Source organism: Oncorhynchus clarkii, chromosome 2 (genome assembly GCF_045791955.1).
Source record: "Oncorhynchus clarkii lewisi isolate Uvic-CL-2024 chromosome 2, UVic_Ocla_1.0, whole genome shotgun sequence".
In the NCBI taxonomy this organism is placed as follows: Eukaryota; Metazoa; Chordata; class Actinopteri; order Salmoniformes; family Salmonidae; genus Oncorhynchus; species Oncorhynchus clarkii.
Window position 1 is genome coordinate 17,707,346 of NC_092148.1, and position 286,011 is coordinate 17,993,356.

The 286,011-nt window shown below is 45.1% G+C and overlaps 12 protein-coding genes and 1 pseudogene across 23 annotated transcripts; 9 read left to right on the forward strand and 4 right to left on the reverse strand.

Annotated features, from left to right (window-relative positions):
- The first annotated feature begins 4,636 nt into the window (after positions 1-4,636).
- On the forward strand, positions 4,637-8,499 carry LOC139423521 (rRNA 2'-O-methyltransferase fibrillarin-like). Of its 2 annotated transcripts, none has more exons than XM_071175125.1 (8): positions 4,637-4,754; positions 5,692-5,826; positions 5,938-6,075; positions 6,247-6,512; positions 6,665-6,797; positions 6,886-6,998; positions 7,220-7,365; positions 8,037-8,499. In XM_071175125.1, exons 1-8 carry the CDS (start codon positions 4,745-4,747, stop codon positions 8,059-8,061), a joined length of 966 nt encoding a protein of 321 aa, XP_071031226.1. In that variant the 5' UTR covers positions 4,637-4,744; the 3' UTR covers positions 8,062-8,499. The 2 variants fall into 2 exon arrangements, with proteins under 2 accessions (XP_071031226.1, XP_071031233.1); XM_071175132.1 differs by having other exon boundaries at positions 4,664-4,754; positions 5,692-5,823.
- Positions 8,500-10,440: 1,941 nt separating this feature from the next.
- LOC139423538 (dual specificity tyrosine-phosphorylation-regulated kinase 1B-like) lies at positions 10,441-132,987 on the forward strand. 5 transcript variants are annotated; one of them, XM_071175152.1, is made up of 11 exons: positions 10,441-10,549; positions 121,082-121,227; positions 123,045-123,164; positions 123,890-124,078; positions 125,066-125,213; positions 125,722-126,008; positions 127,236-127,382; positions 127,464-127,625; positions 129,181-129,499; positions 130,223-130,326; positions 130,466-132,987. In XM_071175152.1, the coding sequence occupies exons 2-11, from the start codon at positions 121,165-121,167 to the stop codon at positions 131,216-131,218; spliced, it is 2,292 nt and encodes a 763-aa protein (XP_071031253.1). In that variant the 5' UTR covers positions 10,441-10,549; positions 121,082-121,164; the 3' UTR covers positions 131,219-132,987. The 5 variants fall into 5 exon arrangements, with proteins under 5 accessions (XP_071031253.1, XP_071031250.1, XP_071031238.1 ...); XM_071175149.1 differs by lacking the exon at positions 10,441-10,549 and adding an exon at positions 47,232-47,615 and having other exon boundaries at positions 127,464-127,604; positions 129,181-129,484; XM_071175137.1 differs by lacking the exon at positions 10,441-10,549 and adding an exon at positions 47,246-47,615.
- A 1,167-nt stretch (positions 132,988-134,154) lies between these two features.
- On the forward strand, positions 134,155-145,686 carry LOC139376852 (taste receptor type 1 member 1-like). The gene is made up of 10 exons (XM_071119815.1): positions 134,155-134,207; positions 134,431-134,775; positions 135,193-135,296; positions 135,844-135,928; positions 142,628-142,928; positions 143,105-143,851; positions 143,965-144,057; positions 144,310-144,488; positions 144,554-145,384; positions 145,683-145,686. The coding sequence occupies exons 1-10, from the start codon at positions 134,155-134,157 to the stop codon at positions 145,684-145,686; spliced, it is 2,742 nt and encodes a 913-aa protein (XP_070975916.1).
- Positions 145,687-145,707: 21 nt separating this feature from the next.
- Positions 145,708-156,696, reverse strand: LOC139423568 (aldehyde dehydrogenase, mitochondrial-like). The gene is made up of 13 exons (XM_071175163.1): positions 156,491-156,696; positions 155,731-155,835; positions 155,084-155,224; positions 152,396-152,475; positions 151,343-151,454; positions 150,906-151,034; positions 150,709-150,822; positions 150,466-150,568; positions 149,280-149,464; positions 148,884-149,048; positions 146,611-146,768; positions 146,356-146,470; positions 145,708-146,170 (listed from the first exon to the last, which is right to left on the reverse strand). The coding sequence occupies exons 1-13, from the start codon at positions 156,605-156,607 to the stop codon at positions 146,138-146,140; spliced, it is 1,557 nt and encodes a 518-aa protein (XP_071031264.1). The 5' UTR covers positions 156,608-156,696; the 3' UTR covers positions 145,708-146,137.
- Positions 156,697-168,459: 11,763 nt separating this feature from the next.
- LOC139423579 (telethonin-like) lies at positions 168,460-169,905 on the reverse strand. Its single transcript, XM_071175171.1, has 2 exons — positions 169,625-169,905; positions 168,460-169,395 (listed from the first exon to the last, which is right to left on the reverse strand). The coding sequence occupies exons 1-2, from the start codon at positions 169,774-169,776 to the stop codon at positions 168,993-168,995; spliced, it is 555 nt and encodes a 184-aa protein (XP_071031272.1). The 5' UTR covers positions 169,777-169,905; the 3' UTR covers positions 168,460-168,992.
- A 4,356-nt stretch (positions 169,906-174,261) lies between these two features.
- Positions 174,262-189,935, forward strand: LOC139423590 (frizzled-6-like). 2 transcript variants are annotated; one of them, XM_071175186.1, is made up of 8 exons: positions 174,262-174,553; positions 176,219-176,530; positions 180,953-181,149; positions 181,449-181,857; positions 183,724-184,326; positions 186,967-187,115; positions 187,332-187,769; positions 187,866-189,935. In XM_071175186.1, exons 2-8 carry the CDS (start codon positions 176,348-176,350, stop codon positions 188,020-188,022), a joined length of 2,136 nt encoding a protein of 711 aa, XP_071031287.1. In that variant the 5' UTR covers positions 174,262-174,553; positions 176,219-176,347; the 3' UTR covers positions 188,023-189,935. The 2 variants fall into 2 exon arrangements, with proteins under 2 accessions (XP_071031287.1, XP_071031280.1); XM_071175179.1 differs by having other exon boundaries at positions 174,318-174,553; positions 176,128-176,530.
- A 1,248-nt stretch (positions 189,936-191,183) lies between these two features.
- On the forward strand, positions 191,184-197,565 carry LOC139423619 (collagen triple helix repeat-containing protein 1-like). Of its 2 annotated transcripts, XM_071175207.1 has the most exons (5): positions 191,184-191,377; positions 192,192-192,275; positions 195,154-195,372; positions 195,669-195,885; positions 196,415-196,786. In XM_071175207.1, exons 1-5 carry the CDS (start codon positions 191,267-191,269, stop codon positions 196,555-196,557), a joined length of 774 nt encoding a protein of 257 aa, XP_071031308.1. In that variant the 5' UTR covers positions 191,184-191,266; the 3' UTR covers positions 196,558-196,786. The 2 variants fall into 2 exon arrangements, with proteins under 2 accessions (XP_071031308.1, XP_071031316.1); XM_071175215.1 differs by lacking the exon at positions 192,192-192,275 and having other exon boundaries at positions 196,415-197,565.
- LOC139423608 (solute carrier family 25 member 32-like) lies at positions 197,009-206,218 on the reverse strand. Its single transcript, XM_071175197.1, has 7 exons — positions 205,367-206,218; positions 204,973-205,123; positions 202,142-202,227; positions 201,303-201,457; positions 198,739-198,852; positions 198,365-198,510; positions 197,009-198,076 (listed from the first exon to the last, which is right to left on the reverse strand). Exons 1-7 carry the CDS (start codon positions 205,554-205,556, stop codon positions 197,953-197,955), a joined length of 966 nt encoding a protein of 321 aa, XP_071031298.1. The 5' UTR covers positions 205,557-206,218; the 3' UTR covers positions 197,009-197,952.
- Positions 206,219-206,287: 69 nt separating this feature from the next.
- Positions 206,288-209,573, forward strand: LOC139423637 (tRNA selenocysteine 1-associated protein 1-like). The gene is made up of 7 exons (XM_071175226.1): positions 206,288-206,474; positions 206,824-206,921; positions 207,097-207,196; positions 207,417-207,469; positions 207,731-207,890; positions 208,048-208,081; positions 208,307-209,573. Exons 1-7 carry the CDS (start codon positions 206,451-206,453, stop codon positions 208,450-208,452), a joined length of 615 nt encoding a protein of 204 aa, XP_071031327.1. The 5' UTR covers positions 206,288-206,450; the 3' UTR covers positions 208,453-209,573.
- A 2,697-nt stretch (positions 209,574-212,270) lies between these two features.
- On the forward strand, positions 212,271-219,601 carry LOC139380082 (syntaxin-12-like). Of its 3 annotated transcripts, none has more exons than XM_071122549.1 (10): positions 212,271-212,369; positions 213,358-213,512; positions 213,975-214,044; positions 214,953-215,046; positions 215,466-215,603; positions 215,783-215,829; positions 215,967-216,078; positions 216,512-216,584; positions 216,740-216,822; positions 218,945-219,601. In XM_071122549.1, exons 2-10 carry the CDS (start codon positions 213,413-213,415, stop codon positions 219,035-219,037), a joined length of 810 nt encoding a protein of 269 aa, XP_070978650.1. In that variant the 5' UTR covers positions 212,271-212,369; positions 213,358-213,412; the 3' UTR covers positions 219,038-219,601. The 3 variants fall into 3 exon arrangements, with proteins under 3 accessions (XP_070978650.1, XP_070978656.1, XP_070978653.1); XM_071122555.1 differs by having other exon boundaries at positions 212,274-212,369; positions 215,786-215,829; XM_071122552.1 differs by having other exon boundaries at positions 212,294-212,369; positions 213,376-213,512.
- A 12,659-nt stretch (positions 219,602-232,260) lies between these two features.
- Positions 232,261-242,157, forward strand: LOC139423642 (blood vessel epicardial substance-like). Of its 3 annotated transcripts, XM_071175255.1 has the most exons (10): positions 232,261-232,848; positions 232,944-233,052; positions 233,615-233,802; positions 235,793-236,028; positions 237,297-237,421; positions 238,074-238,261; positions 238,448-238,556; positions 238,729-238,896; positions 239,649-239,790; positions 241,049-242,157. In XM_071175255.1, exons 1-10 carry the CDS (start codon positions 232,346-232,348, stop codon positions 241,183-241,185), a joined length of 1,905 nt encoding a protein of 634 aa, XP_071031356.1. In that variant the 5' UTR covers positions 232,261-232,345; the 3' UTR covers positions 241,186-242,157. The 3 variants fall into 3 exon arrangements, with proteins under 3 accessions (XP_071031356.1, XP_071031338.1, XP_071031346.1); XM_071175245.1 differs by lacking the exons at positions 232,261-232,848; positions 232,944-233,052; positions 233,615-233,802 and adding exons at positions 234,899-235,034; positions 240,205-240,252 and having other exon boundaries at positions 235,752-236,028; XM_071175237.1 differs by lacking the exons at positions 232,261-232,848; positions 232,944-233,052; positions 233,615-233,802 and adding an exon at positions 234,840-235,034 and having other exon boundaries at positions 235,752-236,028.
- Positions 242,158-245,956: 3,799 nt separating this feature from the next.
- On the reverse strand, positions 245,957-254,399 carry LOC139380105 (protein lin-28 homolog A-like; the record flags this gene model as incomplete). Its single annotated transcript, XM_071122565.1, has 3 exons — positions 245,957-246,314; positions 250,149-250,342; positions 254,211-254,399. Coding segments are annotated over 3 exons (741 nt in total), but the record flags the coding sequence as incomplete, so codon positions are not given.
- A 6,794-nt stretch (positions 254,400-261,193) lies between these two features.
- LOC139376860 (E3 ubiquitin-protein ligase HACE1-like) lies at positions 261,194-281,827 on the forward strand (annotated as a pseudogene).
- The last annotated feature ends 4,184 nt before the right edge of the window (positions 281,828-286,011 follow it).

Consider the following 286,011-nt stretch of genomic DNA (forward strand, 5'->3'; position numbering starts at 1 on the left):
CAGATGCAAAGTTTGGTAACAGAATATGAGCTTAGAATTAGTTTTTGCAACAAAAAAATTATCCATGGCCATAATATTTCTAATGCTTATCATAGAAAGAATGTGGCCAGCTACATTTCCTAATGTTTTGTTTGAAGTTAATCTAGCATTTTACTGTGGAAAAGTAGGCCACACCGAGAAAAGTACCAGGAAAAAGTGGCTTCATACCAGTTAGAGCGCTGTCTGCTGATAGAATGCCCTTATGTGAATTCTCATCCAAGTGGAGAAGTGTAACTGAAGCAACAAATTAGTCTGATGCTAAGCAAAAAATTACAATAAGAAGCATATTAGATCTGCATTTACAAAACGCAGAAAGATATTTCTTATGAGATTTGTATTTTTTTCCAGCGTTAACGCATGCCTTTTGGCGAACACCAAACGTGTTTGCTTATTTTTTTTTCTTTAACAATGTCTTTTTTCTGGCCACTCTTCTGTAAAGCCCAGCTCTGTGGAGTGTACGGCTTAAAGTGGTCTTATGGACAGATACTCCAATCTCCGCTGTGGAGCTTTGCAGCTTCTTCAGGTTTATTTTTGGTCCCTTGTTGCCTCTCTGATCAATGCCCTCCTTTCCGTGAATTTTGGTGGGCGGCCCTCTCTTGGCAGGTGCCATATTCTTTCCATTTATTAAAATAATGGATTTAATGGTACTCCGTGGGATGTTCAAAGTTTCTGTTATTTTTTTAGAACCCAACCATGATCTGTACTTCTCCACAACTTTGTCCCTGACCTGTTTGGAGAGCTTCTTGGTCTTCATGGTGCCGCTTGCTTGGTGGTGCTGCTTGTTTGCTTGGTGGTGCTGCTTGTTTGCTTGGTGGTGCTGCTTGTTTGCTTGGTGGTGTTGCAGACTCTGTGGCCATTCAGAACAGGTGTATGTATATATGCTGAGATCATGTGACAGATCATGTGACACTTAGATTCCACACACTAATTATGTGACTTCTGAAGGTAATTGGCTGTACCAGATCTTATTTAGGGGCTTCATAGCAAAGAGGGTGAATACATGGACCACTTTTCGGACCACTTTTCCGTATTTTATTTCACTACACCAATTTGGACTATTTTGTTTATGTCCATTACATGAAATCCAAATAAACTCTACTGTACTGAACTCTACTGTGTTTCTAAAAACGTGTTTTCACTTTGTCATTATTGTGTGAAGATTGATGAGGGAAAAAATGATCTAATCAATTTTAGAATAAGGCTGTAACATAACCAACTGTGGAAAAAGTAAATAGGTCTGAATACTTTCCGAATGCACTCTATGCTCTCAATGCGATTTGATTGGTGTGACACCACAATCCAAGCTGGCTTCCCTTGACACTTTTTTTTTTAGGTGCGCCAGGATACATTATTTTATGTTTTCTTACTTTTTTTACTTGGTTACATTTTTGCGGAAGCCTGGCTTCCCTTGGCATCCATGAATACACACCACTTATATAGTGGGGTCCGAATTTGTAAATATATATATTTATTTATTTATTTATTTATTATTATTATTATTATTATTAAACAGTAACGTGCAAAACACAAAAGACAGAAGAGCCAGAGGGATTACATACAAAAATAAGGAAGTATAATTCTAATTAAATATAATTATAATAATACAAATCCACATTATACCAAATCAAATACAGACATGTAGCGAATACAACTATTCTTTTGACATTTTGTTTTGCATTCATTTTAATGATTCTAAATAGTTTTAAAAGGGCATTTTTCTTAATACATTTTGATTTGGGTATGAAAAATGTTTCTAGTAAAATAAAGAGATTTATGACATACTGACATTCAATTGTGGAATCAGTGTAGTAAAATAATGTTTAATTGAGATATTGCAATGGTTATATGCTTTTTGTTGCCAAGATATAGTTTCACATCAGTCCAGAACACCTCACTATGTAAACAATTACAAAATAAGTGTTCAATATATTCCGTTTGTAGTTCACAAAAACTGCATTCACTGGTAGCATCAGGTATATATTTAGAAATCAAGCTATTACACAGGTAAAATCTATGGACAATCTTAAAGGAGATCTCCTTTTGAGGGGCGCAGGTAGCCTAGTGGTTAGAGCATTGCGCCAGTAGGTTGCTGGATGCAATCCCTGAGCTGACAAATCTGTCATTCTGCCCCTGAGCAAGGCAGTTAACCCACTGTTACCCGGGCGCCGAAGACGTGGATGTCGATTCAGAGGGGATGGGTTTAATGCGGAAGACACATTTCAGTTGAAACCAATTTGAGTGGAGTGAGCCAAGCACTGCGCCAGCTTATATCAAACGATGAAGCCTAACAAAATATAGCAGAAGGAATAGAATTCCTGTAGAAAATATCCCTTAATAAACGATTGCTGAATTTCTTATCTAGTAAACCTATGCCATTCACCTGGGTATCACTTACAATAGGAGATTTTCCAAAATATGCATTATTCTGAAGTAAAGATTTTATCCCACTTTTCCATATGAAGTTGTACAATAGCTTATCTAAGGTGGATTTGGGGAAAAATATAGGATGAACGAGATAGCCCCTCAGTTTTGGATAAAAGCACCCTCCCTTGAATATTTAAATCCCTCCCCAACCACGAGGTTAATTTATTTAGATAGATTCAGTTACAGGATTGAAATGAAGTGTTTCTGATCTGTTTCACCTGTCTTTGTGCTAGTCTCCAACCCCCTCCAAGTGTTGCCCATGTTCCCCATTATCCCCAGTGTATTTATACCTGTGTTCTCTGTTTGTCTGTTGCCAGTTCTTTTGTTGGTCAAGTCTACCAACGTTTTTCCCTTGTTCCTGTCTTTTTCTAGTTCCTGTTTTTGACCCTTCCGCCTGCCCTGAGCCTGCCTGCTGTTCTGTACCTTGTCACACCACCCTGGATTATTGACCTCTGCTTGCCCTGACCCTGAGACAGCCTGCCATTCTGTACCTCATGGACTTTGATCTGGATTACTGACCTCTGCCTGCCCTTGACCTATCGTTTTGCCTGTGTCTTGTCCTGAAACGTGATATTAAGCTCATTCACAGCCTTAAGATTTTTGGTGGTCTTTACACCTAGGTAGGTTACAGTATCTTTTTCAGTGATGTTACAATCTGCTGGATTGACAGCTCCTTTCAGAACAAACATCTCACATTTGAAAGATATAATACCAAACAACCTCTCACTCAATGTGAGCAAGACAAAGGAGCTGTTTGTGGACTATAGGAAAAGGATGGCCGAACAGGCCGCCATTAATATCGACATAACTGAAGTGGAGCGAGTCGAGAGTTTCAAGTTCCTTGGTGTCCACATCACCAACAAACTATCCTGCTCCAAACACCAAGACAGCTGTGAAGAGGGCACGGCAATCCCCTTTCCACCTCAGGAGACTGAAAAGATGGGTCCCTAGATCCTCAAAGTTCTACAGCTACAACATCGAGAGCATCCTGACCGGTTGCATCCCCGCCTGGTATGGCAACTGCTCGGCATCTGACCGTAAGGTGCTACAGAGGGTAGTGCGTACGGCCCAGTACATCACTGGGGCCAAGCTTCCTGACATCCACCTATATACTAGGCGGTGTCAGAGAGGCCCTAAAAATTGTCAGGCTCCAGTCACCCAAGTCATAGACTGTTCTCTCTGCTACCGCACGGTCAAGCAGTCCCAGAGCGCCAAATCTGGGAACAAAAGGCTCCTTAACAGCTTCTACCCCCAAGCCATAAAACTGCTGAATAACTAATCAAATGACCACCCGGACTATTTACATTTTGGAGAACTGCTTCACAATATCCAATGCTAATCTAGTTTGACACATTTTTCAAACAAAAGTGAGGTGTCATCTGCCAGTTGGGGATATCTTGATCTCTCTCAACTAGAATGTCATGCCTTCAAATAGACTTTGACAAACTAATGAGCAGAATGTTTGAGAAACTAATAAAAAAGGTGAGACTGGACAACTTTGTTGTATTCCTTTGTAAATGTTAAACATTGAGGATGTTCCATGACAGTTTGATACAGCTACTGCCACCATTATACAGAGTTCTAATAGCACCAACAACAAAAAATGACCAAACTTCAAATGCTTAAGACAATCAAAGATAAAATTGTGACTTACGGTATTGTGAATTGTGTAAATTGTGACTCCTTCAATTGAGCTTTCTCATTAAGATCAAGCTTCTTATAGAGCTCAGCTACCTTACATCTCCTTAAACCAAGCAATTTTCCATAAGTAATACAGGCTGAGTGGATTTTAAATTTCAGCCGTTCCCAATATTTCCCATATTCTGCATTAGAGGTAGTTAGTTACATTTCCATTAAACAGATGTTTTAAATCATCATGCAGTTATTCAATTTCCAATAACCACCAGAGTATTTCGTATCATCATTACTGCACATTCTTAGTCAGCCATATGACTTTATGATCCGTCAGGACTGACTGTAGGCAGTATTTTTTTTATTTTTAACCTCTACAGTGTTCGGCTCAAGAAAATAAAGTCCGAAATGATTGACACCCTTGATAAAGACGAGCAAAAACGACTGGGGTGTATTTATGGACGTCCCAGCTAGGTGGCGACAAAATCCCAAGCGTCCAGGCCGTGGTGTATCATGGGAAGGAGGAGTCTTATGACACATGGTCACTTTATTACGTAGTTTCTGCTGAGTCTTCACAAGAAGGTAGAAGAGAAAACCGGTTAAGCAAATTCGAGCTGTTTTAGATTGAGAGCACAGCAATCGACAAAATATGCCACCAGGTAAGTTTATTTGATCAATTGAGTAAACGGGGATACATAATCGAAATGCGGGTCAAAGTCTACTATTATGAAGCCCAAATATTAATGTCAAGTTGTTTAATCTTCCTGGTGTTGCGAGCAGTAACGTTAGCTATGGTTTCTCTCGCACAACTTGGACAAAAAGTAAATAGTGCATATAGCTAACGATAGTTACAAGTAGGACGTGTGTGTTTGATCATTAGGTGAAATTATTCATATTAAAGTGTTTGGATTGTATTTGCATCTGCTGTGATTTAATGCACATTTTCCGCAATGGTGAAGCCCGCATGGCACAAACTAAGCACGTGTTCATACGCACTAACGTTAGCTAAGTAGCTAGCAAGCAGTCTAGGTAGTTATTGTTCGCACACAACGCACGCATTCTTGTTATATTGCATGAACGTGTTTTGGGTTTATTTGAGTGCCCAGACAAATATTTTTTTTAACGGTATTGGTACTCAACATGCTAGCATTGGTATCCAGGTCATTAAATAACTAACCCATTGCATTAGCTAGATTCATGGACGGCCATGTCATGCTGTTTACCCACTATCTTTGGTTTACCACTCAAGCTCAAATGCAGTCTTCTAGTTAGATGGCAAACTAACACCGAGACATACAAAAATATTGAATATCCGGTTCCATTTCCAAGTTCTTTGCTGTACCCCTTTAATCCGCTATTAGGGTATCAATTCGTCACAGGTGGTGAAATTAACCTGTATTTATTTAAGTTATCATGGCTGTAAGACAAATAAGCATGCATTAGTTGTTGGGATCTATGATTCTATAAGTAATCTATACTGTAGCATGCAATGCACCATACATCTGAAGCACCTCTCATGCGGTTGTTTGCACCAGGCCCTGGCAACATGTCATGTGCCATACACATTTGAATGTTAATCTTTCATCTTCCTTTTAGGATTCAGCCCCCGGGGTGGTGATCGAGGAGGCAGAGGAGGCTTCCGAGGAAGAGGGAGCTTTGGAGACAGAGGTGGTGGACGGGGAGGTTTTGGAGATAGAGGTGGACGGGGAGGATTCAGAGGAAGAGGTGGTGGTAAGTCAAACATAGCTAGGTTTTGACATTTTTTGGTTGGATGAAAGTTGTTTTCCGCACGTGGTTAATTTGGGCAAGAACTGGACATTAAGTGTTATTTTCCTGTTACAGGAGGTGGATTTAGGTCTCCAAGTGGTGAGGGTGGCTTCAGAGGCCGTGGAGGTGGTCGTGGCACCCCCAGGGGTAGAGGTGGACGCGGGGGCTTCGGCGCAGGCAGGAAAGTCACAGTGGAGCCTCATAGACATGAAGGTGAGTGGAAAAGTTGGGGAGCTGTGCAATACAAGCTGTCTCCGGCAGAGGCCTGTAGTTGCACTATTGTTTATTTTTCAGCAGCACCCACTACACAATTTCTTAACTGTCATGTTCCCAATATATTGGAGTGTTGTAATTTCATGCATCTCTTTTTTTTTCTTCCTTCAGGTGTGTTCATCTGCCGTGGTAAGGAGGATGCCCTGGTGACAAAGAACATGGTAATTGGAGAGTCTGTGTATGGAGAAAAAAGGATGAATGTCGAGGAAGGAGAAACGAAGATTGAGTACAGAGCGTGGAACCCTTTCCGGTCAAAGCTGGCAGCAGCCATCTTGGGAGGAGTTGATCAGATCCACATCAAACCTGGCTCGAAGGTCATGTACCTGGGAGCTGCATCAGGGACAACAGTGTCCCACGTGTCAGACATCGTTGGACCTGTGAGTATATTTTTTCCACATAATCAGAACTCACTGGTTTAGTTGGGCTACTTGATAATGGTCTTGTTTAGAACAATTAACTATCACAATGAAGTGTGGACCTTCATTCCTTTGACCCCTGTACATGTAATGACTTGTCCTCTGTTTTGTAGGAGGGTCTTGTGTATGCTGTAGAGTTCTCTCACAGGTCAGGGCGTGATCTGCTCAACGTTGCCAAAAAGAGAACCAATATCATTCCCATCATTGAGGACGCCCGGCATCCACACAAATACCGCATGCTTGTTGGTAAGTCATCAAAATCATTCACTGATGCCAAAATACTCTGGTGGTTTATGTATGTTTTACCAACTCTGGCTGTACACGCTTTGTGCAGGCATGGTAGATGTCATCTTCGCTGATGTGGCCCAGCCTGATCAGACCAGAATTGTTGCACTCAACGCCCACAACTTCCTCAAGAACGGAGGGCACTTTGTCATCTCAATCAAGGTAAAACATTGAGACTGTGCAAAAAGCTGTTATTCAGAGTTAGTGGTGCCATCTTTTGGAATACTCTTCTTAATTAAGCATGCAGTCTAAAATATCAGACATTGAACATTTGCATTGAGCTGCAAAGCTTTTGGGTTTAGGAGCAACCTAGATTACTGTTACTGTGGGCCAGTGCTTCAGGTACAGTGGGATTAAAGTATGTTTGTCTCATCTCCCTCCAGGCAAACTGCATTGACTCAACGGCAGCACCAGAGGCTGTGTTTGCTGCGGAGGTGAAGAAGATGGGCTCAGAAAACATGAAGCCCCAGGAGCAGCTGACACTGGAGCCTTATGAGAGAGATCACGCCATCGTAGTAGGAATCTACAGGTGAGGAAATGTTTGTTTATAAATGTACATGGGTCACGTTAATGGAAAAAACAATATGCATAATGAGCATCTGGCTGCATTTTGTAGATCTAAAATGTTGCTTATTGCAATTTTCTGCTAACGCTAATTTAGCTTCTGTTGCACTTTTCCACTCGGATGACAAACGGTACATATTCAGACGGCGTTCTAAACTTCAAGCAAAACCTTAGAAATAATGTAGCAAGCTACATTTCCTGTGGTAAACATAAAAAAAAATAGCTTGCTTTTTCGTTGTAAGCACATTTACTTGTGGCTATTAGCCAAATAGCATTGCATTTCTGTTGTCTGATGAATGAAGCGATTTTGTGCTGAATGTGTTGCACTAATGTATTTTCTGCGATGGAAAACTTGTTGCACGCCCCTGGCCACTATTGAAGCAAATCAACTTGCTTTAAATATAAAATGCAGGTGAAATTGTTTAAAATGCAGATTTGTTTATGGTCTACATTTTGTAAATTCAGATTCCTGAATTTTAACATGACCCCTGATGTATATGTAACTATTTTGCCTGGATTTGGTGCATAAATTAATCTCTATAAATCTTGTTTTGGCATCAAATTCGTTTAAAAGCTTTTACCCTGCAGAATGTATTTCGTCTTTAATAACAATTTATCACACTTTCCTTCTTACAGACCTGCCCCCAAGAATAAGAAGTGAACTGGCCCTTAGCAGCTGTGGCATAGTGACTTTTTCTGTGGACCCACCTCTGCCATGAGGGCGGGGGGGGGATGCCCAGCACCGGGGCACTGATTGGACCCCCACATGCTTACACCCATATCCGAACTGACCATTTTAGTGTTGCTGTCTCCAGAGCTCGGACAGTTGCTTGTCTTGTCGCTTTAGAAGTACCTAACTGTTTTTGTGTCTGGGGAGAGGGTGTTGGGGTGGAAATCACTTGCTAATTAACTCTGTAGTGCCATGTAAAGTACTGTACAGAGGGAAAGCTTGATATGTTGATTTAACTTTTTTAGGGTTTTGTTTAATATTTACATTTGTAATCTTATGCTTTTTAAAGAGCAACTATTTCTGTTTATCATTGAAGTCAAAGACAATTGTTTTTCCTTGATGTTAAAACAAGACTATGGCTTACACCTACCTATGTGTACCTTGACTTTTTTATTGAAACAGTATGTGATTGTATATTTGATTTAGTTCTGCACTTTTAGACCTGGTCAGAGGAACAATGTGTTATCATGACATACATTATGGTCACTCAGAACTATACCGAACAAATATACGCGCAATTGGCATGCTGACTGCAGGAATGTCCTCCAGAGCTGTTGCCAGGGTATTGAATGGTCATTACTCAACCATAAGCCACCAATTTAACAGTCTAGCCTCAACCTCCGACCACGTACCCAGGATCTCCACACCTGGCTTCTTCACCTGAGGGGAGGAGCATTTGTCTGCAATAAAGCCCTTTTGTTGGGGAAGCATATTCTGATTAGCTGGGCATGGCTCCCGTTGCCTACGGGCTGCACAGTCATGTGAAATCCATAGATGAGGTCTGAAATAATTTTATGAACTAAGTAAAATTGTTGCATGTAGCGTTTTTCTGTGTAGTTTGCTATGGGTTAACTTAATGTGAACACGCTTTTGAGTAATGACAATTGTATTCACCGTTACCAAATGACGGTTTCTAAAAGTGGTGACTAGCTGCTATTGTAGTACTAAAACAACCTACACACCGATTGTGTCAGCTCGTGCGACAAAATAATTTATCCCAGCGGTGACCGCCGCCATTTTGAGTGAACGACCATACAGATTGGTCAGTGGTTTTCGTCAACGCGCGAATGAGGCGGGTAATTTGAACATGATTGGTGTTTAGTTGTTGGGATATTATGATTCACTGATAACTAGTTAGGTGCTGGTAGTATGATAGTCCCTCAAGAAAAATTGCTAACAAACAGTCATTCAAGTTTCAAGCACATAATGTTTCAATTAATTGCTATTTATAATTTACCAGTATTACTATCATTTATATAGCTAAACGTATCTATCAGCATGTCCGTGACTAACTACTCATTTAGCTAGTTTGTTCGCTAAGGTGCTTACCGTATTGGTGAATACGTCAAGGTTTGCTGCTGTTCAGGAAACATGCACGAGCTTGCTAGCTATGTTACGGGTAGCTAGCAACGTTGGCTTGGTACCTGCCGTGGCTAACTCACCCTAAAACCTAATGTTGCCCTTTTAAATACCGAGGCAGTTTACATAAAAATGTATTACCGCTGCGTTAGATTATGAACAGGCTATCCATGTGCAATTTAATTTCACACCACGGGTAGTAAGTAGATAGTTTGGCTGTTACAGGTTTATTTTGGCGGCCATTTTGTAGGGGGAATGCAGCTCAGACAGGCGGGGACGAGCTTCGTGTCGAGGGCGCGCTTTTCGTGCAGACCCTTGTCTAAGCGATAGCTAGTGCTGTCGGTGGTGTGATCGAGTTTAACGGCCAGAGAGGGGGGGTCCCTTGCGAATGCACATCGCTAGTTATAGCGGTGCAACAAATACCCCAATTTTATTTTAATCGTTTATTTTTTATTTAAACACTACTCACCCCCCCGTTCACCACAACATGCAACACGTAGTTGGATATTAGTACTAACAGTTACAGTGAAAGCTAGCTAGTTAGTTAGCCAGCTAACGTTAGCTAGCCTCCCAGACTCAGCAGCTACGATAAACCGAACGTTATTCGTTTGCTAACGTTACATGGTTTCTTAAGTGAAACAGCGGCCACGAAAGAATCAACGGAGAGATAATGTCTATTTTGGATGACAACCTAGCCATCGCCATGCTACCCAAGCGGTACCACATCTGTTACCTGTGAACTGCTCAATTAACTAGCTAGTTTGCGCTGGGCGGACCGCGCCGAACCTCCGGTTTCATCCTGCGCTCTTGCTGGACTGCGTTTTGGAGACTAAACTCACTGAAGACCCGAGTTTTTGACGGGGATTTATTGCAAAAAACGACACTACCCTCTCGTTATTAGGATATCTCACCCATCAGAGGGGTGACAGTTTGGGGGTGGGGGGGATTGGTTTACCGGTTTTTTATTCTGCCCGGTACCTGTGGTGGAGGCTAGGACGGAGGGAGAGAGGAATACTGATAATGGCTGCTCCGGGAAGCTGGAAACGAACCACCGCCTGAGGTAAGATAGGCTTGGTTTATTCACTCACTGGGTTTTAACTAATTTGTTGTGAAGATGCCGTTTTTTTGTCATCAGTCGTCATGTGTTTGAAGAAGACCATGATGATAAACTGACATCCATACAAACAGCACCTTCCGTACCCTCCCATGTCCTCCAACCTTCAGCATCAATATGCCATTTCAATCACTATGGTTCTAGTTAATTGTACAGGACATTAATTTGGCTTGTAACATTATTTATCGATTCGTACACTTTGTGGACAATTGAGCAAGTAGCTATATTTCCCCCGTAGTGATGCCTTGCAATGTAGTTGGTTGTGATTCGCCATGATGGAACACTGCCATAGACAGCTACAATGTATCCGAGGCTAGTTCAGACTATCCTTTTCCATATTTTAGAAATCACATTCTCAGTAGGAATGAAGTAGGATTATCAGAAGTCACCCTGCCCAGTAGTCTCAATATTTTGTATGGGCAGTGTTGGCCATGTAAGCTGTCGATGAGCATGCCTCATCATGGACTTATTACGATTTGATGTATGACTGGGATATCCTCCCTTTTCAATGCATCACAGCCACTGTTCCTACTTGTGGTAAAATTGAGAAATTATGGATGCCATATTCTAAATCACTCCTGCCTAATTTTATCTGCAGTGTTTCCTTTAACTAGCTAATGCAAATATTTTAAAGAGAATGTCCAAAAGCCACTGCATTGCTGCAAAATGCATTTTAGAATTCACAGCAAGACAGCGTGGAAGGGTATTGTAATCTCTGATGAAGGCTGTGGTTGGTGATTCAGAAAAAAATGATACATTAAAGAATGTCATAATTATATATATATATTGTTTTCGGTATGAAGGATGACATTACAACCCTAGGATCTTCATACGTTCACACGTGTGTGAATTGGGAGGGACATGCAGTTTCTGATGAAATTGCCACCTAAGACTGTGAAAAGCAGTCTGTTATTGTGTATTTGTTGGTGAATATTTTGAATAACCTTTGTCGCAAAGTCATACCCTGGATAAATCTCGGTGCCGACACCCTTGATTTCCATGTAGCATTATGAGCAAGCCCCTTGCTGTGGTGCTGAAGTAGAAATGCCGGTTCAAAATGGATTCACTTTCCTCTGTCCTTACCATGTTGGCTTCATTCTCTTACTGTTACCACTGCACCGAAGTGAAACCGTTATTACACGTTAATGCATATGTCGTTATGATTTGTACACATCATAATTTGATGTATTTTGATCTTTTATGAATGTATCCCTCATCCACATCCATCATATGTTTGTTAACCCTAACCAGAAAAATCATTCCCTCGTTGGTTTTTAGGTGAAAGGTTGGGTGCCGTTTGACATTGTCTCTAAGCTACCGAGTCATGATTCTTTATTGAAGTGTTGCATGTCCTCATACATTTTGAGCATTAAAATGGATGATTCTCAGTAAATGTTGTATTCCCAAGTTGTATAGATTTCCATGGAATTGGTCATTTGTAATTTATTGTGGTTTAGCATTCTGAACCATATTATGAACATTTGACTGCATGTGACAAGGACCCATTTATTTTGCCAACAGCTTTGCTGAATACACAGTTGTGATACATTCTCTTGCCAATATATTGAAAGACCAACTTGAGTGTGCATTACATCCCTCCATAACATAGCTTCATGTTGTAGGCCTGTACACCCCCCCCCCCCCCCCCCCCCCCCCCCCTAGTTCTCTTTCCCTCTCAATTTGGGGTGAGAGAAAAGCTCTGTTCGAGATTTATTTTGGTACCGGTAGCAGAGTGACACGCTGCTGTGAATGGACTCACTGACTATCTTCATTGTACCGAACCTTGACACGACTGTGAAGTGCAGCAAGTTGGTGTTGACTGGTCACCAAAATACTGACTGTGTGAAGAGGTGCTATTTTGTGTCAGTCAAGCTGGGTGTTTGTGGGAGTGTGATTCCGGGATGATGAGATGCTCACCTGGAAGGATGACTTTCCGGTCATGTTGCAAATATGTATTAGAGCTCATGAGCACTTGGTCCAGTCAAAGGGCATACCACTGTTTTACTGGTGAGCATGTGTGAAAAGTTTGTGCTGGTGTTTGCAGGTGCAAGTCAGTGTGTGTATGTGTGTGTCATGAAGCCTAGTAGCGATCATGATGATGATGATGGGGGTGGCTGTCCGTAATTCGGACTCTTACTTGAATCTAGTAACTTCAACCCAGGTACCAGCTTTTCACCCCCACTCCCTTCCCATGCTCCTTTTCTGGTGAACCTGGCACTGGTGAGGCAACAGATCGCTTGTTTGTCTTTGGAGAGACCACTTGAGGGGGCCTTCCCCATTCATCTATTGATTTACTCCTGAGTTTGATAGCTTAGGGAGGGGTTGCAGGGGACACCCACTCGCACACAAGTTCACAGTCCCCCGCCCCCACCTCCCGCGCCTAGCGTTTACACTGTGGCAAACTTGATATACAGCGCAAGCAGTGTCTTGCCTGTTACCGAGAAGGCACAGTCCATAGCCCACACTTTTCGAGGCAGTCCCCTTTGAGCACAAGCCCTTAAAGTGTGTTAGAGAGGGACTGGAAGGAAGCAGCTCCAGGGAGTTTATAGTAGAATGAAAGTTTGCAAGTGGGTAGGGCCTGGAACGCTACTCGGACCGGGATTGATTGAACTGCAGCCTGTCGGTCCCCTATTAAACCTGCCCAATACGCCCCTTCCCCTCCCTATTCTATTCCTGTCCAGCAGTCCCAATGTGACTTTGCCCTCAGTGTCTCCATCTCTCTCTGAGAGGACAACCCCACCCACTTCTCCAGTCCTCTAAAAGTACATTTGATTTTGATCTGGCTCTGAATGAACCCATTTCCTGATGCACAGCAACTTCACTACCTCATCAGTACTCAAGTTGCCCACCTGCAGTGTTTCCCCTAACATCACCCTCATCTCAGCCTAGATATGTTGCCATGTATCTTGTCTTAGATTAGTTTTTATAGAAAATGTTGTTTTTAGGTGCCACTGGATACTGATTTTGGGGCCTTCAGTGTCCCTCTGAAGATAAAATCTGAGGGACACACTGGTGAGTGTACCAGTACGTTCACTAATGCTCTCTTGGTCACAGACTATATGATGTCTCTGCTTGCACCTTTGGCTCATTACCACCCCACCTTGACTGGCGTGTCTCAGTGAAGTTTGCGTTTCAAGACTGGGCTACCTGCACAGTGTAACCACAGAGTTGGCTACTAAACCTCTACTTCTTCAGCAAATTCAACATCTGATAAGCTTTGTGTTCTTAGAATTGTGTTTATAACTGGCAGATCGTCTAACGTAATGTTATGGAAACTGGAAAATGTTGAATGTGAGAGAAGGCAAAGGACATTCCGTATGCTAGGTCAGTCAGTAAAATCTGCATGGTTAGATCAATTTACAATGGAGGAACACTTGGAATGGATTCGATCAATGGCATCGCATGCACATTTGTCATCAGTCATTTAAGTAAGTGAGCGTAGCGACCATAATTACATAAGTTGATTCCTCTTTGATTCATTATATGTATTAACTACAGTGATTAGCATGACCATAACTATTTTATTTTTTTCATCTAGTTTTGAATGATAACTATTGGAGAAAGCCCAGCATATTAAAAACTGAAGGACACTACTGTAATCCCACAGTTCCAATTTCTCCCCCTGCTGTTGCCAGGAGCAACCAGGCAAGCTACAAGAAACCCACAACATTTCCTCGCTCTCCCCCCTTCTCTCCTTCCATTTAACCCATATCCTCCTTTTCAGGATACCTTTTTTCTTGAACAGATGTGAATCAAGGTATATTTCAAGAAGTGAGGTGAGGGTTGGTGAGGTGAGGGTTGGTGAGGTGAGGGTTGGTGAGGTGAGGGTTGTGGATGATACCCACCCAGGTGGCGCAGTGGTCTGAGGCTGTGCCACCAGAGATTCTGGGTTCGAGCCCAGGCTCTGCCGCAGCCGGCCGCGATCTGGAGGCTCATGGGGCGACGCACAATTTGCCCAGCGTCGTCCGGGGTTAGGGAGGGTTTGGCCGGCAGGGATAGTCTTGTTTCATCGCGCACTAGCGACTCCTGTGGTGGGCCGCTGACCAGGTCACTAGGTGTACGGTGTTTCCTCCTACACATTGGTGCTGTTCAATTTGGTTAAAATAATGCAAAAACAAAGTGTTGGAGAAGAAAGTAAAAGTGCTATGTAAGAAAGATAACGTTTCAGTTCCTTGCTCAGAACACGAGAACATATGAAAGCTGGTGGTTCCTTTTAACATGAGTCTTCATTATTCCCAGTTAAGAAGTGTTAGGTTGTAGTTATTATATAACTTATAGGACTATTTCTCTTTCTACCGTAGGCATTAATAATACATTTGATTTGATTAATATGGTCAAATCCGGAAACTATAATTTCTAAAACAAAACATTTATTCTTTCAGTGAAATACGGAACCGTTCCGTATTTTATCGAACAGGTGGCATCCATGAGTCTAAATATTGTTGTTACAGTGCTACAATGTTATATCATAATTATGTAAAATTCTGGCAAATTCATTACTGTCTTTGTTTGCAAGAAATGGTCTGCACACAGCTCGCAACGAGCCAGGCGGCCCAAACTGCTGCATATACCCTGACTCTGTTTTCACAGAACGCAAGAGAAGTGACACAATTTCCCTAGTTTATATTGCCTGCTAACATGAATTTCTTTTAACTAATATGTAAGTTTAAAAATATATACTTGTGTATTGATTTTAAGAAAGGCATTGATGTTCATGGTACATTGGTGCAACGACAGTGCTTTTTTTCGCGAATGCGCTTATTAAATCATCATCCGTTTCGCAAAGTAAGCTGTGATTTGATGATAAATTAACAGGCACCGCATTGATTATTTGCAACGCAGGACAAGCTAGTTAAACTAGTAATATCATCAACCATGTGTAGTAAACTAGTAATTATGTTAAGATTGATTGATTGTTTTTTATAAGTTTAATGCTAGTTAGCAACTTACCTTGGCTCCTTACTGCACTCGCGTGGAGTCTCCTCGTGGAGTGCAATGTAATCGTCCATAATCGGCATCCAAAAATGCTGATTACCGATTGTTATGAAAACTCAATCGTCCCTAATTAATCGGCCATGCCGATTATTCGGTCGACCTCTAGTATGTGCTGTACGCGCCACGTTGTGTAGCCGTTAGCGACGATGCTAATGAAAAGTCTTCTCATAGATTTGAAAGGTTTTCCCACTCAATTAAATGTTAACTACAAAGTAGCCTATGCATACCTGGCAGAATAAGATCATGATTATTTGCATCAATCGAGTGGGTATTTGTTTTTCACATGTGCGCTACAAAAACACGCTAAACAGCCTCAATCTAGGTGTGCACTGGAATTAAATTAACATTTCTCAAACTTTTCCCAGACCTCAAAAGATGTTTCCTGGTGTGATTTAAGCAAAAAATATAACAGATTTTATAGGGCCCTACTTTAGGCACAGATCTAGGATCAGCTTAACCTGAAAATGCAGAGCTGCTTTTGTATGTCATTCATTCACATATCTCCCTTCCTGTCTGTCCGCCATCCTCTATCATTCATCTGTACCGAAGGTGTAGGTCTTGGGTTTCGATGGAGACAAACTGTTTACTGATCAGTTTGGTGTTTGTGCAGTTCGAGGAATAGGACACCTGACCCCAGATCAGTGTTTTTAATTAGTAACTTCCAGAAAGGACCTTGCCAGGCTAATTCTCACTTCCTTGCCCTGCCCCTGTTAGTTTCCTGTCCCCTTTTAATGCACTTCTCTCTGTGTTCTTCGAATGGCTCATAAATGACTAATGAAAAGCAAAACTGGCTCGTTCACCACTGGCTGACAGGTGGAGGAGTGCTCAGCCTGGCTCTTGATTGGGGGATGGAGATCATCACTTGTATGATGATCAGCCATCATCATACAGGTGACCTGCCAGCCAGGGATATAAGGTGAAATGGTTAGTGTTTGTTATCCTAAGCTTGTCCCGTAATGAACAGTTTTGATTCATATTATAGCTCTGTGAGAACTGTATGTAGTCCCTCTACTGTGGATTGTTGTAGATCTGTTGATTGTCTTCATGAATCCTGAATAAATTCCAAAAAGCTTACTACCCTCCCACAGGTCACTGCTTCCCTCCACAATATCAGAAAGTTGTCTCTTGAGGAGGCCCTGTGTCATTTCCAGTATGTAGGTGTATTTACACTATATATGGGCGTACATGGGGTCATTGGGGTGGTTGATTAAGTGTGTGTTATGAGTGGTTTATTAAGCATGATGCCATGTTCCCCTGCCCTTGTTTGTGTAGTGGTAGGCACAGTGGCTTTTCTGAACAGTGCTGGGCCTGTTGGAGAGCTGACGGTGTGGTGGACAGGGCCCTGGGTGTGTGCCCTCCTTGGGGTGAGTCACTGCTGGGCTGAGCCTGGCTGGTCTGGGGCTCTAGTCTGTCCATTTATCTTTACTGGAAAGAGGTGGACTGGAGAAATTAAATGTTGTTCAACCCTGGGTCTGAAGACTCACAGAATGTGAAGGGCAGGCTTTTGCTTAAGCCCAGCACTAACACACCTGATTCTATCACCATAACCTTTTTTTATTTTAATGTGTTAGTACTTGTCTGGAACAAAAGCCTGCACACATTTGGTTCCTACTAACCAGGATGGAAGACTTGAGAGAGCAACTCCACTCATCACAGTCAACATCTCACTGTCACTCTGAGGGGGCCAGACTTTTATGTTGTTGCCAGAGTAGTCCATAATCACTCTAAGTGTAAGGTGGACTCTGTAATCATTGGATCTTGTGGACAACCACAGATGCTAGTTGTTCTGTAGCACAGCTCCCTCCCAACTGGCTGGTTAGTTTTTAGGTTAGTATTAACTTAGAATGTTGATCAGTTTATGGGTAGAAAACTTGTAACATCACTATGACTAGGGCCAGTACATGTGTCCTCCTGGCTAAGAAAAATGAATGTGACCTCCTGGCTAGGGCCCTAAGCATGACACCTTTCAGTCCGTAAAGAGTGCTTGTTTAGTTATATTGTAACCATCTTTGTCAGTGGCTCTGTGGTCTACTTCCATGTTGCTGAAAAAGCCACGGGATGGTTTTTCATTACCGTCAATACCGTTAACTATTTTATTCGTTTTTTTTAATGAATACCTGTAGTCAACTTGTGCAATACATTAGGAGAGAAAGAACATTGCGTTCTTCATTTCACCTGTCACGTTATTATGAAGAATATGGTAGTCCCCAGGCACGTTTCACCTGGTGTTTGTTTACAAGCACACAACAACTAGAGACTGAAGCCTTGTGAGTCACTCACTGTTGTGTAGCATGCGCCAGGTGATCTAATTACAGTATGGAATTCACAACTAAATGTTTACCAGCCAGGTATCTTGTAACGACTTAGCTAGCTGTCTAAAATGTGCTAAATGCTCTGCAGTTGTGCATTTATTTAGCTATTTAGTAGCTAGTTAGCTTCTTCCAAAATCAAGCATTTACTTGGTAACAGCAGAGAATCCCCTTCTGGATTCTGGCTAATATTTGAATTGTGCCTTCAGCAAACTGTGACTATCAATTTTTTGTTACTTGTATACTTGTAGAGTTTAGGTCAGAACCTGTACAAAATGTTCACAATGCGCTCACTAGCATTCTCTATGGGATTTTACATGTACAGTTGAAGTCGGAAGTTTACATACACTTAGGTTGGAGTCATGAAAACTAGTTTTTCAACTAGATGTCGACCGATTATGATTTTTCAACGCCAATACCGATTATTGGAGGACCAAAAAGGCCGATACCGATTAATCGGACGATTTTTAAAACAATACTGAATGATCGCTTATTTTAACTTAATATAATACATCAATAAAATCAATTTAGCCTCAAATAAATAATGAAACATGTTAAATTTGGTTTAAATAATGCAAAAATAAAGTGTTGGAGAAGAAAGTAAAAGTGCAATATGTGCCATGTAAGAAAGCTAACGTTTAAATTCCTTGCTCAGAACATGAGAACATATGAAAGCTGGTGGTTCCTTTTAACATGAGTCTTCAATATTCCCAGGTAAGAAGTTTTAGGTTGTAGTTATTATAGGAATTATAGGACTATTTCCCTCTATACCATTTGTATTTCATTAACCTTTGACTATTGGATGTTCTTATAGGCACTTTAGTATTGCCAGTGTAACAGTATAGCTTCCTCGCTCCTACCTGGGCTCGTACCAGGAACACAATGACAACAGCCACCCTTGAAGCAACGTTACCCATGCAGAGCAAGGGGGACAACCACTCGAAGTCTCAGAGTGCCGTTTGAAACGCTATTAGCGCGCACCCCGCTAACTAGCTAGCCAGTTCACATCGGTTACACCAGCCTAATCTCTGGAGTTGATAGTCTTGAAGTCATAAACAGCTGCTGGCAAAACACAGGAAAGTGCTGTTTAAATGAATGCTTACGAGCCTGCTGCTGCCTACCATCGCTCAGTCAGACTGCTCTATCAAATTATAGACTTAATTATAACATAATAACGCACAGAAATACGAGCCTCATTAATATTGTCGAATCCGGAAACTATCAGCTCGAAAACAAGACGTTTATTCTTTCAGTGAAATACGGAACCGTTACATATTTTATATAACGGGTGGCATCCATAAGTCAACCTTCAATGTTATGTCATAATTGCGTAAAATTCTGGCAAATTAGGCAGCCCAAACTGTTGCATATACACTGACTCTGCGTGCAATGAACGCAAGAGAAGTGACACAATTTCACCTGGTTAATATTGCCTGCTAACCTGGATTTCTTTTAGCTAAATATGCAGGTTTAAAAATATATACTTCTGTGTATTGATTTTAAGAAAGGCATTGATGTTTATGGTTAGGTACACATTGGAGCAACGATACGCACCGCATCGAAGGTACACTATATATACAGAAGTATGTGGACACCCCTTCAAATTAGTGGATTTGGCTATTTCAGCCACACCCATTGCTGACAGGTGTATAAAATAGAGCACACAACCATGCAATCTCCATAGACAAACATCGGCAGTAGGATGGCCTGTACTGAAGAGCTTAGTGACTTTCAACGTGGCACCATCAAAGGATGCCACATTTCCAAAAGTTCAGTTGGTCAAATTTCTGCCCTGCTAGAGCTGCCCAGGTCAACTGTAAGTGCTGTTATTGTGAAGTGGAAATCAGCCGCGAAGTGGTAGACCACAAAAGCACACAGAACGGGACCGAGTTCTTAAGCGCATAGTTTGTAAAAAATCGTCTGTCCTCAGTTGCAACACTGGATATAGAGTTTCAAACTGCCTCTGGATACAACGTCAGCATAATAACTGTTCGTCGGGATCTTCATGAAATGGTTTTCCATGGCTGTGCAGCCGCACAGAAGCCTAAAATCACATTGCGCTATACCAAGTGTCGGCTAGAGTGGTGTAAAGCTAGCCGCCATTGGACTCTGGAGCAGTGGAAACTTGTTCTCTGGAGGGATGAATCACGCTTCACCATCTGGCAGTCCGACGGAATAATCAGAGTTTGGTGGATGCCAGGAGAACGCTACCTGCCCCAATGCATAGTGCCATATGTAGAGTTTGGTGGAGGAGGATTAAGGGCGTGGGGCAGTTTTTTTCATGGTCCGGGCTAGACCCCTTAGTTCCAGCGAAGGGAAATCTTAATGCTATAGCATGCAATGACCATTCTAGATGATTCTGTGCATCAAGCAACAATTTGGGGAAGGCCCTTTCCTGTTTCAGCATGACAATGCCCCTGTGCACAAAGCGAGGTCCATACAGAAATGGTTTGTTGAGATCAGTGTGGAAGAACTTGACTGGCTTGCTCAGAGCCTGGCCTCAACCCCACAGTTAGGAATTTTTATTTTTAGCTGACAGTGTTATCCACAGCAACTTACAGGAGCAATTCGAGTTAAGTGCCTTTCTCAAAGGCACATCAACATAGTTCCCCCCCCTGCACCTTGTTTGGTCTGGGATTTGAACCTTTCAGTTACTGGCCCAATGATCTAACCACTAGGCTAACTACCATCCTGGGATGAATTGGAACGCCGACTGCGAACCAGGCCTAATCACCCAAATTCTCTTGTGGCTGAATGGAAGCAAGTCCCTGCAGCAATGTTCCAACATCTAGTGGAAAGCCTTCCTAGAAGAGTGGAGGCTGTTTTAGCAGCAAAGGGGGGGACCAACTCCATATTAATTCCCATGATTTTCAACAAGCAGGTGTCCACATACTTTTGGTCATGTAGTGTATGACAATCTGGATACCGCCCAAGCCTAGTGAATATGTTATTGATGCACCAGGAAGATGCAGAATGGTGTGAGAGGGGTGGGGGTGTGTGTGTGTGTGAGAAAAATGCATGTTTCTGTGTGAGTGTGTTTGCAGTGAGCGGCTGCTCTCCTTGGTGCTGCTTTTTTCCTCGGCAGCCTGCTGACCTGCTTAACTCAGCTGAGAGGGAGCTGATGGAGAAGGAGACAGAGACACTGAAAAGCAAGGTAACAGAGGAAGAAAATAAATAAGGAGATTAATCAAGTTAAGTGGAATGGGGTTTACAAGGAGAAAGAAAGAGGGAGAAAGACGACAACAATACATGTCAAGATAAGAAAGTGTAGGTAGCCACTGTTTGTTAGTGTGGGGGAGGGAAGAGGGACAGCAGCTCTTAAATAGACCTTACTACTTCATTACTTCAGCAAGCCTTGATCCATGCCTGTACTGTACTAGATGATCATCCTATGAATAAAAACATCTCTTCATTATGCATATTTTATATTTGATGAGCTTTTATAGATGGTGGAGCGTACAGACACAAAACCTGACTGATGGATTGGTTCATGACTGTTCTACTGTAGTTTTCATAAATTTCCATGTGACCAAGGCTTGGAATTCAATCAAACCACCCATAGAAATGTTTACATTGTTTGTTAACAAACTACTCTCCCTGCACTAGAAGTCGACCGATTATGATTTTTCAACGCCGATACCGATTATTGGAGGACCCAAAAAGCCGATAATGATTAATAGGCCGATTTCTATTATTCTATTTATTTTTTTATATTTTATTTGTAATAATGACAATTACAACAATACTGAATTAACACTTATTTTAACTTAATATAAAACATCAATAAAATCAATTTAGCATCAAATAAATAATGAAACATGTTCATAATGCAAAAACAAAGTGTTGGAGAAGAAAGTAATATAATAAAATGTGTGCCATGTAAAATATGTGCCATGTAAAAAAGCTAACGTTTAAGTTCCTTGCTCAGAACATGAGAACATATGAAAGTTGGTGGTTCCATTTAACATGACACTTCAATATTCCAAGGTAAGAGGTTTTAGGTTGTAGTTAATATAGTATTTATAGGACTATTTCTCTCTATACCATTTGTATTTCATATACCTTTGACTATTGGAGGTTCTTATAGGCACTATAGTTTTGCCAGTGTAGCAGTATAGCTTCCGCCCCTCTCCTCGCCCCTACCTGGGCTCGAACCAGGAACACATCGACAACAGCCACACTCGAAGCATCATTACCCATAGCTCCACAAAAGCCGCGGCCCTTGCAGCGCAAGGGGAGTAACTACTCCAAATCTAAAAGCGAGTGACGTTTGAAACAGTATTAGCGCACACCCAGCTAACTAGCTAGCCATTTCACATTGGTTAGACCAGCCATTAGGCTGATAGGCTTGAAGTCATAAACAGCACTGTGCTTGCGAAGAGCTGCAGGCAAAACGCACTAAAGTGCTGTTTGAATGAATGATTACGGGCCTGCTGCTGCTCAGTCAGACTGCTCTATCAAATCAGACTTTATTTTATAATTATAACAAACAGAAATACGAGCCTTTGGTCATTAATATGATCGAATCCGGAAACTATCATTTCAAAAACAAAACGTTTATTATTTCAGTGAAATACGGAACTGTTTGGTATTTTATCTAACGGGTGGCATCCCTAAGTCTAAATATTCTTGTTACATTGCACAACCTTCAATGTACAGTGCCTTGCGAAAGTATTCGGCCCACTTGAACTTTGCGACCTTTTGCCACATTTCAGGCTTCAAACATAAAGATATAAAACTGTATTTTTTTGTGAAGAATCAACAACAAGTGGGACACAATCATGAAGTGGAACGACATTTATTGGATATTTCAAACTTTTTTAACAAATCAATAACTGAAAAATTGGGCATGCAAAATTATTCAGCCCCCTTAAGTTAATACTTTGTAGCGCCACCTTTTGCTGCGATTACAGCTGTAAGTCGCTTGGGGTATGTCTCTATCAGTTTTGCACATCGAGAGACTGACATTTTTTCCCATTCCTCCTTGCAAAACAGCTCAAGCTCAGTGAGGTTGGATGGAGAGCATTTGTGAACAGCAGTTTTCAGTTCTTTCCACAGATTCTCGATTGGATTCAGGTCTGGACTTTGACTTGGCCATTCTAACACCTGGATATGTTTATTTTTGAACCATTCCATTGTAGATTTTGCTTTATGTTTTGGATCATTGTCTTGTTGGAAGACAAATCTCCGTCCCAGTCTCAGGTCTTTTGCAGACTCCATCAGGTTTTCTTCCAGAATGGTCCTGTATTTGGCTCCATCCATCTTCCCATCAATTTTAACCATCTTCCCTGTCCCTGCTGAAGAAAAGCAGGCCCAAACCATGATGCTGCCACCACTATGTTTGACAGTGGGGATGGTTTGTTCAGCTGTGTTGCTTTTACGCCAAACATAACGTTTTGCATTGTTGCCAAAAAGTTCAATTTTGGTTTCATCTGACCAGAGCACCTTCTTCCACATGTTTGGTGTGTCTCCCAGGTGGCTTGTGGCAAACTTTAAACTACATTTTTTATGGATATCTTTAAGAAATGGCTTTCTTCTTGCCACTCTTCCATAAAGGTCAGATTTGTGCAATATACGACTGATTGTTGTCCTATGGACAGAGTCTCCCACCTCAGCTGTAGATCTCTGCAGTTCATCCAGAGTGATCATGGGCCTCTTGGCTGCATCTCTGATCAGTCTTCTCCTTGTATGAGCTGAAAGTTTAGAGGGACGGCCAGGTCTTGGTAGATTTGCAGTAGTCTGATACTCCTTCCATTTCAATATTATTGCTTGCACAGTGATCCTTGGGATGTTTAAAGCTTGGGAAATCTTTTTGTATCCAAATCCGGCTTTAAACTTCTTCACAACAGTATCTCGGACCTGCCTGGTGTGTTCCTTGTTCTTCATGATGCTCTCTGCGCTTTTAACAGACCTCTGAGACTATCACAGTGCAGGTGCATTTATACGGAGACTTGATTACACACAGGTGGATTGTATTTATCATTATTAGTCATTTAGGTCAACATTGGATCATTCAGAGATCCTCACTGAACTTATGGAGAGAGTTTGCTGCACTGAAAGTAAAGCGGCAGAATAATTTTGCACGCCCAATTTTTCAGTTTGTGATTTGTTAAAGTTTGAAATATCCAATAAATGTCGTTCCACTTCATGATTGTGTCCCACTTGTTGTTGATTCTTCACAAAAAAATACAGTTTTAAATCTTTATGTTTGAAGCCTGAAATGTGGCAAAAGGTCGCAAAGTTCAAGGGGGCCGAATACTTTCGCAAGGCACTGTATGTCATAATTACGTTTAATTCTGGCAAATTAGTTCACAATGAGCCAGGCACCCCAAACTGTTGCATATACCCTGACTTTGCGTGCAATGAACGCAAGAGAAATGACAATTTCACCTGGTTAACCATTATTTAACTAATTATTATCAACACTTATATTTCAATTTGGAGAAATTATTTACCTTCTGTAAATTTAAGAAACATTGCCTTGTTCCTTGTAATTCCGTTATCAAAAACACACATCTGTGTAAGATATTTTCTAATTCCTCTCCCTCGTGAGGGAGAATAATGAAAGTTCACAAAGTAACAAGTAATGGTAGATTAGTTAGTGTTTTTACTGATATCAAGTTTGTTTTTGAATTATGTGACTAAAACTCTTAACTGTGTTACGAAATTGTAGTCATAAACCCCAGTTGGGTCACCTGCTACTGTTCTCCCTTCCACTGGCATACTGTTATTCAGCTAAGAACAGTTATTTTGTCTTTCTGTTGTCTGGTGGTCAAAGCAAGACTGTGAAAACAGTCTGGACAATCCTTCCCTCACTCTCTGTCTCTTGTATCTCTCTCTGTCTCTCCAGTTTACTTGACTTGTCTCTCTCTCACTTCTCCTAGCCCTTACTGACACCTACCCTGTTTCCTCACCCACTCATCACCGACAAATACCGGAAGTCCATGGATGTTGAAAAGTAGTTGAAATTTGGTCTGTCCGCCCTGGCCAGACCAAATCTTAGTTTGGACAGTACAGCACAGTAGAAAACAGTAAAGAAAAGTACACTACTGTAGAGCTCAGTACAGTAGCGCACACTACTATAAACTCTACGGTACTGTACTGTACTCTAGTGTGCTCCACTTTGCTGTACTGTAATGGCCAAACTTGGGAAGCATGTCTATGATTGTTTCAGATTTGGTCTGGTGCGGACAAAACGTATGTGGCCTTCTTTAGGGGTGGAGCTCATTACAATAATATGCAAAAGAAGGATATTGCTTATTTCTACCTTTGTGTACCTGTTCAGGATACATCACCATGCAGGGGTCGCGTTAACACGCAGAATATATATATTTTTAAACGCATAAGAAATATCTTGTTGCGTTTTGTAAATGCAGATCTAATATGCTTCTTATTGTAATTTTTTTGCTTAGCATCAGGCTAATTTTGTGCTTCAGTTGCACTTCTCCGCTCGGATGAGAATTCACGGCATTCAACCAGCAGACAACGCTGTGCTGGTGTGTAGCATCTTTTTTTGTAGCACCTTGCTTTTTCATTGTAAGCTCGTTTACTTGTGTGGCTGCTAGCCTAATAGCGTTGCACTTCTGTTGTCATCTGATGAAAATGAAGCAATTTTCTACGGAATGTTTTGAACTAATGTATTTCTATTAAGGAAAATTATAGGAAAACACGCCCCTGATCACTCTGTTGAAGCAACAAAAAACAAAAACACTGACTTTCAATATAAACAGATGGTTTTTATGGTCTGCATTTTGAAAATGCTTATTTCTGAACTCTAATGCAACTCCTGCCATGAAGAGAATGATATTCATATCCATAATTATGCAGTTCTGAATATTACAGGTCAGGGACCCATGATGTAAATCCATTTGACCTACTGTCGTTCAGTAACCAAAATATATATTTTTCAAACTCAAGATGTCATAGCTGACACCCATTCTTTCTGCAGATATTATTGGTTCTTAATTCTGAGATTTTGGAAAACACGGTCACACAAAAATAAGCATTAAAAAATATAGTAAACGTGTTTTTGAGATTCTATTTTAAATTGTTCAAAGTAGTCCTTGTGCATAGTTGCATGGTGTGTTAAACTTTGAAGTGTAATTTTTTTTGTTTAGCATACAATTTAAAATGAGAAATCTGAGTCAAAGCGTAATTCTGTTACCGTGAATTCCCATCTACAAAAAAGCTAATGTGTAGACTAAATACACTATTGCAGATTTGATTGAATTGAGCTATAACTTCTTTACTTTGAAGGTTAACCTGGAATGTATTGCTGCTGTGGATGACTTTGCACTTGTGGAATACACTGTACTGTATTTTTTAATGATAGGTTGCTGAATGAATGACAGGATTGTGACCTTTTATCCCCGCAGGTTCACATATTGCTCTTGTACTCTTACAGTGCATTCGGAAAGTATTCAGACTCGTTAATTTTTTCCACATTTTGTTACGTTACAGCCTTGCTCTAAAATGGATTACATAAAAATGTTCATCAATCTACATACAATACCCCAAAATGACAAAGCGAAAACAGGTATTTAGAAATGTTTGCAAATTTATGAACAATTAAAAACAGAAATAGCTTATTTACATAAGTGTTCAGACCCTTTGCTATGAGACTCGAAATTGAGCTCATGTGCATCCCATTTCCCTTGATCATCCTTGATGTTTCTTCAACTTGATTGGAGTCCACCTGTGGTAAATTCAATTGATTGGACATGATTTGGAAAGTCACACATCTGTCTATATAATATCCCACAGTTGACAGTGCAAAAACCAAGCCATGAGGTTGATGGAATTGTCTGTAGCGGCTTGTGTCGAGGCACAGATCTGGGGAAGGGTACCAAAAGCTTTCTGTAGCGTTGTAGGTCCCCAAGAACACAGTGGCCTCCATCATTCTTAAATGGAAGAAGTTTGGAACAACCAAGACTCTTCCTAGAGCTGGCCACCCGACCACACTGAGCAATCGGGGGAGAAGGGCCTTGGTCAGGGAGGTGACCAAGAACCCGATGGTCACTCTGACAGAACCCCAGAGTTTCTCTGTGGCGGTGGAAGAACCTTCCAGAAGGACAACCATCTCTGCAGCACTCCCACCAATCAGGCCTTTATGGTAGAGTGGCCAGGCGGAAGCCAAAAGGCACCTAAAATACTCTCAAACAATGAGAAACAAGATTCTCTGGTCTGATGAAACCAAGGTTGAACTCTTTGGCCTGAATGCCAAGCGTCACTTCTGGAGGAAACCAGGCATTGCTCATTACCTGGCCAATACCATCCTTACGGTGAAGCATGGTGGTGGCAGCACCATACTTTGGGGATGTTTTTTTCAGTGGCAGGGAGACTAGTCAGGGTTGAGGGGAAAAATGAACAGAGCTAAGTACAGAGAGATCCTTGATGAAAACCTGCTCCAGAGCGCTCTGGACCTCAGACTGGAGCGAAGGTTCACCTTCTAACATGACAATGACCCTAAGCTCACAGTCAAGACAATGCAGGAATGACTTCGGGACAAGTATCTGAGTGGCCCAACCAGAGCCCGAACTTGATCCCGATCTAACATCTCTGGAGAGACCTTAAAATAGCTGTGCAGTGACGCTCCCCATCCAACCTGACAGAGCTTGAGAGGATCTGCAGAGAAACTCCCCAAATACAGGTGTGCCAAGCTTGTAGCGTCATACCCAAGAAGACTTGAGGCTATAATCGCTGCCAAAGGTGCTTCAACAAAGTACTGAGTAAAGGGAGTCTGATTACTTATGTATATAGAATATTTCCGTTATATTTTGTTTTATATATATATTTCCAAATTAAAATAACAAAAAAATATTTTTTTTCTTTGTCATTGGGGTATTGTGTGTGTGTGTGTGTGTGTGTGTGTGTGTGTGTGTATATTGGTGAGGAAAATAATTAATTTAATACATTTTAGAATAAGGCTGTAACATAACAAATTGTGGAAAAGTGAAGGTGTCTGAATACTTTTCTAATGCACTGTGTGTAAATGCCACGGTCCTTGCAATCCAGATGTTGAATATTAGAGAAAATCCATGATATCTCTTTTGACCAGCCGTCTGAATAATGAGACCATAAGTTATAGCTAGAGTTAAAGCTCCCAAATCCAGTGTGTCCTCCTTTCAGCATGCAACAAACACATATTTCATCAGAGATGACCCTCGAGGCACCGTCTGTGTACCGCTATCACAGTGTCTATGGGGAAAGTTTACGAGAGAGGAAGGGGTATCTGGTGGTCCGTTTGACTATAGGTAGTAGGCCTACTTGTTTGTTACTATCACTTTAAAGCTGTTGCTTAGTATCCATCCACACAGTAGCTTGCTTGTTGTGAATATTGTCCATTCACATCTCCCACAGCGGGGTGTTTCTCTGACACAGGTCAGGTCCTGTTCAAGGGCAAACTCCACAAGAGTGAACCCTCTTCATTCCTTACCTCTTATTCTCTCTTAACGTCTCCAATTGTGCCCTTCTATCCCATTCTCTATATCTACCTCATCTCACTCACCCTCTTTTCCTTTCTCCCCTACCTTCTTCAGCTTGCTCTCGCTCCCACCTCCCTCCACCTTTCTGCCTCTTCCTTTCTTATTCCACCCTCAGCTCTGTTTCTCCACCCCTCTCTCTTAGTTTTCATTCAGCCTCAAATTTTGAGAATTGATTCGGCCCGCCGTGTTTCGGGTGCTGTGTAAAATAAAACATTTAAATAATAACTCTGTGTCTGCATACCTTTTACTACTGTGTTCTCTCAGCAGCTGCAGCCACTAGCGGCTCCAGGATTCCAATATTGTCTGGACTAGAGAAATGTGTGGCCATGATGAAGCACATTTTTCTGGGGATTTCAATGTTTCAAATTGCATTACGAATATGCTGGAGTGTACTCGGGAGAATGATGATCCACAAGACCACGACTGGCAGTGCATCCCAGAATTAGGAGAAACCCATATTCCAATGTCATGTGTTAACACCGATACATCCTAAGAAATTACACGCTATGACTTCCCTGCTACTGTGCCTTGCTGCACCTGGTAAACTATTGAAATTGGACCCAAAACAGATCAAAATGTTTTCCTAATCAGGCATAGGCTTTATGCAGTTATTTTGTAATAAAACATGCATTCATGTTTGGCAGAAAATCTATTTATTTATTGTTTAATTATTAAAAGCTCTTTTATTTCCTTTTCAAAAGAAAATGGTTAATACACTTGATTTATGCTACATAATTGAATACTACATTTTTCTGATCAGTGATAGATGGCCAAATGAATAAATGAGCTACCACCTCCACTTGTTTGCCCAGCCATGTAGAGATCAATTAGTTAAACCAAATCACATTTGAGTGATTATCAGGCACAGGCTTTTGGTTGGGAGTTGGACAGGCTGCTACTATGCGAGTGAAGAACAAAATCTACTTGTTAAGCTACATACAATTAGGGCTGCACGATATATCGGTGACCATTTCGGAATCAGCCGATAGATATTAGCTAAAAATGCCAACATCGGCCCGATGTCTAGTTTAATGCTGATGTGCAAAACTGATGTCAAAGCTGACGTGCATACCTATATAACGTAGGTAGATGACGTGCATACCTATATAACGTAGGTAGATGACGTGCATACCTATATAACGTAGGTAGATGACGTGCATACCTATATAACGTAGGTAGATGACGTGCATACCTATATAACGTAGGTAGATGACGTAATGAGGCCACAAAAAAATACAGCGCTACACAGAACAAACAGAAAAATATGAAGCGCACACTTCCAACTACTAAACAAGTTCAAGTTGAGCAGTTGTGGGCTAGTTATAAATCATGCAGCACCTTATGTCAAGATCGCAGATCGCAAAAATGTCATATCGGTGCATCCCTACATAAAATGCTATCAAAATGTTCTGATCAGTGATAGGCCAATATGAGCAAACTAGAATAAAGATGATCATGAGCACACCTCAATTTAGCTAACATTTTCCCAGATATCCAAAGATTCAGTGAAAAGAAAAGTCTGATATTGATTTATCAAGACGAGTCCCCACGCTTGTCTCAAAGCAGCGTGATGGCACTGTCCCAATCAAAACGGTGCTGAAATGATCATCTTGTTGACCACACACTGCTATTACTTTACATTTTGTGTAATGGTTGGATATGACTTTTGGGAGTTTGACTATAAGCAACAGTTTGATACATGCATTGCCTTCAATTGCATTAGCCGACTTGATTCCAATATTTTCCGTCATTCAGTTGCTCATAACTACGGTGAGTTTTCCTCTCTCGCTTTTCTGAGATGAGGGCCGTTTCCTCTCCTCACTCAGCTGCTTCCCGCCTCCGCTGCATTGTTTTCAACACCAGTTTTAAATTAATATGCAGTTCTACAAATAAGGCTTTTTCCCCGGGTTCGGGCTTAATACATTTCTGTGATGTAGGACCGAGCCTGGGTTCAGGCTTCAGTTCACCAGGCTGGGGTAAGACCAGGCTCTACTCTCTATACCCCTCACTCTGTCTTTTACCCATCCCCCTAACATCCCTACTCACCCTTCCTCATGTTTGACTTATGCAACTCATCCCTCCCCTCTCCCCCTCCAGTCTGCAGCTCCCTGCCTGCATGATGTTGGGACACTAATGCTACAGTGGTGGACAGCAGGGGGGTAGTGCTGTTGCTAGGGCTGCCTCCCAGCCCTCTTATGGAGAGAAGAGAGAAGTAGAATGGATTGATTTCTGAGTCTTGACACTGGAAAAATGTCAGTGTCAGGACTCAGGAAAATTTTGCATCCCATTTATCTTGGCATGAGGGATTTTGAAAGCATTGAATGGTCTACCAGTATATGTTATGTTCTCTTAGCAGGACGTTTACAGTGCCGTTGTGCGTGGTGTGGTATTGTGCGTGGTGTGGTATTGTGACTTTTCTGAGGTGAACGGATTCCTGAACTGAGGGGTCTTACATCACTGTAAAGGTAAATCATTGAGGCCATCCCCTCGCATGTAAAGTAGCGTTGCTCATTTCCCCCCAAAAGAGGACTGTATTGTTAGCAAAAGTGTCGTAATCTACATAGTAAAGATGGTGTTTCACATTCTAGTTGTAATAGTGGGGGAAGCTATTTAGTGTGACACCTGCTTATTCCTCAATAGCTCTAAATGGGCTGTCGCTGATGGTGACTGTGCTGTTCCTGGCGCTTCACTTTAGATCTAGTGGGTGGTGGTGGGGATGTGTCAGTGACCATTGACAAGTCTGCAGTTTCTCTCTCTGTCTCGCTCTGTCTTTCTCTTTCTCTCTGCCTCGCCCTCTCTCTGTCTCTGTTTCTCCCTCTCACAGCCTGGCTCTTCAGGTGCTGAAGGCATCACTGTGATGTAATTTGACTTATGGAACAGGGTGGCTATGTGTGTGCTGTCTATAAGGGCTGTTTGCTGTGGCATAGGATGGCTATAGGATAGGATGTACACTGTGAGCAGTGCGGAGCGCGTATAGGATCTGTATCGGGGACGATGCTGGTTGGGTCACTCTCCTCACAGGGAGCAGAAAGTGGGTCAGCACTGGGGGAAGAGAAGAGAAGCTTTACACTGAAAACATGCCACACAGAGACAACCACGGATGGAGCCGGCCTCTATTATTTCATCATGATGCTCTCAAACACAGACGTGATCATGGTGGCCACCTTTCCACACCCAGGTTGACACATGTATCTGCATCTTTCTGTGGGTTCTTAGAAGACCCAGTCGAGGAACAAAACATTACCCTGATCCCTTTCAGGCCAACCCAGGGCCTTTGTCCCCTAACTGGTAAGTAGCCTGCTTGCAGCACAGCCTTTGTGATCCCTGAAATAAAAGCATCAGGCTACAGTAATGGGCTTTAATGAGTCATTGGTTTCACCTCATCCTTCAGAAAAGGTTTTCGATGGAACGGATACAAGGAGAGGATACCAATTTTTTTCAGGGACAAAGTAACAGGGGCTTAGGAGAGGGTTGAAGAGCCTATGACGTGTGTGAACCTGTGTGACATATGGCCTAGTCAAACATTTGACCAATGACGTATATAATCCCTGGATAGCAGACGCTATGTCTTGGCCAATAAGAGCCTTTGAAGCCACCCAACCGCCATATTCATACTCCTCCTTTTGAGGCTTTGAGTAATGGGAGTGAATCGAGGAAAAACGATATCTCCACATTAAAATACCCAACTTTTGAAAAATACCATGATGTACGGCATATGGATGCAGCCAGCCCCAATTCAAGGGATATGGGAAACCCTTTCAAATGTAAGTATTGAAATTATTCGTGTAGAAAATGTAATTGTAGGTCTATTTTGAGAGACTTCTCCTGACAGCTTGTGGTCCTGTGTAACCATAGTAAAGCATGTAATCAAGTGTCCGTGGTTGAACTAAATTGCATTAGCTAGCTAGTTAACGGCTAATGGTATGCTAGCTAGCTTACAAAGCAATAACCTATTGTTGATGTTATTAAGCATTGATAAGGTGGTGATAAATGTGTACCATTTAACTGCTGTTCTTACGGAATTATATATAGTATTAACCACATTTCAATACATTTTTTGAGTTTGTATGTTGCTGTCCCCACTACAACAAATACATACTTCAATGCATGTATTTTTGTCCTTGAAACATTCCATTGAAATAGTGTAAATTCCCATAAATTCCTATGGAGTCTGTTCCTAATGAGTAGTATCAATATGGCGGACGGTGACCTCAGAACAACCTCTGTCAGTCATCTAGTGAATACATATAGAGTACCAGTCAAAGGTTTGGACACACCAATTCATTCAAGGGTTTTTCTTAATTTCTACTATTTTCTACGTTGTAGAACTATGACATAACACATACGGAATCATGTAGTAACCAAAAAAGTGTTAAACAAATCAAAATATAATTCAGATTTTTCAAAGTAGCCACCCTTTGCCTTGATGACAGCTTTGCACACTCTTGGCATTATCTCAACCAGCTTCACCTGTAATGGAACAGTGGGTTAACTGCCTTGTTCAGGGGCAGAACGACGTGTGTGTATATATATATATATATATATATACATACATATATATATATATTTTTTTTTACCTTGTCAGCTCGGGGATTTGATCTAGCAACCTTTCGGTTACAAATCCAATGCTCTAACCACTAAGCTACCTGCCGCCCCAATGATTCCATATGTGTTATTTCATAGTTCTGATGTCTTCACCATTATTCTACAATGTAAAAAAAAGAAGAAAGAAAACCCTTGAATGAGTAGGTGTGTCCAAAGTTTTGACTGGTACTGTATATCATTGCATACGTTTGACAAAAAAAAATAGCAGTAAAGACATGTCTTTTTTCCATGTCATTTCAGCAAGCCATTACACTGGAAGAAAGCAAGCCCACCATCCCAGATTGTTCTGGAATTCTAGAGAACTGGTTGTTAGGTTGGAATTGGTGTGGAGGGGTCCGCAAGTGGCTTTTGTTTGTTTTATTGGATTCCTCATGTCTTACTCATTATTAGGAATATTATGGTCCAAATCAAATGTTCGGTACTATATTTATTGAAGATATTAATCCTATGAATTAAAATGGCCAATTTTGGGTGAAAGCAATAAACTTAATTTATCAAATCAAATGATAGTTCAACTAAATGTTTCAGGAATGCTGATCTTATCGGTTTCCTAATTACAGACACAATTTCAGCACAATCTGAGATAGTGGGTGTCAAAACCCTCTTTCTTGTGTTTTTTGAGGTGGAACGACCCTATTACAATTAGGGATGCACGATATATCGGTGAACATATCGGGATCGGATGATTATTAGCTAGAAATATATCTGTCTGTCAAAAAAGAAACAGTAGCACTGTCAAATCTGTACAAAAAAGTCTGCAAACAAGCAAACACTGGCCACGACTGATGTGTTTACAATACCGTGTTGGTAATAATGCATAATTTGTTCAACCGGAACTTCTGGGGTAGCTAGCTTTAGCTTGTTACCTAGCTAGCCCCAATACAACCAGCATGAAAACAATGATCATTAGAAACTGCAGTCATTTTCATTATTCTTAGCAATGATTTTCGGAATCCTTTTGAGTAAGTTTTAGCTAGGTTGCCACTTGTTCATCTCTTGAAATTGAACTTCAGTTCATGAAAATACATAGCTAGCCAGCTACTTAACCCTGTTGCACAAAGCTAATGTTATAAGCAGCCAGCTAGCTTCATCTGGCTAGTGAGGCTCGACCGGACCAGGTTATGTGTTGTGAAGCTAGCCACAATAAGGATTAGGCACAATAGTAGAATTTGCGGTTTGCCTTCATAATAAAAGTATGTTTTTGACAGTGATGCAAATTAATAAAGAGTAGAATTATGCCATACTTTGATTTTGAAGGCTAACCTGCAAAGTCCACTATTGTGGCTAATCCTCATTGTGGCTAGGTTCACCATTAATCAATTAAGAACTGTCTTATAAGTTAGGGTTATTTTAGATGATGACACCTAGCTATATAGTTAGCTAGCTATATAGTTAGCTAGCTATATAGTTAGCTAACTATAGCTACTGAAACAGATTGTCATGTTATTTGACACATCAAATAGTGTAATTTGACATGTCTCTTTTTTGACACGCAAAGACCCAAATGGTGTTCCATAGAAATCCTGGTTGAGAATGAAATTACTGAACAAATGAACAACGAAACAGCACAGCAAGTAAGTGAAAGAAATAGGTTTTGATTATGTTTTACTGGTAATGGGGACATGCGTAAATGCCAACAAAATAACTTTTTGTTCTGTGTGTGTGTGTGTGTGTGTGTGTAACCTTTATTTAACTAAGCAAGTCAGTTAAGAGCAAATTCTTATTTACAATGACGGTCCAGACGATGCTGGGCCAATTGTGCCCCGCCCTATGGGACTCCCAATCACGGCTGGGTGTGATACAGCCTGGATTCGAACCAGGGACTGTAGTGATGCCTCTTGCACTGAGATGCAGTGCTTGAGAGCGCTGCGTCCGTGTGTGTGTGTAACTATTTAACTGGACTAGAATGCTTAACAGGGATCGCCGTCCCGTCAATGGGCTAGTTGTAAATCATGCAGCGCCTTGACCGACAACAAATGTCGGTACATATCGGCTGAAAGCTTAAATTCTTGTTAATATAACTGCACTGTCCAATTTACAGTAGCTATTACTGCGACTAGAATGCTTAAAAGGGTGCTAAAATGTTTAATATTGGTATCGGTTTTCTTTTGGCAAGGGCAATATTGGTATCGGACAAATGTCATATTGGTGCATCACTAATTACAATTCATAAATCTGACAACATCAATGCGGGGTAGAGTAGTGTTTTTGACTTCGATACCAGGTATCACATTACTCAATACCAAAACGATACCACAGCATAAAAAGGCATATTATCCAAAGTCACAGAATAGCACTTGATCCAGACAAACTCAGCTACTGCTTTATTCAATCGTTGGGTGTGTTCAATATCAGTACATTTGCATTGTTTTACATAATGGTAATCACTTATTTGAATGGTAAATCTCTATTGATAAACTGGGTAAATCAAGCTGTAGTCTAGGCCTATCCACAATACAGGTGAATGCATATTCAATAGTAGTGTGTGCATGCATTGAATTATTCATTAGGCTACAAAATAAACTTTCCAGTGACACTGACACACCCAATGATGAAGATGAAGCATAGACTACTCACCGGAGATGGCCGATGCACTCGTGCCAATATCTCAAGGTAAGCTACTTTGAAAAACAGTGCTGTTTGCTCCGACTCTTGCAAAAATTGAGAAAAAAATGGTTTGCTTCTACAGACAGATTAGTCTTCTCTTTTCAGCAGCAGGCATTTGCTTTACAAACTGTAGTCCTACGTTTTTCTCGCAATTGTATTTTGAAATTTGTGAAAGGCAAACTGACAGCTGCAACCAACCATAAAAATATCATTCATAGATGGAGGTTCCCATTCAAGTCGGGTGCACACAGTCCGACGCACAAAGTGCCAGGGTTAGAGTTTCCAAAATCCCTCTGTGGATTATATCTATGACCACAACACAACAAGCTGTTCTACACTGAGTGTACAAAACATTAAGGACACCTGCTCTTTCCATGACAAACTGACCATGTGAATTCAGCTGGAAGCTATGATCTCTTATTGACGTCACTTGTTAAATCTACTTCGGTCAGTGTAGATGAAGGGGAGGAGACGGGTTAAAGAAGGATGTTTAGGACTTGAGAGTGGGCTTTTTAGTTCCATTCAGAGGGTGAATGAGCAGAACAAAATATGTAAGTGCCTTTGAACGGGGTATGGTGTCAGGTGAACCTGTTTGTGTCAAGAACTGCAACCCTGATGGGTTTTTCACATTCAACAGTTTGCTCTGTGAATCAACAATGGTCCACCACCCAAACAACATCCAGCCAACTTGACACAACTGTGGGAAGCATTGGAGTCCACATGGGCCAGCAAACCTGTGGAAGGCTTTTGACACTTTTGTGGAGTCCATGCCCCGTTTGAGTTGAGGCTGTTCTGGGGGCAAAGCGTTTCAGTATACAGAAGTTTCGTATACTGTTCGTGCAACACTAGGGTAGAGAGCAGAGACCAAGTCACATATTCATAATTGCGTCCCTTCAAACACTTAGGCTGCATTTATACAGGCAGACCAATTATTATATTTTTTTCCACTAATTGTCTTTTGACCAATCACATCAAATCTTTTCACCTCAGCTTTTTTTCATAGCTGATTAGATTGGTCGAAAGACCAATTCGTGAAAAAAATATCACAATTGGGCTTGATGTGTGAACACCGCCATAGAGATCCACCCACACAAACAATTATCCATACCATAAAGATGTCCAGACACCTGAGGGGTCACATTACCCTTCAGCATACTGAGCCCATATCCATGCATGCGCTGAGCCCATGACAAGGAGACACATGCCAACCCACCTTGACATATGTCCACCCCCTGCACACACCTCCATGTGCCCACATACCCGAATGCATCCATATGACACTGGCAAACAGTGGCAGGGTCCAAAACGTGCCACCAGTCCGAGCTGCCCAGCCCACCCACCTGCCACAAAGATCCCTTGTTTGGACACAGGAGTGACCAGTAGATCAGCCAGACCACTCAGACCCAGTTGGACTACGGACAAAGAGCACCATTCCTTAATCCCTTCCTTGAAGTAAACACAGATCTGAGATGGTATGGAGTGGTCAAAGCTCTCTCTTATCCAATCACACATAGATCTGTGATTACCTCTAGGAATGAGGAAACATTGTCCAACTATTGGAGCAGGGCCCTAAGAGGTAGAGTTATGTGGGAGTGTCAGGAAGCAGCGTTTTGGAATTTCCAGGTGCGTGGCGTGATGGGTGGGGAAAGGGGGTGGTGGATGTGCCCCCTCCGGTTGGTCTGCCCCAAGGTAACACCCAGCACTTTACCCGGATTGCCCTAGAGATAAACCCCTACTACAGAATTGGGTTCCACAAATTGTAAGTGGCTTTGGATTAAACGTGTCATTCAAATAAATTAATTAGCTAGCTTGTCTGTCTGCCCAGTAGACTCTAGGCAATGGCTATCCATCTGTGTTAATGATTGTGAATATTTACGTCTTTTGTCCCTTTTGACATCTTGCCCTTCTACACCTTTGCTTGTGCTGCAGACCGTGTACTCCCATGGACAGGCCATTTGTGCTCACATACGTGTGTTTGTGTGTGTGTGTATGCTTGTAAGTGAAAGGCCCTGTTGTCTCTGTGGGAGTGTGAGACTGTTCCCAGCTTCAACAATGACAGCCAAAGTGACTGTCTGTGTGCCTGCATGCCTGCACATACCCTTTGCCAGCCACCATGCCAGCTCTAAACTGGCACAGCAAGAATTAAGTAGCCAGAGCTTCTAGAGATTATGGCTGGCTTAACAGAAGCTTAATCACATCATATGTGCAGTATAGGGTGAATAGGAAAGGAACAGCGACCAAGAGGGGGAGGAATATATATATTTTACAGTGAAGACTGGGAGGGGACTTTAAAAGTAGATGGGAAATTGTTATTTTAGGTACTTTGCAGGCTACAGCTATACCACTGTGGATTTGAATAGAATGAATGGTAGGTGCAGGTTCCCCTAATAAAAGCCTGTTTTACCCTTAAGCCAACATCAGCTACCTTCTGTTTTTAGGGTTTTCAACTCCGGTGCTCTTTTGGATCCTTCCAAGTGAAGCAATTATTACCCAACGAATGTGATAAGTAGTATTGATTGGATTTGTATTTGACTACATCCTCCACAAGCCCTCCCTCTGCAGGAAGAGGCCACATCTGTGACAGATCCATGTCAATTAACCCACAGTGGCCTGTTAACCCGTGTACCTGAAGTTAATTAAACATTATTCAATACTCAGATGTGCCTGGTGTGAAACACTGGACATGAGAGGAAGACTCTAATGAAATGCTGCTGCAGAGTGTTGGGCTCCCGTGAGGAAAAGACCACCACATTTGAGACCTTGGGGTGATTGGAGGGCGGAGGCCCTCCAGTGCATTTTTGTCATCAGTTTAAAGGTGCAATATGCAGAAATAGCACTGCTATTTCCTGGTCGCTAAAATTCTAATAGTTTGCCTAATTTCAGTTTGTGACCCAAACAAGTGTAGAGAATCATTGTACCATCTAAACCACTGTGAAATATATTTTTAATAACCAAAAATATTGTATTTTCAGCTGTTTGAAGCTGGTGTACAAAACCAAAAGTAAAAGACGCAAAAACTCAACTTAAAAACGGTAAGCATAGAAATAGCCCACATAGAACAGATCTACTGCTTCTTAGACTTGCTTTCAATGAGTGACAGATCTATAACTCACATAAAAAATCTAATGTTATTTGTCACATTCGCCGAATACAACAGGTGTAGGTAGACCTTACAGTGAAATGCTTACTTACAAGCTCTTGACCAGCAATGCTTTAAGAAGTTAAGAAGAAAAATGTAAAATAGATAAGTAAAAACAAACAAAAAAAGGAACAAATAATTAAACAAGCACAATTGCTATGTCAATTTGGTCAGGTTGCCCAAAAAGTTATAAATTGCAGCTTTAAACTGGATCGGTTGCTTGCTGGATGGCAAATTGAGTGTCTTATTATTTTTATGTCTCTTGTTTCGACATTTGAATAGTCGCTGCAGCTGTCCTTGTCTGTCTGTTTTTCCTTACTGTACTTTATTTTGTAGCAATGCTACCGTACCTGTAGACTTAAGGTAATTGTGCTAACGCTAGTTAGCATTGGCTTGCAAAACTTCCTTCATACTGCACGCAGAGACAAACATTTTAGAACTCCAGATAAATGCCAGAATCTCTCAGTATCTCTTTAAGGCAAATGTTTAGATTTATATAAAGAAAACTGCCACAGCTGTTCATTGATAACAGCTAACCGTGTGGTGTTCAGCTGGGGGTTTTGGGAGACCACAGACTACAATATATAATGTCCTCACTCCCCTATCAGAATTGAGTCGGTGTCTACAACCGACCGGTACTTAGGCTACAATTTATTAATTTCAGTCAATGTTATGTCACTGTTTCTTCATCATTATGCATAGATATTGTAATGAATCTAGGATGGGGAGCAGGTAGATTTGACTCTCCAAACTGTAGGCTATAAATAACTTCAGCCTGTTTCCAGAAAATCTGCAAATTATTGTTGTGATGCTATTTCAGTTAGCTAGTCAGTACAAGGTCTAGTCCTGGCTGTGGCGCTATGTGTTCTGTTTTCCAATAGATTTTGTAATGCGTTTGTCTTTTGGCAAGTCATACTGCCGGAGCCATTTCTAATAATGTTAATGGTGACTGTGAAATGTGTCTGCCTGCCTATCCCTCTCCAAATCCATCCTGACAGTATAAACTGCAGCTATTTTAGGAGTTATAAGTTCATGTTGAAGCAGGAGCTGATGGTTAAAAGGAGTTTCTATATACTTGACACTGAATCTAGAACATGTTGACCTACATTTAAAAAAGCATTGTGTGATGTGATCCTATCAACATCCACGTAGTATTTAATTGCACTTTGCACTGGAGTGAGTTTCTCCCCTAGAACACAGTGCAGTTGCTTGGTGCTAGTCAGAAAAGACATCACTCTTCCTCTGGCAGTGCCCAGACAGTGGTTTGTTGTAATAACTATGATTAGCCACTGGGGGCAGCAAAGAAGGGACCACCAGACCCTCCTCAAATGTAACAATGTTTGGCCTGCATCACACCTGTTAATCTACTTCTCTGGATGTTTATCCTGGTCCTAAAGTCAGCCCGGTGCTGTCACAAAGCCTCAGTTCCAATTCCTCTTACTACCATCAGTTGATTAACAAATATTTTGTTATTTTCTGCCTTTACTTGTATCTGAAATGTATGCTGTTAATTTAAATGGAAGAGCAGCAGGGTATTGTTTTGCACACAGACCGACTGTCACAACTAGAACTGTGCCATTGCCTCTTATGGGTATATCCCAAACAGAAACCTGATCTCAACATAAACTCTCCCTGACCCCTTAAGAAAAAATAACCCTTAATCCTGGCATTGTAAACCATGACATAGTGCAACATTGGAAATGTCTACATGCATGCCAAAACAACATTGTGTTATGTACAATAGATGAGGATCCTGTCTAATGCTTTTGGGTCTCTGTGGGACGTGTGACTAGCCCTGTCTGGCTAGTCACATTTATACCTCAGTTATGTTCAGCGGTTTCATACAGGAGAATGGAGACCTCTAGGTGTCATTAGCAGACATTGAAGGAGATGTTTGACTTGAAAGATTATCCTTTTTTTTATGTGATCATACAAAAAAGTTATTTCCTCTTTTCTATTCAACAGTTATCATTTCTAAGCATCACATAACAAAAACATAACATAAAAGATTGTGGGACTTTATGAAATTCTTTGTGTTGAATTTCATTTGTAAATCTGCATGGTTACTCGCAAGGAAGCAAACATTTTTTAAATTTACCCCTGCTATAAAAGAAATGTCATAACTTTATGACACTAATATTATCTAGATTGAACAATCTGTTTGTCCAGTATTCCCGGCACGGCCCGAGTATTTGCCTCCCCTTGGCTACACTCCTGCACCTGTCCTTGCAGGGACCTCCCGGGTCCTATTTATGGACGAAGCGCCTCAAACTTCTTTCAGTGTTCAACTTGACTCTGCCTGCTCTTGCGTTTCTTGGCAGAACTCTAGTGGCAGTAGCAACATTAGGCCATTTTTGTCACATGTAACTCCAACCTTTCCTGTACACTATATAGCCCACTGGGAAACATAACACATGCTCATGCTCATCACCTATGACATGCCTTGCGCCTGTTTTGTAAACGCCTGTAGTTGCCGGATGGAATTATGGGTCATGGCTAGAAGGGATCCAGCTTTTGTCAAATTAATGTCAAAAGTATACTTTTTTTGCATTTTAGCTAGCCCTAAACCTTTTCCTAACCTTAACCTAATTCTCCTAACATGCTACGAAAAGTCAACTCTGATGTTAATTTCACAAAAGCTGGATCACTTCTAGGCATGACCAGGAATTCTGCCACATTTCCCATTCCTCCCTGAGGTCCTTAAGCTGTTGTGATGATCAGAGGGGCATGTTGTAACAGAGGATGAGGCATAGATGTATATTTTGTTTTACATTGTTTCACTCAAGTCAAAGTTACAGATTAAAATATCAGTTTCTTGTCAGTGTGTTACTTTTAACAGTTGCAGCTTGATGTAACATACTGCAAGTTCCAGATAACTTTAATAAATCAAGCATTTGACATCACTTTCTATTGCATAATTTTCCATGTTTTACAAAGTGAATAGTATTATTGGCTAATTGTATTATATTCCATCCCAAAAGGGACTGGCATGGGATGTCAAATGGTAGTAAAAAGGTTGGTGCCTATGTTAAAAATGTAGATACCTTGGCGTCACAAGGAGCCATGTAACCTTATTTAGTTGTCAGGATTTCACTGGTCGGCAATGAGAGCTATGATATATATTTGGATATTCTGCCTGTAGATAGGGAGGTTGAAAATACAGCAGAGAAGCATGTGATTCGTTGTTGGTAAGGATTCCATCATCCCTGCGCTGGGTGGGAATGAGTGATGATTAAGATGGGTGAAATCAGTGCTTGTCTCTGGGTCTACTTATCGCAGAAATTAAATGACAGTTAGTTCAACAGTATACACACACACCTTATAAAACATCTTCCCAGACTTTAGCTGAGCTGAAACGCAACCCCGGCAACCTCCCCGCAGTGTAATTGTAATTCGCTGCTGTGTTACCCCTCCGTTCCTCTGGCGCTCGCTAGCTTCTTCTGTAGAGTTCGACTACCGTATCTTCCCACTGCATCATGTTTACCTAGCAACACGCATCACCCGCTGCCGGCCCTCCCATTGGTCATTTCAAAACGCACCCGGGACCAATGGCAGGGCTGTTACCATGGTACAGTGTGTAGTTGCCGGGTGGAATTTTGCTGCAAGGCACGTGAGTCCCGGAGTCTTCGCCTTGCGTTTTTAATCTCGGGTGTCTGGGTGCTTTGCAAACGTGATTTATTGGAACCGAGTCACACTCCCTTTGGAGAGTCAGCTCACATAATACACGTACACATTTATCTATACATTTGTTTGTATACAATCAAAATAGTGTTATGACACAAGGAGGCTGCACCAGTTCGGTTTGGACTGTATGTGCCATACTGTGCCTCTGTTCGGGGCTAAGGGGAAAGAGGGACTGAATTTGCTGGCTAATTGCTCAACCAAGTTTAGTATAACGTTATGATGTTGCTATTCATATTTGGTGTGTCATATTTTGGAACAAAGATGGAGAGAGGCTGTGGTGTCAGTCTCCAGATCCGATTAAAGACGGTCAAAGTCCCTTGCATTTTGGAATTAAGTTGTAAGCAGTTTACACATACATTTGGGGACATAATTGTTATTTATTCTATTAGATATTAAATGTATTGTTTAGGCTACCTATTGTTATTTTTCTCATTTGTATGTTTCTGGTAACACAGGTTGTTGTTATGTTCAGAACATTGAATCATTGTTGTTGGTGACAGTTTACATCCTAATTTGTGGTCTAGAGGACATTCATAATTGAGAAATATAGCAATACCCTGCTACTTTTTTAAATTGCCTGTTTTACCAGAACATAGCAAATGTATACACAGTGCAACAGCAGAGCAACCCCGGGTGCTATTGCAAAAGTAATTCTAAAGTTCTTGTCCTGCATGCAAATTGTACATTTATTTTGGGTGTGAGCACCCACATCCCCCTTCCCATGTCACCCAGTAACATCCCTAACCTATAACCTGTAATTGGGGTTTAGTTTTTGCATCAACAGTGCTCTCTTATGGAAGTGACACAGTGCTGCATAGCTATTGCAAATATCTCCAGCTCGCAGTTTGATTAAATTGTGTGCTGAAATCTATCCCAATCCTTGCATGACGACAGTATCTGTCTGCAGTGAAGTGAAGTTAAAGTTTTTCTGAAGGGGGAACACGCACATTCACTGGCTACCATGGAGGATGAATGACGGCATGGTTAACCTAATTTTGTACATCCCCTCCCATCTCTTCAGTTGCTGTTCTTTTGGGGGAGAATATGGAAACGAATACCCAACATGAATACGTAGGGATTCACAACATTCAATCTCCTTGAGAACAGACAATGTTGTTTTGGTTCCACACTTCACAGGGAATTATTTTCAGAGCTTTCAAAATACCAAGGCTAAATTATCACAACATTACTTAACCTGCCCTTTGTGTTTTAGTGGATTGAGATACATGTACATTTTTGAAGTAGTCTGTTATGTCATATAGATAATAATTTACCCCATTGCCATTTATTGGTGTCATACGGGTGTAAACTAGTTTTTCTTCCTGTATTTGATCTGAAGAAGAAACAAAGTATATTTTCCCCAAAAAGTAACTCAGTTTGATCACATTGTCAGTGTTTTCAGATATACTGGATCATGTAATTGCCTGTTTTGCTTACGTTAGCCTAGTTTGTGTGACTTGCAGGCAAGTTTTGTTTTTAATTTACTGGACATAATATTTTAACTAGATGTGAATGGTCACCTGGCAGATGTCCTCTCGTTTTCTGTGTTTTTGTGCTCTATCAAGTTATGCATGCTATTTATGGGAAGTTTAAAGTATTGTTTGAACTTTTCTATATCGATCTTTTTTGCATGACTTCATGAGCTACCCCTTTGGTCGCATTTCTAGTGGTCTTTCCCCCTTCCCCTATCTGTCTGAGGTCTTTAACTGTTTCCGCGGGCACGTATTTCTGCCTCCGCGATGCATTTGGCGAAGACGAGGGGGCAAGGGGACAGGGCAGCCTCATTTTCTATTTCCGCCCACATATCCAATTTGACCAATTCAAGCAGCTGAAGGGACGTCGTCTGACCAATCACGCTCGAGCTGCCGCGGCGTCGGATAGCAACAGAGCCTGCGAACGCGCACACTGGGGGTGGGGAGTGTTGAGCTCACGATCGAGGAAGGCGCGTCAGGGAAAGCGGAGAGTAGTGGCGGTGGAAAGCAATAAGAGAAGGGGAAGGGTTTTGCCAGTGTGCGTGCTTTAGCACAGAAAATTGTGAAATCATTCTCAAGGACTGGTAGAACTAAATGAAGCTTGTATAAATAGACATGGTGAAGGACAGCAAACAAATAGCTGTCTTAGTAATTATTTTCTGAATAAACCTGAGGAACAGGTTTGTCATTATCATGACTTGTAATACATTTCTGAAAGATATAGTCATAAATAAGCTACAGCTTCAAGTTGACTCAAATATAGTGTCACAAAATGCTTGCTTTACTGATTACATTACTGGTTCTAATGTAACTTGTTTGACTTTATCCAATACCTTAGTTATTAGTTAGATATAACTCACTTGCATATTTTCCTTATGCGCCATCGGACTCAAACTTTGGTTATAGATTGAGACGAGTTGACAGATTTTTCCCACAGCATGTATACTAGTATCTCGTTAAGGAATATTGCGGTTGTCATTTTCAGATATTGTGTGAATAGTGGTAAGGGCTTTTATTTGGGCACGTGCACCTAGTGTCGCCCCATCAATGTAGTCCTTGTCATATGTATGTGTGTGTGTGTGTGTGTGTGTATGTACAGTATATATATGTAATGTATATATATATATATATATCTGCCTGTTACTATAAATGGAGAGGAGCAACTTTGTGGCGCAACTACTCTCGAAAAGGGGGTATGCGAAAAGTCTCAGGGTTGCCATCATGTAGTTGTGTGTGTTACAATATTTCAAGTACCCCGCGTGTAATTTCACATCAACAGAGAAATAAAACTATGCGTAATGTCTCCTTGCTGTACTGTGACTAGGTAGCCCTGCTAATTTGAACGTTTTAAACATTAATGTGCGTGGAGCTGCGTCAACCCAGCTGCTATCGGATTGTATCTCCACAGCCCCCCTGCGCTCGAATAGCTGTTGGAACAATCCGCATCGCAGGGTGTGGATCCGGAGCGGTCCAGAAAGGGTAGCCAGCACAGGGAGTAATAACGGGAGAGGGGCGAATATGAGTTAATGCTATCGGGAAGAACACCACCTCGGAGGTGAATATCCTGCGAGAAAAATCAGAGGATTGAATGAAAATATAGTTAATTGTTTGACCTGGAGGTATCAAAGGCAACAGTAGCGTGAGGAGAGAGCATCGAGACACATACGGAAGCGCCGAACTGACTGGCAGCGAACGACTGCGTAGAAGACGGTGTGAGAGGGAGGTGACAGTGTTGAAAGTATATTGCTTTTGTTAATTTGGAACTACGGAGTATTGGGTTTTGTTTTAAATGCACGTTTTTATTTTACTTTCGCGGGGATCACGACTCACTTCCGGGAACCCACTTTATTTTTTGTTGAGCAATCGCTACAGTTTTTGTATCAAAACTGACGAAGATACTCCAAAACCGGAATATTGTACTATCACCAATGTCTTGTCAGACGAGATACATCAATTTAAAATAAAAATAAATATATATGGGAGAGTGCGGACCGGATTTATTGAATATGTAAAATATTATATTCAAGTATTTGACATTCTGTAGTTAACAAACAGCCTTTGCCACCCGAGTGAACTGGCGAGAGAGAAGGATACATTTTTGCTGCGTATGTGGACGCGTCTCTGGCACATCAAAGCAAATCAAAATTGAAGATTCACTTCTCTTTTTTTATTATCAAGAGAGGCGCATTGACTCTACCTAGATCAGAGACTTTGGAATAGAGCGCAAGAAACTGACACTGAAAACGGTTTTACTTTTGTTGTGCCTTGGAATACACTTACTTTCACATGAACACTTTGCTTTGTCGTATTTCTTTTTGCATGCACATGTTTATTTATTTTTCCTGCACACGATAACATTTTTCACAAGCTAAAGGTTGTTGTCACTCGTGTTTTTAGTTCCGTGTCCCTCTCCTCCCACCTCTCGACCTGGCAGGCTTAAAGGGCACCAGTTAACTGTGGACTTCGCTAGTTCCTTCAAGGGGGAAGGGTAGATTTTCATGTTTGTGCATCTGGTGGAGGAGACAAAGACAAAAAGCTTTTACTGTGGATGATTTATCTCTGAACTGTACCTGTTGTCACTGGATTAAACCACCGGGTTGAAGTCTGGGAAAGAAAACAGCACAGATGTTTTGGATTGCTTTCACCTGCTTATTTTTTTGAGTGATTAGTTCACAATAGGATACTTACACAGAATCTAAGAGGCAAAGGCTATTTTTAGGGAGAGTGATGGGGTAAATGGTGGTAGTTGGAAATTGAGACCCCCACCCTCAGCCCAACAACACTTCCAGCTTTAGCTCTGGTTCCATTGTCAGCTGCTGAATTATCAAAACTGGAAATCCGAGTGGGGGTCCCGTCTCAGTCAAGCTCCCAGATATACATCTCACCCTTGTCTACTATCTGACTATCTTCTTTGCATCTTTGACTGGAATTAAAAAACAAATTCAACAAGGAACAATGCATGAAACTCCGCACTTATAAGAAGCAAACTTGAGTAACAAAATATTTTCTTCCCCATATACACAGAGAAGCATATTTTTATATATAATATATATATATTATATATATAATATATATATATTAAATAAGAAATAGCTATGAATTATATAAGAATATGTAGTTTAAATAATTATATTATATTTTTACATCAGAAATAAGCATTGTTGCCTGAAACCCAGTTCATTGCCTTAGAGAAACATAGTAATAAAGAATACAGAGGAAAGACGACGTGAAACTTTTTTGGAAACAAGTTAATGGTGCCTTTTTAGTTCCGTTGGTTCCTAATGTCTCCACTACTTCAGGATTGAATTGTTGACAAAGAAATATTTTTGTGTGAAACCCTTATATATATATATACATATATACCTGCCTTTCCGGTTCAAACTTGAGTTATATTGTCGTTGGATGTATATTGCTGAATTGCAGAGATTTCTGAAGATTTCTGAGACGAGGATTACCCCTTCACTCTACACTTGATGCATCCTCATAGTTTTCCAAAGTAATTTTGGAATCCCCAAATTATAAACTTTGACTTGATTTCTGGGATACAGCAGCCCAACACACAAGAGTTTCAGATGGTGATCACTTCGTCAGTGGAGGAGAAGCCACAGCCTTCTAACAGAATGGTCGCAAATCTGCCGACCGAATCCTGGATCAACAACCCAGAGCAAAGTCGCTACTTACCAACTCAGTCACACCTACTCCGGAAACCGACAAAAAGTTAGTACCAATATTGTTGGTTTGTGAATGAGTATACACACTCTTACTTGAACATACAGATGCACATAAACACTCACTCACACTCTCGCTCTCACTAATCACATGTGTTGTAAACTTTTAGTGGATCAATCTAAGCAAAAATAGTTATTTGTCATACTTGAATGAGTGTGGAATTATAAGTAGTAAAGTATGTCACTATTGCTCCACCTGTGTAGTTCTCTGTGAGACCCCCTCCTCTCTTCCAAAAGGTTCAGCACCTCTGTGGGATGTTGTCATGGAGCTTTTGTACCATGTGATATCCTCAATGCTCTTAGTTGAGATAGGAGTATTGTGTATCCTTACACGTTCATCCTGTATGACACAAACTGATAAGACCGATGTTCTTCATAGCATGAGTTGAATCAAGAAGTGTCTGCCTATGGCACAACTTCCTGGTTTCTCTTGGTTGGTTCAATGCGTGTAAATGTTCTGTGTTGTGAGCTGAAGCAGTTTGGTCTCTTTGACTTGAGCATTGTTCATGCACAGTTTTGACTTGTGTTGTTCATGCACAGTTTTGACTTGTGCGTTGTTTATGCACAGTTTTGACTTGTGCGTTGTTTATGCACAGTTTTGACTTGTGCGTTGTTTATGCACAGTTTTGACTTGTGCGTTGTTCATGCACAGTTTTGACTTGTGCGTTGTTCATGCACAGTTTTGACTTGTGCGTTGTTCATGCACAGTTTTGACTTGTGCGTTGTTCATGCACAGTTTTGACTTGTGCGTTGTTTATGCACAGTTTTGACTTGTGCGTTGTTTATGCACAGTTTTGACTTGTGCGTTGTTTATGCACAGTTTTGACTTGTGCGTTGTTCATGCACAGTTTTGACTTGTGCGTTGTTCATGCACAGTTTTGACTTGTGCGTTGTTCATGCACAGTTTTGACTTGTGCGTTGTTCATGCACAGTTTTGACTTGTGCGTTGTTTATGCACAGTTTTGACTTGTGCGTTGTTCATGCACAGTTTTGACTTGTGCGTTGTTCATGCACAGTTTTGACTTGTGCGTTGTTCATGCACAGTTTTGACTTGTGCGTTGTTCATGCACAGTTTTGACTTGTGCGTTGTTTATGCACAGTTTTGACTTGTGCGTTGTTCATGCACAGTTTTGACTTGTGCGTTGTTCATGCACAGTTTTGACTTGTGCGTTGTTTATGCACAGTTTTGACTTGTGCGTTGTTCATGCACAGTTTTGACTTGTGCGTTGTTTATGCACAGTTTTGACTTGTGCGTTGTTTATGCACAGTTTTGACTTGTGCGTTGTTTATGCACAGTTTTGACTTGTGCGTTGTTCATGCACAGTTTTGACTTGTGCGTTGTTCATGCACAGTTTTGACTTGTGCGTTGTTCATGCACAGTTTTGACTTGAGCGTTGTTTATGCACAGTTTTGACTTGTGCGTTGTTCATGCACAGTTTTGACTTGTGCGTTGTTTGTGCACAGTTTTGACTTGTGCGTTGTTCATGCACAGTTTTGACTTGTGTGTTGTTCATGCACAGTTTTGACTTGTGTGTTGTTCATGCACAGTTTTGACTTGTGCGTTGTTCATGCACAGTTTTGACTTGAGTGTTGTTCATGCACAGTTTTGACTTGTGCGTTGTTCATGCACAGTTTTGCACAGTTTTGACTTGTGTTGTTCATGCACAGTTTTGACTTGTGCGTTGTTCATGCACAGTTTTGACTTGTGCGTTGTTCATGCACAGTTTTGACTTGTGCGTTGTTCATGCATAGTTTCTACAATCTGTGGTGTTGATTACACTGGCGCTTATCCTCCTCCAAAAGTCATGAACAATCTCAAAACTGCGTGCCATCGTAACTGTAAAAAACCAAAAAGAATCAAGCATTATAGTGATGACGTAATGAGAGGAGGGTGAGAGAATGGGGGAAAGACCTATCCATTATTTCCATAAGAGTAGGAGGATTAAATTGAAGCTGCAGAGCTCCATTGGTCGGTGTCCTACTACTGTTTGCATGGATGCATCAAGTACAGTTTTCATCATTGTTGTAGAGCACTTCGGTGGAATAGCGTACACGTGTTTTAACGTAGTAGAATTGAACTAATACAAATATTGTAATGTTTTGTCACTGGCATAACAATGATGTAATTACAGACTCAACCTGTTCATATTGTTCTGACTTAATTTTGGACCTCGGGTTGGACAAAACCACTACTTCAACAATAGCTGTGCTAAACTTTTATGCTCTATCATTTTAAGTTGTTTTAGGTTTATTTTAGTAGGGCCTGGGATTCCCAGGAATACTCATCACAAAAACTCAAGCAAGCCCCACCTAGAGGAGTTCCACCTAGGAGACCCCTGCCAACCCCCTCTCCCCTTCTCCTTTCCCACAATTGTCTCCAGTCACTTGTTCAAACAATTGTGGGAATAAATTCATTCCCTTTCAAGGTTACTGTTGCCCAGGCTTTACTACTGCAGTCCATTGATCTTTTGGTCCCAGTGTTTCCATGGATGGACACATGCCTTTTATGTTCTGCACAGCTGTGCTCTACTTGTACGAGTCGCGTGGTTCACACTAGAGCGTGTTTTACCATGACAGCCCGGCAGCTGGGAAATCCTAGCGAAGCTGGGAGTTCCACAGTCCGTGCGTGTGGTTGCAAAACAACTTTATTGATCTGAGTGTTAAACCTCAAAGCCTGTGATGGGGCCCTTCTGCACCTATCCTTTTCTTGGGGTCTGATGCATATTTTTAATTCTTAGATTACGTTTCTATCACCTCTGTTGTGGAGATTCCCTTAAAGTTCCATAGGGTTACATAATATTTGACATTTGGGCAATTCACAGTTTATTTTACGAGTAGCATGACAGATTTATGTTGTTGCTGTATAAGTCAAATGCTTCACGGAATCCCTGCCCCTGGGGAATTGCACATCTTATGTTCTGTCACGTTTCACAGTATCTGACTGTTGTAGATAGATTCTCACTGTCTGGACCTGCTGGTTCAATACAGGTCAATCAAAAGCAACACCTGGACCTACAGGTGCAGGGGTTTGAACTACTTTTGAACACCAGGCTTATTGTTGTGTTATTACAGAGGATGTAGCCTGTTTTATTAATGACAAAGATACCTTAGTGTGGTGACATTCAGGCAGTGAATAGCCAGGTCTGTGTTTAGTACAGGAAGCAGCTTGTGGAGATGGTGATGCCGATTCAATGGACGGAAGAATAAAGATGGAAGTGGAGGTAGTGTTGGGGATGGGGGTAGATGAAGGCATGAATGAATACTGAGTTTGGAGTTTTTGGTTTATCCTTTCATTTTATTATTTATTTGTATAGGGGTTTTCCATTCTTCCCCAGTTCCGGCATTGGCTCAAGAAGGGAATTAAATTATCCGTCAATCATTTATCCACTTAATGCTCTTTAGATATAAATTACTTAATTGGCCCATTTTTAAGAAAGTTTTCAAGCAAGCAAGCAATCTAAAGCTTCTACGAGGACGACCACACCAGCCACTGATCCCAGTCTGACCAGCTGGTCCTGCATGGTAGCAGGGAGCCACCTCTGACACCGCCAGTGGTCGGTCAGTCAGTCAGTCATGCACTTTGTCCATGGCTGTGCCCTTGACGCTTGACATTGTAGCACTTATTTTAAGGTCACAGCTTTCCAAGGTGCCGTTTATCTCAGGAGTTGCGGCTGAGAGGCCAGGAGAAAGGTTGGGTTGAAAAGTGAAGCACGAGGAGGACACTTGTTGAATAGCTGACGGGATTCACCTTGTAGACTGCTTAGTGTACAGTAGTTTAATGCAGGTTCTCCCCATAAGCCTTAAATTGGATTGCAGCTTGGCTCAGGAAAGGGCTGTCTGTGTCCCTCGCTGGCCTGTCGTCCCATCCCCCTGCTGAGAGACTCCCTCTCATGACACAGTGAGCCGCCACTGAAGTGGGCACGGTGTCTGGGGGTTACGTTGAAACTTAGCTCACCTACTGTTGTCTGTCGTAGCATGGTTGCTAGAAGTCTAGTAGATATTAAACAAGGTCTCTGCTTGATCAGAAATAAAAATGATCATGCACTGAAATAACTTGACTTGGTGATTACCTAAGTTGGTGACCAGAACGTTTTGGCAGTTGGAAAGTTATCTAGTCGCCCCGCCCCGGCTCCCCTCAACCATAAGTATTTCTCATTGGCCAGACCTCGGGCTCACTCCTAATATTGCTATCTATATTGGAAGGGGGTAGGGAGATGGTGACACTTCGAGTCCAAGTTTACAGCTGAGTGCATAACTTTTCAATGCTGCCATTATCACTTCCTAGTAACAGCAATTTAGCAGGCTAATTGTAAATCAACACATGGCTGTAGTTGTCAATTGTAACTCAAAGCTCCTCTCTGGACTTTAAGAGGTATCAGACTCTGTGAGACAGGAATAGAAAGTGCAGTCTTTATGCCCACAGATCTGGGTAACTTATCAGCTATTTCCCTCTTTAATTTAAGTTATTTTTATCTGAGTATCCAACTCTCTTTCTCTGCTGCCTATTTCCGTCCTCACAGTGTGGTGCAGGCTGAGCGGCCGTGTGTAGGTTACTGATTTGAGTAACTGGGTAAGCATTTCACTGTTAGTTTACACCTGTTGTTTACGAAACATGTGACAAATAACATTTTATTTAACTGTCTGAAAGATGCCGGAGAGAAATGTAACATGCTTGAGAAAGAGTGACTTTCTGTCTGGTTCATTTATTTTCTGTCTGGAAATGTTGAAGATATGATAATAGTTAGGCCTAAGGCCAAAGGTAAAGGCATGGTGGGAGCTTCTTTTCCTAAAGTAGAAAAACACACGACGAAGACAAGGGCCATATCAGAGCTGGGGAAAGAAAACAAATCTCAGGTTAGGCCCTCTGTTAGTGGAGTTTGGACTGTGAGACTGAAAGCAGCGGTATCTGAAGCAGTCACACAAACACCACGTCCCCACCGCTGCACTTTGCTCCTTTCCCCCCCCTTCATCTTGTTTGTTTCCTGCACTAATTTATCGTCTAAAGGTGAAACGTCTCGTCCCCTTGCTTACTGTGGTTGAGTTATGTTTATCTTTCTGACTTTCCAGTAAACAAGATACTGAAGTTATCATTCATTCCCCCCTCCAAGAATGTGACTGAAGTGATGCAATCAATGCTCTTGATTGCTGTGTTTTAAACAAGATCCCCAACAGTATTGCCTGTTGGACTGTGTTGTGTTTGGTGTGGTTACAGTTAGTGGCAGGTGCCTGTTACAATGAGCCTGTCCTCCTATAGCTCCTCCCACCAGCCTCCTCTGGTGTAGAGGATGTGGTGGTGGAGTGGTGCTCTATAAACTGCTGTCCCTTGAGGTTGTCCCACTCTGTGGAATGTGATTCATGTGGAAGTAAACAAATGCACCGTCCAATAAATCAGTCTGGATTGAGTATCCTTGTTGTTGTAGCTTAGCTGGGGGGCGCTGGTATACAGGGATATGGGGGACCTCTCTGCAACGCTCCCAAGTCTGTCAAAATAGCCCTTCAGGCTTCACCCCTCTATCTCCCTCAGACTAGCTAAGGGGGAAAGTAAGTTTGTCCTTTTCTGTGGCTGTAACTTTTAGACTGTGGTGATTAAGCAATAGGGATGTGTGGACTAGAGATTGTTAGCGAGGCGAGTACGTAGGCTAAGTGTTTGTGTTGGGGTTTCGCTTCACACTAGTTTAAAAACGTTAAAGGGTAGGAAGCATGAGGTTTTACTTAGTTGGAGTCATGATCTGATTACTTACAAGTACAAACATAGTTATGTTTTTGGGTTATTACATATGTATTACCTTATTCCTGGATAACTTCTAAAGTTCCCACAATGCACTATTTCTTAGTCATTTGGAGTGTATGCTGTGCTATTGAGTTTGTATGCTTGCTCAGTAGCCATCTTAAGCTGGCTAACGTTAGCCACTAGCCATGCTAGCATGTAATTCAATTCCAGACCATGTGTTGGCGGTGGTGACCTACAATCCACCAATCACAGGAAGTGTGACGTGAACAAGAAGTAGATGGGGCACGCACGGCCATGGACACGGCAGGCTCTAGTGCCTTCGTGCAGTGGGCTTGTCTGTTCTCCTTTTTATTTTGTCAACTTTTTAGGCATGTTCTCTAACATTAGCTGTCTAGTTAGCTTGCTGACTAAGATAACTGCATATAGCTAACATTCTTTGATAACTGGTTAGATGGCGTTATGTATTTCTAAAACTTTGGTTTACTTTAATGTAGCTATAAGCTAGTTGTTATTAATTGCAACTGGCTGACTCGTAGTGCTAAGGTAACATTAGCAGTCTGGTAGGGCTAATGTTAGCAGGCTAGTTGGCTAGCAACCTTGCAGGTTGATTTGGTACAATAAATTGATTAAGTATTTGCTTTTAAGCTGGCTGAAAATGTCATTGAAACCAATAGTCATGAGTGCAAACAATTTGGTTTAATTTTAAGTTATACATTGTGTTAGTTTACCACCCCTTCGACCTCCTCTCAACCTCCCCTCCCCAACACCCCCTTTGATGACACTAGTTTGAAAGGAAAACATTTATTGTGCAGCAGAAGCAGAGCTCAGTGTGCTTGTAGCCTGCATCTGCGTGACCAAGCGGTGGTCCAGACATCCAACATCTTCTGGCAGACAAACAACCCCCCCCACCGCCCCCCTGCTGTGCATAACTCACAGTATCCACGCTGACACAGCCACTTCCATCACGGAAAGCACATAAAACATTTAGCAAGCAAACTCTCAAACTCTCCCCTGCTTCTCTCACTCTCTCAATTCCTCTCTCTCTGACTCTCTCCTTCTCTCTCTGTCTTTCTCTTGTTCTTTCATAAGTAAAATAGGCAGTTTGTGAGGCTGGCTGTATGTAAGTTCACACCTCAGTGGTGAGTTGTGCCTTCCCTCTCTGCTTCCTCCACCTGAAGAATCAGACTGACCTCTCCTGTTGGTAGGCAGGACTAGATAGATAGCTGCTGCCTCTACAGGAGCTGACATGCCCAGGCTGCCCACCAAAGGAGCTTGATCACTCTGAGATCGATTAGAGCTGGTCAGTCTAATGACTTAGTCCAGAGCTGAGGAGAACCTGCAGCCGTCCTAAGTAGAGGTCGACCGATTTAATCTGAATGGCCGATTTAATTAGGGCCGATTTCAAGTTTTCATAACAATCGGGAAATCGGTATTTTTGGGCGCTGATTTACGATTATTTAAAACAACAAAAACATTTTTTTTATACCTTTTTATTTAACTAGGCAAGTCAGTTAAGAACACATTCTTATTTTCAATGACTGCCTAGAAACTGTGGGTTAACTGCCTTGTTCAGGGGCAGAACAACAGATTTTCACCTTGTCAGCTCCAATCTTGCAACCGCACAGTTAACTAGTCCAACGCTCTAACCATTGCACTCCACGAGTAGCCTGCCTGTTACGCGAACGCAGTAGAAGCCAAGGTAAATTGCTAGCTAGCATTAAACGTATAAAAAACAATCAATCATAATCACTAGTTATAACTACTAATCCAGTTTAACAGGCAATATTAACCAGGTGAAATTGTCATTTCTCTTGCGTTCATTGCACGCAGAGTCAGGGTAACTGCAACAGTTTGGGCTACCTGGCTCATTGCGAACTAATTTGCCAGAATGTTACGTAATTATGACATACATTGAAGGTTGTGCAATGTAACAAGAATATTTAGACTTAGGGATGACACCCGTTAGATAAAATACCGAACAGTTCCGTATTTCACTGAAATAATAAACGTTTTGTTTTCGAAATGATAGTTTCCGGATTCGATCATATTGTAATGAAACTGGCAAGGAGCAGGTCTCGAACCCTCAACCTTCTAGTCCGAGGTCCGGCGCGCTATCGACTGTGCCGAAAAAGCATGCTCGTGCGGCAGAGTTGATTTCCGCGCTTATAAACCCGACCAAAGGCTCGTATTTCTGTGTGTTATTATGTTATAATTAAGTCTGATTTGATAGAGCAGTCTGACTGAGCAGCAGCAGGCCCGTAATCATTCATTCAAACAGCACTTTTGTGTGTTTTTGCCAGCAGCTCTTCGCAAGCACAGCGCTGTTTATGACTTCAAGCCTATCAGCCTAATGGCTGGTGTAACCAATGTGAAATGGCTAGCTAGTTAGCTGGGTGTGCGCTAATACTGTTTCAAACGTCACTCGCTTTTAGATTTGGAGTAGTTATTCCCCTTGCGTTGCAAGGGCCGCGGCTTTTGTGGAGCTATGGGTAATGATGCTTCGAGTGTGGCTGTTGTCGATGTGTTCCTGGTTTGAGCCCAGGTAGGGGCGAGGAGGGGGACGGAAGCTATACTGTTACACTGGCAATACTATAGTGCCTATAAGAACATCCAATAGTCAAAGGTATATGAAATACAAATGGTATAGAGATAAATAGTCCTATAAATACTATAGTAAAATCTCTTGCAACGAGCAATCCGGGATCGTAATCATAGCCTCAAATTAATTAGCATAACGCAGCGGACATAAATACCCCTAGAAACTTTTCCTATTCATGAAAATCGCAAATGAAATGAATGAAATATATTCAAACACAAGCTTAGCCTTTTGTTAACAACACTGTCATCTCAGTTTTTCAAAATATGCGTTACAGCCAACGCTAGACAAGCATTTGTGTAAGTTTATCATGGCATAATGCTATGCTAGACTCTGCTGGCAGCAGGCAACATTTTCACGAAAATAAGAAAAGCAACCAAATTAAATAATTTACCTTTGAAGGACTTCGGATGCTTTCACTCAGGAGACTCCCAGTTAGATAGCAAATGTTCCTTTTTTCCCAAAATATTATTTTTGTAGGTGAAATAGCTCCCGTTTGTTCATCATGCTTGGCTGAGAAATTGACCGGAAAATGCTACCACTACAACGACAAACTTTTTTCAAAATTAACTCCATAATATCGACAGAAACACGGCAAACGTTGTTTAGGATCCATCCTCAAGGTGTTTTTAACATATATATTCGATAATATATCCGTCGAGGCAATTGGTTTCTCATAAGAAGCGATTGGAAAAATGGCTACCTCAGTATTTTACGCAAGATTTTCTGCGGGAGACACCATGTGACCACTTGCTATATATGGTCCCTTACGGCTATTCTTCAATGGAAATGCGTACAAAGACGTCACAATGCTGTAGACACCTTGGGGAATACGTGGAAAACGTAAGCTCATTCGTAGCTAATTCACAGCCATATAAGGAGTCATTGGCATGAGGCGGTTTCAAAAAATGCGGCACTTCCTGGTTGGATTTTTATCTGGGTTGGCCTGTAACATCAGTTCTGTGGCACTCACAGACAATATCTTTGCAGTTTTGGAAAAGTCAGAGAGTTTCATCCAAAAATGTTAATAGCGCCCCCTAATGCATAACTGGTTAACTACAACCTAAAACCTCTTACCTTGGAATATTGAAGTCTCATGTTAAAAGGAACCACCAACTTTCATATGTTCTGAGCAAGGAACTAAAACGTTAGCTTTTTTACATGGCACATATTACTTTCTTCTCCAACACTTTGTTTTTGCATTATTTAAACCAAATTGAACATGTTTCATTATTTATTTGAGGCTAAAATGATTTTATTGATGTTTTATATTAAGTTAAAATAAGTGTTAATTCAGTATTGTTGTAGTTGTCATTATTATAAATAAAAAATATTAAAAAATCGGCGGATTAATCTGTATCGGCTTTTTTGGTCCTCCAATAATCGGTATCGGCGTTGAAAAATCATAATCGGTTGACCTCTAGTTCTAAGATGTGAACATGCCCTTCTCAAAGGGGGGTGAGAACCTAAGGTCCTTTGGGTCACAGTTGAAACTTATTGGGAAAGGGGGAGTGGTGTAGGTGAGCGACTGTAGGTCGCAAAGTTTTTGGAAACAATAACAAACATGGCCACCTGACCCAAGATGCATGGGAAGGCTTCCATGACGTTGTGTGTGTGTGTGTGTGTGTGTTTGATACCTACTGTTGTGCCACCCTGTGTGCCATCAGGGGTTTCAGGCAGCAGATTAGCTTCAGTCGTTGCTGACAAGATAAGATGGGCATTTGGATTGACCCACAGGAAGAGAAACATAATTTTAAAAATACATCATACGCGGGGTACTAAGCACATCCTCATCCGTATTAGCTCTCTCTGTAGTAGAAGTTGTCGAGCCAGAGGCCAGAAAGTACCACGGCCACAAATCGTCCTGTACCAGGGCTGTCGTCGGCCCTCTTCTCCCATTGCATTTGGGAGAGGATTTAGTTATATTTGTATGGACTGTGTGAGCGCTCAATTTACCAGTGTCACTATTTGATGAGAGGTCGACCCAGATGGGTGTTATTTATTGCTTTCAGTCTGACTCAGCTTTGGGGGGCTGACTGTCTAAAGTTCATTGGGGGCATAGCCGAGGTGCTGGGGTAGAGGAGAATTATTTGAGCTGCTCTCAAATAAATAAAGCACTCTGTTGCTGCCCGCCGGCTGGCCGGCGCTGTGAGCAGGCCAGTGATATGAGGAGGTTTAGCTGGTGTCTGGGCATTGGCAGGTGGAGATTGTTACCAGGAGGACATGGAGTTTTTCCTGACCTGGACTCAGTTTATAAGCCTAATCGGCAGTCAGTCCACTCCATAGGATGGCTCACACTTCCAGTGAATGCCCAGAACTTCCTCCTTTATCAAACTACTGTGATCGGTCATATGATGTTAGGTACTTCCCTCCGGCCTGTCTTCATCCTGTTGGATTGTATCTGAAGCCAAGGTGGTTGTATTTTCAGTCCAGTGATTGACAATGACCAGATGTACAAGCCAGTCATGTCATGACAATGATCTGATGCAGCAATCATGTTGGGCAGTGCAGGCTGGAAGCGGACATTACCGCTGTGTCCTGATTGGATTGTTGCCCGGCATGTGGAAGGAAGAGTGTGACATTTGACCTTTGAGAAGTAGCTAATGGTCCGGGTCAGTACAGTGAGGGTCCAGAGCCTTTACACTGAGGGACGTACTGAGATTCTGGACATCTAGAGATGTCATGTGGAGGGACACACAGGTACGTTATGACATGGAACTTGACAGATGGAATGTCATATTCATGATGTGCAAGCAGCCAGTCTTGCTCTCACCCCCCCCCCCCCCCCCCCCCTTCACAGTCTGGGCCTGAAAAGTGCAGTGTCAGAGTGCGCAGTATCTGTGTCTCAGCTGTGCCTGTCCCTCAGTGCCAGCGAGCCGGCCACGCCGGGAGAGATGGAGGGAGAGAGGAGAATGAGTGTCCTCAGTGACCTGACCTGGCCCAGTCACAGTCGGCACCAAGAGGGCATGGGCTTAGCTTCCCCTGCCACTCTCCCTCGCCCTGCACGAGGTCAGCTCAGAGACATTTCTAGAAGAAGATTTAGCTTTTGGAACTTTCTATAGACGGTGGTGCCTTCTCTTGTGACCACTGACAATGGACAAGATCAGTCAGGAAAGTAGTCTGGCTGTCGTCAGAATGACAGAAGGGAAAGTGTTCTATTTACTGTTGTTCACTGAAGTAACTTGTTGGCAGCATTGTGAATGAGTTGCAGTCTTCAAAGTTCAAGGTGATTTTACCATTCACAGAGGGAGCTCTAACGGTACTGGGTTACCTGCCTGTTACCTGGCTCTGTCAGGTGTGCCTGTATGAGAGCTTGGAGATCCTGACCGGGCAGTGGAGAGATGACGGTGGTCCTCCTTGCCCGTGTTGTGGCGGTGAGTGTGTTAATGCGTGTTGTTAGTGTGTCAGTGTACCAGCCAGGCATCCACAGTGTCGTTGCCTGAATGGGAGCATATAGACCTGACTCTTTACCTCCACTCTATCCCTTCCTTCCATCATTCCCTAGCTTGCCCCCCCCCCCGCGCCTTTTGCCCTGTGTCCAACTTTGGCTTGGTGGCACCACTGCTCCCGTTACCCAGGGTATAAGAGGGATCGACAGGGCCAGGGAGGGGGAAGGGACGGTGGGTTCAGCTGTTGGCCTTACACTCCCCACCCCATTTAATTCCTGTTCCTTGGAGACAGGGAGTGGGCTAGTCTGTTGCTATGGTGACACCCTGATTGGCAGCTGTATTTGGTCAGCTGTAGAGAGGTGTGGTGGGATACCTCATGGTCCATGCACGGTTAATTGGTGTAAATGATTACTTCAGTATGTATATATTTAACCCAGTCCGATATGACACTTGCATAAGTGAGGATGAATTCTACCCTGTGCAGTACACCTGTGTGTCTGTATATAGATGGCTGTGTGCCCTTACCTACTATATTTTATTAATATCCAGCCCCATTAGAGACAACATTTGTGTGAGTGCTTTGGCCGGTTGGGTGAGAGAGACTGGGGGAGAGAGAGAGAGAGAGAGAGACTGGGAGCGAGAGAGAGACTGGGAGCGAGAGAGAGAGACTGGGAGCGAGAGAGAGAGACTGGGAGCGAGAGAGAGAGACTGGGAGCGAGAGAGAGAGACTGGGAGCGAGAGAGAGAGAGACTGGGAGCGAGAGAGAGAGTGAGAGTGTGGGAGCGAGAGAGAGTGAGAGTGTGGGAGCGAGAGAGAGTGAGATTGTGGGAGAGAGAGAGAGAGAGTGAGATTGTGGGAGAGAGAGAGAGAGAGTGTGGGAGCGAGAGAGAGAGAGAGAGTGTGGGAGCGAGAGAGAGAGAGAGACTGGGGGAGAGAGAGAGAGAGAGAGAGAGACTGGGAGCGAGAGAGAGAGACTGGGAGCGAGAGAGAGAGACTGGGAGCGAGAGAGAGAGACTGGGAGCGAGAGAGAGAGACTGGGAGCGAGAGAGAGAGACTGGGAGCGAGAGAGAGAGAGAGTGGGAGCGAGAGAGAGAGTGAGAGTGTGGGAGCGAGAGAGAGTGAGAGTGTGGGAGCGAGAGAGAGTGAGATTGTGGGAGAGAGAGAGTGAGATTGTGGGAGAGAGAGAGAGAGAGTGTGGGAGCGAGAGAGAGAGAGAGAGAGTGTGGGAGCGAGAGAGAGAGAGAGTGTGGGAGCGAGAGAGAGAGAGAGAGTGTGGGAGCGAGAGAGAGAGACTGGGAGCGAGAGAGAGACTGGGAGCGAGAGAGAGACTGGGAGCGAGAGAGAGAGAGCGAGGCTGGGAGCGAGAGAGAGAGAGTGGGAGCGAGAGAGAGAGAGAGTGGGAGCAAGAGAGAGAGACAGAGAGAGAGACTGGGAGCGAGAGAGAGAGAGAGACTGGGAGCGAGAGAGAGAGAGAGACTGGGAGAGAGAGAGAGAGAGAGAGACTGGGAGCGAGAGAGAGAGACTGGGAGAGAGAGAGAGAGACTGGGAGAGAGAGAGAGAGACTGGGAGAGAGAGAGAGAGACTGGGAGCGAGAGAGAGAGAGACTGGGAGAGAGAGAGACTGGGAGCGAGAGAGAGACTGGGAGCGAGAGAGAGAGAGACTGGGAGCGAGAGAGAGAGAGAGAGAGACTGGGAGCGAGAGAGAGAGAGAGACTGGGAGCGAGAGAGAGAGAGAGACTGGGAGCGAGAGAGAGAGAGAGACTGGGAGCGAGAGAGAGAGAGAGACTGGGAGCGAGAGAGAGAGAGACTGGGAGCGAGAGAGAGACTGGGAGCGAGAGAGAGACTGGGAGCGAGAGAGAGAGCGAGACTGGGAACGAGAGAGAGAGAGAGCGAGACTGGGAGCGAGAGAGAGAGAGCGAGACTGGGAGCGAGAGATAGAGAGCGAGACTGGGAGCGAGAGAGAGAGAGCGAGACTGGGAGCGAGAGAGAGAGAGCGAGACTGGGAGCGAGAGAGAGAGAGCGAGACTGGGAGCGAGAGAGAGAGAGCGAGACTGGGAGCGAGAGAGAGAGAGCGAGACTGGGAGCGAGAGAGAGAGAGCGAGACTGGGAGCGAGAGAGAGAGCGAGACTGGGAGAGAGAGAGTGAGACTGGGAGCGAGAGAGAGAGAGAGAGACTGGGAGCGAGAGAGAGAGAGAGAGACTGGGAGCGAGAGAGAGAGAGAGACTGGGAGCGAGAGAGAGAGAGAGACTGGGAGCGAGAGAGAGAGACTGGGAGCGAGAGAGAGAGAGACTGGGAGCGAGAGAGAGAGAGAGAGAGACTGGGAGCGAGAGAGAGACTGGGAGCGAGAGAGAGACTGGGAGCGAGAGAGAGAGAGCGAGACTGGGAACGAGAGAGAGAGAGAGCGAGACTGTGAGCGAGAGAGAGAGAGCGAGACTGGGAGCGAGAGATAGAGAGTGAGACTGGGAGCGAGAGAGAGAGAGCGAGACTGGGAGCGAGAGAGAGAGAGCGAGACTGGGAGCGAGAGAGAGAGAGCGAGACTGGGAGCGAGAGAGAGAGCGAGACTGGGAGAGAGAGAGTGAGACTGGGAGCGAGAGAGAGAGAGAGAGACTGGGAGCGAGAGAGAGAGAGACTGGGAGCGAGAGAGAGAGAGCGAGACTGGGAGCGAGAGACTGGGAGCGAGACTGGGAGCGAGAGAGAGAGAGCGAGACTGGGAGCGAGAGAGAGGGAGCGAGACTGGGAGCGAGAGCGAGACTGGGAGAGAGAGAGAGAGACTGGGAGCGAGAGAGACTGGGAACGAGAGAGAGAGACTGGGAGCGAGAGAGAGAGAGACTGGGAGCGAGAGAGAGAGAGACTGGGAGCGAGAGAGAGAGAGAGACTGGGAGAGAGAGAGAGAGCGAGACTGGGAGCGAGAGAGAGAGAGAGAGAGAGCGAGACTGGGAGCGAGAGAGAGCGAGACTGGGAGAGAGAGACTGGGAGCGAGAGAGGGAGAGAGAGACTGGGAGCGAGAGAGGGAGAGAGAGACTGGGAGCGAGAGAGGGAGAGAGAGACTGGGAGCGAGAGAGAGAGAGAGAGAGACTGGGAGCGAGAGAGAGAGCGAGACTGGGAGCGAGAGAGAGAGCGAGACTGGGAGCGAGAGAGAGAGAGAGACTGGGAGCGAGAGGGAGAGACTGGGAGCGAGAGAGAGAGACTGGGAGCGAGAGAGAGAGACTGGGAGCGAGAGAGAGAGACTGGGAGCGAGAGAGAGAGACTGGGAGCGAGAGAGAGAGACTGGAAGCGAGAGAGAGAGAGACTGAAAGCGAGAGAGAGAGACTGGGAGCGAGAGAGAGAGCGAGACTGGGAGAGAGAGAGTGAGACTGGGAGCGAGAGAGAGAGAGAGACTGGGAGCGAGAGAGAGAGAGAGACTGGGAGCGAGAGAGAGAGAGCGAGACTGGGAGCGAGAGCTGGGAGCGAGACTGGGAGCGAGAGAGAGGGAGCGAGACTGGGAGCGAGAGAGAGAGAGCGAGACTGGGAGCGAGAGAGAGAGAGCGAGACTGGGAGCGAGAGCGAGACTGGGAGCGAGAGAGAGACTGGGAGCGAGAGAGAGACTGGGAGAGAGAGAGAGAGACTGGGAGCGAGAGAGAGAGAGAGACTGGGAGCGAGAGAGAGAGAGACTGGGAACGAGAGAGAGAGACTGGGAGCGAGAGAGAGATAGAGAGACTGGGAGCGAGAGAGAGAGCGAGAGAGAGAGAGAGAGAGAGACTGGGAGCGAGAGAGAGAGAGAGAGAGACTGGGAGCGAGAGAGAGAGAGAGCAAAACTGGGAGCGAGAGAGAGAGAGAGCGAGACTGGGAGCGAGAGAGAGCGAGACTGGGAGCGAGAGAGGGAGAGAGAGACTGGGAGCGAGAGAGGGAGAGAGAGACTGGGAGCGAGAGAGGGAGAGAGAGACTGGGAGCGAGAGAGAGAGAGACTGGGAGCGAGAGAGAGAGAGACTGGGAGTGAGAGAGAGAGAGAGAGACTGGGAGCGAGAGAGAGAGAGAGAGACTGGGAGCGAGAGAGAGATAGAGAGAAGACTGGGAGCGAGAGAGAGAGAAGACTGGGAGCGAGAGAGAGAGAGACACTGGGAGCGAGAGAGAGAGAGAGAGAGAGACTGGGAGCGAGCAAGAGAGACTGGGAGCGAGAGAGAGAGAGAGAGACTGGGAGCGAGAGAGAGAGACTGGGAGCGAAAGAGAGAGAGAGACTGGGAGCGAGAGAGAGAGAGAGACTGGGAGCGAGAGAGAGAGAGAGAGAGAGAGACTGGGAGCGAGCGAGAGAGACTGGGAGCGAGACTGGGAGCGGGAGAGAGACTGGGAGCGAGAGAGAGAGACTGGGAGCGAGAGAGAGAGACTGGGAGCGAGAGAGAGAGAGAGACTGGGAGCGAGAGAGAGAGAGAGACTGGGAGCGAGAGAGAGAGAGACTGGGAGCGAGAGAGGGAGAGAGTGACTGGGAGCGAGCGAGAGACTGGGAGCGAGAGAGAGAGAGAGACTGGGAGAGAGAGAGAGAGAGAGACTGGGAGCGAGAGAGAGAGAGAGAGACTGGGAGCGAGAGAGAGAGAGAGACTGGGAGCGAGAGAGAGAGAGAGACTGGGAGCGAGAGAGAGAGAGAGACTGGGAGCGAGAGAGAGAGAGACTGGGAGCGAGAGAGAGACTGGGATCGAGAGAGAGAGAGAGACTGGGAGCGAGAGAGAGAGAGAGAGACTGGGAGCGAGAGAGAGAGAGAGAGAGAGACTGGGAGCGAGAGAGAGAGAGAGACTGGGAGCGAGAGAGAGAGAGAGAGACTGGGAGCGAGAGAGAGAGAGAGAGAGAGACTGGGAGCGAGAGAGAGAGAGAGACTGGGAGCGAGAGAGAGACTGGGAGCGAGAGAGAGACTGGGAGCGAGAGAGAGACTGGGAGCGAGAGAGAGAGACTGGGAGCGAGAGAGAGACTGGGAGCGAGAGAGAGACTGGGAGCGAGAGAGAGACTGGGAGCGAGAGAGAGACAGACTGGGAGCGAGAGAGAGACAGACTGGGAGCGAGAGAGAGACAGACTGGGAGCGAGAGAGAGAGAGAGAGAGAGAGAGACTGGGAGCGAGAGAGAGAGAGACTGGGAGCGAGCGAGAGAGAGACTGGGAGCGAGCGAGAGAGACTGGGAGCGAGACTGGGAGCGGGAGAGAGACTGGGAGCGAGAGAGAGAGACTGGGAGCGAGAGAGAGAGAGAGACTGGGAGCGAGAGAGAGAGAGAGAGTGGGAGCGAGAGAGAGAGAGACTGGGAGCGAGAGAGGGAGAGAGAGACTGGGAGCGAGCGAGAGACTGGGAGCGAGAGAGAGAGAGAGACTGGGAGAGAGAGAGAGAGAGAGACTGTGAGCGAGAGAGAGAGAGAGACTGGGAGCGAGAGAGAGAGAGAGACTGGGAGCGAGAGAGAGAGAGAGACTGGGAGCGAGAGAGAGAGAGAGACTGGGAGCGAGAGAGAGACTGGGATCGAGAGAGAGAGAGAGAGACTGGGAGCGAGAGAGAGAGAGAGAGACTGGGAGCGAGAGAGAGAGAGAGAGACTGGGAGCGAGAGAGAGAGAGAGACTGGGAGCGAGAGAGAGAGAGAGAGACTGGGAGCGAGAGAGAGAGAGAGAGAGACTGGGAGCGAGAGAGAGAGACTGGGAGCGAGAGAGAGACTGGGAGCGAGAGAGAGACTGGGAGCGAGAGAGAGAGACTGGGAGCGAGAGAGAGACTGGGAGCGAGAGAGAGACTGGGAGCGAGAGAGAGACAGACTGGGAGCGAGAGAGAGACAGACTGGGAGCGAGAGAGAGACAGACTGGGAGCGAGAGAGAGACTGGGAGCGAGAGAGAGACTGTGAGCGAGAGAGAGACTGGGAGCGAGACTGGGAGCGAGAGAGAGAGAGAGAGCGAGACTGGGAGCGAGAGAGAGAGAGAGAGCGAGACTGGGAGCGAGAGAGAGAGATAGCGAGACTGGGAGCGAGAGAGAGAGAGCGAGACTGGGAGCGAGAGAGAGAGAGCGAGACTGGGAGCGAGAGAGAGAGAGCGAGACTGGGAGCGAGAGAGAGAGAGCGAGACTGGGAGCGAGAGAGAGAGAGACTGGGAGCGAGAGATTGGGAGCGAGAGAGAGAGCGAGACTGGGAGCGAGAGAGAGAGAGCGAGACTGGGAGCGAGAGAGAGAGAGCGAGACTGGGAGCGAGAGAGAGCGAGACTGGGAGCGAGAGAGAGCGAGACTGGGAGCGAGAGAGAGAGAGCGAGACTGGGAGCGAGAGATTGGGAGCGAGAGAGAGAGCGAGACTGGGAGCGAGAGAGAGAGAGCGAGACTGGGAGCGAGAGAGAGAGAGCGAGACTGGGAGCGAGAGAGAGAGAGCGAGACTGGGAGCGAGAGAGAGAGAGACTGGGAGAGAGAGAGCGAGACTGGGAGCGAGAGAGAGCGAGACTGGGAGCGAGAGAGAGAGAGAGAGACTGGGAGCGAGAGCGAGACTGGGAGCGAGAGAGAGAGAGCGAGACTGGGAGCGAGAGAGAGCGAGACTGGGAGCGAGAGAGAGAGAGAGAGAGAGACTGGGAGCGAGAGAGAGAGAGAGACTGGGAGCGAGAGAGAGAGAGAGAGACTGGGAGCGAGAGAGAGAGAGAGAGAGACTGGGAGCGAGAGAGAGAGAGAGACTGGGAGCGAGAGAGAGAGAGAGACTGGGAGCGAGAGAGAGACTGGGAGCGAGAGAGAGACTGGGAGCGAGAGAGAGACTGGGAGCGAGAGAGAGAGACTGGGAGCGAGAGAGAGACTGGGAGCGAGAGAGAGACTGGGAGCGAGAGAGAGACTGGGAGCGAGAGAGAGACAGACTGGGAGCGAGAGAGAGACAGACTGGGAGCGAGAGAGAGAGAGAGAGAGAGAGAGACTGGGAGCGAGAGAGAGAGAGACTGGGAGCGAGCGAGAGAGACTGGGAGCGAGACTGGGAGCGGGAGAGAGACTGGGAGCGAGAGAGAGAGACTGGGAGCGAGAGAGAGAGAGAGACTGGGAGCGAGAGAGAGAGAGAGACTGGGAGCGAGAGAGAGAGAGACTGGGAGCGAGAGAGGGAGAGAGAGACTGGGAGCGAGCGAGAGACTGGGAGCGAGAGAGAGAGAGAGACTGGGAGAGAGAGAGAGAGAGAGAGAGACTGGGAGCGAGAGAGAGAGAGAGACTGGGAGCGAGAGAGAGAGAGAGACTGGGAGCGAGAGAGAGAGAGAGACTGGGAGCGAGAGAGAGAGAGTGACTGGGAGCGAGAGAGAGACTGGGATCGAGAGAGAGAGAGAGAGACTGGGAGCGAGAGAGAGAGAGAGAGACTGGGAGCGAGAGAGAGAGAGAGAGACTGGGAGCGAGAGAGAGAGAGAGACTGGGAGCGAGAGAGAGAGAGAGAGACTGGGAGCGAGAGAGAGAGAGAGAGAGACTGGGAGCGAGAGAGAGAGACTGGGAGCGAGAGAGAGACTGGGAGCGAGAGAGAGACTGGGAGCGAGACTGGGAGCGAGAGAGAGAGACTGGGAGCGAGAGAGAGACTGGGAGCGAGAGAGAGACTGGGAGCGAGAGAGAGACTGGGAGCGAGAGAGAGACAGACTGGGAGCGAGAGAGAGACAGACTGGGAGCGAGAGAGAGACAGACTGGGAGCGAGAGAGAGACTGGGAGCGAGAGAGAGACTGGGAGCGAGAGAGAGACTGGGAGCGAGACTGGGAGCGAGAGAGAGAGAGAGAGAGAGACTGGGAGCGAGAGAGAGAGAGAGAGCGAGACTGGGAGCGAGAGAGAGAGATAGCGAGACTGGGAGCGAGAGAGAGAGAGCGAGACTGGGAGCGAGAGAGAGAGAGCGAGACTGGGAGCGAGAGAGAGAGAGCGAGACTGCGAGCGAGAGAGAGAGAGCGAGACTGGGAGCGAGAGAGAGAGACTGGGAGAGAGAGAGCGAGACTGGGAGCGAGAGAGAGCGAGACTGGGAGCGAGAGAGAGAGAGCGAGACTGGGAGCGAGAGATTGGGAGCGAGAGAGAGAGCGAGACTGGGAGCGAGAGAGAGAGAGCGAGACTGGGAGCGAGAGAGAGAGAGCGAGACTGGGAGCGAGAGAGAGAGAGCGAGACTGGGAGCGAGAGAGAGAGAGACTGGGAGAGAGAGAGCGAGACTGGGAGCGAGAGAGAGCGAGACTGGGAGCGAGAGAGAGAGAGAGAGACTGGGAGCGAGAGCGAGACTGGGAGCGAGAGAGAGAGAGCGAGACTGGGAGCGAGAGAGAGCGAGACTGGGAGCGAGAGAGAGAGAGCGAGACTGGGAGCGAGAGAGAGCGAGACTGGGAGCGAGAGAGAGAGAGCGAGACTGGGAGCGAGAGAGAGAGAGCGAGACTGGGAGCGAGAGAGAGAGAGAGACTGGGAGCGAGAGAGAGAGAGCGAGACTGGGAGCGAGAGAGAGAGAGCGAGACTGGGAGAGAGAGAGAGACTGGGAGCGAGAGAGAGAGAGCGAGACTGTGAGCGAGAGAGAGAGAGCGAGACTGGGAGCGAGAGAGAGAGAGCGAGACTGGGAGCGAGAGAGAGAGAGCGAGACTGGGAGCGAGAGAGAGAGAGCGAGACTGGGAGCGAGAGAGAGAGAGCGAGACTGGGAGCGAGAGAGAGAGAGCGAGACTGGGAGCGAGAGAGAGAGCGAGACTGGGAGAGAGAGAGTGAGACTGGGAGCGAGAGAGAGAGACTGGGAGCGAGAGAGAGAGAGAGAGAGAGAGACTGGGAGCGAGAGAGAGAGAGCGAGACTGGGAGCGAGACTGGGAGCGAGAGAGAGAGAGCGAGACTGGGAGCGAGAGAGAGAGAGCGAGACTGGGAGCGAGAGCGAGACTGGGAGCGAGAGAGAGACTGGGAGAGAGAGAGAGCGAGACTGGGAGCGAGAGAGAGCGAGACTGGGAGCGAGAGAGAGAGAGCGAGACTGGGAGCGAGAGACTGGGAGCGAGACTGGGAGCGAGACTGGGTGCGAGAGAGAGAGAGAGAGAGAGGGAGAGCGAGACTGGGAGTGTGAGAGAGAGAGAGAGAGACTGGGAGCGAGAGAGAGAGAGAGAGAGAGACTGGGAGCGAGAGAGGGAGAAAGAGGCTGGAAGCGAGAGAGGGAGAGAGAGAGGCTGGGAGCGAGAGAGAGAGAGAGAGACTGGGAGCGAGAGAGAGCGAGACTGGGAGCGAGAGAGAGAGAGCGAGACTGGGAGCGAGAGAGAGCGAGACTGGGAGCGAGAGAGAGAGAGAGCGAGACTGGGAGCGAGAGAGAGAGAGCGAGACTGGGAGCGAGAGAGAGAGAGCGAGACTGGGAGCGAGAGAGAGAGCGAGACTGGGAGCGAGAGAGAGAGAGCGAGACTGGGAGCGAGAGAGAGAGAGCGAGACTGGGAGCGAGAGAGAGAGAGCGAGACTGGGAGCGAGAGAGAGAGAGCGAGACTGGGAGCGAGAGAGAGAGAGCGAGACTGGGAGCGAGAGAGAGAGAGCGAGACTGGGAGCGAGAGAGAGAGAGCGAGACTGGGAGCGAGAGAGAGAGAGCGAGACTGGGAGCGAGAGAGAGAGAGCGAGACTGGGAGCGAGAGAGAGAGAGCGAGACTGGGAGCGAGAGAGAGAGCGAGACTGGGAGAGAGAGAGTGAGACTGGGAGCGAGAGAGAGAGACTGGGAGCGAGAGAGAGAGAGAGAGAGACTGGGAGCGAGAGAGAGAGAGCGAGACTGGGAGCGAGACTGGGAGCGAGAGAGAGAGAGCGAGACTGGGAGCGAGAGAGAGAGAGCGAGACTGGGAGCGAGAGCGAGACTGGGAGCGAGAGAGAGACTGGGAGAGAGAGAGAGAGAGACTGGGAGCGAGAGAGAGAGAGACTGGGAGCGAGAGAGAGAGAGAGAGACTGGGAGCGAGAGAGAGAGAGACTGGGAGCGAGAGAGAGAGAGACTGGGAGCGAGAGAGAGAGAGAGCGAAACTGGGAGCGAGAGAGAGAGCGAGAGAGAGAGAGAGCGAGACTGGGAGCGAGAGAGAGCGAGACTGGGAGCGAGAGAGGGAGAGAGAGACTGGAAGCGAGAGAGGGAGAGAGAGACTGGGAGCGAGAGAGGGAGAGAGAGACTGGGAGCGAGAGAGGGAGAGAGAGACTGGGAGCGAGAGAGAGAGAGACTGGGAGCGAGAGAGAGAGAGAGAGACTGGGAGCGAGAGAGAGAGAGAGACTGGGAGCGAGAGAGGGAGAGAGAGACTGGGAGCGAGAGAGGGAGAGAGAGACTGGGAGCGAGAGAGGGAGACTGGGAGCGAGAGAGAGAGAGAGACTGGGAGCGAGAGAGAGAGAGAGACTGGGAGCGAGAGAGAGAGAGAGAGAGACTGGGAGCGAGAGAGAGAGAGAGAGACTGGGAGAGAGAGAGAGAGAGAGAGACTGGGAGCGAGAGAGAGAGAGAGAGACTGGAAGCGAGAGAGAGAGACTGGAAGCGAGAGAGAGAGACTGGGAGCGAGAGAGAGAGACTGGAAGCGAGAGAGAGAGACTGGAAGCGAGAGAGAGAGACTGGAAGCGAGAGAGAGAGCGAGACTGGGAGAGAGAGAGTGAGACTGGGAGCGAGAGAGAGAGAGAGAGACTGGGAGCGAGAGAGAGAGAGAGACTGGGAGCGAGAGAGAGAGAGCGAGAGTGGGAGCGAGAGAGAGAGCGAAACTGGGAGCGAGAGAGAGAGAGCGAGACTGGGAGCGAGAGCGAGACTGGGAGCGAGAGAGAGACTGGGAGAGAGAGAGAGAGAGACTGGGAGCGAGAGAGAGAGAGAGACTGGGAGCGAGAGAGAGATAGAGAGACTGGGAGCGAGAGAGAGAGAGACTGGGAGCGAGAGAGAGAGAGAGAGAGACTGGGAGCGAGAGTGAGAGAGAGAGAGAGACTGGGAGCGAGAGAGAGAGAGAGAGACTGGGAGCGAGGGAGAGAGAGAGAGACTGGGAGCGAGAGAGAGAGAGAGACTGGGAGCGAGAGAGAGAGAGCGAAACTGGGAGCGAGAGAGAGAGCGAGACTGGGAGCGAGAGAGAGCGAGACTGGGAGAGAGAGAGAGCGAGACTGGGAGCGAGAGAGGGAGAGAGAGACTGGGAGCGAGAGAGGGAGAGAGAGACTGGGAGCGAGAGAGGGAGAGAGAGACTGGGAGCGAGAGACTGGGAGCGAGAGAGAGAGAGAGAGAGACTGGGAGCGAGAGAGAGAGAGAGACTGGGAGCGAGAGAGAGAGAGAGACTGGGAGCGAGAGAGAGAGAGAGAGACTGGGAGCGAGAGAGAGAGAGAGACTGGGAGCGAGAGAGAGAGAGAGACTGGGAGCGAGAGAGAGAGAGACTGGGAGCGAGAGAGAGAGAGAGACTGGGAGCGAGAGAGAGAGACTGGAAGCGAGAGAGAGAGACTGGAAGCGAGAGAGAGAGACTGGGAGCGAGAGAGAGACTGGAAGCGAGAGAGAGAGAGACTGGGAGCGAGAGAGAGAGAGACTGGAAGCGAGAGAGAGAGACTGGAAGCGAGAGAGAGAGACTGGGAGCGAGAGAGAGAGACTGGGAGCGAGAGAGAGAGCGAGACTGGGAGCGAGAGAGAGAGAGAGCGAGACTGGGAGCGAGAGAGAGAGAGCGAGACTGGGAGCGAGAGAGAGAGAGCGAGACTGGGAGCGAGAGAGAGAGAGCGAGACTGGGAGCGAGAGAGAGAGAGAGAGACTGGGAGCGAGAGAGAGAGAGCGAGAGTGTGAGCGAGAGAGAGAGAGCGAGACTGGGAGCGAGAGAGAGAGAGAGCGAGACTGGGAGCGAGAGAGAGAGAGAGAGAGCGAGACTGGGAGCGAGAGAGAGAGAGAGCGAGAGCGAGACTGGGAGCGAGAGAGAGAGAGAGAGAGAGACTGGGAGCGAGAGAGAGAGAGAGCGAGACTGGGAGCGAGAGAGAGCGAGACTGGGAGCGAGAGAGAGAGACTGGAAGAGAGAGAGAGACTAGGAGCGAGAGAGAGAGACTGGGAGCGAGAGAGAGAGACTGGGAGAGAGAGAGAGAGACTGGGAGCGAGAGAGAGACTGGGAGCGAGAGAGAGAGAGAGAGAGAGACTGTGAGCGAGAGAGAGAGAGAGAGACTGGGAGCGAGAGAGAGAGAGAGCGATACTGGGAGCGAGAGAGAGAGCGAGACTGGGAGCGAGAGAGAGAGCGAGACTGGGAGCGAGAGAGAGAGAGAGCGAGACTGGGAGCGAGAGAGAGAGAGAGAGACTGGAAGCGAGAAAGGGAGAGAGAGAGGGAGAGAGAGACTGGGAGCGAGAGAGAGAGAGACTGGGAGCGAGAGAGAGAGAGACTGGGATCGAGAGAGAGAGAGAGAGACTGGGAGCGAGAGAGGGAGAGAGAGACTGGGAGCGAGAGAGGGAGAGAGAGACTGGGAGCGAGAGAGGGAGAGAGAGACTGGGAGCGAGAGAGGGAGAGAGAGACTGGGAGCGAGAGAGGGAGAGAGAGACTGGGAGCGAGAGAGAGAGAGACTGGGAGCGAGAGAGGGAGAGAGAGACTGGGAGCGAGAGAGAGAGAGAGACTGGGAGCGAGAGAGAGAGACTGGGAGCGAGAGAGAGAGAGAGAGACTGGGAGCGAGAGAGAGAGAGAGAGACTGGGAGCGAGAGAGAGAGAGAGAGACTGGGAGCGAGAGAGAGAGAGAGAGACTGGAAGCGAGAGAGAGAGACTGGGAGCGAGAGAGAGAGACTGGAAGCGAGAGAGAGAGACTGGAAGCGAGAGAGAGAGCGAGACTGGGAGAGAGAGAGTGAGACTGGGAGCGAGAGAGAGAGAGAGAGACTGGGAGCGAGAGAGAGAGAGAGACTGGGAGCGAGAGAGAGAGAGCAAGACTGGGGCGAGAGAGAGAGAGCGAAACTGGGAGCGAGAGAGAGAGAGAGCGAAACTGGGAGCGAGAGAGAGAGAGCGAGACTGGGAGCGAGAGCGAGACTGGGAGCGAGATAGAGACTGGGAGAGAGAGAGAGACTGGGAGCGAGAGAGCGAGAGACTGGGAGCGAGAGAGAGAGAGACTGGGAACGAAGAAGAGAGACTGGGAGCGAGAGAGAGAGAGAGAGACTGGGAGCGAGAGAGAGACAGAGAGAGACTGGGAGCGAGAGAGAGAGAGACTGGGAGCGAGAGAGAGAGAGAGAGACTGGGAGCGAGAGAGAGAGAGCGAAACTGGGAGCGAGAGAGAGAGCGAGACTGGGAGCGAGAGAGAGCGAGGCTGGGAGAGAGAGAGAGAGAGACTGTGAGCGAGAGAGTGAGAGAGAGACTGGGAGCGAGAGAGTGAGAGAGAGACTGGGAGCGAGAGAGGGAGAGAGAGACTGGGAGCGAGAGACTGGGAGCGAGAGAGAGAGAGAGAGAGAGAGACTGGGAGCGAGAGAGAGAGAGAGACTGGGAGCGAGAGAGAGAGAGAGACTGGGAGCGAGAGAGAGAGAGAGACTGGGAGCGAGAGAGTGAGAGAGACTGGGAGAGAGAGAGAGAGAGAGAGAGAGTGTGAGAGAGAGAGAGAGAGAGACTGGGAGCGAGAGAGAGAGACTGGAAGCGAGAGAGAGAGACTGGAAGCGAGAGAGAGAGACTGGGAGCGAGAGAGAGAGACTGGAAGCGAGAGAGAGAGAGACTGGAAGCGAGAGAGAGAGAGACTGGGAGCGAGAGAGAGAGACTGGAAGCGAGAGAGAGAGACTGGGAGCGAGAGAGAGAGACTGGGAGCGAGAGAGAGAGACTGGGAGCGAGAGAGAGAGACTGGGAGCGAGAGAGAGAGACTGGGAGCGAGAGACTGGGAGCGAGAGACTGGGAGCGAGAGAGAGACTGGGAGCGAGAGAGAGACTGGGAGCGAGAGAGAGAGAGAGACTGGGAGCGAGAGAGAGAGAGAGACTGGGAGGGAGCGAGAGAGAGACTGGGAGGGAGCTAGAGAGAGACTGGGAGCGAGAGAGAGAGCGAGACTGGGAGCGAGAGAGAGAGCGAGACTGGGAGCGAGAGAGAGAGAGCGAGACTGGGAGCGAGAGAGAGAGAGCGAGACTGGGAGCGAGAGAGAGAGAGCGAGACTGGGAGCGAGAGAGAGAGAGCGAGACTGGGAGCGAGAGAGAGAGAGCGAGACTGGGAGCGAGAGAGAGAGAGCGAGACTGGGAGCGAGAGAGAGAGAGCGAGACTGGGAGCGAGAGAGAGAGAGCGAGAGCGAGACTGGGAGCGAGAGAGAGAGAGAGAGAGAGAGACTGGGAGCGAGAGAGAGAGAGAGAGAGAGAGCGAGACTGGGAGCGAGAGAGAGAGAGAGAGAGCGAGACTGGGAGCGAGATAGAGAGAGCGAGACTGGGAGCGAGAGAGAGCGAGACTGGGAGCGAGAGAGAGCGAGACTGGGAGCGAGAGAGAGAGAGACTGGAAGCGAGAGAGAGAGAGACTAGGAGCGAGAGAGAGAGACTGGGAGCGAGAGAGAGAGACTGGGAGCGAGAGAGAGAGACTGGGAGCGAGAGAGAGAGACTGGGAGCGAGAGAGAGACTGGGAGCGAGAGAGAGAGAGAGACTGAGAGAGAGAGAGAGAGACTGGGCGCGAGAGAGAGAGACTGGGAGCGAGAGAGAGAGAGAGAGAGCGAGACTGGGAGCGAGAGAGAGAGACTGGGAGCGAGAGAGAGAGAGAGAGAGAGAGACTGGGTGCGAGAGAGAGAGAGAGAGACTTGGAGCGAGAGAGAGAGAGACTGGGAGCGAGAGAGAGAGAGACTGGGAGCGAGAGAGAGAGAGACTGGGAGCGAGAGAGAGAGAGACTGGGAGCGAGAGAGAGACTGGGAGCGAGAGAGAGACTGGGAGCGAGAGAGAGAGAGCGAGACTGGGAGCGAGAGAGAGAGAGCGAGACTGGGAGCGAGAGAGAGAGAGCGAGACTGGGAGCGAGAGAGAGAGAGAGAGACTGGGAGCGAGAGAGAGAGCGAGACTGGAAGCGAGAGAGAGATAGCGAGACTGGGAGCGAGAGAGAGAGAGCGAGACTGGGAGCGAGAGAGAGAGAGCGAGACTGGGAGCGAGAGAGAGAGAGACTGGGAGCGAGACTGGGAGCGAGAGACTGGGAGCGAGAGAGAGAGAGAGAGCGAAAGAGAGGGAGAGCGAGACTGGGAGCGAGAGCGAGACTGGGAGCGAGAGAGACACTGGGAGTGAGAGAGAGAGAGAGAGAGACTGGGAGCGAGAGAGCGAGAGAGAGACTGGGAGCGAGAGAGAGATAGAGAGAAGACGGGGAGTGAGAGAGAGAGAGACTGGGAGCGAGAGAGAGAGAGAGAGAGAGAGAGAGACTGGGAGCGAGCGAGAGAGACTGGGAGCGAGCAAGAGAGACTGGGAGCGAGAGAGAGAGACTGGGAGCGAGAGAGAGAGAGACTGGGAGCGAGAGAGAGAGAGACTGGGAGCGCGAGAGAGAGACTGGGAGCGAGAGAGAGAGACTGGGAGCGAGAGAGAGAGACTGGGAGCGAGAGAGAGAGACTGGGAGCGAGAGAGAGACTGGGAGCGAGAGAGAGACTGGGAGCGAGAGAGAGACTGGGAGCGAGCGAGAGACTGGGAGCGAGAGAGAGAGAGCGAGACTGGGAGCGAGAGAGAGAGAGCGAGACTGGGAGCGAGAGAGAAAGAGCGAGACTGGGAGCGAGAGAGAAAGAGCGAGACTGGGAGCGAGAGAGAGAGAGCGAGACTGGGAGCGAGAGAGAGAGAGCGAGACTGGGAGCGAGAGAGAGAGTGCGAGACTGGGAGCGAGAGAGAGAGCGAGACTGGGAGCGAGAGAGAGAGCGAGACTGGGAGCGAGAGAGAGAGCGAGACTGGGAGCGAGAGAGAGCGCTTGACTGGGTGCGTGAGTGAGAGAGAGTGACTGGGAGTGAGAGAGAGAGAGAGAGAGAGAGACTGGGAGCGAGAGAGAGAGAGAGAGACTGGGAGCGAGAGAGAGAGAGAGAGACTGGGAGCGAGAGACTGGGAGCGAGACTGGGTGCGAGAGACTGGGAGCGAGAGAGAGAGAGCGAGACTGGGAGCGAGAGAGAGAGAGAGAGAGAGACTGGGAGCGAGAGCGAGAGAGAGAGACTGGGAGCGAGAGAGAGAGAGAGAGACTGGGAGCGAGAGACTGGGAGCGAGACTGGGTGCGAGAGACTGGGAGCGAGACTGGGAGCGAGAGAGAGAGAGCGAGACTGGGAGCGAGAGAGAGAGAGAGAGACTGGGAGCGAGAGAGAGAGAGCGAGACTGGGAGCGAGAGAGAGAGAGCGAGACTGGGAGCGAGAGAGAGAGAGACTGGGAGCGAGAGAGAGAGAGAGACTGGGAGCGAGAGAGAAATAGAGAGACTGGGAGCGAGAGAGAGAGAGAGACTGGGAGCTAGCGAGAGAGAGAGAGAGAGATAGAGACTGGGAGCGGGAGAGAGACTGGGAGCGAGAGAGAGACTGGGAGCGAGAGAGAGACTGGGAGCGAGAGAGAGAGACTGGGAGCGAGAGAGAGAGAGACTGGGAGCGAGAGAGAGAGAGACTGGGAGCGAGAGAGAGCGAGACTGGGAGCGAGAGAGAGAGAGAGCGAGACTGGGAGCGAGAGAGAGAGAGCGAGACTGGGAGCGAGAGAGAGAGAGCGAGACTGGGAGCGAGAGAGAGAGCGAGACTGGGAGCGAGAGAGAAAGAGCGAGACTGGGAGCGAGAGAGAGAGAGCGAGAGAGAGAGAGCGAGACTGGGAGCGAGAGAGGGAGAGAGAGACTGGGAGCGAGAGAGGGAGAGAGAGACTGGGAGCGAGAGAGGGAGAGAGAGACTGGGAGCGAGAGACTGGGAGCGAGAGAGAGAGAGAGAGAGACTGGGAGCGAGAGAGAGAGAGAGAGTGGGAGCGAGAGAGAGAGAGAGACTGGGAGCGAGAGAGAGAGAGAGACTGGGAGCGAGAGAGAGAGAGAGAGACTGGGAGCGAGAGAGAGAGAGAGACTGGGAGCGAGAGAGAGAGAGAGACAGGGAGCGAGAGAGAGAGAGAGCGACTGGGAGCGAGAGAGAGAGACTGGAAGCGAGAGAGAGAGACTGGCAGCGAGAGAGAGAGACTGGGAGCGAGAGAGAGACTGGAAGCGAGAGAGAGAGAGACTGGGAGCGAGAGAGAGAGACTGGAAGCGAGAGAGAGAGACTGGGAGCGAGAGAGAGAGACTGGGAGCGAGAGAGAGAGCGAGACTGGGAGCGAGAGAGAGAGAGAGCGAGACTGGGAGCGAGAGAGAGAGAGCGAGACTGGGAGCGAGAGAGAGAGAGCGAGACTGGGAGCGAGAGAGAGAGAGCGAGACTGGGAGCGAGAGAGAGAGAGCGAGACTGGGAGCGAGAGAGAGAGAGCGAGACTGGGAGCGAGAGAGAGAGAGCGAGACTGGGAGCGAGAGAGAGAGAGCGAGACTGGGAGCGAGAGAGAGAGAGCGAGACTGGGAGCGAGAGAGAGAGAGCGAGAGCGAGACTGGGAGCTAGAGAGAGAGAGAGCGAGAGCGAGACTGGGAGCGAGAGAGAGAGAGAGAGAGAGAGACTGGGAGCGAGAGAGAGAGAGAGAGCGAGAGAGAGAGAGCGAGACTGGGAGCGAGAGAGAGCGAGACTGGGAGCGAGAGAGAGCGAGACTGGGAGCGAGAGAGAGAGACTGGAAGAGAGAGAGAGACTAGGAGCGAGAGAGAGAGACTGGGAGCGAGAGAGAGAGACTGGGAGCGAGAGAGAGACTGGGAGCGAGAGAGAGAGAGAGAGAGAGACTGGGAGCGAGAGAGAGAGAGAGAGACTGGGAGCGAGAGAGAGAGAGCGAAACTGGGAGCGAGAGAGAGAGAGAGAGCGAAACTGGGAGCGAGAGAGAGAGCGAGACTGGGAGCGAGAGAGAGAGCGAGACTGGGAGCGAGAGAGAGAGAGAGCGAGACTGGGAGCGAGAGAGAGAGAGAGAGACTGGGAGCGAGAGAGGGAGAGAGAGACTGGGAGCGAGAGAGGGAGAGAGAGACTGGGAGCGAGAGAGAGAGAGACTGGGAGCGAGAGAGAGAGAGAGAGACTGGGAGCGAGAGAGGGAGAGAGAGACTGGGAGCGAGAGAGAGAGAGACTGGGAGCGAGAGAGGGAGAGAGAGACTGGGAGCGAGAGAGAGAGAGAGACTGGGAGCGAGAGAGAGAGACTGGGAGCGAGAGAGAGAGAGAGAGAGAGACTGGGAGCGAGAGAGAGAGAGAGAGACTGGGAGCGAGAGAGAGAGAGAGAGACTGGGAGCGAGAGAGAGAGAGAGAGACTGGGAGAGAGAGAGAGAGAGAGAGACTGGGAGCAAGAGAGAGAGAGAGACTGGAAGCGAGAGAGAGAGACTGGGAGCGAGAGAGAGAGACTGGAAGCGAGAGAGAGAGACTGGAAGCGAGAGAGAGAGCGAGACTGGGAGAGAGAGAGTGAGACTGGGAGCGAGAGAGAGAGAGAGAGACTGGGAGCGAGAGAGAGAGAGAGACTGGGAGCGAGAGAGAGAGAGCGAGACTGGGAGCGAGAGAGAGAGAGCGAAACTGGGAGCGAGAGAGAGAGAGAGCGAAACTGGGAGCGAGAGAGAGAGAGAGCGAGACTGGGAGCGAGAGCGAGACTGGGAGCGAGATAGAGACTGGGAGAGAGAGAGAGAGAGACTGGGAGCGAGAGAGAGAGAGACTGGGAGCGAGAGAGAGAGAGACTGGGAGCGAGAGAGAGAGAGACTGGGAGCGAGAGAGAGAGACTGGGAGCGAGAGAGAGAGAGAGAGACTGGGAGCGAGAGAGAGAGAGACTGGGAGCGAGAGAGAGAGAGACTGGGAGCGAGAGAGAGAGAGAGAGAGACTGGGAGCGAGAGAGAGAGACTGGGAGCGAGAGAGAGAGAGAGAGACTGGGAGCGAGAGAGAGAGAGCGAAACTGGGAGCGAGAGAGAGAGCGAGACTGGGAGCGAGAGAGGGAGAGAGAGACTGGGAGCGAGAGAGAGAGAGAGACTGGGAGCGAGAGAGAGAGACTGGGAGCGAGAGAGAGAGAGAGAGACTGGAAGCGAGAGAGAGAGAGAGAGACTGGGAGCGAGAGAGAGAGAGAGAGACTGGGAGCGAGAGAGAGAGAGAGAGACTGGAAGCGAGAGAGAGAGACTGGGAGCGAGAGAGAGAGACTGGAAGCGAGAGAGAGAGACTGGAAGCGAGAGAGAGAGCGAGACTGGGAGAGAGAGAGTGAGACTGGGAGCGAGAGAGAGAGAGAGAGACTGGGAGCGAGAGAGAGAGAGAGACTGGGAGCGAGAGAGAGAGAGCAAGACTGGGGCGAGAGAGAGAGAGCGAAACTGGGAGCGAGAGAGAGAGAGAGCGAAACTGGGAGCGAGAGAGAGAGAGCGAGACTGGGAGCGAGAGCGAGACTGGGAGCGAGATAGAGACTGGGAGAGAGAGAGAGACTGGGAGCGAGCGAGCGCGAGACTGGGAGCGAGAGAGAGAGAGACTGGGAACGAAGAAGAGAGACTGGGAGCGAGAGAGAGAGAGAGAGACTGGGAGCGAGAGAGAGAGAGACTGGGAGCGAGAGAGAGACAGAGAGAGACTGGGAGCGAGAGAGAGAGAGACTGGGAGCGAGAGAGAGAGAGAGAGACTGGGAGCGAGAGAGAGAGAGCGAAACTGGGAGCGAGAGAGAGAGCGAGACTGGGAGCGAGAGAGAGCGAGGCTGGGAGAGAGAGAGAGCGAGACTGGGAGCGAGAGAGGGAGAGAGAGACTGGGAGCGAGAGAGGGAGAGAGAGACTGGGAGCGAGAGAGGGAGAGAGAGACTGGGAGCGAGAGACTGGGAGCGAGAGAGAGAGAGAGAGAGAGAGACTGGGAGCGAGAGAGAGAGAGAGACTGGGAGCGAGAGAGAGAGAGAGACTGGGAGCGAGAGAGAGAGAGAGACTGGGAGCGAGAGAGAGAGAGAGACTGGGAGCGAGAGAGAGAGAGAGAGAGACTGGGAGCGAGAGAGAGAGAGAGACTGGGAGCGAGAGAGAGAGACTGGAAGCGAGAGAGAGAGACTGGAAGCGAGAGAGAGAGACTGGGAGCGAGAGAGAGAGACTGGAAGCGAGAGAGAGAGAGACTGGAAGCGAGAGAGAGAGAGACTGGGAGCGAGAGAGAGAGACTGGAAGCGAGAGAGAGAGACTGGGAGCGAGAGAGAGAGACTGGGAGCGAGAGAGAGAGACTGGGAGCGAGAGAGAGAGACTGGGAGCGAGAGAGAGAGACTGGGAGCGAGAGACTGGGAGCGAGAGACTGGGAGCGAGAGAGAGACTGGGAGCGAGAGAGAGACTGGGAGCGAGAGAGAGAGAGAGAGTGGGAGCGAGAGAGAGAGAGAGAGTGGGAGGGAGCGAGAGAGAGACTGGGAGGGAGCGAGAGAGAGACTGGGAGAGAGAGAGAGAGCGAGTCTGGGAGCGAGAGAGAGAGCGAGACTGGGAGCGAGAGAGAGAGAGCGAGACTGGGAGCGAGAGAGAGAGAGCGAGACTGGGAGCGAGAGAGAGAGAGCGAGACTGGGAGCGAGAGAGAGAGAGCGAGACTGGGAGCGAGAGAGAGAGAGAGCGAGACTGGGAGCGAGAGAGAGAGAGCGAGACTGGGAGCGAGAGAGAGAGAGCGAGACTGGGAGCGAGAGAGAGAGAGCGAGAGCGAGACTGGGAGCGAGAGAGAGAGAGAGAGAGAGAGACTGGGAGCGAGAGAGAGAGAGAGAGAGAGAGCGAGACTGGGAGCGAGAGAGAGAGAGAGAGAGCGAGACTGGGAGCGAGATAGAGAGAGCGAGACTGGGAGCGAGAGAGAGCGAGACTGGGAGCGAGAGAGAGCGAGACTGGGAGCGAGAGAGAGAGAGACTGGAAGCGAGAGAGAGAGAGACTAGGAGCGAGAGAGAGAGACTGGGAGCGAGAGAGAGAGACTGGGAGCGAGAGAGAGAGACTGGGAGCGAGAGAGAGAGACTGGGAGCGAGAGAGAGACTGGGAGCGAGAGAGAGAGAGAGACTGGGAGAGAGAGAGAGAGACTGGGAGCGAGAGAGAGAGACTGGGAGCGAGAGAGAGCGAGAGAGAGCGAGACTGGGAGCGAGAGAGAGAGACTGGGAGCGAGAGAGAGAGAGAGAGAGAGAGACTGGGTGCGAGAGAGAGAGAGAGAGACTTGGAGCGAGAGAGAGAGAGAGAGGGAGCGAGAGAGAGAGAGACAGCGAGCGAGAGAGAGAGAGACTGAGAGCGAGAGAGAGAGAGACTGTGAGCGAGAGAGAGACTGGGAGCGAGAGAGAGACTGGGAGCGAGAGAGAGAGAGCGAGACTGGGAGCGAGAGAGAGAGAGCGAGACTGGGAGCGAGAGAGAGAGAGCGAGACTGGGAGCGAGAGAGAGAGAGCGAGACTGGGAGCGAGAGAGAGAGCGAGACTGGAAGCGAGAGAGAGATAGCGAGACTGGGAGCGAGAGAGAGAGAGCGAGACTGGGAGCGAGAGAGAGAGAGCGAGACTGGGAGCGAGAGAGAGAGAGACTGGGAGCGAGACTGGGAGCGAGAGACTGGGAGCGAGAGAGAGAGAGAGAGCGAAAGAGAGGGAGAGCGAGACTGGGAGCGAGAGCGAGACTGGGAGCGAGAGAGACACTGGGAGTGAGAGAGAGAGAGAGAGAGACTGGGAGCGAGAGAGCGAGAGAGAGACTGGGAGCGAGAGAGAGATAGAGAGAAGACTGGGAGTGAGAGAGAGAGAGACTGGGAGCGAGAGAGAGAGAGAGAGAGAGAGAGAGACTGGGAGCGAGCGAGAGAGACTGGGAGCGAGCAAGAGAGACTGGGAGCGAGAGAGAGAGACTGGGAGCGAGAGAGAGAGAGACTGGGAGCGAGAGAGAGAGAGACTGGGAGAGAGAGAGAGAGACTGGGAGCGAGAGAGAGAGACTGGGAGCGAGAGAGAGAGACTGGGAGCGAGAGAGAGAGACTGGGAGCGAGAGAGAGAGACTGGGAGCGAGAGAGAGACTGGGAGCGAGAGAGAGACTGGGAGCGAGAGAGAGACTGGGAGCGAGCGAGAGACTGGGAGCGAGAGAGAGAGAGCGAGACTGGGAGCGAGAGAGAGAGAGCGAGACTGGGAGCGAGAGAGAAAGAGCGAGACTGGGAGCGAGAGAGAAAGAGCGAGACTGGGAGCGAGAGAGAGAGAGCGAGACTGGGAGCGAGAGAGAGAGAGCGAGACTGGGAGCGAGAGAGAGAGAGAGCGAGACTGGGAGCGAGAGAGAGAGTGCGAGACTGGGAGCGAGAGAGAGAGCGAGACTGGGAGCGAGAGAGAGAGCGAGACTGGGAGCGAGAGAGAGAGCGAGACTGGGAGCGAGAGAGAGAGCGAGACTGGGAGCGAGAGAGAGAGAGTGAGACTGGGAGCGAGAGAGAGAGAGAGAGAGAGAGACTGGGAGCGAGAGAGAGAGAGAGAGACTGGGAGCGAGAGAGAGAGAGAGAGACTGGGAGCGAGAGACTGGGAGCGAGACTGGGTGCGAGAGACTGGGAGCGAGAGAGAGAGAGCGAGACTGGGAGCGAGAGAGAGAGAGAGAGAGAGACTGGGAGCGAGAGCGAGAGAGAGAGACTGGGAGCGAGAGAGAGAGAGAGAGACTGGGAGCGAGAGACTGGGAGCGAGACTGGGTGCGAGAGACTGGGAGCGAGACTGGGAGCGAGAGAGAGAGAGCGAGACTGGGAGCGAGAGAGAGAGAGAGAGACTGGGAGCGAGAGAGAGAGAGCGAGACTGGGAGCGAGAGAGAGAGAGCGAGACTGGGAGCGAGAGAGAGAGAGACTGGGAGCGAGAGAGAGAGAGAGACTGGGAGCGAGAGAGAAATAGAGAGACTGGGAGCGAGAGAGAGAGAGAGACTGGGAGCTAGCGAGAGAGAGAGAGAGAGATAGAGACTGGGAGCGGGAGAGAGACTGGGAGCGAGAGAGAGACTGGGAGCGAGAGAGAGACTGGGAGCGAGAGAGAGAGACTGGGAGCGAGAGAGAGAGAGACTGGGAGCGAGAGAGAGAGAGACTGGGAGCGAGAGAGAGCGAGACTGGGAGCGAGAGAGAGAGAGAGCGAGACTGGGAGCGAGAGAGAGAGAGCGAGACTGGGAGCGAGAGAGAGAGAGCGAGACTGGGAGCGAGAGAGAGAGCGAGACTGGGAGCGAGAGAGAAAGAGCGAGACTGGGAGCGAGAGAGAGAGAGCGAGAGAGAGAGAGCGAGACTGGGAGCGAGAGAGGGAGAGAGAGACTGGGAGCGAGAGAGGGAGAGAGAGACTGGGAGCGAGAGAGGGAGAGAGAGACTGGGAGCGAGAGACTGGGAGCGAGAGAGAGAGAGAGAGAGACTGGGAGCGAGAGAGAGAGAGAGACTGGGAGCGAGAGAGAGAGAGAGACTGGGAGCGAGAGAGAGAGAGAGACTGGGAGCGAGAGAGAGAGAGAGAGACTGGGAGCGAGAGAGAGAGAGAGACTGGGAGCGAGAGAGAGAGAGAGACTGGGAGCGAGAGAGAGAGAGAGAGACTGGGAGCGAGAGAGAGAGACTGGAAGCGAGAGAGAGAGACTGGAAGCGAGAGAGAGAGACTGGGAGCGAGAGAGAGACTGGAAGCGAGAGAGAGAGACTGGGAGCGAGAGAGAGAGACTGGAAGCGAGAGAGAGAGACTGGGAGCGAGAGAGAGAGACTGGGAGCGAGAGAGAGAGCGAGACTGGGAGCGAGAGAGAGAGAGAGCGAGACTGGGAGCGAGAGAGAGAGAGCGAGACTGGGAGCGAGAGAGAGAGAGCGAGACTGGGAGCGAGAGAGAGAGAGCGAGACTGGGAGCGAGAGAGAGAGAGCGAGACTGGGAGCGAGAGAGAGAGAGCGAGACTGGGAGCGAGAGAGAGAGAGCGAGACTGGGAGCGAGAGAGAGAGAGCGAGACTGGGAGCGAGAGAGAGAGAGAGCGAGACTGGGAGCGAGAGAGAGAGAGCGAGAGCGAGACTGGGAGCTAGAGAGAGAGAGAGCGAGAGCGAGACTGGGAGCGAGAGAGAGAGAGAGAGAGAGAGACTGGGAGCGAGAGAGAGAGAGAGAGCGAGAGAGAGAGAGCGAGACTGGGAGCGAGAGAGAGCGAGACTGGGAGCGAGAGAGAGCGAGACTGGGAGCGAGAGAGAGAGACTGGAAGAGAGAGAGAGACTAGGAGCGAGAGAGAGAGACTGGGAGCGAGAGAGAGAGACTGGGAGCGAGAGAGAGACTGGGAGCGAGAGAGAGAGAGAGAGAGAGACTGGGAGCGAGAGAGAGAGAGAGAGACTGGGAGCGAGAGAGAGAGAGTGAAACTGGGAGCGAGAGAGAGAGAGAGAGCGAAACTGGGAGCGAGAGAGAGAGCGAGACTGGGAGCGAGAGAGAGAGCGAGACTGGGAGCGAGAGAGAGAGAGAGCGAGACTGGGAGCGAGAGAGAGAGAGAGAGACTGGGAGCGAGAGAGGGAGAGAGAGACGGAGCGAGAGAGGGAGAGAGAGACTGGGAGCGAGAGAGAGAGAGACTGGGAGCGAGAGAGAGAGAGAGAGACTGGGAGCGAGAGAGGGAGAGAGAGACTGGGAGCGAGAGAGAGAGAGACTGGGAGCGAGAGAGGGAGAGAGAGACTGGGAGCGAGAGAGAGAGAGAGACTGGGAGCGAGAGAGAGAGACTGGGAGCGAGAGAGAGAGAGAGAGAGAGACTGGGAGCGAGAGAGAGAGAGAGAGACTGGGAGCGAGAGAGAGAGAGAGAGACTGGGAGCGAGAGAGAGAGAGAGAGACTGGGAGAGAGAGAGAGAGAGAGAGACTGGGAGCAAGAGAGAGAGAGAGACTGGAAGCGAGAGAGAGAGACTGGGAGCGAGAGAGAGAGACTGGAAGCGAGAGAGAGAGACTGGAAGCGAGAGAGAGAGCGAGACTGGGAGAGAGAGAGTGAGACTGGGAGCGAGAGAGAGAGAGAGAGACTGGGAGCGAGAGAGAGAGAGAGACTGGGAGCGAGAGAGAGAGAGCGAGACTGGGAGCGAGAGAGAGAGAGCGAAACTGGGAGCGAGAGAGAGAGAGAGCGAAACTGGGAGCGAGAGAGAGAGAGCGAGACTGGGAGCGAGAGCGAGACTGGGAGCGAGATAGAGACTGGGAGAGAGAGAGAGAGAGACTGGGAGCGAGAGAGAGAGAGACTGGGAGCGAGAGAGAGAGAGACTGGGAGCGAGAGAGAGAGAGACTGGGAACGAGAGAGAGAGACTGGGAGCGAGAGAGAGAGAGAGAGACTGGGAGCGAGAGAGAGAGAGAGTGGGAGCGAGAGAGAGAGAGACTGGGAGCGAGAGAGAGAGAGAGAGAGACTGGGAGCGAGAGAGAGAGAGAGAGACTGGGAGCGAGAGAGAGAGAGAGAGACTGGGAGCGAGAGAGAGAGAGCGAAACTGGGAGCGAGAGAGAGAGCGAGACTGGGAGCGAGAGAGAGCGAGGCTGGGAGAGAGAGAGAGCGAGACTGGGAGCGAGAGAGGGAGAGAGAGACTGGGAGCGAGAGAGGGAGAGAGAGACTGGGAGCGAGAGAGGGAGAGAGAGACTGGGAGCAAGAGACTGGGAGCGAGAGAGAGAGAGAGAGAGAGAGACTGGGAGCGAGAGAGAGAGAGAGACTGGGAGCGAGAGAGAGAGAGAGACTGGGAGCGAGATAGAGAGACTGGGAGCGAGAGAGAGAGAGAGACTGGGAGCGAGAGAGAGAGAGAGACTGGGAGCGAGAGAGAGAGAGAGACTGGGAGCGAGAGAGAGAGAGAGACTGGGAGCGAGAGAGAGAGAGAGACTGGGAGCGAGAGAGAGAGAGAGACTGGGAGCGAGATAGAGAGAGAGAGACTGGGAGAGAGATAGAGAGAGAGAGACTGGGAGCGAGAGAGAGAGAGAGACTGGGAGCGAGAGAGAGAGAGAGACTGGGAGCGAGAGAGAGAGAGAGAAAGCGAGAGAGAGAGAGAGAGAGACAGGGAGCGAGAGAGAGAGAGAGACTGGGAGCGAGAGAGAGAGAGAGACTGGGAGCGAGAGAGAGAGAGAGACTGGGAGCGAGAGAGAGAGAGAGACTGGGAGCGAGAGAGAGAGAGAGACTGGGAGCGAGAGAGAGAGACTGGAAGCGAGAGAGAGAGACTGGGAGCGAGAGAGACTGGAAGCGAGAGAGAGAGAGACTGGGAGCGAGAGAGAGAGACTGGAAGCGAGAGAGAGAGACTGGGAGCGAGAGAGAGAGACTTGGAGCGAGAGAGAGAGACTGGGAGCGAGAGAGAGAGACTGGGAGCGAGAGAGAGAGACTGGGAGCGAGAGAGAGAGAGAGACTGGGAGGGAGCGAGAGAGCGAGACTGGGAGCGAGAGAGAGAGCGAGACTGGGAGCGAGAGAGAGAGCGAGACTGGGAGCGAGAGAGAGAGAGCGAGACTGGGAGCGAGAGAGAGAGAGCGAGACTGGGAGCGAGAGAGAGAGAGCGAGACTGGGAGCGAGAGAGAGAGAGCGAGACTGGGAGCGAGAGAGAGAGAGCGAGACTGGGAGCGAGAGAGAGAGAGCGAGACTGGGAGCGAGAGAGAGAGAGCGAGAGCGAGACTGGGAGCGAGAGAGAGAGAGAGAGAGAGAGACTGGGAGCGAGAGAGAGAGAGAGAGAGAGAGCGAGACTGGGAGCGAGAGAGAGAGAGAGAGAGCGAGACTGGGAGCGAGAGAGAGAGAGCGAGACTGGGAGCGAGAGAGAGCGAGACTGGGAGCGAGAGAGAGAGACTGGAAGCGAGAGAGAGAGAGACTAGGAGCGAGAGAGAGAGACTGGGAGCGAGAGAGAGCGAGACTGGGAGCGAGAGAGAGCGAGACTGGGAGCGAGAGAGAGAGAGACTAGGAGCGAGAGAGAGAGACTGGGAGCGAGAGAGAGCGAGACTGGGAGCGAGAGAGAGCGAGACTGGGAGCGAGAGAGAGCGAGACTGGGAGCGAGAGAGAGAGACTGGGAGCGAGAGAGAGAGAGAGACTGGGTGCGAGAGAGAGAGAGAGAGACTTGGAGCGAGAGAGAGAGAGACTGGGAGCGAGAGAGAGAGAGACTGGGAGCGAGAGAGAGACTGGAAGCGAGAGAGAGACTGGGAGCGAGAGAGAGAGAGCGAGACTGGGAGCGAGAGAGAGAGAGCGAGACTGGGAGCGAGAGAGAGAGAGCGAGACTGGGAGCGAGAGAGAGAGCGAGACTGGAAGCGAGAGAGAGATAGCGAGACTGGGAGCGAGAGAGAGAGAGCGAGACTGGGAGAGAGAGAGAGCGAGACTGGGAGCGAGAGAGAGAGAGACTGGGAGCGAGAGAGAGAGAGACTGGGAGCGAGACTGGGAGCGAGAGACTGGGAGCGAGAGAGAGAGAGAGAGCGAAAGAGAGGGAGAGCGAGACTGGGAGCGAGAGCGAGAGAGACACTGGGAGTGAGAGAGAGAGAGAGAGAGACTGGGAGCGAGAGAGAGAGAGAGAGACTGGGAGCGAGAGAGAGATAGAGAGAAGACTGGGAGTGAGAGAGAGAGAGACTGGGAGCGAGAGAGAGAGAGAGACTGGGAGCGAGCGAGAGAGACTGGGAGCGAGCGAGAGAGACTGGGAGCGAGCGAGAGAGACTGGGAGCGAGAGAGAGAGAGACTGGGAGCGAGAGAGAGAGAGACTGGGAGCGAGAGAGAGAGACTGGGAGCGAGAGAGAGAGAGACTGGGAGCGAGAGAGAGAGAGACTGGGAGCGAGAGAGAGAGACTGGGAGCGAGAGAGAGAGACTGGGAGCGAGAGAGAGAGACTGGGAGCGAGAGAGAGAGACTGGGAGCGAGAGAGAGACTGGGAGCGAGAGAGAGACTGGGAGCGAGCGAGAGACTGGGAGCGAGAGAGAGAGAGCGAGACTGGGAGCGAGAGAGAGAGAGCGAGACTGGGAGCGAGAGAGAAAGAGCGAGACTGGGAGCGAGAGAGAAAGAGCGAGACTGGGAGCGAGAGAGAGAGAGCGAGACTGGGAGCGAGAGAGAGAGAGAGCGAGACTGGGAGCGAGAGAGAGAGTGCGAGACTGGGAGCGAGAGAGAGAGCGAGACTGGGAGCGAGAGAGAGAGACTGGGAGCGAGAGAGAGAGAGACTGGGAGCGAGAGAGAGAGATACTGGGAGCGAGAGAGAGAGATACTGGGAGCGAGAGAGAGAGACTGGGAGCGAGAGAGAGAGACTGGGAGCGAGAGAGAGAGACTGGGAGCGAGAGAGAGAGACTGGGAGCGAGAGAGAGACTGGGAGCGAGAGAGAGACTGGGAGCGAGCGAGAGACTGGGAGCGAGAGAGAGAGAGCGAGACTGGGAGCGAGAGAGAGAGAGCGAGACTGGGAGCGAGAGAGAAAGAGCGAGACTGGGAGCGAGAGAGAAAGAGCGAGACTGGGAGCGAGAGAGAGAGAGCGAGACTGGGAGCGAGAGAGAGAGAGAGCGAGACTGGGAGCGAGAGAGAGAGAGAGCGAGACTGGGAGCGAGAGAGAGAGCGAGACTGGGAGCGAGAGAGAGAGCGAGACTGGGAGCGAGAGAGAGAGAGTGAGACTGGGAGCGAGAGAGAGAGAGAGAGAGAGAGAGACTGGGAGCGAGAGAGAGAGAGAGAGACTGGGAGCGAGAGAGAGAGAGAGAGACTGGGAGCGAGAGACTGGGAGCGAGACTGGGTGCGAGAGACTGGGAGCGAGAGAGAGAGAGCGAGACTGGGAGCGAGAGAGAGAGAGAGAGACTGGGAGCGAGAGAGAGAGAGCGAGACTGGGAGCGAGAGAGAGAGAGAGAGACTGGGAGCGAGAGACTGGGAGCGAGACTGGGTGCGAGAGACTGGGAGCGAGACTGGGAGCGAGAGAGAGAGAGCGAGACTGGGAGCGAGAGAGAGAGAGAGAGACTGGGAGCGAGAGAGAGAGAGCGAGACTGGGAGCGAGAGAGAGAGAGCGAGACTGGGAGAGAGAGAGAGAGAGACTGGGAGCGAGAGAGAGAGAGAGACTGGGAGCGAGAGAGAAATAGAGAGACTGGGAGCGAGAGAGAGAGAGAGAGACTGGGAGCTAGCGAGAGAGAGAGAGAGAGAGAGATAGAGACTGGGAGCGGGAGAGAGACTGGGAGCGAGAGAGAGACTGGGAGCGAGAGAGAGAGACTGGGAGCGAGAGAGAGAGAGACTGGGAGCGAGAGAGAGAGACTGGGAGCGAGAGAGAGAGAGACTGGGAGCGAGAGAGAGAGAGCGAGACTGGGAGCGAGAGAGAGAGAGCGAGAGAGAGAGAGCGAGACTGGGAGCGAGAGAGAGAGAGTGAGACTGGGAGCGAGAGAGAGAGTGAGACTGGGAGCGAGAGAGAGAGAGAGAGACTGGGAGCGAGAGAGAGAGAGCGAGAGCGAGACTGGGAGCGAGAGACTGGGAGCGAGACTGGGAGAGAGAGAGCGAGACTGGGAGCGAGAGAGAGAGAGAGCGAGACTGGGAGCGAGAGAGAGACTGGGAGCGAGAGCGAGACTGGGAGCGAGAGAGAGACTGGGAGAGAGAGAGAGAGACTGGGAGCGAGAGAGAGAGAGAGAGAGTGGGAGCGAGAGAGAGAGACTGGGAGCGAGAGAGAGAGAGAGAGAGACTGGGAGCGAGCGAGAGAGACTGGGAGCGAGAGAGAGAGAGAGAGAGAGACTGGGAGCGGGAGAGAGACTGGGAGCGAGAGAGAGAGACTGGGAGCGAGAGAGAGAGAGAGACTGGGAGCGAGAGAGAGAGAGAGACTGGGAGCGAGAGAGAGAGAGACTGGGAGCGAGAGAGAGAGAGACTGGGAGCGAGAGAGAGAGAGAGAGAGAGAGAGAGAGAGAGAGAGAGAGAGAGACTGGGCGCGAGAGAGAGAGACTGGGAGCGAGAGAGAGAGAGAGAGAGAGACTGGGAGCGAGAGAGAGAGAGACTGGGAGCGAGAGAGAGAGAGAGACTGGGAGCGAGAGAGAGAGAGAGGAGACTGGGAGCGAGAGAGGGAGAGAGAGGCTGGAAGCGAGAGAGGCTGGAAGCGAGAGAGGGAGAGCGAGACTGGGAGCGAGAGAGAGAGAGCGAGACTGGGAGCGAGAGAGAGAGAGCGAGACTGGGAGCGAGAGAGAGAGAGCGAGACTGGGAGCGAGAGAGAGAGAGAGAGACTGGGAGCGAGAGAGAGAGAGAGAGAGACTGGGAAAGAGAGAGAGAGACTGGGAGCGAGAGAGAGAGAGAGAGACTGGGAGCGAGAGAGAGAGAGACTGGGAGCGAGAGAGAGAGAGAGAGACTTGGAGCGAGAGAGAGAGAGACTGGGAGTGTGAGAGAGAGAGAGAGAGACTGGGAGCGAGAGAGAGAGAGAGAGAGAGACTGGGAGCGAGAGAGGTAGAAAGAGGCTGGAAGCGAGAGAGGGAGAGAGAGGCTGGGAGCGAGAGAGAGAGAGAGAGACTGGGAGAGAGCGAGAGAGACTGGGAGCGAGAGAGAGAGAGAGAGAGAGACTGGGAGCGGGAGAGAGACTGGGAGCGAGAGAGAGAGACTGGGAGCGAGAGAGAGAGAGAGACTGGGAGCGAGAGAGAGAGAGACTGGGAGAGAGAGAGAGAGAGAGAGAGAGAGAGAGAGAGACTGGGAGCGAGAGAGAGAGAGACTGGGAGCGAGAGAGAGAGAGAGAGAGAGACTGGGAGCGAGAGAGAGAGAGAGAGAGACTGGGAGCGAGCGAGAGAGACTGGGAGCGAGAGAGAGAGAGAGAGAGAGAGACTGGGAGCGGGAGAGAGACTGGGAGCGAGAGAGAGAGACTGGGAGCGAGAGAGAGAGAGAGACTGGGAGCGAGAGAGAGAGAGAGACTGGGAGCGAGAGAGAGAGAGAGACTGGGAGCGAGAGAGAGAGAGACTGGGAGCGAGAGAGAGAGAGACTGGGAGCGAGAGAGAGAGAGACTGGGAGCGAGAGAGAGAGAGAGAGAGAGAGAGAGAGAGAGACTGGGAGCGAGAGAGAGAGACTGGGAGCGAGAGAGAGAGACTGGGAGCGAGAGAGAGAGACTGGGAGCGAGAGAGAGAGAGAGAGAGACTGGGAGAGAGAGAGACTGGGAGCGAGAGAGAGAGAGAGGAGACTGGGAGCGAGAGAGAGAGAGAGAGACTGGAAGCGAGAGAGGGAGAGCGAGACTGGGAGCGAGAGAGAGAGAGAGAGACTGGGAGCGAGAGAGAGAGAGCGAGACTGGGAGCGAGAGAGAGAGAGCGAGACTGGGAGAGAGAGAGAGAGAGACTGGGAGCGAGAGAGAGAGAGAGACTGGGAGCGAGAGAGAAATAGAGAGACTGGGAGCGAGAGAGAGAGAGAGAGACTGGGAGCTAGCGAGAGAGAGAGAGAGAGAGAGATAGAGACTGGGAGCGGGAGAGAGACTGGGAGCGAGAGAGAGACTGGGAGCGAGAGAGAGAGACTGGGAGCGAGAGAGAGAGAGACTGGGAGCGAGAGAGAGAGAGACTGGGAGCGAGAGAGAGAGAGACTGGGAGCGAGAGAGAGAGAGAGCGAGACTGGGAGCGAGAGAGAGAGAGCGAGACTGGGAGCGAGAGAGAGAGAGCGAGACTGGGAGCGAGAGAGAAAGAGCGAGACTGGGAGCGAGAGAGAGAGAGCGAGAGAGAGAGAGCGAGACTGGGAGCGAGAGAGAGAGCGAGACTGGGAGCGAGAGAGAGAGCGAGACTGGGAGCGAGAGAGAGAGAGTGAGACTGGGAGCGAGAGAGAGAGTGAGACTGGGAGCGAGAGAGAGAGAGAGAGACTGGGAGCGAGAGAGAGAGAGAGAGACTGGGAGAGAGAGCGAGAGCGAGACTGGGAGCGAGAGACTGGGAGCGAGACTGGGAGAGAGAGAGCGAGACTGGGAGCGAGAGAGAGAGAGAGCGAGACTGGGAGCGAGAGAGAGACTGGGAGCGAGAGCGAGACTGGGAGCGAGAGAGAGACTGGGAGAGAGAGAGAGAGACTGGGAGCGAGAGAGAGAGAGAGAGTGGGAGCGAGAGAGAGAGACTGGGAGCGAGAGAGAGAGAGAGAGAGACTGGGAGCGAGCGAGAGAGACTGGGAGCGAGAGAGAGAGAGAGAGAGACTGGGAGCGGGAGAGAGACTGGGAGCGGGAGAGAGACTGGGAGCGAGAGAGAGAGACTGGGAGCGAGAGAGAGAGAGAGACTGGGAGCGAGAGAGAGAGAGAGAGACTGGGAGCGAGAGAGAGAGAGACTGGGAGCGAGAGAGAGAGAGACTGGGAGCGAGAGAGAGAGAGAGAGAGAGAGAGAGAGAGAGAGAGACTGGGCGCGAGAGAGAGAGACTGGGAGCGAGAGAGAGAGAGAGAGAGAGAGACTGGGAGCGAGAGAGAGAGAGACTGGGAGCGAGAGAGAGAGAGAGACTGGGAGCGAGAGAGAGAGAGAGGAGACTGGGAGCGAGAGAGGGAGAGAGAGGCTGGAAGCGAGAGAGGCTGGAAGCGAGAGAGGGAGAGCGAGACTGGGAGCGAGAGAGAGAGAGCGAGACTGGGAGCGAGAGAGAGAGAGCGAGACTGGGAGCGAGAGAGAGAGAGAGCGAGACTGGGAGCGAGAGAGAGAGAGAGAGACTGGGAGCGAGAGAGAGAGAGAGACTGGGAGCGAGAGAGAGAGAGACTGGGAGCGAGAGAGAGAGAGAGAGAGAGAGACTGGGAAAGAGAGAGAGAGACTGGGAGCGAGAGAGAGAGAGAGAGACTGGGAGCGAGAGAGAGAGACTGGGAGCGAGAGAGAGAGAGAGAGACTTGGAGCGAGAGAGAGAGAGACTGGGAGTGTGAGAGAGAGAGAGAGAGAGACTGGGAGCGAGAGAGGGAGAAAGAGGCTGGAAGCGAGAGAGGGAGAGAGAGGCTGGGAGCGAGAGAGAGAGAGAGAGACTGGGAGCGAGCGAGAGAGACTGGGAGCGAGAGAGAGAGACTGGGAGCGGGAGAGAGACTGGGAGCGAGAGAGAGAGACTGGGAGCGAGAGAGAGAGAGAGACTGGGAGCGAGAGAGAGAGAGACTGGGAGCGAGAGAGAGAGAGACTGGGAGCGAGAGAGAGAGAGACTGGGAGCGAGAGAGAGAGAGAGAGAGAGAGAGAGACTGGGAGCGAGAGAGAGAGAGACTGGGAGCGAGAGAGAGAGAGAGAGAGACTGGGAGCGAGAGAGAGAGAGAGAGAGAGACTGGGAGCGAGAGAGAGAGAGAGAGAGACTGGGAGCGAGCGGGAGAGACTGGGAGCGAGAGAGAGAGAGAGAGAGAGAGACTGGGAGCGGGAGAGAGACTGGGAGCGAGAGAGAGAGACTGGGAGCGAGAGAGAGAGAGAGACTGGGAGCGAGAGAGAGAGAGAGACTGGGAGCGAGAGAGAGAGAGACTGGGAGCGAGAGAGAGAGAGACTGGGAGCGAGAGAGAGAGAGACTGGGAGCGAGAGAGAGAGAGAGAGAGAGAGACTGGGAGCGAGAGAGAGAGACTGGGAGCGAGAGAGAGAGACTGGGAGCGAGAGAGAGAGAGACTGGGAGCGAGAGAGAGAGAGAGAGAGAGAGACTGGGAGCGAGAGAGAGAGACTGGGAGCGAGAGAGAGAGACTGGGAGCGAGAGAGAGAGACTGGGAGCGAGAGAGAGAGAGAGAGAGACTGGGAGAGAGAGAGACTGGGAGCGAGAGAGAGAGAGAGGAGACTGGGAGCGAGAGAGGGACAGAGAGGCTGGAAGCGAGAGAGGCTGGAAGCGAGAGAGGGAGAGCGAGACTGGGAGCGAGAGAGAGAGAGCGAGACTGGGAGCGAGAGAGAGAGAGCGAGACTGGGAGCGAGAGAGAGAGAGAGACTGGGAGCGAGAGAGAGAGACTGGGAGCGAGAGAGAGAGAGAGAGACTGGGAGAGAGAGAGAGACTGGGAGCGAGAGAGAGAGAGACTGGGAGCGAGAGAGAGAGAGAGACTGGAGAGAGAGAGAGACTGGGAGCGAGAGAGAGAGAGAGAGAGACTGGGAAAGAGAGAGAGAGACTGGGAGCGAGAGAGAGAGAGAGAGACTGGGAGCGAGAGAGAGAGAGAGACTGGGAGCGAGAGAGAGAGAGAGAGACTTGGAGCGAGAGAGAGAGAGAGAGACTTGGAGCGAGAGAGAGAGAGAGAGACTGGGAGTGTGAGAGAGAGAGAGAGAGACTGGGAGCGAGAGAGAGAGAGAGAGAGAGACTGGGAGCGAGAGAGGGAGAAAGAGACTGGGAGCGAGAGAGGGAGAAAGAGGCTGGAAGCGAGAGAGGGAGAGAGAGGCTGGGAGCGAGAGAGAGAGAGAGAGACTGGGAGCGAGAGAGAGAGAGACTGGGAGCGAGAGAGAGAGAGCGAGACTGGGAGCGAGAGAGAGAGAGAGAGACTGGGAGCGAGAGAGAGAGAGAGAGACTGGGAGCGAGAGAGAGAGAGACTGGGAGCGAGAGAGAGAGAGAGAGAGACTGGGAAAGAGAGAGAGAGACTGGGAGCGAGAGAGAGAGAGAGAGACTGGGAGCGAGAGAGAGAGAGAGACTGGGAGCGAGAGAGAGAGAGAGAGACTTGGAGCGAGAGAGAGAGAGACTGGGAGTGTGAGAGAGAGAGAGAGAGACTGGGAGCGAGAGAGAGAGAGAGAGAGAGACTGGGAGCGAGAGAGGGAGAAAGAGGCTGGAAGCGAGAGAGGGAGAGCGAGACTGGGAGCGAGAGAGAGAGAGCGAGACTGGGAGCGAGACTGGGAGCGAGAGAGAGAGAGCGAGACTGGGAGCGAGAGAGAGAGAGAGAGACTGGGAGCGAGAGAGAGAGAGAGACTGGGAGCGAGAGAGAGAGAGACTGGGAGCGAGAGAGAGAGAGAGAGAGACTGGGAAAGAGAGAGAGAGACTGGGAGAGAGAGAGAGAGAGAGACTGGGAGCGAGAGAGAGAGAGAGACGGAGCGAGAGAGAGAGAGAGAGACTTGGAGCGAGAGAGAGAGAGACTGGGAGTGTGAGAGAGAGAGAGAGAGACTGGGAGCGAGAGAGAGAGAGAGAGAGAGACTGGGAGCGAGAGAGGGAGAAAGAGGCTGGAAGCGAGAGAGGGAGAGAGAGGCTGGGAGCGAGAGAGAGAGAGAGAGAGACTGGGAGCGAGCGAGAGAGACTGGGAGCGAGAGAGAGAGAGAGAGACTGGGAGCGGGAGAGAGACTGGGAGCGAGAGAGAGAGACTGGGAGCGAGAGAGAGAGAGAGACTGGGAGCGAGAGAGAGAGAGACTGGGAGCGAGAGAGAGAGAGACTGGGAGCGAGAGAGAGAGAGAGACTGGGAGCGAGAGAGAGAGAGACTGGGAGCGAGAGAGAGAGACTGGGAGCGAGAGAGAGAGAGAGACTGGGAGCGAGAGAGAGAGAGAGACTGGGAGCGAGAGAGAGAGAGACTGGGAGCGAGAGAGAGAGAGACTGGGAGCGAGAGAGAGAGAGACTGGGAGCGAGATCCGGAGTTCCAAATTGAGCAGCTGCTGAAAAATGAGCTCCTGTATATATTGAGATTTAAATGGTTTTTTAGAGTGAAGTACATCGAAAAAATCTAAAGAAAACTGCAAGACTCAATAGAAGACAATACAAGCAACAAACCAAAAAGACAGGATTTTGAAAAAGTAACTATTTTTCATAAAATTATACAGTTATCTTAGCTAGCTGAATTGTTAGCTGAATTGTTTACATGTTGCTAAGCAGTTGCTAGGGACTCTCCTGGAAGAAGCTAGCTAGCTTACAAAGAATAACAAAAAAAATATCTAGTTAACAGAAGAAAGGAAGACAAAATAAGGACAAAATAAGGACAGAAGAAAAAGGAAAAGAAAAAAGGACAACAAAGTGAAACAGTCCTCTGAAGAAACAAGAGAGCATTATACAAGAAACAGCACTTCTATTGCAACATTGTAGCCAACATCACCAGCGTTGCTATGGAAATTGTTTACCCACCAGACATCCAAACAGAGAAAGCCAAGAAAAGTTTCAAAGGTTTGTTGATGGGACAGAACCATGAATGCCTGTTTGCAGATCTTACCAGTTACAAAACAAGAGCAAATTTAATTTTTAATACCAATCGAGGGAACATATGGAAAAAGGTTATTTGCAACCATTTCCCTTTCTCAAAAAAGAGGGGCATCAGCCAAGGATGTCAGATCAGCATTTTTGAAGAAGCTGACCAGAGCAACACATATCAAACAGTAAACTTATATAATAATGGAACTGTATTGATACAAGGCAATGATTCAAGCCTCCAGGCTTTTGAGAATAGGTTTTCTACCCTAAAAGAAGACGCTGACATCATCTCAGAAAATGAGGAAAAAGTCAAGGAGGGAGATGGAGAAAAGCAGACCCCAATGGTCTCTGTGACCCAGCAGGAAGCCCTCAACGTCCCTTTACCTACCTCACCTGCAGCAGACAGAGTCAAGGACATGACAATTTCAATAAGAACACCTGCTATGCAACGTTTCCACAACACCCTCTCTCTAGTCGAAGCAGAGGTCATAGAACTCAGAGAGAAGAAGCTTCAAGAGGAGGACACTGTCCAGAAACTCAAAGAAGAGATGAAACAGTTCAGGGAGGAGAGCAGAGCATCCATAGCTAAATTAGAAAGCAGAATGGACAAGCTGAGTCAGACAAATGATGACCTCAGAGACCATCTGAGCACAACTAGAAAGGAGCTCGAACAAAAAGAGAGGTACATTGACACCCTCAACCGGCAGAGAGTCATTGTGTCCTCTGCATCTAGAAAACATGTCCACCAGCTTGGTACAACACAAGCAGAACCTGAGACCAGCATGGCCTCCACTACACAGCCGGATGACACTGCACCAGCCTACCAGTCTGCTCCAGCCCAGGTCAACCTACCAGCCTCTCAGTCTGCTCCAGCCCAGGTCAACCTACCAGCCTCCCAGTCTGCTCCAGCCCAGGTCAGAATACCAGCCTCCCAGTCTGCTCCAGCCCAGGTTAACCTACCAGCCTCCCAGTCTGCTCCAGCCCAGGTCAACCTACCAGCCTCCCAGTCTGCTCCAGCCCAGGTCAGAATACCAGCCTCCCAGTCTGCTCCAGCCCAGGTTAACCTACCAGCCTCCCAGTCTGCTCCAGCCCAGGTCAGAATACCAGCCTCCCAGTCTGCTCCACCCAGACAATCACCCACAACTGCAATTCTAATTGATTCAAATGGGAAGTTCTTAGTCCAGGAAAGATTATTCCCTAGACACCAGGTGTATAAGTTCTGGTGTCCTACAACTGAGAGTGCAATGCAGCTACTCAGTCAGACCAGGATTGACACCCCTGACAACATCATCATCCACACTGGCACAAACGACCTTCATGCCAAAGGTGAAAATGTATCTGGGGCAGTGAGAAGAGTGGCAGAACGGGCACAGGCTATGTTCCCAACAACCAATATAGTTGTGTCCACCCTCCTACCAAGAAAAGACTTCCCAGAAAAGTTGATCGACAAAATAAATCAACAGATCACTGTGGACTGTGCCTCACTGCTCAACGTCAGAACGGCTCACCACCCCACTCTGACATGTCAACACTTATATGATAATATACATCTTGATCAGGACAGTATCAGAACCTTTGCCAAGGACCTAAAAGATGCAACACTTGGCAGGGACCCACACACCCATCACCCCAGCAACAAAGGTCCCCCGCCCCACCTTCTGAAACAACAGTACCTCCACCATCCCGAGGAGAAAAGAGCCAGACATGGCTTATTACAGCACAGCTCTACTAGACCAGGCCCAACACAGCACAGCTCTACTAGACCAGGCCCAACACAGCACAGCTCTACTAGACCCGGCCCATCACAACACAGCTCTACTAGACCTGGCCCATCACAACAAAGCTCTACTAGACCTGGCCCATCACAACACAGCTCTACTAGACCTGGCCCATCACAACACAGCTCTACTAGACCTGGCCCATCACAACAAAGCTCTACTAGACCCGGCCCATCACAACACAGCTCTACTAGACCCGGCCCATCACAACACAGCTCTACTAGACCCGGCCCATCACAACACAGCTCTACTAGACCCGGCCCATCACAACACAGCTCTGACCACTACTCCAGGGTCGGTCAGAACACTGCCCTTCAGGGAAGTAGACCACATGATGCAGTCCACACCATGTATCAATTAGATCGTCAGCCTACATATGCTGAGGTAACCTCTGGCAGAAGACCCCTAGAACAATCAGAGATAGGAGAGGTGCGCCAACTACTGCAACTAATATGCAGACTACTGAGCTAGACAGTCCCTTTAATTCACACACGGGCACGCACGCGCACACACACACACACAAACACACAGGGTTGCAGATTGCACATAACATAAGTACAATGCAATCTTATTCCATTCTTATTCATTTGTTTACAAATATTCCTAAATGTATTGACACCGGTATTATAATAATTATTATATGTAATGGTGTGTGTGTGTGTGTGTGTGTGTGTGCGCGTGTGTGTGTATGTATGTATGTATGTATGTGTGTATATGTGTATGTGCATGTATGTGTGTATATATATATATATATATATATATATATATATATATATATATATATGTATGTGTATGTGTGTGTGTGTGTGTATGTATGTGTGTGTGTGTGTGTGTATGTATGTATGTATGTATGTGTGTATATGTATGTGTATGTATATATGTGTATGTATGTGTATGTGTATGTATATATGTATGTATATATATATATGTATGTGTATGTATATATGTATGTATATGTGTATATATGTATGTATATATGTGTATATGTGTATGTGTGTATGTATATATATGTATATATACATATTTTATTTTTTTTGTTTTTTTCGATGTACTTCACTCAAACCAGTGAATATCACTTATTATAAATGAGATCATTAACTATCAGCTCTTGGAATATCCAGGGCCTATACTCTTCACATTTTGGTTATAAAACAACTAATCCAGAATTGATTAAAAACATCAAGGGACAGGACATCATAATCCTACTGGAAACATGGTGTCGTGGAGACATAGATACTCAGTGTCCCTCAGGCTATAGAGAAAGTTTACTACCATCAATCAAACATAAAAATGTTAAACGGGGCCGAGACTCAGGTGGAATCATCATTTGGCATAAGCAGGACTTAGCACTGAATGAAATGAAAAAAGGTACCACTCACATTTGGCTAAAACTTAACAAAGGTACAATCTATTGTGACAATGATGTATACATATGTGCAGCTTATGCTCCTCCTTCAGATTCATCATATTATGATGATCAGTTTTTTGACAATCTCCAGACAGAAATCATTACATTTCAGGCGCAGGGTAAAGTGCTTCTTTGTGGAGATTTCAATGCAAGAACAGGTTCTGAGCCTGACTACACTGATGCGGGAGGTAACCACCACATATTTGGACACCCCTCCTTGTACAGTAGCCCTATTATAAATAATAGAAACAGTCCTGACCAAATACTGAACAAAAATGGAAAAGAGTTAGTACATCTCTGTCGAGCCTTAGGCCTGTACATGCTTAATGGTAGAATCAGAGGGGACTCTTTAGGTCAGTTTACTTACTGCTCAGCTCTTGGGACAAGTGTAGTCGATTATGCCATCACTGACATTGACCCCTCCTCCATTAGTGCATTCACTGTCAGACCACAGACACCATTGTCAGATCACAGTCAGATCAACGTGTTTCTGAAGAAATTAACCGGCAATATTCATTCAAAAAAACAGCCCAATAAACTTTACAACATAAACCAATCGTTCAGATGGGCTCCAAACAGTGCAGAGGCATTCATTGAAACATTGAACTCAAATGAAATGATGAACTCTATACAGTTTTTCAATAACTCACAGTACCAAAACAATAAAGATGGTGTCAATTCAGCTACCCAAAACATCAACTGCATATTCCAAAAAGCAGCATCGAAAGCAAATTTGAGAAAACCAAAGCAATGCAACATCAGAAGCAAAAATCAAAATGTTTCTGACAAATGGTTTGATAATGAATGTAAAACAATTAGAAAACACCTAAGACAAATGTCAAACAAAAAACATAAGCAGCAAAACAACCCAGAGCTACGATATGAATACTTTGAAACTCTGAAACAGTATAAACAAACACTGAAATGCAAGAAATTGAATTATACCAACAAGACACTTGATGAAATTGAAAACGCAATTGACCAAAATCAGTTCTGGGACATGTGGAACAATTTAAGCACAACAAAGCCACAAGAATTAGCCATACAAGATGTAGGAATTTGGAAAACTTACTTTGATAATCTATACAAAAACATCCCACAAAAAGACTTAAACCAGAACCAATTAGAAATTAAAGAAAAATTGAACATCCTGGAATCAGTCATTAAAAACAACCAAAATCCATTAGATTACCCAATAACCCAACAAGAACTAAATGAAAAGCTAAAATCTATTAAATCAAAAAAGGCTTGTGGTGTAGACAACATCAGAAATGAAATGCTGAAAAACAGCACACCTGAGTTGCAAAATGCTGTGCTTAAATTGTTCAACATGGTTTTAACTTCTGGCTGCTTCCCTGATGTCTGGAACCAGGGGCTCATCTCCCCGATCCACAAAAGTGGAGACAAATCAGACCCCAATAATTACAGGGGAATTTGCGTCAACAGTAACTTGGGAAAGATTTTCTGTAGCATTTTGAATTCAAGAATTCAAACCTTTCTTCAAGAAAAAAATGTAATAAGTAAATGTCAAATTGGCTTTCTCCCTAACCATCGCACTACTGACCATATATACACCTTACACACACTAATTAATAAACACGTCCACCAAAAAAAAGAGGGCAAAATCTTTGCTTGCTTTATTGACTTTAAAAAAGCATTTGATTCGATTTGGCACGAAGGGCTATTCTACAAAATTCTACAAAGTGGGCTTGGTGGTAAGGTGTATGACTTAATAAAATGTATGTACACAGAAAATAAGTGTGCAATAAAAATCAAAAACCAAAGAACAGAATTTTTTTCACAATGTCGAGGTGTGAGACAAGGCTGCAATTTGAGTCCAAATCTTTTCAACATTTATATCAATGAATTAGCAGACATGTTGGACCAATCTCCAGCCCCAGGACTCACACTATTTGACACAGAGGTGAAATACCTGCTATATGCTGATGACTTGGTACTTCTATCACCAACCAAAGAAGGTCTTCAACAAAACATTAATATTCTGGAGCAATATTGCCATAATTGGGCCCTGGCAGTAAATTTCCAAAAAACTAAAATCATGATTTTCCAAAAAAAACCCAGATGTCAGAAACAAAAATGTAAATTCACCCTGAACAACACCTTAATTGAACACACAAAAAATTACACCTACCTTGGTCTGACCATATCTGCATCGGGAAACTTTAATATGGCAGTGAAGGCACTCAAAGAAAAAGCCCGCAGAGCAATGTATGCAATAAAAATGAAATTATTCAAAATCAACATCCCAATTAGAATTTGGACTAAAATATTTGACAGTGTAATCCTACCAATAGCACTTTATGGAAGTGAGGTTTGGGGGCCACTCAATAAACTGGATTTTAAAATGTGGGACAAACATCCAATTGAAACCCTACATGCAGAATTCTGTCGGAAAATTCTACAAGTCCAGAGAAATACACCAACTAATGCATGTAGGGCAGAATTGGGCCGTTTTCCAGTAATAATGAAAATACAGAAAAGATCATTAAAATTTTGGCTACATCTAAATTCAAGTCCAAATTCGAGTCTGCAATTTAAAGCACTTCAAGCCCAAGAGCTGAGCCCAGAAACGAGCCCTCTCAGTCAGATGGTGTTGGACCTCACCAACCAAGCTGACACCAGCACTGCTTCAAAAAAAAGAATTCCAATAAGCAAAATCATGAACCAATCAAAGGAATCATACTTACAATACTGGAAAAACGAAACAAAATCCCAAAGCCGACTAAATTGCTATCTGACCCTAAACAGAGAATATGAATTGGCTGATTATCTCTACTCTGTCAGAGATACGAAGCAGAGACAGATCCTTACCAAGTACAGGCTGAGTGACCACCGATTGGCAATAGAAACCGGCAGACATAAAAAGACATGGCTACCCAAAGAGGAGCGTGTATGTGGTCACTGCATGACAGGGGAGGTAGAGACAGAGATGCACTTTCTCCTTTACTGTGATAAATATTCCTCACAAAGAGACTCATTATTCACAGAAATGACTACATATATTCCAAATTTTCACAAATTGAACCCAGAGGAAAAACTAAGAATACTCATGGGCGAAGGAGCAATGGCTCCTCTTGCAGCCAAATATGTATTTTCCTGCCATAGCCTGAGGGACACTGAATAATAACATCTGCATAGTAAACAGTAACTTACTTATTATTACTATTATTGTTATTACTATAATTATTAATGTTTACTGTAGACTGTTACCATTTTATTGTATTTATTTTTGTATTATTATTTACTACCATTTTATATTATTATTTGCTATCATTTATAATTTTGTTACAATGTATATTGCATACATTGTTGCTTTGGCAATATTGACACAATGTTTTTCATGCCAATAAAGCAGCTTGAATTTGAATTTGAATTTGAATTTGAGAGAGAGAGAGAGAGAGAGACTGGGAGCGAGAGAGAGAGAGACTGGGAGCGAGAGAGAGAGACTGGGAGCGCGAGAGAGAGAGAGACTGGGAGCGAGAGAGAGAGACTGGGAGCGAGAGAGAGAGAGAGAGAGACTGGGAGCGAGCGAGAGAGACTGGGAGCGAGAGAGAGAGAGAGAGAGAGAGACTGGGAGCGGGAGAGAGACTGGGAGCGAGAGAGAGAGAGAGAGACTGGGAGCGAGAGAGAGAGAGACTGGGAGCGAGAGAGAGAGAGACTGGGAGCGAGAGAGAGAGAGACTGGGAGCGAGAGAGAGAGAGACTGGGAGCGAGAGAGAGAGAGAGAGAGAGAGACTGGGAGCGAGAGAGAGAGAGAGAGAGAGACTGGGAGCGAGAGAGAGAGACTGGGAGCGAGAGAGAGAGACTGGGAGCGAGAGAGAGAGAGAGGAGACTGGGAGCGAGAGAGGGACAGAGAGGCTGGAAGCGAGAGAGGCTGGAAGCGAGAGAGGGAGAGCGAGACTGGGAGCGAGAGAGAGAGAGCGAGACTGGGAGCGAGAGAGAGAGAGCGAGACTGGGAGCGAGAGAGAGAGAGAGAGACTGGGAGCGAGAGAGAGAGACTGGGAGCGAGAGAGAGAGAGAGAGACTGGGAGAGAGAGAGAGACTGGGAGCGAGAGAGAGAGAGACTGGGAGCGAGAGAGAGAGAGAGACTGGAGAGAGAGAGAGACTGGGAGCGAGAGAGAGAGAGAGAGAGACTGGGAAAGAGAGAGAGAGACTGGGAGCGAGAGAGAGAGAGAGAGAGACTGGGAGCGAGAGAGAGAGAGAGACTGGGAGCGAGAGAGAGAGAGAGACTTGGAGCGAGAGAGAGAGAGAGAGACTTGGAGCGAGAGAGAGAGAGAGAGACTGGGAGTGTGAGAGAGAGAGAGAGAGACTGGGAGCGAGAGAGAGAGAGAGAGAGAGAGATTGGGAGCGAGAGAGGGAGAAAGAGGCTGGAAGCGAGAGAGGGAGAGAGAGGCTGGGAGCGAGAGAGAGAGAGAGAGACTGGGAGCGAGCGAGAGAGACTGGGAGCGAGAGAGAGAGAGAGAGAGACTGGGAGCGGGAGAGAGACTGGGAGCGAGAGAGAGAGACTGGGAGCGAGAGAGAGAGAGAGACTGGGAGCGAGAGAGAGAGAGAGACTGCGAGCGAGAGAGAGACTGGGAGCGAGAGAGAGACTGGGAGCGAGAGCGAGACTGGGAGCGAGAGAGAGAGAGAGAGAGAGACTCGGAGCGAGAGAGCGAGAGAGACTGGGAGCGAGAGAGAGAGAGAGACTGGGAGCGAGAGAGAGACTGGGAGCGAGAGAGAGACTGGGAGCGAGAGAGAGACTGGGAGCGAGAAAGAGACTGGGAGCGAGAAAGAGACTGGGAGCGAGAGAGAGACTGGGAGCGAGAAAGAGTCTGGGAGAGAGAGAGACTGGAAGCGAGAGAGAGAGAGACTAGGAGCGAGAGAGAGAGAGACTGGGAGCGAGAGAGAGAGACTGGGAGCGAGAGAGAGAGACTGGGAGCGAGAGAGAGACTGGGAGCGAGAGAGAGAGAGAGACTGGGAGCGAGAGAGAGAGAGAGACTGGGAGCGAGAGAGAGAGAGAGACTGGGAGCGAGAGAGAGAGAGAGAGACTGGGAGCGAGAGAGAGAGAGACTGGGAGCGAGAGAGAGCGAGACTGGGAGCGAGAGAGAGAGAGAGAGACTGGGAGCGAGAGAGAGAGAGAGACTTGGAGCGAGAGAGAGAGAGAGAGAGAGAGACTTGGAGAGAGAGAGAGACTGGGAGCGAGAGAGACTGGGAGCTTGAGAGAGAGAGAGAGCGAGACTGGGAGCGAGAGAGAGAGAGAGCGAGACTGGGAGCGAGAGAGAGAGAGCGAGACTGGGAGCGAGAGAGAGCGAGACAGGGAGCGAGAGAGAGCGAGACAGGGAGCGAGAGAGAGCGAGACTGGGAGCGAGAGAGAGCGAGACTGGGAGCGAGAGAGAGCGAGACTGGGAGCGAGAGAGAGCGAGACTGGGAGCGAGAGAGAGACTGGGAGCGAGAGAGAGAGAGAGAGACTGGGAGCGAGAGAGAGCGAGACTGGGAGCGAGAGAGAGCGAGACTGGGAGCGAGAGAGAGCGAGACTGGGAGCGAGAGAGAGAGAGAGAGAGAGAGAGAGAGAGAGACTGGGAGAGAGAGAGAGAGAGAGAGAGACTTGGAGCGAGAGAGAGAGAGACTTGGAGCGAGAGAGAGAGAGACTGGGAGCGAGAGAGAGAGACTGGGAGCGAGAGAGAGACTGGGAGCGAGAGAGAGACTGGGAGGGAGAGAGAGACTGGGAGGGAGAGAGAGACTGGGAGCGAGAGAGAGACTGGGAGCGAGAGAGAGACTGGGAGCGAGAGAGAGACAGGGAGCGAGAGAGAGAGAGCGAGACTGGGAGCGAGAGAGCGAGAGCGAGACTGGGAGCGAGAGAGAGATAGCGAGAGAGAGAGAGCGAGACTGGGAGCGAGAGAGAGAGAGCGAGACTGGGAGCGAGAGAGAGAGAGACTGGGAGCGAGAGAGAGAGAGACTGGGAGCGAGACTGGGAGCGAGAGACTGGGAGCGAGAGAGAGAGAGAGAGTGAAAGAGAGGGAGAGCGAGACTGGGAGCGAGAGAGACACTGGGAGTGAGAGAGAGAGAGAGAGACTGGGAGCGAGAGAGAGCGAGACTGGGAGCGAGAGAGAGCGAGACTGGGAGCGAGAGAGAGACTGGGAGCGAGAGAGAGAGAGAGAGACTGGGAGCGAGAGAGAGCGAGACTGGGAGCGAGAGAGAGCGAGACTGGGAGCGAGAGAGAGCGAGACTGGGAGCGAGAGAGAGAGAGAGAGAGAGAGAGAGAGAGAGACTGGGAGCGAGAGAGAGAGAGAGAGAGACTTGGAGCGAGAGAGAGAGAGACTTGGAGCGAGAGAGAGAGAGACTGGGAGCGAGAGAGAGAGACAGGGAGAGAGAGAGAGACTGGGAGCGAGAGAGAGACTGGGAGCGAGAGAGAGACTGGGAGCGAGAGAGAGACTGGGAGCGAGAGAGAGACTGGGAGCGAGAGAGAGACTGGGAGCGAGAGAGAGACTGGGAGCGAGAGAGAGACTGGGAGCGAGAGAGAGAGAGCGAGACTGGGAGCGAGAGAGAGAGAGCGAGACTGGGAGCGAGAGAGAGATAGCGAGAGAGAGAGAGCGAGACTGGGAGCGAGAGAGAGAGAGCGAGACTGGGAGCGAGAGAGAGAGAGACTGGGAGCGAGAGAGAGAGAGACTGGGAGCGAGACTGGGAGCGAGAGACTGGGAGCGAGAGAGAGAGAGAGAGTGAAAGAGAGGGAGAGCGAGACTGGGAGCGAGAGAGACACTGGGAGTGAGAGAGAGAGAGAGAGACTGGGAGCGAGAGAGAGAGAGAGAGACTGGGAGCGAGAGAGAGATAGAGAGAAGACTGGGAGTGAGAGAGAGAGAGACTGGGAGCGAGAGAGAGAGAGAGAGTGAAAGAGAGGGAGAGCGAGACTGGGAGCGAGAGAGACACTGGGAGTGAGAGAGAGAGAGAGAGACTGGGAGCGAGAGAGAGCGAGACTGGGAGCGAGAGAGAGCGAGACTGGGAGCGAGAGAGAGACTGGGAGCGAGAGAGAGAGAGAGAGACTGGGAGCGAGAGAGAGCGAGACTGGGAGCGAGAGAGAGCGAGACTGGGAGCGAGAGAGAGCGAGACTGGGAGCGAGAGAGAGAGAGAGAGAGAGAGAGAGAGAGAGACTGGGAGCGAGAGAGAGAGAGAGAGAGACTTGGAGCGAGAGAGAGAGAGACTTGGAGCGAGAGAGAGAGAGACTGGGAGCGAGAGAGAGAGAGACTGGGAGCGAGAGAGAGAGACTGGGAGCGAGAGAGAGACTGGGAGCGAGAGAGAGACTGGGAGCGAGAGAGAGACTGGGAGCGAGAGAGAGACTGGGAGGGAGAGAGAGACTGGGAGCGAGAGAGAGACTGGGAGCGAGAGAGAGACTGGGAGCGAGAGAGAGACTGGGAGCGAGAGAGAGACTGGGAGCGAGAGAGAGAGAGCGAGACTGGGAGCGAGAGAGAGAGAGCGAGACTGGGAGCGAGAGAGAGATAGCGAGAGAGAGAGAGCGAGACTGGGAGCGAGAGAGAGAGAGCGAGACTGGGAGCGAGAGAGAGAGAGACTGGGAGCGAGAGAGAGAGAGACTGGGAGCGAGACTGGGAGCGAGAGACTGGGAGCGAGAGAGAGAGAGAGAGTGAAAGAGAGGGAGAGCGAGACTGGGAGCGAGAGAGACACTGGGAGTGAGAGAGAGAGAGAGACTGGGAGCGAGAGAGAGAGAGAGAGACTGGGAGCGAGAGAGAGATAGAGAGAAGACTGGGAGTGAGAGAGAGAGAGACTGGGAGCGAGAGAGAGAGAGAGAGAGACTGGGAGCGAGCGAGAGAGACTGGGAGCGAGAGAGAGAGAGAGACTGGGAGCGAGAGAGAGACTGGGAGCGAGAGAGAGAGAGAGACTGGGAGCGAGAGAGAGAGAGAGAGAGAGAGACTGGGAGCGAGAGAGAGAGAGAGAGACTGGGAGCGAGAGAGAGACTGGGAGCGAGAGAGAGACTGGGAGCGAGAGCGAGACTGGGAGCGAGAGAGAGAGAGCGAGACTGGGAGCGAGACTGGGAGAGAGAGAGAGCGAGACTGGGAGCGAGAGAGAGAGAGCGAGACTGGGAGCGAGAGAGAGAGAGCGAGACTGGGAGCGAGAGAGAGAGAGCGAGACTGGGAGCGAGAGAGAGAGAGCGAGACTGGGAGCGAGAGAGAAAGAGCGAGACTGGGAGCGAGAGAGAGAGAGCGAGACTGGGAGCGAGAGAGAGAGAGCGAGCGAGACTGGGAGCGAGAGAGAGAGTGCGAGACTGGGAGCGAGAGAGAGAGCGAGACTGGGAGCGAGAGAGAGAGCGAGACTGGGAGCGAGAGAGAGAGCGAGACTGGGAGCGAGAGAGTGAGACTGGGAGCGAGAGAGAGAGAGAGAGAGACTGGGAGCGAGAGAGAGAGAGAGAGAGACTGGGAGCGAGAGAGAGAGAGAGAGACTGGGAGCGAGAGACTGGGAGCGAGACTGGGTGCGAGAGACTGGGAGCGAGACTGGGAGCGAGAGAGAGAGAGCGAGACTGGGAGCGAGAGAGAGAGAGCGAGACTGGGAGCGAGAGAGAGAGAGCGAGACTGGGAGCGAGAGAGAGACTGGGAGAGAGAGAGAGAGACTGGGAGCGAGAGAGAGAGAGAGACTGGGAGCGAGAGAGAGAGAGAGACTGGGAGCGAGAGAGAGAGAGCGAGAGAGAGAGAGCGAGACTGGGAGCGAGAGAGAGAGCGAGACTGGGAGCGAGAGAGAGAGAGCGAGACTGGGAGCGAGAGAGAGAGAGCGAGACTGGGAGCGAGAGAGAGAGAGCGAGACTGGGAGCGAGAGAGAGATAGCGAGAGAGAGAGAGCGAGACTGGGAGCGAGAGAGCGAGACTGGGAGCGAGAGAGAGAGAGACTGGGAGCGAGAGAGAGAGAGACTGGGAGCGAGACTGGGAGCGAGAGACTGGGAGCGAGAGAGAGAGAGAGAGTGAGAGAGAGGGAGAGCGAGACTGGGAGCGAGAGAGACACTGGGAGTGAGAGAGAGAGAGAGAGAGACTGGGAGCGAGAGAGAGAGAGAGAGACTGGGAGCGAGAGAGAGATAGAGAGAAGACTGGGAGTGAGAGAGAGAGAGACTGGGAGCGAGAGAGAGAGAGAGAGAGACTGGGAGCGAGCGAGAGAGACTGGGAGCGAGAGAGAGAGAGAGACTGGGAGCGAGAGAGAGACTGGGAGCGAGAGAGAGAGAGAGAGACTGGGAGCGAGAGAGAGAGAGAGAGACTGGGAGCGAGAGAGAGAGAGAGAGAGACTGGGAGCGAGAGAGAGAGAGAGAGACTGGGAGCGAGAGAGAGACTGGGAGCGAGAGAGAGACTGGGAGCGAGAGAGAGACTGGGAGCGAGAGAGAGACTGGGAGCGAGAGCGAGACTGGGAGCGAGAGAGAGAGAGCGAGACTGGGAGCGAGAGAGAGAGAGCGAGACTGGGAGCGAGAGAGAGAGAGCGAGACTGGGAGCGAGAGAGAGAGAGCGAGACTGGGAGCGAGAGAGAGAGAGCGAGACTGGGAGCGAGAGAGAAAGAGCGAGACTGGGAGCGAGAGAGAGAGAGCGAGACTGGGAGCGAGAGAGAGAGAGCGAGACTGGGAGCGAGAGAGAGAGAGCGAGACTGGGAGCGAGAGAGAGAGTGCGAGACTGGGAGCGAGAGAGAGAGCGAGACTGGGAGCGAGAGAGAGAGCGAGACTGGGAGCGAGAGAGAGAGTGAGACTGGGAGCGAGAGAGAGAGAGAGAGAGACTGGGAGCGAGAGAGAGAGAGAGAGAGACTGGGAGCGAGAGAGAGAGAGAGAGAGACTGGGAGCGAGAGAGAGAGAGAGAGACTGGGAGCGAGAGACTGGGAGCGAGACTGGGTGCGAGAGACTGGGAGCGAGACTGGGAGAGAGAGAGAGAGAGCGAGACTGGGAGCGAGAGAGAGAGAGCGAGACTGGGAGCGAGAGAGAGAGAGCGAGACTGGGAGCGAGAGAGAGACTGGGAGAGAGAGAGAGAGACTGGGAGCGAGAGAGAGAGAGAGACTGGGAGCGAGAGAGAGAGAGAGACTGGGAGCGAGAGAGAAATAGAGAGACTGGGAGCGAGAGAGAGAGAGAGAGACTGGGAGCTAGCGAGAGAGAGAGAGAGAGAGACTGGGAGCGGGAGAGAGACTGGGAGCGGGAGAGAGACTGGGAGCGAGAGAGAGACTGGGAGCGAGAGAGAGACTGGGAGCGAGAGAGAGAGACTGGGAGCGAGAGAGAGAGACTGGGAGCGAGAGGGAGAGACTGGGAGCGAGAGAGAGAGAGACTGGGAGCGAGAGAGAGAGAGACTGGGAGCGAGAGAGCGAGAGACTGGGAGCGAGAGAGAGACTGGGAGCGAGAGCGAGACTGGGAGCGAGAGAGAGAGAGCGAGACTGGGAGCGAGAGAGAGAGAGCGAGACTGGGAGCGAGAGAGAGAGAGCGAGACTGGGAGCGAGAGGGAGAGAGCGAGACTGGGAGCGAGAGATAGAGAGCGAGACTGGGAGCGAGAGAGAGAGAGCGAGACTGGGAGCGAGAGAGAGAGAGCGAGACTGGGAGCGAGAGAGAGAGAGCGAGACTGGGAGCGAGAGAGAAAGAGCGAGACTGGGAGCGAGAGAGAGAGAGCGAGACTGGGAGCGAGAGAGAGAGAGCGAGACTGGGAGCGAGAGAGAGAGAGCGAGACTGGGAGCGAGAGAGAGAGTGCGAGACTGGGAGCGAGAGAGAGAGCGAGACTGGGAGCGAGAGAGAGAGCGAGACTGGGAGCGAGAGAGTGAGACTGGGAGCGAGAGAGTGAGACTGGGAGCGAGAGAGAGAGAGAGAGAGACTGGGAGCGGGAGAGAGAGAGAGAGACTGGGAGCGAGAGAGAGAGAGAGAGACTGGGAGCGAGAGACTGGGAGCGAGACTGGGTGCGAGAGACTGGGAGCGAGACTGGGAGCGAGAGAGAGAGAGCGAGACTGGGAGCGAGAGAGAGAGAGCGAGACTGGGAGCGAGAGAGAGAGAGAGAGACTGGGAGCGAGAGAGAGACTGGGAGAGAGAGAGAGAGACTGGGAGCGAGAGAGAGAGAGAGACTGGGAGCGAGAGAGAGAGAGAGACTGGGAGCGAGAGAGAAATAGAGAGACTGGGAGCGAGAGAGAGAGAGAGAGACTGGGAGCTAGCGAGAGAGAGAGAGAGAGAGACTGGGAGCGGGAGAGAGACTGGGAGCGGGAGAGAGACTGGGAGCGAGAGAGAGACTGGGAGCGAGAGAGAGAGACTGGGAGCGAGAGAGCGAGAGACTGGGAGCGAGAGAGAGCGAGAGACTGGGAGCGAGAGAGAGCGAGAGACTGGGAGCGAGAGAGAGCGAGAGACTGGGAGCGAGAGAGAGAGAGACTGGGAGCGAGAGAGAGAGACTGAGCGAGAGAGAGAGAGACTGTGAGCGAGAGAGAGAGAGACTGGGAGCGAGAGAGAGAGAGACTGGGAGCGAGAGAGAGAGACTGGGAGCGAGAGAGAGCGAGAGACTGGGAGCGAGAGAGAGCGAGAGACTGGGAGCGAGAGAGAGCGAGAGTGGGAGAGAGAGAGAGACTTGGAGCGAGAGAGAGAGAGACTTGGAGCGAGAGAGAGAGAGACTGGGAGCGAGAGAGAGAGAGACTGGGAGCGAGAGAGAGAGAGACTGGGAGCGAGAGAGAGACTGGGAGCGAGAGAGAGACTGGGAGCGAGAGAGAGAGAGCGAGACTGGGAGCGAGAGAGAGAGAGCGAGACTGGGAGCGAGAGAGAGAGAGCGAGACTGGGAGCGAGAGAGAGAGAGGGAGACTGGGAGCGAGAGAGAGAGAGAGCGAGACTGGGAGCGAGAGAGAGAGAGAGCGAGACTGGGAGCGAGAGAGAGAGAGCGAGACTGGGAGCGAGAGAGAAAGAGCGAGACTGGGAGCGAGAGAGAGAGAGAGAGAGAGCGAGACTGGGAGCGAGAGAGAGAGCGAGACTGGGAGCGAGAGAGAGAGAGCGAGACTGGGAGCGAGAGAGAGAGCGAGACTGGGAGCGAGAGAGAGAGCGAGACTGGGAGCGAGAGAGAGAGAGTGAGACTGGGAGCGAGAGAGAGAGAGAGAGACTGGGAGCGAGAGAGAGAGAGAGAGACTGGGAGCGAGAGAGAGAGAGAGAGACTGGGAGCGAGAGAGAGAGAGCGAGAGCGAGACTGGGAGCGAGAGACTGGGAGAGAGAGAGCGAGACTGGGAGCGAGAGAGAGAGAGAGCGAGACTGGGAGCGAGAGAGAGAGAGCGAGACTGGGAGCGAGAGAGAGACTGGGAGAGAGAGCGAGACTGGGAGCGAGAGAGAGAGAGAGAGAGACTGGGAGCGAGAGAGAGAGACTGGGAGCGAGAGAGAGAGAGAGACTGGGAGCGAGCGAGAGAGACTGGGAGCGAGAGAGAGAGAGAGAGACTGGGAGCGGGAGAGAGACTGGGAGCGAGAGAGAGAGAGACTGGGAGCGAGAGAGAGAGAGAGACTGGGAGCGAGAGAGAGAGAGACTGGGAGCGAGAGAGAGAGAGACTGGGAGCGAGAGAGAGAGAGACTGGGAGCGAGAGAGAGAGAGACTGGGAGCGAGAGAGAGAGACTGGGAGCGAGAGAGAGAGAGAGAGAGACTGGGAGCGAGCGAGAGAGACTGGGAGCGAGAGAGAGAGAGAGAGACTGGGAGCGGGAGAGAGACTGGGAGCGAGAGAGAGAGAGAGAGACTGGGAGCGGGAGAGAGACTGGGAGCGAGAGAGAGAGAGACTGGGAGCGAGAGAGAGAGAGACTGGGAGCGAGAGAGAGAGAGACTGGGAGCGAGAGAGAGAGAGACTGGGAGCGAGAGAGAGAGAGACTGGGAGCGAGAGAGAGAGAGAGAGAGACTGGGAGCGAGAGAGAGAGAGAGAGAGAGAGAGAGACTGGGAGCGAGAGAGAGAGAGAGAGAGACTGGGAGCGAGAGAGAGAGAGAGAGAGACTGGGAGCGAGAGAGAGAGAGAGAGAGACTGGGAGCGAGAGAGGGAGAGAGAGGCTGGAAGCGAGAGAGGCTGGAAGCGAGAGAGGGAGAGAGAGACTGGGAGCGAGAGAGAGAGAGAGAGAGACTGGGAGCGAGAGAGAGAGAGAGAGACTGGGAAAGAGAGAGAGAGACTGGGAGCGAGAGAGAGAGAGAGAGAGACTGGGAGCGAGAGAGAGAGAGAGACTGGGAGCGAGAGAGAGAGAGAGAGACTTGGAGCGAGAGAGAGAGAGAGAGACTGGGAGTGTGAGAGAGAGAGAGAGACTGGGAGCGAGAGAGAGAGAGAGAGAGTGGGAGCGAGAGAGTGAGAAAGAGGCTGGAAGCGAGAGAGGGAGAGAGAGGCTGGGAGCGAGAGAGAGAGAGACTGGGAGCGAGAGAGAGAGAGAGAGAGAGACTCGGAGCGAGAGAGCGAGAGAGACTGGGAGCGAGAGAGAGAGAGAGACTGGGAGCGAGAGAGAGACTGGGAGCGAGAGAGAGACTGGGAGCGAGAAAGAAAGAGACTGGGAGCGAGAAAGAGACTGTGAGCGACAGAGAGAGACTGGGAGTGAGAGAGAGAGACTGGGAGCGAGAGAGAGACTTGGAGCGAGAGAGAGACTGGGAGCGAGAAAGAGACTGGGAGCGAGAGAGAGACTGGGAGCGAGAGAGAGACTGGGAGCGAGAGAGAGAGAGCGAGACTGGGAGCGAGAGAGAGAGAGAGAGAGAGAGAGAGAGAGCGAGCGAGACTGGGAGCGCGAGAGAGAGAGAGAGCGAGACTGGGAGCGAGAGAGAGAGCGAGACTGGGAGCGAGAGAGAGAGAGAGAGCGAGACTGGGAGCGAGAGAGAGAGCGAGAGAGACTGGGAGCCAGCAAGAGAGACTGGGAGCAAGAGAGAGAGAGAGACTGGGAGCGAGCAAGTTAGACTGGGAGCAAGAGAGAGAGAGAGACTGGGAGCGAGCGAGAGAGACTGGGAGCGAGCGAGAGAGACTGGAAGCGAGAGAGAGACTGGGAGCGAGAGAGAGACTGGGAGCGAGAGAGAGAGACTGGGAGCGAGAGAGAGAGACTGGGAGCGAGAGAGAGAGACTGGGAGCGAGAGAGAGAGACTGGGAGCGAGAGAGAGAGAGAGGGAGAGAGAGAGACTGGGAGCGAGAGAGAGAGAGAGACTGGGAGCGAGAGAGAGAGAGAGACTGGGTGCAAGAGAGAGAGAGACTGGGAGAGAGAGAGAGACTGGGAGCGAGAGAGAGAGAGAGAGACTGGGAGCGAGAGAGAGAGACTGGGAGCGAGAGAGAGAGAGACTGGGAGCGAGAGAGAGAGAGACTGGGAGCGAGAGAGAGAGAGACTGGGAGCGAGAGAGGGAGAGAGAGACTGGGAGCGAGAGAGGGAGAGAGAGACTGGGAGCGAGAGAGGGAGAGAGAGACTGTGAGCGAGCGAGAGAGAGAGAGACTGTGAGCGAGCGAGAGAGAGAGAGAGAGACTGGCAGCGAGAGAGAGAGAGACTGGGAGCGAGAGAGAGAGAGAGAGACTGGGAGCGAGAGAGAGAGAGAGAGACTGGGTGCAAGAGAGAGAGAGACTGGGAGCGAGAGAGAGACTGGGAGCGAGAGAGAGAGAGAGAGACTGGGAGCGAGAGAGAGAGAGACTGGGAGACAGAGCCAGAGAGACTGGGAGACAGAGCCAGAGAGACTGGGAGACAGAGCCAGAGAGACTGGGAGACAGAGCGAGAGAGACTGGGAGACAGAGCGAGAGAGACTGGGAGACAGAGCGAGAGAGACTGGGAGACAGAGCGAGAGAGAGACTGGGAGACAGCGAGAGAGAGACTGGGAGACTGAGAGCGAGAGAGAGACTGGGAGATTGAGAGCGAGAGAGACTGAGAGCGAGAGAGACTGAGAGCGAGAGAGACTGAGAGAGCGAGAGAGACTGAGAGAGCGAGAGAGACTGAGAGAGCGAGAGAGACTGAGAGAGCGAGGGAGACTGAGAGAGCGAGGGAGACTGAGAGCGAGGGAGACTGAGAGCGAGAGAGACTGGGAGCGAGAGAGACTGGGAGCGAGAGAGACTGGGAGCGAGAGAGACTGGGAGACTGAGAGCGAGAGAGACTGGGAGACAGAGCGAGAGAGACTGGGAGACAGAGCCAGAGAGACTGGGAGACAGAGACAGAGAGACTGGGAGACAGAGCGAGAGAGACTGGGAGCGAGAGAGACCTGAGAGACTGAGAGGGTCAGAGACTGGGAAACTGAGAGGGAGAGAGACTGGGAGACTGAGAGTGAGAGAGACTGGGAGACTGAGAGGGAGAGAGACTGGGAGACTGAGAGGGAGAGAGACTGGGAGACTGAGAGGGAGAGAGACTGGGAGACTGAGATGGAGAGAGACTGGGAGACTGAGAGGGAGAGAGACTGGGAGACTGAGAGGGAGAGAGACTGAGAGGGAGAGAGACAGCGAGAGAGACTGAGAGGGAGAGAGACAGCGAGAGAGACTGAGAGGGAGAGAGACAGCGAGAGAGACTGAGAGGGAGAGAGACAGCGAGAGAGACAGAGGGAGAGATACAGCGAGAGAGACTGAGAGGGAGAGATACAGCGAGAGAGACTGAGAGGGAGAGAGACAGCAGGAGAGACTGAGAGGGAGAGAGACAGCGAGAGAGACTGAGAGGGAGAGAGACAGTGAGAGAGACTGAGAGGGAGAGAGACAGTGAGAGAGACTGGGAGGGAGAGCGAGAGAGACTGGGAGACAGAGCGAGAGAGACTGGGAGACTGAGAGAGCGAGAGAGACTGAGAGCAAGAGAGACTGAGAGAGCGAGAGAGACTGAGAGCGAGAGAGACTGAGAGAGACAGCGAGGGAGACTGGGAGACTGAGAGCGAGAGAGACTGAGAGCGAGAAAGACTGGGAACTGAGAGAGCGAGAGAGACTGAGAGAGCGAGAGAGACTGAGAGAGCGAGAGAGACTGAGAGAGCGAGAGAGACTGAGAGAGCGAGAGAGACTGGGAGAGCGAGAGAGACTGGGAGGGAGAGAGACTGGGAGACAGAGCGAGAGAGACTGGGAGACAGAGCGAGAGAGACTGGGAGACAGAGCGAGAGAGACTGGGAGACAGAGCGAGAGAGACTGGGAGACAGAGCGAGAGAGACTGGGAGACAGAGCGAGAGAGACTGGGAGACTGAGAGCGAGAGAGACTGGGAGACTGAGAGCGGGAGAGACTGAGAGCGAGAGAGACTGAGAGCGAGAGAGACTGGGAGACTGAGAGAGAGAGAGACTGGGAGAGCGAGAGAGACTGGGAGAGCGAGAGAGACTGGGAGAGCGAGAGAGACTGGGAGAGCGAGAGAGACCGGGAGAGCGAGAGACCGGGAGACTGAGAGAGCGAGAGAGACTGAGAGAGCGAGAGAGACTGAGAGAGCGAGAGAGACTGAGAGAGCGAGAGAGACTGAGAGAGCGAGAGAGATTGAGAGACTGAGAGAGCGAGACAGAGACAGAGAGCGAGAGAGACAGAGAGCGAGAGAGACAGGGAGACTGAGAGAGACAGGGAGACTGAGAGAGACTGGGAGACTGAGAGAGACTGGGAGAGCGAGAGAGACTGAGAGAGCGAGAGAGACTGGGAGACAGAGCGAGAGAGACTGGGAGACAGAGAGAGACTGGGAGACTGAGAGAGACTGGGAGACTGAGAGAGACTGGGAGAGTGAGAGAGCGAGAGAGTGAGAGAGCGAGAGAGACTGAGAGAGACGGGGGCGAGAGAGACTGGGAGACAGAGCAAGAGAGACTGGGAGACAGAGCGAGAGAGACTGGGAGACAGAGCGAGAGAGACTGGGAGACAGAGCCAGAGAGACTGGGATACAGAGCCAGGGAGACTGGGAGACAGAGCCAGGGAGACTGGGAGACAGAGCCAGGGAGACTGGGAGACAGACACTGAGAGAGCGAGAGAGACTGAGAGAGCGAGAGAGACTGAGAGAGCGAGAGAGACTGAGAGAGCGAGAGAGACTGGGAGACAGAGAGCGAGAGAGACTGGGAGCCAGAGCGAGAGAGACTGGGAGCCAGAGCGAGAGAGACTGGGAGCCAGAGCGAGAGAGACTGGGAGCCAGAGCGAGAGAGACTGGGAGCCAGAGCGAGAGAGACTGGGAGCCAGAGCGAGAGAGACTGGGAGCCAGAGCGAGAGAGACTGGGAGCCAGAGCGAGAGAGACTGGGAGCCAGAGCCAGAGAGACTGGGAGCCAGAGCCAGAGAGACTGGGAGACAGAGCGAGACAGACTGAGCGACAGAGCGAGAGAGACTGGGAGACAGAGCGAGAGAGACTGGGAGACAGAGCGAGAGAGACTGGGAGACAGAGCGAGAGAGACTGGGAGACAGAGCGAGAGAGACTGGGAGACAGAGCGAGAGAGACTGGGAGACAGAGAGATAGAGAGACTGGGAGACAGAGAGACTGGGAGACAGAGAGACTGGGAGACTGAGAGCGAGAGAGACTGAGAGAGCGAGAGAGACTGAGAGAGCGAGAGAGACTGAGAGAGCGAGAGAGACTGAGAGAGCGAGAGAGAGACAGAGAGCGAGAGGGACTGAGAGAGCGAGAGGGACTGAGAAAGCGAGAGAGACTGAGAGAGCGAGAGGGACTGAGAAAGCGAGAGAGACTGAGAGAGCGAGAGGGACTGAGAGAGCGAGAGGGACTGAGAGAGCGAGAGGGACTGAGAGAGATAGAGACTGAGAGAGTGAGAGAGCAGGAGAGACTGGGAGACAGAGCCAGAGAGACTGGGATACAGAGCCAGGGAGACTGGGAGACAGAGCCAGGGAGACTGGGAGACAGACACTGAGAGAGCGAGAGAGACTGAGAGAGCGAGAGAGACTGAGAGAGCGAGAGAGACTGGGAGACAGAGAGCGAGAGAGACTGGGAGCCAGATCGAGAGAGACTGGGAGCCAGATCGAGAGAGACTGGGAGCCAGAGCGAGAGAGACTGGGAGCCAGAGCGAGAGAGACTGGGAGCCAGAGCGAGAGAGACTGGGAGCCAGAGCGAGAGAGACTGGGAGCCAGAGCGAGAGAGACTGGGAGCCAGAGCGAGAGAGACTGGGAGCCAGAGCGAGAGAGACTGGGAGCCAGAGCGAGAGAGACTGGGAGCCAGAGCCAGAGAGACTGGGAGCCAGAGCCAGAGAGACTGGGAGCCAGAGCCAGAGAGACTGGGAGCCAGAGCCAGAGAGACTGGGAGACAGAGCCAGAGAGACTGAGCGACAGAGCGAGAGAGACTGGGAGACAGACTGGGAGACAGAGCGAGACAGACTGGGAGACAGAGCGAGAGAGACTGGGAGACAGAGCGAGAGAGACTGCGAAGAGAGACTGGGAGACAGAGCGAGAGAGACTGGGAGACAGAGCGAGAGAGACTGGGAGACAGAGCGAGAGAGACTGGGAGACAGAGCGAGAGAGACTGGGAGACAGAGCGAGAGAGACTGGGAGACAGAGCGAGAGAGACTGGGAGACAGAGCGAGAGAGACTGGGAGACAGAGAGATAGAGAGACTGGGAGACTGGGAGACAGAGAGACTGGGAGACAGAGAGACTGGGAGACAGAGAGACTGGGAGACTGAGAGCGAGAGAGACTGAGAGAGCGAGAGAGACTGAGAGACTGAGAGAGCGAGAGAGACTGAGAGAGCGAGAGAGACTGAGAGAGCGAGAGAGAGAGAGAGCGAGAGGGACTGAGAGAGCGAGAGGGACTGAGAGAGCGAGAGAGACTGAGAGAGCGAGAGGGACTGAGAGAGCGAGAGGGACTGAGAGAGCGAGAGGGACTGAGAGAGCGAGAGGGACTGAGAGAGATAGAGACTGAGAGAGTGAGAGAGCAGGAGAGACTGGGAGAGCAAGAGAGCGAGAGAGAATGGGAGAGAGAGGTAACATGCAGAGCGAAATAGAGGAGGAAGAGGGAGGGCGAGAGCGGCATTGTGGGAAGGTTTGCTGATACAGCACAAGCTACCAGGTTTATTTATAGAGACCTCGCTGCCCAGCCCTTGGATACTAGCAGCCAATGAGCAGCTAGAGAGGAAGGGGGTGTCACACTCAGGAAGTTCTCAATGTGTTCACTTCAGCATTTAAAGGCACAGTGTGACATTTCTCAGTGCTCGGCAGATAGCCCTCATAACTATCGTCATATCCCTCCCAACTGAGGCCAGGGCAGAACAAGGCCTCTCATAACAACAGCAGTTTCCGTGCGTTCTGAAATTTCTCTTCTGTTTTTTTGTAGACCGGTTTTCTACTGCTTTGCAATTCTGATTCCAGTGCATCTACAGTCATTACTGTAGCATAAAACCACAACATTGCAGGTGCAGCTGTTGACCATTTTGTATTGTTAACCTCTCACAATGCATGGCCAATGCTGATGGAGATTTATTAAACAGTCTTTGCTGTAGAACGTGGTCGTATTGATCTGAAAGGCTGATTAACTGTAACACTGTAAGCTCACAGGTCTGTGTGAGTGTGGTTACCTGCTCACAATAATGTGATTATTGTGGATAGTCAGATGAATATAATAGTTTGATTAAAACATTTACATGCTTTGCAAGAAGAAGAATTTCCCAAATAATCCTGTTTACATGGACACACCAGAGATCAGGCTTACTGGAAATAAATGTTCTACCACAGTGAGAATTTTTCATTCTGAATTCGGACAAAGTTTGTATGTGAAAACGACTTTAAAACACACTTCACTCGGGCTACAGAGGGAGGCTTGCCCTGCTGGTGCTAGCACATGTGCAGATCAAAGACACCTCTGGAATGTCGGTGTTCACATGTCCTAATAATGAAAAGGATTGCTCAGTAAATGATCTGCCTACTGACATAATCATATTGAATTATTAGTGTACATATAAACATGCTGTGTGTGTTTCAGGGTTTATTAGTCGTATGTACAGGATACACATGGCATACACTGTTCAACTAATTGTTTACTTGCAGGTTCCTTCTTGACAATTCAACAACAATAAGAAATATTATAAATATTTGTGTCTGTGTGTTTCTTTCTTTCTCTCTGTATCTGTGCCGAGACAGAAAGCAGTTTGAGATGAGTCACGTATGTAATGTTTCCTCCTTCCCTCTCAGCCCGCTCCTGATGCCGGTGTTGGGACTCATCCTATAATAGGAGGGAATGCGTGCAGTCACCCCTCAGGATTGATGGCGCTTAGACGTGCTGTTTTGCACTTTGTTTAAACTACGGCCATTGACCGGCGGGCTATTTCAAGTTGTAATGTGTCGTTGATAAATTTCACCCCCGTTACTCGTCACTTTAAAAGTCAGTGATAAAAGCATTGGCAGTGAAATATCTCATCAATTTCATTAACCCCTTTTCATATGATTTTTTTCTGCACTTTACTGGAGACGTGCAATGAATGTGTTGGTTTTGCAGGACTCTAACACAGTGGTTGAGATTTTCATCAGCAACTTAGGACATTGCACTGTAAGATGTGTTGAAAGGGTTTGCACTAAAAGTAACCAAACCGTTGAACAGGACATGCTGTTGGTGCTGTTGAGTAGTGTAAGGTCATTGGAGCATTTTTAATTGACCAGACAGTTGAGAGATTTACCGGACCCACATGTATTGGGTGCGTAACCTGATCAGGGAGTCCACCCACAGTCCTCAGAATGACAGAAATCACATTTTACATGATGGCCATTCATATTAACAGAACATGCAAGTCGAGTATGCAACGATGTGCGTCCTTCTTACTGGATTCTGACGTGCACTTTGAAGATGTTAGAATAACTGCACGTTTACTTTTCCAACAAGAACAAGAAGAGTAATGAACAGCAACATCACTAGCCTGTCAATCTACTATCCCCATGGTGGAAAAGTTTATCGGTCAGCTTGTCGAGAAAGAAATGGCCCATTCCAAACAGACTCTGGGTCAGTTGTGGAACAATATATCCCAAATTCATACAACCAGTAGACCTAGGCTACATGAAAATGAGTCTGATGCAACCAATCAGAACGTTTAGCTTAAAATGTTGCTAAAATATTATTTCACATTATAAGCGCAGCAAAGCACACATGGTAGTAGGCTACGCGCGAATGTTGGTTCCATAATGCAATTCGCAGGAAAGACCGTTAGCAAAAGCGTAAAGCACATACGAGTGGTTTCATGTGACAGAGATGGAAAAATCTGTTCGAAATTTAAGAAAGAGGGAAATCTAATATGCAACAACTAGCACTGGTTGCAAATGTGACTAGTATTGTGCCTTTGGCTACTGGACAGTGTAAGAAAAGTTGATTTAAAATAATTCCCTGGAATATGGTCTAATTTTGGCTAGGCTACTTTGAGGTAAGACATGCCTCATAGGTAGTAAAACGTTGATGTTTCCAACCATTAAGTATATGTTTTCAGATTTTCCGCTCTGTATTTTTATGCTGTACGTGTGGTAAATATGATACATAACGAATTTACTGTATATGCGCTAAATTGAATTCCACAGAATTATGCAAATGAACCTAATAGACCGATAAGCATGACCAGTCAAGTGTATTTCCATCAATGAATGGGCTAACAAGCATTATTTTGCAATGTTTTGGCCGGCACCAATTTTATTCACCAGCTTTTCTTTCTTTTTTTTATTGGCTAAAAAGCAGTCTATTACAGGCTAACGGAAACCCTGGTCTGAACTTCAATTTGATTCAAACTTTAACTTTAAGAGGTTAAGAGTTAATAGGTTAACTCAAACATGCCCAGTTTTTTCATTGGAAATGACTCCTTCCACTCATTGTGACCTTTACTTACTTTAGTTCTTATAACCGCTAGTTAGAATACTGCAGGGATGTCTTGGACAGTTTTGGGGCTCCCCTTACCACAACCAGGATGGACATCTTGTTGTAAACCTTCCACCATCCACAACTAGGTCAAAGCGTGGTCTGACTCCTATCTTGAATGCCAGTGGAATGAGTTTCCAGGCTGGTTTGCTGAGCCACTGGTGGAGGTTTTTTGTTTTTGTACAAGCGACCAGCCCACCTCTAGCTAAGTGAGTGAGGCCAAGGTTTACCCAGGAGCCAGCGGTCCAAACTGCTGTGGTCTTGGCTTTGGTGGAAATCAGGCTTGAGCGTGCGGCACTGTCAATACCACCCTCGACTGCTCTTACCAAGCCTGCTGTGTTCCAGCCATGATTTTAGCTCGACTGCAGTCAAACTGCAGGAAAAGCAAAGTCTCAAGACTGCAGAGAATCTCAGTCAAGTTGAACCTGGGATTCTGACAGAAAAAACAGTCTGGTGGAACTTAATGACGAAGCAAAGCAGCACACTAAACAGTGACTCGTCATTTTTTTGTAGGATGATGCAACAGTCTTGTCACACAGTGGTTTGTCACACAGTGGTTTGTCACACAGTGGTTTGTCCCATTGACGCTCTAACCCACGTTGTCCATCTTTGCTAGCTACCTTGACAGAATCAGAAGATTTTAATGCTCACAACATTCAGCAACAAAAATGGTTGGGTTAAGTTCCATCTTCTATATCTTGTAAGAAGCCACCTCTCCTTTCTCTTTTCATATAAAAGCAGGAGTTGGAGCGAAAGAGTTCTGCTTGGAAATACCCTCCTGGTTTTGAGGTGTGACAATGTGGACTACTGACCTCCACAAAGGTCTCATATCTTTCTCTATGTCACACACACACACACGCACGCACACGCACACACCGGGTTTGTCAGGTTGACCTGCGCTAATGCTTTTTCTACTGAAACAGGACACCCTCTTGCATAGAGATATTTCACTCCACCATTATTTGTGTGGTCTTTCTGGCAGGGAGCTAAATGGCCCTGTGGAGTGGTACCCTACTAAGTAGCCATCCCACCCTCTTGCTCTACATCCATGATAGGGTGTATGTGTGTGACTTCAAAGAACAGCCAAGAAGGGTGTGTGAGAGAGCACATGTGTACTTTTCCTCTGCAGTGCAGTGCTCGTGCCCACACCCACGGCAGTGCCAGTGTGTGTATGATGAGTTAGGAAGCTTAATGTCGATGTATTTTTTTCTAAAATCATCTCCCCCTCTCTCATCCTTTCTCCCCCTTCCCTCCATCTCAACGTCTATCCTGTGAAGGTGGAAGCAGCTCAGGATGCAAGCCCCCCTCCTCTACCCTCTGCCAGCCTGCCGCCTTGGGCTTCTCCCCCGCTGAGCCAACCATGTCGAGCCAGCACAGCCACCCCTCCTTCAGCAACATCCACTCCATGGCTGAACAGCAGCAGGTACCCAGCGGCTAACGCCCTCACAGGACACTCCTCTAATGCTCTGTTTAGAATAATACTCTGTTTAGGAACTGACCTTATACTGACGCTATATACACACACACACACACACACCCTGATGCTATACACACCCCACACACCCTGATGCTATGCACACACAACCTGACGCTATACACACACACACACACAACCTGGCGCTATACACACACACCCTTATACTGACGCTATACACACCCATCATGTGAACGTAGGTATTAGCATCACATACTGAATGGACATAATGATAGGCTGACCAACCTGTTGGATTGCACTATACATCCACAACCTCAAACACGTCAGTACCAGTCAAAATTTTGGCACACGCCTACTCATTCAAGGGTTTTTCTTTATTTTTACACATCTGCAGTCCTTCTTGGTCAAATAACCCTTACGCAACCAGGAGGTGAGTTTTGGGTCATTGTCCTGTTGAAAAACAAATGATAGTTCCACTAAGCCCAAACCAGATGGGATGGCGTATCGCTGAAGAATGCTGTGGTAGACATGCTGGTTAAGTGTGCCTTGAATTCTAAATAAATCACCAACAGTGTCACCAGCAAAGCACCATCACGCCACCTCCTCCATGCTTCACTGGCGGAACCACACATGCAGAGGTCATCCGTTCATCTACTTTGAGTCTCACAAAGACACGGCAGTTGGCACCAAAAATCTAAAATTTGGACTCATCAGACCAAAAGACAGATTTCCACTGGTCTAATGTCCATTGCTCGTGTTTCTTGGCCCAAGCAAAGTTCTTCTTATTGGTGTCCTTTAATAGTGGTTTCTTTGCAGCAATTCAACCATGAAGGCCTGATTCACGCAGTCTCCTCTGAACAGTTGATGTTGAGATGTGTCTGTTACTTGAACTCTGTGTAGCATTTATTTGGGCTGCAATCTAAGGTGCAGTTAACTCTGATGAACTTATCCTCTGCAGCAGGGGTAACTCTGGGGCTTCCTTTCCTGTGGTGGTCCTCATGGTCCATCATAGCGTTTGATGGTCTTTGCGACTGCACTTGAAGAAACTTTCAAAGTTCTTTAAATGTTCCACATTAACTGACCTTCATGTCTTAAAGTAATGGTGGACTGTTGTTTCTCTTTGCTTATTTGAGCTGATCTTGCCATAATATGGACTTGGTCTTTTACCAAATAGGGCTATCTTCTGTATACCACCCCTACCTTGTCACAACACAACTGATTGGCTCAAACACATTTAAGAAGGAAGGAAATTCCACAAATTAACTTTCAATTAATTAACAGATGTGCCTTATTAAAATGCATTCCATGTGACTACCTCATGAAGCTGGTTGAGGGAATGCCAAGAGTGTGCAAAGCTGTCATCATGGCAAAGGGTGGTTACTTTGAAGAATCTCAAATATAAAATATATTTTGATTTCCTGAACACTTTTTTTGGTTACATGATTCCGTATGTGTTATTTCACAGTTCTGATATCTTCACCATTATTCTACAATGTAGAAAATAGTAAAAAATAAAGAATAACCCTTGAATGAGTAGGTGTTCTAAAATGTTGACTGGTACTGTACTCTATTGACAAGCAACTACAACCACCATCACTGATAGATTGTTCTGTGGCTAGGCAACAGTGTTGCCTGTATACATAGGTTAACTCAAACATGCCCAGTTATTTCATTGGAAATTACTCCTTCCACTCATTGTATAGTGAGTGACCTTTACTTACTTTAGTTCTTATAACCGCTAGTTAGAATACTGCAGGGATGTCTTGGACAGTTTTGGGGCTCCCCTTACCACCTGTCCCCTCCAGGTGCTGTCTGATGCGACCATACTGCAGAGGAGGATCCCCCCAAGTTTTAGAGATCCCGCCAGCGCCCCGCTGAGAAAACTCTCTGTCGATCTGATCAAGACTTACAAGCACATCAATGAGGTGAGTGGAGTGTGTGTGTGTGTCAGCCAGCCATCAGGTCCTACAGGACTCTGCTGCTGCAGGAGTCATAATCTCCAGGAAACGTCACCTCACAGCTTACCTGCTGGGATCCGGCCCGCGAGGGTCCAATCCGGCTCACGGGTGGTTTGAGTAAAATAAAAATAAAAATATTTGTGTTTTTTATTATTTATGTTGGGGGGAGGCTTTCAATATACTTTCAAATGACTAAATAACAAAATCAAAACTGTGTAGAATTGATAATGGACTTACATTCATACAGTTTCTTGACTGTCCAGCTCACTTAGCACCAAAATGAAAGCAGGTCAGGGAACATCAGACATTTTTTTTGCAAATATTGACAGCGAGGAAGTATAACCAATTTTCAGTGCCACCCTCCGGACCTCGATGAAGACCGAATGAGGCCTCCAGGGCAAAATTAGTTTTACACCCCTGGTATAAACATTAGATTCTGGTTGATTTCCCAAATGTCCCTGGTTTTCCAGAAATCCCAGTTGGAAGCTTACCCGTTTTTCAACCCTAGGTATATGTAACTGCATTAGCATAAACTGATGTACAAGTGAAGGATATCAGTTTTATCATTGGTTTGGTCCTCCGAGATCTAGCCAAACAGTAGTGTGGCAAAATGAGAAATATCAGTGATTTACCCCTCTTTCTCTTTTCCCACCCGGCCCTTACCATCGCCATCTCCTCTCCTCCGTGTCCAGGTGTACTACACGAAGAAGAAGCGGCGTGCCCAGCAGGTGCCCCCGGAGGACACGAGCACTAAGAAGGAGCGGAAGGTGTACAACGATGGCTACGATGACGACAACTACGACTACATCGTCAAGAACGGGGAGAAGTGGCTGGACCGCTACGAGATTGACTCGCTCATCGGCAAGGGCTCCTTCGGGCAGGTCAGTGGACAGAGGGGAGAGAAGGTACAGGGGAGGACAGGTTAGTGGAGAGAGGGTATAGGTGAGGATATGGGGGAGGATAGGTCATGGGGTACGGGGGAGGATAGGGGGAGGATAGGTCAGGGGGTAGGGGGAAGGATAGGTCATTGGGTACGGGGGAGGATAGGGTAGGATAGGGGGAGGATAGGTCAGAGGGTGGGGGGAGGATAGGTCAGGGGGAAGGATGGGTCAGGGGGTAGGGGGAAGGATAGGTCGTGGGTAGGGGGAGGATGGGTAGGGGGAAGGATAGGTTGGGGGTAGGGGGAGGATAGGTCAGGGGAGGATAATAGGTCAGGGGGTTGGGGGAGGATAGGTCAGGGGTAGGGGGGGGGGATAGGTCAGGGGGAAGGATAGGTCGGGGAGGATAGGTCAGGGGGTAGGGGGAGAATAGGTTGGGGTAGTGGGAGGAGAGGGTAGGGGGTGGATAGGTCAGGGGGTAGGGGGAGAATAGGTCAGGGGGTAGGTGGAGAATAGGTCAGGGGGTAGTGGGAGGATAGGGTAGGGGGGGATAGGTCAGGGGGTAGTGGGAGGATAGGGTAGGGGGGATAGGTCAAGGGGTAGGGGGAAGGATAGGTAGGGGGAGGATAGGTCAGGGGGTAGGGGGAGGATAGGTCAGGGGGTAGGGGGGAGGATAGGTCAGGGGGAAGGATAGGTCAGGGGTTAGGGGGAGGATAGGTCAGGGGGGAGGAGGGAGAAAGAAGAGGATGGAAGAAAAGAGAGGAGAAACACTTCCAAAGTTTAAGGTGAAGAGTTGCATGGGATGAATGAAGTATGTCTACAGACGTGAGGAGAATAAACGGGTCATTGCTCTTGTGGGCCAGAGGAAAGAGGAGAGGGATAATCACTGTATTTTGTTTGGTGAAGGAGCTTTCCCTTGGCCCCTACCACCTGCATATACTACAAACAACATGGCTGCCTGTCTGACCTGTGACCTTTTGCATCCCGCAGGTGGTGAAAGCATATGACCACCACGAGCAGGAGTGGGTGGCCATCAAGATCATCAAGAACAAGAAAGCCTTCCTGAACCAGGCCCAGATAGAGCTGCGACTGCTGGAGCTCATGAACAAACACGACACCGAGATGAAGTACTACATAGGTGAGGACACACACACTCTGCCTTAAGCCCCCACTTATGATCTAACACTATTGCATTGTATACCATCTACTAAAATGAGTTCATACTGTGCCTCTTTGACTGTGCCTCACTTGTCACATGCAATCTGCTCCACATTTAACATCTCAATTGAAATATAGACCAATGCCCTACTTCACATATATCCCTATGTATACATTTCATGCTACATACATATCAATCCAGTAGCCTTCGCAATGATAAACCTGTCACAGAATCACCTCTACCTCACTAAGCTCCTATAGCGCTGAGCGAGGTGATTGACACACAATAATATAATAATAGATGGCGTTTATATGGCCGAGCTGTTTTCCATGTGGTCAAAGCACCTTGCTCTCCACTCCAAGGGCACACTGTCACTCTGGAAGTCACCTCAACCACTACCCATGTAGAGCAGAGCACCCAGATAGGTTACTGCAGTATACTGTTTCCCCTACTAACCTCCCCCCTTTTCCCTCCTCTCCCCCTCTAGTCCACCTGAAGAGGCACTTCATGTTCCGGAACCACCTGTGCCTGGTGTTCGAGCTTCTCTCCTACAACCTGTACGACCTCCTGCGCAACACCAACTTCCGCGGCGTCTCTCTCAACCTGACCAGAAAGTTTGCCCAGCAGCTGTGCACGGCGCTGCTGTTCCTGGCCACGCCCGAGCTCAGCATCATCCACTGCGACCTCAAGCCCGAGAACATCCTGCTGTGCAACCCCAAGCGCAGCGCCATCAAGATCGTGGACTTTGGCAGCTCTTGTCAACTAGGCCAGAGGGTGAGGAGACTAGCTGACTAACCAAGCACAAAGATATAGAAGACCATAATGAACCCAATGCATGTGCTGGGTGGGGGTCAGGGGAGGGGTGTTGAGGAAAGAACACCATTGGGCTAGGAGAGAGGGAGAAGCAAGGGGAGGGAGGACTACACCTTACCAAGCACATCAATATATACAGTCCACTCCTGAAATCAGTATATTGCAGTTCACCACTCCCAATGGATCCTTTGTGAATTGTTCTGGCTATATCTGCATGCTCCTGTGTGTTATATTTAAGATCGACTTAAACCAATGCATACATCAGCAGTCGACTGTGGTTTATATAGTAGGACCTTAATGCACGCTATATCCCCTCTAGATGCTAGGGGGGAGGTTGGGTAGAGAAGAAAATTGGGGCAGGGAGAGAGGAGGGAGCTGTTGGGGGGATAGACAGAGAGAGACGCCGGGGAAGGTAGGAAATGGTAGAGGTAGAATTAATAAGAGACAGCATTTTGTAAACCAGATAAATGTTCATTGTATATTAACCTTTTCTAAAACATTGTATTATTTGTCTGCTAATGCCTCTGGATATCTCAGGAAGAGGGAGAAGAGAAGGGTGGGGTAGACGGATGGATGGATGAGGGAGAGAATAGCCCACATATGATGATTCGGTCTCCTTTTGAAATGAGCTCAGTTTTCTGCAGAGGGTAAATAGACATGGAGAGGGAAGCTATGGAGGGAGGCCGTTGCCAGGTTGAATAAGAACTGGCATTCACAGCACGTCTTTGAGGACTCTTGGGAAGATGAGGAAATGGGCCTCACTACAGTGCTCAAGTATAGAATCCCAGCGGCTCTGCTGCACCCAGTTTAGATATTTCTACTCAGCTTGGCCTGCCCCCGTGTGGACGAACGGTGTCACTGCACCACTTCCACCACCATCCTGTCTCCCTCCACCAGTGAGTGTGCTCTAATTTAGATTAGAAATGTTATTAAAGGGCCACAGCTCTGTTCTGCTGTAACCAACATACTGGAGCTAATACCTCTATCTTTTCTCATCACATTTTCTCCCCTCGCCTTTCTATCTCGCTCTCTTCTTTGGTCATATATTTTATTTCTTTACTTCACCCCTACCTGTCCATCCCTCATCTGTCCTCTCGCCCTTTCTACCTACCACCTTCTCTCCCTCTCCACCTCTTTTTGTTTCTTACATCACCTCATTCTGTCCCTCCATCCTCTCCTCCACCACAGATCTACCAGTACATCCAGAGTCGGTTCTACAGATCTCCGGAGGTGTTGCTGGGCATGCCCTACGACCTGGCCATTGATATGTGGTCCCTGGGCTGCATCCTGGTGGAGATGCACACGGGAGAACCCCTCTTCAGCGGCTCCAACGAGGTAGGCTGTGAGAACACACACAGCATTGGGTGTCGATGCCGAATCTGTCCCTGACCTGTCCTGTTGTTTCTCTCTCTCCAGGTGGATCAGATGAATAAGATAGTGGAGGTGCTGGGGGTCCCTCCCAACCACATGCTGGATCAGGCTCCCAAAGCACGGAAGTACTTTGACAAGCTATCCGACGGCCTGTGGACCGTCAAGAAGAACAAGGACATAAAGAAGGTACTTTACCCCTCGGCCTCCGTGAGTAAAACTCTGCTCTTACTTAATCTTCTCATCTCATCTCCGAACCACATCCCTCCTGTCACTCACAACGCAGTAGGTTTAAGTTCTCCTGTCACTCACAACGCAGTAGTTCTCCTGTCACTCACAACGCAGTAGGTTTAAGTTCTCCTGTCACTCACAACGCAGTAGTTCTCCTGTCACTCACACCGCAGTAGTTCTCCTGTCACTCACAACGCAGTAGGTTTAAGTTCTCCTGTCACTCACAACGCAGTAGTTCTCCTGTCACTCACAACGCAGTAGGTTTAAGTTCTCCTGTCACTCACAACGCAGTAGGTTTAAGTTCTCCTGTCACTCACAACGCAGTAGGTTTAAGTTCTCCTGTCACTCACAACGCAGTAGTTCTCCTGTCACTCACAACGCAGTAGGTTTAAGTTCTCCTGTCACTCACAACGCAGTAGGTTTAAGTTCTCCTGTCACTCACAACGCAGTAGTTCTCCTGTCACCCAATACATTTTGGATCAGATTACCTTGCTCTTACCTCCAAACCTAAACGTAACTACGAGGGGATGGAAAGAATTTGACCCTAGTGTCAGAGGTTAGAGGTAGCATCTCTACGAACTTCCTACTTGTATTAACCATTTACCTGTAGATAAAGAGAGATGGGTAGAAAACCGAGGTGGAGGAGGGTTAGCTTGATTTTGGAAAGTCATTTGTGCAGAAGCGGTATTTTCCCCCCTTTCTCCTTTCCAACCTAAACTCCCACTCTTAGGAAGGAGATCTGAGTCCTCAGCATCTTCCTCTCCAGTCATCATCATCTAAACTGTACAACCCCTCGTCATTAACTTTCCCTAATCGTCTAAAAAGGTGGTCCTTATCGTTCCATTATTCTGTGTATCAGAAGCATTACATAGCCCTTAATAAGATAGAGGGATGAGGTGAAGGAGCAGCGGAGGCAGGTGGAAGGTGGAGGTTGAACAAAGGGAGAGGCCTGGGTTACGTTGGAGGTGAGAGAAAGAGGGGGAGAAAAGTTTGGATCAGAGGTTAATTAACTTTGTCCAAAAGGGATTGGAGATGGTGGGGGATCAGCCATCTCACCCCAGAGGCAGGCACACCTGTGTGGGTGTGTGAGCACGGGTTTACACCTATGGGTGTTGGCATGTATTTTCACTAGATGATTAGGGGTTAAGTGAATGATATAGTGCAGGATAAGAAAACTTATTGTTAGTTGTAGGACTAGGAACTGATGGTCTTTAGACCAGAGACCATGTAAGGATACATGTTGGTTTCAACATTCCAGCTTCATTCCAGCTTCTCATCACTGGCTTGGTGTTGTGTAAATAACGTAGGCCTAATAGTGAGTCTATCCATTCATAATATGCATTCTACTGACCATCAACCATTTCACCGTCATAACAACAGGCATGCTTGCATGTGTGAAATTCAACCATAATAATAACTAAAAGTCACTAAAACTGCCTCAAAGAAAATGAGAACTCAAGTGTTTCTCTGCACCTCCCCACATCCATATTCTCTGTTCTCCCCCTTCCCTCACTCCCTCTATCCCCCTCTTCAGGAGTACAAGCCTCCTGCGACGCGGCGGCTCCATGAGATCCTGGGGGTGGAGACCGGGGGTCCTGGCGGGAGGCGGGGCGGAGAGCAGGGGCACGCTCCCTGCGATTACCTGAAGTTCAAGGACCTGATCCTGCGCATGCTGGACTACGACCCCAAAACGCGCATCACGCCCTTCTATGCGCTGCAGCACAACTTCTTCAAGAAGACGACGGACGAGGGCACCAACACCAGCAGTTCCACCTCCACCAGCCCGGCCATGGACCACAGCCACTCCACCTCCACCACCAGCTCCGTCTCCAGCTCCGGTACGGGACACAGCAGTTAGTATACAGTATACCCTTACCATAAGTCACAGTCCACTGCATGGGGAAACATCTAGCAGAAACCACTGCAGAGGTCAAACCTCAATAGAGCAAACTAAGCATTGGCAGCCTATTTGATCCCATATTCCTACTGCAGTGTTTCCCCCCAGATAATTATCTCCTATGTTTGTGAAAAACACCAAGATTCCTTAGATTGAGAGCTATTCAAAGTCCGTTGAAGCCATGTTGGTTAGTACAGTACTGTAAAGGATCTTGTCTGGGAGATCCCTCCCACCTACATAGTCTTCGGGGGAACACTGCAGTCTACTGCGTCATAGTGATGGTGGTTCAATGTTACATCTCAGCCAGCCCCTACAGCCCCTCACTCTCTGCAACAGCTACACAGTCTCCATAGAAACAAGCTCCTAGTCACTTCAGCCGCAGCTCAGTCCCTACAGCCTGCAGCACACCGTCACCATAGCAACAGCTCAGCCTCAGCGGCCTCTCCTCTGCCACAGCTACAGCTCCCATTCACCATGGCAACAGCTAGTCATCTTAGCTACAGCACCATGTTCAGCAGCTCAGCAACAGGTTATGGTCCCAGCAGTGATGGACTGTCAGTATGATGACGTAACACAACTATTGTGTATTCTGACTGACCGAGTGTCTTTTCCCCTTCTCCTCCCCTACTCCGTCTCTCCTCCCCTACTCCGTCTCTCCTCCCCTACTCCCTCTGTCCAGGTGGATCTAGCGGTTCTTCCAATGACAACCGGAATTACCGGTACAGTAACCGGTACTACAACAGTGCAGTTACTCACTCAGACTATGAGATGCAGAGTCCACAGGTGAGCGGTTTAAATCTGACCTCACTCTGATGTCTCAGATCTCATCACATGGAACAACATGTTCTTCCTCTATACATGATGTACTGTAGATGCTGCGTTCTCTGTTTCTAACGATGACCTCTCCCCCCCCACTGCCAAGGCTCCATCTCAGCAGCAGCTGCGCCTCTGGCCGGGGGGAGAGGGGGGCATGGGTCCCCTGTCCAACAGCGGCAGTAGCGTTGGCGACCCCCCATACCCCCAGCTGCTGCTGCACAAGCCGGCGGCCACCCAGCACTCGCGCCACTTCCTGGGAGGCGGTGGCGTCGGGGGCATGATGGAACCACACCACCCGCACCCCATCTACGGCAGTCACCACGGCAACGGGCGGGGCCTGCGGCAGACTGGGCAGGGGAACCAGCCCCAGGGCCAGGCTTCACAGGGCCAGCCCCTGATGCCCATCTCCTCCCCACAGATGCCGGACAGCATCGAGCTCAGCCTCACACACCACCACCATCTGGGTCAGTCTTCCATCATGCCGCCCCCATCCAGCTTGGACTCCAGCCAGTACGGCTCCTCCAACCTCCACCTGGGCCTCTCTGCCTTTCGGACTAGGACGGTCATGGCCCCCCAGCCGCCCCCCGCCGGCTCTCAGCAACAGTTGGCCCAGCCCCCAGCCTCTCAGGACAGCTTGGTCGCTGCCTCCGGGCTTGGATACATCCCCCCATGCTACCCGGGAAGTAACAACAATAACAACCCTCCCCAGGGTAGCGTGGTCGGGGGCGGGATGCTCACCGGGGGGCCCCCACCCAGGGGAGTAGGGGGCGGTGGGGGGAGGCCGGACTCTGAGGAGTCCACCATGATGGGTGTGTGCGGCAGTGGAGGAGGCGGTGGTCAGAACGCGGCCAACTCTTGATAAATCTTGAACAAATTCCAAAAGCCATACAATTTTAACAACGACAACATTACAATTTCAACACGCATACATACACAGTATACACACTTGAGTTTGGAACAAATACGGCCACACATACAGTTACAGAGACAAACTTGTGAAATATCACAGGAGTTTTGTTTTGTTTTGCATGGGAGAAGGTCGAGGGAGAGTAAGAGAGGGAGAGGGAGAGTAAAAGAGGGAGAGTAAGAGAGGGAGAGTAAGAGAGGGAGAGTGGGAGAGGGAGAGTAAGAGAGGGAAGGCTTTGAAATTTTTTTATCCTTTTTTCAGTTTCTTTGTTTTTATTTTGTTGAAGGAAAGAAACGGGGCTCAGTAGTTGGAATGGAAAGTTTCAGATAAGTTTGTTTTTGTTATTAATATTATTATTATATTATTTGATTTTATGTGATTTAAGGAAAGATTTGCAGCGAGATTTTTGTTGTTTGGGTTGTTTTTTGGAATGAAGACCGCAAAAGTAAATGAATGGTTTGAAAAGTGGTAATTGTTGGTTTAGAAGAGGGAGGCACGAGAGAGTACCCTTATGCTATTTTTTTCAATCTTTTTAATTTTTTTTTGTTTTTGTTGAGTTTTTCTGAAGTCTAGGTTTAATTGTACATGTTTTATTTATTAAACATCACTACATGAGGAGGAGGGTAAGCGGGGAGATCGGAGAGCGCTAAATTGAGAGGTGGTTTATTTATTCATTTTAATTTATACAGGTTTTTTTCCCGCTGATGGACAGTAAACACTTGTGCATACACAGAGAAACAAACAAACTAGGGTCTTTTTTAGTTTGTTTTTCAGTTCAGTATATCTCACCCCCGAAACACACACACACACTTTTGTTACATTTATTTTTTTTATGTTTCCAATCTTCTCTCGCTTGACACTGGCTTATATATCTGAAACTACGAAACAGATCATAGAAATGAAATGAAGCAAATGACAAAAACCGTAGTCACCACACAGTGAGAAACTATACGATGAGGAGGCTGAAACATTTGACGAAGTGAGACGCTTTCAAGAGGAGAGGGGGAACAGAACTTCTACACAAAAGGAGGAAGTGATTCAAGAATGAAAAACAACAAAACATTTTGCCACAAGGAAAACCAAAATGCTTCCCTGTTGTTTAAAAAAAAAAATAGTCTGCCTTCTACTTCAACATCTAACCAGACTCTTTCACCCTCTTTCTCTGTCTTTCTCTCTGTCTTTTCTTACTCAATTTTGTTTTGGACCATAAACTACAGAAACGTAACACATTTTGGGTTGGAGTAACTGGATATGCTAAGCCAAATCTTGCTCGCTCTCTCTCTCTCGCTCTCTTCTCCTCTGCCCCATTTTTCTGTTGGAAGGGAGGGGGGAGGGGGGCAATATATAGCAGGAGGGAGGAGTACATACTTATGAGGGGACACTTTCATGCCCTCCTTACCCCTACAGCCCCCGTGACTGACTTCTCTGGCATCTTTTCTTACTCCTGTCTTTTGTTCTCCCCTTCCCTCCCTCCTTCACGACACTCTGTGAGTGCTGTTTGCCATCAAGTCAAAAAAAAAGTGAACTACTTCTCTCTCGGCTGCTATCTACACTTTCAACCATGTTCGGATTGCTGCTAAAGAAAACAAACAGACAGACAGATAAATAAATAAAAATGAAACTTTTTAACCCTCCTGCTTCAGAAAAAAATGGAAAAAATAAACCACTGCATCTCATGTATTTATTACTATTTAACAAGAAAAAGAAAAGGTAAAAATGAACCTGTTTTCTTCTGTTTTTTGTTTGGTTGCCTTCTTCCTGCTGGTGAAAGTTGGGCATTGACTAAATGTAACAGTTAAAGGTGGTATTAAAACACTGACTTAGTTTAAGTCAGCCACTGGGCGGGGCCTGAATGGGGGAAACTGGGTAAGAATAAAGTTGGATATATAAGAATAAAGAGTATACTTTTGCACACAAAGGTCAAATGCAAATCACAGCTTTCTGCTTTTTTCAGCTTTGTCGACAGACCCTCATCTGAGCAATGTGCATACAGTAGCAGGCCTACCACAAAGACAAACTGTTGATGTGGCAAGCTAAGTGATCACTGACATGGCATAATAAATCTGAGATTTGCGTTTGACCTCAAGTTATTTCATTATTTTCTTTTGTACCTGAGTAACTGGTGTTGGTTGGGTGTGGTGGGGATGATGTCTATGAAGAACCACAAAGTTGGTGTTGCTACGAATTAACTTATTAGGAATCAGTCTTGTCAGTCTTGCACTCTTGTGACAATATTTTGTTGCCAATATACAGTAGCAGGCAGCTCTGAGTAAAGTGTAAGTGTAAACATAGCATTATAGCTAGCTAGATACATTGATTGGTGGTTTACAATCAAATGGGTACACTGAGAACAGTGTCTCCACTGTATTTGAACCAGTGTCTTCCTAGAGGTGACGATTGATGAACACGTGCTACTGGAAGTGTTAAAGACAGGTTATTGTTACCCTGAAGGCCTACTCTATGCCCCTAGCTGTATCTTTGGTCGCAGCTTACATTAGCACAATCCTCCGTTTATCTATTCCATTGTCAATGGTAAATGCTGTTTAGTTCAAAAGGTTGTCTGTGGGGTCACCTATACCATAAAACGACATGCAATTAGAACCAATTTAGGACCGTTTGACTCATGTTCATCAACACAATTGCGCTCTTCCTAGTTGAGAGTTATTGAATATGAATATAACAAGGTGAAGGCCGAGTGTTGTATTCACACAAGTCACTGAGTAAAATTGAGAGCACAGTTTATACTGGCATCTGGTGGAAAGATAAGTGAATTACATACTCAAAAGTTTACATTGTAACAACATTGTAGGCTATGCATAATACGTTTTCATATATCATTGCAAATATGAAGTGAATCATTAATTGATCACCTACGCCCAGTAGCCTACATGCACGAACGTCGCCGTGTGTGCCAAGTGCGTAATTGTTGCGCCAAAACCAGGTGAGCGCAATTATCAAGCGCCTACAACAATCTTTGAATGGTCACAAGTTTGCTAACAATAGTGTGTCCACGTGGCGCTCTGGACAACGGATTTTTTTTTTCTGCGGCTTTGGTCACGTTGAACATTGCACAAGTTACGTGGATGTTTTGTCTATTTGTATGGATTTTTTTCTGCCTTTCCATTCACACAAGTATCAGCGGAAGCTGATTTTAACGTTGACAGATGGGGTGGTCAAGAGCATCAAGACTACCAATTTGCGGAGCGGCACCTCTCGGGCAATGTACCAGTGCGTGAGGTGATCAGGCCTCGGACAGGGGAAGACGATGCCATCGGTGCCCCTCGGTCAGAACCACCATACTACTTCCTTCCCATGTTCCAGCACTCGGCGGTTCCCATCGTCGATAGGGACTTGTTCAGACCAGTCACCGGGAAAATACGTTTCCCCAGTATCTTGACCAACCTATTGCTTCCGCCACAAAATAGTCCAGAGCGCAACCACTTCTCTCCCGTGCGTAAATCCGCGTGGAGTGGAGGTGTGGTGCGGGATTTCCGGGCGCATCAACAGAGGTCAGCTCAGGTTTAGGTGTCTGGCCTCCATGCTCTTCCTGGGCACCCCACTTTTCTTTTACTTCCATTATGACCTGAATGACGGTGGCAGTACTCAAACGGTAAAATGTGTTGGGATACATTTTGCCCTCACTATCCATTTGGAGCACACTCTCTTAAACTGACCCTAAAATATGTACTCTTTATTCTGTTAATGACTTCCAGACCATGAATGGCCAGCTGGTGTACTCCAGCTCACTTCATTTTTCTCCAGAACCACAAGGGCCAATGATAAGAGCCATACCTCTCAACCTCCGCATTCAGTGCATATATAACCGGTATAGTGCCCAATAGATTAGCCTACAGTAGACATTTATACTTCAGTCTTACTACTGTGTGAATGAGTTTTTTTTGCCGTTTACCATCTATTTCCTTAAGATTCCACTACTCCTACAAAGTTGGTTATGTACCCGAGGTGCATGACCGCACTCTCTTGAAGAGTATGAATGGCAAACGCATCTTTAGGCTCACTGCATGCAATGGTAAGTAAACATGACCCATTACAAGAGTTGGCAAGTTGATTTTAAGGTGCAGAGAATGAGGGGAAAATATTTTTCTCAACATCTAGAGAGATGGGAACAATTGTCGTCAGAAGAGAGCTACATGCTTGGGGAGCCAATGTACTTCAAAGCCTATGCAGCTTTTGTCCCCAGAGATGGGTGTGTTTGTTGATTCCTGCTTTGTTACGACATCCAAGGACCCACATACCACACCCCGCCATGAAGTAATTCACAACTTTGGGTAATCAGACACTTAAGTTCTCACACACTGATGTAGCTATAGCATTTGTATCTATTCTAGTGGTGGGTATATCCGCGTGTATGTGTTTTAGATGTATGGTGGACAGCAAGCGGAAAGGCAGTCAGTCTCTGTTCTTCTCCCGAGAGTCAAATGTCCTGCGTTTCACTGTGGATGCGTTCCTGTTCCCCCAAAGCCTAACCGTGGCAGTGATATGTGATTTTATGGTAAACAAATGTTTCCACAACGGTAGTGAATAGTGATTTATATAATCCGTACTCTGTTCCACAGCGTCTCTACCTGCACTGTACTATGACTGTCATGAAATCCACCTGAGAGCGCAGCGCCAAATCCCGTACAATAGCACAGTGGGAAGGTAAACTGTCTTTTTAGAGTCTCAACAGTAACCTCGACCAATCTGATCTATTTCTATATCCAGTGCTGGGAAAAGTACCCAATTGTCATACTTGATTAAATGTAAAGATACCTTAATACTCAAGTAAAAGTAAGTCACCCAGTAAAATACTACTTGAGTAAGTATTTTATTTTTAATATACTTATGTATCAAAAGTAAATGATAAACCTTTTCAAATTCCTTGTATTATGCCAACCAGACAGCACTATTTTATTTCTGGATAGCCAGGGGCACACTGACATAATTTACAAACAAAGCATTTGTGTTTAGTAAGCCTGGAAAATCAGAGACAGTGGTGATGCCCGCGAGTTCTCTTGATAAATCTGTGAATTGGAACATTTTCTGTCCTGTTAAGCTCTCTAAATGTAAGGAGTACTTTTGGGTGTCCGGGAACATGTATGGGAGTAAAGCGTTTTTTTTCTCCGGAATATCTGTAGTAAAATAAAAAGTTGTCAATATAAATAGTAAAGTACAGGTATCCCCAAAAAGTTGTACTTAAAAGTATTTTTTACTTTACACCACTGTCAATCAATCATTCGCTCAATAATTCCGTCACAAGTTACATAGACGGTGGTCATGATCAGTGTGTAGGACACTGATAATAATAAAATCATTAAGTCATTTAGTTGTCATGCATTGTTTTTTGCACTGGTTAAGTAGAGGTTTATTCACTCGAAACCAAACGGAAGCTAACGAAACAGGGAGAGACCTACCTGAATTTGTCCAATAGAAACTCGTTTACTCCAAACTGAAATCTCCGTTGCAAAACGTTTTGGAGGAATGATTACACCCCTGGTTGTTATATCTTGTTAGGTGGGAGGAGCTGTATGGCCCTCACTCTGTGTGCTCCTGCTGTGATTCTGTCTGACTTGCCAGAGTTTTGTAAGTATACAACACAGTTAATGCTGGACCACCTTTTTTCTCTTTAATTCATCTTAGATGAATTAGTCAATACAATGTATGCTGATCTGTAACCTGTGGTTCTCCCTGATGTAACCAGGGCCAGCCTTGAAGTATCCTTCAGTGAAAAGCCTGATCACCAGTCAACCCTGGAGAGTTGGAGGACAGGGAGAAGAGTTTACCCATTCAGGCTGAGGAGAGACAGCCAAACAGCGAGGAAAGGGTGGAGGAGACCTTGGTAGTCACTTATAAAGAGGAGGAGAAGGTGAAGTTTAAAAGTTTGGCAGTCGCTCCTTGGCAGGAGGAGAAAAACATGTCAGTCGCTGTTATGAATAAGGTAGATGGGGTGCAGTAAGGGATAGAAGTGAGAGAGGGGGTGGTAGCCAGAAAAGAAGGGGGTGTGGAGGAGCCGATTGGGGACAAACGGGGCTGAGAAGGAGGTGGTGGAGGCTGAAGAGAATGGCACAGGCCAAGTGACAGCAAGTGTAACTTTGGAACATGTACCCGAGGAGGAGATACCTGAGGGTACAGAGGTGGAGGTAAAGATGGGCAATATTCCTGAGGAGAATACTGTGGTTAAGGAGGTAGCTCAGTGGAACATGTTGTGTGTTGTCACCACAAATGCTAAGGTGTCAAAGAAAGTTAAGGAGCAGGTTGCTGGGATAGAAGGATCAAAGGTTGAGAGAGTGGCGGTTGGACAGATGGCTTTGGTGGACGAAGCAGCAGCGTTTCTGCAGGGGTAAATGGAGCCTGCCGAGTGGAGAGAAGATTACCAAGGACCAGCCCTAGAGGAGCTGGGGAGGTTTTGGAAACCATCCACAAAGGTTAGTTTTCATATAGTCTAGTCAATGTTTCAATGCTGCCTACTTGAGTTTCAATGTCAGTTTCAGTTGCAAGTGTTTGTCATACCAGCCATTTTAAAATTGACCTATTTCTTATTTTCAGGACAAGCTTGCTGTGCTGGAAACTTCTGTCCCTATTGGAACATTGACATAAATGAACTTAAGTGTAATTCTTATAAAATATTTAAGTGTCCTTGTAGGATTGAATATTAAATGACTCTTGTTATAAGCTCTGAACGTTTTTGTGGAAGCTGGACATTTGAGGGATTTATTTTTGTGTGGGTGTACAGTGGCTTGTGAAAATATTCACCCCCCTTGACATTTTTTCTATTTTGTTGCCTTACAACCTGGAATTAAAATGGATTTTCTTTGGCAGGGTTGTATCATTTGATTTACACAACATGCCTACCACTTTGAAGATGCAAAATATTTGTGAAACAAACAAGAAATTAGAGAAAACAGGAAACTTGAGGTTACATAACTATCCCCCCCCCCCCCCCCCCCCCCTCCCTATAAGCTTGGCACACCTAGCCACTGGGCTTTTTGCCTATTCTTCATGGCAAAACTGCTCCAGCTCCTTCAAGTTGGATGGGGTTCTGCTGGTGTACAGAAATTTTTAAGTCATACCACAGATTCTCAATTGGATTGAGGTCTGGGCTGTGACTAGGCCATTCTGAGGCATTTAACTGTTTCCCCTTAAACCACTCAAGTGTTGCTTTAGCAGAATGCTTAAGGTCCTTGTCCAGCTGGAAGGTGAACCTCTAGTCTCAAATCTCTGGAAGACTGAAACAGGTATCCCTCAAGAATTTCCCTCTATTTAGCGCCATCCATCATTCCTTAAATTCTGACCAGTTTCCCAGTCCCTGCCAATGGAAAAACATCCCCACAGTGTGATGGGGATGATGTTCTCTGGGTGATGAGAGGTGTTGTGTTTGCGCCACACAGCGTTTTCCTTGATGGTAAAAACCTAAATTTTAATCTCATCAGAGTACCTTCTTCCATATGTTTGGGGAGTCTCCCACATGCCTTTTTGTGAACACCAAATGTGTGTGCTTACTTTTTTCTTTAAGCAATGGCTTTTTTTTTTGGCCACTCTTCTGTGAAGCTCTGTGGAGTGTACGGCTTAAAGCGGTCCTATGGACAGATAACTCAAATCTCCGCTGTGGAGCTCTGCAGCTCCTTCAGGGTAATCTTTGGTCTCTTTGTTGCCTCAGATTAATGCCCTCCTTACCTGGTCTGAGTTTTGGCAGATTTGTTGTGGTACCATATTCTTTCCATTTGTTTATAATGGATTTAATGGTGCTCTGTAGGATGTTCAAAGTTTCAGATTTTTTTTTATAACCCAACCCTGATCTGTACTTCTCCACAACTTTGTCCCTGACCTGTTCGGAGAGCTCCTTGGTCTTCATGGTGCCACTTGGTGGTGTTGCAGACTCCGGGGCCTTTCAGAACAGGTGTGTATGTATAGAGATCACGTGACTGGTCATGTGACACTTAGATTGCACACAGGTGGACTTCATTAAATAATTATGTGACTTCTGAAGGTAATTGGTTGCACCAGATCTTATTTAGGGGCTTCATAGCGAAGGTGTGAATACATATACACGCACCACTTTTCTGTATTTTTTTGTTGTAGAATTTTTTTGAAACAAGCAATTTTTTTTTTCATTTCACTTTACCAATTTGGACTATTTATACATGAAATCCAAATAAAAATTCATTTAAATTACAGGTTGTACTGCAACAAAATAGGAAAAATGCCAAGGGGGAGGAATACTTTTGTGAGGCACTGTATATTGAAGATTTAAACAGAATGCCATAACTATTTTACACACAAGACTGCAGAACTAGGGTTGCAAAGCCACTGGTAATTTACCAAAGTTCCTGGAACATTCTGTAATTTTGGTAATTAACATGTAATCTATGGTAACATTGGTCATTTTATACTTGAATAACTTTTTTAAATGCTTTCATAGTATTTTTTTAAGTGTATATTTGGGTCCATATTGTCCATGAGTTTCTGGTGGATACACCTTATGGTTAATGAGAAAATAGCCTGGTTAATGAGAAAATAGCCTAGTGAATGAAAAAATCTAAACAATGGCATTATTTTCAATAAACTCTGCAACTCTTCCAACTTGATTGTCTTTCACAACTGCCACCAGTTGGGTGCAAAAACATGAACGTTTATATTGAGGAAAATGTTTTACAGCTTGTCATTCTATTTATTTTAATTTTTAAATCATGTTATCTTATTCATTTATCTATTTACATGTGATAAGGCCACACAGAGGGCCAGAGATAGACACCTGTGATAATCAGAAGTACCCAAAAAGGCCACTAGAAGTCCTGTGATAAAATTCCAAAGAAACTTGAAATTACCCAAATTCTGGTAGTTTACTGGTAAACTTTGAAGGTTACCAGTAATATACCCTCCCATTGAAATTGTATTGGTCCCATCTAACATTTGGAGCTAGAAACAGAGCTGCCATGTCTATCGGAGCCACCTTGGTCACTACATGCAACCCTAGGCAGGACTGATGTAAAACTCTGTTTCAAGCTATAATGTGGGGATGGCAACAAGTGGTGAATGAACAGTGCCTTTCAGATGCAAATGATGATGAGCATATGTAAATTGCATAGTACAGTGTGAGAGAACTTGCTCTCTCTCACACACACACACTTTACTCTTTCAGCATAGTTGGCCTACTTCTCCAATAGAAATCCGAGATGACGCTTGTAGGCAATGTTATGGCGAAGTGTGCTAGCTAAGCTCATGTACAGAAACTCGTCATCAGGTCTTATTCGATCACGCCGACAGCTTAAAATGGTACGCAGCATCATCTGGATATTTGTGAAACAAAAGTTCAACATTCACCTTCTACCATTTCTGTCAAACCGTCTAAGCATACAGTTTGACTCATACGTTCGATAAATCCAACATATGCACCACACAGAACGCCCTGCAAATGCCTCTGCAATGCAATGCTGCAAGGCAAAAGGAAATCTTGTCACTTTCATGAGGTTGGCGTAATAACATGTTCAACTACTTAAGACATTGGTTCAGATCTAGATTGTGTCTTTAGATTTTGAGAAAATGAACTAAGGAAGAATTTTTCACTTCTCATTGACTTCTCAAACACCAAACCCCATCCTGTTCTGCTTTGTCTGTTTCGCAAGCATTCCCGTAAGTCTCACAATGATGTGTCTCTGGGTTTAAAAACTGATTGAAAATCAGGAGGCTGGTGGGAGGACCTATAGAGGGACGGGCTCATTGTGAAATACAGTACATTGAACAAAGTCAAAGGTTGTTTCCATGTTCAAAACCATTCCATGTATTCCCAGTGGTGTATATTCATGGATGCAAAGGAAAGCCAGGTTCCCCCCCAAAATTCCCCAAATCTCACCGGAGAACGCATCCGAGCGAGCTAAACAGCACTGTTTGTCTCTGTATGGGTAGGCCATCTATCTGATGCTGTCTGGTCCAAAAGAGTATGACATTGATGGCACCAGTAGCATTGAATGCAAAGCAAGCCTTTTGTATAAAATAATAGCCAATCAGTATAGAGCTCAACTGTGAGTGGTCCTGGCGCACACATGCCCATGAAAGGAAATTAGGCTAGCGAGCAAGCATTTTAGCCAGGGTAGCCTAGGACATCAAAACATGAAAGTGTGTACTGTATGACAGAGTAAAAAAACGTTTCATCAACATGAGAGGAGGATGGCATTGGCGTTTCTCTACAAGTAGGGTGAGTCAACATGTTTTTTCTATTTGCACGAACGGGCAGCTTATGTTGATTGGACTAAATTGTTTTTGGTATCTTTTAGCTGTCACTGTATTAGACAAAGCACAGGTGATTTGATAATGTTGAAGGTGAAAAGGTGCAGGTATAGTGGAGGCAGCTCATGTTTCCTTTGCAACTTGCGGTAACTCACCATGGTTCTAAATCAATAGTTGTTTAGTGGTCCTAAAATGTCAGAATCAGTAACTTGCTTGACCATGCTGTAGGTCATGTAACGGATTGTTACATGCAATATGCTTTGTGGACTGCACCAGACAGAGGTTGAGACAGAGGTTGCTTTCTGGTTTTGTGATGAAACAAAGGTGTGGTTGAATTTATTTTGCCACTGTGTCTTCTTATTGTCTCGGCCTTAGGCATATATATCACAGTCGCAAGGCATATGAACTAACAGGTTATAGAGCACAGATTATAGAGCACAATGCAATTATCACAAAACAGGTTGTAATATGGCTTTTTATTCTGGCTTGGCTTCCCCAGTGATTTTACCCACGCACCGCTACTGTTTATTCCATTCCATCCATTAATGTGCCCGTCCTCCTATAGCTCCCCCACCAGCCTCCTCTGGTGGAAATGTCTAATTATTTTGTATAAATGGATATGTGAAAGATATTTTCATAAACCTCAAGACATTTTTCCATAATAGCCTAACCATGGATAGGTGGATGTGGTTATCCAGGTATCTGGGGCATGGAACACGAACAAGGAAGTAACGCAACATGTAAAACAGAGTGAGATGATTGGTATCAGTCACCTCAGTAGATGGAGAGCATTTCAGCCTCAGCTCTAACAACTCTCTCTTACTTAGAAACCTACAATGTTGTTTCTTGTGGTGATGGTGTCATTTCACCTGGTGAAACAAAGTGACACATGCTCCTCTTTACCACGACTGAGCCTGGATGGAGACTACATTGTGGGGGGACTATTCCAGCTGCATGAGAAGTATGGAGGGACTGGTCCAGCGACTGACACTGAAAACAGAAAACCTGAGGTGCTTCAATGTCACAGGTAAGGCCAAGTCTGCTTTCACCACTGGGGGGAAAAAAAAATACCGTAAATGCCAAACCTTTTTTGTTGCCCACATGGACAGTAAAACTATGCAACCTTCTACATCCCAGGTTTAAATTTTCCTCAGCAAGCTACCAGCAGATTCAAGTCATGAGGTTTGCTATTGAAGAGATCAACAACTCCACATTGCTGTTGCCTGGTGTCAGCCTGGGCTATGAGATTTTTGACTACTGCTCTGACTTGCTCAGTTATGGGGCTGCTCTGGACTTTCTGACCCAAAAGGGAAGAGGAGGCATCCCCGTGTGGAACGGTACAAACTACAGACCTAAAGTCATCTCAGTCACTGGCCCGTTTGGCAGCAGCCAAACCATCAGTGTCGCCCCTCTGTACATGTCTGAGATGATTCCAATGGTAAGTAGTGTTTTATGGCACAATATAACCTCATGATGGTGCTATTTATACAGTAGCTGCCTTGTGTTTGTACTCTTCAGGAATGGTTCTGTAGAACACTGCAAAATAAATGTACCTGCACTGTAACAATCCTTGTTCTCACAAAAGCATTATCGATTTGTGTTTTACTTCAACAGGTGACTCATGGGGCAACAAGTGTCCAACTGAGCTCAAAAAACAGATTTCCCTCCTTTTTCCGAACCATTCCCAGCGACAAATATCAGGTGGAGTCTATAGTCCGTATACTCCAACAATTTAACTGGAACTGGGTGGCTTTCATCGGTGGTGACAATGACTACAGCAGAGATGCCTTGACAGTTTTTCAGGATAAGATTAGACCAGCTAACATCTGTTTGGCGTACCAAGACACCATTCCCCAAAACCAATCCTTAATAGGGCGTCTATTCAACAACATTGCCATGTTCAATGTCCAGGTTATTGTAGTCTTTGCCAATGTGGAGTTTGTCATTCCTTTCATCCAAAAGGCCATAGATCTCAGAGTGAAGGAGAAGATATGGATCGCTAGTGAGACATGGTCCATGAACCAAGAGTTGATCAAGAAGAGTCAGATTGAGAGGATAGGGACGGTCTTAGGTGTCACTGTACAGAGGCACAAGGACCTGAGAGGATTTGATGAGTTCATTAACAACACAGTAAAATCCAGACATGAGAATGCATGCACTGACATGGACTTGAAGGAAAGATGTGGTCAGATTTGCTCTGACTGCAACTCCACCAGTGCCCAGACAATTATTGGGGAGGACCCGACATACAGCTTTGTCATCTACTCTGCAGTGTATGCTGTGGCTCATGCACTCCACAATGTTTTGCGGTGTGGGACGGGGAACTGTGCCAACTCAGAATTCATTGCTTATCCTTACATGGTAAGTGAGCTGCATCTCCTTCAATATGAAGCCTTATGGTCAACCACATCACCAAAAATATGATTATTAATTGACATGATCTTTTATTTGACCATTTTGTGTTGCATTCCCAGGTCACGGAGGCACTAAAACAGGTCAAATTCAAATTGGATGATCAAAGTATAGAGTTTGATGAGAACGGGGACCCACCGGCTCATTACGACATTGTACACTGGGACTGCAAAAATAAAACATGTTCTAATGTGGACATTGGCTCATACCTTACCAACCCCACACCAAGCTTCCATATTAATGAAACTCTCATACATTGGTTTGAGGGCACAAAGGTTTGTACTACATTGTTCAAAAACATGCAAGTATACATTATACACCATCAAAACATTGCGTGGCATTCAAAGGATTGATAACTGATGCTGGTCTTTTCCAGTGATATTTTAAGCTGTTCCTACTTCTTGCAGGCTCCAGTTCTGCAGTGTTCTAGTGAGTGTACATCTGGCTCCAGAAGAGTTCAAACTGGCTTCCACACCTGCTGTTTTGAGTGTGAGATCTGCTCTGATGGAAAGTACATCAACCACACAGGTACTGAGCAACATGACTTTCTGTTTTTGCCTGGAGTTTTTCCTGGACAGGTCAAGAGGTCAGAAAGAACACCTATGATAAGAATGATTGTTATCTGTTCACATATTACAATCTGTCACCCAGACGTTCTCTTCCCTTCCTCTCCCAAACAGCCGATCCCTACAGCTGCATAGCATGCCAAAAGGATGAGTGGGCCAGGAATGGCAGTACATCATGCACTAAGCGCTCTATAGAGTATCTGCATTCTGATGCTTCGTTGGCCATTTTTCTGATGTTCCAGGCCAGCTCCATCATCCTCATCTCAATGGCCATCTTGGTTCTGTTCCTTTGTAAGAATGACACCCCTGTGGTAAAGTCAGCCGGTGGGAGGCTCTGCTTCTTCATGTTGTGTTGCTTGTCCATGTCCTCCATCAGCGTCTTCCTCTACATCGGCAAACCCACAGAGGCCATCTGCACCTTACGCAATTCTGTGTTTGTAGTCTTCTATGTGGCCTGCCTGTCCTGTCTCGCTGTTCGCTCCTTCCAGATTGTCTGTATCTTCAAAATGGCCGCCAAACTGCCCAAAGCGTATGATTTCTGGGTCAAGCATGGTGGTCAGTGGATCACTATTATCACAACCACTGTCATAATGCTGTTTCTGTGCATTTTGTGGATAGCCATTGAAGGACCCAAGCCCAATCAGATAACATTGTATAGCGAGATAATTTTGGATTGCACATATGGAGTCATCCCCATCTTTTATGTGATAGTACTGTTTGCCGTTTTGCTGGGTATTGCATGCTTTAGTTTTGCCTACATGGGAACTGACCTGCCCAAAAACTACAACGAGGGTAAATCTATCACTTTCAGCTTGCTTATCTTCTTCATCTCTTGGGTCATCTCTCTGACGGTGCACCTGTCTACCAAAGGAAAGCACACACTCTTCGTCAATCCTTTCTCTGTGCTGTGCAGTCTGTATGGTATACTCTTTGGTTACTTCTTCCCTAAATGCTATATCATTATCATTACACCTGAGCGTAATACAGCAGCCTATTTTCAAACTGCAATCCAGAGTTACACACTTCAACCTAGATAATGTACATATGTTGAGACATATTGTTGTGTGGCACTAGAACTGCCAGTTAGTTCTGTGATGTTTCTTTTCAGTCAATATCTATATTTTTTAATCCCATACTGTTTTCCTCCATAAAAGCATTTGAATTGTTTTCCGATTAATAAAACACTTTCTAAATGATTGTTTGTGTCCAATCAGATGAGACTATGTTAAAAACAAGTAATAGCGAGTATCAAGTGCATTTATTATCCAAAATCCTTTCAAAGTTCACACTTTCACTCTACAAGAGTACAAAACTACTCTGCATTGTAGCAGGGATTCACCATATTAAAACAGGATGAACATAATGACTGAAATAAGTATTATGAAATATTATGGCATGCTCTATGAAGTGCTTAAAATAAGCTGTTGAAGTTTGACAAGGCTGTACAACAAGCTGGGTGTAAACTAACAGCACCATGCCTGTAATTGTTTTCTCATCTTGTTTGGAAATTCTTTACATGAAGTTAGAGATGAGTACAGAGGCTAAGTAACACTAAAGTCCAACTGAATAACTGAGGACTCTGTGAAACAAAATAAAGGCTGATTTAGTTCCATAGAGCCTTCCCTATGGTCAGTTAGTTTCCTTGATTGGAGGCAGAGTTCTGACGTCTTTACGAGTTTTTCTGAGGGACCTTGATCGTTACCTGAGGTAAAGAATAAAATATGTTTTGAAGCTTTGACATGAACACATTTTGTGAACATAGATACAGCTGCTTGTGAGATGTTGCTGTTTATTACGTATGCAACGTGTGGCAACAGCGTCCATACATTTACGTATGTGGCCTGAACATTTTCTCCTACAGTATTGTGGTAGTGATGGGGTCCTTACCGTTTTCACTTCAGTGTAGTTGTCCAGGCCATACTCTCCCAGCTCACGACCGTTACCAGAATATTTGTAGCCACCGAAGGGGGCTTGTGCTCCAAACACATTATAGCAGTTAATCCTTAGGAGAAAGAAATGGACAAACCACATACACAATTATCGTATTATAATGGGCCAACTTCTGGACCTTTATACAACGGAAAGAAATTGATAATTTGATAGACATAATGTAAAATAAAGTAAGCTAGAAAATCAGCGTACCAGACAGTGCCAGCGCGAATTCCGCTAGAGATGTAGTGGGCCTTGTCGATGTCTTTGGTGAAGACAGCAGCTGCCAGGCCGTACTTTGTGTCGTTGGCTCTCTCAACCACCTCCTCCAGAGTCTTAAACTTCAGGATCTGCATCACCGGCCCAAAGATCTGAACACAGACAAAGGCAGTGTTATAGAGGATAAATTAATTTAAAGAATCTAATCGAAAGAGATATGTTCTCTGAAGAGAACATGTTACACATGTATGAGCTTGTCTGGCTACTTTCCTTAGAGCTAGAATACTTCATTGAAACAAAAGTGTTCTCCTCGCCACAGTTTAGCTAAAAAGCTAAGGGATGGAAAAAATGTAACCACTCAAATTCATAGACAGTGCTATGGATGCAAGAACTGACCATCCGTGATATCCCTCATGAGGCATTTATACGTTTAATTAATGGGTATACAGTTCAATTCAGGAAGTTTACATACACTTAGGTTGGAGACATTAAAACTCATTTTTCAACCACTCAACACATTTCTTGTTAACAAACTATAGTTTTGGCAAGTCGGTTAGGACATCTACTTTGTGCATGACACAAGTAATTTTCCCAACAATTGTTTCCTCAGATTATATAATTTATAATTCAGTGTATCACAATTCCAGTGGGTCAGAAGTTTACATACACTAAGTTGACTGTGCCTTTAAACAGCTTGGAAAATTCCAGAAAATTATGGCTTTAGAGGCTTCTGATAAGCTAATTGACATCATTTGAGTCAATTGGAGGTGTACCTGTGGATGTATTTAAAGGCCTACCTTCAAACTCAGTGCCTCTTTGCTTGACATCATGGGAAAATCAAAAGAAATCAGAAAAACAATTGTAGACCTCCACAAGTCTGGTTCATCCTTGGGAGCAATTTCCAAATGCCTGAATGAACCACGTTCATCTGTACAAACAATAGTATGCGAGTATAAACAACATGGGACCACGAAGCCGTCATACCGCTCAGGAAGGAGATGCGTTCTGTGTCCTAGAGATGACTGTACTTTTGTGTGAAAAGTGAAAATCAATCCCAGAACAACAGCAAAGGACCTTGTGAAGATGCTGGAGGAAACAGGTACAAAAGTATCTATATCCACAGTAAAACAAGTTCTATATCAACATAAACCTGAAAGGCCACTCAGCAAGGAAGAAGCCACTGCTCCAAAACCGCCATAAAAAAAGCCAGACTCCGGTTTGTAACTGCACATGGGGACAAAGATCGTACTTTTTGGAGAAATGTCCTCTGGTCTGATGAAACAAAAATAGAACTGGTCATAATGACCATCATTATGTTTGGAGGAAAAAGGGGGAGGCTTGCAAGCCGAAGAAGAACACCATCCAAACCGTGAAGCACGGGGGTGGCAGCGTCATGTTGTGGTGGTGCTTTGCTGCAGGAGGGACTGGTGCACTTCACAAAATAGAGATGGCAGCATGAGGGAGGAAAATGATGTGGATATATTCAAGCAACATCTCAAGACATCAGTCAGGAAGTTAAAGCTTGGTCGCAAATGGGTCTTCCAAATGGACAATGACCCCAAGCATACTTCCAAAGTTGTGGCAAAATGGCTTAAGGACAACAAAGTCAAGGTATTGGAATGACCATCACAAAGCCCTGACCTCAATCCCATAGAACATTTGTGGGCAGAACTGAAAAAGCGAGTGCGAGCAAGGAGGCCTACAAACCTGACTCAGTTACACCAGCTCTGTCATGAAGTAGGGGCCAAAAGTCACCCAATTTATTGTGGGAAGCTTGTGGAAGACTACCTGAAACGTTTGACCCAAGTTAAACAATTTAAAGACAATGCTACCAAATACTAATTAAGTGTATGTAAACTTCTGACCAACTGGGAATGTGATGAAAGAAAATAAAAGCTGAAATAATTCTCTACTATTATTCTGACATTTCACATTCTTAAAATAAATTGGTGATCCTAACTGACCAAAGACAGGGATTTTTAACTAGTATTAAATATCAGGAATTGTGAAGAACTGAGTTTAAATGTATTTGGCTAAGGTGTATGTAAACTTCTGACTTCAACTGTATATCATTAATTTACAAGTTCTAAAATGAATGTAGCAACTAAGGATTCTAGCTTCAGAATAGCCACACCAATATACTTTAGACAACCAAAATATACAGGCTTTTCTTTCCATTTTCATGGGTTCTGCCAAGGCAGCCCCAGGAGCCAAAATGGTGAATCTTGACAGAGTGAGTTGTTAATAATGCCAATGCCATGCTGTACCTCCTCACGGGCGATGGTCATGCCGTCCTGGACATCGCCAAAGATGGTTGGTTGGATGAAGTAGCCACGGTCTGCAGCCACTCCTCCCCCGCACATCAGCTTGGCCCCCTCACGCTTCCCACTGCTGATGTAGCCCAGAATCTTCTTGAACTGTTCCTCATCCACCTAGATAGGGAACCGTTTTACAGTGCTCGTAAGTGGGTGCCTTATTAATGTGTTAGGGAGAGAGCTATAAACCAAACCAGACTACATGTGCTTGTGTATATGTATGCATGCAAGTATGTATGCATACTCTACTCGTCTGGGCGGGTCTTCAACTCCTACTCTACTCGTCTGGGCGTGTCTTCAACTCCTACTCTACTCGTCTGGGCGTGTGCACCATGCAGTATTTCTAACCTGCGGTCCCTGCTCAGTCTTCATGTTGAAGGGGTCTCCCACCACCCTGCTCTTGGCCCGCTCCACACTGCGCTCCATAAACTCATCATAGATGGTGTCCTGCACGTATGTACGGGAGCCGGCACAGCAGCACTGGCCCTGGTTAAAGAACAGGGCAAAGTGGGACTGTTCCACCGCCTCCGCCACTGCAGAAAGAGAGAGAGAACACAGTCATACATAGCCGATATGTTTCCACTTGACGTTTTGCAGCATTGGACTCCATGAAATTGACACCTGGCCTTGGGGTGAGTAGCTGCCGGAAGAGTTGTGGAATCCAATGGGCTGCTTTAGCATTAGCTAGCCTAGCATGCTGATGAAAAAGGCAGTTAAAAAAACTAGCAGTATTTCAATCTTCTCGGTTTTCCATGTCAGATAATGGGATAATTAGGAGTACTGTGACATCTTCCATCCCTGGACTGAGGTATGTTTTCTAGCCCTATCCTGCATTTGTCACTGCGGTGCAAAAATTATAGCTGAGCAAAGTTTCGACTTGAAGCGGAAGGTGTATAACCTCCAGTCAAAACATATCAGCTAAGTCAGACACAGCAATCGCAATCAAACAAATAAAGACACACAGGCAAACATGCACACGCCTTAGTAGATTTCAGAGGAGGCTGGTGGGAGGTACTATAGGAGGACGGGCTCATTGTAATGCTGGAATGAAGGAGGCTGGTGGGAGGTACTATAGGAGGACGGGCTCATTGTAATGCTGGAATGAAGGAGGCTGGTGTGAGGTACTATAGGAGGACGGGCTCATTGTAATGCTGGAATGAAGGAGGCTGGTGGGAGGTACTATAGGAGGACAGGCTCATTGTAATGCTGGAATGGAATAAACAGAACAGTAACAAACACGTTAAACATATGGAAACCACGTTTGACTCCGTTCCATTGATTCCATTACAGTCATTACAATGAGCCTGTACTCCTATAACTCATCCCCCCAGCCTCCTGTGGTAGATGTCCTTTGTTGTAAAAGTAGCAGCTGCCTGCTGCAATTGGTACTTCATAAATAAAACGGACACCACACTTTGCTTAAGATATTGCTAAATAATCTGTAGCAGACTATCCAAATGAAGTGTTCCCATTTTTGACATATTTCTAACTGGATGCCCATCCCAAAAGTAAAGTCGCCTTGAGCCATACTCACTGTTGGCATCAGACATGATTATGTTGGGGCTCTTTCCTCCCAGCTCCAGAGTGACCTTCTTCAGGTTGCTGGAGCCAGATGCCTGCTGGATCAGGTGACCTACCTGGACACATAGAGCATGGAGCTGCTTAGACAGTACAGGATTCATTCTCATACACACACTAATACACCAAAACACATTGGCCCTTTGAAAGCAGTGACTCAGTTCTTTGAGATGCCTGAGGTATGGGCGGTCTGTCTTACCTCAGTAGATCCTGTGAAAGCCACCTTATCCACATCCATGTGGGAGGCGATGGCAGAACCAGCAGATGGACCCATACCAGGCAGGATGTTCACCACACCTGGAGGGAAACCAACCTGAGAGGAGAGAGAGAGAGGAGATAGAGAGGGAGCTTAAGGAATGTGGTAAGGAGGGTGTGTGTGTGTGTTAGTGTACCAACCTCCTTGATGAGACTGGCCACATACAGGGCAGTGAGGGGGGTCTGCTCAGCCACCTTCATCACCACAGTGTTGCCTGTAGCCAGAGCTGGCCCCAGCTTCCATGCCTGCATCAGCAGAGGGAAGTTCCACTGAGGGAAGATAGAGGAAGACAGTGAACGGTAGAGTGAAGACAGACCATGTCAAACGTGTGCAAAGTACACAGACATAAATCCATGCAGGCACTCAACACATTAAAGTCCAGGCTGCCACTATATTTATACAACACATCCTTGCAGCTCTACCAGGTTTGGAGGCAGGGTGTCGCCTTAAATTACATATTGAGAAAGTATATTGAGAATGTTGCTTAAGATTCATCAAGGAGGTCCATCTCTAACCCCTGAACAGCTTAAGATTCATCAAGGTCCATCGCTAACCCCTGAACAGTTCCTTCACTCACCGGGATGATCTGGCCACACACACCGATGGGCTCATGACGGGTGTAGCAGAAGAAGTCTCCATCGATGGGAATGGTCTTCCCCTCCCACTTATCTGCCCAGCCCGCACAGTACCTGTGCACACACAGACAGTAAACACTTGGACTCAAGAATCCTCAAAAATATTACACCTTTCAGATACATCAAAAGGGATTTGGGGGTGTACTCACTACATTCCATATTCAGTAAGTACCAGGACACTAGACTCAGTAGGGCTACCAAGTATAAATGTTTCTTATGAAATAGATCTGCAGCAACTATAGTTTTAGATATCAAGAGTAGAAGGAAATGTGGATTTTGTCTAAGAAGGAAACTGTAAATGAGTCTATTTCCAATCCATTCAAAGGTAAACAAGCAGACAGTAGATTGAGATAGTGATTGGATGCACAGTGAGTATACAGTAAGCAGTCTAGGTCATGGTGCTGTGTGCCAGCCAATCAAATAAGGGAGGTTTGGCAGTCTGCAGTCACATTCTTTTAAGAACTAATTCACAGTCAGTCTCACCCTCTTTCTCCCCCTCTCTTTCCCACCATTCTGTCTCTGCTTCGCCCTACAACTTCACACACACTTGAAATGTAACATAAACATTCAGCCATATAGCATAACGCCACATTTGGCACTTAAGATTCATGACAACTCATACATTTTGGATTGCAGAAAGTAATAATATTAATGTATTACATTTGTAAAGCCCTTTTCAATATACAGAATAATATCAAAGTGCATAAAATAAAAATAGAATGTTAGAAGGCAACTGACACAAAGAACACAGCTGACACTACAAGGGACAAGGTCACCAAGGAGCACAGCTATCAACAGAAAGCCTTCCTAAAGAGAAAGGTTTTTAGGCCCGTTTTAAAGGAGCCCAGAGTCTGTGGTGCCTTCAGCTGATCCGGAAGGGGCCTTCCAGAGGCTGGGGGCAGTCGAGCTGAAAGTCTGATCCCCCAAGGATAAAATGCATGCGTGCATTTCACTGCTCTCACACATACACTGCAATGTATATTACTGTGACTGACCTGAGGCACTTGACCACCATGGGCACGTCCACACTGTAGGATACAGCATAGGGCTTCCCATTGTCCAGGGTCTCCAGTTCCTATGGCAAAATAAGGTCAAAGTGTCAACAGAGTTCCGCCATGGCCTAACTGATGAAGTTTGATTGAGGACAGATAGTACCAAGGCTGTATTCTGTATTACGTAACATTGTCAAACCAAGGTGTCATTGTACACGGATGATTCATGTTTTCTTTTAAGTCCACAATTTGGATCCCTCCACAGCCTCAGAGGATCTAGATGGCAGCATCATTAAATAGTACCCGCAAAACACCAGTCTCAACATCAACAGTGAAGAGGCGACTCCGGGATGCTGGCCTTCTAGACAGAGTTGCAAAGAAAAAGCCATATCTCAGACTGGCCATTAAAAATAAAATATTAAGATGGGCAAAAGAACACAGACACTGGACAGAGGAACTCTGCCTAGAAGGCCAGCATTCTGGAGTCACCTCTTCACTGTTGACGTTGAGACTGGTGTTTTGCGGGTACTATTTAATGAAGCTGCCAGTTGAGGACTTGTGAGGCATCTGTTTCTCAAACTAGACACTCTAATGTACTTGTCATCTTGCTCAGTTGTGCACCGGGGCCTCCCACTCCTCTTTCTATTCTGGTTAGTGCTAGTTTGTGCTGTTCTGTGAAGGGAGTAGTACACAGCGTTGTACGAGATCTTCAATTTCTTGGCAATTTCTAGCATAGAATAGCCTTCATTTCTAAGAACAAGAATATACTGACGAGTTTCAGAAGAAAGTTCTTTGTTTCTGACCATTTTGAGCCTGTAATCGAACCCACAAATGCTGAAGCTCCAGATACTCAAATAGTCTAAAGAAGGCCAGTTTTATTGCTCCTTTAAATCAGCACAGCAGTTTTCAGCTGTGCTAACATAATTGCAAGAGGGTTTTCGAATGACAATTAGCCTTTTAAAATGATAAACTTGGATTAGCTAACACAACGTGCCATTAGAACACAGGAGTGATGGTTGCTGATAATGGGCCTCTGTACGCCTAAGTAGATCATCCATTAAAAAAAAATCATCAGTTTCCAGCTACAATAGTCATTTACAACATTAGCAATGTCTACACTGTATTTCTGATCAATTTGATGTTATTTTAATGGACAAAAACAAGGACATTTCTAAGTGACCCCAAACTTTTGAACGTTAGTGTGTGTGTGTATATATATATATATATATATATATATATATATATGTTGTTTTTTACAAAAAAATATATGGGGGATTGGAAACAATGCAGACAATTACATTGCTGGAAGCCATCTGCAATAATAAAGCTGATCTACCCTCTAAAAAATGTTCATTTAAAAAATGGCAATACCTTCCTAGAAAGAGCTAATAGATATCCAGTGTTGTACACAGAAGCATACAGTATGTATTTAGAGGTAGGCTCTGTAACATGCTGCTAATGGGCTAAACAGATGTTTTACTATAACATTGTCATATCAAATTACAGGGACTATTTACTGCTACAGGGTGTTAATCAGTTCAGAGTCCAGTTACACCAGTAACCCTCACTTTAGTTAGGTCACATTAGAATCCAAAGCAAGACAAAACCCGGGGAATTCATTGGCTCATCGCCAACAGAGTGAATCAAAGATTATGGTCGTCCACACACCATTTATTTGTCTTGGCAAATGGGAACAAAAGGGTATATGTGGTCAACATAACACACACACGACAAAACGTATCTAGATACAACATTTACAGCCACATACAGTTCATGTTGAAGACATTGGACTGAACTTACTTAAACAGATTGGCCAGTCTTACAAGTACTGACGAGTCACTGGCTTGGCTCTGGACAGAATCCCTCAAATACACACCATATCCATATTTAACATGTAGGTGGAGCCGGTTCAGTGGACAGAATCATTGCTATTTCCAGTCCTGATGGACCTTGCACCCCTGATAAGCCAATCTGACAGTAGTTAATCAAGTCCAATCTAAATACTGTACTAACAATCCTACTCTCTTGTAATACACCACACACACACACACACACTAAGAAGCTTGTTTCTCTCTCCAAGAACCAATCCCTTGCGTAAACAAAAGGAAACCTGATTTTAGCAGGGCCTCATTTACCAGGCAAAGTAGGACAGCTTCCTATGCTGAAGCTGTTCATTCTTCTATCAAAACAAGCCCAGAGAAAACCCTTTCACGACTATAGCCTTCCCCCCTATTACTTTCACCAAACAACACATATGTTTTGTGTATGTCTTGTAAGAGCAGCACTAAGGAATTATTTTACTCCACTTCCTCAGCGGTTTCTCAGTGTTGATCATGTGACCTAGCCGTGACCCTGCGTCTCTATCTCTGCCATGTGACTTCAGCGTGGGAGCTGCTCAGGTCAGCAACCTGTGGAATACAGGACTAACAGTGACTCTGCAAAATATGGCGCTGCTGTTTTACAAGCCAAATAAATCTATCTGAAATGTAAAACATTTCCACCACTGGAAGGTAACATTTGTCATCAGACAAAGCACTGTGCCACACAAGTAAACTCTAATACAACCCAAACAACTGCTTTCTTTGGCATGGGTGCCAGACCAGGAATGTTGTGCATCTAATTAGCCGCTCATAACACCACTTCAGGTTAATCATTTCCATTGACCAGCAGTAATGGGACGGCGTCACTGACCGCTAGGTAGGCTGTGTCCCTTTCGATTGCGTCTGCCAGCCGGCTCAGGAGCAGCCCGCGGTCCGACGCGTCCATGCGTCGCCATGGTGACCCAAACCGGAAGGCCTCCCTGGCAGCCTTCACAGCCTTGTCCACATCTGCCTGGAAAGAGGGAGAAGGAGGCCACCGATGGAAAACAGAGGGAGATGAAAAGACAAGCAAACCAAATCAGAAATATTAGATTATATAATTTAAAAAATGGAAAACAGAAAGGAAAACAATGCACACTGCTGCAAGATTGTGCTCTAATTACACCTGTTGTTACAGTTAACTTTTTCCATGTTTATTTTACCCTCTCGTCCTCCTACCACACCTAATTGTCATGTTTCTGTTTCAGGCAACTTCGTTGTCTTAGCATGCCAAGGATGTAGTGTTGTTGAATACAGAAACAGTGAGGGGCCTGTTCAAATGCTTTGAAAAATGCCGTCTTCCTTCCTCCCTTGAGACAGTCATTACGACTGAATAGGTCCAAGCTATGTAGGCTAGTGGAACACCTGCTTTCACCTATCCAATTATATTAGATCAGTGATTACTCCAAGGAATCGAGAATGTAAGTCTTGTAATTAGACAGAACAGGGCCAGGTTTCAAGGCAGTTCCAGCCACTGACCTTGTCTGCCTCAGCCACCTGACAGATGACCTCTCCTGTGGCTGGGTTGATGGTGGGGAAGGACCTCTTGCTGACGGCATCCTGCCACTCGTTATTGATGAACAGCTGTAATGAGACAGAGGAGATTTGATTAGGCTCTATGTTTAGATTACATATGTTATCATAACTCTTTGATCCAATAGACTGAAAATAAATTGGGAGCCAGTATAAACACTATTGTCCAGTTGCATCCCATTACGTCCCTTCAGTTTTTATTTGTGCAGTATTGTAAGATACTGTCTCTGACATAAGATTACAATGGTTTAGAAGTCTCTTTATACATTTCTACAAAACAATTGAACAGAAACACATGCATGTACATTATGTGTGTTGTGGCTCTATGTACAAGCTGGTCTTTCGACTCTAGCAAAAGTTGTATTAATGCAACCCAGGAAGGTTTCTGGCTGTCTGCCACATTACAGTTTTGCATAACACCATCATACCCAACAATTATCTAGTGTATATGTAATTCAGTTGACCTAATGTATCGGATAAGTACGTTCTCACAAGGTTCAATCAGGTCAAGTGTTTTAATGTCAACAAGAGTTAATAATAATGCATCTAGTCCAAAAGATATTGCAATTCTCACGTATGCCTAGTTGCCTTGCACATGACAGATTTGCACATGACAGAAATAAACTAAACCGATCATTTCAGTCGTGTGCAAAAATGATAATAGCTACTCAACAGGTCATTCAACAGGTCAATGCTTATCGCTTACCTTGTTATAATGGACTTCGGGCTGTGCGCTTGGAACCGGGATGGCGGCCGCCGAATACTGACAATTGGAAATGCCAGAGATCCGAGGAAAAGTTCGGGATAACACAACTCGAAGCATGGTTCTTCTTCAACACAAATGTGTTTGTCAACCAGCGAGAGCGGAGAGCGGGCTTTCACAAAGTATTGTACAGTGAAGTCGATCGTCATCTGTCACCCACCCCCAAGAGCATGCGCAGTAGAGCCTTCCTTAGATTACGTTTTCAAAGTGAAATGTAGGCTATAGCGCCTGCATCAATACCGTTCAAGTTCATAAAGAGGGAAACAGTGGGGTAAAACATAACATAAATGAAATAAAAATAGCAAATCAGACGTCAAAAACACATTTTGTTACAATATTTAACTTCATCTTTGCAACAGCCTCCCCAACATCCAACATAATGGAGAGTAAACTATTAAGGGAAACATTAACAAAGCAATATTATAAATGAGGGCACATTTTCAACACAAGAAACCCTCATTCCCAGTGGTGTAAAGTAAGTAGTCTAGGAGTGTGCCCATGGCTATCCATAAATTTAAAAAACATTGTGCTGTCTGGTTTGCTTAATATAAGGAATTTGTAATTATTTATACTTTTTCTTTAACTTTTGATACTTAAGTATATTTTAGAAATTACATTTACGTGTGTATACTTAAGTACTGTATATTTAAAACAAAATACCTTTATGATTTTACTCAGGTAGAATTTTAGGGTGATTATGCAACTATGGGCACTACTATGTCCTCTGGTCAATTTTGGGGATTTTATCAAAATAAAACAAATACTTGTATGTTAAGTTCACACTGGAATCACCCCATCATTTTTTTTAAACATCTCTCTATCAAGTATTCTAGCTACTTTTCAGATGCATTTTATACTTAAATTTCACTATTTTGCCCTTGTCCCTGACCCAGACTTTTAAGCTTCTGGTCTTTCTATGAGAAAACATTAATAATTACACATTATATAATGTTATGTACTACAGAAAGAGTCAATTAAATAACATCTATATTAATATTTGTGAGTATGCCCTTTATATTGTTTTTTTTTTTACACAAAATAGACCTGTCCTTTGGGAGTGGTGTCATTTCCACCACTGAGGACAAATTCCTCATTAATAAAGTTTTTTCAAGAGAATGTTCATTTAGTTACCATGGAAACATATTGTGACACTGAACCACATGGCTGCAGTGGACAGTTGTTCCAGAAGTTGAAGAAAAATCGAGGTAAATATTGCTTGTGTAGAGAATATTTTAATTGTCAGTCATTTCCAAACAGGCTTTAATTTCTTTAATTTGTTATTCTTTAATTTGATATTTTATGTATTTAGTGTAAATGATATGCTAGCTGTAATACTAACCAAAGCATGCTAAGCAGTCTGTTAATTTCCCCCAGAAACTGTAGAAGTGTCATTTCCATCACAGTCATTTCCAAACTTAAGTGTGGTGAAAATTACAGAAAGTGGTGGAAATGAGACAAATCCATTATCTTATTCGTTTTTACTTTAGGCTTATTGAAATTAATTGAATCTAGAAAATGCTCCAAGGGGTGCACAAGTTGAAAACTAAGTAGTATTTGTCTTTATTTTTAGAAGATGCCACATAAAACAGCACAGAGGTCACAGACATAGAAACTAAATAAATAATGATCCTATAAGATACCAGGAACATCTGCAAAAAGACAGGGAGAGATACTGGAGAAAAAAAAGAGAAGGGAGAAGTGAAATCTATCTCTGAGCTTACAAAGCGAGAACAAAGAAACAAGAGAAGACAATGGAAATGTAACCAATGGAATAGAAGACAGACTTTAAAGAGAACAGTTGCAATGGATACCTACCTATCAGGCAACACACCACCTCAGTCACCAGATGACTTGCAGCCAGAACATGAGGCTAACATACCTGCCCCTAACTCACCTGCCCTGATACCCCTTCCTCATGGTCTGCAACAGGAATGAGAAGTTGAATACTTGCTGGAAGGAAAAAGGTTGGAAGAGATCGCTCAAAAGCATACAGAGATCTTAGTATGACAAATGTCAAACTTGATAATGCTTTACGGAAAGCTGAGAAATACAAAAAAAGTATGATCGACTGATGAACAAAATGGAGAGACACGATTTCCCAAAGACAAAACAGAAAATGAAGGGAACTCAGAAGAACTTGAGAATGATTTTTTTGTTTCAAAATACCATCCTTGTAGAGTTAACACAAAAGTATTTTTTAAAAAGTGCAGTGCCAAGGTCAAACAAGTGGCTTCAACAATGCTCATGGGCAACATCCTGAGAAAGTATGGCCTGGTCAAAGCCGCAAACAGAGATTTTTGCTTTTCAGCAAAAGCAATGAGGGCAAATGAAAACAGGCCATCAAGTCTTCAATACTCCAGGAAAAATCTGTGTAACAGAATTAGCACTGCCACAGAAGAGAAAAATCACTAGATTCTATGAACGTGATGACAACAGCAGAGCAACAACAGGGAAAAGGGACACACTAACGAGGAACAAGAAGAAAAAGCAGAAGCGCTTCTTGAATGGCACAATTCAGAACCTTTATCAGAAGTTTGAGGGAATATTCAGAAATTCCAATTTCCTACTGTGAATTCTGCAAAAGACGTCCTTTTTGGGTTGTCAAGCCAACAGTCCAAGATAGGGACACATGCCTCTGCAAAACCCACGCCAACCTCCAGTTCATGGCGGACAAACTACAGTATCACAGTGATCAGCTGCAACAACAATGAGAACCCTAATGAGTCTTTCTGCTGTGAGAACCTGAAGAAAGACTGCATGTACACAGTTCTCCCTTTGCCAAGCCAAAGAGCTTAAATATCTGAAGAGCTGGAGAGAGAGAGAAGGAAAAACAAAGAGGGAAACATGGGAAAGTTCACTGTACATTTGACAGTTTAAGAAAAGGTGTGAGGCACACTACATATTCTACTGGAGGACTTCTCCAAATGATTGAAAGAGAAGTTGGGGAAACACATGTACAACTTTCGACACCAATACTCCAAACTGAGAGAATTAAAAGATAATCTGCGGAAAGAGGAGATCATCGTGCATATTGATTTTGCAGAGAACTCAGGGGCACAACTATCACTGGGGAAGGGGGACGGGGACGGGGGGGGGTTCTGAAATAGCATTTTTGTCCCCTCCCGTTTTATCATTTGAATGTGATACAAAATGAGGCTATGGTGTGCTTTAGGACCATGCAGACTCCTCTGAGAGGTCGGGTATGCTTTTTGGATTGTTTATCCAACTGGATAAAACAAATTATAATAATTATCCCCCCCCCCCCCCACTTCTAAAACCAAAGTTTGCCACTGAGAGAACTACCTGCATAAATACACCCGTGAAATCCAAGCAGTTCACTTTGGTTATTCTCACATGCAGGTGACCCTCCACACCTGTGTTGGACATACCACAAATGATACCGTTTCATTTTGCTCACTGATCTCTTCTGTGCGGATGACCCCTCTGCAATCTGGGCTTATCTCTCAAAACCACTGACCTACTTCCTTAAGCTCTGCCCACTTTTGGAATCTTACTTTTTCAACCATGTTCTACAATGGTTGTTGTTCAAAATGTTTGCAATAAAATATTATTTTCATAAGTTTATTTTTTACATAATGTCATTTCCACCACACCCATATTTTTTAGGTAAATTAGTATATTGTGTATAATTTACATTTATTGATTTGTTTTAGATAGGGAAATCATATGGTTGTTATCATCATATGGTTGTTATCATCTCACAAAAAGGTTGGGTGGAAATATCTTATTTTATGATAAATAAATATTTTCAGCTGTCACAAAGGCAAGTTTATACATTCAGGCATTGTGTTGAATTATTTACTTTAGGAAAAACTTAAAAATATAACAAAATAAAAATAATATTCAATGCAAGTTAATGTACAAATGTATAAGAAATGTGTTTGTATGATATTGCATTTTCAACTAAAATGGATGTTTAATGATGTGATGGAAAGGACATTTGTCTATGGCTGTCTGAGAAAAATTACGAAAATATATACATTCCTGAATAGTACGAGCGCAGCCATGATCAGATATTATTTCTAGACAAATCAAATACGATTATAATACAGGTAAAATGGTGTTTCAAAACATTTTAATTTGTTAAAAATTGCTAGGCCAAGGTGCCTGAAGATGCAGAATCACCCTTTACTGGGTGACTTTCACTTTTAATTGAGTCATTTTCTATGCATGTATCTTTACTTTGACTAAAGTATGACAATTGGGTACTTTTTCCCACCACTGCTCATTCTACAGAAAAGTAGCCGATCACCTACATCGTCCATAGTCCAAAGGCCGGCAAATGGTGATATTGAGTTGTTCCTCCACCATACTAGAGTGGCTATGGCGTTTAGCCAATCAGGTTGCAGCGGTCTGTTGTTTACCCCTGGCTGAAGGCTGGCGCAACATCTTGAAGAAGCATTAGCAGCTCTAGCATGGTAGTGGAAAATTATGTTTCATAAAGAAAGTATGCTTATTTTCCCAGTTTTTTTTCTCGCTTTCTTTCCATCAAATCGAGTTAAGGAGGAAATCGACAACTTTGCAGCCTGAATGATGAATGTTTAATGTATGAAGCGGTCCACAGGGGATACATGTGTGTAGCCGGCTGCATGCATTCCCTTTGGATGGTAAAATGAAACGACTCAATATCGCCATCTGCTGGCCTTTGGGTTACACCTGGCTTAGCTGTCACGAGAACAATGGGCAGGTTAGGGATGGATCAGAATTTACAGAATAGTTAATTGGAGGAAAATGAGGGAGGGTCATGCTTTTTCAATTTCAGTCAAGGGGAGGGTTTAGTATTTTTTAAATCTAGTCCAGGGAAGGGTCGTGTAATTTGTAATCAATTACATTTCAATATTTCTCAGTGTTTTAGAATTAGTTGCTTATTAGGTTATGGATAGCCTATCAATGTGTGCCAAGTGCAGCCCCCCCATCTCTGATTCTTAGCTGGTCATACAATATCATGGACACGTGCACAACTATAGGGCAAAACAGGGTTGGCTTAGATTGGTGACAACATGTAAACTATATATAGTCTCCAATGTTTATTGAAAACAAATACATTTGCACAATGAGGACTTGTCTCTCAAATACACCATTACAGTTGTTGGTTAGCCAGCTAGCAAAATATAGCCATATTAGCATTGACAGGAAATCAGTCAAAACACCTCAAAACAAGATATGGTATCAAGAACAAGATGAAATTAACTGAAACAAGCCACTTAGATTCTCCACATGGCAGTTTGTCATTGTTGCTAGCTATCTAGCCATCCAGAACCACAAAAACTCAAACCTCTGCCCCATTAAGGGAGTGAACATGCACATTGTTTTTGTGAAGTTGTCAGCTAACCAATCTATAGGCTATTTAGTGTTGTCTAAATCAAATTATCCATAGTCTATAGGCTACAAAGTGCAGTTATATTTCTGGGATGGTGTAAATACAACTAGGCTGCATTACACACTGTAATGGATATTCAAACCCTGAGTCCTGGCCTGCTCTGCTCTTGCTGATCAAAAACCTTTTTGTGTCCTGCCTAACCAATGGCTGTGCTGTGTAGGCCTAAGGTGGCAGTTCAGATTCCAAAGGCTTCTTCAGAAAATACATTTTGATTAGGCCTAGTCTAAAAAATAAAAAATCACGGACTAGCCTATAGACATCTCATGTTGCTGAACGTATGCAAATTCGAGTAGGCACAGTCTTCATTTTAGACTTTACTAACAAGAGTCTTTGTGTTGGAGCATATTTCTTCCTATTTAAGAAATAAGAGATAGGTCTACCTGTTTGACAGACGAAATTAGGCTATAGGCTGCAATATCCACAGATTTTGTCGGTAAATTCCTCCACCCACCATGCACTCTTTAAATAGCCTACCTCCGTGTCAGTGAAGGGCTGTTAAGTTAAAACCAAGACTCGAATTGAGGGGGTATGCCATAAGCCTACCTTTTATTAAAGAAGATGGCAAAAAGCACAGGCCCACCCCTTGTTAGCTTAAGAAGAAGAAAATAAAACAAGGGTTTAGGTAAATATATTTAGCCAGTCATGTTCATTTCAGAGAGGTACGAGTTTCTCCATAGCGCTCACTCCCTTAATGGGGCAGAAGTCTATGAGTTGTTGTGATTCTGGATGGCCAGATGGCTAGCAACAATTGTTATGGGTGTAAGATGGCACAGTGATGCCATCTGTTGGTAAATGTGACATGAAACTGCCTTGTGGGGAATTGTAAGTGGGTCGTTTCAGCTTGTTTAATCTTGATACCATATCTTGTTTTGAGGTGTTGACGGATTTCATGTCAATGCTAATATGGCTAAAATGAGCTAGCTAGCTAACAACTGTAACTACCAATCAAAATTTGGTGTCACTTATAAATGTCCTTGTTTTTGAAAGAAACACATTTTTTTGACCATTAAAATATCAAATTGATCAGAATTAGATTGGGAACTAATTCAGGCCACCATAGACCTACATATACCTAGACATACCAAAACCTCATAGAATACAAAAACCCTAGACAAGACAAAAAACACACATACTACCCTCCTCACACCCTGACCTAATGAAAATAATAAAGAAAACAAAGATAACTAAGGTCAGGGCGTGACAGTACCCCCCAAAAGGTGCGGACTCCCGGCCACAAACCTAAACCTATATGGGAGGGTCTGGGTGGGCATCTATCCTCGGTGGCGGCTCTGGTTCTGGACGCCACCCCCCTTCTTTACCCTGAGTCCGCTCTTGTAGCACTGACCCGTGGATCATCGTCGGAGGCTCTGGACTGCGGATCCTCGCCGTAGTCCTCGGGCTGGGGACCCTCGCTGAATGGCCCGTCGCCGTAGGCCCCGGGCTGGGGACCCTCGCTGAATGGCCCGTCGCCGGACGCTCCGGACTGGGTACCGTCGCTGGACGCTCCGGACTGTGGCCCGTCGCTCCGGACTGGGTACCGTCGCCGGACGCTCCAGGCTGTGGCCCGTCACCGGACGCTCCGGACTGTGGCCCGTCGCTCCGGACTGTGGCCCGTCGCCGGACGCTCCGGACTGTGGCCCGTCGCCGGACGCTCCGGACTGTGGCCCGTCGCTCCGGACTGTGGCCCGTCGCTCCGGATGCTCCGGACTGTGGCCCGTCGCTCCGGACTGTGGCCCGTCGCCGGACGCTCCGGACTGTGGCCCATCGCTCCGGACTGTGGCCCGTCGCTCCGGACTGTGGCCTGTCGCCGGACGCTCCGGACTGTGGCCCGTCGCCGGACACTCCGGACTGCTGAGGCGCACTGTAGGCCTGGTGCGTGGTGCCGGCATTGGTGGTACCGGGCTGGGGACACGCACCTCAGGGCGAGTGCGAGGAGCAGGAACACGGCGTACTGGACCCTGGAGGCTCACTGGAAGCCTGGTGCTGGCGGTACTGGGCTGGTGACATGCACCTTAGGGCGAGTGCGGAGAGGAGGCACAGGATACACTGGACCGTGGAGACGCATTGGAGATCCAGAACATAGAGCTGGCTCAATACGTCCTGGCTGGATGCCCATTCTAGCCCGCAGAGACAACGATAAACAGCTGTCTCTGATTGGGAACCAATTCAGGCCACCATAGACCTACATATACCTAGACATACCAAAACCCCATAGAATACAAAAACCCTAGACATGACAAAAACACACATACCACCCTCCTCACACCCTGACCTAACCAAAATAATAAAGAAAACAAAGATAACTAAGGTCAGGGCATGACAGGCACGTTGTGTTAGCTAATCCAAGTTTATCATTTTAAAAGGCTAATTGATCATTAGAAAACCCTTTTGCAAGTATGTTAGCACAGCTGAAAACTGTAGTTCTGATTAAAGAAGAAATAAAACTGTCCGTCTTTAGACTAGTTGAGTATCTGGAGCATCAGCATTTGTGGGTTCGATTACAGGCTCAAAATGGCTAGAAACAAAGAACTTTCTTCTGAAACTCATCATTCTATTCTTGTTCTGAGAAAGGAAGGCTATTCCATGAGAGAAATTGACAAGAAACTGAAGATCTTGTGTACTAAGCTGTGTACTACTCCCTTCACAGAACAGCGCAAACTGTCTCTAACCAGAATAGAAAAAGGTGTGGGAGGCCCTGATGCACAACTGAGCAAGAGGACAAGTACATTAGTGTCGAGTTTAAAGAATCAGACGCCTCACAAGTCCTCAACTGGCAGCTTGATTAAATAGTACCTGCAAAATACCAGTCTCAATGTCAACAGTGAAGAGGCGACTCCGGGATATTGGCCTTCTAGGCAGAGTTCCTCTGTCCAGTGTCTGTGTTCTTTTGCCCATCTTAATCTTTTATTTTTATTGGCCAGTCTGAGATATGTATTTTTCTTTACAACTCTGCCCAGAAGAGCAGCATCCCGGAGTCACCTCTTCACTGTTGACGTTGAGACTGGTGTTTTGCGGGTACTATTTGGATTAGCTAACACAACGTGCCATTGGAACACAGGAGTGATGGTTGCTGATAATGGGCCTCTGTATGCCTTTGTAGATATTCCATTAAAAATCAGCTGTTTCCACCTACAATAGTCATTTACAACACTAACAATGTCTTCACTGTATTTGTGATCAATTTGATGCTATTTTCATGGACAAAAAAATAGCTTTTCTTTAAAAAACAAGAACATTTCTAAGTGACCCCAAACTTTTGAATGGTAGTGTATGTATTTGAGAGACAAATAGTGCTCATTGTGCAAATGTATGCCTATTTGTTTTCAATAAACGTTTGAGACAATTAGTGAATAGTGTGAGGATTGAAAATATGCTTTGCCTATCATGAGGGTGTCTGTGTATGTTAAAAGCAACATTTTGCAACATATGATGTGACTAGCAGAAAGGCTGTGGCTGGCCTTGAGGTATAGGCAGCTATCATGAGTTGTGGGAGACACGTACAGCATGTAGGCAGTAGACAGACTGTCTTTTGTTAGAACTCAAACTTAGCAGTAACAAGAACCAGATGTGAGATAACGGTATTTAGGGTATGAGCGCATAGATATTCTGCCCAGCAACAACTACACCTGCCAATGGGAGCGCCCGGGGGCTGGGACCAGTTAGGGCGCCAACAATCAACATAGGTTGAGTAAGTTTAAACCACACTTGATCTCTATTCTGACAGGCCAGCTCGGAAGCAGGAACTACTACTGTCAGAGTATTTAAAGAATATATATTTAGGGTGTTGGCCAGTTCTCTGCCCTGCGAGGTGTGACAGAGAGCCCGTATGTATCAAAATTGCATTTACCACTTATTACTTAGCTAATAAAAAATACATAGCAGAAAATCGGTGACTCAGTGTCATATTTATCCTGATACCAGATTCGATCAGCGCAACCCTTCACAATACTGACAATTAGTGATTAGTGAATATGAACCATGTGAACCATGACTAGAGAACTGTGCACCCATATTTCAGAGGCAGTGCCTTTATAATAGTGGTGTATAATGTCAGACTGTTCAAAAGAGACAAATATTTACCCAAGAAACAGGATCTGGCCTGCCAGCCCAATAAAGTGAGTTAGATAAGGATAGATAAGACAGGTGTGTCTGCCCATGCTTTATCAGCTTCCTGAAAAAAACTTGCAAAGTTCTGTTGAGAGTCATTGTGTGGCTGTGAGATAGACAACGATGTGTATAAACCCTGGAATGCTAATGCCATGTAATGGCCAATGAGAGGCTTTGAAGCTACTGGCTGCCATATTGGTACTCCCCAGAAGGAGCAGTCCTCCATAGGAATGAATGGAATTGTACTATATTTTGTTTAAATGTTTCACGGACAAAATGACATGTATTTAAGTATTTCTTTGTTCTAGTGGGGACAGTAACATTTGTAAAACAAAAATGCTATCAGGAATATTTTTTTATATTTTTATTTTGAATTTTCAGGTTCAATTCACTTAATATAATATAAAAGTATGCATTATGGTGTCTGTAATAGAATATACTTGTCAAAAACAAATACAGACATGAATAAATACATTTTATAGCATCGAAATGGAATAAATAAATAAAATAGAATAAAATGGATGTGGAATGACTCGAGCACTATGGTATTGATAATCTGCAGGGATTTATGGCAGAGAGGGGCAGCGTTGAAGGTTACCCTCTAGAATGACAGTTTTTAAGTCTGCCGGGCAGTTGACAGGGTGGCTTCAAAACAGCCCTCCTGCCAATATTTAATTAACCGTAGTACTACATTCGGGTAGGTATGGTAATCCTTGAGGCATGTTAATCCTCTATCTGCTGTATCTACCGCCAGGAACAAGTCATTTCCCCCCACCTCAGACAAGGGTGCTGGTTCTAGGCTGAAGCAGTAGCCCGGGGTGCCCAATGTTCCAATGTGGGAAGGTGGGACAGAGGTGTGGAACTGGAACTGAACTTGAACTTGGAGGACCGTGGACGGGACCTCTAGAGATCATTCAGCTTCTGCTACTGTGATGCCTAGTCACTTTACCCTGCCTTTATGTACATACATGCAAATACCTCGTACCCATGCACAGTGTTATGTTTTTGGTACTCCCTGTCTATAGCTTCATTATTTTGCATTTTATTCTTCTTGTGACATATAAAATGATATTTGATTGATTTGATTGGATTTGGTCAGCAGTATTCTGCAGAGTGGACTGAGTGTACAAACATTAGGAACACCTTTCTAATATTGAGTTACACCCCCTTTTGCCCTCAGAACAGCCTCAATTCGTCAAGGCATGGACTCTACAAGGTGTTGAAAGCGTTCCACGGGGATGTTGGCCCATGTTGACTCCAATGCTTCCCACAGTTGTGTCAAGTTGGCTGGATGTCCTTTGGGTGGTGGACCATTCTTGATACACACAGGAAACTGTTGAGCGTGAAAAATCCAGCAGTGTACTACCATACCCAGTTCAAAGGCACTTAAATATTTTTTCTTGCCCTTTCACCCTCTGAATGACACACACAATCCATGTCTCAATTGTATCAAGGCTTAAAAATCCTTATTTAACTTGTTTCCTCCCTTTCATCTATTGAAGTGGATTTTTCAACTGACATCAATAAGGGATCATAGCTGTCACCTCGATTCACCTGGTCAGTCTGTCATGGAAAGAGCAGATGTTCCTAATGTTTTGTACACTCAGTGTATACTGTGTGACACCAAGTTATTTTGCTGTAGTAACTGTATGTTCACTATGCCACCTGGTGGCGTAGATGTTTAACTGCATCATCAAATACATCATTACCACAGAAATGAATTAGCATAGAGTACCACAGTATGAGTCATAATACCAATAAAACCTAGCGGTCAAACAGGGAAATGGTTCCAATCGTTTTTCCACCGTTCATTTTTCCCATAGGGATTTTTGAAACACTTAAAATAAGGGCTGTGTATTGTGTAGGCATATCCTGAGGTAGTAATCTCTAGATTAACTATCTAATGTTAGCTAAATGTAGTAAATAATAAATTGGCTACATTTCTTTAAATTGACAATCCTGTGAACTGTCTTGTGCAAGTTTTGAATTGGCACAATACCTGTTAGAAAAGGTGTCAGCTAGATATGACCTGCAGAAGCTTGCAGGGATTTGCAGTCTTGCATGATGTCTACTTTGATGATAATTAGCATTTTCGAAACTGAGAGTAAATAATGCCGAATATATTGATAAAAGTTAACTTGTCCGAGAGATATTTACATTGTTTTCAAAACGTCTTGCCAGGCAGGGTAAGCCTACATGAAACACAGCCCTTATTTCCCTATGGGAAAAATGGTGGAAAAACGATTAGAACCATTTCCCTGTTTGACCGCTAGGTTTTATGGGTGTTACAACACCTCCACTGTGGGGCTCTATTATACAGAACCTTTAGAATTGTATTACTGATGTCCACTATGAGCAAGTCTGTCTGTGAATGAAATAAAATAAACACACCTGTGAAAATACATACTGAATGGGTGGGGGATGAGATCCCATAAATAAATCCTTTGTTTGGATTAATTTGTATTATTTGATTTATTTATTACATTACAGATCACATCACAATACACCAGTCAAAAAGTTACATATAGTATAAGAAAGGCATATACATCTCCATGCTGATGCTTCACCCCTAGATGGCGACATTACCTTCTGTTTCCTTGTATAGCAGCACCAGCTAATGTCCATGAAAATACCTTAAGAGGTTTGCCAATAAAAAACTTTCCTAGGTTGAATATACTGACCATGATGTCTATGATACTGACCCAGAAAATGGTGTCATGCACTGTTCCATTCAAATTCACTTTATCCTTTCCACACGTTAACAGCTCCCTCAACATAACTTTCACAGCCAGAAAGAAGTATGTTAAAATTAAAAGTCTATTTTATAAATAAATTAATAATTCCCTTCAACTTTCCCTTTTTCCATTTACACATTGCTGATATCATTTCCTCTGATTTTACATTTTACCTCCAACGTCCTACATTCATTCTTCCCTTTCAACCCCTGAAGGAGTGTGAAAACTCACGTGTTGGGGATATAAGACTAGATGCCCTGAAGTTAACACGGATAGGTTGGGAGACCTTAGGTAAGTCCTTAGTGATTTCGAAAATCTCCTGTTTATCTGAACATACTCCTTTGGCGATCGTCTCAAATTCCATGATAGACTTGTACTCTGATGGAGAAGGTGATCTGTACAGGTCTTTGGGTGGGACGGCTTTGCTGGGAGTGAAGATGGGCACACGGATGGCGTTCTTGTATGGCAGCTGGTACTCCTTCAGCATTCCACCCCTTGTGCCCATCTTGATCCTCTGACTGGGGTTTCTCTGGACCAAGAAATGAGCCACCTGTTTCTGCTTGTAGGTCTCCTTTCTCGAGGAGTCGTTTTCAAACAATGTGGTCCTGGAATCAAGCAATAGCATTTTTTAAAGAGCAGTTTGAAAGTGTCCTGCTGTTGTTGCTGTTCTTAGACACATTATTTGTAAGACCAATATCATCTTTGTGAAAATGTGTTCATTTAGTGAATGATGATACATTTGTGGCACACATTGAACATGACCACCAGCACTCGGCTGGAACAGTGATTAAAAGCAAAATTTGATGAAACTCTCTATCATGCTAATATACATACTGTTGTTCTGGTCTCGTTTCCATCACCAAGTCCAACCAAGTGGCCTGGTAGGACTCCTTCTTCTCCTGGTCCTTCTCCTTTACATCGCAGTGGGCATTTACCAGATACACATCCCCACTGTTTAGACGGTTAATCTTGTGTGTGTAGAGCATAGTGGAGACAGAGATGAGAGAGTTGACTGACTACCTGTTAGATGTGCTAATCTATAGGCTTCTTGGGGACTTGATTTTGGATGGAGATGAAGGACAGTTGGTCTGTGTGTGAGGTTGTGTGTTGTACTGTGGTTCTCCAGAGCCTCTTATAATGTTAAGGTTCTATTTTTACCCTACTACATCATACCATTGCCAATGCTGTCACCGTGGTTGGCTCAGGTTGGTTGGCGTTTCAGGTTGGTTTACAGCTGTCCTGTGAGGAAGGCGACCAGTGGAAAGGGTGACGAACACCACTTTAATTTCATTGAGTTGTATTAGCGTTGTATTAGCCAGTCCAAACCACACAAAGAGGTTAAAGGTCAGTCATGCTCCTCAGACTTCTCAGATACCTCATAGGGTAAATGCTTCACGATATTGCTCAATGTAATATGACCTCTGGTGGCAGAATTGCGCACATAGTATACATTGTATTTCATCTTTCACCCAAATGTCAGAGCCAAAGTACAGGGAACATTTTCACCTTCATCTGAATGTATTTAACATTCATTCATCATCTATTTTTTCCCCCAAAGAATTGTACAGTTGTATAAATAAACCTAGGTGGAGACTTAGAGTAATGTTCGGAGTCCATTGTTCTTGTATCATGCGTCAAAGTTTTCATCATCAGTGCATGTATTAGTGGACAGATTACCCAGGTATTCCTCAGTAAGGGTTGCCCTGTAGTTATATCGGTACAATAATTCCATGTGATGATGTAGAGGTATAGATCCTGGAAATGCTAGCATGCTATCTGGAAGTTTTGCAATAGATGGACCTCTCTTTACATTGTCCTTTAACAATACTGATTTTGTCACTGAACAGATTGACCAGATTTGAGTAGTAAATAATATATTTAAGAAATTTTCAACATCAAGGCCTTTTTAGCGATGCCATACATGTTATCTAGATCCTTTTCTAAAGAAAACAGAATTGTACAAGTTTATTTATCTTTATTGATCACCAATCATCACTTTAGACAAACAATATGTTACAAACATTATGCTACATTTGTCATAGACCAATTGTGGGTCTCACAAGCAAGTTGTTGTGTATATAGTGCCTTTCTGTTAAATGTGATCTTTACTTTACACCATTTTAATAACAACATGGTAGATTAATCATTGAAACTAAGAACTGACTATTTAGATGTGATCATTTTCTTCTAATCATAGTTTTAGGGAGGAATACAAACACCAATCAAACTACAATGAACAAAAATATACAGGTACAGCTCATATGGGGAAATCAGTCAATTTAAATAAATAAATTAGGCCCTAGTCTATGGATTTCACATAACTGGGCAGGGGTGGTCTGTGGTTGTGAGGCCGGTTGGACGTACTGCCAAATTATCTATACCGACGTTGGAGGTGGCTTATGGTAGAGAAATTAACATTACATTTTCTGGAAACCGCTTTGGTAGATATTCCTGCAGTCAGCATGCCAATTGCCCCTCAAAACTTGAGATATCTGTGGCATTGTGTTGTGTGACAAAACTGCACATTTTTTGTGGCCTTTTATTGTCCCCACTACAAGGTGCACCTATGTAATGATCATACTGTTTAATCAGCTTCTTGACATGCCACACATGTCAGGTGGATGGATTATATTGACAAAGGAGAAATACAGGGATGTAAACAAATTTGTGCACAGATTTTGAGAAAAATATGCTTTTTGTGCATATTTTTTATTTCAGCTCATGAAACATGGGTCCAACACTTTACATGTTGCGTATATATATTTTTGAGTATACATTGATAAATCATGGCTGATGAGTCTATGAGACAGTATAACGGCCTCTTTAAGATTGAGGAACATCAAGTTCCCGCTGGGGAAATTATTTGGGGTCATTCTGTAAGGTGCATGGTCAGGTTTCAGAGTCATTGCCAGATCAACACAGCCTCAGAAACAGACACCTTGGCTGTCAACCTCGGCATACCCCAGCCCCAGCCACTTTCTGAAGCTATGTCCCAGCAAGCCTCTGCGCTATTCACTTTCTGTCCCACTGAAAAGGGCACTATGATGAAACAGCTTCATGCCATGAGTTCAGCGGGTAGGCATGTGAGCAATGATTGATGCAGTGATGGAAGATTGACGATGCCTCCCTGAACTGACATTCTCTGCATACCTCATACCAACTTTCCCTCTTTCCAGCTTTGAAAATGTACTGTCGATGATTCAGGAACAGAACAGCCAAAGTTGATTATATCATAATTCAGTGCCACATGCCATTGTCAGCAACAGGTGCTGCAGCTGTTATCATGCATTGCTCCAGGAAGCTACATTGGTGTCATAAAGCTTAGTACTTCAAATACATCAGCAATTCTTCAGCCCAACTTCACATGGAAAATTAAATGAACAAGCTGTCACAGGCTATGGCGTGGGTTCTTTGGCATTACCCTCTAGCCGTGAGGCTGAAACTTAGTAAGCTGGTATTGGGCAATGACAGTTAACTTGGATTCATCCCAATGAGAACAGCCTGTTCTGTTGAATCCATCAGTTCCCAAGGAAAATATGTATGATGCAGAGTTATCATGGCACTGAAAGTAAATGAGCAAAGGTTCATTTCAAACAACAAGAGAGCAAAATGTTACTTCTGATTGAATCTAAAATATTGGTTATCTGTTTCCTTTCCTCAGATAATGTTTTTTTTTAATAACTTTATAACATATCAAATATGAATCATCACCCTCCAGGTATGGTATCAAGACTAATTCAAGGTTGAATAGGCTAAGTAAGAATTTTGTCCACAAATGTACTGAAATGTCTATTATATGTAAATAGTTTATGATTAGTGAAAGCAATAATGTAGCTATTTTGTTAGATACTTCACCCTATTAGCAGAAAGTCATTTTAGCTGTCGGCTGTGGCATTGGCTGTTCGGTCTGAACTGATTCAAACTGATTCACAAATCATGGGAATGTATGGTGCTTTCCAGACTAACTCCCAGAGGCCGGTGTTGCTAGGCAACCCCCTGCACTTGGGGGGCAGGTGGACTGCTCCCTTCGTGGCTAAAGCCAATGTGAGAAACGTGCCATTAAACATTTGTGCTATGAAACAAAAATAAATACAGCACGCTGACCCACAAACATTATTTGCTAGATTCATGATAGTGTTGTTAGACAAAGCAAGGAAAGTAAACTTCAAAACTTGATGATGTTTTATTGGAATTTGCAGCTGTTGTTGGTAAGTAATGAATCTGCTAGCTTCTGCCTTGACTTACTATATCTTTAATTTTATGATATCGCTCATTAAGACATTTCAATTAGGTCTCAATGGTGAAGAAACTTGATAGGGTTGGTGGACATAGATGGAGAAAACAGGACATACTCCAAGACAAGATCCAGTGGGATAATCAGAAGAGTGACATACATGTGTGATTAAGTTAACGATGCAGTTCGGGATCTTATGCACAACACATTTGTAACATTGTACGAATTGGATTCATAACATTTTATACGAATTGCAAAAATGTAACATATCTTATGAAACGAATGAGAAAGTACACCATTGGATTCCATAGTAAAACAAAAACACGTAGACCATTTTTGGCTTGTGAGCACCGCATTCAAAACTACTGGCTGAAATGATCCAAAAGTTCTGGAGCATCACTTTAATGTTTGCCTGATGACAAACTGAATTATTCAGCTCCATTGTTCCTACAAACCAACGTCAGTGGGCGTGGCGTAGCGTTTCGACGGAGTAAGGACTTCCGGTAGCCAGGCATCTTTAATGTTGTCCACTTAGGGATGGATACATGATGGAGGCTACTTGGGTGAAAGAAACAGCTGCTGATGGGACAGCGTGAATATAAGTGTTTTTCAAGTAAAAGGTTTTCTAGTAAATATTTCTTTGCTGAAGGCAAGTCTAGTGCTATGCTGCAAGACCCAATCCCCCCATTTCAGGAAAAAGTGAATGGGCAGCACCTTTGACCAAAATTAGAAGGTATAGAATGCAGCCGAGATTGTACGCAATTATTGTGATAACATGTGACCCTCCAAACACGACTTCAGTTACTGTAGTGCACTGCCTCTCATTTGTTTTTTTTATAACCTGATAGGCCTACTACCTAGTCGCAAGGTGTCTCAACTCAAGACTTCTCATCTTTATGTGTCTAGATGTCTCCAGACATCAAGATGAATATGATGGCTGAGTCCTATGCATGACATTTAGATTTTTGTAACCGATTTTTGTCCCCAAAATTGGCTACAATATGATACACTGTAGGCCTATGCTTCGTAGAACCATTCCTGCCATCTGCTGGTGAACCCAATCAATCACATAATACAGCCATGATCAGCATTTCTTTGTGACATTTCATCTGTAGCCTTTTTACGTGAATTTTGTGTCTTTAATGTACAACTTGAATTCTCCCCTTACAGTGAAAAATATAATAATGTAAGAAAAGTCATCATTTAATTGTACAAAGTTGATACAGCGTTATGATGCATGTATTATCTGAGATCGAGGACTATCCATCTTGGAATAGTACCATTATAAAATACATAATGTTTTTGGCTACACTGTCTACGCTTGATAACAGCACCTGCATATAACAACGGCCAATATTTCCCCGGATAATTACTGTATATGGGTGTTGTATCGAATACGGAGACAGACAGGATGTGGAGCTGAAAGAAAGAAGGCGGAGAATAGTTGAAAGTCGTTGGAAACGTCGCAAAATCCGAAAGGATTGCAATGGAATGATGTCCTTTATTTAGGAAAAACGAACATCGAAAGGGTAAGTGTAATTGATGTAACTTTTCTGTCCTCGTCTAAACAAATGTTACATTTTAAACTTATCGAGGCCCTTTCCAAGGCATTGAGACAGGGATATTTACTAGTCGCACTTCCCGAAGGTATGGGGGACAAATGGAGTTTCCGAATTCCCATTTGGGGGAAACACATAGGAAGGAAATATACCTATTCTAAGTATTCCATGTAACTGCAGAGTAATTTTCTTAAACCTTTGATAATATATTTTATTCTGAAGTAGTTGTTTTTTACATTAAAAATGAAAAATCTGTGTTTAAAAAAAAAAAAAGTTGACCGGAGTGTACGTGATTTGTGACCAAGTCAAAACATTTTACTATTCAATAGCCCTTTCTCAGTACTATTTTTGTTAGTAGCCTAATTTGGGAATCGAATATGTTTTTTTGCTGAATGAACTATTCTAAGCTACTGAACATAATGGAAAAAGTCATGAAGGGGTTCGTATGGTTCGCTATATGCCAATCGATACAGTAGCAAAACATTCGATTGTTTGGTGAAGTCATAATAATAATCATTACATCAGTTTTGATTGATTTGTTTATTTCTAAAGCAATTCTCTCCACAGCTCAAACACATGTAAACTAAATAAAACAACAAATAAACAACCATACAAAGTGCAAATGGCTATTGCAGCAGATTAAAAAGTGAAATAAGTGATTTATGTTCTGAGGTACAGCAAATTATACACTTATTGAATGCAAACTGCATGCATTCCAGACAGTGCTTTCTGTGAATGATTACCTGTGTGAGATTAGATGGCACGGCATGCTCCAATCAGACATTGTTACATACCAAGCTTCAAGCATGTATCAACAAGCTGATGTTGTTATTAAATTAGTCTGCAATTCAGTGTGCAATTCCACCACATAATCTTTTCCCCACTGCAGAAGAGACTGGACAGATGTATTTCTCACTAGCAATAATCCACTCAGATCAATATGAATTATCTGTGTGTACCCTTTATTTAACTAGGCAAGTCAGTTAAGAACAAATTCTTATTTATAAGGACAAGTTTATCAGTAATTTTTAAAATATTGACGTTAAAGGCCAAATGCAGTGAGAGAACGTGATTTTCCTGTGTTTCATACATATTTCCACATAATGAGGTTGGAATAATACTGTGAGATTGTGAAAATGATGATAATGCCCTTTTATTGTAAGGGCTGTTTGAAAACACCGACTGAAATTTCAGCCTGTTTTCATGGGATGGAGTTTTGGCCTGCCTGGTGATATCACCAGTTAATAGACCAATAAGAAAGAGAGTTCCAAACCTCTCTGCCAATAACAGCTAGTTTTCAGTTTTCCCCTCCCCACTGAGACCACTCCCAGACAGTCCTAGCAAATATCTTCGCTAAGAAGCTAATCATTTTTGGGGGACCACTTTATTTGAAAACAATCACAGTAAGGTACTTAATTGTTAACCAGAAACATTTTGATATTGAGATAAAAACTGCTGCATTGGACCTTTAATGCTTTGGAACCAAACTCCATACTAGCCCTTCAAAACGCACCAGATAAATTATACTCTGTTCTTTTTTAAAGCTTGGGATTTCCGAACGTGCCACCGTGCTGATGCCGCGGTGGCTGATGGGGATGTTTTACCTGTCGTTACTCCTTTTGTCTCCATGGATAGGACCCCAGCAAGCCTAGAGGAATGTGGATGAAGAGTGATCCGGCCTCCAACATAAAGTTATCCCTCCACTGAACCAAATAGAGCTGTTTATACACAATTCATTTTGCCTAGCAACTGGCTGCCACCATAATGATACCTAGGCTGGTCTGGGTGTGCCTGGCACTGATAGGGGCGAGGAGCTGCCACGCCCACAGTCTGTTTACCTGTGAACCCATCAAGGTGCATCGCTGCCTGGGGATGCTCTACAACATGACCTTCTTCCCCAACATGATGGAGCACTATGACCAGGACATAGCAGCCAGCAGGATGGAGGTGAGTGTTTCTCACTGTGATAAAACCCTTAGATTTCCCATCAGACTTGGAGCATAGAGGGAAAAATGACTTTGCAGTTTGTTACAGATGTAGGATCTTCATTTGAGCCAATTTGCTACAGCAGGAAAATTATCCCCAAATAATCCTGCAGCAACAGGAAATGTGAATTATTTATTATGTCGATAATAATTAATGGAAATTTTTGTAGGGTTTGATAAATTTTTCGTAAGGGAAAATCAAGTCTAAAATGTCAAAATGGAAATTACAACCTACAAAAGCCTTTTTAAACCTCTAAATGTGTGCCATGAATCCAACAGGTGCAAAAGGATAATTGTGTATTAAAATAACTATTTTCAAACCATTCTCTATGAACTTGCTAAGATGTAGAGGAAATGCAGTCTTTTAATGGATAAATATTTTCTTAACTTCTTGAACTGCACTGTTGGTTAAGGGCTTGTAAGTAAGCGTTTCACGGTAAGGTCTACACTTGTTGTATTTGATGCATGTGACAAATAAAGTTTGATTTGATAGCTGAGTATTGAAGCTTGTGTGTATTAGCATTCTCAAAGGTCTTCCATCCTCTCTCACTGTAGCTGCAGGGTTCAGTTAAATGTAATGTAGATTACGAAAGTTCAATCAGAAGACTGAATGCTTGTTTAACTTCATCCAGTAAGCATAACATAATTCGCTTTTGTTTCCTATTCCACAGGCATATTGGGAGTGAGTACAAACGTATCATCGTCAGCATAGCATCTTGTTTCTTCTCTTTCCTATTAGCCATGTGTGGAATGTCATTTACCTAATAGCCTATAAACACGGCACAATAATGCACATTCCTCATGCTTGCTGTTTAACCTATGGACTCACTTTTGCAATTATCACCTTCCTCTCTCTCAACCAATGGGTGTAAATCTAGGGAGGTATTTATATGTCAACTTACCCTCGTTCTCTCACTTGCTGTTTTTCAGCAACAGTTTTCGACAGTCATCCACCTCCCCACCACCACCAGCTATAATATCCTTAAGGACCGTCATTGGAACTCCTTTCCCCCAGTGGGGGGGTTCCGATGTCAGCAGTCCCGGCTACCTGCCATCATTGCCAAAAGAGACCCTACTGTTATGTTTTTTTTACAAAGAGCAGCACATAGGTCAGAACGCAATCATGGTTACATTAAGACATCATGGAGTCGGCGTGGGATATGGGTTGGAAAAGATACCTCAATGCAGGGATGGGATATACCTCAACTTCAATAGAGGAGTCACTACCGTGTGAATGTTCTCTTTTGCTTTGAAATTGTACTCCAAATGTTACCTTTATCCACACTGATGCATCAAGAAGATTGAAATACTGCTAGTTTTCCCAAAAAACTTTCCTTTTCGACCTCATGCTAGCTTGCAGTAGTCACCGCAGCCATTTTGGAATGGCAGTGTCAGCCAAACAGCTCCTTTTGTTGTTCATTCTGTAATAGCTGCTGTGGCTACTGGTAGCTAGCATGAAGACAACAAATGGCAGTTTTCCAGGAAAAGTAGCAGTATTTCAATCTTTTTGATGGAACAGTGTGGATAAAGGTCAAATTTTGACTACAATTGTATATCCTATCCCTGCATTGAGGTACGTTTTCCGACCCGTATCTCACGCCGGCTCCACAGTGTTTTCATGTGACCATGATTGAGTTCCAACCTCATTGTAAACAAGCGTAACGGTATGGTCGGTATCCTTTGGCAAGCTGCCATCACATCATCTGGCTTTGATGATCTTCTCTCAGAGACAAGGCCATTCCTCAAACTATTTCATAAAATGTCATATTGCATTCCATCTTTATGGTTAATTCAGTTAAGCCTGTACTCTTATTTAAATCAGTGTGGGGCAGACAGTGATATGCTGGAGGACTCTTTGTGTGATGTCTATCTATCAGGCTGAGCTGAGGTGCTCCTCTTATTTCAGGACAACCTCAGGGAGCCACAGGGAACTCTGGGTACTTTGTCGTGTGGGGCGTCCTTTGATTTAGGAGAGGAAGGGGAGGGAGACACACCTACCTCACACAAAGACTAGCCAGCATTCCTTCTACACTGTACTCTCTCTATTTCTACCCCCCCCCCTCTCTTCCTTTCTTTGTCTTTCACTCCTTCACTTCACTTAAAAATGTCAGTGTTTGGTATCTAAAGTAATAGATGCATGCAGTACCTACTGCTGACAGACAATCTGACCAAATGGCCTGTTGGAAAGTGTGCCATAGTGGGATCTAGGTATTGTTATGAAGTTGACTCTTCTGTTGCTCTTCTGTTCAGTATTATTCGATAGGATTTTCCGGGTTGAGGACTAGCCCTTTCCTTTAGGGGCATTGTTCCTGTTACGATATCAATGTGCCAATATTCCACTAGTTTTGGCAGCTTAGTAGTAACACTTTCAGCACCTGTAAGGAAATAGACCTAAATAAAGTGAAAACTAGTATATGTTTTTAGTATACATTACATACTCAACCATTGCATTTTGAAGTTAGGATGCCATATTGCGTAGCCAGCCCTTTCCTGCAGTCAAATGACCAAATCGCCGTCTAGTAGCCTTATGGGTGAAATGTTGTTCATATTTTCATAATTTAATCATTAATAAACATATATTTTTTTAACTGAAGGAAATCCGGTGTTTCTATGTCAAAGTTTTTGTTATATTTCAGTTTTCTGTAATGTATATAAAGTGTCATATTGGGAATACATTTCAACTCTATATCTGACATGGTACAGGTGTTTTCGTTTTTTAAAGCCCATAACCATGTGTGTGAGGTGTATACTTTTGTTTCAAAGTAGATTTGTTTAAGGCCTTACCAAGAAACATTCTGTGTGACCCTGATTTAGCCTACTGCAGTAAAAGGTTCATTGAGTCATTGTTATCCATAGTTGAGGGACCTTGAGTGGAAATCCACAGTAGAGGGATCATTCTTTTTGAATGAGGACATACAGAGGCCCCAATTCCAATACATAATAAATGTCTAACTATTTACAGTGGCTCCACAGAAAAATACAAGAAACGGCAGATTGTGGACTAAGAAGAGCTCTTTGAGATGGAGTTTGGGACCTCCAAAGAAGTGAAACAAGGACTCATACAGTCGGAGAGCCAGTTCCCCAGCCCCCGTCTAGATCTGGGCTGCAGCCAGCCTGGAGCTGGGGAAACCGTCAGGGAGAGAACGTTGAATAGTGTGGTTGTTAGATTGGTCCTGTGCTGATGGGGAAATGTTGCTTATACAGTGTAAACATAGGCTGAATTCACTGCCTCCAACAGTCATAGTTCTTTCTGCATAACTGCATTTGTAAACTGAACAGGACTGTTTGATAATATGGTGTATCTGATCCAAACCAAGTGGCCCTTAGATTAAGATGGCCACATGATACAGTCTGTAGTCTTTGAATGATCCAGTTATACTTGTTTTGTTGAATGATTTGTGGCATTCGTTACAGATGGTATCTTAAGATTTTGTGATATGGTCGTTACTTCGACAAGATCTGTTTATTTGGATAAACTCTGTTTAGCGTGACTCAACAATGCCACATATTCATGCTTTGGTAGAAATCACTGTGAACTCGAACTGTTGTTAGAGCAGAGCAGCAGCTTTAGTGTGATGGAATGGATACTGAGCAGAAGCCCAACAGTTCTGTCCATTCCAGTCAACATCCCTCTCCTTGTTTCCAAATAGTCCCAGAGTCATTTCCTGATGCCCCCCCCTACTCAAATCTGTTGAAACGAAAGAAAATGAGTCAGCCTGTGAAAGGAATCCTTTGTGTGGCACCATCCGCATTACAGCCTCTTATGTACTGTAGCCTTTTAATCTTTTGCAACCAAGTCACGTGTACAGGAAAATAAAACTATTCTATTTCTGGATCTGCCCATGGCAAGGGAACTGCATGGACTGTATTGTGGCCGTGGGTGACAGTATTAACCTCACATTGACTGACTTTTAATTACAAACTGTTGTGATGTCTAGATGAATCTAGTTGAAATCAATATTGGTTGTTGGATTAAAAACATGTCTGACCATTTGTCCAGCTCCATTCTTATAGGTACAGCTACAGTGCTAGTATTTACTAGGGCAGCAAAATTCAGGTCACTTTCACAGGTTTTCCCAAAATCCTGGTTGGAAGATTCCTAGAATTAGGACATAAAGACAGAAATCCAGAAACTACAACCAGGACTTCTGGAAAACCTTTGAATTGAGGAAAATATACTGGAATTTTGTAACCCTAGCATTTACTGTATGTTCTTGAACCATAGACATAGATACATTCTGATTTTTATCTTTCGCTCTCGCTGTTGATCTCCCTTTCGCTCCCTCATTCTCCGTCTTTCTTTCTCTCTTCCTCTTTCTCCCTTTCTCCCTCTCTCTTTCTCTCTCGCTCCCCCTCTCCCCTTCCCTCCCTCCTGTCTCCTTAGCCCTTCATGCCGTTGGTCAATCTGCGCTGCTCTCCAGACGTACATCACTTCCTGTGTCAGGCCTTTATCCCAGCATGCACTGAGGACACCAAAGTGATCCAGCCATGTCGTGACCTGTGTGAGAAAGTGAGGTCCGACTGCAGGAAGGACATCGGCACCTTCGGCATCACCTGGCCTCCGGAGCTGCAGTGTGACAGGTAAATGTGACTGACCGAGTTGAACTCAATTCTCCAGGTCTCAGGCCAGGTTACTCATCAACGTGGGCAAGGTTCACTGAACCACAACATCAGTTACATACATAGGCGTGTTGTACTGTGCCAAGTTGTATAGATGAAAAGGCACATGCCTGACCTTTTTCAGGTGACCAAATAGAAAATGTTTATAAACAGCTTGAAAACAGCCAGTTGACCAGTTATTACATTTATCAGCACTACGTTTTGAAATGGTATTCATTTAGTTGTGGTTTTGAATCTTTACCCTACTTTTTCTCCTCTAGATTGGAGTATTGCCTCTACTCTCCTGATGGCTCAGCCCTGCCACCAACCAGACTGACCACACCCAAGACCTCTCTGTCTGCCAAGAGGGACATGGGCTTCTGGTGCCCCCTTCAGCTGAAGACTCGGCCCGGCCAGGGATCCACGTTCCTGGGTGCCAGGGACTGCGCTCCCCCTTGCTCCAACATGTACTTCAAGCCCCATGAGATCGAGTTCGCCAAGACCTTCATCGGGGTGTGCTCCATCGTCTGCCTCTGCGCCACACTCTTCACCTTCCTCACCTTCCTCATCGATGTCAAACGCTTCCGCTACCCCGAACGGCCAATCATCTTCTACGCCGTGTGCTACAGCTTCGTGTCGCTCATCTACTTCATTGGCTTCCTGCTGGGGAACAATGCATCCTGCAACAAGGTCTGTTTATGTCTGTGTCTGAAATGGCAACCACTACTTTTGACCAGTTCACCCAGAGCCCTATGGACCCTGGTCTAAACTATTGTAATACAGTGCATTCGGAAAGTATTCAGACCCCGTGACTTTTTACACATTTAGTCTTATTCTAAAATTGATTTAATTGTTTTTTCCCTCATCAATCTACACACAGTACCCCATAATGATGAAGAAAACACATTTTTTGTTTAAAAAAATTGCAAATGTATTAAAAAAATATAAATATCACATTTACATAAGTATTCAGACCCTTGACTCAGTACTTTGTTGAAGCACCTTTGGCAGCGATTACAGCCTTGAATCTTCTAGGGTATGACGCTACAAGCTTGGCACATCTATATTTGGGGAGTCTCTCCCATTGTTCTCTGCAGAATCTCTCAAGCTCTGTCAAGTTGGATGGGGAGTGTCGCTGCACAGCTATTTTCAGGTCTCTTCAGAGATGTTCGATCGGGCTAGGCCACTCACGGACTTTCAGAGACTTGTCCCGAAGCCACTCCTGCATTGTCTTGACTGTGTGCTTAGGGTCATTGTCCTCTTGGAAGGTGAACCTTTGCCCCGTTGGAAGGTGAACCTTTGCCCCAGTCTGAGGTCCTGAGCGCTCTGGAGCAGATTTTCATCAAGGATCTCTCTGTACTTTGTTCTGTTCATCCTTTCCTCGATCCTGACTAGTCTCACAGTCCCTACCACTGAAAAGCATCATGCTTCACCGTAGGGATGGTGCCAGGTTTCCTCCAGACATGATTCTTGACATTCAGGTCAAAGAGGCCAATCTTGGTTTCACCCGACCAGAGAATCTTGTTTGTCATGGTCGTGAGAGTCCTTTAGGTCCCTTCTGGCAAATTCCAAGCGGGCTGTCATGTGCCTTTTACTGAGGAGTGGCATCCGTCTGGCCACTCTACCATAAAGGCCTGATTGGTGGAGGGCTGCAGAGATGTTTGTCCTTCTGGAAGGTTCTCCCATCTCCACAGAGGCACTCTAAAGCTCTGTCAGAGTGACTATCGGGTTCTTGATCAACTGTCTGACCAAGGCCCTTCTCCCCTGATTGCTCAGTTTGGCCGGGCGGCCAGCACTAGGAAGAGTCTGGGTGGTTCCAAACTTCTTCCATTTAAGAATAATGGAGGCCACAGTGTTCTTGGGGACCTTCAATGCTGCGTAAATGTTTTGGTACCCTTCCCCAGATCTGTGCCTCGACACAATCCTCCTGTTTCGGAGCTCTATGGACAATACCTTTGACCTCATGGCCTGGTTTTTGCTCTGACATGAACTGTCAACTGTGAGACCTTATCTAGACAGTTCTGTGCCTTTTGAAAGGCTGTCCAATCAATTGAATCTACCACAGGTGGACTCCAATCAAGTTGTAGAAACATCTCAAGGATGATCAATGGAAACAGGATGCACATGACCTCAATTTCGAGTCTCATAGCAAAGGGTCGGAATATTTATGTAAATAACATATTTCTGTTTTTAATTTTTAATAAATGTGCAAAAATGTCAACCTGTTTTCTCTTTGTCATTATGGGGTATTGTGTGTAGATTGATGAGGAAAAACATTTTAGAATAAGGCTGTAATGTAAAAAAAAAGTGGAAAAGGTGAAAGGTGTCTGAATACTTTCCATAGGCTCAGTATATAAGGAATAGGGTGCCTTTTGGGACACAGCCCATGTCTGGTGATGTATGTCCTGTGATGATATCTGAAGTCATGTAGCTAGCTATATATTGTGATGTTTATATGTATGCCAGGTATACCTCTTCTTTTCCTAGAAAACTTTTATGTCCCATAGAGAATTTATCATTCATTCGTTAATCTATTTATTCATTCATTCATCCCAGGCGGTGCACCCGGCTGCCATGGACACGGTGGTGCTGGGCTCCCAGAGTAAAGGCTGTACGTTACTCTTCATGCTACTCTACTTCTTCTCCCTGGCCGGCATCGTCTGGTGGGTCATCCTCACCATCACCTGGTTCCTGGCCGCCGGGCCCAAGTGGAGCTGCGAGGCCATCGAGAAGAAGGCGGTGTGGTTCCACTCTGCCGCCTGGGGGGTCCCTGGAGCACTAACTGTCATGCTACTGGCTCTCAACAAGGTGGAGGGAGATAACATCAGCGGGGTGTGCTTTGTGGGGCTCTATGATCTGGATGCGCTGCGGTACTTTGTGCTGGCGCCACTGTGTATCGGGGTTGTGGTTGGGTTGTCTCTGCTCCTGGCTGGGATCGTGTCGCTCAACAACGTGCGTCAGGTGATCCAGCATGATGAGAGGAACCAGGAGAAGCTGAAGAAGTTTATGATCCGTATCGGAGTGTTCAGTGGTCTGTACCTGGTGCCCCTGGTCACTCTGCAGGGGTGTTATATCTATGAACAGAGCCAGCGCTCCACCTGGGAAAACACCTGGATCAATGACCGTTGCCAGGAGTACAGCATTCCCTGCTCACACAAGGTAACACACGCTCAGCACTAGAATATTTTCATAATAATTTGATATCTCTATGAAGATATGCCACTGCAAAATTAATCTAAAATGAATAGTTGTTAAAAATCATTGCTGTTCTTATGCCTTCTTTCAGCCACAGTAAAATGTATGAATATATTTGGCAGACGTTTAAATGGAAATGGTGTCATTAAGCAATAAGGCACGAGGGGGTGTGGTGCTCTACAACATCCGTAGAGGACGACCCTACCTCACACAGGAAGCGGCGCAGGTCCTAATCCAGGCACTTGTCCTCTCCCGTCTGGACTACTGCAACTCACTGTTGTGCCATCAACCCCCTGCAACTTATTGAGAACGCTGCAGCCCACCTGGTTTTACAACTTTCCCAAGTTCTCCCATGTCACTCCACTCCTCAGCACACTCCACTGGCTTCCAGTCAAAGCTCGCATCCACTACAAGACCATGGGGCTTGCCTTCGGAACACTGCCTCTCCCTACCTATGCTCAAGCCCTACACCCCAACCTGAGCACTCTGTTCTGCCAACTCTGGTCTCTTGGCCAGCTCCTGCTCAGCCCAGTCCAAGCTCTTCTTTGTTCTGGCACCCCAATGGTGGAACCAGCTTCCCCCTGACAGCAGAGTCCCTTCCCATCTTCCGAAAGCACCTGAAACCCTACCTCTTCATAGAGTATCTTAAATAATCCCCCTCCCAAAAAGGATATTAATAAAATAATCCTGAAAGAACACAATTGTTCTTGAACCCCCCACCTTCTTTCTAGCTTTGCTGATAGCTACTTTATTGAGAAAAAGGTGTACTTACTGTGATATGTGGTTGTTCCACCTAGCTATCTTAAGATAAATGGAAGTCTCTCTGGATAAGAGCATCTTCTAAATGACTCAAATGTAAATGTACACTACCGGTCCAAAGTTTTAGAACACCTACTCATTCAAGGGTTTTTCTTCATTTTTACTATTTTCGACATTTTCGACATCAAAAAGACATCAAAACTATGAAATAACACGTATGGAATCATGTAGTACCCAAAAAAGTGTTAAACAAATCAAAATATATTTTATATTTGAGATTCTTTGCTTTGATGACAGCTTTGCACACTCTTGGCATTCTCTCAACCAGTTTCACCTGGAATGCTTTTCCAACAGTCTTGAAGGAGTTCCCACAGTTAGCTGCTTTTCCTTAACTCTGCGGTCCGACTCATCCCAAACCATCTCAATTTGGGTGAATTTGGGGGATTGTGGAGGCCAGGTCATCTGATGCAGCACTCCATCACTCTCCTTCTTGGTAAAATAGCCCTTACACAGCCTGGAAGTGTTTTTGGGTCATGATAGTCCCACTAAGCCAAAACCAGATGGGATGGCATATTCGCTGCAGAATGCTGTGGTAGCCATGCTGGTTAAGTGTGCCTTGAATTCTAAATAAATCACAGACAGTGTCACCAGCAAAGTACCCCTACACCATAGCACCTTCTCCTCGCTTTACGGTGGGAAATACACATGCGGAGATCATCCGTTCACCCACACCACGTCTCACAAGGATATGGCGGTTGGAACCAAAAATCTCCAATTTGGACTCCAGACCAAAGGACAGATTTCCACCGGTCTAATGTCCATTGCTCGTGTTTCTTGGCCCAAACAAGTCTCTTCTTATTATTGGTGTCCTTTAGTAGTGGTTTCTTTGCAACAATTCAAACATGAAGGCCTGATTCACACAGTCTCCTCTGAACAGTTGATGTTGAGATGTGTCTGTTACTTGAACTCTGTGAAGCATTTATTTGGGCTGCAATTTCTGAAGCTGGAACTAATGTACTTATCCTCTGAAGCAGAGGTAACTCTGGGTCTTCCATTCCTGTGGCGGTCCTCATTAAAGCCAGTTTCATCATAGTGCTTGATGTTTTTTTGCGACTGCACTTGAAGAAACTTTCAAAGTTCTTGCAATTTTCCGTATTGACTGACCTTCATGTCTTAAAGTATTGATGGACTGTCGTTTCATTTTGCTTATTTGAGCTGTTCTTGCCATAATATGGACTTGGTATTTTACGAAATAGGGCTATCTTCTGTATACCACCCCTACCTTGTCACAACACAACTGATTGGCTCAAACGCATTAAGAAGGAAATAAATTCCACAAATGTACTTTTAACAAGGCACACCTGTTAATTGAAATGCATTCCAGGTGACTACCTCATGAAGCTGGTTGAGAAAATTCCAAGAGTGTGCAAAGCAGTTATCCAGGCAAAGGGTGGCTATTTGAAGAATCTCAAATATAAAATATATTTTGATTTGTTTAACACTTTTTTTGGTTACTACATTATTCCATATGTGTTATTTCATAGTTTTGATGACTTCACTATTATTCTACAATGTAGAAAATAGGAAAAATAAAGAAAAACCCTTGAATGAGTAGGTGTTCTAAATCTTTTGACTGGTAGTATATGTCTAATATTCCACTGCTAAGGGGTTGGCCATATACCACAAACCCCAGAGGTGCCTTATTGCTATTATAAACTGGTTACCAACGTAATTAGAACAGTAAAAAGTATTTTTATGTCATACCCGTGATGTACTACGGCTTTCAGCCAATCCGCATTCAGGGCTCAAGCCATCCGGTTTATAACACTGTAATGTCTGTTTCAGACTACAGAGTCTGGTCGTCCAGACCTGTCCCTATTCCTAATTAAATACCTGATGACCCTGGTGGTTGGGATCTCAGCTGTGTTCTGGGTCAGCAGCAAGAAGACCTGCTCAGAATGGGCCTTCTTCTTCAACAGGACCAGGAAGAAAGAGTAAGGACACTTCACTAATGCCTGTCTCTCAACTGCTGAAACAAATCATATTCTTCCATGGATTGTATCCCAAATGGCACCCTAAGGCAAAAGTAGTGCATTGTATAAGGAATAGGGTGCCATTTGGGAAGCAACTTGGTTTTTTACAGTATGCAACATTCCCAGATTGCAGATCGATATAATTCTACTGTGTTCTAATTCTATTTCTCTATCCAGCCCCATTAGTGAGAGTCGAAGAGTTCTCCAGGAGTCCTGTGAGTTCTTCCTCAAACACAACAGCCGTGTCCAGCACAAGAAGAACCACTACAACCCCGGCTCCCACAAACTCAGGGTCATCTCCAAGTCCATGGGCACCAGCACCGGTGCCTCAGCCACAGGCAACCACTGCACCTCAGCAGTGGGCAACCATGAGGCCATCCGGGGCCAGGCTTCTTTCTCTGAGGCCAGGGGCTCATCTGATGCCTCTGCCAGGGAGAAGCTGGAGAGGGGCAGCTCCACCCGTGGCTCCAGGCTGGGGGAGAGGGAGAGGGAGAAGCAGCCCAGTGGACAGGCCCTGTCTGGAGGGAAAGAGAGGGCAGAGAGACGTAGTAAGAAGGGCAGCTCCAGCAAGGTTAGCAGCCGCTCAGAGAGCTTCCACAGAGTCCCAGAGGGAAGGTAAAGACAGATACTTTCTGACCTACACATACGTACTTCAAAAGGTTTTGTCCGCTCCACTGTTTACAGGTTGTTTTTTACAAACTTGTCTTGTAGGATGACTCCCCGGAGTGAACTATCAGAGACGAGACAGATGCCCAGTGGACAGCACCTGGCTTTAAGCAACTCCCACAGTGGCAGTGTGAAAGGCTCCGTCCCTCACCTGGTTCGCCAGTTACCAGAGGAGAAAAAGGAGAAGGACAGCAGCTGCTGAGCCCAATCAACAGGGTCCTATGATACTTAACACCAACAGAGACAGGCAGCTCTGGTCCTCAGGGGCTGGACTGAGTGTCTGCTGGTTTTTGTTCTTCCTTTCAAATGAGCAACTGATTTAGCCTGTCATCCCATACCAGATGTGTACACTCTCAGAACAATCAGTGATATTAGTGGATCGATTAAGTACCAGAGGGAGAAGAGAAAACCAGCAGGAAGTCGAGAAAATTCAGAGGACAGGAGTTTTCTTTCACACCACAGAGACAGGAAGGAAGAGACTAGGTGGGCCACCAGGGTCCTTAGAGAGTTCCCTTCAGTGACCGGCCCAACAGGTGTAGCTACTGTACATCAGTCAGCTTGACTGGATCACTGGCCACATCAAGGTGAATGAGGTTAGAGAATCATGCAGCTCTTCAGACCAATGGTTGCATTTCCCTGCTGGAAAACAGTCACTTTACATATTGTTTATTTACTTATGAAAGCTGTACTTTTCTGAGGGTAGATTGATATGTAAAGTGTGTAGAATATACACTGGCAATATTTATGTCAACTATTTTATTTTCTATCACTGGACTAGTCTTTACACTGAGTTTAAGCGCTTGAAAATCTGAAAATCGTGAAGGTTTCACCAAACAATCAGAACTTCAACGATATCTAGCTGTGGTGGTTAAATCTATTTTATTTTTGTATTCAAATGGTCAATGTCATGTGAATGTAGACAATTCCATCATGAAACAATGAGTAGCAAGCATAGCAGTTCTGTAATTAAAGTAATTGCAGTAGACAGGAGGTTCTCACTACCAATACACTCAGTATGCTACTCTACTTTCATTCCATTTCCATTATAGTGTTTTTCAGTATTTTTATAAATAGTTACATAAGCATTTTTCAATTTTGCTGACTCTCCTCGTAAACTTCATTTCCTGTAAATCTGAGTGGAGCATGTGCTTTTTTATACTACAGTTCCTTGAAGAATGTGCCTTGTGAACTAAATCATGGTCTTCAGATAACCTACTTTTTGTCTGTCTACCTACAGATGCTTTACATGTGTGACACAGTCATTCCATGTGTGCATTCATCTCCAGTGAAATATGTGGACAAAGTAACCAGGCATATTTCTGGCTCTTGACCAACAAGTTGTTGTGGTTGGACATCTCACTACACTAGAGGAGTTACCACTTAAAGATGAACCCAGTGCAAAGACGGATTGATACTGTACAATTTGTACTGTGATAGAATGTATTTTTTTGAAGTTTATATTTCTGCTACGCAATTATCTTTAAACCAAATATAGTAGTATGTATACCTAACATAACTGATGATACAATATGAACACACCAGTAGAAAAATCAGAGACGAAATCCAATCCAATGCATGTACCTAGTTGAGTTGATATTTTTTGACAAATGTGTGGGTTTTGTTCAGTATTTCAATTGGCATGATACTTACCGGTAATCCATGAACTGTGTTTGACTACACATTTTTCTTGCAAGCATTTTCCCGAAAGGCCTGTTGGGAATAAGTCTTGTACACTGTATTAATAAAAACAATTTATCCATCCATACATACTCACAAGTATTTGAATCCCTCCATGCTGTATTGTTTTATTTTCTTTAATCTGACCCTGTCCTTGATCTTCGTCCAAATCTATTGTATATTATTATGTGGCTATCAGAAGACAAAGGTTCCAGCTAAAGGGAATGTGTTATCGTGCTTCCACTCCTTCACACATGAATAATATAACCACTACTCATCCTTGATTGCATATAGACTTGTTAGGCTGTAGAACATTTTTATTTTAAATTCCCTATACATTTTTGTGAACTTTTGTAGTGTTATGTTGTATGTACTATTTGATATATATTTTGTATCAATTTTATTTCCTTTTAATAAAAGATTATTGAATAGAATAAACTGAAATGTAATTTGTCTCATGAATGGATGTCTGGTTTTGTATCGCCCATACACACGTTGAACCATGTTGTCATGTCTGTGTTATTTGTCGCGTTCAAAACAACTGGGAACTTGGAAATCTCAGACTTCTGACTTCAGTGTGTTCAAGATGGGAAAAAACTAGCTCCGACCGGGAAAAATATTTTTGAACGTTCATCCAATTTGGAATTACAAGTCGAGAAACTCTGTCTTTCTAGAGCTCAGATTTTTTGACCTGAAAATAGCTGACGTCATGATTTGACCTTATTCTTTTCTGGGTTCCTAGTTGTCTTGAAAGCACCAATAGACATAAGCTATAATTGTTTGTAGTCATCAACATAATCATCATCAACTAGCCCACAGGAAAAATACATAGGGAACATCTCAATTAAATATGCCTCCTTCTCAAAACCCATTGGAGGAGAAGATCAGACGGGCGGGACCTCTGACTTTCTCATCCAATGGGTTTTGAGAAGGAGATGAGGCGAGAGGACACAAGGAGTATTCCATATTATTCCCAATTTCATGAAATAACAGACTAGGATACCCACATATAACTGATTCCATACCATTATGTGGGTCTACAATAGATGAGAAAGTACATAGTTCCATTTTCCCAATCTGTTATTAGTAGTGGGGCACAGGGCAGCCCACAACAACTGTAAACAAGCTGAAGCATAATCAATATGTTGGGTTCTATTCAATCTATAACGCTGAAGACGTTTCTTCTTTTGTTCTTTATTGCTCCTGTATTATTCCTCAAGCAAGGTGGGAGGCCGATGACATCACCGATTCCCATCACACCAACTCCTTGAAGTTTGCAGTTGTGTCTAAAAAAAAACACTATTTTGCTCAAAAGTGTTTTTCTTCTTCCCTTTAGTGTGTGCACTTTACGCTATTTATACTTGAGATATCGCTTTTCAACAGTAAAAGTTCCAAATTCGCTGGAGCCCTTTGTTATAGTGAAGCAATTGGGGGGGAACAAATAGCCTAAAACGGGTCTTGAACAAGTGACCACGTGGTTAACACAAGTTCCAGTTCCAGACCAATTGACACGCAGTAGGCTCACATTACGATAATTTATATTTTCAAATAAAATGTTATTTCCCGCCCATGACAACATATGAGAAGGTCCAGACATTTGACAAAGTTTAGTGACAAAAACGCATGAATCATACGCTATGTGAGAACACATTTATAGGCAGAGCATAGGCGCGCTCTAAACTTCGCTCATCCACACTCACTTGAAGTGCCGCGCAGCAGAGCAGCAGGGAAGTGCTGTGGTCTCTCTCGATCTTTTGGGAAAATAAAAGATGGTATCAGCTCTAACTCGTCTGCTGCTCATCACCTGCGTGATTCTACCTTTCCATGGAGCAGAGAAATTGAGAAAGGCACTTGACAGGAAGGATGTTGAATACGAAAAGGTAAAAAAACCCATCTCAAATCAACTATTGTGGGTTAAAGCTACACATCCCTCAAAGTGCCGCAACTACCGAATCTCATCCCGATTAATTTAACCAATGTTTAAGCCTTTAATTGTTGCAAATTCCTTTCATTATTTCATCATTTAGAATATCAAAAGTTTTTTTCAAAGATGTTTGCTTTTTAGTGATTTTCAGTTCTATACCTACCATCATAATTTTGAATGTGCTATGGATGATTGGTGCCACGTTGACCAGTGGCCACTCGCTAATGTTCTTTCAATATTATATGGCATGTTGGGCATAACTGATGCAAACAATAAGTTGACAAAGGTCCAGCATGCAGAAGAATAACAAAGACCCAGACAGAAGTCATGAGTGGTCTGACTGGTTCATTGTTCACTGGGCACAGACGTAATTTCAACGTCGAGTTTGAATTTACATTTGGTTCAGTTGTCAACTATCGTGTATTCAACGTGAAATCCACAAAAATGTCACCATGTCATTGGATTTCGGTTAAACGTTTTTTGGGAAAAAAATACGAAATTCCATTATTCCATTATGTTGATTACTTTTTGCAAATCCAATGAGTTTTCCACGTTGATTCAACTCCTCACGTTGATTTAGTTGGGGTTGGAACTACATGGAAACGACATTTTCAACCAGTTTTTGCCCAGTAGGTTTAGCCTACTGTAAATTAGTTGGTTGGGTCCGTTGGTGTACTCCTAGTTTAAACATCTGACGAGCAGTAAAGGACTGCATGGTAATAACTGAGTAATGTGATTTGATGAACAGCATCTTGTTATTATCTGTCTAGTGTACTGGAAACGATGCAGACAAACCAAACTGCACCAGAATCGCTGCTGAATCCGATTCAAGAACCTCTTATTTGAACAACATGGTAATAATCTCATCCTTTCCAGAGCGTATAGCTTTTTTTCTTGCCAATGTAACGTTACTGTGTATTCTGTGTGTCTTTAGCAGCATGCTCTCACATTGGCTTGAAGTCTGCACACTGTTTGCTGAGAAATCACTTTTTTTCGCTATTTTAGGTCTTCTTCTTGTCCAGCTCGTTTGAAAAGTTTGGATCTGTGTGTGGTGTGTTGGGGATTTCCCAATGTTAGTCCATAGTTGCAATAACAGTCACATTCTCCGTTATCACAGCAGTAGTATGTTTGTCTGTGTAAAGTATAAACGCTGTAAATCATACAGTAGGCTACTGCAGTTTGTTCAGCACGTTTCAGAAACAGAGGTTCCTTTCATGGCTTTTGAATTCTCTCCAGAAATAAATCAAACCCTAATAAACATCTGAGACATTCATTCCCTCAACTGTGGTCTTATAATGATATTGGATCCAGTCTTGTATGGCTCAGTTGATAGAGCACGGCGCTTGCAATGCCAGGATTGTGGGTTGGAGTCCCTGGACCACCCATATGTAACAATGCATGGATAAAAGTGTCTGCTAAATGGCATATGTTAATAAAGGATAATAACCACATTCAAATATATGTATAATCACAGATGCATTTACATATTGTCACTTATAGGCTACTGTATTATGTATCTCAAATCCCATGCCTGTGCTCAAGTGCTTTTATAGGAGAATACTTGGTTTATCTTAGTCACAATCTGTCATTTCAACAGCATGACCCTGGTACTTTGTTTGGTGAGCTGTGGGACCCAGACACATCACTCCCCCAGTCAGAGCAGACACCCAGGTGACTCCATCATTGCCACTTAATGGCAAAAATAGACCGGGGTCTCGTTTTCCAATAGCGATGGAATGTAGGCGAGTGTTTTAACGATGCATCTTTCCTACAAAGGCCGAAGATATATCAGGCGTTTCCCTAAACACCATACAGAGTTAATCGTCGCTAAGTGTATCGTTGGAGCACATGTTGATACTGTTAGGATCGAAAGAAAGCGAGTGCTGCTCTCGCTGCTCTCGGATCAGCTTTCTCCATCAAAATCCATTAAAGTTATAATGATTTCATAATACCGACGACGGAACAGTTCCTAGACCTAGAGAGATATTACTACTTATGGCTGGAAATATTGAGGGGTATTATTCTAATGATAAATTTGCACAAAATCACTGATTTGGCAGATCATTGTGCACATGTTAGGCTACACATCATAAAATATGTTGAGACGAATTAAAGACAGCAAAATATAACACATTTTATTAAACATGAAATGTATTTCAATATGATTGAAATAGGCCTATAGCTTACTGTTTATATTTTAATGCGGTCATCTCTCATTTGAAACATATTTTTATAGATCGCTAGTTTGTATCATTTGCAAAGACAGTGGCAACTTTGAATTTTTGTTCTGAAGTTATCACGCTCACAGAGACAGATGTGATTGATTCTATGTTTAGCGGAGATCTTCTGTGTATAAAGTGACGTGTGAGGGCAAAAAAGCATCTTACAGCACGCTTAGCTGTTCTATGAGTGGTCTGAGGCAGGCGTTAGATTTCGAGTGTTTTCAAGTGCAACGTTAATAACGATGGTTTTGGGAAACAGCTCGGAGATATAACGATGCTCCTACGAAGGTTCTAACAATGAACTTAACTATAACCAGTTCACTGTAATATAAGCTGAAGTTGTCTTTGGTTTATTTTTTGTTATAGAAGACTCAGGCTTTGTACAGCACAGCACAGCCTAGCACAGCACAGCACAGCTGCATTACTAATAAAACGCGGACATTTTCCTAGCCGATTCTCAACGGTTACTTATGACTTCATTGAGCACTGGCTATTTTTTTCCTATGTTTGTTTATATCCTTTGAGTGAATGTTCTTGATCTGAGAACATGGCTACATTATTTATTCTGATACAATGTGCTTAGCTAAGAGTATCACAAGTTTGTATGTTAAATACTGGACTCTAGGCCTAGTACATCAGACAACAGCACAGAAAAATACTTCCTGATTTCCCCCGATTTACATTTACTCAGTTGCAGATTCACCAAGTATATCTAAGTATGAGAGTTACGATAAGCAGTCATGTTAGAGAAGCATGGTTTCTCTCTCTGTGTGTGGTATGGTTACTCTGGCCAGCCAGCCTGTCTGTATGTGTTTGAGTCACTGTGAGTAAGAGGGAGCATCTGTCTAAACAAAACAGAACTGGACATTGAATCATGCTGGTCTGTCTGTCTCAAGTCACTGACTGACCACAAACACAGGAACACATATTTACACTCTGAATTCCTGATTCATTCACTCTATCACTCACGTATTTTGGTCACAAAAGGCCCAGACATTTGACATCTTGTTTTGCACTTTTGTGATTGGGAGTCAAGTCCCCCTGGACACAAACTGGTTGAATCAGTGTTGTTTCCACATCATTTAAACAAACAAAAATCAATGTGATTGGATTTTTAAAAAGTCACCAACGTAAAGGAATTTCATAAATGTTTGTCTTTTTTTCACACAACTTTTAGCCTAAATTCATGACAAGGTTCACATTTCTGTTGATTTCAGATTGAATTCACATTAGACAACTCAATCAACTGTAAATCAAAACTAGACATTAAACTGACGTCTGTGTCCACCATTATCCATTGCAGGTCTAGATGTCCATTGTCATGAATGTGGGCACATACATTTGATGTAGTTCATATGATGCTTAGATGACAACCTGGTATTTCTTATCTCTAGGTGGTATGTTATTAGTGTGGTTATTAGAACAGTCCGTTTCTCCTTCTTGTTCCCCATTATAACAGTCTCTCTCTCCCTCCATCTCTTCCTCTCTCCCTCCCTCTCTCATTCTCCAGTACAACAGCTGCCCCCAGGGTCCGGCTGGCACCCCTGGCAGGGAGGGTAACCCTGGCACCAATGGCATCCCTGGGACCCCTGGCATCCCAGGGCGCGATGGCATCAAGGGGGAGAAAGGAGAGTGTGTGAGTGAGGTGTTTGAGGAGCCCTGGAAACCCAACTACAAGCAGTGTGCCTGGAACTCACTCAACTATGGGATCGACTTGGGCAAGATAGCTGTAAGTGGCAGGCAATGCTCATTAGACAGGATCTGGGGCACAGATTAATATAGTTACATCAGCATTATTACTATGTTGATCATCCATAATAAGGTTGATTGTGTTCGTTTAGAGAAAAGCATTCGTTAACATGTTATTTTAATTGGCTCTTAAGCCTCTGTACTAACAGTATAATTACTGTTAACGACATTGTATTATTCACACTGAATTGAAATGAGACATGAATACAAAACATAAAACATTGAAGATGCTATCATTGGATGCTAGTGTCTCCACCTCTCATGTCTCCCCTGTAGGACTGTACATTCACCAAGCTGCGTTCAGACAGTGCTCTGCGTGTGCTCTTCAGCGGCTCCCTGAGGCTGAAGTGTAAGACAGCCTGCTGCCAGCGTTGGTACTTCACCTTCAACGGAGCTGAGTGTACAGGACCTCTGCCCATTGAGTTCATCATCTACCTCGACCAAGGCAGCCCTGAGCTCAACTCCACCATCAACATACACAGAACCTCATCAGGTAATCAACCTAACACTCACTATATACAGAACCTCATCTGGTTACAGATTATACCACCAACATGTATAGCTCATCCGGTAAGTGGAACGGAGCTGAACTGAGCTATTGTAGCTAGTGGTAGCCATTTGTTTGTGGTGGTATTTTGCTTATATATCTCAAATGTGAAATCTATTGTAGCCTTAAAATATGAATAATATCTCTACTATTACTGTTTAAATTCTACTGTGAAGCAAGACATTTTGCATATGCATGCCCACTTCATAGTTTTCTGTAGCTGCCAAGTTCACCAGTGTAGCAAGACCAAAACAAAGCCATTAACAGCCCTCGTATTGGCACACATACGGCAGTGTGTGTGTTCAATGTAACTCAGGAAGTTGTCTTGTAAATATACCACAATGACCGTAGTACTTTTCTCAGTGACACTTTGCCTTAAGTTGCCCATATACCCTTTTAACTATGCATTAATGACTGTAGAAACAACACTTTGTTAACAGTCGTTAGAGTAACTCCTCTTCTTGTCTTGTCCCAGTTGAAGGGTTGTGTGAGGGGATCCGGGCAGGCCTGGTGGACGTGGCTATCTGGGTGGGGACCTGTGCTGACTACCCCAGAGGAGACGCATCTACAGGGTGGAACTCTGTATCCAGGGTCTTCATAGAGGAGCTGCCCAAATGAGGCCTTCTTTATTAAGTGATGGGACCAGGCCCCATAGAGAAAGAACCCCTAACAATCCTTCTGAAGCCTTTGACTACATATCAGTTTAGTTTCTGGATGGGTTCCTAGTCTTTGACAATGTCCTCTGGCCAATCAGACAACTTCAGTTGTGGCTAAAGCCTACTACAGTATCACTGATGTTCACTTGAATGTTTTGTACTACAGCACCTGGGTAGGGTCTAGTTTATTGGCCACCTGAAATTAGATTTATTCCTCATTAGTCCCATTCCTGTTTAATAAGGCAAGATTTTGAATTACTGTCAATTAAGTCATATATTATATGAATCATGCATTGTGTTACTCATTACACTATAACATGTTTTCCTATCGGATATATGTTTTTTGAAAATTGGTGAATTCATAAAGAAATGCATGGGTAGATATATTTTTCAAGTGACAAGTTAACACGACACAGCTTTAAATTTTTATCTGAAGCAAAAAAAGCTAACAAATGTTTTCCTATCAGAGAAGAACATAATTTGAACATTGGTTTATGCATGACCAGGTAAATGAATAAAGAAATGCATGTGTTAATATCCAAGTGAAAAGTGAACACAGGACAGCTGTTAAATGTAATCTGAAGCTACAAAAAGCTAACAAATGTTTTACTATCAGAGAAGTTTTGTTGAACATTGGTTTATGCATGACCAGGTGAATTCATTAAAAAATGAATGTGTTCATATCGTTTTGAAATGACAAGTGAACACAGCAAAATGTAAAATGATCTGAAATGAAAAAGCAACATAAAGCATTAAACTTTAGTAGAACATTTTACCTGAAAATGAACTAATGCCAATTCAACACTGATATTTCAGATTAAGACTTCTGAAATTAACATTATTTCAAAGATGTTAAACGGTGCAATCAGTCATCTGTGATCATTTCCTATGACATAATTATATGCACTACAGTATGACACCAATACATTAAATAAAAACAAATTGGGCGTACATTTGTACCCTGAAAATAGCAGGTATGCTCTTTTAACACACACACACACACACAGTACTCATCACAGCCAGCAGCATTGAAATGGTTCATTTTGCTTTGATGTTTCACACCCACATCCTGTATAGTACCTCCAGTGAGGTCTGTTCTTCTCTGATGCATCCAAGGAAGAGACAGAGACCAGTCTTTAATTATCAGCATTGTCAACATCATGTTTTGACTCGGCTGCCAGAGGTGTATCCAGGTGACATGTCTGCTCCAGTTGTCCAGTTACCTGATGTGACAGTTCTGGAGACTTCAGTTGTCCAGTTACCTGCTGTGACAGTTCTGGAGACTTCAGTTGTCCAGTTACCTGCTGTGAGTCCCTTCCTATTTGTGGTCCTTCCATGGCTGTCTTCTTAGTCCTCCTCACTTCTTACCCATCAGGAAGCGAGACACGTTCTCATAGACCACGAAGGTGATACAGCAGGCTGGGGTGACACGGATCAGGTTGGGCACCATGCCTTTATAGAACCCTACAGCTCCCTCATTCCTGTGGAGGAGGGGCCAAAAGAAACACAGTAGTCACTATGTGGGAGGAGAAAAAAACAGACTGAAATGGCAGCATTGGAATGGGCGTTAGCAAGCTTTCTCATGGCTCTCTGTAGGGTTAGAGTTTGAAGCTGCAGATCTTTGTTGCTTCACACTGTTATGTTACCTAACCCATGAACATGGTTATATGCCCAGTTAACAGTCAATTATACCAAGTTTTGGCAAGTTAACCTAAAACTAGCTGTTTTCCCTGTATGTACAGTTAACCAACAGTGTGGTCTTGGCCTACCTCCATGTCCTCCTGACCACATCCAGGACTCCATTGTACTTATTATGCTGGTCCTGCAGGCGAGCCCGCACCACCTGGTAAGGGTATGTGGTAGCCACAGCAAATATTTTGGATAGAGCTGCCATTGTGATGTATTCCAATGCATTCTGGTCAGACGGAGAGAGAGTGGGAAAGACCGAGAGGTTGGAGGAATGATGCCTGTGAGTCACTTCTTTCATAAGCATTACGGTAATTCTTCCAGAAATCCTGCAACACTTAGATGTGGGTTTTCTTTATAAGTACTTTAAAGGTTTATTCCCCATATGGTTGAGTCATTAAAACTAGGTGTGGTTATAGAAGTCTTAATGTTTCCTCACTCTGCAGTCTGCACTCACCAGTTTAGCTTCTGAAGGCATTTTCTTGTATTTGTTGTAGTCTCTCTTCAACTCCTCATAGGCCATGAACTGCAATGCCCCGTGTGACGTGCCAAATAAACCAGGAACATACCCCTGGAGGATTAAACACAGGGGTCATTATCTGTACCTGACAAATACACTTTGAAATGAAATGTTATATATTATCTTCCAAATCCAATTGATATGATCATGGTATTTATAATATTGAAAAATACTTATAGCTGATTTAAAGACACTATTATCTTGAAAGACAATTTATCCAATCGACTACCCAGGCTGTTCAATTCCAGTCCTGGAGGTCCGAAACACCTCTGTTTTTGTTTCTACCTGGTAGTTAATTGCACTCAACTGGTGTCCCAGGTCTGAATTAGTCCCTTATTAGAAGTAGAGGATGACAACCAGAAGTGTTTTGGCCTTAGAGGACTGACATTGATCAGCCCTGCCCTGTGCACGATCTACTCCTACTAACACTACTAACTACTTTATTGAGAAAAAAATGTACTTATTACTATGACTGTGAACAGCTGTGTAAAGTAGTTAAGTAAAAATACTTTAACATACTACTTAAGTAGTTTTTGGGGTAGCTGTACTGGTTTGGTGCAGTCTGGATTGCCTAATATAAGGAATTTGAAATGACTGATACTTTTGCTTTTTATACTTAAGTATATTTTAGCAATTACATTTACTTTTGATACTTAAGTATATTTAAAACCAGATACTTAAACTTTTACTCAAGTAGTATTTTAATGGGCGACTTTCACTTGAGTTGTTCCCTATTAATTTATTTACTTTTACTGAAGTATGACAATTTGGTACTTTTTCCACCACTGACTGAAATGTTGTTGTCTCACCTAGCTATCTTAAGATGAATGCACTAAATGTATGTGCCTCTGGATAAGAGTGTGCTAAATTGCTCAAATGTAAAATGGATCTACTGCCCCCTAGTGGTAGTCTATAAGACATACAATCAAATTGTATGCAACTACAGTACATACTGTAAAACTTCAATAAAAGCAAATTACCAAATTCACATAGAAATTTGAGTTATAGGTATGTCACTCATTGAAAGCAAGTCCAAGAAGTGGTACATCTGTTCTATGTGGCTATTTCTATGCTTCTTGTTCTTAAGTTTTGTTTTGTGTCTTTTACTTTCGGTTTTGTACACCAGCTTCAAACATCTGGAAATACAATATTTTGGGGGTATGAAAAAGCTATTTCACAGCGGCTTAGATGGTACAATGATTCTCTACACTACACTAAATTAAATCAGGCTAAATCAAATCAAAGTTTATTTGTCACGTGGGCCAAATACAACCGTACAGTGAAATGCTTACTTACAAGCTTTAACCAACAGTGTAATTTCAACAACAACAAAAAAGGTATTAGGTGAACAATAGGTAAGTAAAGAAATACAAACAACAGTAAAAAGACAGTGATAAATAACAGTAGCGAGGCTATAAAAGTAGCGAGGCTATATACAGGCATTGGTTAGTCGGGCTGATTGAGGTAGTATGTACAGGTAGACATGGTTAAAGTTACTATGCATATATGATGAACAGAGAGTAGCAGTAGAGTAAAAGAGGAGTTGGCGGGTGGCGGGACACAATGCAGATAGTCTGTGTTGCCAATGTGCGGGAGCTCTGGTTGGTCGGGCTAATTGAGGTAGAATGTACATGAATGTATAGTTAAAGTGACTATGCATATATGATAAACAGAGTAGCAGCAGCGTAAAAGAGGGGTTGGGGGGGGAACACAATGAAAACAGTCCGGGTAGCCATTTGATTACCTGTTCAGGAGTCTTATTAGAACTATTAGAATTTGAGCAACCAAGAAATGTCAGAGAGATTTCTGCATCTTTAATAGCCTTGGTGTCTATTAGCTTCAATCACTGAACACAATCTGTGCTTATTAGAGATAGGTTTCTATCTGAGCCAGGCGACTATATCCTTAATCCACACAGCTTTTGCTCAATCAAAAGTTGAAAGGACTACCACACTGTTTATTGTGACCAGTATGACCAGTATAAACATTATAATAACAAATTCATTGTAGATCAGACTTGCAAAGACTAGCGTGCCTATCATACACCCTAATTTCACGCATCAGCTCCATAGAGAGCTCCATTTGATCTCGTGTTTTCTTTTTGGTGGCGCCATGGCTGGCAACAATGACAGAATAAATGTAAAAAATGTTGACTGTGGGAAGATCAGAGCTTTGTCCATGGTGACCTCGTAAACAATTAATTTACACCCAGCGTTGATTTGAAACAGGCGTTTATTTGCTGAAGTGTTTGCCGATGCCCGGCTATTAAAAAGGACAGGTGGCTATTTGAGACAGCGTTAAATTGAAGTTTTATGGTACATTGCCTAATTTTAGACTGTGAGGGATCATGAGGAGAAAACATGTTTACATATGACACCATTCACATGTCCTGCACATCCACTGGACCTGACCTGTAAGCAGACAAGAGTCCTAATAAGCTCTATTCAGGATACAGCCATCATACATACAGATGACAAAACCTGGGTTATACTGAGCCTCACCCTGTACAGTCCAGGTATCCCCTCATGCCGGTAGATCTTCACCAGTGCATCCATCATCCCTTTATACTGTTTCCTGGTGGGATCAGCGTTATACTGCAGCACCAGGCGAGTCTTAGTCACCCAGATAGGGTTGGTTAGGGTGAGAGTCAATACACCTGGAGACAGAGGAAGAGGTGAGTTTCTGAGCTATCACACACACACACGCAGGCACGCACACACACGCGCGCACACACACACACAGCTGCATAAGTGTACAACATGAATTAAACCAAACTACAAGCTCTACGCTACACTACATGGAGCCTGTGAAGCATGGAGCTGGTGAAGACATCCCTATCTCATTAAGTTGAAGTAAAGTCACTTGAGGTTGGTAGAACACGACACAGAGCAGTCAGTGTCTTTCTTCCCTTTACCATTGTCTGGCAGTGAGTGCAGTGCATTAGTTTATTCCACTGAGCTCTCTAACATCATTAGGCTAGGGTAAATCAAATCACACGACTGTATATAGCCCAAAGAATAATAAAAGGTCAGAAAATTGACCAGTAACTGTATACATTTGTACTTTTTCCTGAGTCAGAAGAGTCAAATATTTTGTTCCAACCAGTCAGTCACACGCCTGATTCAACTAATCAAAGTCTGGACTAGAGGAGCAGACTATGATATGTTTATTTAGCTGTGTAACTGTTTGATTGGAATGAAAGCATGGACCGACCCACACTGGACCTATGCGGATAGATCAAACAGTGTTGACCTTCCAAGTTATGGTTATAGACATTGTATTGACCTCACGCCACCATAAGTGTGTGTGTCCCTGGGGTCTAGACAAAGGCAGTACTAACCTGCTTGGGCGGCTGACAGCAGGTGTTCTGTGGCACTCAGTTCAGACTGACGCCCTTCCTTAGTGTACTCCTTGATGGCATTGTAACTGTGGGGGAAGGTAACACAGACAGTACAGAAAATTAATTGGACACTTCAATAGACAAATCCCTAAGCTACCATTGCTATTTAAAAGTGCTATTGTCAACAGTCATGTTAAGTTATGAGTTCGTATTTGATTGGATAGATCAGGGGATTTCAAACTGGGCTGCAGGGCATACGCCCTAGCTGCAACAGAATACCATCGTGGATACAATTTTTTACGTCTCCGTGTCCAGCATGATGGAAGTTAGAGGTAGTTTCACCAGCCAATGCCAACTAGAGTTAGCGTAATTACTTGAAGATTACACTAACAGTTAGCATGCTAGCTGTTTTGTTCAACCCGCTCTGGGGAAGTAGATAAATGGCTTCATTGCCAAAATCTCAAACTACCCCTTTAAAATTGAGGAAATAACAGTAATTGGAGCTAATTCGTTTTTTTCTGTATAGAAAATTCTTAGGCGGGCTGTGGTCATTTTCAGGACAGGAAAACTGTTTCAGTGTCAACTTAAACAACCAAAACCAGATAGAAAACATGCAGAAAATATATTGAACTATATATACAGTACCAGTCAAAAGTTTGGACACACCTACTCATTCATGGGTTTTTCTTTATTTTTACTATTTTCTACGTTGTAGAATAATAGTGAATATATCAAAACTATGAAATAACACATATGGAATAATGTAATAACCAACAAAGTGTTAAGGAAATCAACATTCATTTTATTTTGAGATTCTTCAAAGTAGGCACCCTTTGCCTTGATGACAGCTTTGCACACTCTTGGCATTCTGGGGCGGCAGGTAGCCTAGTGGTTGGGCCAGTAACCGAAAGGTTGCTAGATCGAATCCCCGAGCTGACAAGGTAAAAATGTGTTGCTCTGCCCCTGAACAAGGCAGTTAACCCACTGTTCCTAGGCCGTCATTGTAAATAAGAATTTGTTCTTAACTGACTTGCCTAGTTAAATAAAATACTTTAAAAAATTCTCTCTCCACCAGCTTCATGAGGAATGCTTTTCCAACAGTCTTGAAGGAGTTCCCACATATGCTGAGCACTTGTTGGCTGCGTTTCCTTCACTGTGCGGTCCAACTCATCCCAAACAATCTCAATTGGGTTGAGGTCGGGTGATCGTGAAGGCCAGGTCGTCTGATGCAACTCTCCTTCTTGGTCAAACAGCCCTTACACAGCCTGGATGTGTGTTTTTGGTCATTGTCCTAGCGAAAAACAAATGATAGTCCCACTAAGCCAAAACCAGATGGGATGGCATATCGCTACAGAATGCTGGGTAGCCATGCTGCTTAAGTGCGCCTTGAATGTTAAATACCAGCGAAGCACCCCCACACCTCCTCCTCCATGCTTCAGCCACACATGCAGAGATAATCCGTTCACCTACTCTACGTCTCACCAATACACCGCGGTTGGAACCAAAAATCTCAAATTTGGACTCATCAGACCAAAGGACAGATTTCCACCTGTCTAATGTCCATTGCTTGTGTTTCTTGGCTCAAGCAAGTCTCTTCTTCTTATTGGTGTCCTTTAATAGTGGTTTCTTTGCAGCAATTCAACCATGAAGGCCTGATTCACGCAGTCTCCTCTGAACAGTTGATGTTGAGATGTGTTTGTTACTTGAACTCTGAAGCATTTATTTGGGCTGCAATTTGAGGTGCAGTTAACTCTAATGAACTTATCCTCTGCAACAGAGGTAACTCTGGGTTTTCTATGGCGGTCCTCACGAGAGCCAGTTTCATCATAGCGCCTGATGGTTTTTGCGACTGCACTTGAAGAAACTTTCAAAGTTCTTTACATTTTCCAGATTGACTGACCTTCATGACTTAAAGTAATGATGGACTGTCATTTCTCTTTGCTTATTTGAGCTGTTCTTGCCATAATATGGACTTGGTCTTTTACCAAACAGGGCTATCCTCTGTATACCACCCCTGTCACAACACAACTGATTGGCTCAAATGCAGTAAGGAAAGACAATTTTTTATTTTTTGATTCCACAAAGGAACTTTAACAAGGCACACCTGTTAATTTAAATGCATCCCAGGTGACTACCTCATGAAGCTGGTTGAGAGAATGCCAAGAGTGTGCAAAGCTGTCATCAAGGCAAAATGTGGCTACTTTGAAGAATCTAAAATATAAAATATATTTGTTTAACACTTTTTTGGTTACTACATGATTCCATATGTGTTATTGTGTTATGTGTTATTGTCTTCACTATTATTCTACAATGTAGAAAATAGTAAAAAATAAAGATAAGTAGATGTGTCCAAGCTTTTGACTGGTACTGTATATATTTTAAATAATACCATATTTGAGCACTAACAATCCAATAATAGCTAGACAGTCAGGGATTTTGTTATAATGTCTGAGCAGCAGAACACAGCATTAAGCATTGCAAAATGCATAGAATTGCTGGAAATTAGCTTTAAAACTGCAGAATTGTCTCTTAGCTCCATGCCAAACTGTGTAGAATTGCTGTAAACTAGCTTCAAATCTTCAACATTTTATGTCAGCTCAATGGAAATATTTGTAGAATTGCAGAAAATTTTATTTTGTAAAAAATAAAATAAAAATGTCTGCAGTTTACCTGGTGAAGAAAAATAAAAATAAAATTAAAATTAAACCGGGATAGACTATTGAAATTAAAATACATGTCAGCTGATGGACTGTCATGTCATCCAGCGTCATATTGTAAAGTTATTATCCCTGAGAAAGTAGACCGGTTTTACTTCTTCTGGTTATACATACAAGAAGAAGTAGAGGCCCCATGATGCCCCAGCACCCCAGATGTTGGGGGTGACTCCTTGGTAGAGTCCTCGGACCCCCTCCTGCTGCCACACATTTCTCAAACAATGAATAATGCCATTATATTTAGGTCTCAGGTCCAGTCCATCACTCACTGCAGGAAAAAGACAAGGCAGGGGAAAACATGCACTGTCAGAGTCAACAGAACATCAACTGTCCATTCAAGTTATAGCCAGGTAGCAAGCTACTTCTATGTTATTACCATGTGCCGATTGCATAATTTTCAGGTTCTTACACCTGTCAAAGGTAGAAGTTAGCTAGCTGCTGAAAATACTTTTTAGTCAGGACAAATAAACACCTTGTAGCTAAGTTTTAGAGCCACACATTGACATGTTACCTGCAAACCTGATTTTGACTAGGTCAAGAGGGTGAAGCACCAGTGTTGACACGACTCCTCCACTGAGACCTGCAACCAAATTCTCTATTTTGACATGGCTATAGACTTGCTGGATATGTCCTGTTATGGAGAAAGGTGTGCTACTTCCAGGGGATCCCGAAGAAGCAGGAAGTCCTGTAGCAGGACTCATGTTTACCTAGTTATTCTGTGAATTTAGCTAGAAGTTAAGGTCAGCTAATGTTACTTGATGCTTCCGATTTTATTCAACTGAACGCGCATGCCATCGTGCTACTGTAAAATCTAATCCCGGAATCCAAAAGGCACATACTTGAAGTAACCACATCATATTTTAAGGCGTTTTAGTGACCCACGTTTTTGTCATGTGGTAAAAGCTACATTTATGTTTGGCACGACCTTCCCAATGACTAGTTCGCAGCAGATATGCCCAGTTCAAAACAACTGGTACTCAGACCTCGGAAACCTCCGACTTCCGTGGGTTCAAGATAATTGGGAACTCGGAAAAAAATAGCTCCAACTGTGAAAATCGTTTTGAACGTCATCCAACTCGGAATTCCAAATCTGAAACTCGGACATCTTTCTAGGGCTCCAAATTTCCTACCAGAATATCACTGACTTCATGATTTGACCTCGTTTTTTCCCGCGTTTCCAGTTTTCTTACGATGCAGTGTTCAAACAACAGCCAACCCAGAAATCTCAGACTTCCGACTTCAGTGCGTTCATGACAACTGGGAACTCGGAAAAACGAACTCCGCCTGAGAAAAACGGTCATCCAACTCGGAATTCCAAGCCGGGAACTCGGGCCTCCTTCTCGAACTCGGTCATTCCGACCTTAAGATCACTGACGTTTTTTTTTTCGAATTCCCAGTTGTCTTGAACGCACCAAAAGCGCCAATACGTTTTAGGAAATGTGACGCAATGTGGAGGACTTTACTATCCCACAATGCAACAGTAAAAGGAACACCACCATCCACAAATCCTCTAGATGGCAGTCTGCAGATTTGCAACAATCGCAGCTTGTGTTATGAAGCTGTGTTTACGTTGGTGAACTAAAATTGTAAACAAAATGAGTTGCTTATGGATGGGTAACGTAAGTCCTGATATGTTATTATAACAACTTTGCATGCATAGAAAACTAGCATTAGCATATTGTGCTCTTGTGTGACTCCCACTTTAGGATAGCTAGTGTTACCTCCCCTCAGTGCTACCACCGTGATAACAACTAGCTCGTTAGCTAATAGATGCACCCTCACTGACAAGCCCCAAAGAGCCTCTAGTCTAGTGAAGACTGTCATTTCCAGGTGATAAAGACCACACCAAGTCAGTGACCCTGAATGTTTGAGAATATGTTCAGTTGAATGTAGCTAGCTAGCTAGAGTGTAGCTAGCTAGAGTATAGGTTTTCTGTTAAACTTAGTGTTTTTCTCTCATCCCCTGTAGTTAGAGCCTTATATGGACGAGAAGTTCATCTCTCGTGCATTCGCCACCATGGGAGAGCTTGTGGTGGGGGTGAGAATCATCCGGAACAAAATGAACTGGTAAGACGGGAGAACATTAGGCTACTACAATAGGAGGGTTATGACTGATGCAGACTTTTTTTGTCTTTGGGGATGTCTTGTAGCTACTGTATTACTATCACTATTCAATAACAATAAATTGCACAACCATCAAACACGACACCTATGTGTTTTGGTCCTTCTCCACCTTGTCTAGGGGTGCGGCAGGCTATTGCTTTGTTGAGCTGGCAGACGAGGCCACTGCTGAGAGGTGTCTCAGGAAAATTAACGGGAAGCCTCTCCCTGGAGCCACACCGGTACAGGGCCACCACACACACACAGCACTTAATGATTCCACATTGATTTCCAATCCCGAATCAACCCATAGCCCCTACCTACTACACCTATTTCAGGCACTCTGAGAGGATTGGATAAGTATAGGGCATATGGTGAACTATTGATATACCCATTAACTTTATTAGAGATAAATAACGTCTGGAATAATCCATTCTGAACAAAACACTCTCTTCTCTACAGCCGAAGAGGTTCAAACTAAACCGTGCCACGTACGGAAGACAAGGAGAGAACAGGTATGTACTGCATGCCTCTGAACTGACTTTGTCCAGGGACTAACAGAGCCTCCCTTCATACAGTAAAGGTAGTTGTGTGTAGATGAAAGAAGACGCTTTTACTCCATTTGTTTGGTATGTTCAAGTTGTTGTCTCCCATCACAGATGTAGGACATATCCCAAATAATCCACACTTTTAATTCATTACTCATTATTAATAGCATATTGATTTTATTAACCTTTATAAATAAACGTGATATTTTTCTTTCCTGTAAAAAACAGAGGTGGTTACTCAGACAACAGGTACAGTCAGCCATACTCGTACAACAACAACAACCAGTACTACCAACAGTACCCTGACTACTACTCCAACTGGGGCTATGACCAGAACACGGGCAGCTACGGAGGTTACAACTACAACCACTATGACTATAGTAACCAGGTGTGTTCTCCCACCCCCTCTACTCTACCGCTCTTTACATATAAATAAGCTGTACCATTCTAATGACCACTGAATATGTGATGTTAGAGGTTAATAACTGTGGTTCTTAGGGTTAAGGTATGGCTGTTGTGAGTAAAGACCTTTATTTTTGTTTTAGGGTTATGGGGAGACTGAAGATGATGGACTGGAGTGTGAGTGCTCTGTTTTCTTTCATTTCTCTCTTTCTTTCTCATTTATCTCTCAAAAAAGCAACTTAAGTATTTGACACTATTTTACATAATGTATTGAACCCAGGCCTGGAGTATAGCCTTCAAACTGTCCAGTCTGTCTGATCTTTAAGGCTCTCGGGCTGTGCCCCTTTGTCTGTGTGCCTGACTGTGTTCTTACTGTGTGCCTTGTGTGTGTGCCTCCTGCAGACCCCATGGTGGCATTGGATGTGGTGGCTGCCAACAGGCAGTACATGGAGGAGAGTGAGGAGCTGTATGATGCCCTCACAGACTGCCACTGGCCTGCCCTGGAGCCTCCTGGTCCTACTGCTGTTGCACCATCCATGGCACAGTAGAGCTAGCAGACCCCCTGGTCGACAGACAGCAACAGTCAGACTCTCTCAACCTCTCGATGTGGATTGTTTGGAACAGCCCAGTGTGAAGGTTCAAAGGGTAAAGGCATCTCGTCCTGCCTGCCAAGAGTAGCTGGTATTCAGTGTATGGTACTCTTGCAATGGGCTAAGCGAACAGACCACAGTGTATGATTCGTGTGATTTGTGTGAACCCAGCTCCAGTGACTGAAAGGATGCTCCCCTCATGTTTGAATTTGTATTGCTCACCCCCACTCATTTATTTTGGGTTATTGGGCACTGGTTTTGTTCCAATTGATTGCCCAATGAACAGGCTTTTTTCGGTAATTGATGTCTTTGTAATCATCTTAAAGGACCGCAGTGCGAGTATGAGCCTCTGTCTTTTCCCTCCCTCCCTCAGCTACCTTGTCATATTTATTGTCCACACTGGAAAATAGAATAAGATTGAAATATAATCCCTATTCGACACCCCATTCAACCTATTGATTATCTATCTAGGGTCACTTGCTTTTTATTGTGGAGTGGAAGACTGTGTAGTGGGTGTTTTAAACCTTTCTCCTCCATGTTATAATTTGAAAGCTGTGGTACAGACAGGATTGTTGATTCTGCTTTGTGTAAATATTCTTCAACAGAAGACAATGTGGAAGTGCGTGTATTCATTCTCAATTCATCAGTAGCACTTTATAATAACTTACATGAATAATACGTTACAAATGCTTCAGAAATTAATATATATGCTTTTTCGTGTTTTCATATAATGAAATACTTTAAGTAGGTTATGAATGCTTATTCATTAGAGTTATTATAAAGTGGAACTGTTTCATCAATGTCAAATGGAATGTCCTGTTTAGCAGGATATGATGGTATTCTTTAAGGCTAGTCTACGGATCACCTCATATTACTGTAGTAGAAATACAGTATCAGATCAGCTTGTTCAGTGTTAATTAGCTCCGAGACCACATGCTGACTACAGCAAAGAATATCCGTATCTACAAGCTCACATCACCAGTGTTCATATGTCTTGCTTTTGAAGATAACTACATGTGACATTGATGCTCTGAGACCGACATGTATTAAAAGCTAATTTTGATACATTTAATTAATTATATAACATATTTGGTTGTGAATTTATTGCATTTTTTTGTCTTTTAATTTGTTATTTTTCAGGAGTGTAGCTATGTTTGACAATGTGGAACAACCTAATTCCGAAACAAACTTTAGGGCCCTAAAATAATCTGTTACTCTATTTGAAAAGATTAACTAAAAACCTGCTCCTGTAATAACAGAGTAGAGAAGCACAAAAAAATATGATATATGTTTTTGCTCCATGCACATGAAAATCCATCTTTTACTAGTTTCAATTCACCAGATGCCTAGTAATTAATTGGGGGGGAGGGGTATTCCATCCTAGAATCCTCCTCAATTATAGGCTGGAATCAGAATCCTGAAGTGAAACAGCCATTCAGGTTGCATCCAGCTACCTCAATCATTCCACACACCCAGCCCCAGAGAGTGTCTATCGTTGCAGACTGTTCTCATAGACTAGATGTAGCATAGTATACGTACATCCGGGACACTCAAATGAGTATTATGTTTAGTTTGGTATGCTCACATAGAAGGGTTCTTATGGCAAAAATGAAAGTAGGTTGGTCGGGATGGATGGATGGATGGATGGATGGGTGGGTGGGTGGATAATGTGAACGTCTAGCAACCTAAAGGTTGCATGTTCAAATGTCATCATGGACAACTTTAGCATTTTAGCAAATTAGCAACTACTTAGCTTGTTAGCTAACCCTTCCCCTAACCTTAATCCTTTTAGCTAACCCTTCTCCTATCCTTAATCCTTTTAGCTAACCCTTCTCCTATCCTTAACACCTAGAGCTAGCTAACATTAGCGTTAGCCACAACAAATTGGAATTTGTAACATATCATATGTTTTGCAAATTCGCAACATATTGTACTTTTTTCAATTGGTAACATACGAAATGGATGATGAACATTAACAAATTAATACATACCATATGAAACGTAACATATACTAAATCAGTGGTCACCAACCGGTCAATCTACAAGGCATTCCTAGTCGATCACCAAACATTTCTGTAAAAATGCCAACGATAAAGCCTTGTGTTCCTATTTTTTGTATTTGTTTCACGCTGTTGGCGGTAGGTGCACTTGATTCAACAGCCCTAGCACCGGGAAGGCAAAGTGTTCCCATTTTGAACCATTTCATGTGTCTGAAGGCAGAACTCTACCTACCCGGCAGGCCCAGAGAGCGAATCAAGTGCATCTATAGGCCTACAGTTTGCCAATCAAATGTCTCAGATTACTGTGTCTGCACAGTTTATCGAGCCATAGACTGGAAAAAAAGAAGCATTGAACGCAGAGCAAAGTTGATACTGACATTTAAAAACTTTTACAACCATGACTAGAGAGAGACGACGAATACAGCAAAGAGCTGCTGTTTTTATGTGTAAGTTCATGTTTAAATTGTTATTCAGCACTGTCAACACTTTGTTCAAAACCGTTATAAGCCATTAAATGTGCGTTCGCCCTACTTCCAAACGCTACAAACAGTACTGCAGCTGCAATGAATGAGTTTTGCAAAGTGTTCCGATAAACTTGGGTTGTTATTATTAGCGTCTTATCTTTTTTAATATCGAGGAATATTTCACTTTCTCTGGTCAACGGATTAACACCATGAATTGGTGCATGAGGCAGAAATAATGCAGTGTGACTTGAGTTTTGCCATCAGCTGGAAGACTGTGTCCTCTTTTCTCATCTGATGGTCAGTCTGAGGGGAAGGAGGACAGAGGACAGAGGGACAATGAGTCGGATGAGAGGCAGTCTCACCGCTGGTCCTTCCCCTCAGACTGACCGTCAGATGTAGGCCATCAGTCCAATAAAAATGTTAAATAAATGTATATTATGCTCACTTAGCGGTGCTTCACGAGTAATACAACAAATTGATCATCTACCTGTTTTTCCCCCACCAAAATGGTCTGAGAAGAACAACATTGGCAGGGCAATTCCAGCATTGCAAAATACGCAGTGATGATGTATTGGGCCTATAGCCTACTGCACAAACCTCATTGCTACAGTACTGTTTTAATTGGTTAATGTTGCATAGGCTTATGTTTTTTAAGTCATGATTTAAAAAGTCAGCGGTAGATCTCCGTTTGCATTTTGACTGAATGGAGTGTCACCGATTTACGTACAGAATAATACAAAATGCTCTGAGACCATGTTGCAAAATCCTACCCACTCAATCTGTTCATGTCCTACTAATGGGCCTGACACCGGCTGGTCATGTGAGTGAAGCTCAGTGCAGCAGCCTTTGGGATCCATTATAAGAAGCAGTGTGAAAGTCATGGGACAGGCACAGGGCAGCCTACTACTGCTGGTCTCTATTAAACCAAAAGGCTTAGTTATTCTATCGTTAGTTATGTTGACCTAGATTTTAGGACTGAGTGATGGGTGTTGCTCATAGTGGTCTGATAATAATGAACCTGCAGACTGAGCTGCACTCCAATCATATCCCAACCCTCATATCAGAGATACGAATCTCTCATCAACAGAGAAAGTAGCCTATAACCTAACATAAACAAATCAGAATTCATAAAATGAGTTACTTTTCTATAGGGATACACTTGACCCGAGGTTACTATTTTACTTATTTAGTACAGATCTAGTATGTTGTTTTAGCGTATGAGTTTTTGTCTGCTGCCTCAGAATATGATCAGAGTAGCGATTTCGACACAATCACATCACAATCGCACACTGAATTACTGTGACCAACAACCAACGTGTGACGTCACATTATGGGCTCGGTCTTAGATGAAATCTCATAATACGGAGACATAAACGGGAAACGACGCATTATACTGCAATCGCATTGAAAAGTAAGGGTTTTTATCATAATATTTTATCAACCATTTTACATATGTAAGTAGAAAACAGATTTATGTTGATTGTCTACACTGGTAAAACCACCCAGAAAGTAGGCTACGTTGCGACTGCCAGTGCCTATAACTGTCAGTGATTCAACTGGATAGGTAGGCTACGTTGTATCTACAGCGTTCAACACATAGTATGGAACTGGTTACAGTTGTTTCTGTGTAGCTGTAGCTGTTTTCTTAATTAAGTTGAATACTTGTCTTCTGCCTTTCGATTTTAATTAGCCTAGTGGCCTATATGCTACACAACCCATTGAAACCAATAGCCTATATGAGCATGTCAGACTGACTGAGGGCTCTCCATAATTTTTTTTAAATGTAATGCAGGCTTGTCGCTGTCACTTTATAGTTTTTAGCTGATATTTCAGATGTTATGGCTGAATAATAGCGTTAGACCGAGGCTATTCTTAAATAGTAATTCATGTTCAATTGGGCTATACTATAGCCTACAATCATGAAATGAGCAGCTCACAGAATTGTGTAATTAATAATCAGTTCAAATTATAACGTGACCTCATATCTTGGTCATGGTTGACCCGCTAAATAACGTTTCTGGGATATATTTTTTTGCAACAGTAGGCTACTGTTATTTGGGCCATTACAATGAAGTAGAGCGCCAAATAGAATGGCATTTTTGTCATGTGCACATGGATAGCCAGCCTACAGTCGGCTCGGGTGCCTGCCGAACCTTCGCTCCGATTGTAAACAACCTGCGCTCATGACGAAATGTGGCCTAGCCTATGCGGCAATGTGCACTGTAAGTAGTCGATATATTATAGCCCACCAATGTGGTCGGATGGAGGATAAACCACAACTATCTCTGTCTTTCTATCCTTACTTAGTCTTATGTAGCGTCAAGTGATGATATTATATGCACTCTGACAATGGTGATTGTTTGAATATATGAAGGCTGCTATATGTGACTGTATGACAGGTGTGTCCAACAATTCAGTCCCCACTACGGAGTGTGACAGACGCCAGGAGCAAGGATGTCATACGGGAGAGCAGACAGCTACCACTCGCAGCCACGAGACTTCAGCAACCTCACCCAGACATGCAGTGTCAACATCCAGAAAATCACACAGAATAGTGAGTGGTGAAATGAACAAGATAGTGACAGAACCCAGTGTTCTACTGCTGCGAGTGACATGTTGCAATGCACATTTCCCTATATGGTATATAACCTACCCTAACACCAGAAAGTAGGCCTATTCTATTCTATAACCTACCCTAACACCAGACACCCACACTTTGGACAATTGACTATCACAAATAAGTCTAGGAGGCTTGATGTTTTGGGTCTATTTGTGTCTTCCACCTACTTCTGATCTCCTCTCTTGAATTAACTAATATTAGGCAGAGGTGTCTGAAGTTTAAAAAAATGAACTTCTGAGACAAGAATAGCCTGAGTATGCCTACAGTATATAGTGCTCTATTTAGAGAGAGATAAAGAGATAAAGAGATAAAGAGAGAGAAGAGTTATTCTATCATGCTTTCTCAGTTCCCCCTTCTCTTAGTTCAGCTCACCTCAGTGTTTGTTTTGCTATACAGCTGGGCAGATCAAAAACATGCTGTACCAGATGGGGACGAGGCAAGAGACCCCAGAGCTGGAGGACAGACTGTGAGTACTACTGACACTACTGCTGACTATTACTACTGACTGCTATTCAGTACTACTGCTATTCAGTACTACTGACACCACTGCTGACTATTACTACTGACTGCTATTCAGTACTACTGCTATTCAGTACTACTGACACTACTGCTGACTATTACTACTGACTGCTATTCAGTACTACTGCTATTCAGTACTACTGACACTACTGCTGACTATTACTACTGACTGCTATTCAGTACTACTGACACTACTGCTGACTATTACTACTGACTGCTATTCAGTACTACTGCTATTCAGTACTACTGACACTACTGCTGACTATTACTACTGACTGCTATTCAGTACTACTGCTATTCAGTACTACTGACACTACTGCTGACTATTACTACTGACTGCTATTCAGTACTACTGCTATTCAGTACTACTGACACTACTGCTGACTATTACTACTGACTGCTATTCAGTACTACTGACACTACTGCTGACTATTACTACTGACTGCTATTCAGTACTACTGACACTACTGCTGACTATTACTACTGACTGCTATTCAGGACTACTGCTATTCAGTACTACTGACACTACTGCTGACTATTACTACTGACTGCTATTCAGTACTACTGACACTACTGCTGACTATTACTACTGACTGCTATTCAGTACTACTGCTATTCAGTACTACTGACACTACTGCTGACTATTACTACTGACTGCTATTCAGTACTACTGCTATTCAGTACTACTGACACTACTGCTGACTATTACTACTGACTGCTATTCAGTAACTAAGTAACTACTAACACTAACTGACTACTTCAACACTTAGCCTTTTCCACCACTGATGGGGACAACAAGAGCATCACTAATGAAATATATGAATGTGTGTGTGTGTGTGTGTTTGCTACTCACAGCCAACAGGTACAGCACTACACCAACCAGCTGGCCAAAGAGACCAACAGACACCTGAAAGATCTGGGCTCCCTGCCTCTCCCTCCCTCAGAACAGGTGAGTGGAAGTTATATGCATAGATAGTGTATATTTTTTATAGTTCTTTGGAAGAATTCCACATCTATGGACTGGTCCCAGATCTGTTTGTGTAAGCATATCTGGGACCAGGCTACATCAAAGTCCTACTAATGCTAACATTTTAACTAACTGTATGTCGATAATCTTGTGTTCTATTTCCTGATACAGTATATCATCTTATCTAACAACCCAAATGTGTAAATCATATCTAACTCTGGTGAGGACATCTCACCATACAGTATATTCTACTGAATCTATTCTATTCTGCTCTGCACTACTCTGCTCTGCTCTACTCTATTCTACTGTACTGTACTCTACTCTACTGTACTCTTCTCCTCTCTACTTTGCTGTACTCTGCTCTAATCAACTTTACTGTATTGTGTGATTGATCCTTCCAGAGACAGCAGAAGATCCAGAAGGACCGACTGATGAATGACTTCTCTGCAGCGCTCAACAACTTCCAGGCAGTCCAGCGACGGGCGGCCGAGAAGGAGAGGGAATCAGTGGCCAGGGCCCGGGCCGGGTCCCGCCTCACGGTAAACACCCTGCTTTCTCATAGGCCTAGAATTAGCCGCCTGTCATAGTCACTCACCAATAGTATTATTAAAAAGGCAAAATAAAACACAGTTTCATTGTCATATTACAGTATGATGACTGATTAGTATAATGCAATGTGAATGAGAGTGTTTCAATGATGGGTTTGTTTTTATTTCAGCAGGAAGACGAGGGGAACGTCGATGAACAACTTGTGACATTTGAAAAGTAGGTACACAGTGGAGGTAGAATCCTATCAAATATACTGTTAGAATAAAAATGTTAAGTTGTAACAAAGTTGTGTGTTTGTGTGTGTCTGTGTCCGTGGGTTTGTGCGTGTGTGTGTTTGGTGTGTGTGTGTTTAGAGATGATGATGACTGGAGTCAGAGTCAGACCCAGCAGCTGGAGGAGCCAGAGGTCACAGAGGAGGACCTGGAGGTCATCAAGGAGAGAGAGACCAACATCAGGCAGCTAGAGGTACTCACAGCTACCAGCTCCACTCACATTCCATACAGGAATCACAGAGCCATATTACATTTACATTGGAGTCATTTAGCATACTGTTGAACTCCAAATCAACCCTTTGCCCAAACTCTCTAGACAGTGGAGGCTGGTGGGAGGGGCTATAGGAGGATGGGCTCTGTGTAATGGCTGGAATGGAATGAATGGAACGATATCAAACACATCAAATATATGCAATTAATGCATTACACAGAGCCCGTCCTCCTATAGCCCCTCCCACCAGCCTCCACTGTCTCCAGTATAGCCTGACCTTTAGCCCCTATTCCCGAGTATAGCCACTCCTGTAGATCTGACAGGACTGGGGTAGGGGCTAGGGAGTAGGGTTCGATTTGGACTTCAGCCTAACTAACCCTCGTGGTGACTTTCTCCCTTTCTCCTCTCCCTCCAGTCTGACATCATGGATGTAAACCAGATCTTTAAGGACCTGGCAGTGATGATCCACGACCAGGGAGAGATGATCGGTTAGTAGACTTGACATGGATTTTCTCCCTCTCTGGTTTTATAACATGCTGGTTCAGAAGGTCTGTGAAGGTTTAGAACTCCATCTGATACTGTATCAGTCCTGACTCCTGTGACCCTGTCCTTCACTGTGTCTCCTCTCCTCTCTGTTTCACAGACAGCATTGAGGCTAACGTGGAGAGTGCAGAGGTCCATGTAGACAGAGGGACCGGACAGCTCCAAAGGGCCGCCTACTACCAGGTAGGGCTGTGACAATTATGGAATGACCACCATTATTGAAAAATGTTTGAGCTTATAATGCATCTTTGAAAACTAGCTATGGCATACCTAATGAATACTAGTCTAATAAAAAAACATGAGCTAGCACACACCCAGAGAAAAGGATTTAGTGTACAGTCGTGGCCAAACGTTTTGAGAATGACACAAATATTCATTTTCACAAAGTCTGCTGCCTCAGTTTGTATAATGGCAATTTTCATATACTCCAGAATGTTATGAAGAGTGATCAGATGAATTGCATTGAATTGCAAAGTCCCTCTTTGTCATGCAAATGAACTGAATCCCCCAAAACATTTCCACTGCATTTCAGCCCTGCCACAAAAGGACCAGCTGACATCATGTCAGTGATTCTCTCGTTAACACAGGTGTGAGTGTTGACGAGGACAAGGCTGGAGATCACTCTGTCATGCTGATTGAGTTCGAATAACAGACTGGAAGCTTCAAAAGTAGGGTGGTGCTGGGAATCATTGTTATTCCTCTGTCAACCATGGTTACCTGCAAGGAAACACGTGCCATCATCATTGCTTTGCACAAAAAGGGCTTCACAGGCAAGGATATTACTGCCAGTAAGATTGCACCTAAATCAACCATTTATCGGATCATCAAGAACTTCAAGGAGAGTGGTTCAATTATTGTGAAGAAGGCTTCAGTGCGCCCAAGAAAGTCCAGCAAGTGCCAGGATCGTCTCGTAAAGTTGATTCAGCTGCGGGATCGGGGCACCACCAGTACAGAGCTTGCTCAGGAATGGCAGCAGGCAGGAGTGAGTGCATCTGCACGCACAGTGAGGTGAAGACTTTTGTAGTATAGCCTGGTGAAGGGAAGCAAAGAAGCCACTTCTCTCCAGGAAAAACATCAGGGACAGACTGATATTCTGCAAAAGGTACAGGGATTGGACTGCTACCATAAGTCCTGTGTCATGCCAACAGTAAACCATCCTGAGACCATTCATGTGTGGGGTTGCTTCTCAGCCAAGGGAGTGGGCTCACTCACAATTTTGCCTAAGAACACAGCTATGAATAAAGAATGGTACCAACACATCCTCCGAGAGCAACTTCTCCCAACCATCCAGGAACAGTTTGGTGACGAACAATGCCTTTTCCAGCATGATGGAGCACCTTGCCATAAGGCAAAAGTGATAACTAAGTGGCTCAGAGAACAAAACATTGATATTTTGGGTCCATGGCCAGGAAACTCCCCAGACCTTAATCCCATTGAGAACTTGTGGTCAATCCTCAAGAGGTGGGTGGACAAACACAAACCCACAAATTCTGACAAGCATTGATTATGCAAGAATGGGCTGCCATCAGTCAGGATGTGGCCCAGAAGTTAATTGACAGCATGCAAGGGCGGATTGCAGAGGTCTTGAAAAAGAAGGGTCAACACTGCAAATATTGAGTCTTTGCATCAACTTCATGTAATTGTCAATAAAAGCCTTTGACACGTATGAAATGCTTGTAATTATACTTCAGTATTCCATAGTAACATCTGACAAAAATATCTAAAGACACTGAAGCAGCAAACTTTGTGGAAATTAATATTTGTGTCATTCTCAAAACTTTTGTCCACGACTGTAGAGGTGCTGACTAATGGAGAATATACCTAATGTGGTTTTTATACCTAATGAATACAACACAGCTTTGGTGAAACCCCTGTCTCAAAAACTAATGGTTTTGACCATTTGGAGCTTTTGGAAGGGAAGTTTATCCTCCCAAACGTGCCGTTCTGCTTGTAAAATAACTTTACCCTCTTCATATAATAATGAAAAACTGCTATTGGGTGAACTATTTGTAAATGAAAATACAGTTTCATCCCCCCTCCTAAAATGAATGTATTAAGACGACTATGATAATATTTTTGGTTATTGTCCATAATTGTCGGTTACACAATTATACGATTATTGTGTCAGCCCTACTACCAGGTATCAACACAACACCATCACAACATGGGCCGTGTTTGATATGTAGATAAGACCGAATGATCTGTCGATGATCAGCGTCCTTCATTTAACCAGGCGAATCAGTTAAGAACAAATGATTATTTCCAATCACCAATCACAGCCTGTTTGTGCTCCCGCCCCCTGTAGAAGAAGTCCCGTAAGAGGATGTGTATGCTGGCCATGGTGGTGTCTCTGGTGGTCACCGTCCTGGCTATCATCATCTGGCAGGCCATCAAATGAGAGGACAGGAAGAGCACCGGGGAAGGATTTTAATGGCACATCGCAATGACAGCCTAGAATGGCTTCCAATGGAGCGTCTGAGTGAGTGAATGTGTGTGCGGGTGTGCGTGCCGGTGTGCGTGCATGCTTTCAAGCAAGATATAGACAGAGGCGTAAGGAATAGATTGTATAAATTCTCTTCCCCATCTGTATATATGATATACTAACTGATCTAACACAGCCCTGCACTTACTTCCATGTCAACCATGCAAATCATCTCTGTCATCATTACATACATTACTGTGTTAGAATATGTCTTATCTAATGCAATGCTGCACAAGTTTGTATGTATATAAATGCCATGTGTACGGTTTGATATGGTTTATTTTCTGCCTCCTTATTCTCTTCATGTTGTAAATGTCTGATTCTCTTCCAGATGTCTTATAGTATTACCACAAGGACATGATGTAGTTGAGATAAGGAGGATTCCTTTGATAGCACACAAACAACAAACAAAATGATGATGATGATGATGATTATTATTATTATGCTCACTTTCATTAATAAAATCAACTGTGCAACGAGTCCTGACTGTGTCACGCAGGGCTATGTACTTTCCACAAGATGGCGCTGTTATGCCTGTATTATGAGGTCAACGTGTAAGGTGCACAAGCATCATGTAGTCTACCATGCTTTTATTTAGCTATTAAACAAGTCAAGATATACTAAAGCGTTTAGTAGTCTTGCAATTTTGCAGTAGTGTTTATGATGTGTGGTAGGTTGGTTAACATATTGGTACCTTAATAAAATGTGTTTACTATATGTTTATAAGACACTGTCCTGCTAACTATGCACAAGATTAGGGAGCATTGTCCATGGTACTGTCATGGGGATTTGCAGCGGTGATGGCGGTTATTGTGGAGACTGTGTCAAGCTCGACTCACACCTCTCCCTTGTGATTAGTGAGCTAGCCTAGTTTACCCCTGCTTCAGGTTTATTACCTACAGCTGTTGCCTTGACAGGTCTTGTCCCGATGTAAGTGCCCTGCTGATTCCAGCTGCGGCACCAGCCTTACAGTCAATGATCGCCAGAGTGGGAGAAACCTGTATTAAAAACCACTCAGCAAGACAACTAACTCAGGAGATAGGGCGACCTGTCACGCCCTGATCTATTTCACCTGTTGTTGTGATTGTCTCCACCCCGTCCAGGTGTCACTTATTTCCCCCAGTGTATTTATCCCTGTGTTTCCTGTCTCTCTGTGCCACTCAAGTCAACCATCCAGTGCTCCTGTTTTCCTCCAGTCTTGTATTTATCCCTGTGTTTGCCTTGGACTCAGAACTGGTTTTCTCTGTGCCTACTCCTTTCGGGTTATAAAAAACAACAAAGACTCTGTGTCTGCATCTGGGTCTCGCCTTGTGCCCTTATACGACCAATAGTTTCCCAGATACTTTCTCCACTCGGCAACTGTCATTATGAAAATATTTTTACACCTACAGGTGCACGCAACAAACCATTCACCTGAGGACCTGGAGTTACTGTTCCATGAGAGGTATAGTTACCGTCAGGATTGGTTAGGTTACTTTCTAAATGTAATCCGTTACAGTTACTAGTTACTTGTCCAAAATTATTATCAGTAACTTAACTTTTGGATTACCCAAACTCAGTAACGTAATCTGATTACATCCTGTTACTTTTAGATTACTTTCCTCTTAAGAGGCATTAGAAGAAGACAAAAATGGATGTTACCAATTAAATAACATTTTATTGCAGGATAAATCAATGTTAAAGTTTACATAGCTGGTCATAAATGGATTTTAAATTTTACTTTATGGGTTGGTTATGTAGGCTTCCTCTAACCCATCGCTTTCTACTACATATGATTAAATTATAGCTTACATTAAAAACCAATGTCTATCCGAATTCCAGTAATTCCAATAAATGTTAAACCTCTTGATCTTCTAGAAAAGGACATTAAAATATGGAAATATAGATTAGCCAAATTGTTTTACCGGAGCATGACCCCAAAACTAAGGAGCCAGCCCTACTCTGTTGTTTATGTTATGGAGGACTGATTGGGCTCATTGATTCGAGTTGAAAATAAATACTGCACTCGTGGAATGGCATGCTTTGAGCACTACTGAAAAGTGCTGTTTACATGTGAAAAATGAATGCCATATGCTGCATTTGCTATAGAACTGTTTACCTTTTTGTTGGTGACACTTTGATATCTTGATAATATGCAGCTGTTTAAAGGGTAAATCCAGCGATGAAAAAATAACTAAACGGTCACCCCGCCTCTGTTTTGGTAAAAAGCTGAGTGGTGGGCCTGGAGAAATGTAACCACTCAGATTAATAGACAGATATATGGATGCAAAGACTGACCATCCATGATAAATCCAAAAATGGATGTAGCAACTACAGATTGCCCCTTTAAGTCTAAAAAGTGTGCAAATTTGAGCATGTGTCCATTAGGCCTATGGATTCTTTTTTTTTATCACCATGAATTAGATTGAGCAATAAAAAAAAACACTTTTATTCTATATGCTTGGATCTGCACTATGCAGCTGTTGCAAGAGCGGTTGGTTTCAAAAACAATGATTGATAGGCAGCTTAAACTTCTTGAATTCAACCATTATTGGGTTCAAATACACATTTAGATTGGTGAACAGCAATCCACAACACCGACAATCTGTTAGGCGCAAATAGCTACATTTATAATCCCTTACATGCAATGGATTACATGTAATCCGTTACTCCCCAACCCTGGTTGCTGTGTCAGTTAGCCTTGTTCCAAAAAGTTGATCTAAATCTAAAAACAGCAGTAAAATAGCAAAATAATCCAAATCCCCTCTAAGCAAAATACCCCAAAAGGAAAGAGATTCAATCCCTCAAACAATGATTTGTATACTGACATACCCTTTAACTCCTACTTCAAAACTGGTTATGTCTGGTCCATATTGGACTCACCCACCCCCAAGCCCCATTTTATGTTGCACTTGTCGGTCTCCAGAAGGACGTCAAAGGAGGGGTTGGAGGAAGTTCATGTTCCATTGCCCTTTCTGGTTCTTCCCCAAGCTCCACCCTTGGATGCTGGTGTCGGCAGCGAAGGTGCTGATGTTGGCAATGACCATGCTTACTCTGCAGTCCTTGGCTGACTGAGACGCTGCCCAGCTTTCCCCTTACTGTTTTTCCTCCCCCACGATGAATCTCTATTTTTCTGGCCTCATGCTCCCTCCGTCCTAGAATTAACTGTAGCTCAGCAGGGGGGAGAGTTACATCCATCCCACTGGTCACGACACCCCTTCCATGGATTAACTCTCTCTCCTGGTAGATAACCTTTCCATTGGCCAGGTGAATGGTCCGGGTTCAAAATCAAATCAAAACAAATGTATTTGTCAAATACACTTGGTTAGCAGATGTTAATGCGAGTGTAGCGAAATGCTTGTGCTTCTAGTTCCGACAATGCAGTAATAACCAAAGAGTAATCTAACTAACAATTCCAAAACTACTACCTTATACACACAAGTGTAAAGGGATAAAGAATATGTACATAAAGATATATGAATGAGTGATGGTACAGAACGGCATAGGAAAGATGCAGTATATGGTATCGAGTACAGTATATACATATGAGATGAGTAATGTAGGGTATGTAAACAAAGTGGCATAGTTTAAAGTGGCTAGTTATACATGTATTACATAAAGATGCAGTAGCTGATATAGGGTACAGTATATACATATACATATGAGATGAGTAATGTAGGGTATGTAAACATTATATTAAGTAGCATTGTTTAAAGTGGCTGGCGATATATTTTACATCAATTTCCATCAATTCCCATTATTAAAGTGGCTGGAGTTGAGTCAGTGTGTTGGCAGCAGCCACTCAATGTTAGTGGCTGCTGCCAACACACTGACTCAACTCCAGCCACTTTCCCCACGACTTCACCTAATGGATATATCCCATCCTTCTCCTTCCAGCTCTCTCGGGTCACCCCACTCCTCGTGAGCCCAGCGAGGTGTGCTCTATACCTCAAGCTTTTTCTACCTTTCCACATCTACCTCCAGCAACTGATCCCTGAAAATACACAGTCCCCACTGAACCTCTTCTATCACTGTAGACCTCTCCACACTGTAGACCTCTCCACACTCTAGACCTCTCCACACTCTAGACCTCTCTACACTGTAGACCTCTCCTCTCCACACTGTAGACCTCTCCTCTCCACACTGTAGACCTCTCCACACTGTAGACCTCTCCTCTCCACACTGTAGACCTCTCCACACTGTAGACCTCCCCACACTGTAGACCTCTCCTCTCCACACTGTAGACCTCTCCACACTGTAGACCTCTCCTCTCCACACTGTAGACCTCTTCTCTCCACACTGTAGACCTCTCCTCTCCACACTGTAGACCTCTCCTCTCCACACTGTAGACCTCTCCACACTGTAGACCTCTCCACACTGTAGACCTCCCCACACTGTAGACCTCTCCTCTCCACACTGTAGACCTCCCCACACTGTAGACCTCTCCTCTCCACACAGTCGGTACATGGTGGTTCCCCCGGGGTCAACCATAGGTAATCCATACATGGGCAATCCCGCATGTTCCACAGTGGGCCTACAGAAGAAAACGTCCATTGTTAGCATGTAAATAAACCCACGAGCGACAGCGACCCCTCATGAGTTCAGAATGTTTGTGTCCTCCACCCCCATCGAAGTTGGAGCTCCGACTTGTTCGCTCTGTATAGAGGATACCGTACATTATTAAACATAATCAGTCCATTTATTTGTAATATGATCCAGTCTAATGCTGTGAACAATCCCAACACCAGCAGCCACCCTGCAATCTTACACACAGCCCAGCAGTATCTGTCACCACAGATACACACCTGTCTGCGGTACACCCCATTGTTACGTGCTGTTCCCAACCTGCCTTGTTGATGCACATTCTTGCTGCCCATGTTCACACACACCACCAGATCTATTCCTAAATACACCACTATCAGTGCTTCTATCACCCACAACAGTGGCCTCAGGGTTCCATACCATTCTAATCCTACGTCCACAGCTTGTCACACCATAAAGACTCCCCATTCTAATCCTACGTCCACAGCTTGTCACACCATAAAGACTCCCCATTCTAATCCTACGTCCGCCTACGTCCGCAGCTTGTCACACCATAAAGACTCCCCATTCTAATCCTACGTCCACAGCTTGTCACACCATAAAGACTCCCCATTCTAATCCTACGTCCACAGCTTGTCACACCATAAAGAATCCCCATTCTAATCCTACGTCCACAGCTTGTCCCACCATAAAGACTCCCCATTCTAATCCTACGTCCACAGCTTGTCACACCATAAAGACTCCCCATTCTAATCCTACGTCCACAGCTTGTCACACCATAAAGACTCCCCATTCTAATCCTACGTCCACAGCTTGTCACACCATAAAGACTCCCCATTCTAATCCTACGTCCACAGCTTGTCACACCATAAAGACTCCCCATTCTAATCCTACGTCCACAGCTTGTCCCACCATAAAGACTCCCCATTCTAATCCTACGTCCACAGCTTGTCACACCATAAAGACTCCCCATTCTAATCCTACGTCCACAGCTTGTCACACCATAAAGACTCCCCATTCTAATCCTACGTCCACAGCTTGTCACACCATAAAGACTCCCCATTCTAATCCTACGTCCACAGCTTGTCCCACCATAAAGACTCCCCATTCTAATCCTACGTCCACAGCTTGTCACACCATAAAGACTCCCCATTCTAATCCTACGTCCACAGCTTGTCACACCATAAAGACTCCCCATTCTAATCCTACGTCCACAGCTTGTCACACCATAAAGACTCCCCATTCTAATCCTACGTCCACAGCTTGTCACACCATAAAGACTCCCCATTCTAATCCTACGTCCACAGCTTGTCACACCATAAAGACTCCCCATTCTAATCCTACGTCCACAGCTTGTCACACCATAAAGACTCCCCATTCTAATCCTACGTCCACAGCTTGTCACACCATAAAGACTCCCCATTCTAATCCTACGTCCACAGCTTGTCACACCATAAAGACTCCCCATTCTAATCCTACGTCCACAGCTTGTCCCACCATAAAGACTCCCCATTCTAATCCTACGTCCACAGCTTGTCACACCATAAAGACTCCCCATTCTAATCCTACGTCCACAGCTTGTCACACCATAAAGACTCCCCATTCTAATCCTACGTCCACAGCTTGTCACACCATAAAGACTCCCCATTCTAATCCTACGTCCACAGCTTGTCACACCATAAAGACTCCCCATTCTAATCCTACGTCCACAGCTTGTCACACCATAAAGACTCCCCATTCTAATCCTACGTCCACAGCTTGTCACACCATAAAGACTCCCCATTCTAATCCTACGTCCACAGCTTGTCACACCATAAAGACTCCCCATTCTAATCCTACGTCCACAGCTTGTCCCACCATAAAGACTCCCCATTCTAATCCTACGTCCACAGCTTGTCACACCATAAAGACTCCCCATTCTAATCCTACGTCCACAGCTTGTCACACCATAAAGACTCCCCATTCTAATCCTACGTCCACAGCTTGTCACACCATAAAGACTCCCCATTCTAATCCTACGTCCACAGCTTGTCACACCATAAAGACTCCCCATTCTAATCCTACGTCCACAGCTTGTCACACCATAAAGACTCCCCATTCTAATCCTACGTCCACAGCTTGTCACACCATAAAGACTCCCCATTTGCAGCACTGGTCCTTGTCTTGTTCCATAGGGCATCTCCTCAATAGGTAAACCATAAACCAACTGCATTAGTACCTCCAGGGCGCTCCCAACCATATCATTCTTGATGAAATTGCCCATATTGATGCTGGTGAGGTTAGCCAACATCTCACCCCTTGGCTCCTATCCTCTCAAGTGCATCTCTCACCTACAACACTTGGAGTGGGGGCTATTTTAGCCCATTCTGTCAGAAATTCTTACACTCACCAAAAACTGAGCCCCTTCCTACACGCGGGAGACCAGTTTCAGTCTCTGATGGGATGGGGAGCCACTCCCAGGTATGCTCCCTTCCACCAAGACTATTATGAACCTGTTTACTAACTGCTCTTGTTCAATTATTTCAGGTTCATCACGGAGCACCTCGGAATCCGGTCTTGCGTCAAACCATGAAACTTTCGAAATATCTCAGATAGCCCTTCTCCTCTCCTCCATCTGCTCCCTGAATGTTTTCCGAGTGCCCAAACTCCTAGGTTCAGACTTGACCAACTTAGGGGGACCTCCTTCCCTAAGGTCTCCTCCATTCCCTGGTGCTATATAGCCACCTGGCCCGGAGCGTGTGGTTCTGTCCCCACCAGCCCCCTTGAGGCCCCTTTGGCACAGCTCCACTCCAGTGGTTATTTTCCAACCCTTTAGTAAAACAGCCAGATCCTCCCGGTTACATCCATCCCATAGGTCAAGACAACTGTAGCTAGTGGTTGTCGTGGAGACAGTGGAGGAGATAGCTGTGCTGCTGTTGAGGTGCCATGAGTGGTCCTCATCACTGAGAGATTATTTGTCATTCCTCCCCCGCTCTCTGTCTCTGTTACCGGCCACTTTTGCACAATGGCTCAAAGGCTTATCAAATCAAATCAAATAAAATAAAATGAAATGTATTTATATAGCCCTTCGTACATCAGCTGATATCTCAAAGTGCTGTACAGAAACCCAGCCTAAAACCCCAAACAGCAAGCAATGCAGGTGTTGAAGCACTTTGGCTAGGAAAAACTCCCTAGAAAGGCCAAAACCTAGGAAGAAACCTAGAGAAGAACCAGGCTATGAGGGGTGGCCAGTCCTCTTCTGGCTGTGCCGGGTGGAGATTATAACAGAACATGGCCAAGATGTTCAAATGTTCATAAATGACCAGCATGGTCAAATAATAGGTCTGGGACAGGTAGCACGTCCGGTGAACAGGTCAGGATTCCATAGCCGCAGGCAGAACAGTTGAAACTGGAGCAGCAGCACGGCCAGGTGGACTGGGGACAGCAAGGAGTCATCAGGCCAGGTAGTCCTGAGGCATGGTCCTAGGGCTCAGGTCCTCCGAGAGAGAGAAAGAAAGAGAGAAAGAGAGAATCAGAGAGAGCATACTTAAATTCACACAGGACACCGGATAAGACAGGAGAAGTACTCCAGATATAAAAAACTGACTCTAGCCCCCCGACACATAAACTACTGCAGCATAAATACTGGAGGCTGAGATTGGAGGGGTCAGGACACACTGTGGCCCCATCCGATGATACCCCCGAACAGGGCCAAACAGGAAGGATATAACCCCATCCACTTTGCCAAAGCACAGCCGCCACAACATTAGAGGGATATCTTCAACCACCAACTTACCATCCTGAGACAAGGCCGAGTATAGCCCACAAAGATCTCCGCCACGGCACACCCCAAGGGGGGGCGCCAACCCAATCAAACCGCCCTCCCCTCCTCCCCTTCATCTACAGTACACTGATTGGGAATGACTTGCTAGGTGGAAACAATATGGTGGACGCTCATCATTAGGCTGGCTTTCACGTGGTCAGGTCTTTCAAATCAGTGCAATGAAGGAGAGGAGGCAAGGAGAGGACAGACTTTTAGACAATGGAGAGAGAGGCAGTGAGTCAGTCCTCTTGTGTTAGACACACACACCTCCCTGGTCCTCCTAGCTGTGACTATGCAAGCAGCTTCCTGATTACTGGAGTGGGGCCTACAGGTACACTGACTAATGAAGAAGACAAGGAAATGAAGACTCTCTCCTCTGCTCCTGGACATGTGTTCACATGAGTGTGTGTGTGGGAGAGTTTACTGAGTTTGACTTGAAGCAAAGCAGAACCAATGGCTCTAGCTAGCTACCAACTCTGTGAAGCTAGTTCGGATGTTTTTAATGACAGTACTTTATGTTGGGGACATATTCAGAGTGATGTGTGTGACTGGAGCTTGAACTCTGGAAAGTGTGTGTGTGTGTGTGTGTGTGTGTGTGTGTGTGTGTGTGTGTGTGTGTGTGTGTGTGTGTGTGTGTGTGTGTGTGTGTGTGTGTGTGTGTGTGTGTGTGTTTATGTGTTTATATACACTTAAAAAAGGTTCCAAAAGGGTTATTTGGCTGTCTCCATAGGATAACTATTACGATCCAGGGAGAACCCTTTTGGCTCCACGTAGAACTATTTTGTAGAACCCTCTGTGGATGGGATCCTACATGGAACCCAAAAGGGTTCTTCAATGGGTTCTACTATGGGGACAGCGGAATAACCCTTTTAGGTTCTAGATAGCTCCTTTTTCCCCGAAGAGTGTAGGAGCCATACTGGAAGACACCTTTTCTCTTTTTCTTTAAGTCACAAAAAATAGAAGAGTCTCTTGTTCATCAGAAAGAATGAACAAATGAACGTCTTTGGAGCACAGAGAGAGAAAAGGCCAGATAAGAATCCCCCGTCTGAGTCTCTCTCATTATACGAGAGGAATGAAAAGAGGCACCTCGTTTTCCATGGTCTCTTTTATCAGAGGCCTTTTTTGTCGTGTGTGTGTGTGTGTGTGTGTGTGTGTGTGTGTGTGTGTGTGTGTGTGTGTGTGTGTGTGTGTGTGTGTGTGTGTGTGTGTGTGTGTGTGTGTGTGTGTGTGTGTGTGTGTGTGTGTGTGTGTGTGTTGTATAGGCCCAGACACATATCGGTAAGGCTGATCTTCTGCATTGATGGACACGTACAGGATGAAGACAACGAGGAGGAGGAGGATGGCCTGTTTTCTCTTCTCCAATACGAGATGCAACAGATTCTCTCTGCAACAGGAAATCAAAGTAGGCTAATACATGGCTCTTTTTGAGGTAATGACAATTTAAAATGTCTTTAGTTCCACTCCCAGGACAATGTCAGTCCTCCTGTCAAATCTGGGCTCTGGTAGCCTATCAATATTTTGCTGGTACCTGTAGTTACATTACTTCATTTGTGTTTGTATTTATTAGGGATCCCCATTAGTTCCTGCTAAGGCAGCAGCTACTCTTCCTGGGTTCCAAACACATTAATGCACTTACATCACACATTAAACAAAAGATAAAACAGTACATCATATAACATTATTACACCACTACATATCTACAATACAAAATGTATAATACCACCGTAAAACAATATTACAATGTACGTGTGTGTAGAGTGTGTATGCTAGCGTGTGTTCATGATTTAAATTAAACACAATATTCTCTTCCTTCATAGAATACGTGTCATAATATAATTGTAAACCAGTACTGTTATAGCCTCGTTGCAATATAAGGCTTTCAGAGACAAACAAACCCACACCACTTTCATTCTCTGATCTGCCACTCACCCCCACCCCTCACCTCTCACCATACACCCCAGCTCAGCTCAGTCCATCTTTCTGTCTGTCCTCTCTACTTACCCCTGAAATCTACCTGCCCCCCACCCCTCCTTACATATCCCCAGTTCTGTCCCCTTCCTGTAGCTCTGTGTTCCCCTAACACGGTGCAGCAGGCCTGTCACACTACATTTGTAGAGCTGGACTGCCTCCTGGGACTGTGTGTATGTGTGTGTGTGTGTGTGTGTGTGTGTGTGTGTGTGTGTGTGTGTGTGTGTGTGTGTGTGTGTGTGTGCGCGCCTCCCAGGACAGTCTGACTCATTTGTCTGCAGGAATGGGAAACTATCAGTTCCGTGGAAACAGGGGTTTATCATAGCAAATCTCCATGTCGCCTGTCAGTTAATGAGGAAATCAATTAGTTCATCATCCAGTCTCCCAGATGAAGGAAGGAACACAGCAGAGTATGTGATATGTATGAGAGTTTGTGGTTAATAGTTATGGGCTTGTAGTTAATGGCTGCATCTAATGGAGAGTAATGGGACACTATCACAAGCTTGTCCCTTGTCGGGCTTATCTATCATAGAGTGTGTGTGTGTGTGTGTGTGTGTGTGTGTGTGTGTGTGTGTGTGTGTGTGTGTGTGTGTGTGTGTGTGTGTGTGTGCGCATGACAAAATACATCAGTGTATCTTTGCATGAGTAGAGTCATTAGAGTCGGCCTACAGTGTGTGTGGTTTCCTCAGTCAATCCAAGGTCCAGGGCCTATATCTGGGGAGTCTCTAAAAATAACACTAATGACAGTGCTGAGAATTCTCTGAAAGAGATTCATTACGCCTCGGTTTGAGTTCACCGGTGTTGTTTGTGTGTGTCTGTGTGTGTGGAGTGTGTGTAGAGGTGGGTGTATTTGTCTGACATACTTTCTCCTAACCAAAGCTAGTACCAGACATCCAGATATCCCTACATGCTCATACTAATTGGCATTTTTCATACCCACCTGCTCTCTCTCTCTTCTCTCTCTACCTCTCTCTCTCTCTTTCTCTCTCTTCCCTCTCTCTCTCTCTCTCTCTCTCTCTCTCTCTCTCTCTCTCTCTCTCTCTCTCTCTCTCTCTCGGACAGATGAAGACCTAAGGGACAGATACTTCTCTCCACTCTCTCTGCCAAGGTTGTTTAATGCCATGTCCCAATTAACACCACCTCTCTCTAAATTAATGAGGGAGAAGGTCCACCATTTGTCAAACCTGAACATATATACACACACACACACACACACTAGTGTGTGGAGGGTGTAGTCCTATTTATAGATGGGTAGGGTTTCTGATAGTCTTTGTATAGCTGCTGGTAGCTGGCACAATCTACATCACATTCTCCCTGTGTGTAAATGTAGTTGCACACTCACGTACACACAGTGCTTGAATTGGTCCGGTGCACACCAACACCTCTAATGTTGTACTGCTTAAGTACGAGTTATGTTAATTTCAGACTGGAGTGTGTCCCGGGGGATCAACACTGCTCCAATATTTGCTCTACAATATGAACATTGGTACTGTAAAAGTACCAACGCCTAAAGTGAGTTGCACCTCTTTTATAATGAGATTGAGTTTGATAACCAGGGTAGTGTGTTGGTGAGTGTGTATGTTTAGTGTTCTGAGCAGCCCATGGTGCAACCACAATGTTGACCTTAGACTGGAGTGTGGGAAGGGAGATAACCACTCTTAGCATCAAGTTAGTCACAACAGCTGAAGCCAGGGTCCGTTCCCACAACTACATACCTTCAGACTGCCCCTTAATGTTTCCCATCTCCCATAGACAGCTGTGGTAACCTTCAGTTTGAAAAGAGGGCAAGAATTCCTCAGAGAGCGAGAGAGAGAGGGGGACTGAGTGAGACAGAGGTGGAGGGCTGAGAGAGAGCGAATTTGAGAGAGAGGGGGGGGGGGGTTGAGTGAGACAGAGGTGGAGGGCTGAGAGAGAGCGAAAGAGAGAGCGAGAGAGCGAGAGAGAGAGAGAGAGAGAGAGAGAGAGAGAGAGAAAGAGCACTCACACAAACAGAGGATGTATCTAGCTCTGTCTGTCTGACATACTGAAGGATTTGGACCCAGGGGATCTCTGCATGTGATTGCAGCATGTCCTAAATATTTCACACTTCCTGAGTTTTCAGTCCTCTGCAGCTCTGTGATTCTCAATGTCACCTTGACTGTCTGGTCAGGTAGGCAGCAGCTCACCAGGGGAAACTGCAGTGGGTTCTTTTAGCCCAGATAGATCATTGCTGCCTCCCCACTGCTAGTCTACCACTGTGATTTATGATGTACTGGTCTGAAGACAGAGATCAAGGAGTGGGAAAGACACACACACACATACACACAAACACACACAACCTCTCATTAGAGTTGAGCTGTTTCATCCCCCAGGGTCCATCCTACTCACATTTACACCCATAGCAGAACAAGAAACAGGTAGAGGAAAATGATACAGCCCTACTGAGTTGTTGGAGACCACCTTCTGTCAGAGACCTTGGATTCATCATCACAATCTTCTCTTGATCAGGCAAATTCATAACCCCATCATCACAGTATATGTTTAGTGAGTTTGAGAATTATCTGAGATTTGCATTGAAAGGTAAACATGTTAGGCCTACTTGGTGGTGTTGTGTAATGTAATTTGCTTAGGCTGTAAGTTGATGAATACGTCATTTGATATCCGTACATCTCAATATCGCATTTCAATTATTGGATATATCCTAGACGTCATGTGCATAGAAAATATGGTTTGGATGAGCCGGATAGAGCTTTAAACAGTAGGACGTCAGGACCAAGGGGAGGAGTTACTTAGCCACCCCCGTCCCGATACCCAGGTCATATTTTAAGAGGTGATATAATCAAAACTTAGGGCGATTAAATGTTAGGGTGGAAGTCTCCGTGACGTTTCACTTATTCGTTTTCTCCTACCACCTCTCAGTTTTCTGAAAAGTGACGTGCTCCACACGCGCGACAATGGAGGCGCCAGAATTTTTCCCACCTTCTGAAAACTTGACGGCGGCTGTCGTGCACCCGCTGTGCGAAGAATGGAAGGGGGGATCCGAGGGTGCCATCTTCCACCTCGCCAGTATCTTCCTTGTTTTGGGGTTCATGGGAGGGAGCGGGTTCTATGGGCTCCTCTACTTGTTTACCTTTCTGACGCTCGGTTTCTTCTGCACAACCATTTGGTCATGGTCGGACGCGTGCACCACCGACACCTTTTTGTGGAATTTCGCTCTCTTTGGGATATGTGCGGTTCAAGTTGTGCACGTCGCCTACCGGCTGAGGAACGTTACTTTCGAAAAGGAGTTTCAAGATCTGTACAGCTACCTGTTCAAAAAGCTGGGGGTGTCGCTCACCCACTTCGGCAAGATAGTCGCCTGTTGTGAAGGGGACATCCACACTATAGAGAAAGACCACTGTTTTGCCATGGAGGGCAAGACTGCTATTGATAAGCTGTCCGTTCTTCTGTCCGGCAGGTGCATTTCAACTTCACTTTGACATTTTATCCAATTGTATTTGGTGTTATGTCATATAAAATAGCCTAATGTCCCACTTTTTTTTCTTCTTACAGAATTCGTGTGACAGTAAATGGAGAGTTTTTACATGACATATATCCTTTCCAGTTTCTCGATTCACCTGAATGGGACTCTCTCCGGCCGTCAGAGGAGGGAGTTTTCCAGGTAAATAGTAAACTGATCGAATAAAGCCAAATTTGGCTGTGTCTGGCATATACACTGAGTATACAAAACATTAGGAACACCTGCTCTTTCCATGACATAGACTGACCAGATTAATCCAGGTGAAAGCTACTGTATGATCCCTTATTGATGTCACTTGTTAAATCCACTTCAATCAGTGTAGATGAAGGGGAGGAGACAGGTTAAAGAATGATGTTTAAGCCTTGAGACAATTGAGACATGAATGGTGTATGTGTGCCATTCAGCGGGTGAATGGGAAAGACAGAAGATTGAAGTGCCTTGGAAATGGTGGTATGGTCTAGGTGCCCGGCGCACGGGTTGTGTCAAGAACTGCAAGCTGCTGGGTTTTTAACGCGCAACAGTTTCCCGTGTGTATCAATAATGGTCCACCACCCAAAGGACATCCAGACAACTTGACACAACTGTGGGAAGCATTGGAGTCCACATTGGCCAACATCCCTGTAGGGAGTGCAACTCAGTACTAAGAAGGTGTTCCTAATGTTTGGTATACTCAGTGTATAAGCATTCGTGTTTTCTTTCCCAGGTGACCCTGCGTGCAGATAATTGCTGTAGGTACGTTTCTTGGAGACGTAAGAAACTGTACCTACTCTTCGCCAAACACCGCTACATCGCCAAGGTCTTTGCGCTCGTGGTGCGGAATGACATCGCGGACAAGCTGTACTCCCTCAACGACAAGGCGTTCGACAGCCGCGGGTTCCGATATGATCTCCGGTTACCCACCTACTGTCACGTGTCCCCGTTGCCAGAATTAGACCGGACAGATGGGTTCCTACGAGTCCCAGCGCAATATGACCGTGGTCACCGTGGCCGTGTCCCTATAACTATAACAGCACCCGAAGAGACTGACTAGTGACTGGAACGGAACTTTTAAATGTTTGTTTTTCATTAATGGATGTTATTTTTGTCTGTTTGTTATCCTCAAGTCCTTAGGCTATGGATATGGCATAAACTATGTAGTTTACGCATCAGCATAGAATACATTGTAGCACATAAAGTAACCATCCACTTGGTTTGCCAGGCATCATGCAATAGGGCGCGCGCGCGCGTGTGTGTGTGTGTGTGTGTGGGGGGGGGGGGGGGGGGGGGGGGCTCTGCTGGCCCAGGCTCTGCTGGCCCAGATTACAGTCCAACTCCGTGGTTATGATACGATTTCATTACACACTTTTCAGTTTAATTTCCAGCTCTACCACCACAGTATCTCTCCCTTCTCTCCAAAGTAACTAAACAGTTATCAAAATACCAGTGAAATGTTACCCCCTGATTCCTGTTTATGTTTTATAGTGTACTTTACTACCTGTCTGTCTTAAATTGAGACTGTATATTCAATTGCCTTACTGAGTTTTTTTTGTCAATATTTGTGTTAATCATAAAAAAGTATTAACAATGCAATGTGGCCCTATACGTTTTGTATCTCGAATAACTTTCATTAGGCCTGCAACATTTTCTTCGGAGAGCGTGAATTTCTGTGGAGCAGTCAACAGGTGAGATCCGCTCACTTTCTCGCGCTGATCATGGCGCTGACCTTGGTGCTGATCTCATTAATATCTGCTCTTGTCAACCTCATCACGCAGCTCATGTCACCTCTGGAGTGTGAAGGAGCACTGTTCAATTAGGTTTACCAACACCTCGAAATACATAACACGATTCACTCGACTGGCTTCATAATATTTCCAAGGAGTTGCTGGCTGCTAGGCTACATTTTCAGTTTTCAAAAAGGGAAGTTTTACCTCCCCCTGTTGGCGTGCCTGGACTTTGCAGGTGCGCAGCGGCGGGTTGTGTTGACTGCTGTCCCCTCGCCTCTTGCCCATTTTAGTCAATGCCTGTCAGCACGCTGGAATGTGCGAATCACATTGTGCATTCCCCCAGCTCGCGAGGACCTTACATTTATAGCTCCTCAATACTTGTCCATTGTATTCTATTCCTGATCGATTGTTGTCAGATTGGTAAGTTACATCTCCCATTCTCTGTTATTTTACTCTGACTGAGGGGTGAAAGGAAAGTTAACGCTCAAACAAATTACGCTATTTCTTAAAACGTCAGCCGGTAGGTCCCGTTCATTTTCTACATTGTCTATTGTAGCCGACTAATTTCGCACATTTTCCATGTCATTTCATAATCTATGTCTCAGGGACTGGCAGTCAAATATTGTTGCGCGTTGGTCGGCAGATCCGCTCAAAACCCAGTTGAGGTTGGTATTTTCCCACACATTTGTTTGCGTGGCTGCATCGTTAACGTGAAACCTTTCAATATCACTCCAGTGCTGTATGATCGGTATGATGAATTCCCAGGCTATTTACATTATTACATCAGTTAGTTGCTGAATCAAATATGAACTTGACAGTGTCAGTAGGCCTATAATCATCTAAAAAGTTATTCTAATGCATTACTACATAAAAGAAAACATTTGGAAATACAGTAATCTGTTATGACAATCTATTGAAACCTGAGGATATTGCGATTGTGATAGTGACAAATTGATGTACACTATGAGAACAGCAGCAGCGTGAATTGACATTTCAACTGCAAAAATCTGCTGTTTCTACCACCAATCCTGTAACACTTAACTTGAAAGGGACCAACATAATATATTCATAACATGTACATACCTAATTCATAAGCAGTACATAAACAACCACAACACCCTCCCCACCTCTCTCTAGGTGAGGATCAGGATGTCTTCCTCTCCGGAGATGACCAGTAGCCTGTTCTACACCACCCTGGCCCCCCTGCGGTCGGCAGTCCCTGGGTCTGTACCCGGGGCTGGAGGTGGAGATCTGGTGATGCCCACCATGGAGCCCAACATAACCTCCTGTGAGGAGTGGGAGGAGGCCCACCACCTGCTCTTCCACCTGGGGAACCTGTCTCTCCTCCTGGGCCTGGTCATCCCCACCACCCTGACCCTGCACATGATCCTGCTGCGCCTCATGCTGATGACAGGTGGGTCCATACTGGCCTCTGCTGGCCCAGATTACAGTCCAACTCGGTGGTTATGATACAATTTCATTACACACTTTTCAGTTTAATTTCCAGCTCTACCACCACAGTATCTCTCCCTTCTCTCCAAAGTATCCACTCGTTCACTCCCCCTCAAGGATTCATATGCATTGAATTGCTTTTAGAAATATGATAAACACTATAGTGAGTGAATGAGTCCACACTTCCTGGAGAAGGAGGAGTGGCTGTGGTAGTACAGCTGGGAAAGGGACTGAGTAGAGTGGAAGGATATCACATCATGTGACCCCTTTGTTGGTGGTAGTACAGCTGGGGAAAGGGACTGTGCAGAGTGGAATGATATCACATCATGTGACCACTATGTTGGTGGTAGTACAGCTGGGGAAAGGGACTGAGCAGAGTGGAATGATATCACATCATGTGACCACTATGTTGGTGGTAGTAGAGCTGGGGAAAGGGACTGAGCAGAGTGGAATGATATCACATCATGTGACCACTATGTTGGTGGTAGTACAGCTGGGAAAGGGACTGAGCAGAGTGGAATGATATCACATCATGTGACCACTATGTTGGTGGTAGTAGAGCTGGGGAAAGGGACTGAGCAGAGTGGAATGATATCACATCATGTGACCACTATGTTGGTGGTAGTACAGCTGGGAAAGGGACTGAGCAGAGTGGAATGATATCACATCATGTGACCACTATGTTGGTGGTAGTACAGCTAGGGAAAGGGACTGAGCAGAGTGGAATGATATCACATCATGTGACCACTATGTTGGTGGTAGTACAGCTGGGGAAGGGACTGAGCAGAGAGGAATGATATCACATCATGTGACCACTATGTTGGTGGTAGTACAGCTGGGAAAGGGACTGAGCAGAGTGGAATGATATCACATCATGTGACCACTATGTTGGTGGTAGTACAGCTGGGGAAAGGGACTGAGCAGAGTGGAATGATATCACATCATGTGACCACTATGTTGGTGGTAGTACAGCTGGGAAAGGGACTGAGCAGAGTGGAATGATATCACATCATGTGACCACTATGTTGGTGGTAGTACAGCTGGGAAAGGGACTGAGCAGAGAGGAATGATATCACATCATGTGACCACTATGTTGGTGGTAGTACAGCTGCCTACTGGAGTTTTCTCAAGCTAATTTAATAATTTACCGCTATAGGGCAATATGAGGATAAAACTCAACCAATAACAACTCAAGTGTGCTTTATTACTTCCTGTTCCTGTCCCTGACAGGAAGCTGTCTGTTCATCACCTGGGCAACGCTGTACCGGTGTAACCTGGATGTCATGGTGTGGAACGTGGTCTTCCTGCTGGTCAACTTCATGCACTTCTTCTACCTGGTCTACAAACGCAGACCTGTGAGTTCTGCCCCAACACAGTCCAGTTAGAGGCAGACTGTGGTCCATTTATATACCGTACATACATACAGCTTAGAGTAGATACAAGTTGCCTGGAACAGTTATTTTGATGAGGAATTTTGGAGATGAGTATTCCATTGTGTCTCTCAGCGGTGAGACAGCCAGTCACATCCCCCTGGCGTTGGGGCTCTGTCTCTCTCTACCTAAATGAGATGCAGGTCTTTCAAATGCACTGCTGCCACCAGGGGACTTTCAGTGTGTAGGGGGCCTTCACATACCTGACCACCTCTCCTCATAACGAGGAAGGAAGTTATCTACACATCTATACTGCTGTCCTCTTCACTCCCATGCCTCCACTCCTCCCTCCACCTACTAACACTGAATGACATACATGAGTGAATTATGTCCTATCAATTCAATATCAAGGATGAGTGGAACTAGGTGGCCCTCACTTTATGTTGGCTTCTGTGGTGACATTGTATTAAAGACTCTAAAATATACTTCATGCCTGGTCCTTTATGATACGCCCTGTGGTTATCCACCCTGAATCAGGAGCCTAGCTCAAGTCACGTCAATCATCCATCATAACGCTTTATATTCCCCTCTACCAGCTACAGACAATGAGCTGTAACCGTGCTGTGTCTTCTGTCAGATTAAGATTGACAGGGAGCTGAAGTCAGTGTACAAGCGGATGTTTGAGCCTCTTCACGTGCGCGAGGCCCTGTTCCAGAGACTGACGGGCCAATTCTGCACCATCCAGAGCCTGAAGAAGGGACAGGTGTATGCTGCCGAGGACAAGACCTCCGTGGATGAGCGCCTCAGTATCCTCCTTAAAGGAAAGTAGGTATCACTCTGAGACATCTCCCTGTCACCTATCTGCCATGTCATTCCACCCCAGGTTTTCCCTGAATGATGATCACTAATGATAATAATAATGATCAATAAGGTTTAGCACTATCTGTGTGCATCTGTGTGCATTTGATCCGTCCATAGTCATCCATGTTGACTATACGTTTTGTGTGACAGAATGAAGGTGTCATATCGTGGTCATTTCCTCCATAACATCTACACCAACGCCTTCATCGACTCCCCTGAGTTCAGATCAACCCAGATGAACAGAGGAGAAAAATTCCAGGTATATATATAGGTGTTCCTATATAACCCAATTTATAATTTAACCCATATTCCAGTTCATAGTGTATCCATACTGGGTAAAACCAAACAACACAAGTACTGTTGGCATGATTCGGTCATGATAGGGCAGGTTTGTTACCGTGACCACCTGTGACTTGTTGATTCATTTACAGGTGACCATCATGGCGGAGGAGAACTGTAAGTTCCTATGTTGGTCCAGAGAGAGGCTCACCTACTTCCTGGAGTCTGACTCCTTCCTGAACGAGGTGTTCAGGTACCTCATTGGCAAAGACATCACCAACAAGCTGTACTCGCTCAACGACCCCACTCTCACTGACAAGGTGGGTTTAGTCACTGTTCAGAAATTGAGACACTGTAGTTTGTATTGTCTACAAACATACACTGAGTGTACAAACATTAGGAACACCTTCCTAATATTGAGTTGCACCCCCTTTTGCCTTCAGAACAGCCTCAATTCATCAGGGCATGGACTCTACAAGGTGTCGATAGTGTTCCACAGGGATGCTGGTCTATGTTGACTCCAATGCTTCCCACAGTTGTGTCAAGTTGGCTGAATGTCCTTTGGGTGGTGGACCATTTTTGATACACATGGGCAACTGTGAGTGTGAAAAACCCAGCAGTATTGCAGTTCTTGACACACTCAAATCGGTGCACCTGGTACCATACCCTGTTCAAAGGCACTTAAGTATTTTGTCTTGTCCATTCACCCTCTGACTGGCACACACACACAATCCACGTCTCAACTGTCTCAAGTCTTAAAAGTCCTTCTTTAACCTATATCCCCTTCATCTACAATGATTGAAGTGGAGTTAACAAGTGACATCAATAAGGGATCATAACTTTGATCTGGATTCACATGGTCAGTCTATGTCATGGAAAGAGCAGGTGTTCCTAATGTTTTGTACACTCAGTGTAATTGTGATTTGGTCATTAACATTCCTAAATTATGAATTGTCTCCTTAGATTCAAATAACAATGATTATGTAAGAAATGATTATGATGATGGTGGTGGTGACACCGATGATAACAATGATGACGATAACAATAACGATGACTATGTTTACATGAACAGGCAGCGAAGAAGATGGAGCGTCAGCCCAGCCTGTGCTCCCAGGTCTCTATGATGCAGATGAGGAACAGCATGGGCAGCACCAGTGACACCGGCGACATCCTGAACCAGATCCACCGTGGAGGCTCCAGTGAATCCTCACATCGTAAGTCTCACCACCTCCCATCAAGCTGTGATACTATTGGCCCATCTGTCAGTGTCTAACAACCTGATTAGCTATTGAGTCTGAAAAAGACTGACAGTATCATTCTTGTAATGCCACCTTTTAATAGTGGCAAAGTTTCGACTCACAGTGAATCTTTGCCAGGTCAATAGTAGCTGTTATACAGTCACTTAATTTACTCAAATCATGAGGTATTCTGGGTTGAGTCCGTCTTCATCGTTTACCCCTCATATCCGCTCTGATGTGTGATGTTAACAGTCACTAAATCCTTGTTTATTAGGGGTTTAGCTCCAATCTGACAACATTGTTTACTAAGTGTTGTGTTCTAGTTAGAGTTGTTCTCTGACATTGTTTCTCCTGTCCCCCCTCCTCCTCCTCCTCCTCCTCCTCCTCTAGCTGTGAATCAACCCACTCTCTCAGATCACACCTTGCCCTGAAGGGGGTGTAAGACTATCTCTTTTCTCCCCCCCACAGCCCTCAAATTCACCTTCCTAATGCCTGAGTCCCAGATCTGTTTGTGCTGTCTTGTCAACTATCATTTGACATGACAATGACATAGGAGTTGGCAAGACAGTTGAAACAGATCTGGGACTCAGGCTAGTTCATTCCCTCAAACCCAACCCTAAATATTTAACCCTACAGCTCTGCTCTATGTTGCCTGTTCTAAAACGAGTGATCCCCGGGTAACCTGGTTTGTCGTTTTAACATCTTCAAAGTTCAGTGTTTAAGAGTAGGACATCATTCATTCATATCATCCATCCTGTAGTAATAGTGCTGTGGTACAGCTCCTACTGGAACATGTTCAGTATTTAGACATACAAGACACACTTTAACCCCAACAGCTTCTACATTATCCTGTTGCTATTTCCATATCAAATGTAGGGGTTGAATAGCAAATGTGAGGGATATGTCTGGAAAAGGATTGAGTGCTTTTGTTTTCTTACCATGTTGATTTAACTTCACACTGTCTTCCCCCTGTCTCCAACACAATCATACACTATGTGAAATTAGGGCCTATCTGTGTATTCTGTCAAATGTGTGGTTGTGATTCTGTTTTGTTGTTAAAGCATTATCATATGAGTCAGAATGAAGGCTTGTGGAATTTGTGACCTATGACAACCTCGTTTGTGCCACCTTTATGGTGTGTTCGTCTGTGACCATATGGAAACACACACGGTTACCTAAAAAAAACACACACACACCTCTTTTCCCACCCTAATCGTTGTGCCCTTCTTTCCAGAAAAATCTCCTGGCTCCAACACATCCAAAACGATGAAGCCCATTGAAGAACAACTGGAAAATGACGTCTTTACAGAGTCTGAGCCAGACTCTCCTGTTAAGAAACGCCACACCCACTCGACAGCCATAGAGGTGTAAGATGTGACATTATCCTACAACAACAGTGCTGACCACCCACCTATATTGTAATCTGATACAGACCCTGGTTAGTTATGGTAGAATAACTTAAACAATAGCTTGAAAAAGGCTTTTACATGATCAAAATATCTATCTACGTGTATCTAGAAAACAGAACTGCACATTTTGGCATCTCACTTTGTCTTGTAGTGTTTGGTATTATTGTGAGTTTGTAGCTGTTGTACTTCTGAAATCCTGTTTGATTGGATGTTGTACAATGCCTTTGCAGTTCATTCCTACACAGTGAGAGTTCACAAAAGTATTACGTGTCACAACCAAAACATTTTAGTGTAAGCACAACCTCTGAGGAAGGTTTCTGTTAAACCTTTTACTCATTGTGTGATAAATTCTCTTATTTATGCACTGAGCTTCTGCATGGTTGTGTGTTGATGCATGTAGAGATCTAACAAGTTAAATCTTCTGGTCAATGCTAACCATTTGAGGCTGTTATGCTATTTTTTTCACGGCTATAAGCACACAAGCTTGGGATCACTCTTTTATGCCATGATCGTTACCTTATATTAATTACTCAGAGGGAACACTTGAAAAATAAATTAACAGTAGACCTCTGCTCTTTATCCTCTAGCGCCCTCTAGGAGCTATCATGAGTACTACCGGTTTCTTTTCTCATTCTGAACTCCTGTCACTGTTTAAACCAGGTCAATGTTCAAACTCATTCCATGGAGGGCATGTTTTGGTTTTTCCTTTCAAATGAGATCTAGATCAACCAGGTGAGGGAAGTTCTTTACTAATTAGTGACCTTAATTCATCAATCAAGTACGAGGAGCCAAACAGAAATTCGGCCCTTCGTGGAATGAGTTTGACACGTGGTTTAAACTGTCACATCCCTGAAAGATCAACCAGACCAAAAGAAGATGTAAGCAACAGGTTTTATTATTTCAGCCAAATAAACCTTTTGAATATCCAGACAAACCATGATTGGTGTAACAAACAAAAATGACGTTGAATACAATGAATGAATGACAGGCCAACAGGAAAACAATCCAACAGATATCAGTGCTCTTTCGAGATGTTTAGACAATCTTCTGCTATGGACAAACACTTGATTGTTTTATACAAGCACAACACTGAAAATACATACATACATACACACACAAGCTTTTAGCTTTCTGGGTTGTCTTTGGGGCATATATCTCCACAATAAATGCTTTGGTTCAGTCTGCATCCACAGGGCTGTCTCAACTATTACAGAAATGTTGCAGAATAGTTGGGGTCAATTCCATTTCCATTCAGGCAGTTCAGGATGTCAACTGAAATTTAAATTCCATTTTTACCTAATTGCTTTCCAAATGGAATTGGAATTTTAGCTTCCAACCTGAACTGACTGAATTGAAATGGACCCCTACCCTGTTACAGAAACATGAGATAGCGATTCACTGTTGCTTATCTGTTATGAATTGATAATTAATACACACAATTAGATGATATGATCCATAAAAGGTTAAAACAATATCAGTAGTTCCATCAATCTCTGAGGATCACACATAACAGAGGATAAAACACATACTTCACTAAAGTTACCATATAAACAAAACATATGACTAAATAATACCTTTTTTTGGCAGATGAGTTTGACAGAAACCCCAGTTCCATATGTCCAGCGGTGATTTGATATACACTGACTGTACAGAACATTTCTTACATAATCATCGTTATTTGAATCGAAGGAGAAATTCATAACTTAGAAGGATAATGACCAAATCACAATTACACTGAGTGTGCAAAACATTAGGAACACCTGCTCTTTCCATGACAGACTGACCAGGTGAATCCAGATGAAAGCTATGATCCCGTATTGATCTAACTTGTTAAATCCACTTCAACCAGTGTAGATGAAGGGGAGGAGACCGTTTTAATTAGGATTTTTAAGCCTTGAGACAAATGAGACATGGATGGTGTATGTGTGGCATTCAGAGGGTGAATGGGCAAGACAACAGATTGAAGTGCCTTTGAATGGAGTATGGTAGTATGTGCCAGGTGCATCTGTGTCAAGAACTGCAACGCTGTTGAGGAGTTTTTCCCGCTCAACAGTTTCCCATGTGTATCAAGAATGGTCCACCACCCAAAGGACATCCAGCCAACTTGACAAAACTGTGGGAAGCATTGGAGTCAACATGGGCCAACATCCCTGTGGAAGGCTTTCGACACCAGTCCATGCCCCGATGAACTGAGGCTGTTCTGAGGATAAAAGGGTGGTGCAACTCAATATTAGGAAGGTGTTCTTAATGTTTTGTACACTCTGTGAATAAGGCCCGTGTGTAGGATTTCAGTTTGGTCCTTTGTCTAAGTGGTGTGACCAACGAATGCTAAGACAAACAGAAACCATAATGTAAACAGAATATCAATTACCAGAACTGACCACTAGATGGTGGTATGCACTTACAATAACACACAGGTTCACACAGATGTGGCTATGTCCATTTACAATGTAACATGGACATAATAACAGTATGTATACCTGGAACTCAGAGGTAGTTACTAAGATCAGTACATAAGGCTATAGAGTCGAACACTAACTCAATATCACATGGTTTGCTTAAAACAAAAACACATTTACTTCTATGATGATGATTCCCCTCAAAATGAAAAGTAAACTTTTTGGTAAGTTCCCTGAGAACATTCTTTCTCCTGTGAGAAAATATAAAATTTGAGTCCTCCAGGGATCTAGTTTGGTTTGTGCTAATGTTTGATTATATATACGATCTATGAGTATAACACGTATTCACTGTCAGTAAACATAGCAGAGCCTAGACGTTCAATTCATAGCTGCATTACAGAACATATCTGGGCTTTGTTTCATGCAGTATCATGCCCTTCAGTCACGCAGTCAAAGGATTGAAGGCAAACATTTCACCCCATTGATTATTTGTCATCTTACACTTCCTACTAAGGTCATTCGATTAGATTAAGTTTGATTTGTCAACACACATTAAGAAGTGACTGCTCTGCTGACACACTGAGAATTCCCTTTCACAGTCAGTCAGTGCAGCTGTACCCTGTGGGAGAGAGAGAGTACTGTGTGGTCATGATATATGGTGTGGGTAAAGTTAAAAGAAACATAAACCATGTCTCCTTATAAATGTATTGAACATACATCTTAATATTTACATTGAGTATTCTTATTAATGAGGATGAATGAGACCATGAGGAGGCATACTACTTCTTCACTGCCCTGAACAGACAAATTATCATATTAGCATTGGTTTAGTTAGAAACAGTTTCCCAGGCACAGATCTAGTTTAGTCATGGACTAAAAAGCACGTTCAATGACAACCACGATGCTCCATTGAAAGGGCGTTCTAGTCTAAGTCTAGGTTTAATCTTTGTCCGGCAAACCGGGCCTAAGAGGTATGATTGGGTTTGGGTGTCTTTGGCTACCGTCTTATGAAAAACGCACAGAGAAAACAAAGGCTTTGAACCGCCCTGTGTAGTTCTCCAAAATAAATAAAGAAGATCTAAGAAATACTTCCCGTTGGAACAGGTGAATGGTGAATCCAGGTGAATGGTGAATCCAGGTGAATGGTGAATCCAGGTGAATGGTGAATCCAGGTGAATGGTGAATCCAGGTGAATGGTGAATCCAGGTGAATCCAGGTGAATCCAGGTGAATGGTGAATCCAGGTGAATGGTGAATCCAGGTGAATCCAGGTGAATCCAGGTGAATCCAGGTGAATGGTGAATCCAGGTGAATGGTGAATCCAGGTGAATCCAGGTGAATGGTGAATCCAGGTGAATGGTGAATCCAGGTGAATGGCGAATCCAGGTGAATTTGAACAGACTGAGCTTTGGGACAATAGAGTTCAGATGAGGTAAATTATCAAAAGAGAAAGAACAAGATTGCTTTGGCTGTTTGTGTGTCAGTCCCATTCCTAGTTGTCTTCTTATTGCAATTGATAGTAGAGCAGATGTCAATGAACCTGACTGAGTGATGGATACACAAGGGTGACTGACCATCCCTACCAGTCTGAGGTAGATGAGGCTGAATCTGGCCCCGGAGGTAGCTAAGAGTATAGGTCTATCTATGTGGAGATGGTTTGAGTTGGCCCAGGAGGTAGCTACGAGTATAGGTCTATCTATGTGGAGATGGTTTGAGTTGGCCCAGGAGGTAGCTAAGAGTATAGGTCTATCTATGTGGAGATGGTTTGAGTTGGCCCAGGAGGTAGCTAAGAGTATAGGTCTATCTATGTGGAGATGGTTTGAGTTGGCCCAGGAGGTAGCTACGAGTATAGGTCTATCTATGTGGAGATGGTTTGAGTTGGCCCAGGAGGTAGCTAAGAGTATAGGTCTATCTATGTGGAGATGGTTTGAGTTGGCCCAGGAGGTAGCTAAGAGTATAGGTCTATCTATGTGGAGATGGTTTGTGTTGGCCCAGGAGGTAGCTAAGAGTATAGGTCTATCTATGTGGAGATGGTTTGAGTTGGCCCAGGAGGTAGCTAAGAGTATAGGTCTATCTATGTGGAGATGGTTTGAGTTGGCCCAGGAGGTAGCTAAGATGTACACAGTTTAGTAGAGGGAGAGTCTGAGAGGGATTGGGGAAGTAAAATAGATACTTTACTGTCCATTTGGTTAGACATGTGGATCTGCTTGAGGTTGCTCAGTATGTAGCTCAGGATGTGTCTGTGTGAGGAGGAGACTGATCAGACTGAAGGAAGGTGGTTTTATTGGACCAGAGGTAATACTAACAGGTGGCATCCGTCCATGGTGGATGTGGATCAGGATTGTTTCAACCTGTGGTGTCCTCCAGATCTCCTCTGAATCTGTGCCGGGTCTTCCGGAGAGCTGGAAGACTTGCTGAGGGGGGAGGAACTGTCCTGAGAGGGCTGGGAGTGCCTGTTTCCCTGCCTGGGACTGGGGCTGTAGGAGGTGGTGGTGAAGGTAGAGGGGTACTGGTCCACAGTAGTGCGTCTTCCCTGAGTGGCTGTGGCAGGGCCGGGAGACAAGGGGCCAGGGGGGCGGTGAGGACAGTGGGCCACCATGTGCGTCGCGCTCTGGCAGTAGTGGCACTTCTTTGGCTGGGGCGGCAGGCTACACTCTTTGGCATGGTGGTCTAGTCCTCCACAGTTATAGCATCTGAGACACAGAGAGATGAGATCCTTGTCACATTCCAATTCACAAACAAGCAATTTCTTGGGCTTAACAAGCAACTTCAGGGCTTAAAGTGCGTATTTATTCTGTATTCAAAGAATACAACCTAGAACTTCTTATATGGGATATCATTACATTTTCTCTAGAATGTAATATGGTAGAAATACAATTATAACATGCTTACTAGATTGGTTTAATTATATTTACCTAAAATCTGTTGGTCCAAATGTATCCTTTAGATGGCAGCATTTCACATAGAATACACCATAGAATGTGCATAGAATACACCATAGAATGTGCATAGAATATGTATAGAATACACCATAGAATATGTATAGAATAAACCATAGAATGTGCATAGAATACACCATAGAATATGTATAGAATACACCATAGATTATGTATAGAATACACCATAGAATATGCATAGAATACACCATAGAATGTGCATAGAATACACCATAGAATGTGCATAGAATACACCATAGAATATGTATAGAATACACCATAGAATATGTATAGAATACACCATAGAATATGCATAGAATACACCATAGAATACACCATAGAATATGTATAGAATACACCATAGAATATGCATAGAATACACCATAGAATATGCATAGAATACACCATAGAATACACCATAGAATATGCATAGAATACACCATAGAATACACCATAGAATACACTATAGAATATGTATAGAATACACCATAGATTATGTATAGAATACACCATAGAATATGCATAGAATACACCATAGAATGTGCATAGAATACACCATAGAATGTGCATAGAATACACCATAGAATATGTATAGAATACACCATAGAATATGTATAGAATACACCATAGAATATGCATAGAATACACCATAGAATACACCATAGAATACACCATAGAATATGTATAGAATACACCATAGAATATGCATAGAATACACCATAGAATATGCATAGAATACACCATAGAATACACCATAGAATATGCATAGAATACACCATAGAATACACCATAGAATACACCATAGAATACACTATAGAATATGTATAGAATACACCATAGAATATGTATAGAATACACCATAGAATATGCATAGAATACACCATAGAATACACCATAGAATATGTATAGAATACACCATAGAATATGCATAGAATACACCATAGAATACACCATAGAATATGTATAGAATACACCATAGAATATGTATAGAATACACCATAGAATATGCATAGAATACACCATAGAATACACCATAGAATATGTATAGAATACACCATAGAATATGCATAGAATACACCATAGAATACACCATAGAATATGTATAGAATACACCATAGAATATATATAGAATACACCATAGAATATGCATAGAATACACCATAGAATACACCATAGAATATGCATAGAATACACCATAGAATACACCCTAGAATACACTATAGAATACACCATAGAATACACCATAGAATATGCATAGAATACACCATAGAATACACTATAGAATACACCATAGAATATGCATAGAATACACCATAGAATATGCATAGAATACACCATAGAATATGCATAGAATACACCATAGAATACACTATAGAATACACCATAGAATACACCATAGAATAACACCAATACTGAACCTTTAAGAGAAAACAGTTAAAGTGACCAATGCAAATACAATACTTCTCATATGTGTTCTCATCAAGAGATGACAAACCAAATAAATAGATAAACAGCTTATTATTTTCCCTGCTAAAATGCGCTTTAATAACACATTTGCACACTTGCTGATATTTATAGCTTACTGACAAATGTCTATAGAAATGCAGTATGTCAACAACAGGCCTAAGGCCTGCAATAAATAACCAAGCTGCTCACGGGCAAAAACAATGACAAGGCGAAACATTGATGACAAGGCGAAACAAAGCAGGGTTCCATACAGGGAACTAAGTCGTGTCACTCCAACCTGTCACATGGTCTGTTTTACTGAATCAAATAGGAAGCTATTCAATTAACTGGTTAATATAAGAGCAAATCATACCAATTACTTTGCAATAGACATTATTAACTTGCAGTCAGATGTTATACGGCTACATTTCAGGCCGGTCACTCAAAAAGTTACATATTGCAGCTTTAACTCTTTCAGATGGAAACAAAGAGTTTCGCATGACTGAGCTGGAGGCTTGCAGGGGGTCCCTCACGGTGGCATCTTCAATTAGAACATGCAAGGGGGGAGAGGGAAGGAGAAGAGAGGGGGAAGGGCATTGGAATTTAGGTTTCATCCAGGCTAGTTCGCTTGCTTGGGAGGTTACCTACCAATACCCCCTCCTCCACTCCCCAACCCCCACCACAGACTCCCATTCTAGCTGGTAAGAGTGAATAACCAGTTTTCACAAGACAAGCTGCCATGCTGGTCGTAAATGTTTTTATAACATATCAACCACATAGGCACATGGTTACATAGTTTCCACAACATTTATGTTTGCATCATTTCTAATATTTGCACAGAACAACAAATCAGCTGAGGTTTGACTTTCAAGTAAACCAATAACTCAAGTGAAGAGAAAGATGTTGGCACAATTTATTTGTAAATTCCAAAATGTTCAAATATTGTCAATGTTTATAAGATCAGGGAGCCAAGAGTTTAACTGTGTAACACTGTAATACATCGACCCATTAAATAGAAAAATGTAATAAACCAATATAAAAAAATATAAAAAATAAAAGCTGGTGGATGTTATTAAAGGGAATGTAGTGTTTATAAAATGTTTTTAACCTGCCTATTTGGATCCAACCAGCAGCTCTGTTACTGACCCTGAAAGGTTAGGGGTTAGAGGTCAACACACTGACCTCAACATATTTCTATTCCTGCCTTTGAAGAAAGATCCCTCTTACATTATAACAATGGGGAGGGAAATTAGGATGAAATGTCTACACAAAAAAATAAGTATATATTGTTAAATAAATGTGATCATTGATGTAGCATAGGCCTAACTCGGGTCATAAAATGAGTATCCACCATAACGCAACATGATGCAATATAACATCACCTAACGATGAATAAAAGGACAATCCTGTATAAAATAAAAAGCCTGTTTCTGACAATTCCTCTTCAGTCTAAAGTGATATTTGCTCTACATTACAACATTGCATCTGGTTGGGAAACAGCTGTTAAAACAGCCGTTCCTGTCACCAATCTATGTCAGTGGGGTTAAGGACAAATCTGTATTCAAAGCAAATAGCAGCCAGCAGCAGAACCTCAAAACCAACCATCACGGAAATAGTAGCACTTAGACCGACTAGACCTCCGTCATACAATATTGCCGTAAAACCATGGCAACTGGAGCCCTATAGAATAACAGTTTGGGTGGAAATGCAGCACCACACAGGAAAAGGTACAGCACAATCACATTCATTATTTATACTAAACTCATCGTACATTTGACCTCTAAAGGAACACCATGTAACAGAACCTCTACAAATGTGGACCTTTGACATAATGTAAATAATGCAGCAGGTATAGTCCACACAGAACCCCTGAATCATACACAGGTAAATACGAATATGCAGCTACTGCTAAATAGATTACATCAATGCACACATACACAGGCACACACACGTATGCACATACAAACACACACATCACTAATGATCACCGCAGCACTACCCTGTTCCTTCCAACATCATTGTCTGTTCTGTTGCTAGTCTCAATTCCCTCCCTGCAGCAGCAAGTCTTACCCACTCTATATTCACTCATAACAGAACATGAAAGGAAAGTCTGTTCTAGTAATTCTATTTCTATGGTTCACTCACCGGTCTCCTTTTGGCTTCCATCTCTGCTGCGGGGCTGGGGGCTTGGGTTTCTGTCTCCTCTCACTGCCCAAGCAGGGGCCTCCCCCGAGGCCCGTGACTTGTACAGACTCCAGGCCCCTGAGGGACATCTGGAAAGTAAACTCTAGTGGCTCTCCCTCCCGCAGGCTGCGAAAGCCCTCCATGTGCAGCTTGCTCTGGGACAGAAGGAGGAGGATAGGACAGGATAGGGAGAAGAAGACACAGGTTACACAGGGATCTCCTGGTCTAGTCACACACAGTAAATCTAAATCAACCCACCTCTCCATCTAGGTCTCAATCAAGCAGATGGATGAATCAAATTCATCTATCTACATCACATTTGATAATTTGCTACCAAGTATCCAAATACGTGCTTGAGGACTACTCCGTCATAATGGCTGATCCCTACAATCACTTGCTCCCTGCCATTCCCTGGGTCTGTCACTGTGGACTGAGCACATTGGTTCACTTCCTATACCAGAGGATTCAGATGGACCTTAGCACACTACAGTAGAACACTAGACTTTCAGAATAGACCCACAATCTCTCCACTTGAGGGAATTTTAGATCTTTACACAGAGCCACAGACCCACCCGAGCCACAGGAAAGCAAATAGCTGTACTTTGAGCAGGATATTGTTAATAACAAGTAGAAAACGAGGTATGGTTGGTGTAACATTTACATTCTTTACATTTTAGCACACGCTCTTATCCAGAGCAACTTACACTTAATGCATTCATCTTAACATAGCTGGGTGAGACAACCACATGTCACAGTCGTAGTGAGTAAAACTGTCCTCAGTAAAGCAGCTATCAGCAAAGCCAGTGCTAGTAAGAAAAGTCCAGTTTCAGTCTTACATGTTGATCTATGAGCTCAGTCATCGGAATCTTAGGCATTCAGTTGCTAATATAGATCACAAAATGTTTCTAAAACAATTTAATGGCAAGTGAAAAAGGATTTTGGTGTAAAAAAAATGCATTTGTTGCATATAATCTTGTAATAACAAATCTATTATAATTACTGCTATTATCATCACTATTGTCCCATTATAAAATACAAAAAAAGTATTTTTACAGTATTTAAAATATGTATTAAAACAAATAATATCTTACTGTTTGTGAAACTTTAAAACAGTTGCTTCCCTTTCCATATTTGTTAGAAATATAATTGTATGTATGATCTATTAATGTATCAAATAATAATAATTGCTTGATTAAGGTTAATGAGTTCTTTAAATACATTTAATCCAAAGAAAAACACAATTACCAAATACAATTTTACAATTATTTTATTATAAACATGTAAATAATAGGCATATATAGTATATAAATGGTAATACTATTTATATTTTATCAAATTAAACACAGATAATTTAGCTTTTGAAAATATCAAAAATATCCTAATAATCTCTCAATTAGAGCTTTATTCCTTTTCTTAAACAACGTTTCTTATTCACTTTTACATCTAATTACATTTTCATGGATCTTGTCCAAAATAAATGTTTACTAAATTAATTAATACATTTACAGTAACTATTACCTCAACAACAGCATTAATTAAGCCAATTAACCCCCAGTTCACAATACATAATAACTTTTTCTAATACACAAAAGGAATACCACTGATTAAAACAAATGATTTGATTTCTGTGAAAGTTGTTTACAGTAATGTAAATTATTGCATGTCTGAACGACAAACCCCCCTCCCCTAAAAATGAATAACTCAATCTAGCAACGAATAAAATAAAAACAAAATAACCCATGAATCCTAATGAAACAACATGCAACTAAACTTAACCCTAGTTCATCTTTACAGAGGCCAACAAAACTAATCTAGCCCATATTTCTACGAGTCACTCTAAGTCACTGATTTGTGTTTCAACAGAAGTCAAAGCATAGGTTCAGGATTCTCTGATCCAGACACCTCGTCCTCCCCCCCGACATATTTGAGCCATCAGCCCTCAGCCCAGGCCAGCTCTCTGTTAGCCCAGACCAGCTCTCTGTTAGCCCAGACCAGCTCTCTGTTAGCCCAGGCCAGCTCTCTGTTAGCCCTGCTGGAGCCTCCTAAACTCTGGGCTACCACAGACCAACCCAGCACAGCAGCCATTTTGCCTGTTTTCGGTTGGGGGATGTGGGAATGAAAAAGGGCATAGAAGAGACGGGAAAGACAGAAAAAGTGAGCAAGGAGAAAGGAGGGACATGACAAAGAGGAAGGGGTGCGGGTATATACAGTGCTTTTCTTTTCAGCACATGGTCTGTTTACTAGCTCTTCCAATAGTGGAGGGAGCTTTTGTCACTGGACGGCTTGATTGAGAGAAATGTGATATGAATGACAGGGTTGGAGAGGACATACATGTTGAAAAAAATGACAAAAGCCTAGAGTTCAGGCTGGGTCAGGCTTCAGCAAGTTTAACTCCTGAATATACCACAGGCGTTTGTTGAGCTTCAACTGTTCCATCGTCAACAGATCACAACTAATTCCCAGTTTAAAGAGAGAAGTTCCCCCACTTGAAGCAGTTCTTCAGGTCATTCTACAAAGCCATATGCGTTCTCTCCACAGTCCTGTCTACAGAATCCTCCTGTTAGTCATTTGTTAGTCATATTTAAGCTATGCAAGGAAAAAACCTACAGTATATCAATCCACGCAACTTTGTGAAACATTTCCAGAAATCAGTCTCAGATTCATGCACCAAATATTTCCCAGTTAAAATGAATCTGAATTGTAATTGAAGAGTGAGTAAATCATGCATTGCAGTGGTCCCAAAAGCCCGTGGAGACAGTGACTCAACATCAAACAGAAGCAGTGGTCAAAAGCACAGACAGATAACATACTGCAACTGCATTGCTCCAACAGTGTTGGTTAGCAGTTAGCTGCACTGTCGTCATAGGCATTTCATCAGCTGGCCATAGAAACCAGTCTTCTCTACAATCAGTCCCTCTATCAATAGATGACTCACTGTAAGAAGGAAGTCACGTGAACACAAGTAGGTAGGTAGCTTTTTTTCTCTTTCTCCCCTTTGAGGGGAAAAAAAACACCAGGAAGAGGAACAAACAAAGACTGGTATTAGCCTAGCCCTGGAAGGAAGGAGGAGCCTGCCAAACACACAGTGAGATGAGATGGACTGATGGGCAGTCATAATCAAGGATACACTCCAGCCGGTCTCCCATCGCATCATACACTATATCTTCCACCATACCACTCCCCAAACCTATGCTGCCCAAGAAAATCCTACCACATTTACATTTGAGTCATTTAGCAGATGCTCTTATCCTGAGCAACTTACATACATTTTCGCACTTGTCCCCTGTGGGACTCTAACCCACAACCCTGGCATTGCAAGTGAAATTCTCTACCAACTGAGCCACACAGGATAGGGACTTGGCAAGCTAAATCAAGCACACCTAAAATGTGGCAATTTTGGGGTGGATTTGATGGAATTCTGTCTCTAATTGGGCTGCAAAGTGTCAATAGAATCTAACAACATGGCACGAGATGGTGAAGGAAAGCAGTGCTATAACATACACAGGCCAAAGCCCACACAGGAGTGAAATAATGTCCAACATCTAAACCTGGTTGAGGTTGGCCTCTAAGCACATGTTTAACCTGACCACTACCATGCACCCCCTGTCTTTTCTTTGGCTTCAGAAAACCCCCTCTTATACAGATGCCCTTCCCCCTGTCTTCTGGGTCTATAAAACATGACAAGTAACATCTATCAATCACACATTTTTGCATTGCAAAACTATTTCACTATAACAATAATTTTCCGAATGTTAATTATTTCCTGTAGTCCTACAGACATCCTACACAGAAGCTCATTCATGAGGATGCTACAACTTAGGTGTTACAATGTTACCACTGCCCCTCAACAATGTGCATGTGTCTCAGAGATATGTGGTAGAGATACAAACTATCCAATAGCCTGCACTGTGTGTTCACCTCGTATAGGAGTGGGAGAACTTGTATCCAACTCGTGTAGACATGAGGGTTCAGCTTGACTATCAGCTGATTATTTGTATCCATAGATGGTTCAACTTAACTTACTTGGTGAACAAATACATCCATAGGAGGATCTACGGGAGTTCCCCCACGACTAGTCATGGATATAAACCCGAAGCCCATCCGCACATTGAACCACTTGCAGTGGCCTGCGCCGTGCATGGACTGTTGCTGCCCACTCTGCAAGGATCCTGGCTCCTCTCCTCTATCACCACCTTTGCCCACCCCTCCTGAAAGCAAGTTGAGAATACAATGTTAAAACATCAATGAAATCACTTCCCATTCGTTTCAGTAAACCTTATTTGGGCAAATTATTCCAATTCTAAAAATGTATTCTGTCTTGTACACAATTCATATGCAAAGTACTTATTTTCCAGAGCAGGTAACCAACTCATAAAGAACATAAAAAAAACGTTATTTACATGATTTGCCAACAGATGGAATTTGCTTTGCTTTGATGGCTATCTGATAAATAGCCATCATAGGCTATTCCAACTTGGATATTGAAGTGTTTAAATATCAACTATGAACTTTCATCTGCACTTGCATCACTTGTAATTTTCTAACAACAAATGTGAAATAACTTTGTATTTGACGCAAAGGACAGGTGTAAACCTCACCCATAAACCTCAGCCTCACCACAAAAAAACTCGAAGTATATAGCAAACGCTGTGGGCGGTAGGCTACATAACACAACATCTTGGAAATAGATACCCAACAACATCTCGGAGGCTACAGTCAGTCCCCTCTCCTTTCACAGGAAAGAGGGACGCCAGAGAGACAATCTAAGCAGAGATACATAGAATATAGAATAACCTTCGGCCATGTTTCCCTGCCAAGTTTCCGCTCCAAACTTCGGTGATATAAGCCCTGCTGGTCTTGATATTGTTTATTCCTCTGCGTCAGTCGAATATTCTGATTCGAGCGACCATACTTTTGCGTGCATGATCCAACGTGCGTTGCCCCATAGATTTTCAGCATATTCTTCTATGGATTTCGCTTGCTCTGTTCACGTGACTCTGTCAATTTACATGCTTTCTAGCGACTATTTTGTTCGGTCCGTGCAATCAGGGATCCTTAGGATGTTCCTAACCATTTGAAGTTGAAATGTAAAATGGTTACGGTAGTGGTTAAGGATAGGGTTTAGTAAGGGTTATGGTTAAGATTAGGGTTAAAGTAAAGGTAGATGTTAAGATTAGGGTAGGGTTTAGAGTATGGACGTCCCAAGGATACCAGATAGCAGTGCCATTTTTTTCCTCGAATCCAGGCAAAAGAGTTATTTCGGAGCACAGAGATAACCAATCGTCGTTCCACAAACCGAACATCAACATATTTGTGTAGGCCTATTCCACGTTTATTTATTAATTAGAAGTTTCTAAACATAAGTATTTGGCACGCAAATGCTTGACTTGTCATTTCATGCCAAGAATAAACTGAATGATTACCCTCATGTATGTGTGTAAACGTGGTTATGTTAAATACATAGGCATATCCTCAAGTCATGATATACACAGTACCAGTCAAAAGTTTGGACACACCTACTCATTCAAGGGTTTTTCTTATTTATTTTTTTACTATTTTCTACTTTGTAGAATAACAGTGAAAACATCAAAACTATGAAATAACACACATGGAATTATGAAGTAACCCAAAAAGTGTTAAACAAATAAAAAATATTTTATATTCTTCAAAGCAGCCACCCTTTGCCTTGATGACAGCTTTGCACAGTCATGGCATTCTCTCAATCAACTTCATGAGGTAGTCAGTCACCTGGAATGCATTCCAATTAACTAATTAATTAATTTGTGGAATTTCTTTCCTTCTTAATGCGTTTGAGCCAATAAGTTGTGTTGTGACATGTTAAGGGTGGAATACAGAAGATCACCCTATTTGGTAAAATACCAAGTCCATATTATGGCAAGAACAGCTCAAATAAGCAAAGAGAAACGACAGTCCATCATTACTATAAGACATGAAGGTCAGTCAATCAAGTGCAGTCACAAAAACCATAAAGTGCTATGATGAAACTGTCTCTCATGAGTACCGCCATAGGAAAGGAAGACCCAGAGTTACCTCTGCTGCAGAGGATGCGTTCATTAGAGGTACCAGTCTCAGAAATTGCAGGCCAAATAAATGCTTCACAGAGTTCAAGTAACAGACACATCTCAACATCAACTGTTCAGAGGAGACTGTGTGAATCAGGCCTTCATGGTCAAATTGCAAAGAAACCACTACTAAAGGACACCAATAATAATAAGAGACTTGCTTGGGCCAAGAAACACGAGCAATGGACATTTGCACATACTGTACATTTTCTATTGTGTTATTGACTGTACGTTTGTTTATGTGTAACTCTGAGTTGTTGTTTTTATCGCACTGCTTTGCTTTATCTTGGCCAGGTCGCAGTTGTGAATGAGAACTTGTTCTCAACTGGCCTACATGGTTAAATAAAGGTGAAAAAATAAATCAAATAATTAGATGGGTGTAAATCTGTCCTTTGGTCTGATGAGTCCAAATTTGAGATTTTTGGTTCCAACCGCTGTGTCTTTGTGAGACGCAGAGTAAATGAACAGATGATCTCTGCATTTGTGGTTCCCGCCATGAAGCATGGAGGAGGTGTGATGGTCAAATATAAAATATGTTTTGATTTGTTTAACACTTTTTGGGTTTACATGAGTCCATATGTGTTATTTCATAATTTTGATGTCTTCATTATTATTCTAAAATGTAGAAAATAGTAGAAATAAAGAAAAACCCTTGAATGAGTAGGTGTGTCCAAACTTTTGACTGGTACTGTATATATCAATAAAAACTGTGATCACATTTAACTCCAAGGTAACTATTGCACCGAATTAGGCTTCTTATTATTATCGGCTCAAAATTAATGTCTCTGCAACTGTGATATCTCACACATATATGTTTATGGGAGTAGACTAGTCACAGGGTTGATTTATGTGATAGAATAATAACTAGTTAAGATAGGGTTTCTGTATCTAGGTTTGAAACATGGTGGCTGACATTAATCAATCTGGTGGGTCCAGTCTTTCCGGAGATGGACAAGTCATTAGCCTAACTACTTTGTCAGACTCCTAAAATATATATCTAGGAGCATCACAGCCACAATGCTTGGGGCATTAAAAGAAACCTATTTTCACAGGTATCACAGTTGTCTCACAAAGACAAGACAAAATTACCCTCAACTGACTTTTAATTTGTATTATTATCTATATTATTATTATTATTATTATTATTATCACGGCGTTGTTGGGAAAGAGTTCTCAAGGTAAGAATACCACTCTACTGTTTTACACCTGTTGTATCCTGTGCGCGTGGCGAATACACTTTGAAACTTGAAATTCACCAGGTAAAGTGAGTTTAGGCTATTTATCACAAAATATGGAAATTCGTAATACTTAAAAGCTAATCTGTGTTGACATGTATGAGGCAACAACAGATATGCCTAAATATACATCTACCGCGTAAAAATAAACTAAGAACAAAACATGAACGCATAGATCTTACAGGCATGACCTGACATTCCTGTGCTGTTCTCGACCGTAGGTTATCATTTTAGCAAAACCAATCAAGATCAGGTTAGCAGAAATATCTCACAGATAGGCGTTTGTGTTCCTTGCATGGTACACATTTAACAGGCAGCATAAAGGCTATTCGTGCGTATTAACACCTGGTTTTCGTCAATACTATCATCGAATTGCCGAAATAAAAACGATTCCCCGATAGATAATTAGACTATGGGATAAATAACATGACAGAGGGTTCAAGACACAGAGATTGACTAGGGCGAATGTTAGGGGAATTCTTTATGAAGGGGATTGGGGGAGAAATACTCCCAATACATTGTAAGTAAACACGCCCACACTACTGCAGGAATCCTCTGATGGACCCCACCTCACACTTCAATCCGCCTTCAAACTGTGTTTGTGAAGATGCAGAATACGAGAGAAATTGGAGCTCAGCACAAACGCAGCGTGGAACATTGGGCCAGAATGACCAGGCAACACCCGTATCAGATGTTACCGAAGCAGGCATTTCCCCAGGTATTATAAATGAGGGGACAAATGCGTCAAACTGAATCAGCGCCTATTTGGAAGATTTAGGAGGATTTGGAAACAGAGTTATGTGTTGTGTGTATGATATAAAAGGTGAGGACAGAGAGTAAAACATCATCAGACCATGTATAGTCACAGTTATGAGGTGAAAGTATCCATGCATAATTGGTAATGTGATTGGTACTTATCAGTTATTTTCAACCAGAAATGCCGAGGTCACCGGAGAGCCTCCCCCTCTCTCTCTCGTTCTCTCATTTTATCGAGTTCATTGGGTTTCATTCCATTTTCTACCATTGAGCACTTTTTTGCAGTCTAGCGTTTGAGTGCCAACAAGGTTCATATTGTTCAAAAAATCATTAGGCTGCTACTAATATTAACAACTCTAAGACATGTAGAAAAGTACAATTACTGTTTAAACTACAATGTAAAGTGTAAATATATCAGAATCGGATTGTACACAATATATTTAGATCGAATGGCTCTTTTTTGAACAGTTTTGTGGAAAAACCATTCGTAAAATGGGCTCTACATCCATATAGTCTTTGCGCAAATGTCGATTGTATTGCCTAATCTTGCAACCCCTTTCGAGAATCTGAGATCATTTCGGAGTGATATTGGGGTACTTATGATGTTTGGTGATAATCAGGAATTTTTTCCCATGCAAAGTAAGTGGCTGGGAGGGGCCCGGGCATTGATGGAAGGGAGGCAAGGGTGACGTTAAGGGGTTGTTCTCTTCCAATGCCTTAGCAGATCGAGATAGTGAAACTGGGGAATGAACGATTCGATTTAAAATAAACGCAAGAAATGCGCAATTGGAATCAAATTAAGATTGTGGAACTTTTATTTAGGTGCATGTGTAAACTATTGTTCGTTCTGAGGCTACCGCTTTGCTAAACTGTTGAGCTCAATGAGGTTATATCTTAGTCCATCAAATTTTTATATACACAATTGTGCCCAATAAATCAGATTATGGAGTTTAAAACGTTATGTTGAAACACATTAAAGGGAAATTAAATATTGGACAATGAATCTATTTAAACCATACGGTTGAATAACTAAGTCTCAAACATACTGAACAAAAATATAAACCCAACATATGAAATGTTGGTCCCATGTTTTATGAGCTAAAATAAAAGATCACAGAAATGTTCCATAGGCACAAACAGCTTATTTATCTCCATTTCTTGGCACAAATTTGTTTACTGCCCTGTTAGTGAGCATTTCTCTAATAAAAATAAAGAAAATTAATCCACCTGACAGGTGTTGCATATCAAGAAGCTGATTAAACAGCATGGTCATTACATAGATGCACCTTGTACTGAGGCCAATAAAAGGCCACTCTAAAACGAGCAGTTTTTTCACACAACACAATGCCTCTATCTCAAGCTTTGAGTGAGTGTGCAATTGGAATGTCGAATGTCCACCAGAGCTGTTTCTAGAGAATTTAATGTCGTTTTAGAGAATTAGGCAGTACATCCAACTGGCCTCACAACCGCAGACCACGTCTAACCACCCCAGCCCAGGACCTCCACATCCGGCTTCTTCACCAGCGGGATAGTATGAGACCAGCCACCTGGACAGCTGATGAAACTGTGGGTTTGCACAACCAAATAATTTCTGCACAAACTGTCAGAAACCTCAGGGAAGCTCACTGAGCACACTGGACAAGTGTGCTCTTCACAGATGAATCCCATTTTCAAATGTACCGGGGAGATGGCAGACAGTGTATGGCGCTGTGTGGGCGAGCGGTTTGCTGATATCAGCGTTGTGAACAGAGCGATGGGGTTATGGTATGGGCAAGCTGCGGACAATAAACACTATTGCATTTTATCGACGGCAATTTGAATGCACAGAAATAGCGGGACGAGATCCTGAGGCCCATTGACGTGCCATTAATCCGCCGCCATTACCTCATGTTTCAGTATGATATTGCATGGCCCCATGTCACAAGGATATGTACACAATTCCTGGAAGCTGAAAATCTCCAGTTCTTCCAAGGCCTGCATACTCACCAGACATGTTAGCCATTGAGCATGTTTGGAATGCTCTGGATCGACATGTACGACAGCGTGTTCCAGCTCCCACTAAAATCCAGCAACTTCGTACTGTCATTGAAGAGGAGTGGGACAACATTCAACAGGCCACAATCAACAGCCTGATCAACTCTACAAAATATGTGTCGCACACACACACACACAAATATTATTGCACAGCTAACCTTGTGGGGACATACAATTCAGACCCATTCAAAATCCTATTTTCTCTAACCCCTAACCTTAACCCTAACCCAAAAACCTAAACTTAACCCTAGCTCCTAACCCTAAAACTAACCCTAGCTCCTAACCCTAATTATAACCCTAACACTAACTCTAACCTTAACCCTAAACCCCCTAGAAATAGCATTTGACCTTGTGGGGACCAACAAAATGTCCCCAGTTGGTCCCCACAAGTATAGTTAGACACGTACACACACACACACACACACACACTACTCTCAAACACACTCACACAAAGCAGCTTTTATTGGACTGGATTGAGTTACACTCCCCATATAAAAATGTATTGCATGCATAATGATTTTAACAGTTTCCTATTTCAGAATAATCTGAGGCATGGTGACCATGATGCACTTACTTGAGGTTGTCCCCTGCGAGGTCATACCCCTGGATATCTGTGAAGTAGAGCAGGGATGTTTTTTAAATAGGCCCAGAATGCATCGAATGTCTTGCGTCTAGACTACACATGCATTTAGGACATCATTGAAGAGGGTGTATTTTCATAACCAGTTGTTGAATGCCCAAGATAATTGAAAGTAAATGTATGAAATGTGTAAATATACAGATTCCACCGTTTCCCATTCATATCAACTATAGCATATAATAAATTACTCCACCAAGGGTAAACTTTGGAAATTGACCATGCATTATTTAAAAATATATATTGTACAATTCAATAGGGATGGACGCCATCTCGTCCCCGGAGTCTGAAACCCTCAATCAAGCTATGGAGGTAGCGGTCTGGCAAAGGTTAACATCTCAGCGTAGCGACTGGAGACTGAAGAGTTTCGCCACAGAGTTTCTAAACCCAGAGGTGCAACATCGCGAGACTACCGGGAGCGCTTGCGAAACAGATCAAACAGACCAGGCCAATGAGTCAATGAACGAAGTAAAAAAATATTCCTTAGTTGTTAATTTTCCTGAAATCTAAAGGTACAACCTAGATTCGTGAAACTGACAGGTTTTAATTTTTCATAAAAAACAACCTATATCGAAGAAGCGCCGTTGCACTTGCACATGCGCAGTTTGGCGCGAGACGAACGTTAGACGTGTTTCTACGCATGCGCTTAGCAAGCAGACGTCGCCATGACATCGCCTACAAGTGTGATCGGGGATTTCTATTGGAGAAGCAATTTTAGCCTATCTTCATACTGTGCTGCCTTTGGTTTCGCAGCTGTTTTTCCTATTGCCTCTCCATCTCCATCTTCAGAATATAGCCTTTTAGAAAGTATAGCCTAATTTTGGTTTCGCAGCTGTTTTTCCAATTGCCTCTCCAGCTCCATTTTCGGAATATAGCCTTTTAGAAAGTATAGCCTAATGAATGTCAATAGAATTTAGGCAAGAATGTCCACATGGTAACAAACTGTTTGGTGCTAACCAATGGCATTTTTTAAAAGCCTATAAGAACCCGGAAGAATTTGAAACAAATCTAATAATTTTCATTATAACAACATAATCTCGGTTTTGGCTCATTTGACCCCCCCCCCCTCTCCAGTCTCTGCGTTGCCTGGTCCAAAATCAAAGCATACTTGCATAACGTTTATGGTTAATTAATTGCAGAACATTAGGCTATAGGAAGAAGTGGGGAACACATATGCAACAATTTAGCTTACCGATTGTTCACCATTGCCGAGAATATAGCAACTAATGGATAGGCTATACTTCCTGAGGAAAGATGGAGAGGGTAGTTTGTATCGATATTGGTAAGCTGTTTGCAGCTACCAGCTGCGCTGTCCAGCCAAAGCGCCTCTGCGCAGCCTCACGTTCTGCTACTTTCGTGGCTGATTGGATGCCTGTACAAATAGCGCCAAATTGGAACAGTGAGTGTTGCCCCTAGGAACTCAGTTCAATCATGTTGATATAGGTAACAGCGTAGCACCATCTAGTGTTAATTTCATTACATTGAAAGAAAGCCTAGTACAGTAATGTGTAGTGTGTAGCCTATTGGAAATAGGCAGGAATATATTTTATATTATTTTCTCCCCCCCAAAAAGCCTTTGTCATAATTAGATACTTCAATATTGTTCAACTGTGTGTTGACTGTAATTGTTTCTTTCGATGTGTAGTTTCTATTTTAGACCTTCACAGCAATAGTTAGGCCTGGGTATCTATTTAGTTTCCGAATGTGGAATTTACATGAAAGGTTTTGCTCTCTTGTGTCATCTGGTGGTTGCTGGGGATTGGCTCTCTAGGATGCAGCCGTAATAAATGTAGTGAAATATATAATGTGAATAGTAAACCATACAATAACTACAATACAATTCACAATCGAACAGTCTACATGTTTTAAAATAGATAGTCCTGTTGTAGAAGAGATTCTATTAAGATCAAAGTTGTTTGATTATCCTATAGTGTTTAGGTAGCTATCAAGCAACGTGCATCGATGAAGAAGAATCTAAAAGTAGATTAAAAAAAATAATTAAAAACGCACGTTATTTTTATGAAACTTAAATTCCCAATTAGTGATAGCCTACAAGACTAAGAGTTTTAGGACAAAGTCTAAGTATTTCGATTGGAACGGACCTTTTTGATCCTCCTCACAGATATATTGTTCATACAGAAGCTTCACATCTCAATTTAAAGCAGACAAAACTTAATTTCATTCATCTGAATCACAAAATCGGACAATAAAAAACGACAACAATGTATTCAAATGTTTGCCTAAAATGATGTAGAGCATCTAAGAATGTTACACGTTTGAACAGCCCTTTTTATAAAAAAATGTAAAAAAAAAAGTAAATGCACAAATTAACTGCAAATATTTATTGAAGACTAAATTCATGAAATTCTGCATGAAAAAAAGGTACATTTCCACGTGAAGATGTTGTAAGTGCCAAAGGTGTAAAAGAGAGAAAGAACAAGAACAAGTTCTGGTGCCGTTTTGGTTGTCAACAATTATATTAACAAAATATTAATATTTCAGAATTTCTAGAAGGAATTTAATTCAACTCCTGGACATAAAATGGACATGTAGGCCTTTCTAAATACAACACATGTTTTCTCTTTCAGATACAGGGCTCATTTTGATCAGCCTGAAATAAATGTACAATTTCTATCCTTTCCTGTATTAATTAATTGCTTAATTGTTTACTTGGTCCTATAATTTTTTGGATTTTGTTATTGTTTTATTTTATAATAAAATATTTCCAGTGATGGGAATTGAACAACAGGTTGTTATCAATACACAAATTAATTCATGGCTGACTATTACTAATTGATAATATCTGGCATTTTAGCTCAAAATGTATTACTCAAATTAAAATTAATAGTAACAGAGTGAATTTTATGTCCAATCCAAATGTTGATTTTCATAATTTATTGTAACTTTTAGTATAATCTACTTGGTTAATCTTTGGATTTATTATACTACTCATAATGTCTTTCTCTTGGTGCATTTTTTTTTAAATCACAAAGGTAAATATAAAATGTAATGATGATGAATAAATATTTCAATTAATCAATGCTTTTTTTTCTCAAGTTTCCCACACTTTACTTGTCATATAATTTACATTGAGACATTTCTGGCCTCAGTCCTTATGCTTACACATTGAAAAAGCATGCAAATCAGAATTTCCAATGCAAACAAAGTGTGGTGGTATGAAATGCATGATATTCTTAGTGTTTTCGCTGATGAGGTAGTTGGGCTACACATGACTGGCACCATAGCTTGGAAGCCCTTTATTGAGAGTCACTGGAGGGTGAAGCATGGTCGCCATTTTGTTCAAGCATGCCTCAACTTTAGGTTCTGCTTCTAGCTCCCCACACAGTGAAGGCTGCTGAGGGGAAGACGGCTCATAATAATGTCTGGAACTGAGCTAATGGAATGGCATCAAACACATGGAAACCATGTGTTTGACGTATTTGATACCATTCCACTCAACCACTCCAGCCATTACCACGAGCCCGTCCTCCCCAATTAAGGTGCCACCAACCTCCCGTGACACACACATTATTCATGTCTTGGAATACAACTCCAAGTTTTCAATTCTAGTCTCAAAATATTTTTTTTATGCAAAAAGACACATTAAAAGTCACCAGAATCATATGGGGTAGAAAGGTGTGAAGGCTAGAGAGGTTTACTACATGTTGGTCGTTTGAAACGTATGTTTTTTCTGAAGACATATCAAACCTGAAAGTTTTATCCAAGTCAAAACAATTTAAGAGAACATGACCATAAGTAGCGTGACGCAGAGGTGTCATTGCATCCATTCAATACCAATTAATGAAATGAAACTAATTAACAATTAAAAACATTACAAGAATAATATCGTATACACATTAATTATTTGCTTTTTTTGTCAAATTAGATTTTTTACACATTAGTCAGTTCTCTTTTTCTGAAACACAATACACATTCTGACAAAAAAAACAACATTTTAACAGCATAGGTCACTAAACAATAAAGAGATAAACACATTTGACGATGATCAATCAATCAATGAACCGTCATACAATACTATGAACTACACATATTGAACACCGAAAACTACAGTACCCAGACCGCATTGCCATCGGACGTAATGAAAACAGGAAAAATGAGACTTGACACATGCAATGTTCACGAATGAAGAGGGTAGAGATAGAAAAAGGGGCAGCCTAATGTACATTTCTCGGCGGCTCGATGGATTACATCGAAGCCAGAAGCACCATTTTAGCGGCAAAATAATCTTGCTCGAGGCTTTGTACCCTCGGTTTTGTTCCCGGTTGTTGGTACACCTATGATGGAACGGGTGATGGAGCAACTAAACGTACAGCTGAACAGGCTGACCCGCTTTCTGCGTCGCGCCAGGACCGTCGATCTCCCGGAAGGTATAGCCTATCGACCAAAGGACGCAAATAATCGACAGAGCATAATAGGAGGCTTTAACTATATCTATAGCACACTGTATATTAATGCTAATACATATAGTCATTAAATGTTGGAATTACAGTATCATTTTACAGTTTGTCAACAAGGCGGAAGCCAGCAACCCTTAGGGGCACTAGACATTTCCCTGTCTACAGGCTGTATGCTGGATAGGGTATTATGCTAACCATGTAATAGTAATAATATGATATGAATCTAGTGAGACCAACTGATACATACTTTGTCACTGATAGTGGTTGTACATCAGTAGTTATGATGGCCCTAAGTATGAGTCAGTAGCTTCTACATAGAGCGCTCTAAGAGTACTGATTTTAGCAGAGGAAGATCTTTGTTCTTTAATTCCACAATTATCAATGACACACCCTCTCCCTGTTGCTCCCCTCACAGACAATGAAACTGCAGTCTACACACTAATGCCAATGGTTATGGCTGACCAGCGTGTGTGTGTGTGTGTGTGTGTGTGTGTGTGTGTGTGTGTGTGTGTGTGTGTGTGTGTGTGTGTGTGTGTGTGTGTGTGTGTGTGTGTGTGTGTGTGTGTGTGTGTGTGTGTGTGAGTGAGTGAGGAAGTTGTCAACATTGGTTCCCTGTAGATAATTATCTGACATGCCTGTCTTGTACTTGAAGGTCGGTTTCTGAATTACTCCTCAACTCCAAGTTTGATGTGAACTACACTTTCGGACGAGTCAAGAGAAGTCTGCTTCACATTCCTACCAAGTAAGGAATGTTTATTTTTTTATCACTGATTGTTCTAATTTTTCCATTGTTTTGTTAGAAACCAACCAGACAGCATAATCTCTCCAGCATATATTTTTATCACAGTGGTGTCTCTGATGAAACTCGGTATCTGGTGTGATGGGTCTCTGTGTGTCTTGGTTGGCCTCTGTGGGTGTGTGTCTTTCTGTGTGGTTGTGTGTCTTTCTGTGTCTGTGTGTACGCTACATCTATTTGTGTATTGCAGTGCTTGTGAACTTGTTGGTTATTGTGTTGTAGCTGTGGATCAGTGGAGTGCCTGGTCCTACTGCTAATGAGAGGAGCGAACCCTAACTACCAGGACATCTGCACCTGTCTGCCAGAAACCGGTAGGATACTGGACATAGACATTACTGCATGTTCACTATAGTACTCTGCTGCCCCCTTTGGTAGGGAGGCAGAATACACCTTTACATTGCAATCACAGATCCCTGCCAGCCCAGTGAACATGGTTTAGTGATGTTGATGACAGTGATAATGTTTACCGTATTATGTCTGATACTTAATGAATCCCCCTCCTCATCTTTCCTCCTTAAAGACAGAAAAAGTGTATGGGAAGACTACTAGAATACAATGCAGACGTGAACATTTGCAACAATGAGGGACTGACAGCTGTGAGTATCACTGTGAAGTCATGTGTATAGACAGACCAGTACTGCTGTTAAATTCTGTCATATCTCAGGGATGTAGTTCTATTAAAAATGGTGAACGCAGGTCAAGACTGCATACAGTAAATGCAATTAACGCAATAAAAAGGTGTGTATACAGTTTACTTATGATTATGCTTTACTACATCCCTCTTCCTCATCCTCTTCCTCCCCTCCTTCTCCTCCTCTAGATCCACTGGTTGACTGAACGGGCGGACTGAGCTGCTTCATGACCTGGTGCAGCATGTGACTAACGTGGATGTAGAGAATGCCATGGGACAGACCGCCCTTCATGTAGCCTGCCAGAATGGACACAAGACTGTGAGTAGATAACACGCATATATCAACCAAGACCTGTATGGAAGTACCAACATTTCCATAAACCGTTCAGTATACAGTGTTCGTCATAGACACAAGACTGTGAGTGTACAGAACAGGTGTCACTTTTGATATCTCAGAAGTCGTAAAAGGATTGTGTTAATTTGGAACCTTTGCCAGTGTTATTATATAATCAAGTTTCAAAGTTTATTAATCATAACTTCATGATAAGTTCCATGGTGAATAACATGATGAATACCAGACAGTAGTGTTGATGATGGGTTTGTTTCTCTTCTCCCTCTTCCTCATTTGCATGTGTGTGGTCGATGACATCATCAGACGGTGCAGTGCCTGCTGGACAGTGGAGCGGACATCAACAGACCTAACTGCTCTGGGGCCACACCCCTCTACTTCGCCTGCAGGTCACTACGTACACTAGTACAGGAATGATGATGCAATACTTCCTCTCATCCTTCTTCCTATTGTCCACTTAGAATTGTAAATGGAGTATGAACTATTCTTTGTAACACATTGGTTCGGGAATTGAAATGCAAAGGTGTTGTTTTGATTCAGTGTGGCTGTAAACATATATTTCACGGCATTGTACAAGGCTATTAATGGGAGGAGGAGGTATTGGAAGAGGAGGAAGCTGGGGGATGGAATATGAAGAGACCAAATAACAAGGATCACAGCCAGACAGCTGTTCAGAGATATGTCCCAAACTTCAGTAGCACACTCCTATCCCTGTCAGTCCTCTGATGGTCTCTATGCAGCCTGTCTCATTCAGATGATAAGAATAGGCATGAGGAAACTCATCCCTCAGCTTCAGAGAGATGGAGAATGATGAGGTTCCTATTAATTCAGGACATGACAGTGACACCCCAGCCTTCATTTGAGTGCTATGTATTAAGCTCCACACTCAAACACACGCACGCACATGCAGGGGCACACACACATGCAGAGACACACACACACACGCGCAGACACACACACACACACACACACACACACACACAGAGGATGAGCAGGGTTGGAGACTGCAGTGATCGTATAATCCTCTGATCTTTTGTTTTGATTATGTTTCACTTGTACATTAGTCAGTTCCCATTAAGGAGGCTCAATCTGAAAAGCACTGTGATTAGAACAATTCATCTGTAATGAACTGTGGATAAATGAAGTGTTGTTTTACTGTCAACTGACTGCATGTAAATCAGTCGAAATTTGTTGCCTGGCTCACCAGCTAATGTACCTGTCTAGTGAATGAAATAATACACTGGACATCTTGATTTGGTACAAGCCCTTCTCAGATCTCCAACCCTGACTTCAGTCGTCTATTGACCACCATCTCTTAACGTTAACCCTTGTCTTCTGAAATGTCATTATGTATTGTTATATAGAGTTTAAACCTTAACCAACACTAACTTGTTATATATATTTTTTGAACTCTGTGTGTGTAAGCCTTAGTCATAGTGGCTAGAGTGTTACAGTTAAGTTTACCATTTGTAGGTACGATGATACATTTGAAGTCGGAAGTTTACATACACCTTAGCCAAATACATTTAACTCAGTTTTTCACAATTCCTGACATTTAATACTAGTAAAAATTCTATGTCTTAGGTCAGTTAGGATCACCACTTTATTTTAAAAATGTGAAATGTCAGAATAATAGTAGAGAGAATTATTTATTTCAGCTTTTTATTTCTTTCATCACATTCCCAGTGGGTCAGAAGTTTACATACACTCAATTAGTATTTGGTAGCATTGCCTTTAAATTGTTTAACTTGGGTCAAATGTTTCATGTAGCCTTCCACAAGCTTCCCACAATAAGTTGGGTGAATTTTGGCCCATTCCTCCTGACAGAGCTGGTGTAACTGAGTCAGATTTGTGGGCGTCCTTGCTCACACACGCTTCTTCAGTTCTGCCCACAAATGTTCTATATGATTGAGATCAGGGCTTTATGATGGCCATTCCAATACCTTGACTTTGTTGTCCTTAAGCCATTTTGCCACAACTTTGGAAGTATGCTTGGGGTCATTGTCCATTTGGAAGACCCATTTGCGACCAAGCTTTAACTTCCTGACTGATGTCTTGAGATGTTGCTTCAATATATCCACATAATGTTCCTTTCTCATGAGGCCATCTATTTTGTGAAGGGCATCAGTTCCTCCTGCAGCAAAGCACCCCCACAACATGATGCTGCCACCCCCGTGCTTCACGGTTGGGATGGTGTTCTTCGGCTTGCAAGTCTCCCCCTTTTCCTCCAAACATAACGATGGTGATTATGGCCAAATAATTCTATTATTGTTTCATCAGACCAGAGGACATTTCTCCAAAAAGTACGATCTTTGTCCCCATGTGCAGTTGGATACAGATACTTTTGTACCTATTTCCTCCAGCATCTTCACAAAGTCCTTTGCTGTTGTTCTGGGATTGATTTGCACTTTTTGCACCAAAGTACATTCATCTCTAGGAGACAGAACGCGTTACCTTCCTGAGCAGTATGATGGCTGCGTGGTCCCATGGTGTTTTATACTTGCGTACTATTGTTTGTACAGATGAATGTGGTACCTTCAGGCACGTAGAAATTGCTCCCAAGGATGAACCAGACTTGTGGAGGTCTACAATTTATTTTGTTGCTGATTTCTTTTGATTTTCCCATGATGTCAAGCAAAGAGGCACTGAGTTTGAAGGTAGGCCTTGAAATACATCCACAGGTACACCTCCAATTAACTCAAATTATGTAAAGTAGCTTATCAGAAGCCTCTAAAGCCATGACATCATTTTCTGGAATTTTCCAAGCTGTTTAAAGGCACAGTCAACTTAGTGTATGTAAACTTCTGACCCACTAGAATTGTGATACAGTGAATTATAAGTGAAATAATCTGTCTGTAAACAATTGTTGGAAAAATTACTTGTGTCATGCACAAAGTAGATGTCCTTACCAACTTGCCAAAACTATAGTTTGTTAACAAGAAATGTGTGGAGTGGTTGAAAAACGAGTTTTAATGACTCCAACCATGGAAACTTCCGACTTCAACTGTGTATTTATATATATATATATATATATATATATATATATATATATACACTGCTCAAAAAAATAAAGGGAACACTTAAACAACACAATGTAACTCCAAGTCAATCACACGTCTGTGAAATCAAACTGTCCACTTAGGAAGCAACACTGATTGACAATAAATTTCACATGCTGTTGTGCAAATGGAATAGACAACAGGTGGAAATTATAGGCAATTAGCAAGACACCCCCAATAAAGGAGTGGTTCTGCAGGTGGGGACCACAGACCACTTCTCAGTTCCTATGCTTCCTGGCTGATGTTTTGGTCACTTTTGAATGCTGGCGGTGCTTTTACTCTAGTGGTAGCATGAGACGGAGTCTACAACCCACACAAGTGGCTCAGGTAGTGCAGCTCATCCAGGATGGCACATCAATGCGAGCTGTGGCAAGAAGGTTTGCTGTGTCTGTCAGCGTAATGTCCAGAGCATGGAGGCGCTACCAGGAGACAGGCCAGTACATCAGGAGACGTGGAGGAGGCCGTAGGAGGGCAACAACCCAGCAGCAGGACCGCTACCTCCGCCTTTGTGCAAGGAGGAGCACTGCCAGAGCCCTGCAAAATGACCTCCAACAGGCCACAAATGTGCATGTGTCTGCTCAAATGGTCAGAAACAGACTCCATGAGGGTGGTATGAGGGCCCGGCGTCCACAGGTGGGGGTTGTGCTTACAGCCCAACACCGTGCAGGACGTTTGGCATTTGCCAGAGAACACCAAGATTGGCAAATTCGCCACTGGCGCCCTGTGCTCTTCACAGATGAAAGCAGGTTCACACTGAGCACGTGACAGACGTGACAGTCTGGAGACGCAGTGGAGAACGTTCTGCTGCCTGCAACATCCTCCAGCATGACCGGTTTGGCGGTGGGTCAGTCATGGAGTGGGGTGGCATTTCTTTGGGGGGCTGCACAGCCCTCCATGTGCTCGCCAGAGGTAGCCTGACTGCCATTAGGTACCGAGATGAGATCCTCAGACCCCTTGTGAGACCATATGCTGGTGCGGTTGGCCCTGGGTTCCTCCTAATGCAAGACAATGCTAGACCTCATGTGACTGGAGTGTGTCAGCAGTTCCTGCAAGAGGAAGGCATTGATGCTATGGACTGGCCCGCCCGTTCCCCAGACCTGAATCCAATTGAGCACATCTGGGACATCATGTCTCGCTCCATCCACCAACGCGACATTGCACCACAGACTGTCCAGGAGTTGGCGGATGCTTTAGCCCAGGTCTGGGAGGAGATCCCTCAGGAGACCATCCGCCACCTCATCAGGAGCATGCCCAGGCGTTGTAGGGAGGTCATACAGGCACGTGGAGGCCACACACACCACTGAGCCTCATTTTGACTTGTTTTAAGGACATTACATCAAAGTTGGATCAGCCTGTAGTGTGGTTTTCCACTTTAATTTTGAGTGTGACTCCAAATCCAGACCTCCATGAGTTGATAAATTTGATTTTTTTGTGATTTTGTTGTAAGCACATTCAACTATGTAAAGAAAAAAGTATTTAATAAGAATATTTCATTCATTCAGATCTATGATGTGTTATTTTAGTGTTCCCTTTATTTTTTTGAGCAGTGTATGTGTATATATATATATATATATATATACAGTGCCTTGCGAAAGTATTCGGCCCCCTTGAACTTTGCGACCTTTTGCCACATTTCAGGCTTCAAACATAAATATATAAAACTGTATTTTTTTGTGAAGAATCAACACTATCAACAATACTGTATACAGTGGGGCAAAAAAGTATTTAGTCAGCCACCAATTGTGCAAGTTCTCCCACTTGAGAGAGGCCTGTGATTTTCATCATAGGTACACTTCAACTATGACGGACAAAATGAGAAAAATAAATCCAGAAAATCACATTGTAGGATTTTTAATTAATTTATTTGCAAATTTTGGTGGAAACTAAGTATTTGGTCAATAACAAAAGTTCATCTCAATACTTTGTTATATACCCTCTGTTGGCAATGACAGAGGTCAAACGTTTTCTGTAAGTCTTCACAAGGTTTTCACACTGTCAATGGTATTTTGGCCCATTCCTCCATGCAGATCTCCTCTAGAGCAGTGATGTTTTGGAGCTGTTGTTGGGCAACACGGACTTTCAACTCCCTCCAAAGATTTTCTATGGGGTTGAGATCTGGAGACTGGCTAGGCCTCTCCAGGACCTTGAAATGCTTCTTACGAAGCCACTCCTTCGTTGCCCGGGCGGTGTGTTTGGGATCATTGTCATGCTGAAAGACACAGCCACGTTTCATCTTCAATGTCCTTGCTGATGGAAGGAGGTTTTCACTCAAAATCTCATGATACATGGCCCCATTCATTCTTTCCTTTACACGGATCAGTCGTCCTGGTCCCTTTGCAGAAAAACAGCCCCAAAGCATGATGTTTCCACCTCCATGCTTCACAGTAGGTATGGTGTTCTTTGGATGCAACTCAGCATTCTTTGTCCTCCAAACACGACGAGTTGAGTTTTTACCAAAAAGTTATATTTTGGTTTCATCTGACCATATGACATTCTCCCAATCTTCTTCTGGATCATCCAAATGCTCTCTAGCAAACTTCAGACGGGCCTGGACATGTACTGGCTTAAGCAGGGGGACACGTCTGGCACTGCAGGATTTGGCGGAGTCCCTGGCGGAGTAGTGTTACTGATGGTAGGCTTTGTTACTTTGGTCCCAGCTCTCTGCAGGTCATTCACTAGGTCCCCCCGTGTGGTTCTGGGATTTTTGCTCACCGTTCTTGTGATCATTTTGACCCCACGGGGTGAGATGTTGCGTGGAGCCCCAGATCGAGGGAGATTATCAGTGGTCTTGTATGTCTTCCATTTCCTAATAATTGCGCCCACAGTTGATTTCTTCAAACCAAGCTGCTTACCTATTGCAGATTCAGTCTTCCCAGCCTGGTGCAGATCTACAATTTTGTTTCTGGTGTCCTTTGACAGCTCTTTGGTCTTGGCCATAGTGGAGTTTGGAGTGTGACTGTTTGAGGTTGTGGACAGGTGTCTTTTATACTGATAACAAGTTCAAACAGGTGCCATTAATACAGGTAACGAGTGGAGGACAGAGGAGCCTCTTAAAGAAGAAGTTACAGGTCTGTGAGAGCCAGAAATCTTGCTTGTTTGTAGGTGACCAAATACTTATTTCCCACCATAATTTGCAAATAAATTCATAAAAAATCCTACAATGTGATTTTCTGGATTTCTTTTCTAATTTTGTCTGTCATATTTGAAGTGTACCTAAGATGAAAATTACAGGCCTCTCTCATCTTTTTAAGTGGGAGAACTTGCACAATTGGTGGCTGACTAAATACTTTTTTGCCCCACTGTATATATGAGAGCTCAGGCAGATTCTAGAGCGTGTCTCCCAGCAGTGTGACAGTCACTACCAGATAATCCTGACCAGTCTAGCAGAGGTGGCCATTACTAATGGACACAAACTCCTCAGGTAATAAACCCTCTGCTAGACTAGGCTCCCAGCCACACCTGAGGCAAATGCATATGAAAGTGCACTTTTTTTTAGTTTCTAACTAATTTCTCTGAAGGAAGTTTATTCAGGCATTACAACGCAATACGTGTGTAACAGCAACACCACTACCTTAAAGCTAGTCATTTAGGGGTAAATGTTTCTTCTCTTCCGTACTCACCGTCAGTCTCCTCTCCAGTAGCTACGACGCTCAGATGAAGAGTCTGCTGAGAATCATCCGGATCTTCTGCCATGTCTTCGGCCTGGGCCCTTCCTCTCCCAACAATGGGAATGACAGGGGATACAATGGGATCAAGACGCAGCGCCGCCAGGTCTTTCAGGTCAGTATGGGGTTAGTACTGAACCTGAATTCAGATACACACAGAGATGTAGTACATGGTGTGAATCAGAAGAGGTCATTGAGAGATTGTTCACCATCTAATGATCCCCTGATCCATGACTTATCCTGGTGCATGACTTTTGAGTGTGTGTGTGTGTTTTTTTGTTTGTCAGCATCTACCCCTCTCTTTCTTTCTCTTCCTCTTTCTCTTTCTCTCCCTAATTTCTCTCTCTCTCTCTTTTAACATCTGTTTGTCTCTCTCTCACTCGCTCTATCCCTCTTTCTTTTCCCTCTCTCTCCTCTCTCCCCTTCACTTGCTCCCTCTCCTTCACTCACTCAGTCTCTTTCCTTGCCTCCCCCTTTCCTCTCTCTCTCTGATTTCCTCCAGCCCGTTGGAGTTGCTGTGGCACTCTCTAGATGAGTGGTTGGTGTTGATCTCCACAGAGCTGGAGAAGAGAAGGGGAAGGGCCCTTCCAACTCCTCATCCTCGGAGCGAGATCGCCTCTCTTCTCCTCAAACAACTTGACGATGTCGCCTCCGCCTCCCCCTTGCCGCCTGCACCGTCGCTGCCACCCTCCATGCCCCTACCCCCTTTTCTGGACCCAGAGGTTGATATGGAAACACTGGAGGTATACACGGACGGAGAGGATTTCATCTCTATGACGGCCGAACGGCTCAGCGCGGTGATCCAGGCCTTCTACATGTGCTGTTCCTGTCAGATTCCACAGGGGTGAGAATGACCTCTGACTTCTAACCCAGGGATGGGCAACTCCAGTTCTTGGGAGTCCTAAGTATCTGCTGGTTTTCACTTTGGCCTGGCTCTTGATTGCACTCAAGTGCACACACCTGATTTTACAGATCTATATTGGCCTCTAAATGACAGTCAGTGTTCCTCTCATAATCTCCTAGTTTCACAGAGATACTTTGTAACTTCCTCCTTCAGATCCCCTCTGTGTGAGTAGGCCTGGGGAAATAATATAGCTTTAATGTCTCCTCTCCACACACACACACACCTTTCCTGGCCCTCTGGCTAGATAATTACATTTTAATTAGATCATTAAACTCCGCCTAATTGAACGCTGAATAGGATCCACTGTTATTGGCCCTATGCTGCTGTAGTAGAAGAAGATGGCTGTGTTTGTCTTTGTGTTTCTCCTTCCCAGGCCTGCTCTTCATTAGCTGATAGCTGGCTGTTCCCCTGTCAGGGAAACACTGTTTCAATAATGCAGGTTATTGTGTTTTGGAGAGGGATCAGATCCACTCATTATAATAGACAGATGCTGCACGACTTATCTCTGTGTTGTGTTCTTCTGAAACACAGCTCCTGGTTATGTAGTGAGTGTGTTCATCTTATTATCTTGCTTCATCTTCTCTTTTTGTCTCCCTCCTCCCTCTTTATCTTGCTCCCTCTGTGTTTCCTTGTCTTTCCTCATCCAGAATGACGTCTCCTCGCTTCATAGAGTTTGTCTGCAAGCATGACGAGGTTCTCAAATGTTTCATAACCAGGTGAGTCCTTTGACAGGATCTTACCCAGACACTTCTTATCAATCTCTCTAACTTAACCTGCCGTTTTTCTCTCTCCATTTCTCTCGCTCTCTCCATTTCTCTCTCTCTTTCTCCATCCCTATCGCTCTCACTCTCAGGAATCCAACGATCATCTTTTCCACTTCCTGTTGGAATGTCCGGAGCTAATGTCCCGCTTCATGCACATAATCAAAGGCCAGGTGAGACCTGTGATTGGCTGGTCTATCAGTCAACTTCCTGGTTGTGTATCTGCTGTAGCTAGGACATACAAGAGCCAAGACAACGTTCCCATGGCCTCTTATTTGCATGCTATGACAGCAGCTTTCTCTCCCCCTCCCTTTCTCTTTCTATATATTCCCCTCTCTCTCCCTCTCTTTATGTTCCCCTGTAGTTCTCCCTCAGGGGACTATGTTGCGAGTGACTTTGAAACACCCGTGTCTTCCAGGCAGGATCATTTAACAACGTTATTGCCATGGCGATAACACTTGTCGTAAGTTCCTTTTATACAGCTTGATAAATTTTAAGTGCCTGTTCTAAGTTGTGTGTGGTGTTCCACTCCTCACTATTCATATTTGAGCGGCGGACGGCGTGCCAAGCCTCGTTACCTCTGGATTATATCCCACCTGGGAACAAGAGCCCCTCGTTTTAATTACAGATTTTAACCTGAAGAAGACTATTCCGTCTCCACATCTCCCTCTCAGTATGCACAGGAGCCCCAGGGGAAAATCTCTCTCTCTCTCATTTCTATCTCTCTCTTGCGCTCTCTCTCCCCAGCTCATCTCTCATAGAGAACAAAGACATTCAAACATTATGCAAATATAAATGCCATTCTTCCCCCTCTGCATTCTTTAGACACTGTATTTCAACACTTGAGGCTTTGGAACCATTGGTTTAGATACCGTCGTAGATTTGAAAGTGTAGAGAGAGATAATGAGTTTTGGGAAGTGCTGTGGCTGGTATTTAGTTAGGATAATTATAAGACATAATAAGGCCTTTGAAGTCTTGTAATACATTATATCTGCATCATAATGCACTATACCTGCAGGCTGTAAGTGAAGTGTTATTGTTTGTTCCCCTCGCAGCCCTTCAAGGAGCGCTGTGAGTGGTTCTATGAGCACCTATTGGTAGGACAGCCAGACTCAGACATGGTCCATCAACCTGTCAACGAGAACGGCATCCTGCTAATCCAGACTGACCATCCTACATCCCCAAATGTCTTACACTCCACCCAGCAATGTATCAGTTTGTGTCTCTTTCTCAATGTTTCTCTTTTCTCTCAGAGTCCATATTCAGCAGTAGCCGTGTGACGTTCTCCAAATCGACCAATGAGGAGTTCAAACAGGGCATCGCCATATGATTCCATGGAGAGGAAGGAATGGTGGGTATTATCAGTGTCTATCTGACCTAGGTTCAAATAGTATTTATTTTCTTTTAAAATACTTTAGTTTAGAAACTCTTGATTGAACTTGCCTAGCGCAATGGAAACAATGGAATAGTTCCCAAAATGCAAAGGGAATAGGGTACCATCTCAAATTACCCGTGCTTAGTCCTAGCAACACTTTATTAGTGCACTATACAGGAAACAGGGTCCCATTTCAGCCCATGCTCATTTTTCAGTAGACCTTTAGTTGACCTGTGACCTTTGTGTCCAGGGCCAGGGTATGGTGAGGGAGTGGTTTGACGTCCTGTCCAATGAGATCATCAATGCAGACTATGGCCTCTTCACCCAGTCAGCGGACGGTGAGACACCTTTCGATTGGCTGATGAGATTATGTTTGTGTTTTTGTGTGTGTGTGTGTGTGTGTGTGTGTGTGTCACAGGCACCACGTTCCAGCCCAACAGTAACTCGTCAGTGAACCCTGATCATCTGAACTACTTCCGGTTTGCGGGTCAGATCCTGGGGTTGGCTCTTTACCACCGTCAGCTGGTCAACATCTACTTCACCCGCTCCTTCTACAAACACATACTGGGTAACACACACACACACACCCACGTTCTACAGTGGGTTGTTAACATGATGTAATGTGCGGACAGGAATCCCAGTGAACTACCAGGGTGTATCCTCTGCTTGAGCAGGTTGTTACATTTGTAACTGGGTTATAATACAGTTGTTAGTGTTTTTACAGGGATATTACAGTGACGCTACAGAGTTGTAACAGTATGGGTGCTGTCTGTGTGTCCAGGCATCCCAGTGAACTACCAGGATGTGTTGTCCATCGATCCAGAGTATGCCAAGAATCTGCAGTGGATCCTGGGACTGGACCTAACCTGCTCTGTGGAAACAGACGTGTTCGGCGCCATGGAGGAGGTGCCACTCAAACCTGGCAGGACTAGCTTCATAGTCACCCAGGACAACAAGGTGAGCCAGCCGATCACAGAAGGAGGATCTGAAACTCTTAATTCCTAACATTTGTTTTGTTGCTCTCAACATCAACTAGGTGAGAATAGCAGATGATTGACAGGTCAAACAGAAGGAAGTTGTGATGTAGACTGCGCTCCCTGTATTCTCTAACACTTATGACCTTATATGATTAATATGTAATGTGTATATGATGTGCGTGCTTGCCTGTGTTTGAGAAAGTTCATTTGGAATTTGAGTGTGTAGTACCACAGGTGGCCTGCAGGTGGTAATATTCTGTAAGGAAGAAGCCTGTGAAACGAGACGTGTTAGATGGCTGCCCAAAGATCAATCATACTCTACATAGTGAATGTTCCCTATATAAACCTCTCTCTCTCTCTCTCTCTGCTCTCTGCTCTCTGCTCTCTTCTCTCTCTCTCAGGCAGAGTATGTCCAGTTGCTGACAGAGTTGAGGATGACTCGAGCCATCCAACCTCAGATAAATACTTTCCTGCACGGGTTCCACACCTTCATTCCCCCCTCCCTCATCCAGCTCTTTGATGAATATGAATTGGTTAGTGTCCTTTTCTTCTCTTCTCCTTTTGCCTGTGTTCAACTCCCTTCTCCTTTACCTCTCCTCTCTCTCTTTTCCTCTCTTCTCCTGTCCACTGTCCTCAACTCTCTTCCCCTCACCTCTTTCTCTGCTCTCACCCCCTCTTACCCATGATCTTTTATTCTCCTTCTCTGCTCTCTGCTCTCGCTTGCTTGCCTAGCGGGATCTGATGTCTGATGCAATGATTGATTGGCCTTGTCTGGCTCAGGGGTGTCAATGGGATGTTGGGGTCACCTTGAGGCCTCTCGCCATCGCCCGGCTCAGATCAGATTTGTTTCTGTGTGTGTCGGCAAAATCCATGTCCTCACTAGTCCCTGGATCGATAGGGTACCATGGCGATTATCTGGCCCGCCGTGTGTTATTGGACATGTGTGTGCAGTCACACGGTCACACGGTCACAGCTCGCCTGCTGACAACACTCAGACTCAGTGGGGAGGAGAGTTTAGCTCTGCTTACCACTGGATCACCTGTGTTCAGTTGCGTTAGAAAAACACCCTTGTGTCTTTGTCAACATGATTTTGAACAGAAGAAGCATGAAGTTATGTCTGTTGTATATGTCTGTTGTATATGATACAGTTGAAGTCGGAAGTTTACAGACACCTTAGTCAAATACATTTCAACTCAGTTTTTCACAATTCCTGACATTTAATCCCTAGTAAAAATTCCCTGTCTTAGGTCAGTTAGGATCATCACTTTATTTTAATAATGTGAAATGTCAGAATAATAGTGTAGAGAGTGATTTATTTCAAGTTTTATTTCTTTCATCACATTCCCAGTGGGTCAGAAGTTTACATACACTCAATTAGTATATGGTAGCATCGCCTTTAAATTGTTTAACTTGGGTCAAGCATTTTGTGTAGCCTTCCACAAGCTTCCCACAATAAGTTGGGTGAATTTTGGCCCATTCCTCCTCTGACAGAGCTGGTGTAACACAGTCAGGTTTGTAGGCCTCCTTGCTCGCACATGCTTTAACTTCCTGACTGATGTCTTGAAATGTTGCTTCAATATTTCCACATAATCTTCCTTCCTCATGATCCCATTTATTTTGTGAAGTGCACCAGTCCCTCCTGCAGCAAAGCACCCCCACAACATGATGCTGCCACCCCCGTGCTTCACGGTTGAGATGGTGTTCTTCGGCTTGCAAGCCTCCCCCTTTTTCCGCCAAACAGAACGATGGTCATTATGGCCAAACAGTTCCATTTTTTGTTTCATCAGACCAGAGGACATTTCTCCAAAAAGTACGATCTTTGCCCCCATGTGCAGTTGCGAACCGTAGTCTGTCTTTTTTTATGGCGGTTTTGGAGCAGTGGCTTCTTCCTTGCTGAGCGGCTTTTCAGGTCATGTCGACATAGGACTCGTTTTGCTGTGGATATAGATACTTTTGTACCTGTTTCCTCCAGCATCTTCACAAGGTTATTTGCTGTTGTTCTGGTATTGATTTGCACATTTCACATGTTAATCTCTTGGAGACAAAACGCGTCTCCTTCCTGAGCGGTATGACGGCTGTGTGGTCCCATGGTGTTTATACTTGCGTACTATTGTTTGTACAGATGAACGTGGTACCTTCAGGCATTTAGAAATTGCTCCCAAGGATGAACCAGACTTGTGGAGGTGTACATTTCTTTTTCTGAGGTCTTGGCTGATTTTTTATTTTTTTTCCCACGATGTCAAGAAAAAGAGCACTGAGTTTGAAGGTAGGCCTTGAAATACATCCACAGGTACACCTCCAATTGACTCAAATTATGTAATTTGAGAAGTTTGATGCCATTCTGATGTCATCAGAGGCTTCTAAAGCCATGACATAATTTTCTGGAATTTTCCAAGCTGTTTAAAGGCACAGTCAACTTAGTGTATGTAAACTTCTGACCCACTGCAATTGTGATACCGTGAATTTTAAGTGAAATAATCTATCTGTAAACAATTATTGGAAAAATTACTTGTGGCATACACAAAGTAGATGTCCTTACCAACTTGCCAAAACTAAGAAATTTGTGGAGTGGTTGAAAAACAAGTTTTAATGACTCAAACCTAAGTGTATGTAAACTTCCAACTTCAACTGTACATGTGTCCTGACTACTACTCCATTTAACCTCTGGTCTGGTCTGGTCTGGTCTGGTCTTGTCTTGTCTTGTCTTGTCTTGTCTTGTCATGTCTTGTCTTGTCTTGTCATGTCTTGTCTTGTCTTGTCTTGTCTTGTCTTGTCCTGTCTTGTCCTGTCCTGTCTCTTGCTTGCTGCTGCTTTCTGGGATGCCAGAGATTGATGGACTGGTACAGAATACACCAGTGGCTATGACCTGGGGGAACCTGTCATCCAGGTGAGTTAGCTCTCACCGGGCAGGACTCTTTTTAATGTAACTCCACCTCATCAGAGAGCAGGACACTTTTTACTGGAACAATTCCAATTTAGAGAGATGTACCACAGGCTTGGCGGATCCTACAGAGATCTTAACACCTCCTCCCAGGCTGGCTTAGTGGTTTAAAGCTGATTCTCTTGTCAGATTCTCTTATCTCACAGTGGTTTTCATTTGGTGTAATGTGGATTCTCTTGTCTTGTAGTGGTTCTGGAAGGTGGTAGAAAGCCTTACCCAAGAGGAGAGGGTCCTACTGTTGCAGTTTGTCACTGGCAGGTGAATTTCTAATTAGTCAGTGCGTGTGTGGCAGGTGAGTTTTTCACATAAGGCCATTGTAAGATCTGATCAATGATCCGTCACTTACTCTCACTCCTGTCCTGTCTAATTCCTTTCTCATGTCCCTGTTAGTTCCAGGGTACCTCATGGTGGCTTTGCCTTTCTGATGGGAGGTAGTGGCTTACAGAAGTTCACTATTGCCTCTGTAACATACACATCAAACCTACTGCCTACCTCCAGCACCTGGTGAGGACAGCACTCACGTATATGCTCACACACATGCGCTCACTCGCTGTCACCCACTAGAGAGAGCAGCATGCTGACAGAAAAAGCACTAGAGGGCAGTATGGTTCCTCTGTCTCCTTTTGCTTCTGGAGGTGTGTGTGATGTGTGTGTGTGTGTGGCTTTAGGGCACTGGTATAGGAGAGGGGGAGAGGGAAAAACAGGGAGGGGTTTCTGCATGTTGGATAGAAAGGACAGGTACTGTAGTTCTCATCGCTGTAGGTCTATACTTTGGCAGGTAGAAATCACCACTGTACTGTATACTACAGCAGCTGGATATGAGACATAATGACATGCCATCAATCTGCAGTGAACCACAAGAAACTACATTGACCATGATGCTCCTCCCACAGCATCAACATGATGAAACTCCCAGAATACCCCAGCCAGGAGGTCCTGCGGGACAGGCTGCTGGTTGCACTGCATTGTGGGAGTTACGGGTACACCATGGCGTGACGCTGGCTGCAGCTACATCTCAGCGGGACTCCTCTGGTCCATGCACACGAGTGTGTGTGTGCGCATTGGCATGGACACACATCAGTGCAGGGAATCCATCTAACACTTCCTAATCCAGACATATTTCACCTACCTATGTGGCATATTTCACCTAACTATGTGGCATATTTCACCTAACTATGTGGCATATTTCACCTATGTGGCATATTTCACCAATGTGGCATATTTCACCTTTCTGGCATATTTCACCTTTCTATGTGGCATATTTCACCTTTCTACGTGGCAGTTTGTTTTAGCTGGGTATGGCTCTACAGTCAGAGCAAGGTATGATTTTTAGGCCTCCTGGGTGGCGCAGTGGTTAAGGGCACTGTACTGCAGCGCCAGCTGTGCCACCAGAGACCCTGGGTTCGCGCCCAGGCTCTGTCGTAACCGACCTTGAGGTCCTAGCGTCGTCCGGGTTATTGAGGGCTTGGCCGGTAGGGATATCCTTGTCTCATCGCGCACCAGCGACTCCTGTGGCGGGCCGGGCGCAGTGCGCGCTAACCAAGGTTGCCAGGTGCACAGTGTTTCCTCCCACACATTGGTGCGGCTGGCTTCCGGGTTGGATGCGCACTGTGTTAAGATTGGTTGGGGTGTGTATCGGAGGACGCAGTTGTAGAGATTATACAAAATACTAAAACAATTGGATACCACGAAATTGGGGAGAAAAAGGGGTAAAATTCAACAACAACAAAAAAGGTATGATTTTTATATGAATTGCCAAAAACATGTTACCACAACAACTTATCCACTACAGACTGGCTGCACAGCATGCTCAGCTGCCTTCCTTTAAGTCTCTCTCCTTTGTCATTCTTCTCCTGTAACATGGTAATATGGAATGATCTGGTTGGTGTGTATTTCAGAATTGAAGGGGGAGTCTATAATGATATTAAGTTAAGGGGGTGGCCAGGTGGTTTTACATGTGTTTACCAGGGAGGTAGTTGTAAAAAGGTGAAGAGTCTAGCCTGCGAGTGACAAACACTAATGCAGAAAATGCTCATTTGTCCTGGGAATAGGTGCATAAATGATTCCCAAAATGAATAGAAGTGTTACCGGTGCTTACAGGCGTTTACCCCCCACTACATCCCTGATCTTCACAGCTGCCTAACCACAACTCCCTCACCCTATAAGGTGCACCTCTCATGTGGCTCTACTTTGTGAGGTTCTTCAGTTTAGTGTCATTCTGTTGTGTTGGAATGTGTAAGTCTGTCATCTGTAGCTGTATTTCTGTGTCCTTGTAGTGTTCATTAGGGCCCAGTTTTTCAGAAGTTATCTATCCGGATTTTGCCTATCGGATATGATTAAATGCATAGAAATATAATGAATAAAAAATATAATGAATAGAACAGACGAATCATTGACTTCTATTCATTCTATTTCTGTTTTTAATCTTATCCGGTTAAAAAACCTTTGAAAAACTGGGCCCAGTACTCAGTCATCCCTTTCTATTGTATCTGACTGGCAGGACTCTCTCTGTGCGCCCCAAATTGCTCCGTAGTTCCTATATAGTGCATTACACTGTTGTTTTAAATGTATGACTTATTTTGCAATTGTAATCAGATGTTGTATTGTATACAGAGCCTTTATAGATATTTTCGCTTATTACTCAAAAACACAGTATGTATTTTACCATAAACATAATACATTGTTTAAACTTTGAGATTGTATCCATCACCCCCCCCCACCCCCTACACAAACTGTTAGTGAATGATTGTGGGAGAGCATTGAGCAATACACAAGCTTGTGTGAGTGAGGGCATGCTGGTAAAGTGCATAGTGGGTGGATGTGTGTGTGTGGCTGAACGTATGTGCCCTCAGCATGTGCTGTGTTGGGTCTGAGATCAGCAGGGCTACCTGTGCTAAACGGTTTCCTCAGCACTCTCTCTCAAACACAACCTCTGTTCCATCTCTCTCAGACAGACACACTGTGACCAAAGCCACATTCTAAACATGCATGTTCTGTTCCCCATAGCAACGCTGCATCCACCATACAATCTGCCCTTCCCAAGCTCTACCTTAAACACAGCCTGGCTGGTTCACCATGGCAACGCCAACGTCTGGTTGAGTACACACACACAGGCAGCGCAGCATGGACAGGCCCAGGGCTGGCTGAGATGTGGACCCGGCATATGTCCCCTTGGCAACCCAGAGCGACTGAGCAGACAGAGAATGTGAAAGTGGTTGAATATGTGAGTAGAACATGGAGAGCGGGAGAGAAAAGGTGTCCATCACATTCTACCACATACCTTTGCCACACTAACATGCACTCTCATCATTCACTTAATTTAATTAGCTAACTATTCATCCTCACCCTCCAGTCTCCTACCTGGACCTGTGTGACACATTCAGGTGATGACACAGCACACACACACACACACACTGCTTTAGACACTGTCAGGTGATACCACTGCACTATAGAGTAGATTCTTACCTTTGACCTCCAGAGTTCTTCATCTGGCTGGTTTGAGGTTTTTCTGATTGCTGTGTCCTCAGGCAGAGATAAATGTGCTCCTCTGGCCGGCATCTGGAGTTATTACCTCTGCATCCTCACATACTGATTAAATCTGCTGTGTTCACCCTTTCTCTGTTTCTTACACACACACAACCACTGACTGCGTACATGTCCTCTACTATAGTACAAACTGCACAAAGCAATGAGGCTGAAAATGTGGTCGTGTAGATTGTCACTCCCCATCGGCTTGTTCTAGTGCAGACACTGGGGCATATTTCACCAAGACAATGACCTGCAGGCAGAGCGCTACAGAGAACTATCTTCACGTGGACAGATTTTGGGGTGGAATCAGCTCTCTTGTTTCATCTGTTCCTCTCTACTACAGTGTACAGTGCCTTCAGAAACTTTAAATGAATTCAATTGAGATTTCTTTGTCACTGGCCTACACCCAATACTCCATAATGTCTAAGTAGGATGATGTTTTTAGAATTTTCTTCACATAAGTTGCATGGACTGTGAGCAATAATCGTGTTTAACATGATTTTTGAATGACTACCTCATCTCTGTACCCCACACATACAATTATCTGTAAGGACCCTAAGTTGAGCAGTGAATTTCAAACACAGATACAACCACAAAGACTAGGGGATTTTCCAATGCCTCGCAAAGAAGGACACTACTGTATTGGTAGATGGGAGAAAATAAAAGCAGACATTTAATATCCCTTGGAGCATGGTAAAGTTATTAATTACACTTTGGATGGTGTATCAATTCACCCAGTCACTATAAAGATACAGATATCCTTCCTAACTCAGTTGCCGGAGAGGAAGGAAACTGCTCTGGAATTTCACCATGAGGCCAATGGTGACTTTAAAACAGTTACAGTACATAGTTTAATGGCTGTGAAAGGAGAAAACTGAGAATGGATCAACAACATTTTAGTTGCTCTGTAATATTAACCTAATTGACAGAGTGAAAAGGAAACAGTCTAAAAATATTCCAAAACATGCATCCTATTTGCAACAATGTACTAAAGTAATACTGCAAAGAAATGTGGCAAAGCAATTCACTTTTTCTCCTGAATACAAAATATTATGTCTCGGGCAAATCCAATACAACACATTACCGAATACCACTCTCCATATTTTCAAGCATAGTGGTGGCTGCATCATGTTATGGGTATGCTTGTAATCGTTAAGGACTGGGGAGTTTTTCAGGATAAAAAGGAATGGAGCTAAGCACAGACAAAACCCTAGTGGAAAACCTGATTCAGTCTGCTTTCCACCAGACACTGTGGGATTTATTCACCTTTCTGCAGGACAATAACTAAAAACACAAGGCCTAATCTACACTGGAGATGCTTACCAAGAAGACAGTGAATGTTCCTGAGTGGCCCAGTTACAGTTTTGACTTAAATCTACTTGAAAGTCTATGGCAAGACCATAAAATGTTTGTCTAGCAATGAATAACAACCAATTTGACAGAACTTGAAGATTTTTGAAAGTAATAATGGGAACATTTTGCACAATCCAGGTGTGGAAAGCTCTTAGAGACTTACCCATAAAGACTCACAGCTGTAATCACTGCCAAAGGTGCTTTTATGAAGTATTGACTCAGGGGTGTGAACACTTATGCAAATGAGATATTTCTGCATTTCCTTTTCAATACATTTGCAAACATTTAAACCTGTATTCACTGTCATTATGGGGTATTGTGT

Bases quoted from the DNA above. Each gene is read 5' to 3' on its own strand.
- LOC139423538 (XM_071175137.1), top strand. From the start codon at position 47,471: ATGGTGATCACTTCGTCAGTGGAGGAGAAGCCACAGCCTTCTAACAGA. The intron at 121,228-123,044 runs GTACCCAGCGGC...TGTCCCCTCCAG, and splicing joins CCATGGCTGAACAGCAGCAG to GTGCTGTCTGATGCGACCAT. The intron at 125,214-125,721 runs GTGAGGACACAC...CTCCCCCTCTAG, and splicing joins CGAGATGAAGTACTACATAG to TCCACCTGAAGAGGCACTTC.
- LOC139423637 (XM_071175226.1), top strand. From the start codon at position 206,451: ATGAGTTGCTTATGGATGGGTAAC. The intron at 207,197-207,416 runs GTACAGGGCCAC...TCTTCTCTACAG, and splicing joins CTCTCCCTGGAGCCACACCG to CCGAAGAGGTTCAAACTAAA. The intron at 208,082-208,306 runs GTGAGTGCTCTG...TGCCTCCTGCAG, and splicing joins TGAAGATGATGGACTGGAGT to ACCCCATGGTGGCATTGGAT.
- LOC139376852 (XM_071119815.1), top strand. From the start codon at position 134,155: ATGCACGAACGTCGCCGTGTGTGCCAAGTGCGTAATTGTTGCGCCAAA. The intron at 134,776-135,192 runs GTCAGCTCAGGT...TATTTCCTTAAG, and splicing joins TTCCGGGCGCATCAACAGAG to ATTCCACTACTCCTACAAAG. The intron at 144,489-144,553 runs GTCAGAAAGAAC...TCTGTCACCCAG, and splicing joins TTTCCTGGACAGGTCAAGAG to ACGTTCTCTTCCCTTCCTCT.
- LOC139423642 (XM_071175255.1), top strand. From the start codon at position 232,346: ATGGAGGCGCCAGAATTTTTCCCACCTTCTGAAAACTTGACGGCGGCT. The intron at 233,803-235,792 runs GTTACCCACCTA...GATGACCAGTAG, and splicing joins GGGTTCCGATATGATCTCCG to CCTGTTCTACACCACCCTGG. The intron at 238,262-238,447 runs GTAGGTATCACT...TTTGTGTGACAG, and splicing joins AGTATCCTCCTTAAAGGAAA to AATGAAGGTGTCATATCGTG.
- LOC139423608 (XM_071175197.1), bottom strand. From the start codon at position 205,556: ATGAGTCCTGCTACAGGACTTCCTGCTTCTTCGGGATCCCCTGGAAGT. The intron at 205,124-205,366 runs GTAACATGTCAA...TTTTTCCTGCAG, and splicing joins AGTCAAAATCAGGTTTGCAG to TGAGTGATGGACTGGACCTG. The intron at 198,853-201,302 runs GTGAGGCTCAGT...TTAATCCTCCAG, and splicing joins GGATACCTGGACTGTACAGG to GGGTATGTTCCTGGTTTATT.
- LOC139423568 (XM_071175163.1), bottom strand. From the start codon at position 156,607: ATGCTTCGAGTTGTGTTATCCCGAACTTTTCCTCGGATCTCTGGCATT. The intron at 149,465-150,465 runs GTGAGTATGGCT...CTCTTTCTGCAG, and splicing joins AATCATGTCTGATGCCAACA to TGGCGGAGGCGGTGGAACAG. The intron at 149,049-149,279 runs GTTAGAAATACT...TTCCCTATCTAG, and splicing joins AGACTGAGCAGGGACCGCAG to GTGGATGAGGAACAGTTCAA.
- LOC139423521 (XM_071175125.1), top strand. The intron at 5,827-5,937 runs GTAAGTCAAACA...TTCCTGTTACAG, and splicing joins ATTCAGAGGAAGAGGTGGTG to GAGGTGGATTTAGGTCTCCA. The intron at 6,513-6,664 runs GTGAGTATATTT...TCTGTTTTGTAG, and splicing joins TGTCAGACATCGTTGGACCT to GAGGGTCTTGTGTATGCTGT.
- LOC139380082 (XM_071122549.1), top strand. From the start codon at position 213,413: ATGTCATACGGGAGAGCAGACAGCTACCACTCGCAGCCACGAGACTTC. The intron at 214,045-214,952 runs GTGAGTACTACT...TGCTACTCACAG, and splicing joins CCAGAGCTGGAGGACAGACT to CCAACAGGTACAGCACTACA. The intron at 216,585-216,739 runs GTTAGTAGACTT...TCTGTTTCACAG, and splicing joins CGACCAGGGAGAGATGATCG to ACAGCATTGAGGCTAACGTG.
- LOC139423579 (XM_071175171.1), bottom strand. From the start codon at position 169,776: ATGCTCTACACACACAAGATTAACCGTCTAAACAGTGGGGATGTGTAT. The intron at 169,396-169,624 runs GTATGTATATTA...GCTTGATTCCAG, and splicing joins GAAACGAGACCAGAACAACA to GACCACATTGTTTGAAAACG.
- LOC139423619 (XM_071175207.1), top strand. From the start codon at position 191,267: ATGGTATCAGCTCTAACTCGTCTGCTGCTCATCACCTGCGTGATTCTA. The intron at 191,378-192,191 runs GTAAAAAAACCC...TTATCTGTCTAG, and splicing joins AGGATGTTGAATACGAAAAG to TGTACTGGAAACGATGCAGA. The intron at 192,276-195,153 runs GTAATAATCTCA...CTCATTCTCCAG, and splicing joins CCTCTTATTTGAACAACATG to TACAACAGCTGCCCCCAGGG.
- LOC139423590 (XM_071175186.1), top strand. From the start codon at position 176,348: ATGATACCTAGGCTGGTCTGGGTGTGCCTGGCACTGATAGGGGCGAGG. The intron at 176,531-180,952 runs GTGAGTGTTTCT...CTGTCTCCTTAG, and splicing joins TAGCAGCCAGCAGGATGGAG to CCCTTCATGCCGTTGGTCAA. The intron at 187,116-187,331 runs GTAAGGACACTT...TTCTCTATCCAG, and splicing joins AACAGGACCAGGAAGAAAGA to CCCCATTAGTGAGAGTCGAA.